This window comes from Jaculus jaculus, chromosome 2 (genome assembly GCF_020740685.1).
Source record: "Jaculus jaculus isolate mJacJac1 chromosome 2, mJacJac1.mat.Y.cur, whole genome shotgun sequence".
Classification (NCBI taxonomy): Eukaryota; Metazoa; Chordata; class Mammalia; order Rodentia; family Dipodidae; genus Jaculus; species Jaculus jaculus.
The window spans coordinates 50,401,971-50,690,328 of record NC_059103.1 but is presented as its reverse complement, the minus strand read 5'-3'; the positions used below and the strand labels follow the sequence as shown (position 1 = coordinate 50,690,328).

Here is a 288,358-nt window from a genome sequence, read left to right as displayed (position 1 = left end):
CCAGAATAAGACCTATGGTCTAGACAAGGAGGAAAGTTTCCTCCCGGTTTTGAGAAGATTCATCTCCAAAACTGGCTCTTCTCAAGTTTCTAGACATACCAAAGCAACATGTTGAACTAGCCCTGTCTACACACGTGACGCTTTCTCTCTTTATTCCAGTGTGCTATTAAAAATGCAAAAAGGGAGACTGGAGAGATGGCTTAGCAGTTAAGGTGCTTGCCTGCGAAGCCTGTAGGACCCAGGTTCAATTCTCCAGGACCCATATATCCTAGGCATATATACTAAGGACTCATCTCATTTCCTTAGAAGTATGTGTTCAACCATGTTTATTGCTGCTCAATTTATAATAGCTGGGAAATGGAACCAGCCTAGATGTCCCTCAACTGATGAGAGGATAATGAAGATGTGGCACATTTATACAATGGAGTTCTACTCAGCAGTAAAGAAAAATGAAGTTATGAAATTTGCAGAAAAGTGGATAGATCTGGAAAGGATTATACTAAGTGAGGTAACCCAGGCCCAGAAAGCCAAGTGCCGCATGTTCTCCCTCATATGTGGATCCTAGCTACAGATGATTGGGCTTCTGTGTGAGAAGGAAAAAACTCAGTAGCAGAGGTCAGTTAGTTAAAACGGAGATATAAAGGGACGAGAAAGGAAGGGAGAAGGGTACTTAATAGATTGGTATTATATATATGTAAGTAGAAGAATAGATTAACGGGGGTGAAAAGGCCCAAAGTGAGGTCAGGGGAGGAGATTGAGTAAAGGAAAGGTGGAGGGAGGACTAATCAAAATCTAAGAGGATATGAATAAATCATATAGAATCCTCTGATTTTGGACAATGGAACACTCAGGAGCCGAAGATCACTACCAGAAAATTTTCAGTGCCAGGGATGGGATACCTTCCAGTGAGTTGTTGGCCAGGGAGGTCCCTGATGCCCCCAAAACATTATAGGCCATTGCCGAGGCCCTTGGTTTCCCACCAGGAATCGATGGTAAGACCCAATTTCTGAAGACTCCACATACTTGGGATGTAAGGCCACTGAGAAATCCTGCTGGAACTGAGCTGATAACCTCCTCCATGTAGACAGCTGACAGAAAGCTGGAAGAAGCCATTCTACATGCAGTTCAATGGGAGAAAGAGATACCACCAGTGAAGATACTCAACAGTGGACACTGCAAGCCTTATAATTGGCCAGCCAGCCCAAATGAGCCAATGGGTTCAATAGTGGCACATCTGTCATGGTGGAAACCAACTGCCCTCCAATTGGACTGGAGGCCCGCTCCAAGGGAGGGAATACATCCCTGATACTGAAAACTTAAAACAGGGGTTGTCATAAGCCTTAGGGGTGTAACATCTTCTGATGTCTGGATAAGCATATATACTATGCTTATCAAACTGCCCAGCAAGCACCTCTCTTAATATTCATATCCTTATAGTAATACTACTCTCACTTTGGGTAGAGAATCTTCTCTTTTCAGATGGCAGTGACCTTGGGATGACTCAGAAGGTATCACGATGCTGGAAAGAAGTGACTGGAGTACTGAGTAACATCTCGATCACACCTTCCAAGGCTCAGGGTCTAATGTGGAAGAGGTGGCAGAAAGAATGTAAGAGCCAAAGGAAGTGTAGGACTCCTTACAATGTGCTCCCTCCAGACATAAAATGGCCTGGATATCCATGACCTCATAGTGCCTGACACTACCTAAACAAGATCATCATAAGAGGAGGGAAAGATCACAACATCAAAATAAAAGAGAGACTTATTGAGATGGGGAGGGGATATGATGGAGAATGGAATTTCAAAGGGGCAAATGGGGAAGGGAGGGTATTACCATGGAATATTTCTTATAATCATGGAAAATGTTTTTTAAAAATTGGGAAAAAATAAAATAAGATTTTAAAAAATGCAAAAGGGGGGACTGGAGAGATGGCTTAACGGTTAAGCTGCTTGCCTGCAAAGCCTAAGGACCCAGGTTCAATTCTCCAGGTCCCATATAAACCAGATACACAGGTGGCGCATGTGTCTGGAGTTCGTTTGTAGTGGCTAGAGGTCCTGGCATGCCCATTTTTTCTGTGTGTGTGTCTGTCTGTCTGTCTGTCTGTCTGTCTGTCTCTCTTTTCTCTGTCTTTCTCTGTGTTGGGCCTTGAGAGGCTGGGACTTGAGGCCTACTGGAACTTCCTGAGCCTAGCTAAAGTTTGGTGACCTGTCTCCTGCCAGCTATGACTCAGCAGGACGCCTGATGGCTTCAGGTCTGCCACTTCTGTGTAGGAAGTTGGAGTTCTCTTGCGCGTTTAGAACCAGTCATCTCAAAAGTGGCAGTATGCTATTGGCCCTTACATCTCACCCCATCCTAAAATACCCACCCTCATTCTCAAAGCTATATAAGCACCTGCCTGTTACAATAAAGTGAGTTCTTGCTTCGAGAAGACTCCCTGTGCAGGGCTCCTTCCCGCACAGCTAGTGCCGAGGGAAGGACCAGGCCTGCTGGTTCCTCCCTAGGAGTTGAGGGGATGATGAGCGTCGGACGACCCAGAAACCTCTCGTGGCCACCGGAGAAAAACCACACTGAGTCGGGAGTCTTTGCAATGCAGGAACAACTTGCTTTATTACTCTGAGCAGTTGCCTATATCAGGTTGGGGACGAAGGCAGGGATTTTAGGGTGGGAGAAGAGGTAAGGGCCAATAGTAAACTTTAACTATTGAAATGGTGATTATAATTACCACGAGGAAGTAGCAGGCCAGAAGCCCTTAGGCATCCTGCTGAGTCCTAGCTGGCCAGAGACAGGTCGCCAAACTTTAGCTAGGCTCAGGAAGTTCCACTAGGCCTCACGCCTGGGCCTTTCAGGGCCCAACATCCCTGCTCGGTGGTTTGTTCCTGGCCATCAACACTCACCCTCCTCCTCAACGCCTTGGGAGGAACCAGCGGGCCTGGTCCTTCCTCAGCACTACCTGCCAGGGGAGCCCAGCATCTCTGCTTGCAAATAAATAGATAAATAAATTTTAAAACACAAAGATGGCTGGGCTGGGGAGATGGCTTAGCAGTTAAGGCATTTGCCTGTGAAGCCTAAGGACCCAGGTTCAATTCCACAGGACCCACATTGACCAGATGCACAAGGGGGCACACACGGATGGAGTTCGTCTGCAGTGGCTGGAATCCCTGGCTTGCCCATTCTCTCTCTTTCTCTCTCTGCCTCTTCCTCTGTCTCTCTCTCTCTCTCTCTCTCAAGTAAATACATAAATAAAATATTTAAAAAAATATATTGCCACATTTACTGAAAATATAGTCTTGTATATTCCTTTCAGGGGATGAATCAGCACAACCTATCTAGAAGCAGTTTGTCAATCTAATTCTAAAATATTTCAGATCATCATGCCCCATAGTGCTGTCAGTGAAAGGCCCAAGAATTCAGAAGCTCAGAAATACTATCACGCTCCAAGGGGAGCTTAAGCGGGCTTTACTCTCTGTTGGAAGCAAGTAAAGAATCCCTCTTCTCATTATATCAGAGCCCACTCCTAATATAAAACTAGGTAAAAGGGCATGAGATAGCCCTCAAGGATGGGAAATGAGTAATGAAGTGAACCACTTATTTGGTTTCTGTAAATAGCCTGCACTATAAGCCTTACACTATAAGCCTTAATAGCCCACACTGTTAGCCTTAGTAGCTCACACCATAAGCTGTAGCAGCCTGCCTCAGACCACCAAGGTCATAGGAGGCTGATACCATACTCTGCTACCCCCACCTAAGGAATTACACAAGTGCTGACCTCCAAGGTCATAGGAGACTGGAACCACACTCTGCTACTCCCACCCAAGGACCTGCGCAAATGCTGACCACCAAGGTCATAAACTAATTGGCTTAGAAACTATGGGGTGGCACCAACTGATTGGCTAACACCCTGCGGGGCTCCTAATATTAGAAAATGATTGGTCTAAGGCACAGGCTTTGTTAGAAACCCTATAAAAACTGTCCCGTTCCTGCATTCGGGGCTCTGCAGTCCTCTACCCCTGTGAGGTGTACGACTGTGGGCCCCAGCGCGCTTGGAATAAAATCCTCTTGCAGTTTGCATCAAGACCGCTTCTCGTGAGTGAGTGATTTGGGGTGTCGCCTTATCCGGGCAGAGCGTGGGGACCCCCTGCGGGGGTTTTTTCCTACATCAGTCAGTCTGTAACTGTTACAAAATATCTGAGATACGGGCTGGAGAGATGGCTTAGCAGTTAAGGCACTTGCCTGAAAAGCCAAAGGACCCAGGTTCAATTCCCCAGGACCCAGGTAAGCCAAATGCATAAGGTAGCACATGCATTGAGTTTTCTATCAAATAAATGAATCATTAAAAAAAATACCTGAGATAACTTAGGAGGAAGCATTTGTTTTGATTCAGGGTTTCAGAAGTTTCAATCCATAGTGACTTGACCTTGTTGCTTTGGTCTGTGGGCACTGTACCTTGTGACAAGAATGCATGGTGGTCTTATAGCAGCTCAGAAGCAAACGAAGGATGAGGGGAGAGAGAAGGAAAGGGAGAGAGAGAAAAAAAATTCCCTTTTAAGGACATGCTGTGAATAACCTAACTTTCCCTCACTAGGTCTCACCACTTGCCAATAATACCACATGCTGGGGACCAAGCCTTCAACAGCTGGGCTTTTGGGAGACATTTCAGATTCAAACTGTCACAGCCAAATTAAAAAAAAAAAAAAAAAAACAAGTGGAGAGATGGCTTAGCAGTTAAGGTGCTTGCCTGCGAAACCTAAGGATCCATATTCTACTCTTCAGGTCCCATGTAAACCAGATGCACAAGGTGATGCAAGGTCGCACATGAACACAACGTGGCGCACACAGTGGTTACCTTCCCACCGCCCAGAGTGAGGGCAAAAAGCAATGCATTGATTGAGTCCTCAGATTATTTTACTGCATGATGCTCTGTCCACACACTTGTGAATAAGTGCTCTGTGCACACACACGTGAATAAGTGTCCTGTACACATGCACGTGAATAATCCTTATCACTCACTGTATGGTACTCTGTGCCTCTTTGGGTTTCAAGAAGCCATCACCAGATGTGGGTTATTGACTTAAGCCTATAACTATGAGCCAAAATATCTTTTCTTTACAAATTTCCTAGTTTCTAGTATTGCATGATCAGCCATGAACTGAGATATACAGTCATTCTGATCTAGCTTCCCAGACATTTGGCAATGTTGAAGAAGACATGAGAAAACTTGAGAGTTCCTGGGTCAGCAACTTACTATAGCTGTCTTCATAAAGGCATCATCTATTCACCTATCTATCCAGCCATCCACCCACCTACCCACCCACGCCCTCACTTCATCCATTCACCTATTCACCCAGCCCATCTCCTCACTCACACCCTCATCCATTCATCTAGCCACTCACCCAGTCAACAAAGCTATATTAAGAGCTCCCATGAATCGAATGCTGAACTAGTCCGCCATGCTCCATCAGAGCTGTGTAATTACTAAACCACAACGAAACGGAGCAGGAATGAGACAACTTCCTTTGTCAACCGACAGGCAGGACAGCTTCCTTGGAGAGGAATGCTGACCATATAGGTAGGAACTCACGGCTTGGGAATCTGCTCCACCTCTTAATCCTCTTATGATCCTGGTCTCCATTTTCTCCCTGGTAGACTGGGATGGTACCAGCTGACATGAGGATGGAGTGAGGTCATGGACACATGATTCAGGACAGGCACTTTAGTGACTATGACAAGGCCATATGCCTCAGCCTCTGGCCTGGGATTGGGAGCCAGGAATGGTTCTATTCTCCTGTCCTCTGGGTTGCCATGTTTTTGCTCTCTCTCTCTCTCTCTCTTTAATTCTTTCTTGGAAGGCAATATCAACGTTTAAAAACTCATGGGCCCTGCTTCCACTCAGTGACTGGCTGGTGGTCGGACCCTTAGCAGAGAAATCTCCCAAAGCCCCGGGTTTCCTCATGTGTAAAATGCATATGTAATTTACATGCACACATATCCACAGTTCCTGAAGCCAGACAGCTTCACAAATGGAAAGATTTTTCTCCAGGTTTTTTTTTAAGCTCATTTGGCAGCAAAACTAGACCTGAACTGATAGGCTAGTCTTGTAAAAGATTATTTCTCCACACAGGGTAAATATTTGATCATTTACCCACAGACATGCTTCTGCGATGATAGGACTCTCCTCTTAACTCTGCTAGTAGATCTCCTGTATGACTTCCATCAAATCTAAACAAAATTCTAGGTTCTGGAAACATCTGTCTCAAGACATACATACTGTCTGTCAGCTGTGGAATCCACGCCATTACTGTGTCCTGGGGGATTGGTGGGAGCGATGTCTGGGATAAGGCCAGAACATGGGGGCCCCTGGCAGCCGCGAGGGCTGCTTGCCCCAAGGCAGCATTCACAACATTACCTACATAAGACATTTCTTTTTTAAATATTTTATTTATTTATTTGAGAGACAGAGGTGGATAGAAAGCAAGAGAATGGGCGTGCCAGGGCATCTAGCCAATGCAAATGAACTCCAGATGTATGTGCCACCTTGTACTTCTGGATTTACATGGGGACTGGGAGTCAAACTCAGGTCTTAGACTTTGCAGGCAAGTGCCTTAACAGCTAAGCCATCACCCCAGTCCCCACAAAGCACTTATTGATGGCTCTGGCCCCTGGCAAGAGTTCAAAAACAATAACCACACCAGTAGAGCAACTTGCCATGCCAAGCACTGGCCAGGTGTTTCACATCAGGTCGTCTTTTTACTTTCATCACCTGTATGAGATCAATACTGTTGTCAACTCCATGTAATACATGAAGAAACTGCGACTCAAGGAAGTAAACTGGGCAATGTCACAGCTAGTAAACTAGATGAGAAATCAAATGTTTACTACTAGCATTTCCTCCTTCCTTGCTTTTCTTTTTTCTTTTTTTTTTTTTTTTTTTTAGGTAGGTTCTCGCTGTAGCCCGGGCTGACCTGGAATTCAGGCTGGCCTCAGGCTCACCATGTTCCTCCTACCTTAGCCTCTTGAATACTGGGATGAAAGGCATGTGCCACCATACATGGCATCTTTTTATTATGTTTATTTTTTATTTTTGGATTTTATTTTTGAGAGAGAAAGAGGCAAAGAGAGAGAAAGAGAGAGAGAAAATGTCGCACCAGGCCTTTCAACCACTGTGAATGAACTCCAGGTGTGTGCGTCCCCTGTGAGCGTGTGTGACAATGCATGCTTGCTTCACTATGCATCTGGCTACGTGGGACTTGGAGATTTGAACATGTGTTCTTAGGTTTCGCAGGCTAGCAGCTTAACTGCTAAGCCATCTCTCCAGCCCTGGCACATTTTTAATTCACTTTCATTTTAATTAATTAATTAATTTGCAAGCAGAGACAGAGAGAGGAGAAGAGAGAGTTGGGCATGGGTGCACCAGGGCTTCTTGCCACTGAAAATGGACTCCATATACATATGTCACTTTGTGCATCTGGCTACATGGGTACTAAAGAATTGAACCTGGGACATCAGGCTTTGCAAGTAAGTGCCTTTAACCATCGAGTCATCCTCCAGCCCCCTTTTTTCTTTTCAAATATTTTTGAAATATTTATTTTGCTTGAGGGACAGAAGGAGAGAGAAAAAGAAAGAGAGAGAGAAAAAACAAGGGCATGCCAGGGCCTTTTGCCACTGCACATAAACTTCAGAGGCATGCACCTCTTTGTGCATCTGGCTTTATGCTGGTACTGGGCAATCAAATCCATAAGAACAGGCTTTGCAGGTTGAGCCATCTCCCACGCTCTGCTCCTTTCTTTACTTTTAATAGAGCTGCTGCAAATAATGAAGGGTTGAAGAAAATGAAACCCATGTTTATTGACAACTTCCCATGAGCTACTTTCAAATTCCATCTCACTTTGTTTACAAAACGAATCTGTGAGATTGCAGAGTACTTCCCATGCGTTTCTTTCTTGCTGTGCCGGGGATTGAATCCAGGGCTTTGCAAATGCTATACAGGTTCTCAACCACTGAACTGTATCCCCAGCCCCGTGGTTCCTATTTGTAAGGAAGGCTCCTGGACAGCCCAAGTGACAGTTTCAATTTTGTACAGTGAGAAAGTGGGCCGAACTGTATCCATGCTGAGGCCTATCCTCCTTCAAAACTCCTTGATTACATCTCAGAAGGAAGCTTTGCCTGAGAAGCTAAGGGTTAATCAGCACTGGCAAGAAGAGCAGGGTCTCCCTGTTAAAATAAGAGCCGTGCTGGTTTGACTCACAATCAGCTGAGTTGTGGACTCCCCAGCCCTAGCACCTTGTGTGTTGAAACCATTGTTCACCTTAGTCACGTTCCTAACTGGCTTTGGAGATAACTCATGCACAGGGGTCAGCAATTTTGACTCTGTTGGGACTGAGGCTCTGAAGGAGCTTCTGAGAGCTCAGTGCCCAAACTGGTGTCCACGAGGGAAGCCACTTTCTCTGCTCACCTCACTTCATCTTCTACCTGGATTTGTTTTTTAATTTAATTTATTTTTAATTTAAATTTTAATTAATTTATTTATTTGTTTTTTGTTTTTGAGGTATGGTTTCACTCCAAGCTGACTTGGAATTCACTATGTAGTCTCAGGGTAACCTTGAACTCATGGCAATCCCCCTACCTCTGCCTCCTGAGGGCTGTGATCAAAGGCATGCACCACCATGCCCAGCCTATTTATTTGTTTATTGGTTTTTTGGTTTTTTGAGGTTAGGATCTTACTCTAGCTCAGGCTGACCTGGAATTCACTATGGAGTCTCAGGGTGGCCTTGAACAACCAGCAATCCTCCCACCAATGCCTCCTGAGGGCTGGGATGAAAGGCGTTTGCCACAACCCAGCTTGCTTGCTTTCTTTCTTTCTTTCTTTCTTTCTTTCTTTCTTTCTTTCTTTCTTTCTTTCTTTCTTTCTTTCTTTCTTTCTTTCTTTCTTTCTTTATTTTTTGGTTTTTCGAGGTAGGGTCTCACTCTGGTCCAGGCTGACCTGGAATTAACTCTGTAGTCTCAGGGTGGCCTTGAACTCATGGCGATCCTCCTACCTCTGCCTCCCGAGTGCTGGGATTAAAGGCGTGCGCCACCACGCCCGGCCCAGCTTTATTTATTTTTGAGAGCGAGAATATGGGCAAGCCAGGGCCTCTAACTACTGCAAATGAACTCGACACACATGCGCCACGCTGCGCATTTGGCTTTGCATGGGTACTGGGGAATTGAACCCAAGCTGTCAGGCTTTTCAAATAAGCACCACTGTGCCATCTCCTTAGCCCTCTACCGGAACTCCTACAGACTTACTCTCTTTGGCTTCTTTGGAAAAGGACCCCAATTCATTTTCACGGCCCATCCCAAGATTGGTTTTTTGCTTCCATCTTAAGCTTCCCCCTCCTCACTATTTTCCCCTCCTCTCAACCTCCATATATGCTCCAATCTTTTCTAGTTTGATCAGCTGTCATGCACCTCCTGTGTTCCACCAAGGCACCCTTTTTCTCTTGCACTCACGAAATTCCTAAAAGAGAATCCCAATCCTCTATTCATTTGTTCTTCTAGACTCTCTTCACCGGTGTTTGGCACCTATTTGTCATTTTGTGCTCTCAAAGACTACCAAGAACTTATGTCAATCTGGCTTCTCCTTCTCACTCTCTCTGCTTCCCTCACGAATGGCTCTGTCTAGTTTTGGCATCTTGGATTCCATAATTCCACTGTCTTTTCCCACTGCTCACAATCCTTTGCTGGCTGGATAGCTTAAACACAGTCACTTCCTGCAAGCTTGGTTGATTGTGTCAACCTGATCGAACTGAGAACTGTTCAGATTACTAAAGCTCAGTTCTGGGTGTGTCTATGAGGGTGTTTCCAGAGGCAATTAGAATATGAGGGCTCTCCATCGATCAGAGGTTTAATCCATTAATGGATTGAAAATGTGAATACACTTCTGGAGGTGGTAAAATCTGTGAAAAATGAAACCTGGTCGTGTCTTTGATGGATGTATGTTGCCCTGGCCCCTTCCTGTGTTTGGTCTTTCCAATAGCCTTCCCTGAAAAGTAAAAGGAACTAAAGAGTTAATAACTATCCCTAAGACTAGCAGGTAATAAAGAAGCCTCAGAGGCATTGCAGCCTTGACAGACTACTGGTGATTGATAAACTTCCCTTAGCTCAGAAAACCTTGAGGGAACAGAAACCGTCTGGTCGGATATCCTCTCTAGATGATTTTGCTTAAAAAGAAAAAAAGCTCATTTGTAACAAGGATACAAACAGCTATGAGTTCCTTATCTACTGCTCTTGGTACAAACTGTTTTTCTTAGGATCCTCCTTATAAACTTGAACCCCAGCCTAGCTCAGTGCTTCAGCCTTCATCTGGCGGGAAGGTTGCGGCCCCTCGCTGTTTCTCTCAATAAACAGTGTGTCTGTAAAGAGCAAGTCTGGGGTTTTCTTTTACTTTTCTCTTACACTTTCCTTACAGAAGCCATGAGCTAAAAGAAATCTTTCCTTCAGTCTGAGGAACACATACAGCCCAATATAGCACTTCCTTATGATGTTATCCAATTTCATGGCATCAACCATTACCTGTAAGTAATCCAAATTGTGGTCTGGACTAACTGCTTTCCAGCGACAAGACTTGGAATCCCAGCTGCGGAGTGTGTTCCCTGTGGGAGTTCTGCTTCAGGTGTCCTCAGCACATGTAGCAAGCCTGTTCTTGTTAGCGATGGAGTTGTTACGTAGCATGACCCCAGCGACTGCAGCTTCACGTTCGTCAAACGTGGAAATTCTCAAACCCGTGGAATTTCTAAAACCTTTTACCCCTCTGTCCACTATGTCAGTGTAGGCCCTTAATATGATGCATTTCAACTGTTTGCACAGCTTCTTAGATTTCTCTGAATTGTGCCTTTGGCCCACAGTAGTTTGAATAAGCCTGCCAAATTCCTATGTTGGAAACATAATCCTCAGCTCAATGAGGCTGAGAAGTGGGATCTATTTCTTTATTTATTTTTGAGGTAGGATCTCACTCTAGCTCAGGCTGACCTGAAATTCACTATGTAGTCTCAGAGTGGTCTGGAACTTACAGTAATCCTCCTACCCCTGCCTCCTGAGTGCTGGGATTAAAGGCGTGCACCGCCACGCCTGGCTGAGAAATGGGATCTTTAAAAGATGGCTAGAAGGCTGGAAAAATGGTTCAGTGGTTAAAGGCACTTGCTTGCAAAGCCTAAAGGCCCAGGCTTCATTCCCCAGCACCCACGTAAAGCCAGATGCCCAAAGTGGTGCACCCATACTCTCTATGACTCTGTCTCCCTCTCTCTGTCTCTATCCCCCCTCTGTCAAATTAATTAATTAATTACTTAATTAAAAAATTGTTAGGCTCTGTCCTCATTATTCATCTGTTTTTATAATTAACACCATTATTGTGGGAGTTGGTTGGTTATCCCAGGAGTGTAGTTGTCATTAAAATGGATTGGGCTCGCTCTTACTCTCATTTCAGCCTCTCTTTCCTTCTCCCATAACCCAGCACCGCACAAAGGTCCTGGCCAGATGCTGGTACCCTTCCCTTGGACCTCCCAGCCTCCAGAACTCTGAGAAATATTTTCCATTTAAAAATATTCTTATTTATCTTCAGAGAGAGACAGAGAGAGAAAGAGAGAGAATATGGGTATGACAGTGCCTCTTGCCACTAAAAATAAACTCCAGATGCATGCACCACTTCTGGCTTACATGGGTACTGGAGAATTGAACCTGGGACTGCAGTTTTTCAAGCAAGTGCTTTTAACCACTGAGCTATCTCCCTAGTTCCATCTACCATCTTTTCTACAGCCCATTTATATGAAAACATCAACAAACTTACAACTAATCTGAATCTTACCAAAACCACACCAAACATATTTTTTTTCCAGTAAATATTCATACAGGAAAACTTTAAACAGAAGTCAGGAGGGCTCATCTTAGCAGAACCTCTGCTCTCAGCTCTGTCCTGGCAGGGTGCCCAGGAACCTGGAAGCCAACGCTTTCTTCTGGTAGCCGTGTACAACTCCTATAATAGAAGCTTCGTGCTCTTTCATCACCTTCCTCTATTCCTGGAGAACAGTCGCTGCAAACCCCTGTGATTCTCCCAGGGTGGCTGGCAGCCACGTATGCGCCGGCCTTCGTGCCTCTGGACAAATTGCTCAATTGCAGGTGGAGGAGTTGGGACCTTTGTCTCCCCAGCTCTCGCTGGTGGAGCCTCGGTCGTTCATAGAGACAACTGCCTTGATGGCTGCCCCACTCTTCCAACCCCAAATAAACTGCTTGCACTCAAATTCTTATCTTAAGATCTGCTTCTCATAGTTTAATTAAAATGTATTATCATCTACTTAGAGATACAGGATACAAGCAATACATACACAGCACAGGGGAACCTGGAATACATACACCTGAAAGAAAGTTGTGCGCAGTATGATCCAGCAACACCAGAGACACGGAGCAAAGCAGTGTGGACATTGGTTCACAGAGGGGGAGTTGACTAGGGAAACCCCAAATACTAGAAACAGTGATCCCTACAGACTGGTCTTGTTATGGTTTGGGTGTGAAATGTCTCCTACAGGCTCATGTGTTTGAGAACCTGGTGCCCAGCAGCTGGCACTGTTTGGGGAAGGTGGGGCGTGGCTGGTGGATGTGGGTCACTGGGGGAGGACCTTGGGTGGTTCCAAGTACCTGTTTTCAGTCCTGCTCACTCTTCCTGGTGCACATTCCCAATGTGAACAAGCCTTTGCCACAGGCCCCTTCTGTGGCAGAGTTGCTCTTCCACGCCCTCCCTGCTGTAGAGACTGAAATCACTCAGAAACCCTTGGGCTGGAGAGATGGCTTAGTGGTTAAGGTGCTTGTCTGTGAAACCAAAGGACCCAGGTTCGATTTTCCAGGATCCACGTAAGCCAGATGCACAAGGTGGCGCATACATCTGGAGTTCATTTGCAGTGGCTGAAGGTCCTGGCGCGCCCATCCTCTATCTGCTGCTCTCTCTCTCTCTCTCATAAATAAATAAATAAGCAAAGTAAAATAATAAAAAAAAAAAAGAAACCCTGAGCAAAGCATGCCTTTCTTCCTTAGATTGTTTCTGGCAGGCACTTGTCATGGCAGTACAAAGAGAAAACTGATACAGGCATAATGAGTCTTTCTACATAACAGTTTTCTAATGTTTCCATTATGAATCTGTATATTGTAAGTGTAAAACCACACATTTATGCCAGCGTGCATATCATCCTAACCTGTGGTGCCGTCCTTGAAAGGGAAGAGACGCATTCTACGTTAATTCCAGCTTCATTCTAATAATTCTAATGGGCTGCTCAGAACTACAGAGTCACATTCCCTCACACCCTCCCTTGCAGCGGAGGTCCTAACGCAAGTTCCGTTCGGCCAATCACCGGACTTGCTTGGGAAGGAGGTCATCATTTGCCCCTGGTTCTGCCCTTTCCTACCGAGGCCCAGTGCAGCGGGGGGTAGGAGCAGAATGCCAAGGTTCACCGCTAATCCTCAGCTGAGAAGACGTTCATGAAGGTCATGACCAGCTCACCCTGGCAAGCAGCCCTAGCAGAAAGTTCTTGAAGCTACAGAAATGGTGTTGACCTTCCGCCTTCTTTCCTTCCTGAGGTCCTGGAGGCTCTTGCCACCTGGGCAGACCTGTTCTCCAGCATAGTACAGTGTTAAGGAAACATTTTCTGGATATGTAGCTTACATAGGTATCTTTCTGGCTATTTTAAAATTGCCTGAAAACGTAGTTGGGTGTGGTACTGCATACCTCAGCACTCAGGAGGCAGAGGTAGGCGGGTCATTGTGAGTTTGCGGTCAACCTGGAATTACAGAGTGAATTCAAGGTCAGCTTGGACTAGAGTAAGACCCTACCTCAAAAAAGAAAAACAAAAATTGACTAAACTTGACAGGCATGGTGGCATATGCTTGCAATCCCAGCACTTGGGAGGTAAAGGTAGGAGGATCATTATGAGTTTGAGGCCAGCCTGAGACTACATAGTGAATTCTAGGTCAGCCTGGGCTACAGCAAGACCCTACCTCCAAAAAAAAAAAAAAAATTGCCTAAACCATCCTATGTCTAAAATATCTAGTTGTTTCTGTTTCATGACACACAGCCTTAACTAACATCAGGGCTCCTGAGCAACTGAGAGACAGGCTTGTGCTGAGGCAAACATACATTTATGGCAAGTGGAATGAAAAGTCATCAGAAGCATCAATAATTAAAGCTCCTTGCCTCCAGCTGAGCTGCATAAGGAAAGGGAAAATAGCTAAAACAGCTGTGCCAAGCCTGAATCATGACAGAACTCTCCAAGAGACAGCAAGCAGCAAGCAGCACAGGGCCACAGATTTCTTCCTAAGATGCAGCAGTGGCCAAGAGAGATGGCTCAGCAGTTAAAGGCACTTGCTTGCAAAGCCTGCTGGCCCAGGTTCAATTCCCCAGTGATCATAAAAAGTCAGATGCACGAGGTGGCATATGTATCTACAGTTCTTTTGCAGTGTGGCAAGAGGTCCTGGTGGGCACACTGTCCCTCTTTCTCTCTCTCCCTGTCCCTCTCTCTCTCCCCTTCCTTGCAAATAAATTTAAATAAATATATATTTTTTTTTAAAGAGATGCGGCTGTAATTGCAGCTTAAAATGTATTCTAATCTTCCCCGTGAGCCTTATCTCAATGGGATCTAGGGAGGGTAGAGCAGCAGGTTTCCTGAATTAAATGTGCCTTATAGCTGGCTTACAGCGCATGAATGAACCGTTTTCATGATACTGTTAGTTCCATGGCTCCGGTTCCTCTGCTCCTCCGTAATGTGAGGGTGCCTAGGACTGTGTTGATCCACCGTGCCCAGTGCTCTGACGGTTTTGGGTTTCCCACAAGAAACAGCCGCCTTTGCTGAAAAGTACAAGAAAGCCCTCACTGAGAGGATGCACCAAGCTCTTACTGGTGCAATATGATTCTTGCCCCTTCCCACCACCATGGCTTCTTTGTGCTTCCTCTAAGCCTCCATGGAGCTCTGGTCTAAGAGCGGTCCCCGACCCGTTGACGTGTGTGCTGGCCCCTTTAGGAAGCAGAGCCTGGCCCAGATTCAGTTATGCGCTCTCCCTCTGCTGGTGGCCAGTGCAGTGCTCAGACAGCTACAGTGATGTTTGGGGGATCTTCCCAGAAGTGGCTTGCCTGAACTTGTAGACAAGCTCAAAAGCATCCTTTCAGATTTCCTCCGAGGACACTGAGCCAGCATCCAGGCTGATGTTTCGTGCCGGACAGGAGAGGCTGGGACGCATGTAATTGCTCTCTTGCTTCCTCATTTACAGGATGGAAGAGATTATATTGTCACTTCTTTCTTGCAGATCGGTTTCTTCTGTATCATAATCTAATCCCTACTGCCTTGTAAAGCCAAGGCCCAAGGAAACAAGTTAATGTTACAATGAACAAGGTTCACAGATGTCTCTCCTATGCTAGCAAACTCATAGTTTCGGTAAGTTTCCACCAAATGGCCCATGTTAAAGGCTTGGGGTCCAGCCCTTGGAGCTACTGATTACCAGCCACCAGAAGGTAAGTCGCTTTCTCTGTGTGCTGTCTTACCACAGGTCCAAAAAGACACGGGCCAATTGACCATTGATTGAAATCTCCAAAAATGTGAGCCCAAATAAGATTTTCCTCTTTTTAAAGTGATTACCTTGGTTATTTTGTTACATTAGCAGAAAGTTAGCACAAGGACTCACTTGAACTATGTCCAATCTTAGTATTTTGGCTCCTTTTTCCTAACACTCAGGAGAGACAGATATGGCTCTGACATTTATTTCAGCCTCTGCTTTACCATGGTGCATAATGAAAGACCCATCAATGGTGGAATCCTTTTGCATTACAGAGTAAAAATAACCCTCTCATCCTTTAAAACACCAAATCAGGAGCTGGAGAGATGGCTTAGTGGTTAAGGCATATGCTGGCAAAGCCAAAGGACCCAGGTTTGATATCCCCAGGACCCGTGTAAAGCTGGATACACATGTGTCTGAAATTCGTTTGCAGTGGCTAGAGGCCCTGGCATGCCCATTCTTTCTCTCTCTCAAATAAATAACTAAGTAAATAAAATATTAAAACACCCAATCAGAAAGATGTAGAAATCTTTACTCAATTTGCCATCAAAGGAGGGAAGAGCTTTCCTTGTCAGGAAGCAGAATGGAAGATGGGGTCGGGGGCTCTTTCCTCACAAAGGATTGGCATTATCTTTGCAGTTGCTAAGGCCAGCATCTTTCTCTCTTGATGGAATATGTTCTGGTATGAAATTCCAGAGAAGGGAATTATTGCCATTAGATGTTTTGATGTTTCTACAGTCAATGCAGTCACTTTACTTCTTAGACCTCCCTTTTCACTTCAACCATTATGTAGTGTGGTGAAAGAAACAGGTGAGAATTTGTACAACATACACATCAAGAATGCAAACGTAGGGGCTGGAGAGATGGCTTAGTGGTTAAGATGCTTGCCTGAAAATCCTAAGGACCCAGGTTCCATTCCTCAGTACCCACATAAAGCCAAATACACAAAGTGGCACATGCATCTGGCATTTGTTTGCAATGGCTAGAGGCCCTGGCTTGCCTCTCTTTCTCTCTCTCTCTCTCCTTGCAAATAAAATATTTTTAGCATTTTTAATTTATTTATTTGTAAGCAGTGTATGATAGAGAAAAGAGACACAGAGAGAGAATTGGTGTGCCAGGGTCTCCAGCCCTGCAAACAAATTCGAGATGCATGTACCACTGTGCATCTGGCTTCATGTGGGTACTGGGGAATCAACCCTGGGTCGTTAGGCATGGCAGGCAAGTGCCTTAACCACTGAGCCATCTTGAGCCCAAAATATTTTTTAAATAAATCTTTTAAAAAAATGCGAACCTGGGACTGGCAAGACAACTCTGTGGCTAAAGCACTTGCTGTGCAAATGATCCCTGATCCAAGCCTGAGTCTGGATACTCAGCACGCGTGCAAGCATAAATAACAGCGCTGTGTGATGGCCTTTGACTGGCTAGCTGGGCCAAGCCTGGCTAGCCAAATCTGTGAGGCCTGGGTTCAATTTAGAGCGCCTGCCTCAGTAAATAAGCTGGAGAGCAACTGAGGGAAACACCCACCATCCTCTGGCCTCTACATGCATGCACATGCATCTACATGGGTGAGCACACATGCACACATTTACAACACACACATATACATGCAAAAATCTGTCTTGAAGAATGCTGGAAGGAGAGAGGACTCAATGAATGCCAGCATGAGGACCTGAATTTGGACCCCAAGCACCTATCTAACATATTTGACATGGTGGCGCTTCCCTATAATCTCAAATCCTGGGGTGGGGGGGTGGCAAGACAGGTGGATCCTTGGGGCTTACTGACTACCTTGTCTAACTGAAGCTGTGAGCTCTAAGTTAGGTGAGAGACTCTGTCTCAAAGAATAAGGTGGATCAACATGTTGAGAAGCAACAGGGGAGTGTTCAACACTCAGTGAGACATCTCTGGCGTACCCTCCCCAGCTCAGGGACCGTTGTGCAAGAGGAGGCAGCAAAACTGTAAGAGGAGAGGCTGAGTCATAGACAGGCTGCCTGCAAGTGATGCCGTGAGCTCCAGAGATGCAGCCTTCATGAGTCATCCCCTACGCTGAGGTGGGCTGAGGTGGGCTGAGGTGGGCTGAGGTGGGCTTTCTGGTGATGTCGCTGCCTTTGAATCAAAGCAGCTATGGGGGGATTGCCATCCAGGATGGGGTGAGACTTCCCGTGGTGGTACAGCTGCACCTCTTGCTCTTGTAAGCAACCCCTCACCCTGCTCTGTAAGTAACCCAATAAACTCGTTAGTTCATTAAAAAAGAGAAAGTAAGGGCCAAAGGGGGGGGGGTAGTGCTTATAGTACTGTCTTCCAGACTCAAAGTGACCTCGATATTCATGACCTCACAACGGCTGACGCTACCTACACAGGACCTGCATAATAAGAGGAAAAGAGACCAATGACATCAAAACAGAAGAGAGACTAGTTGGAAAAGGGAAGGGATTCAGTGGAGGGAGGATTTGGGAATGGGAAAAGGGAGAGTGGTGGGAGGGGATTATGATCATGGTATCTTGTTTATATTTATAGAAGTTGTCAATAAAAATGTTTTAAAACTAAGGTGACTGACTGAGGAAGATATCTAATGTTGACCTCTGGCCTCTATACACACATATGCACATGCACCCACATGGTCCCACATGCATATGAACACATACATACATGCATACCACACACACATACACATGCAAAAAATTTTGTTAAATGAGAATGCACAATTCTACATTTATCCATATTACATGGGACTGGACTGCTATGCACAGTGAGTGTGGAAAACAACTCCAGACTAATAAAAGAAGTCTTTCTGGAAGAAATGTGTGTGTGTGTATGTATGTGTGTGTGTGTGTGTGTGTGTGTATTGCTAAACGTGAGACTCAGAGTCTCATGCATGCCAGGCAACCTACAATAGTGGGCACCCCCAGCCCAGGGGAAATATTTGAACTGGGATTTCACACAGCTGGGTAGACGTGGTCAGTTGTGCGGGAGCTAGCTACAAGAACGCTGCTCCTCTCCAGACAAAGGTAGGAAGATGCACTTCCTCCACCATGTGGCACTTTTCCGCAGAGGTAGATGTGGTTGTGAGGAGATTCTTAGGAGAGATACACAGTGAGAGTTATGGGTTGTATGTGGTTTGTCCCCTTAAAGGTTTACTTGTTGGACTCTTGGTTTTAGTATGGCAGGATCGATAGATGGGGTTTCATAGTCAGGTCATGGGGGTATGCTGCCTTTAGAAGGATTAGGGTACTTCTTATGGGACCCTGTTAGTTCTTGTAAGAGAGTCATTACAAAAAGGCAAGCATGGTTGAAGCCGGGTGTGGTGGCGCACACCTTTAATCCCAGCACTCGGGAGGCAGAGGTAGGAGGATCACTGAGTTCAAGGCCACCCTGAGACTCCATAGTGAATTCCAGGTCAGCCTGGGCCAGAGACCCTACTTCAAAAAAAAAAAAAACTAAAAAAAAAAAGGCAAGCATGGGCCAGGTGTGGTGGCGCACGCCTTTAATCCTAGCACTCCAGAGGCAGAGGTAGGAGGATCAATGTGAGTTCAAGGCCGTCCTGAGAATACATAGTGAATTCCAGGTCAGCATGAGCTAGAGTGATACCCTACCTCAGAAAAAGAAAAAGAAAAGAGCAAGTATGGCTCTTCTCTGTGCTCTGGCTTCCTGTCCCCCACAATTTCTTAGCCTTGCATGAGCTTTCATCACTGTGACTCATAGCCACCTTTCTTGAGGTCTCCCCTATATCCAGGTTGATGCTGATGTCATGCCGGAGCTTTGAGCAAAATAAATCTCACTTCTTTGTGTGTGATGTGGTGAACATATGTGCATGTCCATGCATGTGTGAGCATATGTGTGGGTGTGTGCACATTCACACATGTGCACATGCATGTGGAGGACAAAGGACAGCCTTCAGCAATGCTATCCACTTCCTTTGAAAACGGGGACTCTCCCCGTCCCAGAGCTCACTGACAAGGCTACCCTAGCTGGCCCAGGCAGCCACCGCTCCAACACTGGCATCACAAGCATATGCCTAGCATTTTACATGGGTACTGGGAATCAAAGTGCCTGTGTGGCAAGCACATTACCAACTGCATGATCTCCCCAGCCTCTAAATCTCCGAACTCAGGGCTGGAGAGCTGGCTTAGCAGTTAAGGCGCTTGCCTGCAAAGCCTAAGGATGCATGTTCAACTCCCCAGATCCCATGCTGAAGGTTGCACATGCCCACAAGGTGGCACATGCGTCTGGAGTTTGACTGCAGTGGCTGTGGGTCCTGGTGTGCCAATTCTCTCCCTCTCTCTCATAAAAAAAAATTGAAGTACTAACCCTCAGTTATAGCAATGGAATAGAAGAGTAACTCAATGAACAAGTCATAAAAATAAATCTAGTGTTAAGAAATACTGGAGGGAAATTGTAGAAAAATTAGTTTACATTCCCATTCAGAATAAGTTATTTGGCAAAGAACAGAGGGCAGTTATATGGCCCCTGACCTCATCCTGGCTTTGTGACCTTGAGTGAGCTACATAACTTCTCTGAGGCTCACTTTTCCCATTTGTAAGGTGTTGATCATAATGGTTCTTACCTCAGTGGTTTGTTGTGCTTGAGGAAATAATGCCTGTGGTGTGTCTCCACAGCTCACAGTGTGGCTACCAGCACCGAGGCTTGCCATGAGACTCTCAAATGCCACCGTTGGGGGTAGTGGTTGGGAAAACCAACTGTACTGCTACCTGTGTGTAAGGGTTACCACATTTTGTTAACCATCTGGCTATATTGAAAAAGGTGGTGGTGAGGGGGGGGAAAGCCTTCAGTGTGAGGCATCTATGAGTGACCATGAGTGAATGTAGATAAAGAGCTGGAAATGGACCGTGTTCAAGCTGGAAGCCCTGAAGAACCAGATGTGAAACTGAGAAATCAAGAAACACCAAATAAAGGCTGGGAAGATGGCTCAGCAGCCAAAGAAATGAGAAATGAAGGTGACACCAATGAGCCAGACACGAGACTGAGAAACGAAACAACAAATGAGAGCTGGGCAGGTGGCTCAGTAGTTAAAGGAATGTCGAGTGAAGGTGACGCCAATGAACCAGACACGAGACTGAGAAATGAAACAAACGAGAGCTGGGCAGGTGGCTCAGTGGTTAGAGGAACGTCAAACGAAGGTGACGCCAATGAGTCAGACACGAGACTGAGAAATGAAACAGCAAATGAGAGCTGGGCAGGTGGCTCGGGGGTTACAGGAACATCGAATGAAGGTGACGCCAATGAGCCGGACACGAGACTGAGAAATGAAACAAATGAGAGCTGGGCAGGTGGCTCAGTGGTTAGAGGACCGTCGAGTGAAGGTGACGCCAATGAGCCAGACACGAGACTGAGAAACAAAACAACAAATGAGAGCTGGGCAGATGGCTCAGGGGTTACAGGAACATCGAATGAAGGTGACGCCAATAAACCAGACACGAGACTGAGAAATGAAACAAATGAGAGCTGGGCAGGTGGCTCAGTGGTTAGAGGAACGTCAAATGAAGGTGACGCCAATGAGCCAGACACGAGACTGAGAAACGAAACAACAAAAGAAGGCTGGGAAGATGGCTCAGCAGTTAAAGAAACAACAAAGAAAGGTGATACCAATGGTAAGTGGGAAAGGAACATGGTTTTTTTTAAAAAAAATTTTATTTATTTATTTGAGAGCGACAGACACAGAGAGAAAGACAGATAGAGGGAGAGAGAGAGAATGGGCGCGCCAGGGCTTCCAGCCTCTGCAAACGAACTCCAGACGCGTGCGCCCCCTTGTGCATCTGGCTAACGTGGGACCTGGGGAACCGAGCCTCGAACCGGGGTCCTTAGGCTTCACAGGCAAGCGCTTAACCGCTAAGCCATCTCTCCAGCCTGGAACATGGTTTTTTTTAAGAGACATACATTTGAAGAGCAAATGATAGTGCTAAGCCAAGAGGAGAGAGTTGTCACTAAAATAAGAAACGCGGGGTTGTGGAGATGGCCCAGCAGTTGAAAGTGCTTGCTTGCTTAGCCTGCCATCAGGGTTTGAGTCCCCAGCACCCATGCACAGTCAGGGTACAATACAGCACATGTGTGCAGTTTTGTTTGCAGCTGCTAGAGGCCCTGGTGGGCCAGCACAAGCTCACTTGCTCACTCTGTCTCTCTCCCCTCACAAATAAATCATATTTTAAAATGTAAAACAAATGTACATAAAAGATATGCATACTCACTTGCTTCTCAGTGTTTTGGTAAATTCAGTTTAAAATTTATAAATCATTCATCAGAGTTCATTCTAATCTACACATCAGACTTCATGATCTATAATAATGACGTCAGTCTTCCTTGGAATATTCAAAAGACTTTTATTTCTTCTTTTGCATTTTTATTTGTTTTTTTTTTTTCTTGTCCAGAAATTCCATTAGACGTTCTGTCCAAAAATGTGGTTCCTCTAGTCCCAGAATTCTTGGACACATCCCAGGACGTTGAAAAGGCTATTGACCTCATGGTCAGCAAGACACTTAACGTGTCCATGGAGGAGCATGAGGTCCCCCAGCAGAGCGATGACATCCCCAAGCTCTCAGAAAACACCATCTATCCCAAGCATGGAAACATCCCCAAGTCCTCACCAAAAGCCACCCATGTGAAGCCAGGTGACATCTCCAAGGCCACAGCAAAAACTACCCAGCCCAAACAAGGGAACGTTCCTAAGGCCTCAGGCAACACCATGCAGGCCAAGCATAGGAAAATCTCCAAGCCCTTGACAAAAGCCATCCTGCCCAAACAGGGCATCACCCTCCAGGCCACAGCACTCGCTATGCAGCCCAAGGAGAATAATGTCCCCAGGCCCTCAGACAACACCGCCAAACCCAGGAAGGGTAACTTCACCAAGTCCTCAGATGACACTGTCCAATCCAAGAAAGGTGACATCCCTAGGTCCTCAGAAGATACTATTCAGTCCCAGGAGGGTGACATCAAATCTTCACAAGACACCACCCAGCCCAGAGAGGGTGACCTCCCTAGGTCCTCAGAGGAAGAGACCCTTCCGCTGGAGGATCTGGAGGCAGACAGGGTGAAGGTGATCACAAGTAAGACGGACTTTGAGGAAGTCCTCAAGGAGGCTGGGGAGACGCTGGTTGCTGTGGACTTCTCGGCCCCTTGGTGTGGTCCTTGCAGGGGAATCAAGCCTTGTTTCCACTCCCTGTCTGTGAAGCACGAGGATGTGGTATTCCTAGAAGTGGATGTGGACAACTGTGAGGAGCTGGTGAGAGACCTTGCAATTTTTTGTCTGCCAACTTTTCAATTTTATAAAAAGGGAGAAAAGGTGGGTGAATTTTCTGGAGCTCTCATGGAAAAGCTTAAAGCAACCATTGAAGAATTAAAGTAACCATATATTCTGAGGACATTGTGAGCTGTGGTTTACAACTACTTTTTGTTTCTTTTTTCCCAGGTTTTTTTTTTTTTTTTTTTTTTTTTTTTTTTGATGTAGGGTCTCACTCTAGCCCAGGCTGACCTGGAATTCACTATGTAGTCTCAGGTTAGCCATGAACTCATGGCGATCCTCCTACCTCTGCCTCCCAAGCGCTGGGATTAAAGGCGTGTACCACCATACCTAGCTTTTACAAGTTTTTTTTAAAAAATGTATTGCGTTGATATAGAGAGACGGGGTATACTAGGGCCTCCTGCCATTACAAACAAACTTCAGACACACATACCACTTTGGGCATCTGACTTTACATGGGTACTGGGGTATTGAACCCGGGCCATCAGACTTTGTAAGCAAGCTCCTTTAACCACTGAACCATTTCATCAGCCCCTAATTTTCCCCCCATTTGCTAAAAACGATCAAATAAGACAAAACATGTATGTCCAGATTATAATGGTGCTGCTTGTAAATTAGAAATAAGTAGTTTACCCTTTTCAAAACGTAGCCAAAGCATCAAATCATGTGGCGACCATGTTTTTGTTGACAGGAGAAGATAAAATTAGAAATTTCTGGGGTGGAGATTAGAAGTCCTGACGTCCTCTCCTTTTCAAGAATCTTGAGGATTTTTTTCCCCCATCTGTGTTTGAAAATTCTGCTCATTGCGTGTTTGTGCAGCAATGGAAATGCAGACGGTTCTTTAGCAGAAGTGCTTAGCTGAGAGACTAATGGAAAGTTCTTTCCTCATGCTTGCATGTGCTTGGGGCTCTGATAAGGTACTTTGGAGAATGAGGACTGTGAGAGAGTCACATGTCATCACCATCCTCCTTCTGGTCCTGGGAGCTCCTCCTAACCCTCTCAGAACTGGGCCGCTGAAGACAGGGCCCCACAGAGGCTGAGTTCTGGGTGACCCATGGTCCCATTATGACATCAGTGCCTGGCTGGCCAAGTCCCCTGGTAAATGAGTGCCTCATTCCTATTTCCAGGTATCTCCACAGACCAAAGGCCCCAAGTCTAAATCAGGTATTAGCTTGGCACGGAGGAGTGGGAGTGTTCGTTATCTTTTTGAAATTTTGAAATTTTATTTTATGTATTTATTTTTTTGTGAGAGAACCAGAGAAAGAGAGGGTGCATGGACATAGCCATTACAAATAAAGTCCAGACACGTGGTCCACCTTGTGCATTTGGCTTTACGTGGGTCCCAGGGAACCAAACCTGGGGCCTTTGGCTTTGCAGGCAAGTGCCTTTACCATTGAGCAATCTCTCCAGCCCTGGTTCGAGGAGCTTTAACTGATTCACAAAGAGCTATACCCACTTAGAGTGGACAACTGAATGAGTGTGGCTCAGGGTGGTCACACTCACCTGTGATACCCGTTATCCTCTAGAAATTGCTGTGCGCCCCCCGCTCTTGTGGCTGCTTGAAGTAAGAACATTTAACTTCGTGTCTACCCCGAGATCAATTTTTATGTGATCCAAACCATTCCTTGTTAACTTGAAACATTACGTCGCACAGCAGATTTCTAGAATATATAACTGAAATTTGGTACCTACTGAACAACAACCTCCATTTCCCCTGGTGTTACTCATGCTACTTTCTGTTGGTCCAAAGTGTTTTTAAACTATTTTTATTTATGAGCAGAAAGAGAGAGAGAATGATTAAGAGAATAAGCAAACCTCTTGGTTGGGTGATTTCTACCAGCACTGCAAACCAGACTTCAATAGTAAAGTGGTACTGAGAGTGGGGTTGCTGATAGACACCTGACTGTGTGGCTTCAGCCTTTTGTAGCTGATTTTCAAGAGGAATGTGGAAGGATTTGAAACCTTGGCCTAAGAGATGCCTTGCAGTGCTGTAAGTACAGCTTGATGGACTATTCTGGTCAGAGTTGAAAGACCTGAAGGCAGTAAGAACTATGGACTGTAAGGTTTGCCTTATGGGGGTGAGAAAGAGCTTTGCTTGGACTGGGCTAGCAGTTTGTGCAAAAAGCTTGCAGTTATGCCCATGTCCTAAGAAGTTGTGCAGGGTTGCTTTGCTTAGAAATGAACTGGTGTGAGCAGAGGGGTATGGCACAGAATAAAACGAAATCTTTGGGCCTAAACTGCTGCCTATTGACCTGCAAATTGTTTGAGATATTACAGCCTTTGAGATTGGGCCAGCTGAGCTGCACTGGGGCAGCAGGAAGAATGTAGACTCTTGTGAAGGGGCCTTAGTGCTCAAGGAGTGTCCTGTTCTTCAAAGTCTGCTTTATTCACCTCTGGATTAACAAATTGGCACCGTACCTGGTATTGTGGAGTGTAAAAAATGCTGGAAAGAGGGCCATTGAGTTTGCAACACGGTCTTTGGAAATAGCCATTGGCAGTGTGAAGCAGGTTTGCTAGATGCCTACATGGAGACCTGATGAAGCCATGAGAATGAACCATGGGTTGCAGCAGAGACCCAGTGGAGATGCCAGGACCATGAGATGGCTGCCAAGTAGCTGCTGGCCCCGATGAAGTTTTCCAGGACTGTGAATAGCCTAGCTGGAGGGGCGGGAATGGAATGCCAGAGACTTATTGCTGGTTAGAATTATCGAATTTGGAGATTTGTCACTGACTAGAGTTGTTGGACTTGAAGTTACAGACTTTGATGTTTGCCCCAGTTGTTTTAAATCATGTATTGGTTGAATATTTCTTGTTATGCCCAATGCCATCTTTTGCAGTGAATGTATTCTGTGCCATTATGGTTTTTTGAGGTTTTTTTTTGGGGGGGGGTATTATGGCTCATTTAAAAGATCTTGGACTATGGGGATGTTTGAACATCATTGATATTGATGAAAACTATGGGGACTTTTAAAGTCATATTGAATGAACTGTATTTTATATCATGTATGAATATCAGGTTATGGGGGCCAGGGGTAGAATGTGGTGGCTTGATTCGTGTCCCACATAAACTTAGGTGTTCTTAATGCTAGGTTCTCCAGCTGATGGAGATTTGGGAATTGTCTCCTGGAGGGAGTGTATTTTTGGAGGCAGGCTTATGGGTGTTATAGCAAGTTTCCCCATGCCAGTGTTTGGCACAGTCTCCTGTTGCTACTGTCCAGCTTATGTTGGCCAGGAGGTGATGTCCACCTTCTGCTCATGCCATCATTTTCCCCTGCCATCATGGAGCTTTCCCTAGAGCCTGTAAGCTAAAATAAACCTCTTTTCCCACAAGCTTCTCTTAATTGGGTGATTTCTACCAGCAATGCGAACCAGACTCCAACAGATTACTTAGTGGTTAAGGCACTTGCCTTCAAAGCCAAAGAACCCAGGTTCAATTCCCCAGGACCCATGTAAGCCATATGCACAAGGGGACACATGTGTTTGGATTTCATTTGCAGCAGTTGGAGGCCCTGGCATTCCCATTCACTCTCTTTCTCATTTTCTCTCTCTCTCTCCTTCCCTATCTCTCTCTCTCTTAAATAAATAAAAATAAAATAAAAACAAGTACCACTTTGTGCATCTGGCTTTACATGGTGCTGGGGAATTGAGCCTGGGCTTCCACAGGCTTTGCAAGCAAACAACTTTAACCACTGTTGCAGTCAGGTTCTTATTGCTGGCAGAATAACCCAACCAAGAGCAGCTTGTGGGGAAAAGGGGTTATTTTGGCTTACAGGCTAGAGGGGAAGCTCCACGATGGCAGGAGAAAACAACGCCATGAGCAGAGAGTGGGCATCACCTCCTGGCCAACCTCAGGTGGCCAAGAGGAACAGGAGAGTGTGCCAAACACTGGCAAGGGGAAACTGGCTATAACATCCATAAGCCCACCCCCAACAATACACTGCCTCAAGGACATGTTAATCCCCAAATCTCCATCAGCTGGGGATCTAGCATTCAGGATGCCTAAATGTATGGGGACACCTGAATCAAACCGTCACAACCACTGAGCCATATTCCCAGCCCAAAGTATTTTTAAACATATTACTTATTTATATTTTTTATTTGAGAAAGAGGCAGAGAGAGAGAGAGAGAAAGAGGGGGGCTAGAGAGAGAATGGGTGCACTAGGGCCTCTGGCCACTGCAAACAAACTCCAGATACATGCGCCACCATATGTATCTAGTAGCATTTTAAAAAATATGGATTCTTGGGCTGGAGAGATGGCTTAGCGGTTAAGCGCTTGCCTGTGAAGCCTAAGGACCCCGGTTCGAGGCTCGGTTCCCCAGGTCCCACGTTAGCCAGATGCACAAGGGGGCGCACGCGTCTGGAGTTCGTTTGCAGAGGCTGGAAGCCCTGGCGTGCCCATTCTCTCTCTCTCCCTCTATCTGTCTTTCTCTCTGTGTCTGTTGCTCTCAAATAAATAAATTAAAAAAAATAAATTAATTAAAAAATTAAAAAATATGGATTCTTGAGGCTTCCCCCGCCCACCTCTAACCTCCCTCATGGTAGGAGTTCTCTGTACTTCTTTCTCTTTCCTTCTCTTAATCTAATTGTCTCTGTAAGCCTTAAAATAATGAATTCTTGGCCAACATGTAAAGAAAGAAACAGAACTCTCTTGGAGGGGGGTGCTAATCTAGATTTCTAGACTTGTCTTGAAAAAATTTTAAATTATAGCAATCCAAAATTTCAAGAAACCAATCAAATTTTAGGGAAGAGCGGCAGGTCTCTCTGCTGAAAAGGGCTTGCTCCCTCTAGTCCCCTGCTCCAGAACCTTGTGCGTCTTCATTCATCCAGTTGAAGGATGGCCTTCCCTGTAAGTCTGAGAGCAGGACAGCCTCGTCATCTTCTATTGTGCACCTCAGGCCTCCTTAGAGACACTTGTGTCACAGGCTCCTTTGCACCAGTAACAGCCACTGGACAGCAACAAACAAGATACCCTATATATTCAGCCTTCTTTTTTTTTTTTCCAAAAGTGACCTACAGGAAGTATTAATGATAAGGCAAGAAACAAGGAAGGCAACTGAGAACCCAGAAGGGAATAAGCAAAACCCAGATGGCATAAACAATTGCTTTGGCTAAGCAGCAAAATTTGATCTTCTTAACCATTGGGAGAGAAGAGGGAAATTCAGTAATAGCCAGACGCAATTATCTGAAATGAGCAAGCTTTGGAATGTGAGAAAGGAGCTAATGTTTTTCCTTAGCTAAATTATTGAATGAAATTTCTCATCTGGGAACTTAAGTGTGAGATATTGAACAATAAATGATGTTATTCATAAAGGTTTTTTTGATGAGTTATTTAAAAAATTCAGAACAGTTTTCATGTGGTTATTTCCAGTAAGTTTCACTAACATATAAAGCTGTAGCACACACTTTTAATCCCATCACTCAAGAGGCAGAGGTAGGAGAATTGCTGTGAGGTCAAGGCCAGCCTGAGACTCCATAGTGAATTCCAGGTCAGCCTGGGCTAGAGCAAGACCCTATCTCAAAACAAACAAACAAAATACAAAGCTGCTATGGCAAAGTACTTTTCCTTTTAACTTTTTTTTTTTTGGTTTTTCAAGGTAGGGTCTCATTCTAGCCCAGGCTGACCTGGAATTCACTATGGAGTCTCAGGGTGGCCTCGAACTCACAGCGATCCTCCTACCTCTACCTCCCAGTGCTGGGATTAAAGGCGTGCGCCACCATACCCGGTGTCCTTTTAACTTTTTTTTTGGTTTTTCGAGGTAGGGTCTCACTCTGGCCCAGGCCGACCTGGAATTCACTATGGAGACTCAGGGTGGCCTTGAACTCATGGTGATCCTCCTACCTCTGCCTCCCCAGTGCTAGGATTAAAGTCATGCACCACCCTGCCTGGCTCCTTTTAACTTCTTAATTGGGCTGGAGAGATGGTTCAGTGGTTAAAGCCTGCCTGCCTGGGTTCAAGACCCCAGTACCCATGTAAAGCCAGACACACAAAGTGGCATATGCATCTGGAGTTCATTTGCCTATAGCAAGAGGCCCTGGTAACCCATTCTCTCTCTCTCTCTTTCCTTGCAGATAAATAAATGAATAAATATTTAAAAAAATTTTATGGGCTGGGTATGGTCGCACATGCCTTTAATCCCAGCACTCTGGAGACAGAGGTAGGAGGATTGCCGTGAATTTGAAGCCACCCTGAGTCTCCATAGTGAATTCCAGGTCGGCCTGGGCTAGAGTAAGACCCTACCTCAAAAAAAAAGGGGGGGGCTAGAGAGATGGCTTAGCAGTTAAGGTACTTACATGCGAAGCCTAAGGACTCAGGTTCAATTCCCCAGTACCCACATAAGCCAGATGCACAATGCACATGCATCTGGATTTCATTTGTAGTGGCTATAGGACCTAGCATGCCCATTCTTTCTCTCTCTCTCTCTCTCTCTCTCTCTCTCTCTCTCATAAATAATAATTTTCAAAAATCAAAAGCTTAGCCGGGCGTGGTGGCGCATGCCTTTAATCCCAGCACTCGGGAGGCAGAGGTAGGAGGATCGCTGAGAGTTCGAGCCCACCCTGAGACTACAGAGTGAATTTCAGGTCAGCCTGAGCCAGAGTGAGACCCTGCCTTGAAAAACCAAAAAAAAAAAAAAAAAAAAAAATCAAAAGCTTTTTATTGACAACCTCCATACATATAGACAATATACCCTCCCATCACCCTTCTTTTTGCCCCTCCTTATCTCTCCTCCATGAAATCCTTTTCTTGTCGACTAGTCTCACTTCTTTAAAAAAAATTTCTTTTATTTACTTGTGATGAGAGAGAGAATAAATGAATGAATGAATGAATGAATGGGCACACCAGGGCTTCCTGCCACTGCAAATGAACACCAGATGCATGTGCCCGTTTGTGCACCTGGCTTTATGTGGGTCCTGAGGAATAAAACCTGGACTGTCACACTTTGCAAACAAGTGTCTTTAACTGCGGAACCATCTCCGCTGCCCGCTCTTCTATTTAGATGTCATCACTTTTCTCCCTTGTCTGATGCAGGCCTTCTGTAGGTGGCATCATCACCGCGAGGCTACATGTGGCAAAACACTTGTCAGTGAGCATATTACCAATTCATGTTGTGCACACATGTGTCTTTTGTGTTCATGTAAGTAGACTGGCATTGATGGGGACTGTCCCATCTGGTTTTTTTTTTTTTTTATTTCTGGTGGAGATAGTTTCTAATGACTTTGTCACTCCAATTTGCTTTTTTTCCATGGGCAAGTCTATTTTTTAAAAAATATTTTATTACCATTATTTATTGAGAGAGAGGCCAAGAGAGAGAATGGGTGCACCAGGGCCTTCAGCCACTGCAAACAAACTCCAGACATCTGTGCCCTCCATTGTGTAAGTGCAACATTGTGCGCTTGTGTCACTGTCCCTCTGGCTACGTGGGACCTGGAGATTTAAACATGAGTTCTTAGGCTTCGCAGGCAAGTGCCTTAACCACTAAGCCATCTCTCCAGCCCAAGCAAGTACACTTTTTTATTATAACTCTACATATTAGACAAATACGACCAGAATTTAATGAGCTAAACCCAGCCTGTGTGGTACCAGAGTCCTATATGGATAGCTTAGGGAGCCCTACAACCCTTAATTGATATTTTATTTTATAATTTTATTTATTTATTTGCAAGAAGAGAGAGAGAAGAAAGACAGAATGGGCATGCCAGGGCCTCCAGTTGTTGCAAATAAACTCCAGATGCATGTACCACCCTATGCATCTGACTTAAAGTGAGTCCTGGTGAATTTAACCTGAGCCTTAGGCTTTGCAAGCAAGAGCTTTAACCGCTAAGCCATCTCTCCAGCCCCTTAATTGATTTTCTTTGCTTGTGTGTATAATGCGGGCAGTGTGTGTGTGTGTGTGTGTGTGTGTGTGTTATATATGGTGTATACACGTGTATGTGTGCATGTGGGGCCCTGTGCAGGGTGTGATTGCCTTCAGTGGCTGGAGGGGAAAAGCAGGTATCCTACTCCATTCCTCTTCTGTCCATTTTTACTTGAGCCGGAGTCTCTTTCTGATTGTGGAGCTGGCTATTTTGGGGGGAGCTCCTGCAATTCTTGGGTCTCTGCTTTAGGATTAGAGTTACAGATCCATGTGGCCACACCCAGCTGTTTATGTGGGACCTGGAATTAAACTAGAGCGGTCTCAGTCCTCCCCAAGTCTCTTCAGCCCTCATGCTTGCGCAGGAAAGTCTCTTAGCAACTGAACCATCTTTTGAGCTCACCCACAACCCTTTAAACTCTGCAATTTTCAGGGCAGTAGAGATGGCTCAGTGGTTAAAGGTGCTTGCTTGCAAAGCCTGATGGCCTTTGGTTCAATTCCCCAGTACCCACATAAAGCCAGATGTACTAAATGGTGCATGTGTAGGGGACTTCATTTTCAGTGGCATGAGGTTCTGGCATGCGCATACTTTCTTCCTCTCTCTCATATTCTCTCTCTCTCTCTGCTTGAAAATAAAAATGAGTAAACTGTTCAACTTGAAGGATCAAAGAGTCTCTGTAGTGAATTCCAGGTCAGCATGGGCTAGAGTGAGAGCCTACCTTAGGAAAAAAAAAAAAAAAAATGAAGAAAACTAATATTTGTAACTAACATTAGCCAATTACTTTTGCTGGGACTTTGGTATCAAAACCCTTTCTGAAACTGGTATTTTTAATATTTAGATTTTCGTTAAGGTTTGAGTGTAAAATGTCCCCCCAAAGCTCATGTGTCAAAGGCTCAGTTTCCAGCGGAAGGTGTGATTTGGGGGGGGGGGTGGGAGCTTTAAGAGGTGGAGCCTATTTGTTCATTTTGTTCATTTTTTTTTATTTATTTATTTGAGAGCGACAGACACAGAGAGAAAGACAGATAGAGGGAGAGAGAGAGAATGGGCGCGCCAGGGCTTCCAGCCTCTGCAAACGAACTCCAGACGCGTGCGCCCCCTTGTGCATCTGGCTAACGTGGGACCTGGGGAACCGAGCCTCGAACCAGGGTCCTTAGGCTTCACAGGCAAGCGCTTAACCAGTAAGCCATCTCAGGTGGAGCCTATTTGGAAGGAGTAGGCACTGGTAGCATGTTCTACCCCCCAGCCCCTCCCCATCTCCTCTGTCTGCTTCCTGTCTGCCATGACGTGAGCTGCTTTGTTCCACCCCAGACTCCTCACGTGAAGTTCAGCTTCGGCTCAGACTCACAGGAACGGAGCTATCATGGGCTCAAACTTCTGAAATCACTGGCCAAAATAAATCTTTCCTCTAAAATTGTTTCTGTCGAGTTTTTATTACAGCATTGAAAAACTCTAATACAGCAACCGTGCGTTGTGACAATGACCTGAAAATATCCCTGAATAGCAATTGTGATAGTGGATCTTAAAGGTGATTTAAGAATAGCCTTGTAGGGCTGGAGAGATGGCTTAGTGGTTAAGGCACTTGCCTACAAAGCTAAAGGATCCTGGTTCGATTTTCCAGGACCCACGTAAGCCAGATGCATGAGGGGATGCATGCATCTGGAGTTTGTTTGCACTGGTTGGAGGCCCTGGTGTGCCCATTGTCTCTCTCTCACTCTCTACCTCTTCCTCTCTCAAATAAATGAATAAATAATATATTTTTTAAAAAGATGGGCTGGAGAGATGGCTTAGCAGTTAAGCGCTTGCCTGTGAAGCCTAAGGACACCTGTTCGAGGCTCAATTCCCCAGGACTCACATTAGCCAGATGCACAAGGGGGCACAAGCATCTGGAGTTTGTTTGCAGTGGCTGGAAGCCCTGGCACGCCCTTTCTCTCTCTCTCTCTCTCTCTCTCATTCTCTCTCTCTCTCTCTCACACACACACACACACACACACACACGCGCACGCGCGTGCGCACACATACTCTTTCTCTCTCTGTTGCTCTCAAATAAATAAACAACAAAAAATTAAATAAATAAATAAATAAATAAATAAATAAATAAAAAGAATAGCCTTGTAAATCAAGGTAAGAAGGCAGAATTCTACAGAGCCAATTCAATGCAAAGTAGTGGTATGGCTACCTAATGATCCAGCTTGACCCAGGGATAAAATCTAAGCTATTGATTTATGTCCTTTAACCTACCCACTTTGAGTACCACTTCCCTTTTTAAAAAATACTTTTATTTGTTTATTTGCAAGGAGAGAGAGAGAGAGAAATATGAGCATGCCAGAGCTTCTAGCCACTGCAAACAAACTCCAGATGAATGTGCCACTTTGTGCATCTGGCTTTATGTGGGTATTGGGGAACTGAACTTGAGTCATTAGGCTTTGCAGGCACGCACTTTAACTGCTGAGCCATCTCTCCAGCCCAAGCACCATTTCTCTTGACTGTGGATAATAGTTAGATAATAGCCCACCAAAAGTATATTCTTTTGCAGAAAGCGAGAGTGTGGATGGATATTCTGTTACCAAGTAAGACTGAGGCATGATCTTAAGAAAACAAGTATTTTTTTACCTTTAATATGCAACATGAAGGAAAAATAAAAGAAGCATTTATAATTAGAAGGGATTCCAGATAATCATATTTGGTAATAGATAATGATAATCTAACTAGAACCCTAAGAACCAGTGATGGAGTTTCAGTTGAGATTAATAAAACTTCACAAAGTGGCAATGTTTTGAGCAATATCCTAAGATTAAAAGTTTTCACATGATTCAGTGCTAAATAATTATCAGTACAAAAGGGAGCATTACTCATAGTAGTGACAATACTAAATGCCTAGCTGTTGTCCTTTAAGAGGTATATAATAAATAGGCTGGAGAGATGGCTTAGCGGTTAAAGCACTTGCCTGCAAAGCCTAACGGCTCAGGTTCAATTCGCCAGGACTTACTTTAAGACAGATGCATAAGATGGTGCATGCATCTGAAGTTTGTTTGCAGCAACTAGAGGCCTTGGCATGCCCATTCTGTCTACCTTCCTTCTCTCTCTCTTCTTGCAAATAAATAAAATTATAAAATAAAATCAATTAAGGGTTGTAGGGCTCACTAAGCTATCCATATAGGACTCTGGTAGCACACAGACTGGGTTTAGCTCATTAAATTCTGGTCATATTTGTCTAATATGTAGGGTTATAATAAAAAATGTACTTGCTTGGAGCAGGGCATGTTGGCATACGCCTTTAATCCCAGCACTTGGGAGACAGAGGTAGGAGGATCACCATAAGTTTGGGGCCACCTTGAGATTACATAGTAAATTCTAGGTCAGCCTGAGCTAGAGTAAAACCCTACCTCGAAAAAAAAAAAGTACTTGCTTAGGCTGGAGAGATTGTTTAGTGGTTAAGGCACTTGCCTGCAAAACCTAAGAATGTCCTCTTTTTGTAAGAACACTGGTCTGGTCAGATTAGGATTAAGATCCACTCGAATGACCTTCTTCAGTTTAATCACCTATTTAACAGTCTGTGCAAATAAAGTCACATTCTGAGGTGCAGGGGACTGTATACATGTATAAATGTATAATGTATAAATTTTGGATAAACCTAAGTCTATCCATAACTGCAAAAGATGAAGCTCAGAGGCTGGGGCTGAAGATCCTCCTGGGGACATATGACATGGAAAGCATAAGGCTTAGGAGCTATCACCCCCACTCCATCCCTACCACACCTCTCATACTGAGAGTAGCAGTTGCATTCTCACTGCTGGGCCAAAATACCCAACCAAAAGCCACACATGGAAGGAAAGAGTTAATGTTGGCTTACAGTACCAAGTGGAAGTTTCGTCATGGCAGGGAAAGCATGTCAGTGCCAAGGCTGGGCATCACACCTTATGACATCAGCAGGGAGGGAGCAAGAATAAGTGAGCCCTCTGGAATGAAATGGCTTAGTGGTGAAAACTCTTGCTTGCAAGCCTGAGGGCCTAAGTTCAAATGCCCAGAACCCACATAAAAATAGATGAATGGGGCTGGAGAGATGGCTTAGTGGTTAAGGCACTTGCATGCAATGCCTAAGGACCCATGTTCTACTCTCCAGATCCCATGTAAGCCAGATGCACAAAGGTGAGTCAAGCGCAAGGTCACACGTGTCCACTAGGTGGCGCAAGCATCTGGAGTTTGATTGCAGTGGCTGAGGCCCTGGTGGGACAATTCTCTCTCTCTCTAAAATAATAAAAAACATAGATGAACAGAGTGGTGCACACATTTGAAGTTCATTTGCAGTGACAAGAGGCCTGGGTATGCCCATTCTCTCTCTCTCTCTGCTTACAAATAATAATAAATTTAAAAAAAAAAAGAATAAATGATCCTTGAACATGCAGTAGACTGAAACACAGGCAAACCAGGATGTTCGAGGCTTCACATGGTGCCAAGGCAAGATGATTGGTCCCAACGAAGCCTGTGACTTCCTGATCAGTCACCAAGCTCCGGACTCCAGAGTTTACATCATCCTGTGCAGTTTGCAGAACGCGCACGCAGGTATGTAGAATTTCTTCTTCTCGCCTCCACACATAAAAAGGTTGAACACAGCCGGGTGTGGTGGCGCACGCCTTTAATCCCAGCACTCGGGAGGCAGAGGTAGGAGGATCGCCGAGAGTTCGAGGCCACCCTGAGACTACATAGTGAATTCCAGGTCAGCCTGAGCCAGCGTGAGACCCTACCTCGAAAAACCAAAAAAAAAAAAAAAAAAAAAAAAGTTGAACACACTAAAGGTTACTCAGGAATTAAATTAGGCTTCTCAAATGCATGGTCATAAAAAGTTATATGGGTGCTTGCCTTTGGACTAAAAAATCTGACTCAGTATTTGTGAGCTGAGCTAAACAGTATCTCCATGGTCTGAAAGTAGCCCTCTGCAAGGTCTCTCCTGTGTTCCCTCACTTCCTACCCACGCTTCCTGTTGTCGGGATAATTGGTTTCTGGGATAGCATTGACTTGATTTAACCCCCACTCACTCTGCGCAGTGCTATAGTGTGGGTCTGGAGTGTCCTCCCAAGGCTGTTAAAGGCTTAGTCCTCAACTTGCTACAGTTGCGAAGACGTGGAACCATCCAGAAGTGGGCCCAGTGAGAGGCACCTAGGTCACGGGGGTATGCCCTTAAAAGATAGAGAGACCTTGGTCTCTCCTCTGCCTCTCTTCCTGGCTTCCTTGAGGGGAGCAGCTGGCTCTCCCATGAAGCCCTGCTTCACTTCAGTCCCAAAAGTAGTGTGACCAGTGACAAGGGTGTGAACCAACATAAACCTCTTTGTAAGTTGAATGTTCAGATATTTGGTCACAGTGATGGAATCTAACACTCCTATAATTGGTCATTTTCTCAGCAGCCTTTTCCTTTTTGTATGTGCGTGCGTGCATGTGTAGGTGTGTGTACGTGCATGCATACATGCATGTGGTATAAGGAAGCCAGAGGAAGACATCAGGTTATCTTTTATCACTCCTCCACCTTATTTGTCTGAGACAAAGTGCATCACAAAATCTAGGAGCTCCCTGTTTCTTGGTTAAACTGGCTGATCCAGGAGTTCTGGCTAGCCTCCTGTTTCCATCCCCCTCAAGGATGGGACTATAGGCATATGTGGACAAACACATACGTGCATGCACGCACATGCGCACACATACATGGATTTTTACATGATCAAACTCTGGTTTTCATCCTTGCACAGCAATTATCTTTCCCCACTGAACCATCTCTCCAGCCCCATATTTTCTTTGTTAAGTCTCAGTCACTCAGTGTGGAATATCACTGTGAGGAGGGGAAACCACACAGCCTATGGGACTCTCTATAGCCAAAGTTCCATGCAGAAGGCTGGAACTTGGTTAGGTCTAGTGTTGTAGTTCCCTTTTTATTGCTTAGATAAAACACCTGACCAGGGCTGGAGAGATGGCTTAGCGGTTAAGCGCTTGCCTGTGAAGCCTAAGAACCCGGTTCGAGGCTCAGTTCCCCAGGTCCCACGTTAGCCAGATGCACAAGGGGGCGCACGCGTCTGGAGTTCGTTTGCAGAGGCTGGAAGCCCTGGTGCACCCATTCTCTCTCTCTCTCCCTCTATCTGTCTTTCTCTCTGTGTCTGTCGCTCTCAAATAAATAAATAAATAAATAAATAATTAAAAAAAACACCTGACCAAAAAGCAGCTGATGGGAGGAAAGGTTGTGTTTTTTTTTTTTTTTTTTTTATTTGTTTGTTTGTTTTTTTTCAGTGCTGAGAACTGAACTCAGGGCCTTGCGCTTTCCAGGCAAGTACTCCTCCACTGAGCTAAGTCCCCAACCCCAGGAAAGTTTTTCATTGTGGCTGACAGTCTTGGGGGATGTGGGGGAAGCTCCAAGATGGCAGGGGAAAGCATGGCATGAGAAGAGGGTGGAAATCGCCTCTGCTGTAGCAAATGGAAAATAGTAACCAGAGAGTGAGCCCAACTCTAGCAACTAAACTGGCCCCCAACAACACACCTCCTCCAGCAAGGCTCTGCCTCCCAGATTGTCATCAGCTAAGAGCCAAACATTCAGAGCACATGAGTTTATGGGGGACATCTGATGCAAACCACTACAGGTCTCAAGCTAAGGATACCACCACATCTGTTATCTGAGATTGGCTCGCTTGTATGAATTGCAGATATGCCCTTGCATTTTTTCCTGGTAATTCAAAGCACAATTCGGGGGCACACATTCGGGGGCACACACGCGGTTTTTCTTTTTTTCTTTTTTTGTCTTTTTTCTTTTGGTTTTTTCGAGGTAGGGTTTCACTCTAGCCCAGGCTGACCTGGAATTCACTCTGGAGTCTCAGGGTGGCCTTGAACTCATGGCGATCCTCCTACCTCTGCCTCCTGAGTGCTGGGATTAAAGGCGTGCGCCACCACGCCCGGCTCACACGTGGTTTTTCAACAGACTCACTTCTGAGTAACTGAGCTGCCGAAGTCCATACAGAGCTTCCTCATGCAGGAGCAATTTTCTATCCACTGCCACTTTTTGCAAGACCGCTTCTCCTCTTAGACGGTTGGGATGTTGCATTATTACTAACACCAAGCAAGGACACACAACTTGATGCATATATAGAAACCAAAAGTATGGCTCTTGAGCTGGAGAAATGGCTTAATGGTTGAGGTGCTTGCCTAACAGGCCTAAGAACCCAGGTTTGATTCCCCAGTACCCATGTAAGCCAGATGCACAAGGTGGAGTATGCATCTGGAGTTTGTTTGCAATGGATGCGGGCCCTGGCAAGTCCATTCTCTCTCTTGCTCTCTGCCTCTTTCTTTTTTAAATAAATAAATTTTTTAAAAATATGGCTTTTGGGGCTGGAGAGATGGCTTAGCGGTTAAGCGCTCGCCTATGAAGCCTATGGACCCTGGTTCGAGGCTCGGTTCCCCAGGTCCCACGTTAGCCAGATGCACAAGGGGGCGCACGCGTCTGGAGTTCGTTTGCAGAGGCTGGAAGCCCTGGTGCACCCATTCTCTCTCTCTCTCCCTCTATCTGTCTTTCTCTCTGTGTCTGTCGCTCTCAAATAAATAAATAAAAAATGAACAAAAAAAAATAAAAAAAAAATATGGCTTTTGGCCTAGAGGGGGTAGTTCTGTAGCACCTGCTTGCAAAGTCTGCTGGCCTGGGTTTGATTCCCCTGTGCCCATGTAAAGCCAGATACACAAAGTGGTCCATGCATCTGGAGTTTGTTTGCAGTGGCAGGAGATTTTAGCACTACCATATTCTCTCTCTCCCTCTCACTCACTTGCTCGCTATCACTTTCTCTCAAATAAATAAATAAATAAATAAATAAATAAATAAATAAATAAATAAGTTTTAATGAAAGTATGGCTCTTATTTCTGCAAGAGAGATTTCCTAAAGGTCGGTCAGCAAGAAGAGGGGCATGCTCAAATCTCCCTGGTAGGCCAGAAGAGGGTCAGGGTGGGGGTGGATTTTCAGGAATTTATCAGCTAGGTCTTGTGTCTTAATTAGACACAGTTACATCTTTCTCTGTTTTTATTTATTTTAGTCCTACATTATAATTTTGTGGTTAGCATCTCTCACTTTTTTCTGAGGCAGGGTCTTGCTAGGTAGTCTAAGATAGCCTCACACTTGCTAAGGAGCCCAGGTTGATCTCGAACTTGAGATACTCTTCCCTCAGCCAGGACAGTGCTGGGACTGCACGCCCCACATCGCCCCAGCAGCCTAAATTCTGTTGCTCCTGAGGCCTGCCTACCTTGGGTTAATTCGGATTTTAAGGAGCCACATAAGACTGTACGTTCTGAAAAACATCTTACACAGCATTAGAATAAAGAAGTTGTCTTAAAATGCTTTGCCACACGGGGAGAGAGCCATGCTCCTTTCTGATTGAGTGCTTTGAAGGGAAGCAGAGGGTGGGAGGGCCAGTAAGGAGAAGTGAAAGGACCAGGGTGGGGGTCAGTTAGTGTAAATGGGACCAGGCCAGATGTGCCGCGGGGCCAGGAGGGTGATTATCAGAGACAAGATTCTGTCTTCCCGTGGAGTCTTGCAGACTGAGGTTGTACATGCCAGCGTTGTTGTGATGGTGACAGTGGACTTATTCTGAGGACAGCGATACTCTGCGTCCTTGAGAGAGGCTTCTGAGCCTCAAGAGACACACTTACATCATCAGCCAGAGCTTGTGGCCCAATCAAACAGAGGCACCTTGGTTCATGCTGGGTAGCATCCTCCCTTCATCCCCTGCTTCTCAGTGTGTCCCAGCAGGTTCTCTGGGATAAAAGCATTGGCTCATTGCTCAGTCATATTTACACTGAATTCTAGTGAGTAGTGCTCTCTGGAACAGGCAATAGGGAGAACTGTTTATCTGCCACTCACGGGTCTGGCCAGAGCTCTGAAGCTTGTCTGTTAGACTCAGGGTCTTTTTCCACCCTGCTGATGTTGCATGGTTAGCAGCTAGGACAGGAGTGGTTTGCTGTCCCCAAATTTACCAATGAACAAAGCCAGGTATGGTGGCACAGGCCTGTAGTCCCAACACTTAGGAGGCTGAGTAAAGAGCATATTTAATTCCAGACCTAGGCCAAACTGAGTTACAGGGCTACACACTGAGTTCAAGGCCAACCTGGGATACATTGTGATACACCCTGTTTCAAAAACAAAATCAGCGGCTGGGGAGATTGCTCTATGGTTAAAGGTGCTTGCTTGCAAAGCCTACTAGCCTGAGTTCAATTACCCAGTATCCCTGTAAAGCCAGATGTACATATGTATCCGGAGTTTGTTTATAGTGGCAAGACCTTCTGGTACTTCTAGTCTCTCTCTCCCTCTTTATTTCTCCTCCTCTCTCAAGTAAATACAAATATTTCAAAACATTAAAAATCACTGTAAAAATAAAGTCAAATGCTCAAAACAGATTGACCATGATTCCTATTTTATTTGAAGTGAACAAAGCCATAATGAGGTATCATGGGATATCTTTGGGTTTAAGCAATGAAAACTCTTATTTTTTTCGAGGTAGGGTCTTGCTCTAGCCCAGTCTTTCTTTTTAATCTATTATATATTGGTAAAGTGGGGGGTGGAGAATGGGCACACCAGGGTCTCCTGCCACTGCAAAAAAACTTCAGAATCAGGTGCCACGTTGTGCATCTGGGTTTACATGGGTGCTGGAGATATGAACCTAGGCCATCAGTTTTCAAGGTAGGGTCTCACTCTGCCTCAGGCTGACCTGGAATTAACTATATAGCCTCAGGGTGGCCTTGAACTCATGGCGATTCTCCTAACTCTGCCTCCCAAGCGCTGGGATTAAAGGCGGGCACCACCACACCCAGCTGCAAGCAAGTAATTTTGACCACTGAGCAATCTCTCCAGCCCTTTTCTTTGGTTCTAATTTTGATATATAGTTTTTCTGATTACCTCACAATGAAAACAAAAAGCAGTTCATGGAGTGCTTCGGACTCTTCAAATGTTTAGGTGCTGCTCAGAACTACAGACAGCCACTGGGGGAGGGGAGGACAAACATCAGACCTGTGAGGACTGAAGCAAGGGAGAGGGAGCACTCTGACTGGAGGCCAAGGATGTCCTACCAGTCCTTAACCAGACGTTCTGTGCTCTAACGGTGCATTCTGAGTTCAAACTATAAATGCTCTAAGGATAAAGAGGAAATCAGTAAACATTCTGCTGCTTGGAGATGAGCTACTTCAGTGATCCTAAGTATTATGGGGTAGGTGGAAGGTTATATTTTAGTTGCTACTGACAGAAACTTTACTAGTGACTTTCCTGGTCACTGTAACAAAACACCTGGCAGAAGCAAACTAAAGGAAGAGAGGTTTATTGTGTCCCCTGGTGTGGTTGTTTGAATGTGAGATGTCCCCCACAGCCTTCTTTTTTTTTTTTTTTTTTAATTTTTATTTATTTATTTGAGAGCGACAGACACAGAGAGAAAGACAGATAGAGGGAGAGAGAGAGAATGGGCGCGCCAGGGCTTCCAGCCTCTGCAAACGAACTCCAGACGCGTGTGCCCCCTTGTGCATCTGGCTAACGTGGGACCTGGGGAACCGAGCCTCGAACCGGGGTCCTTAGGCTTCACAGGCGAGCGCTTAACCGCTAAGCCATCTCTCCAGCCCCACAGCCTTCTTTTGATTAAGCCTCACGCTCAGTCCCCAGCAGAGTATGGGAGGTGTGTTGCTGGAGGTAGACGTTGATGTGGTGCAGTCCAGCTGCCCCTGGCCAGAATCGCCCTCTCTTGCTGCTAGTTCCTAGTTGCTGCAGTAAGATATGACGCCCACTCTCTGCTCTGCCATGCTTTCCCCAATACGGTGAAGCCTCCCCTTGGAAAACGTAAACTGAAACAAACCCTTTCCTCCCATAAGCTGCTTTGGGCTGAGCATTTTGTGCCAGCAATGAGAAGGTAACAGCAACACATGGCTTCAGGGAGCACAGGTCCATCATGGTGGGCAAGGTGCCGTGGCTGGAGCAGCTCAGTCCATGTTGGTGGGATTGTGCAGCAGCCGGGTCACATTGTGACGGCCAGTCGGGAAGCAGAGAGCTGCAGGCTGGAACCAGAAGCGGGTATGACATTCAAAGGCTCCCCTCCTAGTGAACTTCCCCTAGTGATGCCTTACTTCCTAATGGGAAGAGTCCTTAAACTCCAAACCCTGAATTTGTGTCTGTTTTTACCAAAGAACTGGGGTAAAACAAGACTAAGAAGGGTAATTATTCAATTATTCCATTTAAGTATAGAACCATAGGAAGGGAAATGGATACACCTGCATGGTCTGAGATCCCATGTGGGAAGTGAACGTGGGCCTGGAAGACACATGAAAAGGGATTTAGAGAGGAAAGAAGACAGTGCAGAGAGATTGTGCCCGAGAAAGACAGGAGGGGCAGAGAGCCCATGTGGGAGGAGAGGTGGGGGTCTTCCCTCCTCTGAGCCCAGCTGGGCTACAACAGAAGGGGCTTACCAGGACCTGTAAGTTGAGCAGCGAGGATGAACAGTCAACAAAGAGGGCTTGCCCCCCTGTAAGGCTCTCTATCTAATCTTATTGTGGTGAGCTTTACCCTCAGACTCAGGTGAGGCTGGGAGAGGGCTGATTGGTCTGACCTAGGGGTGGATGGCTGGATCAGATGCTGAGGTCCGGTTCTGCTGAAGCAGGCACCCACGGTGTTCCCTTTTTGGGCCCTTCCTCCTAAGTGGCTACCAATCTCTCCCTCACTAAATGTCCCACAATTCCCCCCCCCCCCACGCCAAGCAGCACCCTGGGGTAGTCCAACACACCAGTCTATGGAGGATATTTCGGATTTGAGCCATAACGGAGACAAGACTTGAAACCTGGCCCGGAAAAATTGGAGAATTATTGAGTCTTGAAATCTGAAATCTAAAAGGACCCAAATGTCTCAGGCCGATGTGAAAATTCAAACACCACCAGAATATTTTCCACCTCTCAACTCTCGGATTTTATCATCGATTGCTTTGTGACTCATGATCACAAATAAAAAATGAGCCTGCTTCCTAATGACCTCCACAAAAGTCCCAAGGGAGACTCTGAATGGATGCATTGTGAGCCACTGTGTATCCAGGCTCTGATTGGTCCGGCTGTCACTTGTACATGCCCAGAGCACAGTCAATCCCATCAAGCCCGAGCAGTAGTGAAGATTTCTGTGGAAAGGGGGAGGAAGGAAGAGGTGTGGTGAACACACACGTATTGATTCCAGGAAATGACATATGAGCATTGCTACATTAGACTCAGAGCCCACAATAAGAATATGACCAGAATCACACTTATCCCCACTAACAAATTCCCATGAAAGACCAAACCCATTAAGGGGCTATATATTTCTCAAATTCCTTTCAGCAGGTTTTTCTTTTTAATTTGAGGTAGGTGCGTGTGTGTATGTGTGTAGACATGAAAGTTGTCTCTTGCCAGACACTTGTACCACTTTTGGGGTGTCTGGCTTTACCTGAGTGGCTGGGGAATTGAACTCAGGGCCAACAGGTTTTGCAAGCAAGTGCCTTTATCCTCTGAGCCATCTTCCAAGCCCAAATTCCTTGTAAGTATACCGTCTCATTTCACTTTGATCCAATCTGATTGTCTTGAATCTGTAACTATAAAGCCTTAAAGTTAAGTAATTCTCTGTCTTATTCAAATGACAAGTTATCTTATGATGACACGTACCTTTGACTAAAATTGGCGCGTGGGATATGAATCATAAGAGAACATGAGACGTGATATTCATCTTGTTTTGTGTGGCTGCAATAGGATACCTGAAACTGGGTAACCATAAAGAAAAGTTTATTTGGTTCATAGTTTTAGAGGTTCAGAGTACAAAATCCAGCCTCTGGCGCTTCACAACATGGTGAGGAAGCAGAAAGGGGAGAAGGAAGCTTCATGATGAAGTAATAGGGTGGTCACTTGCATTCATGAGAACTAACTCCATGGAACCAGTATGAATCCATTCCAAATTGGTTCATGTATGGCCTCACTACCTCCCACCAGGACTGTGGCAGTCGGGTTCGCATTGCTGGTAGAAATCACCCAACCAAGAGCAGCTTCTGGGAAAAAGAGATTTATTTTAGCTTACAGGCTTGAGGGGGAAGCTCCACGATGGCAGAGGAAAATGATGGCATGAGCAGAGGGTGGACATCACCCTCTGGCCAACATAAGGTGAACCACAGCAACAGGAGGGTGTGCCAAACACTGGCAAGGGGAAACTGGCTATTGAAAGACCCCCAGAGGGAGACCTTCACTCAAGTCTCGAGATAGCACGCACCCAAAGACACACGGGAGACCAAACTTGCTGCAAAAGCATGAGGCTTTATTCGGGAAACCAGAGCTCTGGGGTCGACATGTATCTCATGCAGGAGACAAAGTCCTATTGGGTGTTTCTTTTTATAGGGTTTTTAGCAAGGAAGGGAAAGGGGGGGGGGTTTCACAAGGGTATTTGCCAAGCTTGTACAGTTATGTCTACATATCTTATTTGTGCATAACCAGAGTTTAAGTCCTTGGTCAGGCTGTCTTGGGAAACTATTTTATTATTTTGGTTTTTCTCAAAACTGTATTTTTGTTTTTCCTCTTCCTGGGACATAAAGTTTAAGTTGACCCGACCAACCCATATCTTGGGCCACCCACAGCCTATATTTTAGCCTATTTTTTATTTACTCCTTTCTGAATATACAGTTCACGCTGTCCCCTACCTGTAGCAACCAGCTATTTCTTCACCAAGTTTACTTTAAAATTTTCCATCCTGCCTTTCACTATAACACCCATAACCCTGCCCCCAACAATACACTCCCTCCAGGAGGCACTAATTCCCAAATCTCCATCAGCTGGCAACCTAGCATTCAGAACACCAAAGTTTATGGGGTACACCTGAATCACACCACCACAAGGACCCACATCTTCAGGGCTACGCGTGGTGGCCCACATCCCTTTTTTGTTTGTTTATTTTTGTTTTTTGAGGCAGGGTCTCAGTCTAGCTCAGGCTGACCGGGAATTCACTATGTAGTCTCAGGGTGGCCTTGAACTCATGGTGATCCTCCTACCTCTGCCTCCCGAGTGCTGGGAAGGTCCCAGCCGTGGCACACATCTTTAATCCCAGCACTCAGAAGGCTGAGGTAAGAGGATTATTGTGAGTTTGAGGCCAACCTGGGCTGCAGTGAGACCCTACCTTGAAAAAAATGGGCTGGGGGAGATGGCTTGGCAGTTAAAGACACATGCCTGTAAAGCCTTCCAGCCTAGGTTTGACTCCTTAGGACCCAAGTAAAGCCAGATACATAAAGTGCCACATGGATCTAGAGCTTGTTTGCACTGGCAAGAGGCCCTGGTGTGCCTATACACTTTCCCTTTCTCTTTCTCCTCCTCTCTGCTGGAAAATAAATAAAAATGAATGAAAGAAAGAAGGAAGGAGGGAAGAAGGAAAAAGGAAAGGAAGGAAAGAAGGAAGGAAGGAAGGAAATACTAGAACAGGGCTGGAGAGGTGGCTTAGCTGTTCAGCACTTGCCAGTGAAGCCTAAGGACCCCAGTTTGAAGCTCTATTCCCCAGCACCCATGTTAGCCAGATGCACAAGGGGGCTCACGTGTCTGGAGTTCATCTGCAGTGGCTGGAGGCCCTGGCATGCCCATGCTCTCTACATCTATCTATCTATCTATCTATCTATCTATCTATCTATCTATCTATCTATCTATCATCTACCTACCTACCTACCTACCTACCTCTTTCTCTCTGTTGTTCTCAATTAAATAAATAAAAATAAACAAAAAACTTTTTTTTTAAAGAAAATAATAGAACAAGTACTCAGGAAAATACAAAGCTGTGAACAGGATAAGATAGGGTGGAGGGTGCTCTTCTAAACAGAGTTTTTGAAACTTGTTCTCTACATTTAAATGATATTTCATTATTTAATGTTAATATGTCTGCCTTTTAAAAGACAGAAGTGGTTATTTCAAACATTATGCTAAGTAAAAATCTGGAAGTCATGATAAGTATTATCATTTTGGCAGATAATTTTTTGCTTCCCAGAATTTGTAAAGGAAACTTCTGTGGAAATTAAAGGAAAAAAAAGTGGCTTAAGGGCAAAGTAAACTGAACGTTATAAAGAGAAATACACATTTTGAAATACTCGCACTTCCACCAGGAGATTCCTCAGCAGCCACAGTAAAAACACACCCAGGGCAACAATGACAAGCGTTTGGATCTGGAGAACACAGAGTCAACAACATCCAGAGGTGTGCTCAAACACTCAGAAAAATCAAGACTTTTCAAATTCTAGGGACTGGGGAGATGGCTGCACAGTTAAAGGTGCTTGTTCCCAAAGCCTGTTGGCCCAGGTAAGATTCCACATACCAGATGCACAAAGTGGTGTGTGCATCTGCAGTTCATTTGCAGTGGCAAGAGGCCCTGGTGTTTTCTCTCCGTGTCTCTTTTCTCCCCTCTCTCTCTTTCTCTCTCTCTCTCCCCACAACCTTACAAATAAATAAAAGGATTTTAAAATGTTCATCAAAGAAGATGGTAACTGCAAAGAAGTGAAGGTTACAGTGACATTGGAATGGAGAAAAGTGATTGTGAGATCTGAAGCAAGGGCTGGGGAGATGCCTCAGTTGGTAAGAGTATGTGCCCTGTGCGGTGCTTTGAATCAGACACCCCCATAGACTCATGTGTTTTGAATCCTTGGTCCCCAGCCGATGACAGTTTGGGAGGTAGAGGCTGGCTGGAGGAGGCGTGTCACTGGGGGTGGACCTGGAGGTTTATTAGATCCCAGCTTTCCAGTGTCATCTCAGTTCACTCTCTGGCTGCCAGTTGCTGGGGCAAGAAGTGACGTTCAGCTTCTGCTCTACCATTTTTTCCCCGCCATGATGATGCTTCCCCTTGAGCTGTACGCTGAAATAAACCCATTCTTCTCATCAGCTGCTTTTGGGAGGTGTTTTGTCCAAGTGACAGGAAGGTAACTACAATGCCCTGCAGGTGTGATGACCTGAGTTTGGACCCCCAGAACACATAAAGCTTGACACAGAATCGAGTGACTATAATCTTAGTCCTCCTACAATGAGAAAGGGCAAATATAAAGGAATTCTGGTGTGCACAGCGATGACCAACAAAGATACTGCCTCAAAACAAGGTGGAAGGCAAGGACTGGCATGTCTTCTGCCCTCTACAGTGGCTCACACCAGCACTCACACACTTGAACACACATACACACTCACAAATTTTAATTAACAAACACTTCAACTAGATGTGCACATTACTTTTAAGGATGTCCTTTAAAGGCTGGAAAGATGGCTTAGTGGTTAAAGCTCTTGCTTGCAAAGCCTAAGGACCCATGTTCAATTTCTCTCCAGATCCCTTGTAAGCCAGACTCACAAAGGTGAGGCAAGCACAAGGGCACACACGCCCACAAGGTGGCACAAGTGTCTGGATTTGGATTTCAGTGGCTGAGGCCCTGGCATGCCAATTCTCTCTTTCTCTGGCTCTCACTCCTGCTCTTGCTCTTGCTTAAAAAAAAAAAAAAAAAGAGGGCTGTGGGAAATGGCTTAGCAGTTAAGGCCTTTGTCTGTGGAAGCCTAGGGACCCCAGTTCAATTCCCCAAGACCCACATAAGCCAGACACACAAGGGGTACATGCATCTGGAGTTTGTTTGCAGTGGCTAGAGGCCCTGGCATACCTATTCTCTTTCTCTCTATCTGCCTCTTCCTCTCTCTCTCTCTCTCTCTCTCAAATAAATAAAAAAAATATTTTTTAAAAGAAAGGGAGAGAGAGAAAAAAAATGTCCTTGAAGTTAAGGGGTAATTTCAAGCAAGTGTCATCTGGTTCAGGGGACCCAAGAACAGAGCTATTCTTCTGTACAAAGTCCCTGCCCACTTTATTGCTTCTTTCCAAAAGTTCCTTCATCTTGAGAAAGGGTGAAGATTGTGCCTGTCATAAGCCATGAAATCTTGGTGTGTGAAAGGTTAAGGTAAATGTGAAGCTAATGACTCCTCGATCAATACCTGCCACTGACCACAGGGAGCCCAAGGAGGAAGTTTCCAGGCAGCTGCTGATTCAACTTCAGAAGTCAGGTAGCCTTTGCTGCTTTATAGATAATGCTGTGAAAAGACTTCCTTCATCAATCCAGCTGTAGTAGTCACCTTCTTGTTTAGGGACAAAACAGCTGACCAGAAGCAGCTTATGGAATGACAGGGTTTATTTCAGCTGACAGTTTTTTTTTTTAATTTTTTGTTGTTGTTGTTGTTGTTCATTATTTATTTATTTATTTGAGAGCTACAGACACAGAAAGATACATAGAGGGAGAGAGAGAGAATGGGCGCGCCAGGGCTTCCAGCCTCTGCAAACGAACTCCAGACGCGTGCGCCCCCTTGTGCATCTGGCTAACGTGGGACCTGGGGAACCGAGCCTCGAACCAGGGTCCTTAGGCTTCACAGGCAAGCGCTTAACCGCTAAGCCATCTCTCCAGCCCTCAGCTGACAGTTTTGAGGGCAAGTTCCATCATGGCAGGGAAAGCATGGCAAGAGCCAACAGCCAGGTGGGGATCGCATCCCCACAGCAGTAGGAAGGAAGTAGTCTGTGGGATTCAAGTTAGGCTATAACACCCCTAATCCCACCCCCAGCGACACACCTCCTCCAGCAAGGCTCCATCTCCCAAAAGTCTCACCAGTTTCCCAAATTGTCACCAAATGAGGACCAAGTCTTCAAAATACATGAGCCTATGGGGGACACATCATTTCAGAGTCTCATGCTGCCCTGACTGAGCTAGCTGGGCACATGGGGCACTTCATTTAAGCCACCACACCAGGGAACAGTGTCTGGACTGTACAGGACTGTCTTGCTCTTAGAAACAGTTAAAGATCTGGAGTTTAAACACCTTCTAGTGTAACAGTTCAACTCCAGTGAATGTGATGATCTCTCTATGTTCATTTCCTTAATTGATTTAATCTCTCCTGGCCTGTTTGACATTACTATGTGATTTAAAAAGCATCCACTCTTTCCCTTCCCTTTATGTTTCACTTTATCGTCTCACATGGCTAGCTATATGGTCCCATGCTGGCCTGAATTTGGGAACCTCTGCCCCAGTTCTACGGGTTACAGCTGTGCATGACCATGTCCAATTTTTCTTTCTGGAATGCTAGCTTGAATTACAAATTAAAGAAGAATAACTGTGGGCTTAAACAGTTAGCTAACGATGTGCTAAGGTTAGAGAGCTAAAGTTAGATACATAAAGACATGCTAAGGAGGTGGGAGGAATATTTATCCCCTTAATGGGATAATGTACTTAAACTCACAGGAGTCCCTCCCTTGATGCAGCTCTTGGGGAGTCTCACTGGTAAGCCTGCCTGCTTCTCTGAATTCTAACTCAAAATGCATAAGGTTCCCTTATTTATTTATTATTTATTTGAGAGAGTATGAAAGAGAGAAAGAGGCAGGTGAGAGAAAGAGAAAAGAGAGAGAGAGAATGGGCATGCCAGGGCCTGTAGGCACTGCAAACAAACTCTAGACGCATGTGCCACCTCATGAATATGGCTTTACATGGGTATTGGAGAATCAAACCTGAGTCCTCAGGCCTTGCAGGAAAGCATCTTAACGATTGAGCCATCTTTCCAGCCCTAATGTTCCCTTTCCTACCTATCTCTTCTTTGGACCCTGAGCAAATTCCTATGCATCCTTGCCTAATCATTCTGGGTTTTCTTACTATTTCTCTGAAGACTACTTCCAACTCCCATAAAGCTGCTTGCCAGCCTCCATGGCTAACTCTGCCTGCTTTCTGGATCCTAACTCAAAAGGCATGTCTTGATCTCTTCCTATTCTCCATCTCCCTCCTCCCAGTTGCTGCTAGATGTAAAGCTTGCCTTCTCTATGGTTTTCCCCTCAAATGCTAATAAAATGCTACAGCTTTTAAATAAAGGAAAGAAGGAAAAAGTGAGAAAGGGAAAGAAAGAAAGAGAGAGAGAGAAAGCAAGCAGAAGCCTGGTGTTATAGCACATGCCTGCAAATTCCAGTCCTTGGGAGGCAGAGGCAGGAGGAGTGTCATAAATTTGAGGCTAGCCTGTGATTCATAGCAGATTCTAATTTAGCCTAGGCTACATAATGAGACAGCCTCAAAAATTTATTTTTTAAAATTTTATTTATTTATTTGAGAGCAACAGACACACAGAGAAAGACAGATAGAGGGAGAGAGAGAGAGAATGGGCGTGCCAGGGCTTCCAGCCTCTGCAAGCGAACTCCAGACGCGTGCGCCCCCTTGTGCATCTGGCTAACGTGGGACCTGGGGAACCGAGCCTCGAACTGGGGTCCTTAGGCTTCACAGGCAAGCGCTTAACCGCTAAGCCATCTCTCCAGCCCACAAAAAATTTTTTTTAAAAAAGAAAAGAAATATAGACAGTATTTTTCAGAGTTTAATTGAATCCAAATAAGTTTGATATACTATACAGACATTTAAAGGCAACATGCTTTTGCATACAATCAGTGCTTTTATAAACATTTGTTGAACTAATTTTAAAAAAAATGCTTGCTGCTATAGTCAGATCCTCCTTGCTGGAACAAACATCCAACCAGACACAGTTTATGGGAGGTAGGGGTCTATTTCAGGCTTTCAAACTCCATCAATGGCAGAAGATGCTGCTTACTTCCATAGATCCAAGCAGAGAGAAACAACTGCAGCCAACAAACACCAATGCCAGCAGACAAGCACCCACTGGAGCTCAGGCTGCTCTCCATGCCTTTGACCTGACATCAAGATCTGCCCCCAAACACACCTCAGGGCTGGACCCCAGGAGCCTCCCCCATTGACACTTCCAGCTGGCTGCTGGAAACTTAACCAGGAAGCTTAACCTTAATCAAAAATACTCTGGGCTGGAGAGATTGCTTAGTGGTTAAGGTGCTTGCCTGCCAAGCCAAAGAACTCAGGTTTCAGTTCCCTAGGACCCATGTAAGCCAGATGCTCAAGATGGCACATGCATCTGGAGTTTGTTTGCAGTGGCTTGTGGCCCTGGCATGGCCATTCTCATTCTTTCTCTCTCATAAATAAATAAAGAAACAAATATTTTTTTAAAAAATACCCAAGGCATTGGAGGACATACATTCCCATTCAAACCACCACACTTACGTTCAAATAATCTCTCTGTTTTGGGCATTTGAGATTGTTTTGAAGTATTTTATGAGTCCAAATTATAATCCTATTTCATTTTGAAGTATTTTTTTCATATATTGAATGTATATATTAGGCATTAAGATGCTAAATTAATTTTAAAATTTGTGTAAACTAAAACTAGGTAGTACGGAAATAATGGTTATGTTATCTCTTCATAATCTATAAACTGTTGCATCAAACTCAGTTGTAAATTTTGCTGTATTTCTTTCTTCAGCTTCTACTCTACTGTTCTTAACAGAATGGCCAGCATTGTGGTTGAATGTGATATGTCCTCAATGAACTCATATTTGAACATTCAATCACCAGCTGGTGGTACTCTTTTGGGAGCTTGTGGAAACCTTAGTTGGAGTCCTGTTGGAAGAAGTGGGTCACTGTAGGTGAGCCTTGAGGTATTTTTTCTTCTTTCAAATTTTTTATTAACAATTTTTTGTTGTTATTTTTCGAGGTAGGGTCTCACTCTAGTCCAGGATGACCTGGAATTCACTATGTAGTCTCAGGGTGGCCTCGAACTCATGGTGATCCTCCTACATTTGGCTCCCGAGTGCTGGGATTAAAGGCATGAGCCACCACACCCGGCAATAATTTTTATACATGTACAGAATGTATTTTAGAAATATTTTATTTGGGCTGAAGAGTTAACTTAGAGGTTAAGGTGCTTGCCTGCAAAGCCAAAGGACCTTGGTTCAATTCCCCAGGACCCATGTAAGCCAGATGCACAAGGTGGTGCATGCATCTGGAGTTCATTTGCAGTGGCTTGAAGCCCTGGTGTTCCCATTCTCTCTCTCTCTCACTCTACCCTCTACCTCTTTCCCTCTCTCAAATAAATAAGTAAAAATAAAATATTTTAAAAACTGGTGTGATGGCGCATACCATTAATCCCAGCACTCAGGAGGCAGAGGTAGGATTGCCATGAGTTCGAGGCCACCCTGAGACTACAGAGTGATTTCCAGGTCAGCCTGAGCTAGAGTGAGACCCTAACTTGAAAACAGCAAATATATATATTTTATTTATTCATTTATGAATGAGAGAGACAGACAGAAAGAGATGGAGCATGCCAGGGCCTCTAGCCACTGCATACGAATTCCAGACACATGTGCCCCCTTGTACATCTGGTTTCTGTGGGTCCCGGGATATTGAACCCGGGTTCTTAGGCTTCGCAGGCACATGCCGGAACCCATAAGCCATTTCCCCATTCCCCCGGAATCTATTTTAATCATAATCCCTTCCCATTACCTTCTTTTGTCCTCCCTCCCCCTCCTCCTTCCACTGAACCCTCTCCTCTTTCCAACCAGTCACTCTTCAGTTATGTCCGGTTTTTCACCCTCCTCTACCATCAGGGAATGTTGATGGGCCCAATATTGTGCATGTTACTATCACTGCTGTGAGTCATGAATACAATGGCCACTTCCTATCCAGAAGACAGTATCCTAACACACTTCTCTCTGTCCACCCATTCCTTCCGCTCCCTCTTCTGTAATGTTCCCTGAGCCTTGGTCAGCATCATAGAGCTGTCTCAGCACTGAGCACTCAATGGTCACTTATTCCCTGCATTCTGACCAGTTTTGCATCTTCTCAGTAGTCACCATCCACTGCAAAGAGAAGCTTTTCTAACCACTGCTGAGAGAAGCTAACCCATGGCCTTAAACACAAATGTTTAGGGGGCAATTTGATGGACAAAACACCTCCTTTTAGCAAACAACACTAATAGTTTCTAGGGCCTAAAACCTTCTCAGCCATAGGTTTTTGACTACAATACCAGGCATGAATTCCCTCCTGTGGAGACAGCTTCCGATCCAGTCAAAGAGCAGATGGTTATTGCCGTAACAGTTACATCACTACTGCGCTAGTGGGCACATCTTGCTTTGCTGACTGATTACGAAGCTCACAGAGCCATAGCTGATTAAAACTGTTCATGGGGCTGGAGAGATGGCTTAGCGGTTAAAGTGCTTGCCTGCGGAGCGTAAGGACCCAGGTTCAATTCCGCAGTACCCACGTAGGCCAAACAGACAAGGTGGTGCATGTGTCTGGAGTTTGTTTTCAGTGGCTGGAGGCCCTGGCGTGCCCATGCTCTCTCATTGGGAGGAAAACAAGGCCATCGGGAAAATAAGAAAGTATGAGGTGGGGGTGTGCTGAGGGCAGTTCTGGGGATTGAAATGAGAAATGGCCTGGAATCCCACGTTGGATCAGTGCCACAGGACGTGCAGGGGTGGGGAAGCAAGGGGCTGGGGGCAGCCACTTCAACGAAAAGTCATGTTCCTTGGCTCAGTTTCAGGGCCTATGCCAATTTCCACATTCAGAACTCACTGACTAAGAGATAACCAAATTTTCAGGACAGAGAATGCAGCAACACCCTGGCAATAAATACCTCAGCAGTTTCCAGAGTACCTGTGGCCATTGATGTGAGTCACTGAACATGGTCAAGAAGAGAATGCCAGACTTTTCAAGGCTTATTGGACACAAAGACCTCATTGTCATAGGTACCTGGAGATCGGGTATGCACCTGTGTGTCTGTGTGTCCCTTCTGCACCGCCCCACCTCAGAGTTAATGTGCTTTCCATGCTTAAAGTTGATCCCCTGTAGCTACACATACATCCATGTTGTGGCAATGTTCTTGAGCACGCAAGAGTAATACCCTCTTTTACTACCTGGCCTATGTGGTTTATTAAGAGTTATTGTCATGGGCAGGTCAGCTAGAAGGTCTAAAACTGCCCCCACCTCCTAGGGCGACATCATAAAGCAATAGTGCATCACAGAGATCAGTGCCTCTATGAACGTCCTGAAGGACTGTGCCTCCATTGGTTTAGCCAATCTGGGACCTGAAGACACTGGTTGCTCCGTTGTAGCCCCATTGCAGCTGTTGGGTGCAGCAGTGGCAGTATTCTGCTAAGCAGATTAAAAAGGCCTCAAGCACCCATTGTGTGGCCATTGATTTGACCAACATGTTCCTTTCTTTGTAAAAGATTAAAATGAAAACCTTTTTAAAAGAATTCGGGCCGGGCGTGGTGGCACACGTCTTTAATCCCAGTACTGGGGAGGCAGAGGTAGGAGGATCGCTGTGAGTTCAAGGTCACCCTGAAACTACGTAGTGAATTCCAGGTCAGCCTGAGCTAGAGTGAGACCCTGCCTCAAAAAAATTAAAAAATTAAGAAATTTAAAAAAAAAACAGAATTTGGGCTGGGGTCTTAGGAAATGGCTCAGTGGTTGAGTGCACTTGTTTGTAAAGCCTGTTGGCCTGGGTTTGAGTCCCCATATAAAACCCATATACACAAAGTGTTGCATGTGTCTTGAGTTCATTTCCAGTGGCTAGAGGTCCTGGCACGAACTCTCTCTCTCATAAATAAAATATTGAAAATGATATTCAGGCTGGAGAGATGGTTCAGGAGTTAAGTGCACTTTCTATACAAGCATGAGGGTCTGAGGGAGCCTGGAATGTCCCAAGTCAGAATCTCTAGATCCTTCATAAACAGCTGGGTGTGGTCACATGTGCCTGCAACCCCAGTCCCACAAAGGGGAGCAAAGGCCAGGGAACCACCTGGACTCATGAAAAGTAGCGAACTCCAGCATCAGCAAGAGACTCCAGCTCAAATAAAAACAGGGTAGAAGAGCGACGGAGGGGACACCTAATGTGTGGCTCTGACCAATAGGCCAGGGCCCCACCACCACAAGTTAGCAATGGGCACCACAAAAGAACATATATGTGCATATACACACACCACACATGTTACATACACACAAGCAAAAAAAAAAAACAAAAACCTCAATGTCTTTGTTCAGAAAAGAACCCATTTGTTTTCATGTGGAATGGAGAACAATATTCATTTACTCTTTCCTCTGTGGCTTTGGGAACTTTCCCATGGTATTGGTTATTTTTGCATCATTGTGACTATAACACCTGGATCAACTTAAGGTAGTGTTGCAGTTACCTTCATATTGCTGGACAAACATCCAATCAAAAGCAGCTTATGGGAGGGGAGGGTGTCTTCTAGGCGTTCAAATGACAGAGGACTACCATCAGTGGCGGAAGAAGCAGAGAGACGCCATCAAACAGCCAGTATCACATAACCACCAGAGCTCAAACTACCCTCCACACACCTTAGGGCTGGACTCCAAGATCTGCCCCCAGTGACCTACCTCTTCCCTAGAAAGGCGCCAAGATTCAGGTTGCAAGGTTAATTTAAAAAAAAATGCCTGAGTCTATGGGGCCATACATTCAAGCCACCACAGAGAGGAAAGATTTGCTTTGGCTGAAGGGAAGACATGGTCAAATTCATGGCAGTGGAGGCATGTGGCCAACTGAAACACTCCTCTATCACACTGGACCAGGGGGAAGAGAACAAGGACAGAACCAACAGCCAGGCTGTAACTTTCAAAGGGCCTCCCCTAGTCATGCACTTCTGCTAGCTAGGTCCCACCTCCTAAATGTTCCACAGCTTCCCAAAATAGCTCCGCCAGTTGGAGAATAAGAATTCAAAACATGAGCCTGTGAGGGACATTTCCCAAACCCTAAAACCCAACCCCAGTCATAGGACTGCACAAAAAAGTGTGACCTTGTGAGAAACAACACGGCTCTCCATTTGACATGCTCCTTGGGTAGGATATCCAAGAGCTGGCCAGCATACTGGGGGTCTTGGTAGCATGGTAGCTATTTAGGAACTAGACACATTGAGAATATTTTTGGATCCAGTGCTTAGAACTGTACTAATATATTCTTCCAAATTAAAAAATACGTTCTAACTCTTACTTTCCCACCACAAAGAGAGAACACAATGCTCAGAGGATCACCTGTGCCAGAGCACAGATGTCTCCCAATCCAGCATATGGTGAGCAAAAAATCAGACAAGGGGGGCTGGAGAGATGGCTTAGCAGTTAAGGCGTTTGCCTGCAAAGCCAAAGGATCCTAGTTTGACTCTCCAGGACCCACATAAGCTAGATGCACAAGGGGGTGCATGCATCTGGAGTTTGTTTGCAGTGGCCAGTGTCCCTGGCATGCCTATTTTCTCTCTCTCCCTCTTTCTCTCTCCTCTCTTAAATAAATAAATAAATAATTTTTTAAAAATCAGTTGAGGAAAATACAAGGAAAGAAGATCTAAGGGAGCTAACAACAGGATACAAGGTTGAGCTGAACTCACTGCCAAATGAGTCTATAGGTCTTTTCTGTCTGAAACCAGCAAAGCTTATCTGAGGAAGTTCAGAGCATGGACTGTACATGACAGACTTGACGATCAGTCGTCCTTGTCCCTGGGAGCTTCAGTATGAGAAAAAGAAAAGCCAAAAGGAAAGGAGTTTGGTAATACCAAAAACTACTTACATTCCTTTTGCTCTAGAGATCCCACTTCTAGGAGTCTCTGCTACAGCCGAGTAGGCATGACACAGAACAGTTTCACCTTCTGTCTGTCTTCTGAGCTGAGCAATCTGTAAACCAACCTTTCTTCTTCCAGTGGGTTACCCAGAACCTTCTTGGGTGCCATGGGTGTGATTTAGGGGCAGGGTGGTGGGGCAGCTACTGTGGGTGGTACAAGTTTGAACAACATATTATTTGGATGCTGACTGCAAAACATTGGAAATAGTCTCAGTGACCATCCTGGGAAAGTAGCTGAGTAACATCCATACCATGGAGTGCTATGCAGGTATAGGGAAATGCTTCATGAACTGAGTTGAGGTGATTTCCAGTATATAGTAAGTGAAAGAAGCAAAGAAAGAAAATAATATAAGGGCTGGAGAGATGGCTTAGCAGTTAAGGCGCTTGCCTGTGAAGCCTAGGGACCCATGTTCGATCTCTTTCCAGATTCCACTAAGCCAGACACAGAAAAGGTGATGCAAGTGCAAGGTCACACATGCCCACTAGGTGGTGCAAGTGTCTGGATTTCTATTTCAGTGGCTGAAGCCCTGGCACACTAATTCTCTCTCTCTCTTTCTGTCCCTCACTCTCTATAAAAAATAAAAATAATGTGATATCTTAACCTTTCAAGAAAAACATGACACCCTCCAAGGCTCAGGGACCATTGCAAAAGAGGTGTCAGAAAGAATGTGAGACCCAAGTGGGGTGTGATGGTGCATGTCTTTAATCTCAGTACTTGGGAGGCAGAGGTAGCAGGATCTCTGTGAGTTTGGTTTGAGCCCACCCTGAGACTACATAGTGAATTCTGGGTCAGCTTGGGCTCAAGTGAGACCCTACCTCGAAAAAAAAAAAAGAATGTGAGAGCCAAAGGAAGGGGGGGAGTGCTTTGGGGAACTAGAGACAAAGTGGTCATTGTACCTCATAGTGGCTGACACTACTTATCCAAGTCCTGAATAATGTGAAGGGAAAAAAGGACATCAAAATAGAAGATGAGGGCTGGAGAGATGGATCATCAGTGAAAGGCATTTGCTTGCAAACCTGATGACCCAGGTTTGATTCCCCGGTACCCACATAAAGCCAGATGCGCAAGGTAGTATATGCGTTCTGGAGTTTGTCCGTAGAGGCCTGGTGTACCAATACTCTCTCTTTCTCTCCACTTTCTGTCTCATGAATAAATAAATAATTTAAAAATAGAAGAGGGACTAGTTAGAAGAAGGATTTCAGGGAAGATAGGGATAGGGGAGGGAGGGAAAGGAAAAGGAAAAGGGTCATGGAGGAGCTTGTGATCATGAAAGTTGTCAATAAAAAGTTTTCAAAAAAACAAAAGAACCTGCGTATTCCGATGACTTCTCAGAGTCCTGTGGATGATGACTGAGGAGATAAACCATCCAGGAAATATTAAAAAAAAAAAAAAAAGAAAGAAAGAAGAAAGAAAGAAAGAAAAGAGGAAGGAAGGAAGAAAGGAAGAAAGGAAGGAAAGAAGGAAGGAGGGAAGAAAGGAAGAAAGGAAGGAAGAAAACCAGGGCTGGGGAGATGGCTCAGCAGTTAAAGTACTTGTCTGCAAAGCCTAACAACCCATGTTTGATTCCCCAGTACCCATGTAAAGCCAGATGCACAAAGTGGCAAATATATCAGAGGTTCATTTGCAGTGGATGTATGCCCTAGTATGCCCATTTTCTCTGTCTCTCTTCTCTCCTCTCTCTTTCTCTCTGCTTGCAAATAAATTAAATAAATAAATAATTAATTATTTAGAAAAACACAAGGGTCATGTAAGAAAGCACGCATACACTTGTTCTTTTGTGATAAAGGAATATGTGAATGATAAGAAACAAATGAAGTTAGTCAGCTGCAGGGTTGTGAGAACAGAGGTGGATGAATGATATCAAGGAAATAGTGTGGTACAAATGCAGGAAGGCAGCTATATAACTGTGTGAACTTTGGAGACCAGGTTCATGCCTCACATAGCCCCAAGAGCCATCTCTATCATACCTGCCAGGGCCCAGGTAACATCACAGAGGAAATGAAGGTTTAAATACGAGTGCAGCTCTCACTGCTAGCCTGAGACCCTCCTCCAGGGAGATGATATACACAGAGGAGACTCAAAACTCATCAAAGCGGAATATGGAGGCTGTAAGAGCTCAACAACTAAAGAAGACTTTCAACATTCCCTCTAAGACTCAGGGAACGTTGTGAAAAAGAGGCACAAGAATGAAAGAATGTAAGAGCCACAGGGTGGGAAGGTGTACCTTGAGGCATTGTTCCCCCACCACCACCCAACAAAGACTGACGGGTACATTCATGACCCCACAGTGCATACCAACAACCCCACTGAGGAGGACCTCAGTGGAGTGGGGGCAGGGGAAAGTGGAAATATGACCAATTTGCAATAGGTATAAACTTAAACTTCTCAGGCCAAGCATGGTGGCTCACAACCTTTAATCACAGAGTCGGGAGGCAGAGGTAGGAGGATTGCAGTGAGTTCGAGGCCAGCCTAAGACTACACAGTGAATTCCAGGTCAGCCTGGGCTTGAGTGAGACCCTACCTCGAAAATAAAACAAAACAAAACATTTTTTAAAAAGTTCTCAATTAAAAAAAAAAAAAAAAAGACAAACAAGGAAAGCCAGGTATGGTGGCACACACCTTTAATCCCAGCATTTCGGAGACTGACGTAGGAGGTCCACTGTGAGTTCAAGGCCACCCTGAGACTACATAGTGAATTCCAGGTCAGCCTGGGCTAGAGTGAAACCCTACCTAAAAAAAAAAAAAAGGAGGAAATGAACAGAAGTGCATTTCAAATGAATGCCACAGCCACAGGAAAGAGAAGCACGAACAGACAGCATTTTGACTGTATACTATAAAGTAAAAGACAAATGGTACTGCCTTTACTTTTACACAGTACTGTCCTCTCATCAGTAAATCTTTTTGGCACAGGAGAGTGGGCATGACTCTGAAACTTCTTTTTGTAAATATTTTTTTATTTTTATTTGTTTATTTGAGAGAGAGAGAACGAGGGACGGAGGGAGGGAGAGAGAATGGGAGTGCCAGGGCCTCTAAGCACTGCAAACGAACTCCAGATGTATGCCCCATGTGCATCTGGCTTACGTGGGTTCCGGAGAATGGAACCTAGAGCCTTAGGCTGTGCAGACAAACTCCTTAATAGCTGTGCCATCTCTCCAGCCCTGAACCTTCTTTGCATGTATATTGTGATGGATTATGTCATGCTTTCCCTGTCACTATGAGGCTTTCCCTTGAAACTGTAAGCTGAGATAAACTGCTTTGGGTTGGGTATTTTTGTCCCAGCAATGAGAAGGTGACTGCAACAGGGGAGAACCTACTGCTGTTGCTTTGCTAAATGCATGTGTGATCAAGTTGTCTTCTGAATATTTATGTTCATGCCCACAGATCTCAGCCTTGGTTGGGACAGTGGCTTTGTTGTGGTGGCTGTTTGTTTTGCACTGGGCTGTGGTTCACGCAGAGACTCCTAACTGGTCAAAACGCCGAGTGCCTGCGGAGTACTCAGCTTTCCTTGGACATCTATACCATCTCCTCAAAGGCTCAGGGGACATCACAGAGGAGGGGGCGGTGGAAAGGGTATAAGAGCTCCAGGAAGGGAGGGGGTTTGCGGCACCCTGTCATTTGAATAAAGCATGTCCATTGCACTCATGAGCTCGCCGCAGCTGCGCTTACTACGCAAGCGCGACGCCAGACAGGCCCAGTCCACATTCCGTCGTGGATCGGGGAGGGACTCACTCGTGAGGACTCACTTTTCTCCCTGAGCAGCTAATAATGTGCTGGGGGAGCAGGAGTGAGTCTCCTCAGTGGTAAGTGGTGGAAAGAAGCAAAGATTCGACGGGAGTGGTAGGGGAGGAGATAGAGTCATGGCGAGGTCTGTATGATCAAAATACTCAGGTGCCCAAGTTTTATCCACTGAGCCTCCTCCCAAGCTCTGCAAACTTTGTTTTAAAAAAATAAATTACCCAGTCTCGAATATTCTGTTATAATAACAGAAGAGGAAGTACCTCTTTAAATAAATACAAGCAAAAAGAATAGATATGCAATTATGCCTGTGAATGCATAATTACAAAGCAAATAGCACCAGCATTTACTGAGGTCTTGCAAGGGTCAAGTACTATGTGCGGATATTTAGAAATACTATCTCATTTAATTTTCATAACAGCTTAGTGGGGCGAGAGTTTTTATTAGCCTCATTTTAAAGATAGAGTTGGACTCAGATCCAAATGAGCCCTGTACTCTTGATCTCTAGGCTATTGCTTAAATCCATTAAGATAAGTGAGGTAAGAGCTCTTAATGAAAGGAGACATCAAGCATGTTGTTACAGAGGTCGATGAATAACCATTTGTACTTTAAAAAAACACAGTAAATGCTTTTATTCTTTTGTTATGGTGAACTACACATAAGATGTGTCACCTTAGCCATTTTAAGCATACAATGTTAAGAGCATTCACACTGTTGTGCAACTAAACCCCAGTAAGCTTTCATTCTAGAAAACCTAAACACTGTGCCCATTGTATAAAAATGCCTCAGCCTTCTCTCCCAGGATCCCTTGAAAGTGCCATTCCTTTTCTATCTCTATCAATGTGACCATTCAAGGCTCCTCATATGAGGAAATTCACATTTTCACATTTGTATTCTTACTCTGTCTTTGTTGTTGTTGTTCGTTTTTCAAACTAGGGTCTCACTGTAGCCCAGGCTGACCTGGAATTCACTATGTAGTCTCAGGGTGGTCTTAAATTCACAGTGATCCTCCTACCTCTGCCTCCTGAGTGCTGAGATTAAAGGCGTGTGTCACCACACCCAGCTCAACTATTCTTAAGACTGCCTTATTTCACTTAGCGTTCTCAAGGTTAATCTATGTTGTAGCATGTGCTCTTTTCCTTAAAAAATATATTTTATTTATTTACTTGAGAGAGGGCAAGAGGGAGAGACAGAGAGAGAGAGAGAATGGGTGTGAAACCCTATCACAAAAAAACAAAATATATATAAATATATACTTATTTATTCATTTGAGAAAGAGAGGCAGATAGAGAGAGTATGGGTGTGCCAGGGCCTCCAACCACTGCAGATGAACTCCAGATGCATGCACCCCCTTGTGCCTCTGACTTACGTGGGTCCTGGAAAGTCAAACCTGGATCCTTTGGTTTTGCAAGCAAATACCTTAACCACTAAGCCATCTCTCCAGCCCCCGCTTTTTTTTTTTGAGACAAGGTCACACTATGTATCCCAGGCTGGCCTGGAACTCATTATGTAACCTAGGCTGGCCTGGAATTTGTGATTTTCCTGCCTTAGTCTCTTACATACTGGGATTTCAGGTGTATACCATCATGACAGCTTCCTGTTGTTATTTTTTATACACCTTTCATTTTAAGGCTTAACAATATTCTATTGCATGGAAGTACTAGTTACTTTTGTTGTCGCTTTGACAATTTGACAAAGAGTAACTTAGAGATGCACCCTTGGGTTGTTTTAACATTTGGGGTATTGTGAATAATTCTGTTATAAATATCAAATTATCTTATTAACAGCAAAACCCTCTAGGAAAAGAAATTAAGTGCTCTATGAGAAAATCTTAGAAAATTGAGTACGTTTCTATGGATGTGGGTGCGTGCCCAGACATGACAAAGTGAGTATGGGGCTGGAGAGATTGTTCAGTGGTTAAGGTGCTTGCCTGCCAAGCCTAAGGACCCAGGTTTGATTCCCCAGTACCCACATAAGCCAGATGCACAAAGTGTGCATGTATCTGGAGTTCATTTTCAGTGGCTGGAGGCCCTGGCATACCTATACTCTCTCTCTCTCTCTCTCTCTCTCTCTCTCTGCCTCTCTTTCTCAAATGAATAAATAAGTATATATGTATATATATTTTGTTTTGTTTTGTTTTTTGAGACAGGGTTTCACTGTAGCCCAGGCTGACCTGGAATTCACTCTATATTCTGAGGGTGGCCTTGAACTCATGGCAATCCTCCTACCTCTGCCTCCTGACTGCTGAGATTAAAGACATGTGCCATCATGCCTGGCTTTATATATATTAATATATATATTAATATATATATTAATATATATTAATATATATAAATAAATATATGTGTATATATATATATTTATATATGTTAAAGTGAGAATGTCTCTGTGGATGTGAGTGTGTACCTAGACATGAAAAATAGCCTCAGTCTTGAAGTGGTCAAATGCTTGTGGAGGCTTTTACAACTCTCCTGGACTTATTTTTTGTTTCTTTCTTTCTTCTTACTTCCTTTTCTAACAGTAGTTTATACCTTTGATTATGATTATGTTTATGGAAGCTCATTTATATAATTTCTGTCAAGACCGAAATCGGGTGTTACTCTTCTTACATCTTCGCTTTCCAAGACCCTAGATCTTGACCCCAAACAAATCATCAATCTTGCTTTGGATAAGTAGTATGAAAAAATGTCCTTGGGCTGGAGAGATGGCTTAGCGGTTAAGCGCTTGCCTGTGAAGCCCAAGGACCCTGGTTCGAGGCTCGGTTCCCCAGGTCCCATGTTAGCCAGATGCACAAGGGGGTGCATGTGTCTGGAGTTCGTTTGCGGTGGCTGGAGGCCCTGGAGCGCCCATTCTCTTTCTCTCTCTCCTTCTCCTCCTCCTCTCTGTAACTCTCAAACAAATAAAAAAAATTGTTTTTTAATGTCCTTGTTATTTACAGAAAACCCTAGAACATTATCTTCTGTTTAAGAAGAATTTCAATATACATAATTTGGTTATAAATATAAAAGACTAGCAAAAATCTACCTCAAAAGACAAAAAAAAAAAATTTTGGTTAATATATGGTCACAGCCAGGAGTGGTGGCGCACGCCTTTAATTAATCCTAGCTCTCAGGAGACAGAGCTAGAAGGATCACTAACTCTGAGGCCAGCCTGGAACATAGAATGAGTTCCAGTTAAGCCTGGGCTAGAGTGAGACTCTACCTTGAAAAAAAACAACAACAAAAAAATCTTTTTGGTCACCCTAATTAAACTTTGTGGGACACACACACACACACACACACACACGTGGAAGAACCCAGTTCTAAGGCTAAGGGAACTAGAGAGGCATCAGGGTATTCACCAAAGCCATTCAGTATCCTAAGGCAAGATTCCACAGGAGAACACGGGAGAAGCCCCAAGCAGCCCCTGCTCTTTTCTCTCCAAGGGGACACCCTTTGGGGGGAATGAAGTCAGTGGTTCTCCATTCCCACTGCCACCTTCACTGCAGGTCATTATGGGACACTCCTGTTCCTTTCTATCAGATTGTCTCCTTGGGAGGACCCTTTAATCAGTTTGAGCCAATCTCAGGAAAAGGTGGACTATATTTTACTGTAACACTGCCTGGCCCAGTACCAAGTGGAGGACGGAGAAAGATGGCTCCCAGAAAGGCAGTCTCAACTACCATACCATTCTTCAATTAGATCTTACCTGTAAGAGACAAGGAAGTGGACTGAAACCCCTCTGTCCAAGCCTTCATGGACAAGGCTTGGACAAGGCTCCTCTCTCCATTTACAAGGAGTCCAGGAAGTCCCAGGGAACTTCAACCCTGACCATGATACTGTGGATGGCCCAAGTGTCTCTCAGGGGAAACATAAGCTCCTTTATCCCCCCGCCCCACTAATGGTTTGTCAGCCCCTTAAAGGCTAAGAAAGCCATCAGATCGCAATTGAGATGTCCCCACATTGCTAGAACTTGCCTACCTGATGTTTCCACCAATGTATTTACAAGTGTCTTTATCTTAGCGTTCTCGGTTCTGCTACGATGGAAGGAACTTCTTAAAACTATTGCCATATGGGGATATGATATTTACATCACCTAGGCTGTATTCATGGGCCATAACCACTCATAAGCGACTCCAGAATAAACTCTCATCTTGCCTTTGAGGTGAGAGCTATATTTTTGTTAACCATTGTTGGTGCCTAAACATGGATCCCAGAGACAATCCACTTTTCCCAGAGGAGTCATCCCCATCAGTGCCAGGTGCCAGCATGGGCCCCTTGTGCCCAACTACCTGGCTTTGCCTTTGTGGGTGAATGTTGATGAGTTTTCTGGGGCTCAGACCTCCCTTGGTTTGGTCTGTGGTGCATGGTTTTGATCTGAGTTAATCATTAAAATCCTTTGTATTTTAATATGATTTTTTAGGTTCCATGATATTCTGTTTATTTTTGTTTCCAGAATGCTCAGTTTATTAACTTGCTAGCATTCAGCCATCTCCCCAGTCACTCCTCCAAATATCTAACTCAAGGAAAGAAACAATGTTTTAAAACCCACTGGTTAGTGGCTGGAGGGATGGCTTAGTAGTTAAGGTGCTTGCCTGCAAAGACAAAGGACCCAAGTTCGATTCCCCAGTACCCATGTAAGCAAGATGCATGAGGTGCTGCATGTGTCTGGAGTTCATTTGCAGCAGCTGAAGGCCCTGGTACAACCATTCTCTTTCTCTCTGTCTCTCTGTCTCTCTGTCTCTCTGTCTCTCTCTCTCTCTCTCTCTCTCTCTCTCTCTCTCTCTCTCCTTTTTTTTTTTTTCTTCTCTCTCAAATAAATAAAATTTTTTTAAACTGCTGTTTAGTATTCTATCTGGTCTTATAGTTAATAATTATGATGCTAATCCAACTTGCAAGTACTAAAAATTAGAAAAAAATTTAAAGGATCCCAAGTTGGGTTTTGCATGCTAAACAAAGCCCTAGGCAATAGAATCAAAAGATTATAGCATCATTTCATTTAGAATGAAACTCAACCCATTCCTAAAAATAACTAAATAACAAAATTAATGGCCACTTCCCATGATTACTATTTGTTGGCATGCCTATTTAAGATGTATGTATGTGATGTGATGTTTGTATACATAACTGGAAATATTTTGTGGAAATTTTTGACAGCTACTGACTCCTTTGAAAAACATATTTAGAAGGTTTTTATTTTGACCAAACCCAGTTAAAATACAACTCTAACAATCTGGAGGGCTGGAGAGAAAGCTCAGAGATTACTCACTTTCCCACAAAGCCTAACTGAGTTCAATTTCCCAATACCCATGTGAAACCAGATGCATAAAGCGTTGTCTGTCTCTCTTCTCTCTCTGCTTGCAAATAAATACCTAAAAATATTTTTTTTTTAAAAAAGAAAAAGGAAGTGGGGCATGGTGGCACACGCCTTTAATCCCAGCACTCGGGAGGCAGAGGTAGGAGGATTGCCATAAGTTCAAGGCTACCCTGAGACTCCATAGTGAATTCTCAGCCGGGGCTAGAGTGAGACCCCACCCCGAAAAACCAAAAAAATAAATAAAGAAGGAAAGAAAGAAAAAGAAAAAGAAAAGAAAAGAAAAAAGAATTTGTTGAGGCAAGCCTAATAGACTGGCCTTTCTCTCTCTCTCTCTTTTTTAGTTGGAGACAAAGAGAGAATTGGTGGGCTGGAGAGATGGCTTAGTGGTTAAGCGCTCGCTCAATTCCCCAGGACCCACGTTAGCCAGATGCACAAGGGGGTGCACACGTCTGGAGTTTGTTTGCAGTGGCTGGAGGCCCTGGTGCACCCATTCTCTCTCTCTCTCAATCTCTCCCTCTCTCTGTCTGTCGCTCTCAAATAAATAAAGAAAAGTAACCAAAAGAATATTTAAAAAAAGAGAGAATTGGTGTGCCCGGGCCTTAGCCACTGTAATCAAACTCCAGATACATGCGCCACCTTGTACTTTTGTCAGTTTGTATGTCTGGCTTATGTGGACCTGGAGAGTTGAACAAGGGTCCTTAGGTTTTGCAGGCAAACAACCTTAACCTCTAAGCCATCTCTCTAGCCCAAATATTTTCTTCTTTAAAAAAATCTGGAAATAAAGCTGGGTGTAGTGGCACACGCCTTTAATCCCAGCACTCGGGAGGCAGAGGTAGGAGGATCGCCATGAGTTCAAGGCCACCCTGAGACTACAGAGTGAATTCCAGGTCAGCCTGGACCAGAGCGAGACCCTACCTCGAAAAACTGAAAAACCAAAAAAAAAAAAAAAAAATCTGGAAATAGAGTTGGAGGAATGGCTTAATGGTTAAGGTGTTTGCCTGCAAAGCCAAAGGACCCAGGTTTGATTCCCCAGGACCCATGTTAAACAAATGAAAAGGGGGTATACACATCTGGAGTTTGTCTGCAGTGGCTGGAGGCCCTGGTGCGCCAGTTCTCCCTCCCTCTCTCTCTCTCTGTCAAATAAATAAATAAATCTGGAAATCAAAACATGTTAATTTTAAAGGCTGTTTAATCTACATACTGGCATATGAAGGAGCCTAAAGGCTTACAGATGATCCTTATGTGTTTTATCACCATCACAATTATAATTTCCCTTTCATGATGTCTTTGGGATAATAACTCATCCCTATGCTTTTAGCTTTGAAGAATAAGAAAATGGTTTTAGATGAGAAAGGATTTTATATGAAGGGTTTTTTTGTATTCTAAGATAAAAGATTTCTCCAAAAAGGAAAATAAATAAAGACAAAACTAGAAGGTTAAAGTATGTTGCAAAAATACTGTCGGAGTTGAAACTTAAAGACAAATGACATGGATACTAAACTGGTTTTCTAAAGTTATTATAACTCCTAAGGTCAAAACACAACATCATGAAGTTAAACTGCTGTCTGATCCTCTGTTTACAATGAGATTTTCTTAAATATTGATCTGTTCTTAGGAAGATTTAAAAGGCTGGCTAACAGAACAAGGATAATTTTGTATTTTATACTCATACTGAATGAACCATCTAAAATTTGGTGATTGGATTTTTTTTTTTTTTTGACAGAGAGAGAGAGAGAGGGAGAGAGAGAGAGTGAAAATGGGCAAGCCAGGGCCTCCAGCTGCTGCAAACAAACTCCAGATGCGTGCACCCCCTTGTGCATCGGGCTTACATTCTGGGGAATCGAACCTTGGTCCTTTGGCTTTGCAGGCAAATGTCTTAGCCAGTAAGCCATTTCTCCAGCCTCTGGTGATTGTATTTTATCCAAATACTAAACTTGTAATTTTTTTCATTGAGTTATAGTCTTCCACTTGTCAAGTAACCGAGAATTCTATTAAAAGAATTATTTGTTCTCAGGGCATTCCTGCTAAATTACAATTCTTTAAATCTACTTGTAAAATTTGGTCTGTTATGCAAAATCTTTATTGGGCCTATGATCTTCAACCTTTTAGATTAATGATCAAATGAGTCCAAGCCGGCAGGCTTTGCAAGCAAGAGCTTTTATACTCTAAGCCATCTTCCCAGCCCCCTATTAGCTGCTTTTGGTTGGGTGTTTTGTCCCAGAATCAAAAAGATAACATCACCACTGGGATACAGCTAAAGTAGTTATTTTTTAAATCTGAATACCCGCATACATGTGCATGCGTGTGAATGTGGGGTGTCACGGGCCACAGTGCATGTATGGCAGTTCAGAGGATAAGTTCAGGCGTCAGTCTTTGCTTTCCACCTTGTTTGAGGCAGGGTCTCTGTTATTCACTGTGTTCTCCCCCCCCTTAACTGTCCCCTGGGATTCTCCTGTCTCTGTTTCCACCTTGCTTTTGGGATTTACTTGGGTTCCAGGGGAGGAGAGATCTGAACTCAGGTTATCATGCTCACACAAGTACTTTTTAAACACCTTACCCAGCTAGGGCAGTTCTGTAACCTCAGCACTCGGGAGGTGGAGGCCAAAGCATCAAAAGTTCAAGGTCATCCTCAGCTACAATGAAAGCTGGAGGCCAGCTTAGGCTACATACGACCCTTCTAGAGAGTTATTGATCAGGGAGGCCCCTGATGCCCCCAAAATACTCCAGGCTGTTGCCAAGGCTCTTGATTGCCCATCAAAACTTGATGGTAAGACCCTGTTGCAGAAGACTCCACATGTTTGGTTTTCAGGCCACTGAGAAATCAAGCAGGAGCTAAATTGAAAACCTCCTCCTCCTTAGCTGTCAGGATGCTGGAAAGTGCTATGTATCCTATTGGGGGAGAAAAGTCATCAATGGTCTTAACCAGCAGTGGACCCTGAAAACTTCACAGCTGGCCATCTAGGCCAAATGTATCCCACTCCCTGATTCTTTTGCTTACTCTTGGCTTTTCGTCTTTCAATAAGCTCATACGTTTATCTCTTCAAAAACCTAATAAATCTACGTTACAAATGATCCTCTACCAACACCTGCCATCAGGGCTAACTAAGCAGGCAAAAGAAGACGCCTGTTGGACTCTGGACCAGATTGAGATATTTCATAGATGGTCTCTGGAGGAGGCCCCAGGAGACACCACAGCTTTAGAAACAGAATAGAAGAGATCATTTCAGCAACTACATGAAGACACAACTTCTGCCTTTAACTCCCCTAACAAATTAGGGAGAAAAGTCTCTCAAGGGGAAGTTGAGGGAGGCAAGCATAAGAAATAGCCTAGCAACTTGGGACTCCACTTGGTTTGTACTAAACACATAGCCCTTTTCCAAACAATGTACGTAACAACCCGTTAGCAACATGGGACCCTCATCTGCATCAAGCTGCACCTACATTTCATTTCAAACAAAGGCATGTAGTCCCCTTAGTAGTTCCTTAATAATGTCCTATTTCGCTTCAAACATGTTCTAGAATATATCCTAGATTTTGGGCAGCAGGGGGATGATCTGGTCTGGACTGGTTTGGAGAACATGACGCAATGAAACAAACTGTGTCCTGAATGAAATTTTAGGGGTATTCTCCTACTTCCCATCTTATGCCTATGCATAATTGGTCATACATACGATTAAAATCAGATGCATCATGGGAAAAGACATAAGCAGTACAGAAAAGCTTACATAAACCCAAGCCCATCAATCAAAACAGAAAACCTCACCCTACATCCCCTCGGAACCAGCCCCTTCTCACAGACCCCATCAAAAGGAGACCTCTGGCAGTCATCTGCTGCTCTTGGGCAATCTAGATCAAGGAGCCTTCTGCCTCTCTTGGCAGGGTAACCAAAACTTCTGTTTTTGCTTTATTCTCTAATAAAATGCTTTGTTACTTCACTATTTGTGTGAACCTTTTTATGGTTCTCTGAATAAGATCCCAAGACCCTGGAGACACCCAGACAGAGATCACCGGTAACAGGAGATGAAGGAGGAATTCCTATTTATATGCCTTTGGCTCATGTAACTTATTACGATAAGCACACATTGCTTCTATAATAGAAAAGAGTAATAAATAAAACATATAGTTTACAAATTATCTTTTATGAATAAAGATTATCAATCTTGTAGTTTTAGCTACTTTACCTGATCATAAAAAGAAACATTGTGCTAGGCGTGGTGGCACATGCTTTTTATCCCAGAATTTGGGAGGTAGAGGTAGGAGGATTGCTGTGAGCTTGAGGTCAGCCTGAGACTACATAGTGGCTTGCAGGTCAGCCTGAGCTAAAGCAAGATCCTACCTCAAAAAAGAGAAGAAACGAGAGAGAGAGAGAAAGAAAAAAGAAAGAAAGAAAGAAAGAATAAATGAGGGCCGGAGAGATGGCTTAGTGGTTAAGAAGCTTGCCTGTGAAGCCTAAGGACCCATGTTCGACTCTCCAGGTCCCATGTAAGCCAGATGCACAAGGTGATGCAAGCACACACACAAGGTTGGATAAGGTGGCACATGCGTCTGGAGTTCAATTACAGTGGCTGAAGACTCTGGTGCACCGATTCTCTCTCCCTCCCTTGCATAAAAAAAATAAAAAGGCAAGTCTGTTGTACTTGCCTCAAAAAAAAAAAAAAAGAATATAAGAAAAGTTGTAAGCCAGGCATGGTTAGACATGCCTTTAATCCCAGCACTTACTAGGCTAAGGTAGGAGGACTGCAGTGAGTTTGAGGCCAGCCTGGAAGTACAGCATGAGTTCCAGGTCACCCTGGGATAGAGGGAGACCCTGCCTTGAAAAAAAAATTGTCAAGATAGCTTTTTCCAACTCTTTTTGAGCCTTGGTTTTACATGGATGTTGCTTCTGTCAGACTGTTCTTGGGATCTATACCTCTCCCAGAATGCTGACAAACACATTACAGCAATCACTTCCATACCCACAATCAATGCAGGAGCGTGTCCCTGGGTGTATTTCAGCTGGTAATCACTGCCATATTGATCCAGTTCACAAAGAACTCCGTATTCTCATCTTCCGGGACCCTGCCACTCTACAGGTCAATGCTGTCCAGTCCTGTTCTTGTGGGACCTGCCAGTTATTTTCTCATTACTGGGACAAAGTAACTGAGCAGAAGTAGCCTAAGGAAGGAAAGATTACTTTTTGGCTTACAGTTTTTTCTTTATTTTTCTTTAATTGACAACTTCCATAATTATAGACAAACCATGATAATTCCCTTCCCCCTCACTTTCCCTTCCAACTCCATCATATCCCCTCCCCCTCTAAATCAGTCTCTCTTTTATTTTGATGTCATGATCTTGCCCTCCTATTATGATGGTCTTGTGTAGGAAGTGTCAGGCACTGTGAGGTCATGGATATCCAGGCCATTTTGTGCCTGGAGGAGCACGTTGTAAGGAGTCCTACCCTTCCTCTGGCTCTTACATTCTTTCTGCCACCTCTCACGCAATGGACGCTGAGCCTTGGAAGGTGTGATAGAGATGGATAAGTGCTGAACATTCCTTTGTCGCTTCTCAGCACCATGGTGCCTTCTGAGTCATCCCAAGGTCACTGCCACCTGAAAAGAGAAGCTTCTCTAACCAAAAGTGAGAGTAGCATTAATATATGGGTATGAACAGTAAGAGAAATGCTTGCTGGGAAGTTTGGTGAACATAGTATATGCATTTTGCCAGGCATCAGCAGGCATTACAGCCCTAGAGCTCCTGCTTTACCCTGTCATAGGTTTTCAGTATCAGGTATGTATGCCCTCCCATGGAGCGGGCCTCCAGTCCAATTAAAAAGTGGTTGGGCCGGTTGTGGTGGCGCACGCCAGTAGGATGTTGCTAAAGAGGCAGAGGCAGGAGGATCAGGAGTTCGAGGCCAGCCTGGGCTACACATATTTTAGCTTCCGGTGGAGGAGCGGCGACTTAACCTGTACGAGGCAAGATGGAGCTTGAGGCCATGAGCAGATACACCAGCCCAGTCAACCCCGCTGTCTTCCCCCACCTGACCGTGGCATGTTCTTCACTGCATGGTTCTTCGTTTATGAAGTCACCTCCACCAAGTACACACGGGATATCTACAAAGAACTCCTCATCTCCTTGGTGGCTTCACTCTCCATGGGCTTTGGAGTCCTCTTCCTCCTGCTCTGGGTCGGCATCTACGTATGAGCACCCGAAGGTACCCGCCATGCAGCTTCAACAAGTTCCTGATTTTGTAAATTAAAACTTTTTAAAAAATTTTTTTATTTTATTTATTTATTTGAGAGCGACAGACACAGAGAGAAAGACAGATAGAGGGAGAGAGAGAGAATGGGCGCGCCAGGGCTTCCAGCCTCTGCAAACGAACTCCAGACGCGTGGCGCCCCCTTGTGCATCTGGCTAACGTGGGACCTGGGGAACCGAGCCTCGAACCGGGGTCCTTAGGCTTCACAAGCAAGTGCTTAACCACTAAGCCATCTCTCCAGCCCTAAAACTTTTTTTTTACTGTTGCTAGAAGTGTCCCACCTGCTACTTACAATAAAGGCAGATGTGTGACAAAAAAAAAAAAGTGGTTGGTTTCCCCATAATAGACATTTGGTGTATGGTTTGGAGGGTAGAGCCAAGCATGATGAGGAAAGCAAGGTAGGAGGAGAAAGCGGGCAGTATGTTGTCATATAATCAGATAGGAAACAGAAGGAGACATAGCATGTGGACCTGGCCTATAACACCTCAAGGTTCTAACCCCAGAGTGACACACTTCCTTCCATGAGGCTCCACCTCCTGAGAGTTCAACAACCACCAACTGGGAATTAAGTATTCCAGTGCAAGAACATTTTACATTCAAACCACCACATGGGACAAGTGAACAGATTTTTAGACTCTACCTTCTTAATCTCCCCCTGGCTTTCCTGAAAAGTCAATTCTTTTATCATTTAGCCATTGTAAACAGGCAGTAATGTAATGATTGGAATTAAGTGCTTCCAAAATGGTGGGTGGGGGTGGGGAGCAGGAAACTGGATAAACTGGCTCTCTGAGAATGGCTCTCAAGATAAGACTAAAGGCCCTCTGTGAGCCACTTCTGAGCATGCTATGAAACTGGTGACTTTAAAACACACCCCTTACCTTTGATCCAGGGATCAGGAAGCTATACCCACAGTTTATTGCGTCACAGCAGTTTGTTGCCTGTTTATCTCCAGGGAACTGATGGGTCATCAGGCATTGGCACCCTGTTGACAAAACCTTCAATTTCTGTGTTTTTGCTCCAGCAGGAAAGCAGGAGAGACCTAATTCTGTTCTCTTAGTACATTTCATCAAGTGAATCTATTGCAAGATCAGAATCTGGGCTGGAGAGATAGCTTAATGGTTAAGGCACTTGCCTGCAAAGCTTAAGGACCCAGGTTCAATTCCCCAGTACCAGGTAAGCCAGATGCACAAGACAGCACATGTGTCTGGAGTTTGTTTGCACTGGCATGCCCATTCTCTCTCTCTCTCTCTCAAATAAATACATAAAATATTTAAAACAAAAATAAAAGATCAGAATCCTAACCATGTAGGGGTCAGGGGTCAGCTTATGCAGTACAGGAGGACATCTCGAAAGGCACTGGGAATGGGGAAAACTGGTCCACCAGTTTTCCATCTCTCTCCTCTCTCTCTGGCCAGGCTTCCTACTGATGTCAACTCACTAACGAGCGATTTAAAAGCTACAGTTTCCATTTCTCTATCTGTGTTAGGTGATCTCATCCATGGCCATAGTTTCAACCCCCATGAATGCTTTTATTTTTTTTTATTTTTATTTTTAAAAATTATTTATTTATTTATTTGAGAGCAACAGACACAGACAGAAAGACAGATAGAGGGAGAGAGAGAGAATGGGCACGCCAGGGCTTCCAGCCTCTGCAAACGAACTCCAGACGCGTGCGCCCCCTTGTGCATCTGGCTAACGTGGGACCCGGGGAACCGAGCCTCGAACCGGGGTCCTTAGGCTTCACAGGCAAGTGCTTAACTGCTAAGCCATCTCTCCAGCCCCCCATGAATGCTTTTAGACATTAAAATTTAGTTTCCAATGTAGAGCTCCTTCCTCCAAGTGCACAGTGTGTGTGTGTGTGTGTCTCTGTGTGTGTGTGTGTGTGTGTGTGTATATATGTATATGTATATATATATATGTATATATGTATATATGTATATATGTAAATGTATATTTTTTGCTTGTGTGTATATGTGTTTGTAACATGTGTTGGTGTGTATGGTGTATGTATGTGTCTATGCCCTTGTGGAGCCCCACGTGTTGGCTGTGATGGGTGGCACTCACCTGTGGTGGCTGAGCAGAACTTTGGGTGTTCTACTGCATTGCTCTTCTGCCTCTTCTTTTTTTTTTAAAATTATTTATTTATTTATTTGAGAGCGACAGACACAGAGAGAAAGACAGGTAGAGGGAGAGAGAGAGAATGGGCATGCCAGGGCTTCCAGCCTCTGCAAACGAACTCCAGACGCGTGCGCCCCTTTGTGCATCTGGCTAACGTGGGACCTGGGGAACCGAGCCTCGAACCGGGGTCCTTAGGCTTCACAGGCAAGCGCTTAACCGCTAAGCCATCTCTCCAGCCCTCTTCTGCCTATTCTTATTTGAGCTAGAGTCTCTTATTGATAGGGGAGCTTGTTGTTTTTCATGAGCCTGGGCAATTTCTTGGGTTCTCTGCTTCCCTTTGCAGGACTAGGATTCCAGGTGCATGTGGCCGTGCTCAGCTGTTTATATGGGTTCTAAGATTGCAACGAGGGAGGTTTGCAGCACCCCTCAGGCCCTCAGGCTTGTGTAAAAAGCACACTTAACCACTGGACCATCTCTCTGACCCTCAAAAGCATCCTTAAGAGATCAGTTCAGCCTACTGATTGTCCATTATGTATCTAGCCTCAAACCACGGCCTCCATCTGTTCTCTTGCCAAGAAGGGTACCGCCGTGCCTCCATCTACACTAGCCAGAAGTTAAGCCTTCACTATGTCACTTCCTTTTAACAGCCCATTGCTAACCATCATGGATCCCACCCCTAGATTTTTCGCTGCATCTCCTTGTCTCCTACCCTAGTTCAAGTTTCATCCTCTGCAACTGCTGCCGCTGTGGATTGAATTACAGCAGTCATGTTGACGACGGTTCCCTCCTACTCACTTTAACCCATGATGCAGTGCAGTTTGCGCTGCTGGTAGAAATCACCCAACTAAAAGCAGCTTGTGGGAAAAAGAGGTTTATTTTGGCTTACAGGCTCGAGGGGAAGCTCCACAATGGCAGGGGAAAACGATGGCATGAGCAGAGGGTGGACATCACCCCCTGGCCAACATAAGGTGGACAATAGCAATAGGAGGGTGTGGCATGGGGACACTGGCTATTACACCCATAAGCCCACCCCCAATAACACACTGCCTCCAGGAGGCTTTAATTTCCAATTGCCATCAGCTGGGGAGACTAGCATTCAGAATACCTAAGTTTAAGGGGGACACCTGAATCAAACCACCACAGCCCAGTATCCATCTGTTAGCCTAGACCTTTTAAAGATTTGCTCCTAAAACACCATTGCTTGAACCCTTTGCTGATTTCCTGTTTTGGTATGATAAAGACCCAAATCCTGGGCTGGAGAGATGGTTTAGCGGTTAAGCACTTTCCTGTGAAGCCGAACGACACAGGTTCGAGGCTCAATTCCCCAGGACCCACGTGAGCCAGATGCTCAAGGGGGCACACGCATCTGAAGTTCATTTGCAGTGGCTGGAAGCCCTGGCGCATCCATTCTCTCTGTCTACCTGCCTATTTCTGTATATCTCTTTCTCTCTCAAAAAAAAAAAAAAAAGAAAAAAAAAGACCCAAATCCTTAATATGGCTTAAAGCAATCTACACAACGTGGCTTGTCTTCATTGTCAATTTGATTGAATTTAGAAGTTAGAATCACCTGGGTGACACACCTCTGGGTGTCTGAGAGGTTTGACTATGTAGGAAAACCCACCCTGCATGTGGGGAGTCCCAGCCCATAGGCTAGGGTACCAGACACAATAACAGAAAAAAGCGGGGAGCACAAGTATCAGCATTCATCTCTTTCTCTGCTTCCTGATTGTGGACACAGTGTGACCTGCTGCCTCATGCCCCTGCCTCCACAGCTCTTCTTGTCTTCACAACTTCCCTGCCATCATAAACTGCGCCTGGAGCATTGAGCCAAGATAAACCCTTCCTGCCTGCCAAGGCTTTTGTCAGGTGTTTTGTCACAGTACTGAGAAAGACTGGTCCACCTGACCTTTCAGCCTCTAGTTCAGCTAGTCCTGGCCACCCATGGCTACTCACCCTGACACACGGGCCTTTTTCCAGTGATTTTGAATGAGCTCTGCTTACGTCAACTGGTTCACTTTTCACATAAGTTGCTCCCCTTGCCAGGAAGATCCAGCCATCCTTCAGAATATACCTTGTATCACTTCCTAAAAGAGATTTTTTTCCCAGACCCTCAATTCAGTGCTCACGAGTCATTTTCTTACTACCTTAGATTTGTTTATTTATTTTGGTTTTTCTGAGGTAGGGTCTCATTCTAGCCCAGATTGACCTGGAATTCACTCTGTAGTCTCAGAGTGGCCTTGAACTCATGGCGATCTTCCTACCTCTGCATCCTCAGTGCTGGGATTAAAAGCATGTGCCACTATGCTTGGCCCCTTGGTTTCTTCTTCTTTCTCCTCCTCTTCTTCTTCTTTCAGTTTTTTGTTTATTTTTATTTATTTATTTGAGAATGACAGACAGAGAGGGAAAGAGTCAAATAGAGAGAGAGAAAAAATGGGTGTGCCAGGGCCTCCAGCCACTGCAAACAAACTCCAGATGCATGCGCCACCTTGTGCATCTGGATAACGTGGATCCGGGGGAATTGAGCCTCGAACTAGGGCCCTTAGGCTTCACAGGCAAGCACTTAACTGCTAAGCCATCTCTCCAGCCCTCTTCTTTTTTTTCTTTCTTTCGAGGTAGGGTTTCACTTTAGCCCAGAAAGACCTGGAAGTCACTATGTATTCTCAGGGTGGCCTCAAACTCACAGCAATTCTACTACCTCTGCCTCCTGAGTGCTGGGATTAAAGGCATGTGCCACCATGCCCAATTTTTCTTGTTTCTTATGCTTACCACAATTTGATTGGTACTGGGGATCAAACCCAGAGCCTCATGCATGTTAGGTGAACACTCTACCACTAAGCCATATCCCCAGTGTTCACTACAACTTCAATAAAAAAATTGAGGAAAATAATTATGTAGTTAGTTATTCCATGTTTGCCTCTGTGGCTTGAAATGTAAACCTGTATCAGGAACGCTATTTCATCTCTAGTGTCCAGCCTTCTTTATAGTGCCGGGCACCCAGCAGTCACTTAAAACTTAACACTAGTAAGGTAACTGTCCTGAATCTGGGCACCATTGAAAGCTTTCTTTGGGTAGTAAATAACCCATGTAATCCTTGCAATAAGCCTGCAATGTGGGTATTATCATCTTTATTTTACAGATGTAAAAATAGGTACAGAAAAGTGAAGTGAGCTGCTAAGATCACAGAGTGGAAATAAGACTTAAAACCAGCAATTCAGACCCAGTGGCTCTACTTTTGTTGACAATATTTATGGCTGCCTCAGTATTTCTTGACAGGATGCCCATTTAAGTTTTCACTCATTTGAACTGCTGATGAATAACGTCATAGTGTGGAACACTTTGAGAGCAAAGTTTAAGTAACTACGGGGAGGCGGTTGGTCTTGCTGTAGAGCCCAGGCCAGGCTCAAACTTGTAATTCTCCAGCATCAGCCTTGCAAATGCTTACACTGCATGTATGTGCTATGACACCCAGCTAAGATATGTATCCTTTGATATCATTTGTATGGGAAAACTTTAAAAAAAAAATAAGCCAATAAGCGACAATCTGTCCAAAGATAGATACTGGTACTCTTCAAGGTCTTCATACTTCTAAATTGGAGAGGTGTCTCAGTGCTTAAATGAGCTTATTTCCAAGGTCTCCATACTTTGTAGGATCATAAAAATTTAGAGAAATATGCTTAAGAACATACACGCATATATATTTGCTACTACTTTAAAAGATCTTTCTGTGCATTAATCTAAAAACAGAATGACCATTCAGTCCTATGTTTCACCTTTCTATTAAACAATAGAACTACCTTCTTATTGTTATTGACAATTTTCATTCCTAAAGATAATGCAACTTGACCATAATCCCCTCCCAATACCTACTCCCCCCCCACCACCCATTGCCCTTCATAGAACAACTCATTCTTTCCAACATGTGACATTTTTTCCTGCCTTCTTCCATCATCTATGTAAAAATGTTGATGAGTTCATTCTTATGGAGATCTTGTGACCTCTCAGCTGGTATGAGGTCAGGAGGTCATAGTCACTTCATGTCTGGAAGCTAGTGTCCCAAAGTGCTCCTCCCCAGCCTCTGACCCTTATATTTTTGTTGCCTACTCTTCCACCAATGTTTCCCAAGACTTGGAGGGGATGGTACAGAGGTCTCAATTAGCCCCGAGCACTGAACCTTTACTTATTCTAAGCATTTAGGTAAGTTTTGAGTGTCCCTAGTAATCACTACCATCTGCACGAAGAAGCTTCTCTGACCAAGAAGACAATTTTATGGGCACAGAATATCCATTCAGTCAGTCATCAAGTAGTGGCTGCCCCCCGGGAGCATTCATAATTATAATTAAAAATAGAGATAGCCGGGCGTGGTGGCGCATGCCTTTAATCCCAGCACTCGGGAGGCAGAGGTAGGAGGATCACTGTGAGTTCGAGGCCACCCTGAGACTACATAGTGAATTCCAGGTCAGCCTGAGCCAGAGTGAGACCCTACCTCGAAAAACAAAAAAACAAAAACAAAAACAAAAAAAAAATAGAGATAGAGAGAAGAGAGACAGACAAAGAGAATAGGTATGCCAGGGCCTCCAGCTGCTGCAAATGAACTCTGGATGCCGGCGCCACTTTGTTCATTTGGATTTTTATGTGGATACTGGGGAGTTGAACCTGGATCATTAGGCTTTGCAGGCAAGTGCCTTAACCACTGAGCAATCTCTCCAGCCCCATAATTATAATTTTTTGGGGCAGGTTTCAGTACATGAAATGGGTCTGTTCCATGCAACCGGTCTGAGATCCAATCAGAAAGCAGTTGTTTACCCCTATACCAGCCAGGTCACTATTGTATCAGTGGGTAATTCATGGCTGGCTAGTCAGCTATGTAGCATACAGGGTTTTACAAGCAGTTGGGTAAGTTTGTTGATGGATTTTCTCAGCCATCAGCCTGCATGGTGCCCTCCAGCACTACACTAGCTAGCTCAGTTCCAGCTTGAGTTTTCATGGCTCTGCTATCCACATATTCATTGTCTTCAGGAATAGTTTTTTTAATTAAATAAATGCCATGCTTTATTTTTAGTACAATTAAAATTAAGTTAAACATGTAAAATTAAAAGTTGAATTTGATAGCTCGGCAATAGGATACTCTAATGTATAAACATGAAACAATGATTGAGTCAGATATACTGCATGGTTCACCCAACTTTGTATTCTGTGGTAACATTACAACACTCCCTACTGAGAAGAAACTCCCCCTGACCCTGAATAAACAGATGTTCATTTTCCAGTACGAGTCTCGAAAGCATCTAATCAGAAACCCAGAGGCTACAGAGAACTCAACACTAAACCAGACTGCTAACAGACCTGCAAAGGCTCAGAGAACATTGTAGAAGAGAGGGTGAGAAGACTGTAAGAGCCATGGGTTGGGTAGAAATATCCTGAGGCACAGCCCCCACCCCCAGACTGACTGAGACCTTAACTATCCAACAGTGAACACCAATAACCCCACTGAGGACAGCCCTCAGGGAAAGTATGATGGGGGAATGAGAATATATGATTATAACCTTTGTAAAAAAAAAAAAAAGAGTAATAAAAAGATTCTCCAATTCTAGAAAAGAATTAAACCAAAATTTAAGTGGGTTTGCCAGAGACTTGGATTCCTGTGTAGGTGTGGGTTGAGGCAGGGCCAGGAGTTTAACTATCTCCCTATTGTAATTTTTAGAAACAAACTAGATTCATGTCAGTAATTTCCTAGGAGCTGGTGTTCTGTGAGGAAGAGTTTTACATTCAAGAGATTAGCCCACATTGGAAAAAAAGACAGCATTTTTACTCCATGGTCTTGGAAAAGCTGGAGATCTACCCATAGAAGAAAAAATCTAGACTCTTATCTCTCATCCTGTACCAGAATCACCTCTAAATGGATCAAGGACCTTAATATTAGATCTGAAACTCTTCAATGGTGTAGGAAAACATAGGAAGAATATTTTGAGATGTAGGCATTGGAAAGGACTTTCTGAATAAGACCCTAGTTGCCCAGGAACTAAGGCAAACAATCAACAAATGGATCTTAGGAAATGAAAGGTCCTCTGTGCAGCTGAGGAACTGCCAAGTGAGTCAAGAGGCAACTTAAAGAATGGGAGGGTTGGACAGCTGGCTCAGCAGTTAAGGTGCTTACCTGCAAAATATAATGACCAGCACCCACATAAACCCAGATACACAAAGCGACACATGCGTCTGGAGTTCATTTGCAGTGGCTAGAGGCCCTGGAGCGCCCATTCTCTCTCTGTTTGTCTTTCTTCTCTCTCTCTGCTTTTATTTATTTACAGGCAGAGAGAGAGAAAGACAGAGAGACAGACAGACAGACAGACACACACACACAAACACACACACACACACACACACACACACACACACACATGCACACAGAGAATGGGCACGCCAGGGCCTCTAGCCACTGCAAACAAACTCCAGAAGCATGTGCCCCTTGTGCATCTGGTTTACGTGGATCCTAGGGAATTGAACCTTGGTCCTTTGGCTTCACAGGCAAACACCTTAACTGCTAAGCCATTTCTTCAGCCCTAAAAAATATTTTTTTTTACAAAAGAATGGGAAAAAATCTTCACTAGTTATACATCTGACAGAGGAGTCATATTTAGAAAATGCAAAGAGCTCAAAAAACTAAACAATCAAAAAGCAAACAACTCAATCATAAAGTATGCTATGGAACTGAAACAAGAGTTCTTAAAAGAGGCACAAATGACTAATAAATATTTTAAAATGTTCATTATCTTTAGCCATCAGAGAAATGCAAAGTAAAACTACTTTGAGATTTTATCTAACTCCAGTCAGAATGGTGATTATTAAAAAAAACCCAAATGATGGGCTGGAGAGATGTCTTAGCAGCTAAGGCACTTACCTGGGTAGCCTAAGGACCCAGGTTCAATTCCCCAGTGACAACATAAAGCCAGATACACAAGTGTTGGCACATGTGTTTGGAGTTTGTTTGCAGTGGCTGGAGGCCCTGGCATACCCATTCTCTCTCTCTCTCTTTTTCTTGAATAAGTAAATCAATAAAATATTTTTAAAAAGCCAAATGACAACAAATGCTGGTGAGAATGTGGGGAAATTTACTATTGGTGGGAGTGGTGAAACTGGAGAAGCCATTATGGAAACTAGTGTGGAGATTCTTCAAAGAGCTAAAAACCTATCTACCATTTGACCCAGCTGCACTATCTCTGGGCAGATGCCCTGAGGACACTATACTTTATTATAGGGATACTTGCTCATCCATGCTTATTGCTGCTCTAGTCACAAATAGCTAGGAATTGGAATCAGCCCAGATGCCCATCAACTGATGAATGGATGATGGAGATGTGGCAATACACACAGTGGAGTTTGATTCAGCTGTAAAATAAAATGAAATTCATAGAAGTTAATTGCATTTTAAATTGTTACCATTGATCACCGTGGGCTGTCATTTCAGGGTGGCTTTTGGAAGAGCAGAAAGGCACAGACTGTAAAACTGGGCAACTTCCCCCTCCTTCCTAGTTTAGCTCTACTACTGAAAATACTGCTCTCGTGTATTCTCGGTTCCAAATTTAACAACAAAAGTAACACTTGCCAATGGCGATGAAGTTGTTCTGAGTAGTGTGATGATGTTGGTGATGTCCTTTGAACTGCTGGAAGAAGAGCACTAGGAAATACGAAGCGCACACTGCTTAAACAGTTCACTATTTTCTGAGGACTAGATGATTCCAAACCACTGACTGAGTCATCATTAATACAATGTCCTAAAATAGTAATGGGGAATGTATTAGTTACTTAACCTGTTACTGTGACCAAATGGCTGACAAAAGCAGCTTAAGGAGAAAGAAATACTTAGTCTGGTTTAAAGCCTAAGGGGATATGGTCCATCTTGGCTGGGAAGGGCGTGATGGCAGGAGCTGGAGGTGGCTGGTCACACTGTATCTGCACTCAGGGAACAGAGAGCAATGCATGCTGGTGCTCAGGTAGCTTTCTCCATGTGAGATGTGCAGAATGCTCTGCTCACGGAATGGTGCTGTCTGCATTTTAGGGGTGGGTCTTCCTACCTCAGATAACCTAGTCTAGAAGAGCCTTCACCAGCAGGCCCAGAGGTTTGTTTCCATGGTGATGCTAAATCCTGTCAAATTGACAACTGAGATTAACCATCACGGGAGAGTAATCCCAAGATGCTTCATGTGTTTTTGAGAATATTAGCTATTTACATTCTTTTTTATATCTAAATATTTATTTATTTATTTGGACAGAGAGAAAGAGACAGAAAGAGGGAGGGGGGGGAGAGAAAAAGAGAGGGGAAATGCCCATGAGCTTGGGCATGCCAGGGTCTCCTGCCACTGTAAATGAACTCCAGATGTATGCACCACTTAGTGCATCTGGCTTTATGCGGGTACTGGGCCATCAGGATTTGCAAACAAGTGCCTTTTGCTAACCCATCTCTCTCCAGCCCTTTTTACATTCTTACAGTGTTTAAGAATATACCCATATGGCTTTTGGAGCAACACTGTAAAGAAATATTTGATTCCAACTAGTATACAACCTAGATGTGAAGAGGTTTCCTAATGATATGGTTTGGGATCTGGAATCTACCAAGTTCACGCTTTCCATTAAACCATGGCAAATGGGCAATCACTGTTCTAATGGTGAGTGATTGGGAACTTCCTTTGCATGCTGTCCTGTGAATTGGCTGTGTGCACACTGAAGATTTCATTGCTTTCTCTTTTTTTTTCAAATTTAAAAATTTTTTATTTTACTTATTAGAGGGAGAGAAAGAGGTGCAAATAGAGAAAGAGAGCAAGAATGGGTGTGCCAGGGCCTCTAGCTGCTGCAAACGAACTCCAGATGCATGTGCCACCTTGTGCATCTGGCTTACGTGGGTCCTGGGAAATCAAACCTGGGTCCTTTGGCTTTGCAGGCAAGTAGTTTAGCCATTAACCCATCCCCCCTGCCTTTTTATCATTTTTATTTTATTAATTAAAGAGAGAGAGAGAGAGAATGGGTCTACTGCTTTCTGATAAAATAAGTGTCTCTCCAGTTACGAAGGGTTCATTTTAGCGAAGGCTAGCTTGCACCAGGAGGAGTTCTGAGGCAGGCAAAAAGTTAGAATTCAGGTCTGGGGAGATGGCTTAGCAATTAAAGGTCCTTGCTAACTGGCTTGGGTTCAATTCTCTAGCACCCGCATAAAGCGGGATGCAAAGTGGCTCATACATCTGTGCATGCATACATGTACACTCTTTCTCTCTCTCAAATAAATTAAGATTAAAAAAAATACATGCTTACCTGTTTAAGGGCTGGAGAGATGGCTTCACAGTTAAAGTGTTTGTTTGCAAAGCCAGATGACCCTGGTTTGATTCCCCGGGATCCACGCACAAGGGGGTGCATGCATCTGGAGTTTGCAGTGGCTGGAGGGCCTGGTGCACCCATTCTCTCTCTCTCTCTCTCCCTCCCTGCCCCCTTCTTTCTCTCAAGTAAATAAATAATTTTTAAAACATGTTTTAAATGATTTTTTTTTTTTGAGGTAGGGTCTTGCTCTAGCCCAGGCTGGCCTAGAACTCATAGTGATCCTCCTTACTTTAGCCTTCTGAGTGCTGGGATTAAAGGTGTATGCACCTGGCTAAAGTTGGAATTTTTGAGGACTTTTGAGCTATTGATTCACAACTAAATATATGTACAGTACTATTCTGTGGACTAATTATCAATCAAAACCTTTTTTTTTTTCCCTTGGTAAACAAAAACCCTGTATTATTTTCTTGTTGCTGAGGTCAAATACTGAACTTCAAGAAGCAGGTTACGGGAGGAAGGGGTTCCTTTGCTTATACTTCTAGGGAATACAGTCTGAAGTGGAGGGATAAGGCATGGTGGCAGGAAGAGGGACCAGCAGGTCACATCACATCCATACTCAGGAAGCAGAGAGCAAGGATGCTTATCTTGTTTTCCTCCTTTTTTAATTCAGTCCGGGAGCCCAGCCTACAAAATGGTGCCAACAGTTAAGGTGAGTCTTGCCATCCCAATTAATATAACCTAGAAAGTTTCTCATAGACATGCCTAGAAATTTGTCTCATGATTCTAGGTCACCTGTCAAGTTGACAACATCAGCCATCACAGACTGCTTTCACCTACTGAATGATTTTTGTATTTTCCTTCAATGAGATGCCAGGGATAGAGAAATAGCTCAGTGGTTAAGAACACTTCCTGTGCAAGCATGGGGACCGAGGGGGACTCAGACTGTTGAGTTCAATTTGAAAGAACCCACATAAAGAGCTGGGCAGGGACATGCGTGTCTATCACCCCAATCCTGTAAGGAGAATCACTGGGGCTTGCAAAACCACCAAAAGCTCTGAAATGACTTGAAGAGACTCCATCTCAAGGAAACAAACGTATAAACAAAGGTTGGGGGCGAGGCACCAAATGTTTGTTACCCAACATTCTCTTCTGGATTTTGTTTGTGGACAAGGGTCCACATCAGCACACATAGGTGCATATACCACAGACATACCACATCATATCTACTACACATACATGTACAATGTAAAAACTTTGCCATTTCAAAATAATTTTGTGAATAAAAAGAATTTGAAGTAAAAGTCAATTTAGAATTTGTGTCTCAAAATATCTAAGTGCTTGCATCTTTCCAAGGTCTTCATGACAGATGTGTGCTTTTGGGGTCATACCATCTCTTGTGAACTCTCCTTGAATGGGTTCTGATACCTGGATCACTCACAAAAGCGTGGGCTTTGTCTAGACCATGACTTCTTTTGTCTTTCTTTCCTTCTTTTTTTTTTTTTTGAGGCAGGATCTTACTGTAGCCCAGGCTGATCTGAAACTTGCTCTGTTGCCTAAACTGGTCTCAAACTCATGGAAATCCTCCTATGTCAGCCTCTTTTTTTTTTTTTTTTTTTTTTTTTTTTTGGTTTTTCAAGGTAGGGTCTCACTCTAGCCCAGGCTGACCTGGAATTCACTATGTAGTCTCAGGGTAGCCTTGAACTCACCATGATTTTCCTACCTCTGCCTCCTGAGTGCTGGGATTAAAGGCATACGCCACCATGCCCGGCTTATGTCAGCCCCTTAAAGGCATGTACCACTGTACAAGCTTTAGACCACATCTTTCTTTTTTCCTTCCTTCCTTCCTTCCTTCCTTCCTTCCTTCCTTCCTTCCTTCCTTCCTTCCTTCCTTCCTTTCTTTTTTTTGTTTTGTTTAAAAAAGAGACAGACAGAATATGGGCATGTCAAGACCTGTCACCACTGCGAAAGAACTCCAGACACAAGTGTCACCTTGTGCATCTGGCTTTACATGGGCACTGGAGAATTGAACCTGAGCCCACAGGCTTTACAAACAAGGGCCTTTCATCGTTGAACCATGTCCCCGACCACAGCTTCTTAAATTGTGGGTTGCAACTTCATATGAGGTCATGTAACTGAATGTAGGGGTTGCAAAAAACATTTGCCAACAATACAATAAATGTAAGAGCCAAAGGATGGGGAGGGGTGCTGTAGAACACTGTTTTCCAGACACAAAGTGGCCATTGCATTCTTTGCCTCATAGCCATTGTCTATATCTGCACACGATCTGCATAATCCTGGGCCCACCAACAAGTTGCCATGGATGATAAAAGAGACAAAGATACCCAGTTTGAGAGGTGTTTAGCAGTTAAGGTACTTGCCAGCAAAGCCAAATGACCCAGGTTCAGTTCCCCAGTATCCACCTAAAGCTGGATGCATAAGGTGGCACATGCTTCTAGGGCTCATTTGGAGTGGCTAGAGGTCCTGACATACCCATTTTCTTTATCTGCCTCTTTCTACACCCCTCAAATAAATAAAAAAAAAAAATTTAAAAATACATGAAAGTAGAAAAGGAAATGGAAAGAAGAGGGGCTTCAGTGGAAGGGGATTGGGAAGAGGAGACAAAGAAGGGTGGTGAGGGGGATCATGAACATTTTTCCAATAAAGTTTTCTAGTTTAATATAAGAAGTTAGCTGGGTGTTGTGGCGCACGCCTTTAATCCCAGCATTTAGGAGGCAGAGGTAGGAGGATTGCCGAGTGTTTGAGGCCACCCTGAGACTTCATAGTGAATTCCAGGTCAGCCTGAGCTAGAGTGAGACCCTACCTCAAAACCCAGCCCCCCCCCCCAAAAAAAAACCAGGAAAGCTGTAACCAACTTGAAAACAAAGTATAATTTTCAAAGAAAGAAGAGCTATAAGTTTTAAAACTCCTCCTCCCCCCTTTTCTCTCTCTCTCTCTGTTTTTTTTTTTTTTTTTGAGGTAGGGCCTCCCTCTTGCTCAAGATGACCTGGAATTCACTATGTAGTTTCAGGCTGGGCCTCTAACTCACAACTCACAGTGATCCTCCTCCTACCTTGGCCTCCCAAGTGCTGAGATAAAAGGTGTGCACCACCACACCCAGAATCCTTTCCTTTTTATGTCATGAAATTTACCAACAGTTTAAGATTTTTTGTTTTTTTTTTCAAGGTAGGGTCTCACTCTAGCTCAGGGTGACCTGGAATTCACTATGTAGTCTCAGGGTGGCCTTGAACTCACCAGGATCCACTTACTTCTGCCTCCCACCACGCCTGGCCAGTTTAACATTTTTAAGTGTTCAATGACAAAACATTAATTTACAATCAGGTGGTAATGAATTTGAGATATTTCTGACAGTGCACATCCATGTTGCATCCCGTGACTTAGTTGCGGCCTTAATTAATGCGTTCACAACATACACATTTGCATGGACATGCCACTTCCACACATAATGTCATCAAATGTTCTCTAAAAATTTGAGACAATTAATTCTTTGCTATGATTTTCAGTGTTTTTACTGTAATGCATTTTTCTACTTTCATAGAGACATTATGGCTTAATTACAGAAAACAAAGATTTAAAATATTTCCCCACCTTCATTCCTCAGCATGTAAGTATGAAATTAGTATATCTTTGGATTGTGCTATGTTAGAATGTTTGATACTAAAAAGTGCTGCTTAGGCTGCTGATGATTTCATAAAAAAATTCCCAAACAATTGCCCCTCCCCGCCTCCAAGGTAAGGACTTGCACTAGCCCAGGGTGACCTGGAATTCACTATGTAGTTCTCTGGGTGGACTGGAATTCACAGCCATCCTCCTACCTCTGCCTCCCTAGTGCTGGGATTAAAGGCGCGCGCCAGCACACCCGGTTTCCAACAATTTTTGAAATGCTCTCAAACATTTTTCTGCCATTTTGTATTATGTATTTTTGAAAAATGGTGGTCTGATGAAATAAATATATTGATCAACTCCGAAAAGCATTGAAGTCTCCATGGTATCACTCAGCCAAGACTAAATTCTTTATGTAAAAGCATCTCATTAGTATGCAAAATTGCTTTAATCTTTAATAAATGGTAAAATTATATATGCCAGAGAATTATAAGCTTCTAGATCTGCTTAGAAAATAAAAAATTCTTTAATTTTTTAAAGTTAGCATACAAAGTAACGGGGTCCTTCATGAAAATAAAATTCTTTATGATTTATTATCAGTCATGTTATATTTGTATTCATAAGTGTTATTCTAGATACCAAAGGCAGCATAAAAATTTCTGATGAAATTCTGGAGAAAGTGAGAAGTTTAAGAAGCCCATTTGTTTCATTTATTTTCTAGGGCAGTCTGGGCTGCTCCTTCATGGCAAGCGCATCATTATTCTTTGTTTCGCGCTTCTTCCTAGAGTTTTTAAATTAAAACGGGACCACAATATAATAAAGGTTTTATTTATAGCACATTGATTTGTTCCTCTTGATATTCCTGTCCCTGGATGCCCTGAGCAATGAGTTGAAGATTGTCAGCAAGTTTGCTGCCGGCATTTTCCACCCCAAACCCCCCATTTAGTTCAGTTTACTACAGGCTATCTTCTTAAGCGGTGAGGCTGAAATTCTGTTTCTAGAACGTGACAACTGTTTTGCTTTGGGTCTGACACGAATCAAAACTGAATAGACTACATCAATGCTGTAGGGCGAGACAGTTTTTCTATTTGATTTCTTCTGCCTTGTCGAATGTGCCCGTTTGTTTTTTTCATTGCGGGAGCGAACTAGGGAAGAGAAGAGGCTTCCCGGGACCACCGAGGAGCAGCTGCAGAGGGCGGAAGGAATCCCAGCCCATGGCACGCCAGGCCTCTCGTCCCACAGGACCGATTTTACATATCTGACAAGGGGCTTCCCGGAAACCCTCAAAAGCCTTTTCCTTTTCTTCTTTCTTTTTAATGCGGACAAGACGTTTTGTTTTTCTTTCTTTCTTTCTTTATTTTTTTGAAAGCCAAAAAGCAGCTTCAGCCGCTCCACCCACTCGCCTCCAACGGACCTCCGTCTCCTTCCTGGCTGCCAGCAAGCCGCAACTACAACTCCCAGCAGGCAACGCGTGAGGCTCCGCCCTCGCTGAGCATGCTGGGAGTCGTGGTGCAGGGCGCTTCTTCGATGGCGCTTTTTATTATCAATCCCACTTGGAACACAGTGATAAGCCACTGTAGTAGGAAACCCTGCCCCCACCCCACCACCACTGTACACTCGAAGTTCGTCGCCACCGAGAACTGCGCGAAGGCCCCGTGCGGCGCACCATACAGCGTCCGTCACTCAACGCTCAGCCCCGCCCCCCTCCGCTCATTACCGTTCCCTTGACAGCCGGGCAGCGCCCAGAGCGGCGGCGAGATTCCCGCCCCCCCCCCCCCCCCCCCCCCCCCGGCCACTCCCGAAGTGCGCAGGCGCACCAGCTCAAGAACCTAGTAGGGCAAACCTCGAGGGCGGGCACGCGCACGTAGGCACGCCGAACCCGTCACGTGGTGCGCCAAAGGATTCGCAGTGCGCGTGGCCGCGGCGGCTGGCGTGGGGTTGAGTCAGTTGTGACACCCGGAGCTGCTGAGCCGGCTGGGAGCCCGCGGCACGTCGGCAGGCTGGAGACTCGGGAGTCGCGCGAGTCAGCCCTGGCCTTGTCTTAGAGCTCCGCCGAGCCGGGCGCCGTCACCGTCTCCCGCCCCCGCCAGCGAACCGCCGCCGCCACCGCCGCCGCCGCCACCACCGCGGGCGCGCCCCCGCTCTGCGCTGTCTCCGATGGCGTCCGCCTCCGGGGCCATGGCGAAGCACGAGCAGATCCTGGTCCTCGACCCTCCCACAGACCTCAAATTCAAAGGTGAGCTCATGGAGGACGCTGCCTGGGCTGGCCGGAGCCCGGAGTCGGGGCGGGGTGCTGGCGGGAGCGGGGGTCTGCGGGCCCCTCCCCCACGCCGGCCTCGCCGCGTCTCTCGGGCCCGCGCGTCCTCGCCGCCCGCGCCCCGGTGCGGGTCTCCGCTGCGGCCGCGGAGGAGGAGGAGGAGGAGGAGGAAGGCGAGGAGGCGGCCCGGGGCGTCGTGGAGGGGCTCGGCCCGGGCGCCGCCGCCGCCGCCATCTTGCGGCCCGCGGGGGTGCCGAGGGGGCCCGCCCGCCCGCCCGCCTGCCCTGGTCGCGTCCCGCCGCGCGTCCTTGCAGCGGGGCCGCAGCGGCGAGCGTTCCCCGGGCTGGGCGGGCGGAGACGCGGGCGGTGGCTGGGCGAGCGTGACTTGCGGGCCCGCGGCGCGCAGGGGTCTTGGAGGTGACCAATGCGACTGTCGCCCCCTCCCACGGCGGCGGCGGCGGCGCGGGGCGGGCAGTGGACGGCCCCCACTGGTGGGGCGGTCTCGGCCTTGGGTCCACCGGCCCCGGGCGGAGCGGCGGTCAGGTGGCCGAGCGCGGGCTGGCGGAGACGCCCGGGCTGCACACACCGTCTGCTGGGACTGACCCCGGGAGTTGGCTCTGTCCCAAGCGCGGGCGGGCTGGCGGGCGGGCGGGCGGGCGGAGAGCTGTGCGTCAGTCTCGGCGTGGAAGGTTGGAGGGAAAATGTTAGTGGGTCTCCGGGTGCCAGGGCGGCTCGTCGCCTTCTGCGTAGAAGGGCACCTGGGGTTTGCTTAGTTCTGCGGGTCACCCGTCTCTCTGGGTGGAGATCTCCGGTGTTGAACCTCTGCGTGTCGTGCGTGCCGATGAAAGTGCCATTCAGCCCTGGAACTCTTCTTAATTTTTGGATTGTGGATTGAGATAGGTTCAGTGGGCCTGTTGGAATCCAGAGGTCGTTTGTTTCCCGGTGTTAAGGAAGAAAGTTAAACAGAACAAGCTAAACAGAAAATATACTCCTTTCTGTCTTGACTGAAGTGTCTAGTAAATCTCCCTTTTGAAAGCTAAAACCTTGTCATTTGACTTTAGGAACTGGTGAGAACAGTTTTCACGAGGTGCTTAGCAATCCAGCTCCAAGAGAGAAATAAGTCTGTTATCCTTGTATGTGGTTGAGTCCAAAAGAAAACATCTAGAGAATAATTTAGGGCTGGAGAGATTGCTCAAAGGTTGTTGCCTGCAAAGCCTAGAGATCCGGGTTCGACTCCCCAAGAGCCGCATAAAGCCAGCTGCAAAGTGACACATGTGTCTGGAGTTCATTTGCAGTGGCTAGAGGCCATGGGAAGCCCATCTTCTATTTGTTTTTCTCTCTCTCCCCCCCCCCCCTCACTGCTTGCAAATTTTTTAAAAATTCATTTTGGCATTTTGCTAATAATACTTACTTTTCAGGCATTTCGATACTTTTGTACATTTCTACAAATGAAAACATAAGTGAACTGCTTGTTAGAGCAGGATTTGCTTTTAAGGCAATTCTAAAATGCTTGGAAGCCAAGATTGGTAACCCACACGAGTAATTCCAGCTCTTAGGAGGCTGAGGCAGGACGAATAGCAAATATGAAGCCAGCCTGAGTTGATACATAGCGAATGTCACACACATTTTGAGGTGTAGTGAGTGAACTTTGTTGGAGCAAATTTCTGTGTTGCATGATTTTTTTTTTCATAGTTTTAATTGGGTGGTGCTTTGTGAAGACATGTAGGTATTTGTATACTGTGGCTCACATTATTTAAGTTGAAGGAATTCCATAAACTTATGGGTCTGGGCTTTTAAAATTTTTATTTATTTATTTTTTGAGAGTAGTTTGTTTTTACCTTTTGACTGGGAGCATAGAGATTTTCTGTGCTGCATAACTACCTGTGTATTACCATTATTGACTTAAAACCTTTGAAATTATAGGCCAGGAAATGCCTACTTGAAAGATTTCTTCCTGGAGAAATTGTAATGTTGCCAAAATGAGAAACTTAATAATAGTAGAGAAGTAAGTTAAAACAAAAGACCAACCCTCCAGAGTAACTTATGAGACAGGGCTGGAGAGATGGCTTAGTGGTTAAGGCATTTGCCTTTGAAACCTAAGCACCCAGGTTCGATTCCCCAGTACCATGTAAGTCAGATGCACTAGGTGACACATGCAACTGGAATTCATTTGCAGTGGATGGAGGCCCTGGTGTGCCATTTCTCTCTCCAATTAAAAAAAAATAGCTACAAAGTTGAAATATCCATGCATTTCACTCATTTTGTGTGTTGAAGAAATATAGCTATAATGATTCAACAGGTTCTTGTGTTAGTAATGCAAGCAAAGAATAACTGACGGAGACAAAAAAAGGCTTACATTTTTTTTTTTTTTTTTGAGGTAGGGTCTCACTCTAGCTCAGGCTGACTTGGAATTCACTCTTATTCTCTGGGTGGCCTTGAACTCAGTGATTCTCCTACCTCTGCCTCCCCCAGTGCTGGGATTAAAGGCGTGTGCCACCACGCCATGCTAAAAAGGCTAATGACATAATGGAGGCAGTAGTAGCATGTCTGAGGGAAGAAGCCCTTTTCGCTTTTCTCCCTGCTCCCCTTTACCAGTCTTCATGGGAAAGGTTTCTATTTCATTGGCTCAGGAAAGTTGTACAAAGGGAGTGGTTGAGTAAACAGGAAGTGTGAAAATCCATGGCGGATACTGAATGACAATGTCATTCCAAGGCTTCTTTTTAAAAGTGGAGGTGTGGAAAAAATTGGGAGAGAGGGGATAGTATCAAATAAAAGGTGATATTTGATCTTTTATTTTTTATTTTTATTTTTTTTTGGTTTTTCGAGGTAGGGTCTCACTCTAGCCCAGGCTGACCTGGAATTCACTATGTAGTCTCAGGGTGGCCTCAAACTCACAACGATCCTCCTACCTCTGCCTCCCGAGTGCTGGGATTAAAGGCGTGCGCCACCACGCCCGGCTGATATTTGATCTTTTAATTCCTTCTTAATGTTACTCTGTTAGTCTAAGGGGGTGTGGCACAGTGGAAACCTTATTTTTAAATGCACAGCTCTATACTAATTGGGGAGATTCGTTTATAATCCAGCTTTGGTTGACTGTCAAAAATCATTTAACTGATTTTCTTTTAATTGCCTGTAACTTTCATTTAACTGCAGGTCTGTGATAGGTTAGTTTTACAAAGTTCTGTTGTCATTTGGTAGGTTTACTTCTATTGTTTGGATTCTGTATTTGACTGAGATTGTTTAATTAGAGTGACACTTTTAAAAACATTCTGAGGTTTGGGGATGGAGAGATGACTTAAGGGTTAAGGTGCTTGCCTGTGTAGCCTAAGAATGCATGTTCAACTCTCCAGGTCCCATCTAGCCAGAGGTAGTGATGCAAGCATGCAATGTTGCAAATATGTACAAGGGGGTACCCATGTCGAGTTCATTCACAGTGGCTGAAAAGGCCCTGGTGCCCATTATCTCTCCTCATCATATCACTGTTTATTTATTTATTTTGGTTTTTCAAGGTAGGGTTTCACTCTAGTCCAGGCTGACCTGGAATTCACTGTGTAGTCTTAGGGTGACCTTGAACTCATTGCAATCCTCCTATCTCTGCCTCCCAAGTGCTGGGATTAAAAGCTTGTACCATGCCTGGCTCTCTCTCCAAAAATAAATAAATAAATAAATAAATAAATAAATAAATAGCATTCTGAGGTTAGATGGTTTTTCTTTAAGTTGCATAATGTGAACTTTGAGATGATTAATTCTGCACAGTTTTGGAGAAGTAGGTATATTTTCTGTATGCCTTAATTGTTCAGTAACAAATTAACTATTTTATCTTAATATACAGAAGTGCTTTTACATCCACCTTTTCTTTAAATTCTGTTGTTTAAATCCTAGCAATATGGCCAAGAATTGAGATTTGAAATTTGATCTTTTATGGGAAAAGCAATTTTTTTGTCTTTAAAATTTTGTGCATTACAACATTTCTTCCTTAGTATTGTGTAACATTTTATTTTTATTGCTCATTAACAATATTGGAGGGAAGTTGGAAGAAGAAAGTTTAGCAAACACTGAAATAAATTACATATGTATTCTGTCAGTGGTCAGGGAGAGGAGGCACTGGCCAGAATCATTATGCTGTTGAAGGTGGCCCAAAATAGTACAAAGCTTTAAGAAAAAAAAAAAGTTCTGAGGAGTGAAGGGACCTGTGGTGTTATAGCAATGAGTATATCTTTATGATAACTTTTTTTTGGGGGGGGGGTGGATCTCAGGTAGCCCAGGCTGACCTTGAACTATATAGTAATGTAAATAAGATGACATTGGAAAAAATTTGAATACTTTATAATTTGTTTATTTGAGAGAGAAAGAAGCAGAAAGAAAGAGTGAATATCAACACGCTAGGGCCTCCTGCCACTGCAAATGAATTCCAGAACATGCGCTACTATGTGCATCTGGTTTTATGCGGGTACTGGGGAATTGAACCCCTGTCGTCAGGCTTTGTAAGGAAAAGCCTGTAAGCAAGCACCCTTAACCACTGAGCCATCTTCAGGCTACCCCTGCCCCCCCCCCCCCCAAAGACAAGATCTGGTGCCCTCCAGGCTGGTCTCAAACTCATGTTGTATGACCTTGAATTCCTTATCTTTCTCCTTTATTTCCCAAGTGCTTGGGGTTACAGGCTTGTCCACTTGACCTTGAGTCCTTGGTTAACCTTTCTACATTTAGCAAATGTCGGGATTATGAGCATATGGCACCCCTTCCTCCCAGCATGAAGAGCATGCCTCTAAAAAGATGCACATATGCTGATGTGGAATACTTAGTCTTCTGGATAGTAAGCATATTCTTAGGTAGTTCCAGAAGCTCCTCATATTCCACATTGGTAAAACCAAACTTGTGGTTTGCCTGTCCCCTCCAACCACCCTAAAATAAAATCATTTTATTCTAGCCCATAAAAGTGGTACCTGATTGTGCATCCTGGGGCCTGTAGGCTGCATCCCAGGGTAGCTATGAATAGTTCCAACACCAACAGATTTGTAATTGATAGTGTCACATTGCAAATGTCAAAAGGCTGGACACACCTGGAGGGAGTGTGTCTTTTTTGCTCACAGGATAACTTTTTTTTTTTTTATCTGTCTTTATGTTGTCTTCCTATAGTGTGCTGCCTTCTGTAATCTTTGCATACTGTACACATCCATGCTTTCTTGCCTGAGAAAGAATAAACCCTTTTCATACTATGGTACATTGTTCTTTTGTTCTTGTTAAGGTAAAATCCCTCATGATTCAGACCATGTTCTATGAGATTATTTTTTTGTTCTTAAGTTTTTAAGCCAATTATATCTTTTTAATGCTCCAACACACCAAAGCATACTTCATGTTTAAGAATAATACAATAAACAATGCTTTCTTGTCTCCCAACTCCTAGTGTGTCCTTCCTGTTCTGTATTTCTGTTGCATTCAGTCTTGGAAAAGGAGTCTGCATTCACTGTTTTTCCAGTTCCTCACCTGTCACTTACCAGTCCACTGTGGTCTTTTTCTGTCCTCACTACTTACTGATTGTGGCCAACTGCATTGATCGTTTACAGCTTTCATCTCACCTGTTCTCTTTGGCATTTAGCATTGCTGACAGTCCTTTTTAGAAGCAGCTCTTTGGACCTTTATAACACCACTGTCTTAAGGTTGTTTTCTTTGCTCCCTTTTTATGTCTTATGTGTGGCTTTTTCCTTTGCTGTTTCTGAGAGACTCTTGGTTTCAGCTTTATTTCACCTCTTCTTGTTCAGACTCATGATTAGGAGGTTTTCTCCATCTCTCTGCATATTTGATACATACTCAATTCTATATTTTAACTCAGATGTCAGTGAGGAACACATCTTTCTTTTTTGAGGGGGAGTCTTGTAGTGTCTCATTCTGTCATCCCAGGCTGCCCCTGAACTCATAGTGATCCTCCTAACCTCTGCCTCTCAAGTGCTGGGACTAAAGGCATGCACCACCATGCCTGGCCGGCAGAGAAGAATGGAGTCTTTTAACTTATCAACTATTTGGGTTTGAATATTCCTTAGACATCTGAAAATGAACATATTCCAAGCTGAGTTTTTACTCCTCAAGCTTGGTTTCCTTTCTGTTTGTGTTTATCATCTATCTATCATCTATTTGAGAGAGAGGTGAGTATGGGGTGTGCTAAGGCATCCTTCCACTGCAGATGAACTCCAGACTCATGGACCACTTTATGCATCGGGCTTTTATGTGGGTACTAGGGATTTCAGTCTAGGCCATCAGGTTTTGCAGGCAAGTACCTTAAACCATTGAGACATTTTTCCAGCTGCCCCCACTCCTAAATTTTCTTTTTTTTTTAATGAGAGAAAGAAAAAATTGGCAAGCCCAGGCCTCCAGCAACTGAAATCAAGTTCCAGACGCATAGGCCATCTTGTGCACATGTGTGACCTTGCACACTTGCATCCCCTTGTGCATCTGGCTTACATGGGACCTAGAGAGTTGAGTCCTTAGGTTTCACAGGCAAGCACTTTAACCACTTAGTCATCTCTCCAGCCCTAATTTTTATTTTTTTGAGGTAGGGTCTCGCTCTAGTCCAGGCTGACCTGCAATTCACTATGTAGTCTGAGGTTGGCTTTGGACTCACAATTATCCTCCTACCTCTGCCTCCTGAGTGCTAAGATTAAAGGTGTGTACCACCAAATCCAGCTCTGTATTTTTTAAAAATGGCACTATGATTGCTCATACCAGGAACATTTTGCAATCTAATTAAAATCTGTTTCTGTTTCCATTGACTATCTGCTTTAATTCATCTCTGCTTGTAAAATCATTATTTTTAGAATTCATTCAATCTAATTAATATAACTACATTAAATTTGAGCATCTGCTATTTGTCAGGTATGGAATATGTACTGTAATACAGTTGTACATCTAATTAAAAATCAGTGTTTCTATTTCTATTGACTATTCCCTTTACTGCATTTCTGCATCTAAATTATTTTTAGAATTCATTCAGTCATGAATCTAATATAATTACATTAAATTTGAGCATCTGCTATTTATCAGGTATGAGGAACAAGTATTGGAATTACAGTTGTGAGTAAAACACAATCCTTGTTTTCATGGTGTAAGTTTAAAGGGTAAGGTAGACATGAATCCAGTATACAGCTGAATGAAATGTAGCTATGCAAATATATGTAGTGTCGATAATTTTACAATAGGGAAAACCTTTGACAGTTAAACTGAGATTCAGGGAATAAATAGACATTACCTCAGGGGAGAAGGAAAGGACAGAGCTTGTCCATAAGTATCCCTTGGTAGGAGGGAGCATGCATACAGAGCTGGAAGGGTCTGGCTACAGTAGTAGAAACAACCAAGGTAAGTGTAGTGCAGGTTTAGTAGATCAGCCTAGGAGTTTCATTTTTTAAGATTTTAAAAAATTTTATTTTTGAGAGAAAGGGAGAGAATGGCCGTGCCAGGACCTTTAGCTAGCTGCTAAGAACTTCAGACACATGTGCCCCCTTGTGCACATGTGTGACATTGTGTGCTTGTGTCACTGCATCTGGCCACATGGGGCCTGGAGATTTGAACTTGAGTTCTTAGGCTTTGCAGGCAAGTGCCTTAGCCACTAAGCCATTTCTCATGCCCTCTTTTATCTTAAACCACTAGGGATACGTGTGCATGTGTGGGCACTGTAATGTAATAATACCATCTCTCTGTTTAGAAGCACTTATGGTGACCAGTTGGGCTGAGATGTGATGGTGCTAGAGATGATGAAAATTCTACAGTTTAAAATAGTATTATACTGAGGGCCGGGGAGGTGGGTCGGTGGTTAAAGGTGCTTATTTGCAAAGCCTGGTGGTCTGGGTTCCATTCCCCAGTACCCACATAAAGCCAGATGCACAATGTGACAAATGAATCTGGAGTTCGTTTGCAATGGCAGGGAGGCCCTGGCATGCCCATGCTCTCTGTCTGCCTTTCTGTCTCTCAAAAAAATAAGTAAAAATAAGAAAGAAAATAGTATATTGAGTGTGGTCGTTTGAATAGATGCCCCCCCCCCCCCCAATATGTTCAGTGTTTTATTAGTTTGGCTGGAGGAGGTGTCACTGACTGGGCAGATCTTAAAGTGGGTTTGAAATTCTAATCTAAAGGTATGCAAAGTGCCTAGTTGGAGTTCCTAAAGTGTTCTGTGTGGTGTGGCTTTTGACTTGCGGTTTCTCTCTCTCTCAGCTTGGACCTGTAAAAGCAGGGCCACTTTCTTCTGCCATTATAGAGCTTCCTCTGTATCTGTAAGCTTCAATAAATGTCCCTTCCTCCATAACTCTGCCTGGTCTGGAAGTTCATCTCAGTGACCCTGAAGCTGTCGGCCACACTGAGAAAGAAAAGGGATAGCCTCCTGATGACTACTGACTCCTGGACTGCTTGCATAGAATGGAAGAAGGGTGGTGCTACTCGTCACTGAGCTAAGGAACTCTGAATGTCTGGACAAGGACTAGCGGCATTTTATTTGGACTTTGCTGGAGCCTGGGGTGGGAGGGTGGTGCTTTCACTGGTTGCGCAGGCATATTTAGAAACTTAGATACTGAGAAGGTGTCAAGTAGGCATTTGATTACATAAGTATTTATATAGATGTGGACTTTGGTTTGAGGTTCTTTAACTTCAGATGATTATCTTTGACCTTTCCTCTACTGGTCAGCAGACTGGTTTCCTTTTGTCTAGTGTCAGCTGTCTTCAGCCTTACTTCCACATTCTAGAACTATGTTCTGAAAAAGGGAAATCTGGTAATCACTCTCAGTGTTAAAGATCTTGCAGTATTTCTCCTTATATCGTTGGACAAGTCCCAGATCCCCTGCACACTCTAACTTCAGTGACTATTTCTCATCTACTCATGGCTCTGGCTGTGTGAAACCATTTCCCCACATACTCCATGCTGCTGCAAGACTTCACAGGCTTTGCTTGGAAACTTGTCTTCTCTCATGTTTGTTAAGCAGTTGAAGAATCAGTTGTCCTCCATCTCTAGGCCAAGAACCACACCTTTATTGTGATTCTCTGTGTCTAAGTTGATCATTGTTTTTCATGACACTACTGAAGTAGTGCTTACCTGTAATAACAATGCTTAACACATGATGGTGCTTACCTGTAATAACAGTACTTACCACATGATAAGGTGTTTCTGCTTACATATTTTTTTCTCTCCCAAGCTGTATTGAGAAGTGAGGACATACTTTGTATCCATGGTAACAAAGTCTAGCATCTCTGAATAATTGCCAACTAATTCAGTGCTGGAGGATCAGGAGTTGAAGGCATTTCTTGGCTACATGAAATCCTGTCTCCAACCCCTTCCCCCCAAAAAAAAACACAAACAGAAAAAGTATAGCATATTATCCTTCCCTCCTTGTAGTTTTGCTTTCTGTTTATTGCACATAGACAGCTGTACTTCCAAAATACAAACTAGAACGCTTGAGAAATAAACAATTCATAAGTTTAAGTTGTGCATCCCCTTGGGGGCCTATCCCTTTGCCCCAACATGTCCACAGTGCTGCCTACCCACCACTTACCAGTCACTTAGAGATTATCAGATTATCGGTGTACTAGCACTCATTTTCTACTTAATACTGGCCTCAAGGAAAGCAGGTAGTAGTCCGGACAATTTCAGTAGGCCTGGATATGCCAAAGAGAAGCCAGAATATGTTTCATTGAAGCCATAAACTCTCAAGTTACTGGGGAAAGAAAAAAAAATCCAAAAGCCTGTATGCTGACGTTTCTGAGATCTAGCATAAGAGAACACTAATGAAGCTACGGATGAGGAGGAAGAAAGCTGTGCTGGACCTCAGACAGTAAAGGCATATGGCTGCAGTGTGTGTTCAGTGCTTAGTTAAGATTGAAAAAAGTATTAAGTTGTAGGGTGTGGAATTATCATGGGTTTCAAGCAACCACTGGGAGGTCTTAGAACTATTCTCAAAGGGTGAGGGGCGATAACTGTATAAAGAACTGGGAAAACTTATTTAAATTCTTCAAAATTAGATATTTTAAGTTCTTTTTTAAACATTTATTTAGGATAGAAGGGGAGAAGGAGACAGACAGACAGACAAAGAGAATGAGAATGGGTGTGCCAGGGCCTCCAGCCACTGCAAACGAACTCCAGATGCATGTGCCACCACGTGCATCTGGCTTATGTGGGACCTGGATAATCAAACCAGGGTCCTTAGGCTTTGCAGTCATATTCCTTAACCACTAAGCCAGCTCTCCAGCCAAAAAAACGTTTTTATTTATCTGAAAGAGGGAGAGAGACAGAATGGGCACGCCAGGCCCTTTAGCTGCTGGAAACCAACTCCAGTCGCATGTGCATCTGGCTTACACAGATCGTGGGGACTCGAACCTGGGTCCTTTGGCTTTGTAGGCAAGTGCCTTAAGCACTAAGCCATCTCTCTAGCCCTTGATACTTTTTTTGTTTGTTTTTTGGTTTTTCGAGGTAGGGTCTCACTCTATCTAGCCCAGGCTGACCTGGAATTCACCATGTAGTCTCAGGGTGGCCTTGAACTCATGGCAATCCTCCTCCCTCTGCCTCCAGAGTGCTGGGATTAAAGGCAAGTGCCACCACACCCGACTTCCTTATTTTTTTTTAAATGGTTAGCATAATGTTGTTAACTCAGTTAGAATACCAGATACCTTTTTCCCTCCAAAATAAAATTTTGCAGTATTTTAAGGTATATAACATGATGTTACAGGGTGCATATAGATAGTAGATAGTTGCATGACTGAAGCAAACAACTTGTTCCATCATATAATTTTTCTGGGACATCTCACTTAGCAGAAACACCAAATGCAGCACAGTTTAATGTGTGTGCATGTACAATGGGCTCCTTGTACGTGTGTGCTGCTTCATGTCCTTTGATTTTTCTATCTCCTGTATCTTTTTAAAAGTATTTTTATTTATTTGAGAGAGACAGAGAGAGGGAGGTAAAGATTAAACAAGTGTTCCAGGGCCTCCAGCTGCTGCTGACAAACTCCAGATGCACGTGCCATCTTGTGCTTCTGGTTTACATAGGTCCTAGGGAGTCAAACCTGGGTCCTTTGGCTTTCCCGGCAAGTGCCTTAACTATTCCTAACCCATCTTTCTAGCCCTCTCCCTTAGTTTTTCAAAGTTTTTTTTTTTTTTTTTTTTTAAGTCTTTTCACAACCATACAGAAATGGTCTTTGGAAAGCCAGGTGTGGTGGTGGGTCTGGAGTTCGTTTGTAGTAGCTGGAGGTCCTGGCATGCCCATTCTATCTGCCTCTCCTCCCTTTCTCTTACTATTAATTGAATAAAAAATGATTTTTAAAAAAAAAAAGCAAGCTGTTTTGGAAGGAAGTGTTCTTTGCAAATACTTTTTTTTTTTTTTTAAAGGTAGGGTCTCACTCTGGCTCAGGCTGACCTGGAATTCACTATGTAGTCTCAGGGTGGCCTCGAACTCTCCTACCTCTGCCTCCCGAGTGCTGGGATTAAAGGCGTGCGCCACCATGCCTGGCACAAATACTTCTTTGCTTGGGCTTATTATTACTGGAATATGACTCATTACTAAAGCATCAATAAACATTGTATAAACCTGTGTGCCTTGATTTACTAATTCAAACATCATAATTATTTATTGAATTTTTTTGGTACTAGGATTGAAAATCAGGTCTTGTGAATGCCAGGCAGGTGTTCTACCACTGAGATATATCCCCAAGTCCTTGCCTAAGTATTTCTACAACAAATTTTAAATAATTTTTAAAAATTTATTTGAGAGCTACAGACAGAGAAAGAGGCAGAGAGAGAGAGCGCGCGTGTGAGACAGACAGACAGACAGACAAACAATGGGCATGCCAGGGCCTCCAGCCACTGCAAATGAACTCCAGATATGTGCACCCCTTGTGCATCTGGCTAACGTGGGTCCTGAGCCTCCAACTGGGGTCCTTAGGCTTCACAGGCAAGTGCTTAACCGCTAAGCCATCTCTCTAGCCCTGAATTTTAGATAACCTTTCCTGATGCTTGAGTTTGTATTTCTAACAACAAAAGAACAATTTTTGCATAATATTATAATTTTAAACCAACAGCAAATCTTTAATAACATCCAGGCTTCAGTATTGAGATTTCCCCAATTGTATTTTAGTTGTCTTTTACAACCTGTGCATTGCATCTAGTTGCCTTGTATTGAAGTTTTAAGCTTTTATATCAACTGCTTTCTTTCCTTGATTTGTTGAAAAGATTGTGCTGGTCAGTTGTCTAGTAGAATATCCTATATTGTAGATATGTCTTACACAGCTTTCCCATAAACTTAAAAAAAGTTTATTTATTTATTTGTATGCTTGCATTTATGTGTATATGGGCACACCAGGACTTCTTGCAAATGAACACTAGATGCTTGTGCCACTTTCTGCATCTGTCTTATGTAAGTGGCTTGGGAATTGAACCATAGTCGGCAGGCTTTGCAAGCAAACACCTTTAACCACGGACCCATCTTCTCAACCCCTCTACATTTTGAGTACAATTTAAAGGCTTGATTAGACTTGGATTTTAATATTTGTGGTAAAACTGTTGAATAGGTTTTATTGTGTCACATCTGGTATAGTCTTGGATGTGCTGCTTTTAATGATAAGTTAATGAGTGGTGACAGCCTTATCGACACCATTGAAAAGTTATAGAAATATGAGCCATTGATGTCATATATAGAGAAAAAGGCTGCATAAAAATACTACTAATATTTAGTTCTACTGTAGATTAACATCTTTTGTTTTCATGTTTTTATTTTTCTATGCTAACCTAAAGTTTCTACAGTGAATAGTCCTCATAATGAGAAAAATTAAAATAATTTCTTTATTAAACTTGATACTCTTGAGAGGTTTCTGCATGTATATATATCTGTATTTCCCACATGTAGGGACAGTATTTAATAGAAATATATATTTCCTCTGTATGTGAGCATAAGCAGTTTTAGTTTTGTGATTACAAAAGGTATGTAAGGCTGGAAAGATGGCTTAGCACTTAAGGCACTTGCCTGCGAAGCCTAAGAACTCATGTTCAAGTCTCCAGGTCTCACATAGCTAGACTCACAGTGATGCAAGTGTGCAATGGTGCACATGTGCACAAGGAGGGGGGATGTACGCATCTGGAGTTTGTTCACAGCAAACTAAGGGACCTGGTGGGCCCATTCTCTCTGCCTCTTTTTCTCTCTCAATAAAAGATATATAAAGATAAATAGAAAATAAATATGACGTATATAACCATCTTTGAAAGTAACTAATAAAAATTCAATTTTGGGGTTTTTCAAGGTAGGGTGTCACTGCAGCCCAGACTGACCTGGAATTCACTATGTAGTCAGGGTGGCCTGGGACTCACGGTGATCCTTCTACCTCGCCTCCCAAGTGTGGGATTAAAGGTGTGCACAGCCATGCCCAGCCAAAATGGAATTTTGTCAAACCCTTAAAAGAAAAAAGCAAAGAGGTTGTGAAGGAAGGGCTCTCACCTAGTAACATGAACTAAATGATTGCCAGAACTATAACCTAGCACAAAGCTTTCTGCAGGAGTAGCTGTTCAGTAGCTGGCTGTCTATCCAAACTTGGATTGATGCCACTGTTTTTATTTATTGATCTTCATTGCCAAGGGTTATTGTTTCAAAATAATTGATGCAAGCATCCTCTTCTTCCCCCCCCCCCCCAGGTAGGGTTTTGCTCTAGCCCAGGCTGACCTTGATTGCTCACAGCAATCCTCCTACCACTGCCTCCTGAGTGCTGGGATTAAAGTCATGTGCCACCATGCCTACCTCACAATATGTTTTTTCTTTAAAGCCATTACCAACAGAAACTAGCGCCTCTTTCCCCTCAAGAGTTTTTGAAAGTCATAAAGAGCATTATTGTTTTAGATTACAGTATTTTATTTAAGTGAACGTGATAGATGAATGTTAACACTTCTCAGAACAACACTGTACAATATGAAACTGGCACAAAAGACATGACATGGTTCCTGCCTCTTGGCAACTTCTAACTATAACCTCAGGCCTGTAGAGTGGGCAGACTTACTTGTCATTGTCGCCCCACCCCCCAAATACACACCCATTCCTGTTTCATATAACCAAGTACTTGGAAAACTTTTTCATGATCTATTCTGAAGCACAATATTGATTATATAATACATAGGAAAAAGGAAGCACTTTAAGGCTTTTGAAAACATTAGAGGTTTAAGTAAAGCAGAGACATTTTTTGCAGTAACCAGTGAAATTGTATAAAGGGATTTTTTTTAGACCTTTAAATCTTATTGAATAGAAGTAGAACTCATTTGTCTTTCCAGAAAATAATATTGTTGATGTTTACAACAGTTTTTGTACTTATCTGTATCTGTTGTACGAGGCACTGTTGTAACTATGGAGAGAGCAGTGAATAAAACAGACTCACTCTCCATTTGGCTTTAATTTAGTCTGATACTTCAGTGCAGTGTGGAAAAGGTAAACTAAGGTAACTTTATTTAACAAGTTTGTACTGAAATGAGAGTTTCCTTGGATGCAAAATGTTCAGGAAGATTTTCTTAGCGTTTGTTATTTATTTTAGGAAATGTTTACATTTCTATGGGAAATACAATATCCATTAATATTTTCCCATATATTGCTAATTTGGCAGTGCTTTTGTGCTGTAATGCCCCAGAAGTCTATCTGGCATATTTATGATTAGAAAATAATTAGCCAGCACATGGTAAATTCACAAAGAGTTAATGCTGTAGAGTCAGTCTTGTTTTGACTTAACCACTTGATTGCTTTGTAGTTGTATGAACTTAAACTATGAGTTAGCTTTGCTGAATCTGTGTTGAATCACTTATAAATGGGGAATAATGAATAATGAAAATACCTTCTTCATGGGCTTGTTACAAGGGTGAGATGATGTTACTCATGCTGTTATTGATAACATGAGTTCTCAGTAAATGCCAGTTCTTGTATTACTGTTACATTGCTAGTATTAGTGTGGAAATTCTTAGTAATTATTCTATGTTCTGTGCTGTATGCGCTTAATCTGTATGCTTGTAAACTAAGTATAGCACATGGTAAGCATTAAAACCCTTGTGCAAGGGCTGGAGAGGTGGCTTAGTGGGTAAGGCACTTGCCTGTGAAGCCTAAGGACTCATATTTGACTCTCCAAGTCCCACGTAAGCCAGACACACAAGGTGACACAAGTGTGCAAGGTCACACATGCACACAAGATGGCACATGCATCTGGAGTTCAATTATATTGACTGGAGGGCCCTGGTGTGCCAATTCTCTTTCTCCATCTCTAGCTTTCTCATCAAAAATGGGGGAGCAGGGCTGGAGAGATGGCTTAGCAGTTAAGCGCTTGCCTGTGAAGCCTAAGGACCCCGGTTCGAGGCTCGGTTCCCCAGGTCCCACGTTAGCCAGATGCACAAGGGGGCGCACGCGTCTGGAGTTCGTTTGCAGTGGCTAGAAGCCCTGGCGCGCCCATTCTCTCTCTCTCCCTCTATCTGTCTTTCTCTCTGTGTCTGTCGCTCTCAAGTAAATAAATAAAATAAAAAAATTAAAAAAAAAATGGGGGAGCAATCTGTTGGGCTTGCCTCAAAAAATTTTTTTAAAAAACCCTTGTGCAAGCAGGAAATTGTTTAGTCAGTGATACAACTTCACTTAATTTGCCAAAACTGGTAGAAAGACTCTGATGGTAGGTAGTACTTGCATTGCTGCAACTGCATTATTTATGTATGAATGGCAAAGCCAGCCTTCCTCATTAGGATTTTTACCTTTTGCATTCTCATAAAAGTAAATAAGATATAGGTACCAATAGGGTAAAAGTAAAAATGCAGTGGTTGGGCATTTTTGTTATTTTGAGGTAGGGTCTTACTCTAGGCCAGGCTGGCCTCAAACTGGCAACTCTCCAGCCCAAGATTATCCTTTATTGAACTTTGTGCATTTAATTATCCAGAGGTCAGTAATGTCTGTGATGCACTTAGAAACATCTTGTCAAGAAATATAAAAGGAAGGGCCGGGCGTGGTGGCGCACGCCTTTAATCCCAGCACTCGGGAGGCAGAGGTAGGAGGATCTCTGAGAGTTCGAGGCCATCCTGAGACTACATAGTGAATTCCAGGTCAGCCTGAGCCAGAGTTAGACCCTATCTCAAAAAAAAAAAAAAAAAAAAAAGAAATATAAAAGGAAGGGCTGGAGAGATGCCTTAGTGGTTAAGACACCTGCCTGCAAAGCCAAAGGACCCAGCTTTGATTCCCCAGGACCCATGTAAGCCAGTTGCACAAGGTGACACATGTGTCTGGGGTTTGCAGTGGCTGGAGGCCTTGGTGTGCCCATTCTCTCTCTCTCTGCCTCTTTCTCTCTTAAATAAACAAAAAGTTATTAAAAAACAAATATAAAAGGACCCGAAAATTTTAGCCTGCAACAATCTTAGGAAGATTTGAAACATTGAATTGGAATCATAGGATAACTTTATTATTCATGGTATGGCAAGTGATGTGTGTGTGTGTGTGTGGGGGGGGTTATGTTGGTTTTCCTTAGCCACTTTGGGGGCCATGGAAGTGACAGAAAGGTTCAGTTGGTTGATATCCATAGAGTTGGTTTGCATCACAGCTAAGAAGCTTTGAGCTTGGAGAACCTGAATCTTGCATAGCACACTGCACAGAAACTTAGCTGACCTTTGTTCCAAAGGATCTTATCTTTATTATATTGAAGCAGTAAATATGCCTCTGAAGACACTAGAAGACTATTCTGTTTTCCTTGAAAGGATAATTGGGATCAAAGTCTTTAGTTCCTGTGCTTGGAATGCATGCAAAAGTTCTAGAGGTTGGGCTGGAGAAATGGCTGAGTAGTTAAGGCACTTGAACGACTTGGGTTTGATTCCTCAGTACCCATGTAAAGGCAGATGCAGGAAGTAACATCTGCATATGAAGTTTGTTTGCAGTGCCTGGATGCTCTGGCGCACTTATTCTCTCTGTCTGCCTCTCTCTTCTTTCTCTGATTGCAAATAAATAAATATTTTTAAAATGCTAGTGCTGGGCAGTCGTGATGGCACACACCTTTAATCCCAGCACTCGGGAGGCAGAGGTAGGAAGAGGACTGTTATGAGTTTGAGGCCTGCTTGAGACTACAGAGTGAATTGCACGTCCGCCTGGGCTAGAGTGAGAACCTACTCCAAAAAAACAACCAACCACCCCCCCTTCCCCCCAAAAAAGCATGCTAGAGATGCATGGAGCAGGAGCATTGCCGTTGCATCCCAGACCAGCCCAAGAGTAGCTGGTCTAAGTGGTTGTTAGCGGAGTTCATGAATTACTGTTTATATGCTCTTTTCTTTCCTTTTCCCTTTTTCTTTCCCTTTTCCCTTCCCTTCCCCTTCCCCTTTCCCTTCCCTTCCCTTTCCTTCCCTTCCCTTCCCTTCCCTTCCCCTTCTTTCCTTTTCCCTTTCCTTTTTTGTTTTTTTTTTTTTTTGAGGTAGGGTCTCACCGTAACTCAGGCTGACCTTGAATTCATTATGTAGTCTCAGGCAAGCCTCAAACTCATAGAGATCCTCCTCTTGTCTCCTGAGTTCTGGAATTAAAGGCGTTCACCACCAAGCCTGGTTTATGTGCCTTTTCTTATCAGTGTTTTAGATGTTTCAGAGACCTTTTCTATTTCCGAAATATTCCATATCGTTTATCCTAAGTCAGAATTTCATTTTCAGTTGGGCTTGGTGGTATACGCCTTTAATGCCAGCACTCCCGAGACAGAGGTAGGAGAATCACCATGAGTTTGAGACCACCCTGAGACTTCATAGTGAATTCCAGGTCAGCCTGGGACAGAGTGAGATCCTACCTCAAAAAAAAAATCCAAAAATCATTTTCTTTATAGTAATGTAGTTTAATTCAAGTTTAAAGAGATCTCCCCCTACTGTGAGGTATAAGCCCCTTGATGGATAGATGCATGGTAGACAGAGAGTTGGATGTCTCAACATAAATAAAGCAAACTGTTGATGAATTCTGAGTGATGGGTTTGTGTTGTGTGAATATTCACTGCATAATTCAGTATTTTTAGGAAAATTCTTTGAATAAAATATTAAGGGGGGAAGTTAACTACATTCTGCATGGGCCTTTGGGAGACATTCAAGATCCATACTATAGCAGAAGGAATATTCACATATATATGTATGTATGTATGTATGTATGTTTTTTTTTCGTGGTGGGGTCTCGCTGTAGCCCAGGCTGATCTGGAATTTTCTGTGTAGTCTCAGGGTTGCCTCGAATTCATAGTGATCCTCCAAACTCTGCCTTCTCAGTGCTGGGATTAAAGGCGTGTGCCACTGTGCCCAGTGCAGAAGGAATATTTAAAAATGCAGTAGGACTGGAACATACATCTATGGGATTACCATGGCATTGCAGAATGTCTACCATCCCATATTGTCCACTTTTTTCCCTGTTGCACCACAGTCATAATGCCAAGCAAAAATACTTTGTCATTTTAGGACTATGTTGAACTTTCAGTAAGTTAAACAACTTCTCTCTTCTGAAATCTATAAAGAGAAATTTCATCAGGCTTTCACTGTTTCTTGGGGAGGGTGATAGTGCTCCTTTCTGTAACCCAGTTTTAACCTCCTACAAAATTTAGTGTCAAATTTTTGTGGCTATGTGTCCATATATAGTGTTTTTTTTCTTTTTTTTTTTTTGAGGTAGAGTATACCTTTCATTAGATTCTTAAAGGGTTTTGTGACTTAAAAATGTGGTTTCTGGGCTGGAGAGATGGCTTAGCGGTTAAGCGCTTGCCTGTGAAGCCTAAGGACCCCGGGTTCGAGGCTCAGTTCCCCAGGTCCCACGTTAGCCAGATGCACAAGGGGGCGCACGCGTCTGGAGTTCGTTTGCAGAGGCTGGAAGCCCTGGCGCGCCCATTCTCTCTCTCTCCCTCTATCTGTCTTTCTCTCTGTCTGTCACTCTCAAATAAATAAAAAATGAACAAAAAATATTTTTAAAAAATGTGGTTTCTTTCCATGGCTTTTTTTGTTGTTGGTTTTTCGAGAGCCTACCTTGAAAAGCCCAAAAAATTAAAACAACTAATTTTGAACAAAACTACATTTTCATAAAACAATTGTTAATTTAATATTCAACTTTTCAGTTCATGTCATTTTAAATAATTTTTTTGTTTATTTTTATTATTTGGGAGTGACACAGAGAAAGCGGCAGATAGGTAGAGACTGGGGGCCAGGGCCGCCAGCCACTGCAAATGAACTCCATACGCATGTGCCCCTAGTGCATCTGGCTAACATGGGTCCTGGGGACTCGAGCCTTGAATCAGGGTCCTTGGGTTTCACAGGCAGTTGCTTAACCGCTAAGCCATCTCTCCAGCTCAGTTCGTGTGATTTTTAAAACCTCTTAATTTAGGGTTGGAGAGATGGCTTAGCAGTTAAGGCATTTGCTGGCACAGCCAAAAGACCCAGGTTCAATTCTCCAGTACCAACATAAAGCCAGATGCACAAAGTGGCACATGCATCTGGAGTTTGTTTGCAGTGGTTCAGAGGCCTTGGCACGCCCATTCTCTCTGTCTTATCTGTCTCTCCCTCTCTCAAATAAATGGAAATAATTTTAAAAATACATTCTCCTTTGAGTTCTGGCATTTGACTAGCTCCATCCCCAGTGTGTCTACTGGGTTGTTGTAGTTGGCCTTCCACTTCTCGGAGTCCTTGTATTCCTTGTACTTTGGATCTTGGCCACATACATGGACCATATCATTTTGGGGTCATCTTCAATGTTATCCAGTTAATTTGAGGTAATTCTTTTTGTATGCATACTGAAATAAAAGTGGACAAATGAAAAAAAATGCAGTCTTCTAATTTAAAAGAAATACACTAAGGTGCATTTTTTTTCGAGGTAGGTCTCACTCTAGCGGGCTTACCTGGAATTCACTCTGGTATTGTCAGGGTGGCCTCGAACTCAAGGTGATCCTTCTACCTCTGCTCCCAGAGTGCTGGGATTAAAGGTGTAAACCACCATGCCTGGCCCTGTGTGTGTGTGTGTGTGTGTGTGTGTGTGTGTGTGTGTGTGTGTTTTGGTTACTTGAGATAGAGTCTCACTCTGGTCCAGGCTGGCCTGGAATTAACTATGTAATCTTAGGGTGCCCTCAAACTCATGGCAATCCTCCTGCCTCTGCCTCCTGAGTGTTGGGATTAACGACATGCGCCGCCATGCCAAGCTCCCCTATGTGCGTTTTTTTCTGAGGTAGGGTCTCATGAGCAAACAAGAGTAGAATAGTCTACAAAATGAATGAATTGCTTATAATTAAGCAGTTCAAAATTTTACTTTTTTTTAATTTTTTTTTATTCATTTATTTATTTATTTATTTGAGAGCAACAGACACAGAGAGAAAGACAGATGGAGGGAGGGAGAGAGAATGGGTGCACCAGGGCTTCCAGCCACTGCAAACAAACTCCAGACGCGTGTACCCCCTTGTGCATCTGGCTAACATGGGACCTGGGGAACCGAGCCTTGACCTGGGGTCCTTAGGCTTCACGGGCAAGTGCTTAACCGCTAAGCCATTTCTCTAGCCCAAAATTTTACTTCTTTCATTAATTTTTTTTAGTGGCAAACCCAACAGATTGGCCTTTAAAAAGAAAATGTGTGTGAGAGTGAATTGGCGTGCCAAGGCCTCCAGCCACTGCAGTTGAATTCCAGAAGCATGTGTACCCATGTGCACTTGTGACACTGTGTCTAGCTTACGTGGGGTCTGGAGGGTTCAACATGAGTCCTTAGGCTTTGCAGGCAAGTGCATTAGCTGCTAAGCCTTCTTTCCAGTCCCCAAATTTTACTTCTGAAGGTATGAGCTATTGGCATCTTTAATGGATCTACTTTTGTGAAGCTTCTTATTCTGTTGTTAGCCCTAGGCACATAGTTTTTCTTCTATTTTCCTACAGTCTTAGTAGTGATTTTTTTTCTCTAGCCTTCCTTGAAATCAAAATAAGAGTTTAATTGGCATGGTTGGTTAGAGAATTTTGTCAACCTAAATTTCACAATATGAATATTTCAAATTTTTAAAGACCATGATTATTGGGCTGGAGAGATGGCTTAGTGGCTTGTCTGCAAAGCCAGAGGACCCAGGTTCAGTTCCCCAGGACCTACATAAGCTAGATACACAAGTTGGTACATGATTTGGAATTTGTTTGCAGTTGCTGAAGGCCCTGGTGTACCCAATCTCTCTCCCCCTCTATCTGCCTCAAATAAATAAATAAATAAATAAATAAATAAATAAAAATATTTTTAAGAGCCAAGATTGTTCTTGCTTCAGATTTAAACATACATATGCTTTAAGATGCTTATTTTAAGCTTCTTGCCTCTCTGCCTTTTAAAAAAAAGTTTTATTTATTTGAAAGCGACAGGGGGTGGGGAGAGAGAATGGATGCACCAGGGCCTCCAGCCACTTCAAGTGAACTCCAGATGCGTGCGCCACATTGTGCATCTGGCTTATGTGGGACCTGGGGAATTGAGCCTCGAACTGGGGTCCTTAGGCTTCACAGGCAAGCGCTTAACCACTAAGCCATCTCTCTAGCCCACCTCTTTGCCTTTTTTTATTCTGGGAATTGAATACCTATTGAGCTAACTCCCCATCCTTAGTCCTTTGAACAAATAAAAACAAAAACATAAGATTAATTCTTAACATTTTTTTAAACTGGGTGTGGTGGTGTACACCTTTAATCCCAGCACTCCGGAGGCAGAGGTAGGAGGGCCACCTTGATTCGAGGCCACCCTGAGACTTCATAGTGAGTTCCAGGTCAGCCTGGGCTAGTGTGAAACCCTGCCTCTAATCCCCCACCCCCAGAATTTTTTAAACAATATTTTATTTTCACTTATTTATTTGAGTGAGAGAGGAGGAGGCAGATAGAAGGAGAGGGAGGGAGGGAAAGAATGGGCATGCCAGGGCCTCCACTTGTTGCAGACAAACTCTAGATGCATGTACTACTGTGTTATGTGGGTTCTGGGGAGTTGAGCCTTGGGGCTTTGAAGGCAATTGCCATAACCACTAAGCCGTCTCTCCAGACCTAAAACAGTTTTTTTTTTTTTTTTTTCTTAGAGAGAGTGAGAGAGGGAAAAAGAGAATTGGCATGTCAGGGCTTCAACCACTGCAGTCGGACTCTAGATGCTTGTGCCACCTTGTGGCCATTTGTGACCTTGCCTCGCTTTTGTGGGCCTGGCTTATGTGGGATATGGAGAGTCGAATATGGGTTTTCTTAGGCTTCTCAGGTAAGCACCTTAACTTCTAAGCAATCTGCTCCAGCCCTAAAACAGTTTTGAAATTGTTTTTATAGCTGGGCTCGGTGGTGCATGCCTTTAATCACAGCACCTGGGAGGCAGAGGTAGGAGGATCACCATGAGTTCGAGGCCACCATGAGACTACATAGTGAATTCTTGGTCAGCCTGGGTTAGAGTGAGACCCTACCTTGAAACCCCCTTCTTCCCCCCCAAAAGCTTTTGGAATAGTTAATTACCTAGATTACTATATTCCATTGTCACATGTTTTTAAATTTAATCTTCTGTCTCCAAATTAACAAGAAAATTTTTGTTACATAAACTAGCATAATCCCTTTTTAAGCTTTTTCTTCAGCCAAGAACAAAGAGCTCTTATCATTGCAACTCCTTTAAAATTGAGGGCATACCAGTGTAATTTAGATAGGGCTAGGTTGGCTTTTTGAGTTGAGCATGAGTATCTGTTTTCTCATGTTGGAGGCAGGGTCTCTTATTAATTGTTGTTTTTCATCACTGAGGCTAGACTGAGATCTTCTCTTGTCCCTGCCATTTCCCAATAGGGCTCACTGGGAATAAAGATGCCTCTTTACTATTGGCATCTGGGGAACTAAACTCAGGTAACCCATGTCATAGACTTTATCTCCCTAGCCTAGAGTTCTTGAAATTTTGTTGCGTACAGAACCAAAGTTTAAGACCTTTATTTAATCTTTGTCACTAGGGCTGGAGAGATGGCTTAGTGGTTATGCATTTACTTGCCTGTGAAGCCTATGGACCCAGGTTTGGTTCTGCTGGTCCCGTGTAAGCCAGATGCACATGGTGGCCTATGTGTCTAGAGTTCATTTGCAGTGACTAGAGGCCCTGGCACACCCATTGTCTCCCTCTCTGTCTCAAATAAGAATAAAAAAAATTTTAAAAATTTAAAAAAACCTTTGTCTGTAGATAGAGGAGATGATACAATACACAGACTTTTTAACAAATATGTGAACAAATGAATGGACGAATGGGCATGGAGGGACAGGTTAGTGTTTTCAGATGTAGAAACTTACAGTTGGCCTTGTGAATGTTGAAAACCGCTGGGAAATTCTAGAATTCTCAGTAATAAAATACTTCTATAGATACTTATAATAGCATCCTGTAAGAATACTGTTACAGTTAACAGATTGAAAACTTTCAGGACTTAAAACACAATTCAAGTTTTCTGTTGAAATTTGTGAGTTATAGTAAAGAATGAAGAAGAAAATATGCCTCATTTGTAATTTCTACTTGGAGAAAAGCCCTGGACCATTTGGTAAATATAATATGCTTATAGCTATCAATACGTAAGATTGAGATTATATTAATTCAGTTTTGAATTCTGCTTTTTTTTGTAAATTTAGTGAATTTTTTCTTTTGAATTTTTAATCTTGTAGGCCCCTTCACAGATGTAGTTACTACAAATCTTAAATTGCGAAATCCATCGGATAGAAAAGTGTGTTTCAAAGTGAAGACTACAGCACCTCGCCGGTACTGTGTGAGACCCAACAGTGGAATTATTGACCCCGGATCAACTGTGACTGTTTCAGGTAGCAAATCATGTTCTGGAGTCATGCTCTTTTGGATTTTGACATTTTATGATTTTTAAAATAAAATATTTTATCTGGAGGGAGGGAACTAGTTTTTTATTCTGGCTTTGACTTTTAAAAATGTTCTTTGGAGCCAGGCATCGTGGTGCACAGCTTTAATCCTAGCACTTGGGATGCAGAGGTAGGAGGATTGCCGAGTTCAAGGCCAGCCTGAGACTATATCCAGGTTAGCCTGGGCTACAGGAAGACCCTACCTCAAAACACAAACAAAAAAAGGTTCTTTGGTTATCTTGCTATTTGCAAAGTGTTATCAAAACTTTCTCACCCTTATATCAGTGTGCATGTATATGATTAATTTGTAATTATTTAGGTATTACATCAATTTAAAACCTTGTGTCTGTCCTTCTGTTTGCTACAGTTAGCCATCATATTTTCTGTCTTTACTATTTTATCTCTGAAAATGACACCATTTTTGTGATTAGATCATAATGCATGCACTTATCCAGTTCCTTTGCTTAAAAATGCCTAATGCTTTTTGGTTTACCATATCAAATCAGGTGAGTATGCCTTCCATTGTAAATGCCAACAGTGTTTTCCTTGTAAATTTTATTTCTATTATTCCTTTGTTTTATTTGTAGTGGAAAGTGAACTTGATTACTTCCATGTGTGGTTCATTCCCTCCTGCTGTGGAGTCAGTGGTAGTGCCATTGATAATGCCTTCATCAACTTCCTGTTTGCAGCACCTTTTTTCTTCGAGTTAGGGTCTCACTCTAGCCCAGGCTGACCTGGAATTCACTATGGAGTCTCAGGGTGGCCTTGAACTCATGGCGATCCTTCTACCTCTGCCTCTGAGTGCTGGGATTAAAGGCATGTGGTACCACGCCCAACGATGACAATTCCTTTTTTTTATTGAAATTTTTACATATGTATATAATTTATTTTGATCAAAGTTCCCTCCCATTGCCTTTTTGTGTCCTTCCCTTGTCCACCAAAATCCTCTTCCTTTCCAGCTAATCCCTCTTCTGTTTTGGTCTCCCCCCTCCCCCTTACCTTTCCCTGTCATTCATGATGAAATGTTGATGGGCCCAGTATTATGCAGGTCTTGTCCAGGTGACAACACTATGGAATAGCAGTTTCATGTCCAGAAGGCAGCATTCTAAAGCACTCCTCCCTATCCTTTGGCTCTTTACATTCTTTGTTCCACAAGACAGTTTGTGTACCAGCATCTACCACAGCTGAGAAGTAGGCAGCAAGTATGAGAATGTGTGTGGCTCCATCTAGTTTACTTGTAGAATAATCTTTGACACCTCGTGCATCCCCCCCTTTTAAATGCAGTAGTTCTTCTATTTTAGTTTTAGTAACATAGGGAGCAAGAACACATGGATTCATCATGTATTATCTTTTAAAGAAAAACTTTATCTTATTTTTTTGAAGTAGGGTCTCACCCTATTCCAGGCTGACCTAGAACTTACTTTATAGCTGGCCAAAAACTCATGGCACTCCTAGTTTTGACCATGCCCTGCTTGCATTCATCATGCTTCACATCATGTGCATTAGTATGGGGATGCGGCTGAGAAATATGTGCGTTAAATTCCTGATGAATCCTGATACGTATTCCTAAAATACCAAGAATTCAATTATTTTTTAAATTTTTGGTTTTCAAACCTACAGAAAGTAGCAAATTATTTTATAAAGAACGAGAGCTTAAAGAAGGCCCATTGAAAATAGTAAAAAGTAGAATTTACAAAAAGGCAGGCATAGACAGCAAGTCTTCACTTAGATCCTAAAACTTAAGAGCTTGGCTTGATAAAGTGTTTCTAGTGAGTTAAGTGTGCTAAGGTGGCCTGAGGAAAAATGCTTTCCTGTTCACTTGCTTAGTTCAATTTATTAGTTCCTGATACTGATCAATGAGAATAAGATAAAGGGATATCTGCATTTGGACAGTGTTTTCTCCATTTTTAAGCCTCTAGCCACGTTGGAATGTAATGTGGGATTATTATAATCTGTATGGTTACTTGTGCTTTGATGTAGTTGTGTCCCTAGGAATCCATATAACTGTTCAAGATGGCTTTTTCTTTAAGCTTTCCAGATAATTGAAGTCTTACTATTATGAGTTATACTTTCTAAAGCCTGATCTCTTACATAAACTGCTATATTGACTACCTGATATATTAAAAAGAAAGTTAATTACTGGTTACTGTAGTAGTCACTGGTTCTTCCCCTCTACTTAGAATTTAGTATGGTGTCTTTGCACTCACTTAAAAAACAACTACTTCTTTGAGCAACCTTCTCCAGTTAGTCTCTGGACTATATATTTTTTCTCTGTTACTTTAGTCCTTTGCTTTGTAGGTATTTGGTATAGTTGTTTAGTTATATGTAACTTATATGTAGTTTTGAATTTTTCTTTTACTAAATGATTGGCAATCTCTTTATTTTTTTTGTTTCTTTTGGAATATTGTCTTTCTGTAGTCTAGGTTACCTCAGATTCATCAGGATTTCTTGAGTGCTGGGATTATAGGTGTATGCTGCCAAGGTCTATACTCTTTTTTTTTTTTTTTTTTTTTTTTTGTTTTTCAAGGTAGAGTCTCACTTTAGCCAAGGCTGACCTGAAATTCACTATGTATTCTCAGGGTGGCCTTGAACTCACAGTGATCCTCCTTTCTTTACCTCCCAAGTACTGGCATTAAAGGTGTGTACCACCATGCTTGGCTGCGCTTGTAATTAGAATAATGAGTTTTAAAAATTACCATTGTATTTTAAGTCTTTTTTTTTTTGTTTTTTTTTTTTTCGAGGTAGGGTCTTGCTCTAGCTCAGGCTGACCTGGAATTCACTATGTAGTCTCAGGGTGGCCTCAAACTCATGGCGATCCTCCTACTTCTGTCTGTGGAGTGCTGGGATTAAAGGCGTGCTTCACCATGCCCGGCTTAAGTCATTTGTTTTAGCCACAGATTTTTGGTTCCTAGTGATAACAGTTCAGTGATTGTTGGTTGAAGGCTGTTAGTGGAGTTGTATTCTTTAGATTCTGAGGTATTGCTTGTGTATTTTCTGCTGTTTTGCACCTCCCTTTTTAAAAATATTTTTTATTAGAGAATGAGGCTGAGGGAGAAAAAAAGAGAGAATGAGCACGGCAGGGCCTCCAGCCATTGCAAATGAATTCCACATGTATGCACTACTTTGTGTATCTGGTTTATGTGGGTCCTGGGGAACCGAACTGAGGTCCTTTGGCTTTACAGGCAAGTGCCTTAACCACTAAGCCATCTCTCCAGCCTGCATCCTCCCTTTTTTATGCATCCCTTTTAAACCACAATAGGAATTAAAGGACTTTTCAGACATGCCTTGTAAGATTTCTTCTACACAATTGGTAGTTCTTTTTTAAAAATATGTTTTTATTTATTTATAAGCAGAAATACAGGCAGATTGAGAGAGAAAGTATGTGTGTGTGTGGGTGGGGTGGGGGGAGAGAGAGAATGAGAATAGGCATGCCAAGGTCTCCAACCATTGCAAACTCCAGTTACATGCATCACTTTGTGCATCCAGCTTACATGGCTATTGAGGTATTGAATCCAGGTTGTTAGGCTTTGCAGGCAAGTGCCTTAACTTCTGAATCACCTCTCCAGCCCACAAGTGACAGTTCTTGTATTTTCCTAATGGCATATGTCTTTTTGAAGTGTTGTCATAGATTTTAGAAATACTGTAAATATTAGGGAAACGTGTAGAATATCATACATTATTTATCATTGATTATTCTCTATAGTTTCTTTGTTGAACTGATGTTATTTATATACATTTGATACAATGATTAAACACATGGAGCCTTAAAGAAATAATCCTTATAGCTGGTCATGGTGGTGAACGCCTTTAATCCCAGCACTTGGGAGGCAGAGGTAGGAGGATTACCATGAGTCTTAAGTCCACTCTGAGACTACATAGTGAATTCCAGGTCAGCCTGAACTAGAGTGAGACCCTATCTCAAAAAAACAAAACAGAAGAAGAAGAAGAAGAAGAAGAAATACTCCTTATAAAAAACTCAGAATTACAAAGACAGAAAAAAAGTTGAATGCTATTGGGACCTTAGAATGAGTTTTAGAAAGCAAGAGGATATAGGGTTTCTTTTGTTTTCTTATAATTAGATTTAAGCATATAGGTAAACTTTATGAGTAATTGCTTATGAAAACTTCATTTAGAAACATTACTTATCTTAAAACAATGATGGTGAATTTTTAAAATTTTGTGTTTCTTCAGTAAACTCAGGTGCCTAACTTTAAAGTATCACTGAATACTAAAATGAATGCTAAAGTCACATTGTAAATAGTTTCAGTAAGAATTTCCTAGGTTTAATCTGGGTTTGCAGATATTACAGTAGTAGGCATAAAGTTTTTTAGGTTTTCACAAAGTTTAAAGGAGGCAGTCATACATTCATATTTAGTTTCAATTTAGCCAATTTTTAATTTGTTGGGTTTTGGAAGATGGAAAATTCGAAATATAGATTATTTAAAAATAATTGCAATATATGAAGTTGATTGTGTTTCCTTAGTGTTTGGTTTCTTAGACCCCTCTTGATTTTCTTAAATTTGCATATTACTGAGGTAATGAAAGTGATGAGCAAATGTAGAGCCAATATAATGTGTCTTTTCTTCTTATTTAGTAATGCTACAGCCCTTTGACTATGATCCAAATGAAAAGAGTAAACACAAGTTCATGGTACAGACAATTTTTGCTCCACCAAACATTTCAGATATGGAAGCTGTGGTAAGTGTAGAAGTTGAACAGAATTTATTTGGGGTGGGGGATGTAGTGTATACTGTGGGCGTTGTTTAGCTCTCAAACAGAATTTTTAAAGTTTTGGAAAATCTGTTCATGACAAATCTAATGTAACGAATGAAAGAATTTTGAAATATCATTTTTAAAATATTTATTTAATTTTTATTAACATTTTCCATGGTTATAAAAAAAATCCCATGGTAATACTTCTTAGAAACCACTTAGAAATGCTACTGCCATGAATGCAGTCATGTATATTGAGGGTAATTTCATGCCTTTTAAATGTATGGTGATAGGCGTAGAATTTTCCTAAGCTTTGTGACATTAGCAGAGGATGTCAGGGTGATTAATATATATTTCATAGCCAAGCCACACATTCAACTACATTCATTCTTCAGTTTTACCTCTAGGTATAAAACCTGTTTGCTACAATCTCTCCTACCTCTGATGTGTTACTTTACTTTGTTTATTTTTTTAAGTGGAAAGAGGCAAAACCTGATGAATTAATGGATTCTAAATTGAGATGTGTATTTGAAATGCCGAATGAAAATGATAAGCTGGTAAGTAAGACAGTGGAAACCAACTGGTAGCTGTGGAACTCTTAGGTACTTTGATTTGTTTGGTTTCTGTTTTTGGACTTTGGGGAATAGATGATATGGCTTAATCCATTTTAATGAAAGTCAGGGTTTTAAAATTTTTTGCATTTTACATCTCATTTGTCTAAGAAGAAAAATACTTCTTAGGTCCAAGTTGCGCAGTGGGAAGAATTTAAATAATTCTTCTAAATTTTTGGCCACATACTGCTTCATTGTGTTTTAGATTGAGTGTATATAAATATAACTAAACGAAATCAGCTTTTTGTTCACTATGTGCCAATATTCTGGGCACATAATGTCTGTCTTATTGCTGAAGTGATGAGCCGTTGATACGCAGTGTCTAGATGAGTAGTTGTCTTCTGGGAGCAGTTGGTTTATTCCTTTGGGGCATTACTAGAAGATAATTTTTGTTGTCCTAATGAAGATGTGGGGAAGGACACTACAGACATGTTGGGTAGATTTCTAGTATACCACTCAACTTCATAGAATTCACAGATAGTCCCTAAAATAATAATTCCTAGCCCCAAATCTCAATGGAATTTTTGATTGAGAAAATATGATTTAGGTCTGTTAATTCATGTAATGTTATTTTATACTATCTTGTCATTGGGTTAGTCAGCAACAGTTTATAAGGTCAGGATAATTGTCTTGAGTTTCCTAGTTTCAAGTTTTAAAGAAATGAGTGGATTTACAAGATTCTCTCCAGTGATTTATAACCTACTCCTTCTGCACTTGTGTTGCTGCAACTCATGCATTTAAATAGTTCTCTTTTTTTTTTTTTTTTTTTTTTTTACTACATTATCAATCCTTATTGGCTGGATAAGGAGGTTGTCAAGCTGGTTTTTGAGTCCTTTGACCCAAGAAACTATTAGTAACTTTGGTCTAATATGGCAAGATTTTTCTAGACCCGGACTCAGAGTCATCTAAGAAGCTTTACCTGTTGGTTTGTGTCTATAGTCTTAGCATTTGGGAAGCTGAAACAGGATTGAATGATGTCCTGTATTTAAAAACAAAACAAGGGCTAGAGAGATGGCTTAGCAATTAAGCCATTTGCCTACAAAGCCTAAGGACCCAGTTCCATTCCCCGGTAGCCAGGTAAACTAGATGCACAAGGGGGTGCATGCTTCTGGAGCTCGTGTGCAGTGGCTGGAGGCCCTGGTGTGTCCATTCTCTATCTGCCTGTCTCTCTAACATAAATAAACAAGCATAATTAAAACAAAAATAAAAGCAAAAAAACCCTCTGGGTCCTTTGAATGGGAGATGCTATTTCAAGACCACAGTCTTGGGTACTGGGATGACAGTGATTTTTAAACTTTTTCACTTGTTTTTAAGACTGTGTCTTGCTGTGTAGTCCAGATGGGCTTTGAACTTGGAGAGTCTTCTATGGACCTGTTTGAAGTAGTGTTTCTAAATCAATAATGTAGTTTGTGACACTTGCGATTCCTTAGTGCTGCCACCACAGTTTTTATTTACTTTTGAGATTTATTTTTATTTATTTATTTGAGACAGAGAGAGAGAGAGAGAGAATGAGAATGGGTGCACCAGGGCCTACAGCCACTTCAAACCAACTCCAGATGCATGCACCACCATGTGCATCTGGCTTACATGGGACCTGGATAATCAAACCTGGGTCCTTAGGTTCTGCAGGCATGCACCTTAACCGCTAAGCCATTTCTCCAGGACTTTTTGTTGTTTTTTGAAATAGGGTTTCACTCAGTAGTCCAGGCAATTCTCAAACTTGTATCAGTTTTCCTGTCTCAGCCTTTCAAGTGTTGAGATGATAGGAATGACCTGGTGCTATTAATGACCTGTGTTAGGAATTCGTATTTCAAGGTGTACATGTAAAAATGAGACTAAGGGTTTACTATACCACTGTGTCAAAGTTTTATAGTTCAGGTAGTATAGATATGCAAGCTAGAGGTGGTTTTAATTGGTAAATTTATATGTTAGGAAGAAAGCAATATATATGAAGAGATCTGTCGTCAAATGAGTTTCGACAAGTACTGCAATGCCATGTGTTCCAAAAGGAGTCACACCGCTTTTGCATGTTAAAGAAGGTCCAGTAAAGAAACAAGTTTCGTGCATTGCAACATCATTAATTTCTGGAATATCTAGCATTTTGAACAGTACTTTTAGAAATAATGGTTTCTTTTAAACTCACTTTTGTGGTACTACTAGCCTATAGATTCTGTAAGAAGAGCTACCTCCTGAGATATGTACTTAGATTTTGTGCAATCCAGAAGGGGTACAGTTCATTTGGCGTTATGTGTCTTTCTGTCAGATACTCCATTTAATGTTATATCTCTTCTATGGGGAGAGTTTAAATCATCAAATCTGAAATGATAATAGCATACAATATGAAAAATTGGTTTTAGAAACTTGTTTATAAGGGTGATTTTTTAACTATATAGAAATACATATAGAACATTGTTTACATACTCTGTATGGAAATTAGACCTTGATAATTTTCAGTTCAGTATCATCTATAGGTAAAATTGATGAAACTCCTGAAAGTCATAGCATTTATAACATCATTGGTTTCTTTTTAGCATTTTTTGAGTAAAATTAAGTGATTGTCCCTTCTGTAGGTTTAGTATGAATTTAGTGTTTGGAAAATTTGAGCATTTGGGTAGTCTGATGTCTAGATGACTTTCAGTTTACTTCATTATTTGGTAAAATGTTCTTATCTTGACATAGACCAGCTAATTAAAGATCACACTTGAAAACATTTTTTCAGCAAGTGTTACAAAAAAATATGCTGGTCTTGGTTTTTAAAAAATCTCTTTGAAGTGTTGACTGCTTTTTATAAAATAGGCCTCTAAATTGCTTTGTCTAGTTACTGTTGATGTCCACACATTTGAAAAATATATTTATGTATTTATGCTTGTGATGTAGTAAATTAACTTTATTTATTTAATGGGCTGGAAATTGAACCCTGGTCCTCCAGAATGTTTAGGAAGGCATCCTACTGAGCTACAACTCAAGCCAGTTATTTATATATCAGTAGATTAACTTAAACTTTGATTTAGTTTTTATTTAAGTTACTAGTGACAACTTAGGTTTAGTATATGCTGTGTATGGCATATATGCATGTTGTCCTGTCACCTTTATTTTTGAAGCAGTGAAGTTTATTCAGTTAGTAGACCCTTACACATTTATTTTATTATTATTTGCTTTTATATATGTATGTACATTTTGAATTATGTTAATATCCATCAATTCACATAGTTGCCAGTTTTTATGTCACATATATGTGTCTATCATTAGATTTTGATGTTTATAGTTAATTACTATCACAGTTCTTGATACTTTCTTCTCATGTATTGTAGAGTTAGCAGGCAGGTCTAGGTGAATTTCATTTACTTATTCTTGGTTTATTATTCCTTACTGCGTGTTCTACCCCACCACCTTCCCACACCCTCAAGAAATATGCAGGCATTTAAGTTTGCAGTATATGTACACCACACTTGTTTGGGGATAGTGTTCTTTTTACATGTCATTAGTTTTGGGGTATATACATGTCCTGGGAACTGGAAGAAAAGTGTTATTTTGTGATTTTTTTTTTTTTAGAATTTTAGGAATTTGACATTGAATATATAAATAAGGAAATGATTGATATTTTGGAAACATTTTGTAAGATAGCAAAAGGAATTAGCTTTTGACATAACACTGATTCTGTGTTTTGATTTTTTTTTTAAATTAAGAAGCTGTTTCTTTTGGTGTGTGTGGTGTAGACTTGACTTGCCTGTGCATGGCTGTGTAAAGGTCAGGATATTAATCCTGTACTTATACCTTGTTTCTTGTTTGCCTCTGCAAAGGCCACAGTTTCTTCACTTTGCCTCCTGTTACTGTAGTCTTGTTGGGATTATAGACATGAGCTTCATTTTGCATGCGTATAGCTTTACCTGGGCGCTGGGGACCCAAACTCTGGTCAGCAGATTTGCAGTGCAAGCATTTTGAAACCATAGAGCCATTCCCCTAGCCTAACAAACTTTTATTTGCCCCTCCCCCCACTTCAAGATAGGCTTTCACTCTAGCCCGGGCTGACCTGGAGCTTACTCCTACCACTGCCTCCTGAGTGTGGGGCTAAAGGTGTGCGCCACCATGCCCAGCTTCCAACAAGCTGTTTTCTATGATAATGTAGTTTGAATTTATTTGAACCATCCATCATTAGAGCATGTTTCATGGGAAATAGCTCTAATGATTTGGATCATAGATGGGTGAACAAGAAAACCCAGAAATTTGAATTTTATTATAAAAGTAGTTATTATTAATATAGGTTGGTCAGTATAGTAACATACATGCATACGCCAGTAATAGGGAACAGCAAGTATGTGCATGAGTATGTTAATTAATAACCTATAAGACCTTCAATAGAGTTGTTTACTGTGCTGGGTTAATGATACTAAAATATTGAATGTTGATAAACAGGGTTTCCTAAATTTTTAGCTCTTTGTGGTTGGTTGTACTACATTATAAAATGTTAGTGTCTAATTAGTGCTTGATTCATTTTTAGAGGATAAAATGTGTCTTTGTTGTCCATAAAGTTGTATGGCTTAATCAGTGTGAGTTCAGTTTAAAGATTTTGTTTGAAACTTTAACTTTGTTTGAAACATTTAACTCTACTTGACATTTTCAGACCTGACATCTGATAGGTAATATTTTCTTAAAATATTTTTTTAATGAAAATGAATTTAAAAAATGCAATGAGATTTCAGGGTGCCCCCTTTTAATAATAAAAGTATTTGATGGCTAAAAATGTACATTTTGCAACAAAGAACAGATGAGTATTAATAAATATGATTTTAGAGTCTTGAACTCCTTGGGTATTATTTTTAACAATGTAGAGGGAATTTGGAAAGGTAAGAAGAGAACTGTAGATGTAATGGTAGGCTAACTAGAATGTTTTGAGTCTTTGAATTTATTGGCATGGTGTGTGTGGCTATGTGTATGTAGGTGTGTAGGAGGGATCTGAATATAAAAGAATAAAATAATAGCATTACGTTTTTTAACTTTTAAGGGAAAAAAAAATATTCCAAGTTGAGTGTTATCAAAGGTAAGAAAACCTAAAAGTGCTCTTCCTCCCCCATTGATTGACAAGTACTAATAAGAAAAATTAAGGGCTCAAAGTTAAGAGATAGAAGTAAGTACTCTGTTTAGGACACTATGAAGTCAGTGTAAATAGAGTGTTTTATAAGTGAGCATATGCAAACATCTAATTTTGTTTGGGAAATAGTAGTGATATGAAAGTCTAGTTAAGCAACATTTTTTTGCTTTGACATAGCTATTACTTACTTCCCATGTATAAAACATTTTTATAGAGTAACCTGTCAGTGTTTTTAGAGCATAATGTTACTTGTTAGTATTCCTGATATCATGCAGGAAAAATCAGAGTTTGGTGTGAATCTGAGAATCTGTTTCCCATGCCACCTCAGGGTATAACTCCATCAGGGACTGTTCCAGCTGTCACTTCCGTGAGCAGCAGCAGCAGCCCAGTCGCAACATCTGACAGTTATCTCGTGAAGAATGACCCCAAGGGACCCAGTGTGTTCAAACAGGTGAAGCAGGTTTGTCATAGGGAGCTAGCAGAAGTAGAAGTCTGCTAGTGGTAGTAAGTTTATGTAGACATCTAAGCAGATAAGTGGTACTGAATGTATTATATAAGTAGTTAGAATTTTAAATGATTTACAATATGGCAGAACCACAAAAACACTTAAAAATCATATGTAGGCAGTTCTGTTCTACAAAATTGATTAATAAAATCACAGGATTGAAATAGATAAAAAGTATGAATGTTATTTTTTTAATATGTATATGTAAGAGTACACTTGTGTGTTTGCATGGGTGTGTGCTTGTGTCTCAGAAGACAACCTCCAGTGTCATTCTTAGGAACACTGTACACGTCTCCTCTTCCTCCACACCTTGAGACAGGTCACTGGCTGGCCAGTAAGCCCAAAGGATCCTCTTGTCTCTGTCTTCCTATGTGTGCTACCATACCTGGGATTATTGTACATGAGTACTGGAAATTGAACTCTGTTGCAGTCGGGTTCACATTGCTGACAGAAATCTCCCGACCAAGAGCAGCTTTTTTGAGGGGTGGGTTATTTTGGCTTACAGGCTCAAGGGGAAGCTCCATCATGGCAGAGGAAAACAATGACATGAGCATAGGGTGGAAATCACCCCCTGGCCAACACAAAGTGGACAATAGCAACAAGAGAGTATGCCAGACAATGGCATGGGGACACTATCTATAACACCCATGAGACTGTTCCCAACAATACACTGCCTCCAAGTGGTGTTAGTTCCCAAATCTCCATCAGCTGGGAACCTAGCATTCAGAACACTGAAGTTTATGGAGTATACCTATAAACTGATATCCATACATGTTATAAAATGTAATGCATTCAGTCCAACTTTAAAGGTTCCTATAGTTATTATAAATCGTAGTGATGATCAAGCATCCCTATAATTCAAGGTCTTTTAACTGAGCCATAATACAGAAGAAAAAAACAAAAAACAAAAAATGTGATGGCACAGAATAAACACACTGCAAAAAATGGCATTGAGCATAGCAAAGAATTATTCAAACAATACAAGATTTAAACAGGGCAGACATCAAACTCTGTAGCTCCAATTCCAACAACTAGTCAGTGACAAGCCTCCAAGTACAGTAATTATAACCAGCAATAAGTCTCTGGAGTTCCAAATCCCGCCCTCCAGCTAGGCTACTCACAGTCCTGGAAAACTTCATCCAGGGCAGGCACCTTAGCAGCCATTTCAAGGTCCTGGCATCTCCAGTGGGTCTCCACTGCTTATATACTCCACAATGAATACCAGGTAGGGTGCCAATTTGTTAATCCTGGGGGAAATAAAGCAGACTTTGAAGAACAGGACACTCCTTGAGCACTCAGGCCCTTTCCAAAGATTCTACATTCTTCCTGTTGCTCCAGTGCAGGTCAGTCAGCCCAGTCTCAAAGGTTGTAATCTCTCATAATTGCAGCTGAATGAACAGTAGCTTTGGCCCAAAGATTTTTTTTCTTTTTTTCCTTTTTTCCTGTGTTACATCCCTCTGCTCACACCAGTCCATTTCTACGCAATGCAACCATGCACAACTTCTCAGGACACAGGTATAACAGCAGGCCTCTCACACAAACTGCTACTAGCCCAGTCCAGGCAAAGCTCTTTCTCACCCTTACAAGCCAAACCTCACAGTTCATAGTTCTTAGGGTGATCAGGTCTTGCAGCTCTGACCACAATAAACCATCAAGTTGTACTTACAGCACTGCATGGTATCTCTTAGGCCAAGGTTTCAAATCCTCCCACATTCCCCTTGAGAATCAGCTCCAAAAGGCCAAAGCCACACAGTCAGGTGTCTAGCAGCAAATGGCCCCACTTCTCAGTACTAACATTACTGTTGTCTGGTTTGCATTGCTGGCAGAAATCACCCACCCAAGAGCAGCTTGTGGGACAAAAAAAAAAACAAAAAAAAAACAAAAACAAAATAACAAGGTTTGTTTTGGCTGACAGACTTGAGGGGAAGCTCCAGGATGGCAGGGAAAGCAATGACATCAGCAGAGGGTGAACATCACCCCCTGGCCAGCATCAGATCGACAATGGCAATAGGAGAGAGTGCTAAGCACTGGCAAGGGGACACTGGCTATAATATATATAAGCCTGCCCCCAACAGTACACTGTCTCTAGGAGGCATTAATTCACAAATCTCCATCAGCTGGGAACTTAGTATTCAGAGCACCTAGGTTTATGGGGGACGCCTGAATCAAACTGCCACAAACTCCAAGGCTACATGCTTGTGCAGTAAGGACTTTATCTACTGAGCTTCTCCCTAGGCTTGTGTGGATATTAAGTGGGTATACTTTTTTCTGTGAATGAGATTTAGGAAGCGCATGATAAAAAGCAAGTTAATAGCTTGTTTGCATTGGATAGTGGGTATTGTAGTAAAGGTAAGAGCTGGAAGACACTGCTTTTTATCATGCATTTGTATTTGTATAGAAAGATAATTTGCAATTGGAGAAATGGCTTAGTGGTTAAGGTACTTGTCTGCGAAGCCTAAGGACCCATGTTCAAGACTGATCCCACATAAGCCAGAAGCACAAAAGTGAGGTGAGTGCAAAGTTGCACATGCCCACTAGGTGGTGCACGTATCTGGACTTCGAGTGCAGTGGCTTGAGGGGCGGTTGTGCTATTCCTGCCTCCTCCTTTCCTTCCCTCCTTCCCTCCCTCTTTCTCTGTCTCTCAGAGAGAAAACAAAAACAAAAACAAAAAAACTTTATATTTTGTAATGAAATACTACTGCCAACTGCTCTGTAACTATGATTGCTTATTTATAATGCCCCAAGGTAGGGAAAGCCCCAAAGACCTTAGGTTATAATTTATTTCTTAATACGTGTGTAAAAAGACACCCCACCAGAAGTTCTTGACTTTGTAGTCATGGAGGGATGTTGTATGACTCTTTTTAGCATTTCTTGCTTATGCTTTAGTAGAATGCTTATACTTTGATTTGGGTTAGACAAAGATGGGCATATGAATAAGAGTTTTAAATGTAATCATTTGTCTAAATGTTCAGTTTTTTAAAAAATTTGGAATTACTTGCTTCAGGTAATTTTGGGCCAAGAGAAACAGTAAATGTACTGTTTAGAGAGAAAAAATGTAGGCAACCTTGTTATTTAAATATCATCTTAACTCATGGATTAAAACTTTTAATTCTGATGTTGGGGAGATAGCTGAGCAGTTAACAGGTGCTTGCTTGTGAGCTTGCTGTCCTGGCGTGGAGCTTCCCTAGCTCCTGAGTAAAGCTGAATATAGAGTGTATGTGTCTGTGACCCCACCCTGCCTGTCACAGTGGGGGACTGAGCCAGGAGAATCCAGGTCATTGGAACTAGACTGGCTTCCCAGTGACAAATGAGTATCTTGAGGTTGCCTCTGACCTACACACTTGGGCCATGCATTTGCATTTTCTACCCTCCTCCCCTCAAATAAATACAAATAAGTATTAAAAAAAAAATCCTTTGGTTCTGACAGTATATGTCATTGTTCTTGCATTTACCCTTTGGTTATTCCAAGTTGTCATAAGAAAGTCCTCTATGGCGGCTGTTATCTTGAGTTTCATTGCAAGTACCTACTTTGTCTTAGATTCAACTTTTGTCTAGTCCTGGCTCCTTTTTTCTTATTTGCCTCCTATATAATTATTGGAGTTGATCGCTTCTCGGCCTTTTGGCTAAGATCAAGTGTAATTATTGGAGTTGAAATACTGGTGGTGGTTGTAAAGGAAATGCAACTCATTGAATGGGACTATTAAGGAAAATAATATAAAACAGTGGAAAATGTCCAACATATGTCTTCATAAACAGCCTTGACTTCATCGCCTATTCTAAGTTGCAGTGTTAAATATAATGTTAATGTAATTTTACCTCACAATAACAGCATGTTGAATTCATTTAGTTTGCCTGTTTCCTGGTTCTCAGAAGCCTCCTTTCTTGGGCAACTCTTCCTGTAACCAAATTTCATTAATGTCTGCTTGAATGACATCATTTAAAGTCAAACCTGCTCAGTGTTTCTCACCAGCGACACAACTCTGCTCTCCTCCTTTCCCTTTGTCCCTCCCTCCTTCCCCCCTTTCTCCTTTTCCCTTTTTTCTTTTTAAGGCCTTGAACTCATGGCCATCCTTCTACTTCTGCTAGGAATTAATTTTTTTTTTTAATTTCTAGCTCAGGCTAGTCTTAATGTCACTATGGAGCCAAGGATGACTTTGACCTTCTGACCTTCCTACCTCCACTTAAGTGTTGGAATCAGAGACTTGCATCACCATGCCTGGTTTATGCTGTTTGGGGATGAAACTCAGTACCTGGTCTTGCTTGGCAAGCACTGTACCAACTGAGCTATATCACCAGCCCAGCTTTCTTTTGTTTAATCCCAGCTAAACTAGCTTATATATGGTTATACATTAAAAATACACCAATTGCCTACTATGCTGTGGTGCATGTCTTTAATCCCAGCACTTGGGAGGCAGAGGTAGGATTGCCATGAGGTCAAAGCCACTCTGAGACTACATAGTAAATTCCGGGTCAGCCTAGGCTATATATAGTAAAACCCTACCTCGAAAAACAAAAAGAAAAAAATACACAAATGAATTATATTTTTTTGTATCTTCTATGTATTTTAACTGAGTTGTGGGAGCTTTAATTATATGATGCAACTATTCTGTGTAACTTGTTTTTTTAAATTTATATTCATTTGAAAGAGAGAATGGGTGTGCCAGGTCCTATTAGCCACTGCAAATGAACTCCAGACACATTCACCATCTTGTGCATGTGGCTTATCTGGGTCCTGGGGAATTGAACCTGGGTCCTTGGGCTTTGCAGGCAAGAGCCTTGACTGCTAAGTCATCTCTCCAGCCAACTCTCCAGCTCACTTTGTCTTCCATGGTAGGATCTCACTCTAGCCCAGTTTGACCTTTGCCTCTCAGTGCCAGGATTAAAGATGTGTGCTGCTCACTTTTGATGTGCACTTTACTATATTTATCCTTTGCATTGAAGTCTTAATGTTTATTCTCTACAAACTGATTATGAGATACTGTCTTTTTATTATAAAAGCAAGAACAGTTCAGAAAAACTTAGTTCCATTACTATAAGAAAATATTCATTTATGAGTTATTTTTATTTCAAACAGTAGTCTATCCATCAAACTGGTAACTAAAGCAGAATCTTATTTTGCTAGGCCCAGAGTAGACTATTTAATGACCTACTATAAAATAAAATGTAGAGTATAGTGACCTTTTTCTTTTTGGTAGCATTGGGGTTTGAACCTGGGGTCTTGCACATTGTATAAAATGCATGTGAGAATTATTGGAAGATATGAGTGGTAGTTGTGTTTGGTTAATGAGATAGTAGAGGTTTGTTCATCTCATAATTTAAAACATTTTTATTTCAATTTTATTTATTTATTTGACAGAGAAAGGGGGGGAGAGAGAAAGAAAGAGAGAGAGAGAGAGAGAGAGAGAGAATGGGCACACCAGGGCCTCCAGCCACTGCAAACGAACTCCAGACGCGTGCACCCCCTTGTGCATTTGGCTAACACGGGTCCTGGGGAATTGAACCTGGGTCCTTTGGCTTTGCAGGCAAACTCCTTAACTGCTAAGCCATTCCTCCAGCCCCATCTCATAATTTAAAATATAAAAGAATTTCAGAATTAAAAACCATCTAGTTGTAAAGAACTTGATGGTATTATTCATTTTAGTTTCTTCTCTTCTTCACTGTTGGTGGTATAGTCTCTTAACTTCTTAGTCAAATTTCGGGTAAAAGTATGATTTTTCTCTGAATTCTTAAGCAAAAACTGAATATTATATATACAAAGGGAGGCATGCTCTCTTTTTAAATCAGCAGTTGGGTTCTTGCTAGTATGAGATTTGTGAGCACTCTTGCAGGCATCATTCTGGAGTGAATTTTTTTTTATTAACATTTTCATGATTATAAAAATATATCCCGTGGTAATCCCCCCCCCCACTTTCCCCTTTGAAATTCCATTCTCCATCATACTATCTCCCCAACTCAATCATTGTACTTACATATATGCAATATCAACCTATTAAGTACCCTCCTTCCTTCCTTTCTTTTCCCTTTATATCTCCTTTTTAACTTACTGGCCTCTGCTACTAAGTATTTTCTGTCTCATGCAGAAGCCCAATCTTCTGTATGGAGTGAATTTTTAAATTAAGGAAAAGAGCAGAGACATTGACAGAGAACAGAATATATCAAACAGTATGTTTTAAATATATTTATTTAAGAAGGAGGGAAGAGAATGGGTATGCCAGGGCCTCTAGCCACTGCAAACAAACTCCATATGCATGTGCCACCTTGTGCCAGCTAGCTTACATGGGTACTGGGAAATCGAACCTGGTTCCTTAGGCTTTACAATCAAGAACCTTAACCACTAAGTCATCTCTTCAGCCCAAACAAACAGATTTTTAGCTGTAGAAATAGGTTTGGTTGAACATTGGAAAGAAAGGTTAGGCTAAAGAAGAGAGCCAGTAAGGGAATACCTTGGAAGAAAGGGAAATGTCTTAACCCTTACCTGTGAAACTTGAAGTGGAAAAATCTACTGGTAGGTGAAAAATAATAATAGTGTTCTTTACAACCCCTTTATTAGTTAGTTTTCTCCTTACTGTGACAAAGTAGCTGACAAAAGCAACCCAAGGATGGAAGGATGTATTTGGTTCACAGTTTGAGGGCCCAAGTGCTCCATGGCAGGGACGTCAGTGACAGGAGGGTGAGGCAGCGTTATGTCTGCAGTCAGTCAGGAAATAGAGAGAGATGGATGCTCAGCTTACTTTGTTTTTTCATTGTGTCTAGGATTCTATCTAGTCTATGAGTGATGCTACCCACCGTTAGGGCGGCTCTTCCACTGCAGTTATCCCATGATAGAGACAAGTTGACAATCAGTATTAACCATCACAGCCCCATTACAATTAATTTTTACATGGATCTAGGTGTACTATTAAATTACATGTCTGTAAAAATTGTGGGTTTTATCCTCCCAACAAAAGATTTCTTAGTGTTTTTGGTTTTTTGAGGTAGGGAGTCACTCTAGTTCAGGCTTACCTGGAATTCACTATGTAGTCTCAGGGTGGCCTCGAACTCACAGTGATCCTCCTACCTCTACCTTGCTAGTGCTGGGATTAAAGGCATGCACCACCATGCCCAGCTAAAGGATTTCTTTATACTTATTTTCTTGATTGTTTGGTGTTGGGTATCAATACCAGAACTCAAAGCTTCCTGAATGCTAGGCAAGTGCTCTACCACTGATTTGACATCCACGGCCTTTACAGTTTTCTTTTGGTTTTTCGAGGTAGGGTCTCACTCTAGCCCAGGCTGACCTGGGATTTACTATGTAGTCTCAGGTGGCCTTGAACTCATGGTGATCCTCATACCTCTGTCCTCCTACCTCTGCCTCCTGAGTGCTGGGATTAAAGGTTGTTTTGGTTTTTTGAGGTAGGGTTTCTAGCCCAGGCTGACCTGAAGCTCACTCTGTAGTCCTAGGGTGGCCTTTACCGTCTGCCTCCTGAGTGCTGGGGTTAAAGGTGTGTGCCACCATGCCTGACTTTAAATTTTTTAACAATTTAAATCTAAAATGAAAAAAAAAAGACTTGTTCTGCCTATGTGATGTGGTTTGTGGTGGCATAAGTGATGCTACAATGAAATGTATTGAGTATTGAGACAGTTTAGCTCATAGGCTCAGACTGCTAAAGATACTTATCTCCAAGTATGTTGACTAGGTTTCAGTGGTTATGGTGTTAAATTATGAATGCTTTGAACCTTACAATTTTAAGTGTCTTAGCATGTAGTATATACCATAATGAATCATATAGGCAGTATTAAAATTTGAAGGAACCATTAAGTTCACAGACTTCTTCTTTGCAGTGATGTTTGTACATACTAGTTCCCTTTCAATATTTATATTCTTCAGTTTTTCCCATTAATAGATGTTAGATTCTTTTGAATGTTTTCTTAGGTAGTTCCTAATTTGACTGGAATGATTGTGATAATATCCCATCCCCCATCCCCCCAGAATCTCATTTGATTGCATAGTCAGAGTACAGAAAGTTACCTTCATGTTTGGATTTTAGTTACAGTTGGTCATTCACATACTTTCAATGACTGACTTTATAATGACTTGGTCAAAGTGCTGGACTTAGGGTTAAATACAAATGGAAATGGCTCCAGCCTTTGAAGGAAAGAACTCAAAAGGTAGGTTACTCTGCTTGATAAGAAAGGAAGGGCCAAGCGTTATGGGAGTGGAGAAGGGAGGGAGTAGGCTGCTTATTTTCATTTATTTAACTACTGACACTGTTTACAGATGACTGTGGTATCTGGTACTAAAAGTTTTTTACTAATTAAGTTGAAAATTATTAACTGTATAGTAAATGTTTGGAAAAGATGTAGAATTTACATTTTTATTTGTTAAAATTTATAAGGCTGTTTGGTTAACACTTCTCATTATCTCTGTAATACAGAATGATATGGAACCTAGCAAAGCTGTTCCATTGAATGCAGCTAAACAAGATGGACCCATGCCAAAGCCACATAGTGTTTCACTCAACGATACTGAAACAAGGAAACTGATGGAAGAGTGTAAAAGACTTCAGGGAGAAATGATGAAGCTATCAGAAGAAAATCGACATCTGCGAGTAAGTTCTGTTGCTTGAAAATGAGTTAACTGTGAAATGAAGGTTTGGAAAATACATATGCTTAGTTCCCTTTAGCAGATATTAATGTTTAATCGTTCTTCTCCTTGAGCCCTTTGGCTTTCGTCCTATGTCTCTCTCTTTAAACAGCCCTACCATGGCTTCTAATTGCCCATGAATTTCTTTCTTTGGCAGATATCCTTATTACTTGGGATGTGGTCTGTGGCATGTCCTTTCTGATTTTTGCTTCCCTTTATAGTCTGTGCCTCAGTTAGACTGAAGTACCTGGAAACGTGCTTTAGTGTAGTCTTTAGTCACAGAGCTACCGAACACTTGGCAGGTTTCTGTAGTCCCTGTGCATCTATGGCAAGAAGGGAGGTGATGACAGGAGAATTTCCTGGAAGCTGATAAATGGAACAGTGAACAAGAGATTTGCCTCAGAACCAAGTGGAAGACAAAGACTAACCTGGAAGTTGTCCATGGGTGTGCCCACACTCACACACACTCATATACATAACCAAGTAAATAATGATATGCACAACAGTGTTGAAGACTTAGTACTACAAATGGTAAAAACTTCTTTGTACTGCTACACATTGAAATAATACATTGAATTTATTGGGTTAACCTAGTATTCTTAATGTCACCAATTATTTTTTGGAGGGTATGTGTGTTTGTATGCATGTGGGCATACTTGTGTGGGCTACCTGTGCACTTGGGTGAGCGTGTGGAGGCCAGAAGGTATACATCCGATGTCGTCCTTGGTCACCTCATATTTCCTGAGGCAGGGTCTCTCACTTTGGCCCAGAACTTGCTGATTCAGCTAGTCTGGTTTGCCCTGGATCCCTGCCTTTGCCTCCAAATGCTTGAGGTTCTAATTGGGCTTCCATACAACCAGCATTTCTGTGGGTGCTGGGAGCCTGAACTCAAATCCTAAAGCTCGTGCAGCAAGCACTTTATCCCTGAGTTCTTGCTCCAGCCTCTTTCCTTATGTTTTTAATGTGCTATTTGAAACTTCACGTTTTGTTAAACCGCATTGGGGTAGACTATCCCAAAGAAGCATCTCCCTCGTCAGTCCTGTGCTTTAACAAAGCTCACTCTTCTGACTGGAAGCTGTGAGATCCTGTTCTTTTCCCATAACATATATATATATCTTTGGTACCTGTCATGTTTTTAGTGTTCTCTTCCCTCAAAAACAAAACAAAATTGATTTGGATTTTTTCCCCTTGTACCCTGTAGTGCCTATCACATCAAATTGTTTTTGTTAGTCTTTCTCTTATTTAGTGGACAGTAATTAACTCAAAGACATTGACTTAATTTCCCTCCCCCCTCTCCTCCCCTTTTTTTCCTTTCCTTCCTTCTCTACTTTCTTCATATATGTGTGTTCATGTGTATGTGTATATACACACATCTGTGCTGGTGCCCATGTATGTGGCGGCAAGAGGTTGATGTCGAGTTATCTTCCTCATCTGCTGTCCTCCATATTCTTGGAGACAGGCTCTCTTGCTCACAGATGTGGCTAGACTAGTGTCCAGTGAGATCCAGGGACTCCCTCTCTGTTTCTCTAAAGCTTGTATTACATGTACGCGCCACTACCCCTGGCATCTTATGTGAGTCCTGGGGTTCTGAGCTCAGGTCTTCATGCATGCATGGCAAAAACTTTACCCACTGAACAATCTCCCCAAGTCCCTGAATTTCATTAATCCTTGCCTTCATAGTACATGCATATATAGAAGTCACTTGTGTGCTTGAATGAATGGACTGGTGTAGGAAGACTGATTAGAAAGTGTTGGTATTTTTGAGCAATTTGCCGTTTTTATTTATTCTGAGGGGAAAAAAGAAATCTTTGGGAGGGAGTAAGTGTGTGTGTGTTGGGGGGTTGCTGCCAGGGTCTTGCTGCTACAAATTCACTCCAGATCGGGCTTTATGTGGGTACTGAGGGATTGTACCCAGCCTGGCAGGCTTTGCAAGCAGGTGTTTTTAAACATTGAATCATCTCTCCACTTCCACAATTTGCCTTGGACAAGCAAATGAACTTTGTTGAAGACATTTGATAATTGATATTATTATTGATATACACTTTATTTTTAGTTAGTCTGTGAATTTCTCTTCACTGTAGTAGTTTTGGATTGAATTTTATTTTTATATTTTTGTTTGAGAAAGAGAGGGAGAATGGCCATGCCAGGGCCTCCAGCCATTGCAAACCAACTCTAGATGCATGTGCTACCTTGTGCATTTGGCTTATGTGGGTCCTGGGGAATCGAGCCAAGATCCTTTGGCTTTGCAGGCAAGCACCTTAACCACTAAGCCATCTCTCCAGCCCTTGAATTGAATTAAAATATTATTTATTTGAGAGGGGCCTCCAGTCACTGCAAATGAATTCCAGATACATGTGCCACCTTGTACATCTGGCTTTTGTGGGTCATGGGGACTCAAACTTGGGTGCATGGGCTTTGCAGGCAAGCACCTTACCCTCTAAGCCATCTCTCTAGTCCTTGAATTTAATTTTTGTGACTGGCTATAGTAGTGGTCTTCTTGGTTCTGGCACAAAGCACTGGACCAAAAGCTAATGAGAAGAAATTTTTGGCTCATAGTCTTGAGGGAAAGCTCCATGATGGCACAGGATAGTATGACATGAACAGAGGCTGGACATCACCTCTGCCACAGCAGGTAGACAACAGCAGCAGGAGCATGAGCTGACTAACATTGGCAAGCTAAGGACCAATAAGTGTTAAGGTCAACCCCCAGCAGCACATCTTCTCCAGTGCTCTTCACTTTCCAAATTGCCATCAGCTGGGGATCAAGCATTCAAAACACATGAGTTTATGGGACACATCTGATTCAAACCACGACACTGGACATTGTTCATATTCCATAGTACGTCCTCAAAGGCCTCGGCCTTGAGTACCTGTTTGGATAGAGGAAAGATTTCTGTTTGATACCCATATACTGTGGATCTTTTTTTTTAAATTTATTTATTTATTTTTCAATTTTTATTAACATTTTCCATGATTATAAAATATATCCCATGGTAATTCCCTCCCCACCCCCATACTTTCCCATTTGAAATTCCATTCTCCATCATATTACCTCCCCATCTCAATCATTGTACTTACATATATACAATACCAACTTATTAAGTACCCTCCTCCCTTCCTTTCTCTTCCCTTTATGTCTCCTTTTTAACTTACTGGCCTCTGCTACTAAGTATTTTCATTCTCATGCAGAAGCCCAATCATCTGTAGCTAGGATCCACATATGAGGGAAAACATGTAACACTTGGCTTTCTGGGCCTGGGTTACCTCACTTAGTATAATCCTTTCCAAGTCCATCCATTTTTCTGCAAATTTCATAACTTCATTTTTCTTTACCGCTGAGTAGAACTCCATTGTATAAATGTGCCACATCTTCATTATCCACTCATCAGTTGAGGGACATCTAGGCTGGTTCCATTTCCCAGCTATTATAAATTGAGCAGCAATAAACATGGTTGAGCATGTACTTCTAAGGAAATGAGATGAGTCCTTTGGATATATGCCTAGGAGTGCTATAGCTGGGTCATATGGTAGATCAATCTTTAGCTGTTTTAGGAACCTCCACACTGTTTTCCACAATGGCTGGACCAGATTGCATTCCCACCAGCAGTGTAGAAGGGTTCCTTATTTTTCACATCCCCGCCAACATTTATGATCATTTGTTTTCATGCTGGTGGCCAATCTGACAGGAGTGAGATGGAATCTTAATGCAGTTTTAATCTGCATTTCCCTGATGACTAGTGACGTAGAACATTTTTTTAGATGCTTATATGCCATTCGTATTTCTTCCTTTGAGAACTCTCTATTTAGCTCCATAGCCCATTTTTTGATTGGCTTGTTTGATTCCTTATTATTTAACTTTTTGAGTTATACTGTGGATATTTTTTTCACATTGTTATTTGTTACTTTTATCTGTTAACATGCATGAAGCTTTTTCCAGGGAGATATAAACACATGTGTATTCACCCCAGCTAGGGTTCAGACAACAGACCAAGGCACAATTGCACCAAAATCCAATTTTGGTAAACCAGTGAGTTTGAGTTACAGGAGTGTGGGCGACTCAGAGGCAGCTGCATCATCGCGAAATACCGTTCCATCCTGGATGGTGATTTCATGAACGCTGCATCATGAAGTTTCCCTAGCATCATTTACCTTTTATGGCCAACTGGGGCAGTATCCCACTGCCCAGTATCACCAGAAAGGGATCACATTGTGTAACGTCACTAGCCTAGATCACAGTTCAAAGTATAGCATGTAATGGTGCATACAGCTGTCACACTACTCAGTAGAGGAGTGGTATGAGAGGATTAGCTTACATTTAGAAAGTAAAAATCCGTGCTGTTTGTCAGATGGTGTGGCAGTCCCTGATTGATCCAGCCAGCTGTGTAGCTTTAGTAGTTACCCATCATTTCCCAAGAGTCACACTGCAGTGTCTTAACTGTGCAGTTCAGGCCCGCTGCTGGTGCTCTCATGTCCCTGCCTGCTTTGCTGTGAGTACATCAAAACCCTGTGCTATTTATTGAGACTTTTATCCTAGAATCCCCCCACCCCAGTCCTAAGAGTATTCTATTTCTATCTTCCACATGATGACCCTTGTGCACTGCTGTGTGGGTTTCTGGTTTAATGAATCCGTAACCCTACCAGAGCATAGGTTTGATCTTGCTAGTGTCTGCCTAATGGAGGTAATCAGTTTCAGATACTGTGGGGTATCTTGGAATTAAGCATGTACACAAAATGTTTAAGTACATCTGAATTCTAGTTTTAAAAAATCTGTTATCGAGGTATAATTTATATTTTACAAAGGCACTCATTGTGAGTGTTCAATTTGGTGATTTTTTTAAAAAAATATTTTTATTGACAGCAAGAGGGAGAATGAGAGGGATAGAGAGAGAGTATGAGAATGGGCGTGCCAGGCCTTCCAGCCACTGCAGACAAACGCCAGACGCTTGTGCCTCTTGTGCATCTGGCTAATGTGGGTCCTGGGGAATTGAACCTGGGTACTTCGGCTTTGCAGGCAAGTGCCTTAACCACTAAGCCATCCCACCAGCTCCAATTTAGTGATTTTTTAAAATCGAATTTTGCCACCATCACTCCAATCCTATAGGATTATTTTCATCACTCTGTAGTTTCCTATGGGAGTTAGTAGTAATCAATATTTCTATCTTTAGCTGTCATACAGACTTGTAGTTTTAATATGCTCATCTGTGTGTGCATGTGTTTTAAAATCTGTCTTTTTGCATCTTCCCCATAGGATGAAGGTTTAAGGCTCAGAAAAGTAGCACATTCGGATAAGCCTGGATCCACCTCAGCTGCGTCCTTCAGAGATAACGTCACCAGTCCTCTTCCTTCTCTTCTGGTTGTAATTGCAGCCATTTTCATTGGATTCTTTCTAGGGAAATTCATCTTGTAGAGTGAAGCATGCAGAGTGCTCTTTCTTTTCTTTTCTTTTCTTTTTTTTTTTTTTCTCCTTCTCTTGACCAGAAAATGATTTGTTTACCTACCATTTCATTGGTAGTATGGCCCGCGGTGACCATTTTTTTTGTGTGTGTACAGCGTCATATAGGCTTTGCCTTTAATGATCTCTTACGGTTAGAAAACAATAAAAAAAAAAACTGTTCGGCTACTGGACAAATTGTATATTACCAGATCATCAATAGCAGATGTCAGTTGCACATTCAGTCCTTTATGAAATTCATAAATAAAGAATTGTTCTTTCTTTGTGGTTTTAATAAGAATTGTTCAGAGTCTTGTAAATGTTATTTTAATAATCCCTTTAAATTTTATCTGTTGCTGTTACCTCCTGAAATATGATTTATTTAGATTGCTAATCCCACTCATTCAGGAAATGCCAAGAGGTTTTCTGTGGGGAAATGGTGCCTCTTAACTGTGTAAATTCTCTCCTTTACCTTTGCTAATATCATGGCAGAATTTTTCTTATCCCTTGTGAGGCAGTTGACTGAGTTTTTCATCCTTACAATCCTGTCCCATGGTATTTAACATAAAAAATAAAACTGTTAACAGATTCTTGCTCGATAGCTTGTTTGTGTCTGTCGTGTCATTGGGGCTTGGGGGATTTGCCAGGACTCCAGTCAGTGGAATTTGAAATTTATAGTACATATTTTTTTCTTGTACTGGAGCCCTTTCAAATATTTTATTATTTATCATCAAACTCACTAAAATTATGGCACTATTTCTTAAATAAAACCAATTATGATCTTCCAAAATACCCAAAGTATGTAGATGTATATGCCATGTGGATATATTTAGTTTACCACATTAATTTACCAGGTTACTTTCTCTTCAAGGAAGACTTATTCTCTTGGGTTTTGAAGTACTAATTTTATATTTCATTTTACTTGTCCAGTTTAACACTTAAATAGAGCATCACTTAGCAAATCTTGAGAATTTCTTTTGTGAAAAATGACTTTTCCTTTGCATATCGTCAGTCTGTCAGGCATGTGGAACACAGTTTGCAGTATGGGGTCCAGTACTTCACTGCACTTATGTCAGTTATTTTTTTCATACTAAGACAAACTTTTGGAACCAGAGAAAATAAATTGTTTTCAACTACATAGAGTCTATTACAAGAGAATTTGTGTTCTTGAAAATAAGTGTTGGTTTTATAAAAGATGTACTCTGTCTGAAGATAAAGTGGATTTGATGCAGTGAAGTATGTTAGGCCCAGGTCTCTGTACACATTTTGTGAAAGGGTCTCAAGTATTTTGGTTGTCTTTGTTTGATTTTGTTTTTTGAAGTAGGGTCTTGCTGTCTAGAGAGCCCAGGCTGATCTGCCTACCTCTGCCTCCTGAGTGCTGGGATTAAAGGCTTGTGCCACCATGCCCAGCTTGGTTGTCTTTTCATTGCAAAATATATTTTGAGTTTGTCAGATCACATGCATTATTATTGTACTCAATGATACCTGTCACAAAACATCTTAGTTTTACAAAAGTAAACAAATAGCATGATTCCATAGGTAATGTTATCATGGTATGCATTACTGTTACTGTAAACCTCTCCCATAGACTGAACAAGCAAAATGAAAATACATAGGGCATGATCTGCTCTTTAGCTTAAAACTATATATAACCAACATCATTGTTAAGTATCAAGTGGGTATTTCATGAACATTTTTAAAAAGGTTTGTTTTAAAATTTTTTACAAAATTTCATTTTCTGGGAATATTCATTAAAATACATTTTATTTAGACCTTCTGTCTTATAGCTGAGTTGTCTTAGGTGTTAGGAGGTTTGGCAAGAATATTCACATGTCTCACATGTAGGTAGAGGCAGAATTAAAACTAGAATTGTGTGGACTGGAGAGATGATTTAGCACTTAAGGTACTTGCCTGCGAAGCCCAAGGACCCAGGTTTGATTCCCCAGTACCCACATAAGCCAGATGCACAAGGTAGGTGACACATCTTGTCTGTAGAAGCTAGAGGCCTTGATGTGCTCATTCTTTATCTCTCTCTCCCTTTTCCTCTCCCTCTCTCACATAAATAAATATATTTTTTTTTTTTAAATTGAAAACTAGAAGTGTGGTCTCCTCACTTTACCTTTGTCTTCTGGTAGCTAAGAAACAGGTGACAAGTAAAATCATGTATTTAGTGTGAGACTTGCCACAAGACTGCAAGCTGCTGTTAAATAGTCTGACATTATGTCTAGGCTAGCAGTGCCTCCCATATTGACAGTAGTCTTTTGAAAATCCAGTGTGATTTTATGTAGGTGTTTTCAAAGTGCATTGTGTATGGTTGGCTTTGAGGTAGATTATAGTTTGGGTAGTCTGCAAGTAGATGTGGGTGGGCTTCTTTTATTGGCAGATGCTCTGTAGAAGAGATTTCATTTTCTTATTTGCTCCGAGAAAAGTGATCAGAATATTTTCCTGCCGGGCTCTTCTTTCAGAGTTCATCTCTACTGATTGACAGATAATATAGATTAATTGTCTTCATCTTTACATGTTGAGAAATTTTGGCTTTGTGTATGCAGGGCGGCATGGTGACACGTTGCTCATGCTGAAAATTACAACCTAGTAACTAAGGCCTTAAGTTTACGTGGCACTAAATGCACTGCTTTCCCTCTCTGTTTCTATAATGAATGTACCTTAACTTTACTCATCTCTATATTTACAAGAAGCAAATTTAAGAATTATGTATATAGTATGTTACCTTTGAGAGAAATGACACTTGTCATTTCTCTTCAGTCATCTTAGTTTATTTTCCTGATGTTAGTATACTTGGTATGGGATGCTTTTGTCTGTAATCTTTGAAAATGGGACACCCCCAAACTGATCTGCCACTTGAAGCATTCATACAGTAGTTGTCCTGAAGCTTTGCACAGGAAATTCCTATTGCATGACACGTGTGTGCACTGAATGTTAATTACTGACTTTGAGAGAGAAGGGAAAGGTCAGTGCTTTATGAATATACAAATAAATCAGAAGGTAAGTTCACGATCTAGTTTCTAGCTTAAAAAAATACATTTTTTAATTTGTAAGTGGGGTGAGAGATGAGACACAGAAAGAATGGGTGCATCAGGACCTCCTCAGCCTCTGCAAACGAACTTCAGATGCATTTGCCACCTTGTTCTGGCTTATGTGGGTACTGGGGAATCGAGCTAGGGTCCTTAGGCTTTACAGGCAAGCATCTTAAATGCTAAGCCACCTATCCAGTCCCTAGTTTCTAGCTCTTAAGGGGAATTAAAATGTGTGGATAAATGTTTTTAAAATGTGAAGTGTCGTTTTCCTTTTCACAATAAAAGCAAAACATTCTTCAATTGCTTATGGTTTGTGTATGTATATGCAAAATATTAATAACCAGTCATTTACTGGAGTTTTACTTTTGAGAGCAGATGGTCTCTTGTGTAGTGACCTAAGTCAGGTAATTTTTAGTAGGACATGGAAGCAGACTGATTTTCACTCTTAGGTGTGATAGCCACTGTGGGGAAGACCATGTTTTTGGACTTCTGAGCATTAACAGTGTCACCTTGAGATTACTTAACCATGTGGGGTTGGTGCTGAGTTTGAACATACTTGGCTATGGAGAACAGCTTTTAAAAAGTACATAGCCACCATACAGCCGTGCACCTTTAATCCCGGCACTCGAGAGGCAGAGGTAGGATTGCTGTGGATTTGAGGCCAACCTGAGACTAGTGAATTCCAGGTCAGCCTAGGCTAGAGCAAATCTTTAAAAATCTATTTTATGTGTATGCATGTGTCTGGGCACATCAAGATCTCTTGCCAATGCAAAGATACTTATGTCACTTTCTGCATCTGGGTTTACATGGGTTTTGAGGATTTGAACTCTTGACAAGCAAGCTTTGCAAGCACGTGTCTTTACCTGTCAAATTATCTCCCCAGCCCTGGAAAACAACTTTTAGTGTTTTTTGTTTTGTTTTTGTTTTTCGAGGTAGGGTCTCACTATAGCCCAGGCTGACCTGGAATTCACTATGGAGTCTCAGGATGGCCTCGAACTCAGCAATCCTCCTACCTCTGCCTCCCCGAGTGTTGGGATTAAAGATATATGCCACCACGCCTGGCTTCTTTTTTAAAATTATTGACAACTGACCACGATAATCCCCTCCAACACTTTGCCGTTCACAGCACTCTCCCTCATATCCCCTTCCCATCTTAATTAGTCTCTCTTATTTTGATGTCATCTTTTCCTCCTGTTATACTGGTCTTGTGTAGGTAGTGTCAGACACAACGAGGTCATGGATATCCAGGCCATTTTGTGTCTGGAGGAGCACATTGTAAGGAGTCCTACCCTTCCTTTGGCTCTTATATGATTCCCACCACCTCTTCCGCAATGGATCCTGAGCCTTGGAAGGTGTGGTAGTGATGTTTCAGTCCTGAGCACTCCGTTATCTCCCCCTCCCCCACCTAGGTAGGTTCTGTCTCTAAGCCAGGTTGACCTGGAATTCACTGTGTAAGTCTCAGGGTGGCCTCCCAAGTCCTGGAATTAAAGGCATATGCCACCATGCCCGGCTTCTCAGTCACATTTTAGTACTAAGGTGCCTTTTGAGTCATCCCAGAGGTCACCGCCATCTGAAAAGAGAAGCTGCTTTAACCAAAAGTGTGAGTAGTGTTAATATATGGGTATAAGTATTAAGACAATTGCTTGCCTGTCAGTTTGGTGAGCATAATATATGCATTTAGCCAGATGCTAGCAGGTCTCATGTGTTCCCCGTCATAGGTCTGAAGATTGTAAGAAAAAAAAAAAATAGAGGCAAGTTTGAGAGCATAAAACAGTTAACTTTATGGCAAGATCAGGCTTTCTTTAGGGTTCAGAACCAGTAACCTGAGAAGGCCCACCATGTTTCAGCAGTCGTGGGCCTATGGAAAGCTGAGTCCTGCTGGTGGCTGATGCTGGGAGCTTTTTGTTTGTTTTAGGTTGGGGCCAGGGTCCTGCTGGCAGAAAGAGGGAGAAGTGAGGAAGGGGGGAAAGTAAGCTGACTTGCTGCTCAAGGTTGTAGGCCTTGAATAATCTCTGGGCAGACTTCAAGGTTGTGGGGCTGCTTGTAACTTCCATACAGGCTTGGCATCCCAAGTCTTTGCTGACTCCTTTAGTTGTTCGTTAACCCTTCATAGACCGCTTTACCTCACTACCTTTGAAATATGAAGGACAGGGTGGAAGTGACATGGTGTTCAATTCAGTGAAAATGAAAGCGTACTTTGGTCTGTCGCTAGGATCTTGGAATATAGAATTAAAAATGCGTATTTCTGCTACCCCCCATTCTCCACCGTGTCTCTGGTGGCAGGGGACCAGGTAGGCAGGACCCAGCAGCCCCTGTGGGGTCCCTCTGACCTCTCCCTGCCGTCACTGCTGCTGTTCCTTGGAATGGCGGGGCCTTTGTCCATGTTGGGGGCTGCAGCCCTGGGAGGCAGCCTGCTCCCAGAATGTTATGGCCACAGCTTCTGTTGCCAATATTGTAACAAGTTCCCTTGGACCACTTGACTTGGATAAAATGTTGGATGATAGTCTTTTTTAAAATACTTATTTTGTTTTTAGAGAGAGCCTGAGAAGACAGTTGACTGCAATTGAACTCCAGATGCTTGCACGCAATGTTGCGCTTGCCTCACCTGTGTGCATCTGGCTAACGTAGGATCTGGAGATGAGAACACGGGTCCTTAAGCTTTGCAGGCAAGCGCCTCAGCCACTAAGCCATCCCTCCAGCCTGTTGGATGATATTTTTGATTCTTGATGGACTGCGACCATCCTGGAGTTACAGGAGGTAGAACACCCGAGCTAAGGTTCCTTGTGAGCTGGCTGACTCAAGACAGAGAAGTTGGAGATGAAACTATCTCAGTGGTTATGATTTCAGCAGAACTTCGAAAAAATGCAGATGGGGCTAGAGAGGTGGCTTAGCAGTTAAGGTGCTTGCCTGTGAGGCCAAGGGATCTAGGTTTGATTCTCCAGAATCTATCTAAGCCAGATGCACAAGGTGGCACATGCGTCTGGAGTTAAGTTGCAGTGGCTGGAGGCCCTGGTGTGCCCATTCCTTCTCTCTCAAATAGAGCATTAAAAAAATATTTTAGGCTGGGAGTGGTGGTGCATGCCTTTAATCCCAGTACTTGGGAGGCAGAGGTAGGAGGATCGCCATGAGTTCGAGGCCACCGTGAAACTACAGAGTGAATTCCAGGTCAGCCTGAGCTAGAGTGAGACTCTACTCTCAAAAAACAAAACAAAACAAAAAAACTATTTTTACTTATTTGAGAGAGAGAGAATAGGTGTGCCAGGGCTTCTAGCCACTGCCAACGAACTCCAGATGCATGTGCCACTTTGTATATCTGGCGTACATGGGTCCTGGGGTAATTGAAAGTAGGTTCTTTGGTTTTTCAGGCAAATGACTTAACCCAATGATTAACATAGATGATGCCTGATTAAGGCTAAGTCTTCCAAACTTATTGGACTAAATGGTGATTTCTTTACTAACATTTGTGGATGCTGTACTTGCTGTTAAAACACACATTCACAAGAGGCTACCCTGGATATCCAGTCAATTTGGTTAATATTCTGAAAGCTCATATGAGAAGTCAGACAGAAAGCATGATTCAACTGCATGGTGGGGTCTCAGGGCATTCATAAGAGAATAGTTAATGCAAAAATGCTTATCTTCAGCCTGTAGAAAACAAAGGTGAAACTTGGCATACAGGGTATTACAGATCTTGAGAAATTGGACCAAATTAGAATCAAACAAGGAGAGAATTCAGAAGATTCCTGGCAGCTGATGCTGATGTTATTCTAAATCACTGGTAGAACTGATGGTCTGTGTCTAAAATATATTGTGGGGACTATGACAGAGGAATCTTAAAAGGGACTTTAAGGCAGGTGTGGTGGCACAAGCCTCTAATGTCAGCACTCAGGAAGCAGAGGTAGGAGAAAGAATGTAAGAGCCAATGCAACTGTTCATACATCAACATTGGCTCTTACGTTCTTTCTGCCACCTCTTGCCGCCATGGACCCTGAGCCTTGGTGGATGTGATAGAGATGTTTCAGTGCTGGACACTCTTCAGCACTGAGGAACTGATCTTAATCAAAAATACGAAGGCTTGGGGGATGGAGAGATGGCTCAGTGATTAAGGTGCTTGCCTGTAATGCCTACCAATCCTGGGTTCAGTTCCCCAGTACCCACATAAAGCCAGGTGCACAAAGTGATGCATGCATCTGGAGTTTGTTTGCAGTGGCTAGAAGTCCTGGCATGCTCATTCTCTCTGTGTTCTCTCTCTCTATGTGCAAACAAATACTAAGGCTTGTACATCTGTATCAGTTATCTTACATGGAGCAAATAATTTCATGTGTGATGAGATGGAGTGGTCTTTTATAACTTTCTAAAATTTTTATTTGAGAGAGAAAAAAGAGGTAGAGAGAATGGGTGTACTAGATCCTCTAGCCACTGCAAACAAACTCCAGATGCATGTGCCACCTTGTGCATCTGGTTCATATGGATCCAGGGGAATCATACCTGGGTCCTTTGGCTCTGCAGGCATGCACCTTAACCGCTGAGCCATCTCCATCCCTTTGTATTATTATTATTATTATTATTATTATTATTATTATTATTATTTTCTGAGGTAGGGTTTCACTCTAGCTCAGAGCTGGAATTCACTATGTAATCTCAGGGTGGCCTTGAACTCACAGCGATCCTCCTGCATCTGCCTCCCAGGTGCTGGGATTAAAGGCATGCGCCACCATGCCCGGCTGTATATATTTTTTTTATGTGAGAGAATTGGTGTGCCATGGCCTCCAGCCACTGCAGTCACACTCCAGATGTGTGTGCCACCTTGTGCATATGTGCGACCTTGTGTGCTTATGTCACTTTGTGCATCTGGCTTACATGGGACCTGGAGAATCAGACATGGGTCTTTAGGCTTCACAGGCAAGTGCCTTAACCTCTAAGCCATTTCTCCAGCCCTGGAGCACTCTATATGATTATCTTTGTGGGGTGAAGAGAGTTTTGGAGTCAAAATCTATGGTCCCAGATGGGGTCCCATAGAAGCAGCCCTTTCCATATACCTTGGAAACTATGCCACCAGTCTGAGAAGCTTGCTATTACAGAGTTGCACAATCTCTTGTTATTCCTAACATACTGTGATGCTGCCCCAGACCATGGATTTTGTTGCAAAGGTAAGAGCTTTTCCTAATGAGGCTCAGTTTAACCCAGAACATTAAAAACCTAAAATGGATTGGTCTTGATTTACTCAGTGGGAAACACTGAGTACAAACACGCAAGGATGTTTGAACCAGCCATAAGGTGAAGACTTTGAAATTCGCAACAGAAAGCTGTGATTACCCTTTGAATTGATCTTATAAAGTTATATCCAGAAAGTAAAGACCATGTAGAAGCTATGAAATGCCATTCACTTTGGAGCCCTTGATGACTGATTTCCCTTTTATTTATAATAATGTTAGATGCAGTGTCTTAAGCCTTGAATGTCAACCTGGGTTCTTGTGCACTAGAAAATGATTTCTGTCCTCACTTTGGTCCTGATTTCATAAGTTAGTGCTTTACTAACTTTGAAAGAAAAACATAATTAATGTTCTGCATCTTATCCTTTCTGAATACATGTTGCTCCCCCAACACACAGGATGGCCAAGCCACTTTTTTCAGTATATGTAACAGGGTCACAAGAATTCGACTTCTAGATGCTTCAAGAGGGTGGACCAAGGCAAGAGCTTCATTTTGAATGTTGAATTGTGTGGTCTTGTTTTTTTTTTTTTTTTTTTTTAAATCTGTGGTCATAACCTCAAGTTTGTCTTATTAGGGTTATGCTGGCAAACCAGTCTTTCAAATAATTTTCATTTTAAGCTTAGAGATTAATTCATATATTTTCTGAGCCCTCCCCCTGCCAAAAAATTGTTTCTGGTTTTGAAATTTTCATGCCAAGGAATAATGTACCTAAATCTATTTTTTTTTTTGAATGGTTTGTGTGAGTGTGTGGCTGTGCCAGGGCCTCTTGCCTCTGCAAATGTACTCCAGTCGCATGCACCATTTTTTGCACCTTACTTTATGTGGGTACTGGAGAATCAAATTGGGCCAGCAGGGCCAGTATCTTAAACCACTTAGCCATATCCCCAGCTCTGTCCCTAAACAGTACACAACACTTGATGGTAGTGGCTAGAAACTGAAGGTGTGGTGACAAATGGTTTTGGAATTTGAGGAATTGTACTTCTGACTGTTTAGCAGTTTCGTCAACCAGTTAGCATGAATGCTCACTATGATAGAGTTTCAAATACTGCACCTAAGTATCTTGGGAAGGTTGGATCAAAGTAGGTTACTGTTCTGGCTTTGTCACTTTACTAGCTGTGACCAGCTCTGCCTCATCTGCCTGTAAAAGAGATAATAATTGCCAGTTTGTTGGACTTGGAAGTGTGGTTTAGCGGTAGAGCTGGTGCTCAGTTTTCCTGAGATCCTGGGTTCAATTTTTCAAATATTATTTATTTGAGAGGGAGAGAAAGAGATAGAGTGTGTGTGTGTGTATGTATGAGAGAGAGAGAGAGAGAGAATTGGTGCACCAGGGCCTCCAGCCACTGCAAACAAACTCCAGATGCAAGTGCCTCCTTGTGCATCTGGCTTATGTAGGTCCTGGAGAATTCCTTTGGCTTTGCAGGCAAATGCCTTAACCACTAAGCCATCTCTCCAGCCCATTTTTTTAAAAAGGCACAGCCCTGAGAACAGATGCTCCGCAAATGTTAGCAGTTATATATGTACAAATAAAGTGGACCATTAGGCAGTATATTTGGGCTAAAAATACAAGATATGCCAGTGAAAGCACCTGACAGGAACAAGCACCTGCAGGGAAAACAACTTGTGTTTCAGAGGATCAACAAACTTGGATTCAGATCTTGACTCTGTCCTTGACTAGTCATGAACCCTCAAACAAATTAGCAAGTCCTCCAAAACACAGTTGTCTCATTAGCAAGGCCTTCTGATCTACACTGCTAACCTTGTAAGGGTGCAAGGGCCCAAGAAATTTTAAAATTACTTCTTACTTTTTTTATCATGTAGGACAGGTTATCAGACTTGAAATTGAAATGATATGTGAGATGTAGCTATTAAAATATATAGAAGTTTAACCACAGTGACATAACTATTGTGAAGTAAATAGATATATGCAAAGCAGGATGTATATGGTAGATACCTGTGTTTGAACGTGAGTATATGTGTGTATGCATCAGGATAATCTGCAAAAAATATCAATTATTTTGGTCTTGTCCTTGTTCCTACCTTTGAGGCAAATAAAGGATATTATGATATATGTATTCTAAAAAAATGCAATAGCTTAATGGTAAAGGATGACTTTGAGCTAGAAAATGAAACCCTACTTTAAAGAGAGAGGCATTCTTGTGAGTAAGCAATGCTACCCTGATGAGGGTGTGTACTCTGGGTTTTTCAGTCTTTTTCTGAAGTTTGAAGACAACACTAGCAGATGACAGTAGCTTCTTGTTGTGTGAAATCTCCCTTTCTACTTCTTCTATTAGTTAATTTGGGTCTGAAAATAATAAATGGAAAATTCCAGAATAGACTCCTGTTTAACATATATGAAATTCTGTCTGGCATGATGAAGTCTTAATGCCCTCCATTCTGCCCCAGCCTGGGCCATGAAGTATCCCTTCGTCAAGCACGCCCATGCTGTCTACACTGCATTCCCCCTGGAGCTGCTTAGTGGGCATCTCAGCCTTCAGCTCACCTGCTGTGACAGCCCAGTGCTCGTGTTTACGTTACCCTATTTTACTTAACAGTCGCCCACAAGAACGGGAGCAGTGATGCGAAGGAGACTGGGGGCAAGGTGAAATAGGACAGGTGAGCTCTGGACCTGGGTGGTAATGTAGTTGGGCAGTAGGAGAAATGTAGAGACCTCAACTTGTGCTGGAAGGTATCCCAGCCCTGGCACTTAAACTTTTCTAATAACAATCCATGATTTCTGGGTGCACGATTACCCACCTTCACAGGCTATTTCTGCCCAAATTCTTTTTTTTTTTTTTAAAAAAAACAAAACTCTTATTATTAGTGAAGAAGTAAATGTCCATATGGCTTATTCAAACATCTTAAATTTTGATTAACTCTTCTCCCACTCCCTTCTCCAGTCTCTCCCCTTAGGGACCCTCTCCAGGGTATTCTGCCCTTCTACTTACATATCTATAATACCCTTCCCTTAAAAAGACTTTTTGACTACATGATGGTATATGTTTATTTACAAAACCATGTGTTTTGCTTTCTGTGCAGTATTCAAAAAATTGCATGACATATTTCCTACTTCTTATAACTAAATGATTTATGTGAGTCAATCTTTTTAAACTTATTATTGACAACTTCTATAAATATAGACAATATTCCATGATAATTCCCTCCCAATAGTCCCCTTTCCCCTTCCCAAATCCCCCCTCCATTGAATCCCTTCTTTCTAACTAATCTCTCTTCTACTTTAATGTCATCATTTTTCCCCCTTCTTGTTACACAGGTCTTGTGTAGGTAGCATCAGCCACTGCAAGGTCATGAATATCAAGACTGCTTTGTGTCTAGAAGACAGCATTGTAAGCACCCCTCCCCCTCTTTTGGCTCTTACATTCTTTCCGTCACTTCTTCAACAATGGTTCCTGAGCCTTGGAGGGTGTTATAGAGCTGTCTCAGTCCTGAACACCCCACTGTCACCTTTTCTCAGCACTTTGGCCATTTTTCAGTCGCTTCAGTGGTCACCACCATCTGAAAAGAGAAGCTTCTGTAACCAAATGTAAGAGTAGCATTGATATATGGGCATAAACAAATATTTTGAGAGAAGTTTGGTGGTCATAATAAATTCATTTAGCCAAACAACAGTAGTAGTTTCCCCCTAGGATTTATGACCTTCTCAGCCACAGCCACAGCCATAGGCTTTGTTGTTTTGTTTTTTGAGGTAGGTTCTCACTCTAGCTCAGGCTGACCTGGAACCCACTATGTAATCTCAGGGTGGCCTTGAACTCTCAGCCATTCTCCTACCTTTGCCTCCCAAGTGCTGGGATTAAAGGTGTGTGCCACCACGCCTAGCTTAGCCATAGGCTTTTGAATAGGTTTTCAATACCAGGCAGGAATTCCCTTCCATGGAATGGGCCTCAAATCCAATCAGAGAGTAGTTGGTTTCTCCAAAAACAGATATGCCACCATTGCACCTGTTGGTACATTTGGCCTGGCTGGCCAGCCCTAGAGTTTTTAGGGTCAACTACTGGATAAGACCACTGATGGCTTTTCTCCTCTCAGAGGCTAAGTACTGTATAGATCTTTCCAGCATTCTGACAGCTAATCATCAGGGAGGAGGCTTCCAGCTCAACTCCAGCTTGATTTCTCAGTGACCTGCCATGTAGTGGACCTCAGGGGCTTCCCTCACCAACAACTCCCTGGAAGGTATCCCAGCCCTGGCACTTAAACTTTTCTAATAACAATCCATGGTTTCTGGGTGCACTATTACCCACCTTTACAGTCTACTTCTGCCCAAATTCTTTTAAAAAAACGCTTATAATTATTAGTGAAGAAGTAAATGTCCATATGGCTTATTCAAACATCTTAAATTTTGATTAACTCTTCTCCCACTCCCTTCTCCAGTCTCTCCCCTTAGGGACCCTCTCCAGGGTATTCTGCCCTTCTACTTACATATCTACAATACCCTTCCTTTAAGCCCTCCCCTCTCTCCCCTCCCTTTTAACCCCTTTCTAGCTTCTTGGCTTCTACTACTGACTTTTACTCCTACTTATGTGAGATTATTTTACCCAGCTGTATGGAGGCTAATGCAAGTTATGAACACATTTTAAGTAGACAAGGCTATGCTATGATGCTCGCTTCATAGGTTAGGAAATACATTTTCTACATAAGTCTTCAATCTTTGGTGGGTTTATCAGGATGTAACTCCATTGTAAGTTGAGGAACAACTGTGTATGTAGAGTTAAGTACATTTGGTTTCAGGCAGCTCCTATGGATAAGGAAGGACCCTTATATAGAAGTTTGGAAACAGTACGTAGTAGGAAAAAAGTTCCAAAGCTCATTCTCTAGACATAGGAGATAGCCTTTAAATGCCTAAGTGTGTATCAAATATATATAATTACTATTAATGTAAATATAATAGCATAAAAGTCAATATGCTTGGTTACATAAATAAATTGTTCTAGCAAATGTATTAACTTTAGTAGGAAATGTGTTTTGACTTAAGAAAAGGTGCTAAAATAGTTCAAAATATATCCAAATACTGTGAACACTGAGGTATTCTCACAGCTTAACATTTTGGCTCAGTGTTTCATCATTGTATCTATATCTATTTTCATATGCATAGGTGCATTTTCACATAATGCATGTGTTCATAGTGGAACTCACACATCCACACTTACATATATCCCTGCACACATATACCTACATTCTACTTACTTGAAATCACTCAGGAGTAGTTTGTTTGTCAGATAACTTGTGCATGCTATACCTAAGTGCCTTACTGCGTCTGAACAAATAAAGGACGGATGTAAAAAACACTCTATTCCCACTCTTTCTCCATTTGCTGAGAAAGGATCTAGGTCAACAACATCAGTCGACTTATTTTGGGACAGGATTTGGACTGGCAGTGCTGTGATCCCATTTATAAGCCAGCAGTAGGGAAACTTCTGAAGCAAGAAGACCATGTATCCATAGAAACAAGATGTGGTGAGAATTTCCGAGGGTGCTGCTTGCTCAAGAACCTTACTTGCTGGGCTTCATGAACAATATCTACCTCCTCCTCCAGACCACCACCCTTTCTAGAGTCATGGCTTTTAGGATGTTGTGGTGGGTGCAGAGGGAAGCAATGAGCTGAGCTTCAGGAGCCGAAGGACTTAGCACAACCCATTGCACACCCATGGGGCATCCCAGGTGAGTGCAGATGTAGACCAGACCGCTGACTTGGGCTCTTAGTGATGGTTGAGGTCCACAGGACTCTGCTGAGACTTTTTCTGGAGAGGAACTGTGCCCAGCAGTCATTGTAGGAAGTGGTCATTGGAAGGCAATAGAGCAACCTCTGAGGCCTGTGGAGGAAGGTCAGAGCAGCAGGGGACACAGCAAGGAGCAGGGACCGCTTGGGTGGGAAGGGGCATATCTGAGTCTTGTGAAACTTGACTTGAACCACCATGGAAGAAGGACCTGTCAACCAATTGTAAAGTGGAACCTTTGTCCAAAGTGACAGAAAAACTTGAATAAAGAATTAAAGAGACGCTGGGCGTGGTGGCGCACACCTTTAATCCCACCACTCAGGAGGCAGAGGTAGGAGGATCGTTGTGAGTTCGAGGCCACCCTGAGACTACATAGTGAATTCCAGGTCAGCCTGAGTTAGAGTGAGACCCTGCCTCGAAAAACAAAAAAACCCCAAACAAACAAACAAACAAGAGAGAAAAAAAAAGAAAAGAAAAGAAAAAAAAGAAAAGAAAAGAAAAGAGAAAGAATTAAAGGTAATAATAAGCATTTAAAATATACAATTTAAAATATTTTGTTTATAAATTTAAGAGATAGGCAGAGAATGGGCACACCAGGGCATGTAGCCACTGCAAACAAACTCCAGACACAGGTACAACCTTGTGCATCTGGCTTATGTAGGTCCTGGGGAATTGTACCTGGGTCCTTTGGCTTTGCAGGCTAATGCCTTAACTGCTAAGTCATTGCTCCAGCCCTAAAATATGCATTTTAAAAAATATTTAGGGCTGGAGAGATGGCTTAGCGCTTAAGCGCTTGCCTGTGAAGCCTAAGGACCCCGGTTCGAGGCTCGGTTCCCCAGGTCCCACGTTAGCCAGATGCACAAGGGGGCGCACGCGTCTGGAATTCATTTGCAGTGGCTGGAAGCCCTGGCGCGCCCATTCTCTCTCTCTCCCTCTATCTGTCTTTCTCTCTGTGTCTGTCGCTCTCAAAAAAAAAAATTTTAAAAAAATATTTAATTTATTTATTTACAAGGCGAGAGTATGGGCAGGCTAGGGCATCTTGCCATTGCAAATAGACTCATGCACCACTTTGCACATCAGTCTTATGTGGGTACTGGGGAATTGAACTCAGGCTGTCAGGCTTTGCAAGAAAGTGCCTTTAACCACTGAGTCATCTCTCTACGAAGCAACAGAAAGAAGAGCCAACACTCTATCTCTGAGATTATTTTATTTTTCTGGACATTAAACTGTATGTGCCTAATCCACACTTCTCACTTTTTACCTAGTAAATTAAAGTATCAAAATCAATTATTGTAATACTTGGATTCTGCCACTAGATGGCAATGTGGTCCTACTTCTGGAAGCCAAAATGGTTCATTCCAGGGCTTAAACTTTTTTACATTTGTGACCTTTTTTTTTTTGCTCTAGAAAGTTTTACATGACCCTGGAAATATATAAAAAAAAAAATAGGTTTATACATCAAGCATTTACTGATAGTAGATCATAAAGAAATGAATTTTAAAGCTATTCTTTGGTATATATACTTTTACCATTTAATGTAAGAGGAAAGCAAATTTGCATACTAATGAAATGGATCTCCTTGCTATCTTTACAAAAGAGTTGAGTCGTGGCTGAGCATGTGATACTGTAGGCTGTAGGGAGGCCTTTCACCCTGTGGGTGGCGGGCTGCATGTTAGTGGCGAACGGGGCTGCATTCATACAGAGATGACAACATCATGTTGCAATGTCAGAAACACCCTGGCCGGGCGTGGTGGCGCACACCTTTAATCACAGCATTGGGGAGGCAAAGGTAGGAGGATCACAGTGAGTTCAAAGCCCCCCTGAGACTACATAGTGAATTCCAGGTCAGCCTGAGCTAGAGTGAATTCCTACCTCAAAAAAACAAAAAACCAACAAAAAAAAACTAAAAACAAAACAACAACAAAACAAACCACCCGTGAAGAGCATTTCTATTGGTTTTCAGAATTTGATTGAGATTTTGATTTTATAGTCAATATTAAGAAAGCTACTTTACATAAATGCACAGTATAAACTGTTTAGGAATTATTGAAAAGTCTGTCCCAATCACAAGCCAAAATCCATTTAATGTTTTTTTTTTTTTTTTTTGATTTTTTATTTTTTGAGGTAGGGTCTCACTCTAGCCCAGGCTGACCTGGAATTCACTATGGAGTCTCAGGGTGGCCTTGAACTCACAGTGATCCTCCTACCTCTGCCTCCCAAGTGCTGGGATTAAAGGCGTGCGCCACCACACCCGGCTGATTTTTTTTTTTTTTTTTTTTTAGGTATGGTCTTGCTCTGGCCCAGGCTGACCTGGAATTCACTATGAAGTCTCAGGCTGGCCTCAAAACTCACAGCGATCCTCCAACATCAACCTTCCAATGCCAGGTGCTCAACAGCAATTTTTAAAGTCAAACACTCTGGTCCAGCACAATACAAAGATATGCTAGTTTGCTATCTACATGTGGAGGAATAACAGCATGTCACGGCACAATGAAGCCCTTATGTTTCTTTAAGAGCAGATGACTGTACATACAATTTGTAACACATGGTAGCCTCCAGTTTGAGCTGAGGTGTTTCTGGCTGTCTCACACTGTAATGGCATGCACGCTACAAAGCGCAGGCAAAGAAGTTTTGCAATGCAACATGGATGAACACTGCTAAGAGCTTGGATGCATTATGTGCTTGATTAAAAAAGACATCTTGGTGGCTTAGCGGTTAAGCTCTTGCCTGTGAAGCCTAAGGACCCTGGTGTCTGGAGTTCGTTTGCAGTGGCTGCAAGCCCTGGCATGCCCATTCTCTTTCTCTCTGCCTCTTTCTGTCTCTGTCTGTCGCTCTCAAATAAATAAATAAAAATTAAATTAAATTAAATTTTAAAAAGACATCTTGGTCTGGAGAGATGGCTTAGCGGTTAAGCCTAAGGACCAAGGTTCACGGCTCAATACCCCAGTACCCACATAAACCAGATGCACAAGGTGGCGCATGCATCTGGAGTTCGTTTGCAGGGGCTGGAGGAGGTTCTGATGCACCCATTCTCTCTGTCTCTTTCTCTCTCTGTCTGTCTGTTGCTCTCAAATAAATAAATAAACAACAAAAACGATATCTTGATTGTATGTGTGTGTATGTATGTATGCATGCATGCAAGTATTTTTGTATGCATGTATGTATATGGGCACACAGGACTTTTTGTCTCTGCAAATGAATGCCACATGCAGACACTTATTGTGTCTGTGGGTGATTTGGGAAGTGAACCTGGGCTGGCAGGCTTTGGAAGCAAGTACCATTAACCACTGAGCCATCTTCCTAGCCCACAATTTGTGTGATTTTTAAAAAAACATTTTATTTATCTATTTTATTTATTTATTTGAGACAGAGAGAAGAGAGGGAAAGAGAGAGAGAGTGAGAATGGGCACGCCAGGGCCTCCAGCCAGTGCAAACGAACTCCAGATGCGTGTGGCACCATGTGCATCTGGCTTATGTGGTACCTGGAGAATCAAACCTGGGTCCTTAGGCTTTGCAGGCATACATACTCCTTAACCTAAGCTAAGCCATATCTCTAGCTAATGTGTGTGATTTTGAATGAATTTTTTGGTCTAGGGGAATTCAGAAACCTTTCACTGTTGGCAATTTTTATTTCAATTAATATCACGTACAAGATAGTGAACTCCCCTGTTGGCAAATATTTTGCATTCTCAGTTATGTGACCCCCATATGAGGTTGTGACCCACAGTTTTAGAAGCCGGGGCTTATTTCATCTGCCCTCATTGATAAATTCTTTTCAAGAACCAGCATCTCAAACAGAATCAAACTATGTTTTCATTCAAACTATAATTACAGACTGAAGGAAACTTTCCTCTTGATTCTGAGCATAGATAGAAAACCTTAATCTCCCTGGCATTAGAAGGTATTAGTTGAAATAGAGCCCAATATAAAATTGGGGTAATTATAGTGATAATGCAGGTAAATCCTTGTGATGAAAAGATACAATAGAATATCTTTAATTACTAACTTAAATCTCTATAATTTATTTTGTTGCAAGCATTAATTTTTATAATGCTGTATAATTACATAAAACATTATGTATTTATCTTTATCCAGTTCTTTTCTCAGATGTTGAATAACTCTCTAACTTAATGATGGAGATGGTTAAATTCTGAATCTTCATACACTCCCTCCCCTGACAGGTTAATGTGTATATATATCCTATCTCGTCCACCAATTGCCAAGTGGACCCTCTTGCCAATGGGAAAATGATGCTTAAATAAAGGCATAAAGATAACAGTTTAAAAAGGAAAAGCTCCTACTTTTCTGCTTTAAACATTTTATTTATTTGAGACAGAGAGAGGGAGAGAGAGAGACAGAGATAGAGTGAGAATGATGGGCACGCCAGGGCCTCCAGCCACTGCAAAGGAACTCCAGATGCATGTGCCACCATGTGTGTCTGGCTTATGTGGGACCTGGAGAATCAAACCTGGGTCCTTAGTCTTCACAGGCAAGTGCCTTAACTGCTGAGCCATCTCTCCAGCCCAAAAGATGTAGATTTAAACATTTTATTTATCTTTTTTGTTGATAAAATATTTGATGTAATTGTCTCTGAGTTTTCTATTTAGAACCCTAGTGAGAGTAACCATATTCACTTCATGTCTTTGGAAACTCAACAGCGTTAACTCTTCTCTCAGGCCGGCAGGCTTCCTGGTTTTGTGCACATCTGTTAGGAATGGCTCTTGTATTAGGCGCACCTTGCTTGTGCATTCCTATGCCACCCTATACGGAGCTAAGAAGATTGTTGTTAGTTCTGACCAAAGTTGTGACAGTTGAGAGTCTGAATTGTGCCTGGTAAAAAGGCCACTCTACCTCAGCCACATGGCCGCCAAGGGGATGAGCGAAGAGTGAGGGCATAGACCACTGCAAGCTTCCCACCCAGAAATCAGTCAGGGGGAAATTATGCCCTGAATGGCACCAACTCTGCCTGCCAGTTTTCTCACATGAGCTCATGCTAGCCTTGCAACAGCTCCCTACTGTCCCTTCACAGAGGAGAAAATAGGTTTACCAAGTAGGGTTAGCAGAATAATGGTCCCCCAAGCTCCTCATCTTGGAAACTGCACGTATATCAGGTTAGCCAGAAAGGGAGACTGAGGTTGTGGAGTAGAGATGGTTGATCAGCTGGTCATCCTGGATCATGTGGGTGGGCCTGACGTTGGCACAAGGGTCCTCACCATTAGGAGGACACTGGTAGAGCAGCAGCAGCCTCAACCACATGCTGCTGGCTAGAAGATGGAATGGGGGGCTGTGTGTGTGAGTGCGTGTGGTGTACCCACGTGTCTGTGCCTGCGCAGCATCCCACGTGGTCACCTGTGGGGGGGTACGCTCACCTGCTGTGGCCCGGGTGGAACATTAGGTGTCCCGCTCCATCACTCTTCCGTCCATTCTGGTTTGAGTCAGAGTCTCTTGCGGATCTTGGAGTTGGCCGTGTTGGCCAGCGCTGGCTGGCGACTCTGGAGTCTCTGCTCCCCATGAGACCGCGGTCACAGCGCACGACCAGCTGTGGACGCGGGTCCTGGAGACTGAGCGCTCGCTGCCTCTCAGGCCCTCAGGCTTGCACAGGAAGTGGCAAGTGGCCTTAACCCCGGAGCCATCTCTCCAGCCGAGTCTCTGCTTTTTTTTTTTTTTTTTTTCATATTGAAACATGAATTTGGTTTGCTCCACTTCTAGTAGCCATTGTCAGGCTGGCAACTAGAGTCTGAGAGAAGCACAGAATTCTCCGCCCTGGCTGAACTGTTGAGCAAATGCCAACTGTCCTGCCATGGATTTTCATGAGGTATGAGAGAAAATGATAGTGGCTCTAATGTACTCAAGTGACTTACGGTTGGATTTTTTCGTTTCCATGTGTATGTTTACTAATTTATATGTGACATTTCAGCAATAGGGATATATACATACTTTTTTTCTTACTAAAATATTTCAGTTGCCACATGTCCATATTTCCTGGAAGTCTAGACTGGTCATCTCGAAATCTTTCTGCGGTCCTTATTCTTACCACTTACAAGTAACCAAAGGTGTGGACCCTGTTCCTATAGCCAGGCAGGGAGAGAACTGGGAAGCCTGACTGCCCACTGGCAGAACTCATTTCTTACCTCAAAATACTGATGGAAACTACTAGAAAAGTTTGAGGCTTTTCCTTTGCTATCACTTTTCTTTCTTTTTAATATGTCATTAAATCACTTTCATTCATTTTTAGTTTTGTTTAATTTTCTATTCATTTTCAGGAGAGAAAAATAGAATAGGAGAATATGCATGCTAGGGTCCCTTGTCACTGCAAATGAATTCCAGACACAGGTACCACTTTGTGCATCTGGCCTTATGTGGGTTCTGGGGAATTGAACCCAGGCCAACAGGCTTTGCCAGCAGATGCCTTGAACCACTGAGCCATCTCCCTAGCCCCACCTTCACACTTGAATAGCATTGTTGTTGGGTGTACAATTTCAGGTTGTCGGTTATTTTCTTTCAGCCTTTTAATAAAAATGTTGTTCCATTGTCCTTGGCTTCCAATGTTTCTGTAAATAGGCAGCTGCCAGTTTACTTATTGGTCCTTTGAAAGAAATTTGAATATTTTCTTTTTAAATATATCTTATTTTTATTTATATTCGAGAGGGAAAGAGAGAGAGAGGGAGAGACAGAGAGAGAGAGAGAGAGAGAGAGAGACAGTGGAGATAGGATGGGTGCACCAAGGCCTTCAGCCGCTGCAAACCAACTCCAGAATCATGTGTCACCCTGTGCATCTGGCTTTTTGTGGGTTCTGGGGAATCAAATCTGGGTCCTTTAGCTTTGCAGGCTAGCACCTTAACTACTAAGCAATCCCTTCAGTCGAAAATTTTTATATTTTCCTCAGTCTTTAAGATATATTCTCTATGTCTTTGGCTTTCAGCAGTTTAAATATAATGTAATAATATTTGCAGTTTTAAAATTTAGCATTGGGTTTTACAAGGCTTCTAGACTTTGTGACTTGATAGTTTTTTCATAAACTTGAGAAATATTTTCAACATCTTCTAATATAGCTTTTATCCACAGTCTTTCTCCTCACTTAACAAGACTCCAGTTATTTATGTCAGACCTCATTTTATCCCCCATGTATCTTTTGTGTTCCTTTGTCATTCTGTACTTTATTCTTGTGCCTTTTCTTCCAGTCTGCCTTCTACTTTACCATTTCTCTCTTCAGCTATGTCTAATCTGTGGCTAAACTTACATACTTAGTTCTTAATTTTGAGTGTAACATGTTATTACTTGCAAGACTTCCTGTTAAAAATAATTTCAGTTGTCAAACAAAATTAAAAATTTTTTAAAAATTTATTTGAGGGAAGAGAGAATGAATGAGCACACCAGGGCCTCTTGCCACTGTAAACAGACTCCACATGCATGCATAAATTTGCTCATCTTGCTTTACATAAGTGCTGGGGAATTGAACGTAGGGCATTAGGCTTTAAAAGCAAGCACCTTTAACTACTGAGTCATTTCTGTAGCCCAAACAAGATTTTTAATTTTGACTTTTGTCTCCTTGTATATACTAAGGATAGTTTTTCTTTTTTTTAGAATTCTGTGTATAGCTCAATTATTTGGAATCAAAACTTTTGCTTCTGCTTTTTATTTTCTTATTTTCTACTGTGTTGGTTATTTTAGTTTTAATGCCAGACACTGTAGGTGGAAAAATGGGAGGATAATTTGGTGCCTATAACCATTTATTTTCTTACAAAAGAATATGAGTTCAGTATAATCTTGGGCATATATTCTAGCTGCATGGTTTGAATCACCAGAGAATTTTATATATTACTGACATCACTGTGGCTTTGTCTCTAGACTTAAATATTCTGACTCAATTAGTCTGAAGTTGGGCTTGAACCTCAGTATTCTGTGATCACTCTTCAAATGAGACTAATGAAACTTCTCATTGCTGTGGCAAAATAACTCATTTAAAATCAGTTTAAGGGAGGAAGGATGATTTCAGTTTATAGTTCAGGTTGCAGTCTGTCATGGCAGAGAGGGCACAGTGGCTGGAGCCTGGGGCAGCTGACTACATTCAACACAGTGAAGTGGACAGTGATGAATGCTGTTGCTCGGCCAGCTCTCTCCTTTTCCTATAGTCCAGAACCCCGGCCTGTGGATTGATACTGCCCACAGTCGATGTGGGTCTTCTCACCTTAATTAACCTAATCAAGAGAATCCCTCAGAGATGTGCACAGAGGCTAACCGAATGTCCATAGCCCCTGACAGGTGATTTGGGTCCTGTCAAGTTGGCAATCAATATAAACCATCACAAAGGGGTACCAGGATTAAGACTTGATATAAGCAGAAAGATAGATAGAGGGAAAAGAGTCATGCCAGTTAATTGAGCTGCTGCAATTGGACTCCAGATGCATGTACTATCCTGTGCATTTGGCTTCATGTGGGTACTGGAGAATAGAACCTGGGGGCTGAGGCTTTGCAGGCAAGTGCCTTAACCACTGAGCTATCTCCCAGCCTCTTTTTTAAAAAAATTATTTATTTATTTATTTGAGAGCGACAGACACAGAGAGAAAGACAGATAGAAGGAGAGAGAGAGAATGGGTGCGCCAGGGCTTCCAGCTTCTGCAAACGAACTCCAGATGCATGCGCCCCCTTGTGCATCTGGCTAACGTGGGACCTGGGGAACCGAGCCTCAAACCGGGGTCCTTAGGCTTCACAGGCAAGTGCTTAACCACTAAGCTATCTTTCCAGCCCTCTCCCAGCCTCTTTAGTCTTGGTTATGAATGTAGTTGTAAAACTAAAATATGAATGCAAAGAATGAACTGTTTTTAAAAATATTGAACTCTGGGCTGAAGAGAAGGCTTAGTGGTTAACGTGCTTGCCTGTGAAGCCTAAGGACTCATGTTCTGTTCTCCAGATCCCACATAAGCCAGACACACCAAGGTGAGGCAACTGCAAGGTCGCATATGCCCACTAGGTGGCACAGCAGCTGGAGTTTGATTGTAGTGGCTGAGTCCCTGGCATGCCAATTTTATCTCTCTCCCTCTTTCTCTATAAAATAAAAAATAAACAAAAAATGAATTTTGGGGCTGGAGGAATGGCTTAGAGGTTAAAGCATTTGCCTGCAAAGCCAAAGGACCCAGGTTCCCCAGGGCCCAGGTAAGCCAGAGACACAAGGTGGCACATGTGTCTGGAGTTTGTTTGCAGTGGCTGGAGGCCCTGGTGCACTCATTCTCTCTGTCTTTCTCTCTCTCTCTCTTTGACTCTCTCAAATAAATAAATAAATAAAACTTAAAAAAATGAACTTTGATTGAATAGGCTGCACTAGAAATGAACACATAAATCACATCCTCACAGAAAATTTATGAGCATGATTTATTAATTACCCTTGCTTGAACCGTTAAGTCATCTCTCCAGCCCAACCTTACTCTTCCTATGAAAATAATCCATAGTGACATAGCAATAGATGCTGAAATTTTAACAGCCAAATAAAAATTTAAATAGGAATGGAAAAAAATTACTGAGATGTACAAGTGTGCATTTGGTGGATACAAACGATGCCTCCCAAACCTCACTCTCCTCTTTCCTTCCTAACACCCAGCTCCTTGTCCTTCCTAGTCTGTCAGGGTTCTCTAGGTGGGATCATAAGGGTCGCCAAAGGCCTGGATCATGACAGACAAGAGCCGGTGTGAGAATGTCTGCGTTCTTTCCCACCACAAGCCTGGTGGTTTGTAGGGAACAGCAGCTGGCTTTGTGGGCATGAGGAATCGAAGTGCTAAGCCATTGAGCTTTTGGAGTTATTTATTATCCTAGTGTAGACTCTGTCCATTGGGGGATGTTGGGAAACTTTTCACACAAATAGGCCAGGTAGTTGACACTTTAAGGACCCATACGGGGCTGGGAGACGGCTCGGTGGCCAAGTGCTTGTCGCGCAAGCATCAGGACACATGTCTGGATCCCCAACACCTACGGAAAGATCAAGCATGGTGATGCATGCCCATGATTCCACAATCGAGGGGTTCAGAGACAGAGAGTCTCTGGGGCTCACTGGCTAGCTAGTCTAGACAAGCTGGTGAGCTCTGGGTTCAGCCAGAAACCCCGTCTCAAAGAGTGACAAGATATTGAAAAAGATATCAGGTATAGTCCTATAGCCTTGATATGCATGTGTACACACACACACACACACACACACACACACACACACACACGTGGCTCATATGGTTTCTATCACAATGATTCAATATTTCCACTATAACCAAAAAAAAAAAAAAAAAGCCACAGGTAATATATGTTCCAGTAAAACTTTATTAATAAGAACTGGTGGTAGATTTGGTTCATGGTCCATACTCTGATGACCTCTGCTCTTGCTTCTCTATGCTTTGTTATATAATTCTAACTAACAAAACTCTAAAGCTACTACTTAATGATACCGTGTTGTCATGCTCTTCCCCACTCAGCACTTCCTTCCTAGCGTACCTTGAACATTACCTTTCCTTACTCAGTTCCCCTGCCCTTGCCATGGCCACTCTGCAGCCCAGCCGCCTTGTCCTCTGGGTCTTAAGGCCCAGCCTTCCTAAGAATAGATCTGGATCTGATTGCTTGGCCTTTTTCTCAGCTACAGCTCTTGGGTCAGGCCCCACTTCTGCCACTAGGATGTTTGGACTTTGTCTACGTCATATTGCTGCTCCTACTGACCAAAGAGGCTGTGGAACAAAGAGGGAGTTTCTGTGGATGTTGGGGAATAAACAAGCAGGGAGGTGGTGGCTGGGGCGTGGCTGTTGAGCAAGCCAACAGTTTTCTGTGAGCAGCTGAGTGAAGACATTCATGTTCACGTGAGGTGAGTATCATGAGCTTCACAGATGAGAACACACAGGTTCCAGAGGCTCACAGCAGATGAGGGAAAGATCTGGGACTCCCGGAGGCCTGCCCACCCTGGGGGTGTGCCTACATCACTGACCTCAGGACTTCAAGTGAGCACTGATTCTCTGTTAACTAATCAGAAGAGGTAAAGAGAGAAAGAAAGCCACTTCATACTGATCAAGGAAACTAATTCCCCAGGAGGACATAACAGTTTTAAAGATATACACACCAAACAGGTATACCTAATTTTATAAAAGAGATTCTATCTACTTGATATAAAATCAAAGATAAATCCCTATGCAGTAATAGTGGGTAATTCAACACCCATTTACATCATTAGACTTGTCACACAGACAAAAAATAAGTAGAGACATTGGAGTGAAATGATACCTTAGATCAAATTGACCCAATAGACATTTACAGAACAGTCTATCCAGACTCTACAGAGCACACATTCTTTTTAGTAAGTTTCTCTAATCACTCATTGGGACATAAAGAAGTCTCAACAAATCTATGAAACTTGAAATAACTTGTATTTTATCTGACAAGAATGCAATAAAACTAGAAATTAACAGCAAAAGAAACCACAGGAAATACAAAAGCTTGTGGAGGTTAAACAACACCTGATTGAATAATGAATGGATGTCTTGGCATTTTATTTTATTAAATTTTATTTATTTGCGAGGAGAGAGAGAGAGGGAGAGAGAATGGGTGTGCCAGGGCCTCCAGCCACTGTAAACGAACTCTAAATTCATGTACCACTTTGTGCATCTGGCTTTATGGGCACTAGGGAATTGAACCTGGGTCCTTAGGCTACGCAGGTAAGCACCTTAACTACTAAGCCATCTCTCTAGCCCTTCTTTTCTTTAACTGGTGTCTGACATTTTAAAGGAGCTAAGTTTCAAGACGTCTTTTTAGTTCTTTTTAAAAAGTTTTTTTGTTCATTTTTATTTATTTATTTGAGGGCGACAGACAGAAAGAGAAAGAGAGAGAGAGAATGGGCGCGCCAGGGCCTCCAGCCACTGCAAACGAACTTCAGACACATGAGCCTCCTTGTGCATCTGGCTAATGTGGGTCCTGGGGAATTGAGCCTCAAACTGGGGTCCTTAGGCTTCAGAGGCAAGTGCTCAACTGCTACATCTCTCCAGCCCTCTTTTTGGTTCTTAGTTAACTGGAAGACCAAGGAGGAAGCCAGGAACATGGCTGTCCTCTATGATCCTTGCGTCCTGACAGGTGCACAGACTTGGGAGCGAAGGAGCTTCAGATATTCTCAGTGAGAAAACGTTCAGCTGTGACTTGAACATAGTTTGCCTCCTAAAACTCCTACAGGAAGCTCAACTGTTACATTAGTGGCCTTAAAAAGGTGGAAATGGAACCCCACTATTTTAAAGAGGCTTTGGGGCAGTGATTAAGAAAGTCATCAGGGTAGATCTCCCATGCTGAATCATGATGGTGAAGACAGACCAGAATCTGTAGACACACTCATGCTCCTTGTCTCTCATCAAGTGATTCTTTTTTTCTTTTGAGGTAGGGTCTTGCTCAGGCTAACCTGGAATTTACTATGTAGTCTCAGGCTGGCCTTGAACTCACAGCAACTCTACTACCTCTGCTTTCTGAGTTCTGGGATTAAAGGCAAGCACCAACCATATCAGGCAGAGAGAGAGAGAGAGAGAGAGAGATAGGTGTGCCAGGGCCTCCAGGTATTGCAAATGAACTCCAGATGCACCACCTTTTGTATCTGGCTTTACATGGGTACTGGGGAATTGAACTGCAGTCGTTAGGCTTTGCAGGTAAGCAGCTTAACCACTTAGCCATCTCTTCAGCCCCCATCATCAAGTGATTTTTGATACTGCCTCCCTTCTCTGCCACCTAAAATGCCATTGCTAGATGTGGTCCCTTGGCCTTCCATCCCCAGAATATGAACCAAAGCAAATATCTTCTTCATCAAATTATTTCATTATAGTGATCAAAAGTGGATGGAACCGGGTGTGGTGGCACACATCTTTAATCCCAGCACTTGGGAGGCAGAGGTAGGAGGATCACTGTGAGTTCGAGGCCACCCTGAGACTCCTTAGTGAATTCCAGGTCAGCCTGGGCTAGAGTGAGACCCTACCTCAAAAAACCAAAAAAATAAAAATGAAAAAAAAAAAAAGTGGATGGATGTACATTCTCTTCCAGTCTTACCATGATGCAGAGCAAGTGCACTATGCGGGGAGACCTCAGGGCTGAGCCTGCTAAGTGAGCTTGTGCCCTCAGGCCACATCCTGCCCTAGAAGCTCGGGCCTTGGTTGCCACTGGCTAATAATGATGGTAAACTAGCCGGGCATGGTGGCGCAAGCCTTTAATCCCAGCACTCGGGAGGCTGAGGGAGGAGGATCGCCATGAGTTCAAGGCCACCCTGAGACTACACAGTGAATTCCAGGTCAGCCTGAGCTAGAGTGAGACCCTACCTCGAAAAACAAAACAAAACAACAACAACAGCAACAAAAATGATGGTAAACTAGCAACTTACATTACATCTGTGGTTGAGTTAAGAATGCAGGCTGAGCCACTTGAAGGAGAAACCTAATTAGTTGTTCAGTACAGAACAGACCACGTCGAAACTTTATGAAACTTCTGAGGTCTCCAAAGCAATCGATCATGGCGTCATGATTCAGTGCCACCAGTGGTTTTCACTGTTATGACTAAAGTTCCTGCTTGATCAAAATCCATACATCAATTCACCAGAACCTTTTGAGCTGTGACTGTCTCTTCAGTATCAGGCTGAGAGCCTCTGAGACAACAGAAAATATCTATGACACTCCCATGACCTTCAAAGAACAGCAAGTCTTCTGGAAGCAGTGGATAAATGTGCAGGGCATGGTTATAGGAGAAGTGAGGCTGCCCAGGGCTGACTCAGGATGCAGGCCCCAAATGGCCAGAGGGATTTACCTAGGTGTCAGGGAGGAGAAAAGAGTGGGGCACAGGCTGTGAGAAGCAATGAGGTAGGATTTTAGCTTGGCATAAGCTGGGGTCAGCGGGGACCCAGCTGATCTGAGGGTGTGTTTGGGGGAATTGAAAATCTGGCAAACTTCCTTTGTGTGCTTGTTCTGAGGTGAGTTGCAGCCCTGAATACGACCCTGTAGCTGCCCAGAGGTGAACTCATGAGTATCCTGATTGGTGCTCTTGACCTGTGGTCAGACTTGGCAATGGCTCTGGGGCCCACACACTATTGCCAACACTATGGGCAACAAGGCCAGAGGTGCCTCACAAAAGTGGATTCAAGTGGCTTCAGTGACCAGTTCACTTGTGGGCTGGACACGGGCACCTCTACCCACATAAGATGGCTCTGCTGTCTGCTTTGGGTCACTTTGGGTCTAGAATTGCCCAGATTAGACACACTGTCATCGCATGGATATAGTCAAGTACCTTTAATCTTACTTTTGTTGAAAGCATTATTTCTTTTTTTTCTTTTTTTTTTTTTCGAGGTAGGGTCTCACTCTATCCCAGGCTGACCTGGAATTCACTATGGAGTCTCAGGGTGACCTCGAACTCACGGCAATCCTCCTACCTCTGCCTCCCGAGTGCTGGGATTAAAGGCGTGTGCCATCATGCCTGGTGAAAGCATTATTTCTGCCACAGCTTATTAGTCCCAAGGAAATGAAAAGGAACCCAGAATATATCTCTAATTCATGATGTTTACAAAGCAAGGGAGACCATGTTTATGAGTCCGCAAGGCATTTGCAGGCAGGGGCTTAGCCTTGAAGGGAGAATGGGCAGATCCTGGTCAGCTTCCCCTGGCTCTTCCTCTGCACAGTGACAGCCTGGGAAGGCAAACACAGGCTCGTGTTCCCATCCACAGTGGTCCAGCGCTGCAGTCTTCCTTGTGGTCAGTCTCACCAATCTAATGTGTGCCGCAAGCTGACATGTTGACTTACTGGTATAAGGAGGATTTGGGGCACATGGAGGTACTTGACCTTCCTCTCACAGCCAATCTGCCTTCCAGAGTACATGTTTGTACTCTGCCTCAGCTGCCAGGGACATCAGGACAAGTTAGGGGCTCCATTCCCCAGCAATAGTCTCCTTTTCAAAAAAAAAAAAAAATTGATTTATTTATTTGACAGAGAGGAAGAGGCAGGGAGAGAGAGAGAGAGATTGGGAGCACCAGGGCCTCCAGCAGCTGCAAACGAACTCCAGACGCATGTGCCATGTTGTGCACCTGGCTTGCATGGGTCCTGGGAAATTGAACCTGGGCCCTTTGGCTTTGTAGGCAAGCACCTTAACCACTAAGCCATCCCTGCAGCCCAACAGGCTCCTTTTAGTGGGGGTGGATTTGGAGCTCCCTTAGCAGAGAGATAAGCAATAACCACCTCCCTTCCCTCCCCCACGGACATAAAAATGCTTCTTTTTTACACGTAACTTATTGAAAATGACCAAAGGCTCATCACGATTCTTAAGACATTCCTTCTTACAAACTTTTGTCCTTTTCACTAGAAGGGGGTGAATTCACTTAAAACAGTGTTGCAGTTGTATGGGCAGATATGAGATGGTAAGAATATAAAGTTTTCATTATAGCACCGGTTTTCATATTGTAATGAAGTGTTTTGTTCTTCTGTCAACACCATCTTTATTCCTAGCATAAATTCTGTCTACATTTTAAAAAATCTAATGGAAGTCTTACTTGCCTGTTATTTTTCCTCTAACCTTAGGTACGTGCAATAGTAACACCATGACTGCACTTACAGGTAAGCCTGTAGTTTGACATTCAGCGCATAAGCAATGCGGAGCAGATTCATGAAGGGTGTTCAGAGATCAGATAGATATCACGCCTGGATTACTGTCTTAGGCGCTATTGCAGCCACTGACCTTGTGAGGGCAAATCAAGAAAACCTATCTGTCAGGGAAACTTTTCCTGTGGGGAGAAGCAAAAACATGTCTTTACTCCAGATGGGGCTCAGATGACAGACTAAAGTATGCTTGCACCAATACCGGTTTCTTGAAGCAGTGAGTTTATTGGGGTCACTTACAGAGCATGAGGTGGGGTTATTTACAGGAACATGGAGTCCCCAAAGCAGCCACTTGGATGGGTTCCCTGTGTCAAGATGACTCCTCCGATGCTCCTCCTTCAGCGCAGAGGGGAGCCCAGAGCAGCTGCACACAGAGAAGTCTCATCCCACCCCGAATGATGTCTTTCCTGTGGCCACTCCAAGGAGCTCCTTGTCCCTGTCCAGGAGTGTGGAGACCCCAGGGCAGCCCTTCAGTGGCACTCACAATGTCAGGAGTCCCCTGTGGATACTCCTCTCTCAGCCTCAGTCTCGGGGTGTAAGTCTTACAGAGCACTAGACCCCAAACTGTTATGCCCAGTTCTCGGCGCCCCCAATGACCACCAAGGAGAACCAAACACGTATGCAAAGGCAAGGAGCTTTATTTTGGGCTTAAGCTCGGACTCTTGACTTTACCAATACAGTGGATCCGTGCAAGATCCCTGAGCAGCGGGGGGCAGGTTTTTTATAGGGATTTGAACAAAGAAGTAGGGGAATGGTTACATGATTGGTTGATTTAAGTAGTAACTGCACTTGTATTTTTCTGATAGGCTTAGGCTGCTGGGGGGCAGAGCTGGTGGGCAGGGGGCTAGGGGAAGTTCAAACAGATTAGGTAACCTTTATTGTGATTGGCTATGTGTGTTTGAGGAGCTTAAGCAACTTGTCTTATGACTATAGAAATGTATGGCATAAGCAATTTGTGATCTTTTTTCAGTAACTGTTAAATTCATTTTTTTCTTTAATTTTTATTTATTTATTTGAGAGTGACAGAGAGAGAAAGAGGCAGATAGAGAGTGAGAGACAGAATGGACGCGCCAGGGCTTCCAGCCTCTGCAAACGAACTCCAGACGCGTGCGCCCCCTTGTGCATCTGGCTAACGTGGGTCCTGGGGAACCGAGCCTCGAACCGGGGTCCTTAGGCTTCACAGGCAAGCGCTTAACCGCTAAGCCATCTCTCCAGCCCACTGTTAAATTCTTATTTAAACCTTGCTGGGAAACAGAAACTTAGGCGTATTGGTGACTCTGAAGCCTGTCATGGCATTCCTTTGGTTCCTGAGTCCTTCAAAACAAGCCACTCTGATGAAGCTCCCCAGGATGGGTATACCCCCATGGATTCTCCTCCCTCAGTCTTGGGGTTACCGACAGAGCATGGAGACCCACAGAAACCGCTTAGATGGAGCTCATTGCTCCTTGATCTTTCCCCTCTGTGTACTCCATGGCCCCCTGAGGTCACAAGAGCTCATGCATTACTGTGCGCAGCTGGCACACGGGGCACCTGAGATCTCAGGTTGAGGTCTCGTGCCCCTCCCCATGCTTTCTCCTGTGAGTTGTCCCAGCTGCTTTTGATCAAACTGGCAATAGTTGTTCAGCACTTTCAATGTGGAGGAATTTTGCCATACAACTCCAACCCTCACGCTCCCTGGTGGTTTGAGAAACAAGTCAGAATCAAGGAGAGAGGGAGAAGAGAGCCAGAGAGGCCTGGTCCCACGCTCGGGGCCTCCTCGCTCCTGGCACATTGTGAGGTCGCTACTTTCTCTTCTCTCTCCCTCCTTCCCTCTCCTCTTCCTTCCTTCCTTCCTTTCAACAGAGCTTCACTATGTAGCCCCAGCTGTCTTCTAACTCATGACCTTTTTGCCTCAGCCTCCTGAATGCTAGGATTATAGGCATGTGCCATTGTGCCTGGCTCCTTTCTATTTTTAAAAATATTTTTATTGGGCTGGAGAGATGGCTTAGCGGTTAAGCGCTTGCCTGTGAAGCCTAAGGACCCTGGTTCGAGGCTCGGTTCCCCAGGTCCCACGTTAGCCAGATGCACAAGGGGGCGCACGTGTTTGGAGTTCGTTTGCAGAGGCTGGAAGCCCTGGGGCGCCCATTCTCTCTCTCTCCCTCTATCTCTCTTTCTCTCTGTGTCTGTCACTCTCAAATAAATAAATTAAAAAAAATATTTTTATTAAAGCCGGGCGTGGTGGCGCACGCCTTTAATCCCAGTACACTGGAGGCAGAGGTAGGAGGATCGCTGTGAATTCGAGGCCACCCTGAGACTCCATAGTGAATTCCAGGTCAGCCTGAGCTAGAGCGAGATCCTACCTCAAAACACACACACACACACACACACACACACACGCACACACACACACACACAAAATTTATTTATTTGGAGAGGGAGAGAAGAGAGAGAATGGGTACACCAGGGTCTCTAGCTGCTGCACGAACTCCAGACACATGCACCACCTTGTGCATCTGGCTTATGTGGGTCCTGGGGAATCAGACTTGGGTCCTTTGGCTTTGCAGACAAGTGCCTTAACTGCTAAGCCATCTCTTCAACCCTCTTTAAATATTTTAATTAATTTATTTATTTGAGAGAGACAGAAAGTGAGTGAGTATAAGCAAGCCCAGGGCCTCCTGTCACTGCAAATGAACTGCAGATGCATATGCCACCTCGTGCATCCGGCTTTACGTGGGTACTAGGGAATTGAACCAGGCCTGTGAGGATTTGCAAGCAAGTGCCTTTAACCAATGAACCATCTCTCCAGCCCTTTTTCCCCACCCCCCTCTCTTTCTTTTCCCTTTTTAAAATTTTTGTTGTTGTTGTTGTTGTTTATTTATTTGAGAGCGACAGGGAGAGAAAGAGTGAGAGAGAGAGAGAACGGGTGCGCCAGGGTCTCCAGCCACTGCAAACGAACTCCAGACGCCTGCACCCCCTTGTGCATCTGGCTAACGTGGGTCCTGGGGAATCGAGCCTCGAACAGGGGTCCTTAGGCTTCACAGGCAAGTGCTTAACTGCTAAGCCATCTCTCCAGCCCTCCTTTTGTTTTTTTGAGGTAGGGCTTCACTTTAGATCAGGCTGACCTGGAATTCACTATGTAGTCTCAGGGTGGCCTTGAGCTCACAGTGATCCTCCTACCTCTGCCTCCTAAGTGCTGGGATTAAAGGTGTGCGCCACCACGCCCAGATCCTTTTCTCTAGTTCTTCGAGCTGACTCTTCCGTGGGACTTCACAGTATCATACACTGTGAACTACTTAGCAGGTCTTCTGGAGCTGAGGTGTTGTGAGGTGGGAGCTGGGGGTGAGTTAGCTCTTTTGGCTTCTTTGGAGAGAGAGGGTGGAGCTTGCTTGTCATCCAAGTGTTAAGGCTGTGGCCAGGGCTCTTCTCCATGGATCGTGCACCCAAGGAAATTTTAACTTCAAGCCTCCTGAATTGCCTTTAGTCTCAGTTTCCTCATTTGGGCTCTGAAAGCGGTCTTGCTACAAATTTCCCTTGACTTTAGCAATGTTCCCTACGTGTCTAGGGCACTGCCTGAACTTCAGCTTTTGGGAAGAGATTACAATGGAGTCTTGAAGGTATGTGTGTAGTTTAAAGGACATCCAAGGGGAATACCTTTGTACAGGTACTGTTCTACACGTTCTATTCTAGATGCTAACTCATGCAGGCAGCTGTGTATACCACGAGGTCTGCATCCTCCGTTTCTTTTTTTTACTTTATTTATTTATTTATTTATTTTTAAAATTATTTATTTATTTATTTGAGAGCGTCAGACACAGAGAGAAAGACAGACAGAGGGAGAGAGAGAGAGAGTGGGCGCGCCAGGGCTTCCAGCCTCTGCAAACGAACTCCAGACGCGTGCGCCCCCTTGTGCATCTGGCTAACGTGGGACCTGGGGAACCGAGCCTTGAACCGGAGTCCTTAGGCTTCACAGGCAAGCGCTTAACCGCTAAGCCATCTCTCCAGCCCCTTATTTATTTTTTTAAACTATTTTTTCTTTTCTTTTTTTATGATAGTGAGAGAGAGAGAGAGAAAGAGAGAATTGGCATTCCAGGGCCCCTAGACACTGAACTCAAACTCCAGAAGTGTGTATGCGCGACCTTGTGCATCTGAGGTTCTGGGGAGTGGAACCTGGGTTCTTAGTCTTCTCAGGCAAGGGCCTTAACCACTAAGCAATCTCTGTAGCCCTGCATCCTCAATTTTACCAACAATGAAATGATTTTTAAAGTTTTTTCTGGGGGGGGGGGCGGGATTCAAGGCAGGGTCTTGCTCTAGCTCAGGCTGACCTGGAATTCACTACATAGTCTCATGGTGGCCTCGAGCACATGCTGATCCTCCTACCTCTACCTCCCAAGTGCTGGGATTAAAGGCGAGTCACCACGCCCAGCTAAAAGTTTATTTTTTTATTGACATCTTCCATAAGCATAGATAATATGTCATGATCATGATTACCCCTCCCACCATCCTTTTTCTCCTCCCCAAACTGACCTCCACTGAGTCCCTTCTCCTGAAATTAATATTTTTTTAAACTTTTTTTTTAAATTTTTTTGTTAATATTTTTATTTATTTATTTATTTGAGAGCGACAGACACAGAGAGAAAGACAGATAGAGGGAGAGAGAGAATGGGCGCGCCAGGGCTTCCAGCCTCTGCAAACGAACTCCAGACGCGTGCGCCCCCTTGTGCATCTGGCTAATGTGGGACCTGGGGAACCGAGCCTCGAACCGGGGTCCTTAGGCTTCACAGGCAAGTGCTTAACCACTAAGCCATCTCTCCAGCCCAAACTTTTTTTTTTATTAAGTAGAAACTTTGTATGGACAACCATGTATTGGTACCATGCTTTCCTCCCTTCCTGCCCTCCTCGGTGGGATTGCTGGTGCTTTCCCTGGGGAAGAGAAAGCAGCAGTCAGTCATTGTGATGAGGGCAGGGGCATATCCCCTCCACTGTGTGGGTCTTACAATCTTTCTGCCCCTTCTTCTGCAAAATTTCCCGAGCCATGGTGGGCGGGTTTTACGTCTTCTTTATGGTTGAGGTCTCAGCAGCTTCTGGATTTCTGCTTTGGTATATTTTGAGTGTCCTTAGTATCTGCCTCCATCACCCTGCTCAGGTTGTCCAGGTCCCTATGGAAACAGTGTTCTTGCTCCTCTCACCAGCTCCTCTATGGCGTCACCTGGGCTCTAGGGGTTCATCTCCTGTCAGGGAGTCAGCTACATTTTCTTGTCTTGTTGATAGATTTTGGTTGTCCTTAGTTCTCACAGCCTTCTAAAAAACCCAAAACCCCAAACCCCAAAACCAAAACAGATTCTCCAATGGAGAGTGAGATCAGCACAGGTTTAAGGGGCTAAACATTGTTAATTGAGAGAGACTTTGATGGGTGTAGCCTTTCTTTGGGTCAAAAACTAGTGGGAGCTTCTTGTTGGCATCCATAGGATTCTGACTTGGGTCCCAGTTCCAGTGGGGGGCTCCTTTTCACCGAGTGGAACTCTTAGCCAACCAGAGAGCCATTGGTCACCCCCCGAGGCTGGTGCCACCATTGCATAGGTGTGTACGTCATGTCAGGCTGGTTGCTTTTGTACAGTCGTGTCCTCTGCTCACTGAAGTTATTATTTTTTTTTTTTAACTAAGATATCCTATGTGCCAAACATCCACAGAATTTCTTCCTTGTCATTATCCCCTAAACAACACAGTGTATCAACTCTTTACATAGCATATAATTTTACTATATTATAAAACATCTAGAAGTCATTTAAAGTAGAGAAGGAGATGTGCACAGGTAAACAGTACGCTGCTTTATACAAGGGACTTGAGCATCTTTGGACTTTGGTATCTATTGAGGATCCTGGAATGATACAGAGGGATGACTACAGTTTGTTACATCCCAGTTTTATGACTAAGGAAACTGAGTCACAGTGGGGTTACCTAGCCTGCCTATACACATATAGGATGAGACCACTGGCCATCATTGAGCTCTTTGGGCTAGTGTTCTGAACCAATCTGCCAGTCAGTCTGGTCTCCTGGTTTCACATAGTGGCCCTGCCTGTAGGTGTTTACTGTATTACTTGTCTGTTTGTTTTGGTTTTGATGTTTTTTTCTGGGGTAGGATCTCACTCTAGCTGTGTAGTCCCAAGCTGGCCTCGAAGTTATGTCAATCCTCTTACCTCTGCCTTTCCAGTGCTGGGACTAAAGGCATGCACCACCATGTTCAGTTCTATTACTTTAAAAAATGTTTTATTTATTTATTTGCAGGGAGAGAGAGAGAGAAGAGAAAGAGAGAGAGACAGAGAGAAAGAGAGAGAGAGAGAGAGAGAGAGAGAGAGAATGGGAGCACCAGAGCCTCTGGCCACTACAAACAAACTCCAGACACATGTACTGCTCAGCCAACTGTTGTGTCTGGGAGACGCATTCCACAGCACCCTCCCCATCTGCCTCTAGCTCTTGCTCATTCTGCCCCCTCTTCCACCATATTCCCCAAGTTTGGGGGGCGGTGATAGAGATGTCCAATTTAGGGTACTTGCATTGTTTTTTTTTTTTAGAACAACAACCAAAGACAAGCACAAAGAACTGATTGTAGAAATACTAATGGGAGAGCTGAGGCTGGTTGCTGGGGAGTATTTGAGGTGGTGGTGGTGGGAAGCATCAGCCTGCATGTGGCTGTCAGAACAGGCCTGGTGCCTGACAGGAGTTCCCTTAATACACATTAGCTACACAGCAAGTTATCAGGAGAATACATTGCCTCAAGTCTCTATAGGATCTCCCCTATCCAGTTATTAACCAGGCCTGGCATGGCTAAGCTTGTGAGATCAGATGAGATCAGGCATGTTCAGGGTGGAAAGATGGTAAACATTGTAAGGGTCCCAGGTCATGGCAGGTTCCCCCTAGAAGAGTCCCCATGTGAACAACCTTCCTGCCGTGGTACCTCTGTCTCTCCTCATTTGGAGATTCTTTCCTATCTCCTCAAAGTCTGGGAGGTAGCTCCTGGCTGCTCCCTAGAAATTAAGTTAAATTTTTTTCCTCTGGGTCTTAGACCCAAGCTCCTCCCATCCTCACAGAGAAGGCAGAGCCGGTAATGGGAGAGGTTGGGGTGCGAGGGGGGGACTTTGTGACGTCAGCCACCCTTGAGCTTCCTTAGTGTCTGCTCACCAGCTCTCCCACTTCCACCCCTTCACCTCCGCGGGCACACTCTCAAGAATGTGACTCTTCCTCCAGCCCTCCGTCCTTCACGGATTCCGCTGCCACCACCCCAGTTTTCCCCTGGTCACCAGTGGCCTCTGTGTGGGCGGTTGTTCCTGGCTGTAGGTTCCTCCTTGTTCCTGAATCTTCTTGTCAGCTTCCAGATCACTGTTGATCTTCCTGACTTCTTCCTCCTCCGTTATTGACACCTGCACTTTCTGATGTGCCAAGACCCCTGACCAGGAGCCAAGACTCCTGGTCACCCAGGAGTCACCCAGGGAACCACCACAGAAGCCGAGACACTCGAGTGTAAAAGCAACAGGTTTCTTTATTGCAAGCCTAGGCCTGGGCTCGGACCACACAGTCCAGCACAGCGGTAGTGAGGGAGAGAGCCCCGACCTTCAGAGAGAAGGGGTTTATAGAGGAAAAAGACCGCTGAGGTTACACCATATTGAGACTTTTAAGATGATTGGTTCTAAGAGGGTGCGCATGGGAATTCCAGCCTGTCTATCTTAGGTCAGCAACTTGTTTTCAGAACCTATCTTTTGCAAGAGGCTGGGGCCTCCATGGCTAGGTAGCTCTGGAATGTGCTTGGGTGGAGGTGTCCCAGAAATCAAGGGGAAGGGGAGCTATAACTAAGCAAGCACAGATATAGAAGCAAAAATAGCACGTTAGTCAGCTAGTTCTTCATCTGAGCTGGGCCTGGGCTCTTTATGTTCTCAAAATGACTGTCTGATTTAAAATGGAAGCACCATTGTCCAGCCACTAAGCAAGGCTGACAGAAGCCAGATGTAGCACGTTACTTCTCCTTGGTCTCTCAGCCCCTTGCCAGTTCTCTATCTTAGCTTCTCTATGTATCTCTTTAATTTCCTCCAACTTACACGCTCTGCTGATACATTGCCCCTCTTCCCAGGGGTTGAAGTGTTACCTGTGTCCTCTGGCTCTTGCCCAGCTGCCTGGCCTTGCTATCTCTCTGGGTTCCAGGCAGACATGCCCACCACAAATACTTATCCCCACTTGGGTGTTTATAGATGCCAATGGCCCCTGATTTCCAGTGGTTTGAGTTTTTGTTTTTCCACTTTAGGGATGATGTGAAAGTGATGCACGGTCAGTAGAAACTACTTGGAATTTTGCATTTGGATCTTTTCTCAGCCTGCTCCTTCCTCTCCCTTCAGACTGGGCGGTGGTGGTGGGCTGCAGCTCCTGCCAGCCCCACGGCTGTGAGGGGAACAAGCAGCTCACAGTCCTTAATTACTGTTTGTGTGGCTATGTTGGTGGATGTGATGCCTTTTTTTTTTTTTTTTGTCTTTTGTTTTTTGTTTTTTGTTTTTTGTTTTTCAAGGTAGGGTCTCACTCTGACCCAGGCTCACCAGAAATTCACTATGTAGTGTCAGGGTGGCCTCGAACTCATGGCGATCCTCCTACCTCTGCCTCCCAAGTGCTGGGATTAGAGGCGTGTGCCACCACGCCTGGCTTTTTTTTTTTTGACCTGGAATTCACTATGTAGTCTCAGGGTGGCCTGGAACTCATGGTGATCCTCCTATCTCTGCCTCCTGAGCGCTGGGCTTAAAGGCATGTACCACTATGCCTGGCAAAAGCTGATTGTGGTGATTCATACTTTTTAAAAAAATTTTGTTTTTCAAGGTAGGATCTTACTCTAGCCCAGGGTGACCTGGAATTCACTGTGTAGTCTCAGGCTGGCTTTATACTCACAGTGATCCTTCTACCTCTGGGATTAAATGTGTGCACCTGCAAGATTTGATACCTTTTAAAAAATACATTTTATTTTACCAATGGTTAAACTCTATATCCCCTCAGCCCTGCTCCCCTTTTGCTGAGGCCCTCCTCAGTGGGGTTTTTGATATTTTGATGGGGGTGGTAGTGTGTCTCAGGACAATCCTACCCACTCTGTGGCTCTTAGAATTTTTCAGCTCCTTCTTCCTCAGCCTTCTCTGAGCCATGGCGGGCTTCGGGCCCACTAGCAGTCTAATTTAGTGTTGAGTTCTCTGTGGCTTCTGGTTTTCCACTTTGCTGAGTTTTGATTAGCATGTTGTCGAGCAAGTGGTGAGAGCAGTATTCGTATTGTTGCTTCCTCTACAGAATATGCTGGGCACAGTTGATGTCATTATTGTGTGTGTGTGTGTGTGTGCGTGTGTGTGTGTGTGTGTGGCTTTTGAGGTAGGGTCTCACTCTAGCCCAGGCTGACCTGTAATTCGCTATGTAGTCTCAGGGTGACCTTGAACTCATGGCGATCCTTCTACCTCTGCCTCCCAAGTGCTGGGATTAAAGGCGTGTACCATGTCTGGCATGAGGCATTTTTGCTTTCTGATATTTCCAACTCCTAATGTGTTCATCAGGACATAATACTGTTGTTGGCTGAGGAGCATGTCTATCTCAAACTCATCACATTGAGTTTGAACTGTTCACCTGTCATCACCTCCTCCATTTTCCTATTGGGACAAGAATCCCAAGGTCATCCTTTATGCTGTATCTTTCTTGACCTCCTGTCTCGCTGCCAATTTTCTCCCACATGCACCCAAATCTTTCTACATCCTCTTGACCCATGGGAATCCCACACCAGCCACCACCAGCAGATCACTCACTGTGCCTAACTTGTCTGTCTATTTTGTAATCTATCTAGTGATTCTTCCTATTCTGTTCCCCTCCCTCCATGTCAGACCATGGTAGTGAACACATCTTAAGTTATTTCCCTAGTTACACTTTTCAGTGGGTTCCATGTAATTAGCATGAAGTTTGAGCTTCTTAAAATAGGTAGATATTCACATCCAGCCCCCTGTCTCCTCTCACCCCCTATTGCCTGGTCCTGTTCATTTGTATCCGATTTTTAATTTCTTCAAGAAATAAAATATGGGGCAAGAACAGTTGGAGAGAGGGCTCAACGGTTTAAGGTACTTGCTTGCAAAGCCTGATGGTCGGGTTTGACTCCCTAGTACCCATGTAAAATCAGATGCACCAAGTGGCAAGCAGCGCTGGTGTACCCCTACTTTTCCCTTCTCTCTTTTAAATAAAAATATTCTTAAAAAGAAATAAAATATGGAGTAGTGATGCTTCAGTCTGTGCATTTGACAGCACACATAGCCACTATCCTAGTCCCAAGGTATTTTTAGAAGTTCCCCAATGGCAGGTTAATCATGACACCCTCTGCTTAGAAAACCCTTGGCACATTTGTTATGGCCAGGAAGACTTCTGGGGTCTCATTCTGAGCATTAGCCATTTTCACATCATCTTGAGTAGGACAGTAGAGGTAGTCAGCACCTCAATATTTACCATGTCCAGCGAAATTTATGCAAACATCATAATTATTATTAGCTGGAGTCAATGAACTTTATCCTGTCCTTTTTTGACTAGAGGAACATAAAAGTCCCAATGAAAGGAAACAGATGTAGTCGCTTTGAGCATTTCCAAAGGAAACTGTAATAAAACATGAGCCAGGGCACTGTGTATGCAAGCCTGCTCAGAGATGGAGATAATCACAAGCCCCCATTGTGAGCCATGGAGGTTGCATGGAGGTCCATAGCCTACTTCGTTGAATGCAATGTTCTATGCAGTCAAGCCCTCCTATTTCCTTATTGTGCTCTCTGGCAAAGACTTTAGAAGTCTTAGGGGTCAGGGCTGGAGAGATGAGTTAGTGGATAAGGTGCTTGCCTGCAAAGCGTTAGGACTCATGTTTGACTCTCCAGGTCCCACGTAAGCCAGACGCACAAAGGTGAGGCAAGCACAAGGTTGCATATTCCCACTAGGTGGCGCAAGTGTCTGGTGTGTGATTGCAGGGGCTGAGGCCCTGGTGTGCCAATTTCTCTCTCTCTCTCTCTAAAGTAAAAAAAAAGAAAGAAAGAAATGAATCTAGGGGTCAGTGCCCTCTTCTAGGTTGTATATTTTTGGGGGGTGATTTTTTGAGGTCAGGTCTCACTCTAGCCCAGGCTGACATGGAATTCACTATGTAGTCTCAGGCTGTCCTTGAACTAGCTGCTGCAAATGAACTCCAGATGCTACTCTGTGCATCTGGATTTATGTGGGTTCTGGGGAATTGAACTCTGGTTGTTAGGCTTTGCAGGCAAGTACCTTAACCACTGAGCCATCTCTCCAGGCCCCAGAATGTATTGTAAAGAACAGAACTGACTCTCTGCCTCAAGCCCAGAGGTAAGTGGACATCAACTCACTTAAGAATTGTTTCTCTACAAAATGTCTGAGTAGATCCAGCTCTGTTTTTTTAACTTCTTGTTTATTTTTATTTATTTATTTGAGAGAAACAGACAGAGAGAGAAAGAGGCAGAGAGAAAGAGAGAGAAAGAGAGAGAGAGAATGGGTGTGCCAGGGCTTCCAGCCACTGCAAACAAACTCCAGACACGTGCGCCACCTTGTGCATCTGGCTAACGTGGGTCCTGGGGAATCGAGCCTTAAACCCGGGTCCTTAGGCTTCACAGGCAAGTGCTTAATCACTAAGCCATCTCTCCAGCCCCCCAGGTCTGCTTTTTAAAGAGAGGTTCAGATGCCATATTTATACAGTTTTCCTAATCTACTCTCTTCTCTGTCTTTCTTCTTTTGTGCTTCTTTTTATTATGAGTTAAAGACTGAAAACCAGAGCAAACAGTTTAGCAATAAACACATGGTTGGTTTCAGGTACAGTGCTCAGGGCTTGGATACCTGGCTGTGTGGGGGTCAGGAGTGGGCTTGCCTTGGGCTGCCAGCCCCATCCTAACTTCTCTACTTGCTGGGGCCCTGACAGTGTGCCATGTAGCTGTGTTGAGAATGGCCTTGTCTCACTGTCACCAGAGCCAATGCCCTCATTCTTTTAGGCTGCCTGTATACCAGCCTGGAATTAATATGTGGCTAAAATTAATAGACTAGCAGTTAAGTGAATTGTGGCCCTGGCTTCATGTTACCCTCACAGTTCTGCTGATTCTGGTTTGGCTGTCGGGTTTGAGGCAACATGTGTTTGATCTGTAGCTTATCTGCCTCCTTGTTAAAAATTAAAATACCTAGCACACAGAAATCCCTGTTACTGGGTCTTGAAAGTGCACTGTAGTTCCAGGCTGGGGGTGGGGTGAGATTTAGTTGGGACAGGAGTAAAATGGGCTAAAGGTTATGTAAGAGTAAAGTTAATTTCAGTACTGGGATGGGACTTCCAAGAATACAAACCCTGGCTTCCTTAATAAAAGTGTTGTATTTAGAAAAAGAGGAGTGACCACAGTCTTGTGCTGCCTCTCAGACCACCCACAGAGCTGTGCTGGGCCCGGCTCGGGAGGGGTGTTACTCTGCTAGGGCCTGTGAAGAAATGACACTCTGAGAGGACTTCAGCTGAGCCTCACAAGCAAGCTGCTGGAGAAATGGGAAGGGTTGGATTGTGCGGCCATCTTGGGGAAGGATGTGGAACTGCCATTCAGTCTGGGCAAGGGGGGATCAGTCCCACTCCCAAGAGCCAAATCAGGACAACTGGAGGTATGACCTCTGTTCCAGGGACCTGAATGCACAGGCCTCTTTCTGTAGCCCAAGTTGGCCTTGAACACCTGATTCTCTTACTTTAGCCTCCTTAGTGCTGGGATTACAGGTATGAGCCAGTACATCTAGCTTTGGGAATGAGTTTTGAAAGATACAGGTTGAGCCATCTGTTTTTTGTTTTATATTTTTTGTGCTTTAAAAAAATTTTTTTTTTTAAATTTATCTGAGAGCGACAGACAGAGAGAGAAAGAGGCAGCTAGAGAGAGAGAGAGAATAGGCACGCCAGGGCTTCCAGCCACTGTGAAGGAACTCCAGACGCGTGCATCCCCTTGTGCATCTGGCTAATGTGGGTGTTGGGGAACTGAGCCTCGAACAGGGGTCCTTAGGCTTCACAGGCAAGCGCTTAACCGCTAAGCCATTTCTCCAGCCCTTTTTGCTCTTTTTTGAGGAAGCATCTCATTCCAACCCCAGGCAGACCTGGAACTCACTCTGTAGCCCCAGCTGGCCTTGAATTCCTGGCTCTCCTCTTACCTCAGCCTCACGAGTATTTGGATTAACGACGTGTGCCACTGTGCCTGGCTAGGTTGAACATTCTTGATCTGAAAATCAGAAATCCAAACTTCCCCCAAATATGAAGACTTTTGTGCCCTGACATGGTGCCACAAGTGAGAAATCCCATACCTGACCTGATGTGACAGGTCCTCATCAAAATGCAAGTGTACTAAACATGTTGTGTAAAATCACCTTTAGGGCTGGGGGGATGGCTCAGCAGTGGGAGCACTTGCTGCACAAGCATGAGAGCCTGAGTTCAATACCCAGGACCCATGTGACAAACTTGGATGTGGCTGTGCATGCCTGTAGCCCCGGCGCTGGGGCAGGGGTGTCCACAGGAGGCTTCCTGGGGCTTGCTGGCCAGCCAGTGTGACCACCACCACCACCATCAAAGGCACAAGAGTCAGGTTCGGTGAGAGACTCTCTGTCCAGGTGGAGTCATGACAGGAGGACACCGGACCTCCTCCCCTGGCTTTTACACGCATGTGCATGAGGAACTTGTATCTATACACACCCATGCATACAATATACATACTACACACTCCCACACAGCCCCCCAAATAAAATGACATTTACACTGTGTACAAAAGGTGTATAGAAAACATAAATGGGGCTGGAGAGATGGTTCAGCAGTTAAGGCAAAGCCTAATAACCCAGGTTCGGTTCCCCAGTACCCACGTAAAGTCAGAGGCAAAAAGTGGCACATGAACGTGGAGTCTGTTGGCAGTGGTTAGAAGCCCTGGTGGGCCCATTCTTTCTCTCTCTCTCTCTCTCTCTCTGCTTGTAATTAAATTAAATTGAATTAACAAGAAAAGATAAATGAAGTTTGTGGTTAGACTTGGATTCCATCCCAAGATGTCTCATTGTGTACATGCCAATATTGCAAAATCCATCCTAAATTTGAAAATATAAACATTCCTGGCCCAAGCATTTCAGCAAGGGATCTTTAAGCTGTAGTGGGTGTCCTGTTATGAGAATAAGGCATAAGCACCCTCTTAGTATGAATTAGAGAGAAGACTGAAATATGTGATGGAAAGTCTCATTCAGTTGATGATATTTAGGTGGGCAAATCTATATTTTTATTGGGCCTAAGCTGAAACTTATGAGGTGGGTCAGGAGGACCCAAGCCTTGGGTTCATGTGGAGGGAAGGGCCCTCTGGGGTCAGCTTGCGGTGGAGTTGCACTCGACTGGTGAGCTCACCTGCATGGATGAAGCATGTCTTCCAAGCAGCCAGTCTTTCCCCGGGGTCTGAAAGGCTGCCTCCCGCCCATCCCCAAGGAGTATCCTTGCCAGGAACAGGTGATGAATGATTCCTCGTATTCTCTGGACACAGTGCATTGCGGCACTCACACGTTTCCCTAGTTGGACTTGGCCATCGTAGCTGGATGTAGGAGACAGGGCAGACACGCATGCTGAGTGAGGGCTGGGTTGGCTCGTCCTTCCTGCTGATTGTTGGGAGATAGCGAAGAAGCCTTCGGGATAGCTCAGCGACAGAGTGGAACTGAGATCACAGACATTTACTCTTTATTTTTTTTTATTGACAACATTCATAATTGTAGACAATATTCCATGGTAATTCCCTCTTGCCCTCACTTTCCCCTTTACAACTCCACTCTCCATCATATTTCCGCCCTCTCCCAACCAGTCTCTCCTTTATTTTGATGTCATCATCTTTTCCTCCCATTGTACTGGTCTTTAGTAGTGTCAGGCACTGTGAGGTCATGGCTATCCAGGCCATTTTGTATCTGGCAGAGTGCACTCTAAGGATTCCTACCATTCCTTTGACTCTTTCATCCTTCCTGCCACCTCTTCCACAATGGACCCTGAGCCTTGGAAGGTGGGTATTCATTCTTCTAGCCAGAGATTAGAACAAACACCACTTAATCCTTCAGACAAGTGTTTCTGTTTAACATCCTACCAGAGAAACCTGATTTGGCCCTTCATGGCCCTGACAAGGATTAGCACATCTCTGCAGGGGTGGCTCAGGAAGTTCTGTTTCTCTGCAGAGTCTTGACCTGTTATAGCACAGGTTAGCCTTGAGCTGGTTATCTTTCTGCCTCAGACTCCTGAGTACTTCTGAAAGTTTTCTTAAGGTCACCAAAAAAGAAAACAAGGAAGGAAGGAAAGGAAAAAGAAAAGAAAAATAAGCAAAAGAGAGAAAGGCGGATAATGGAAAAATCACCATAGTAGTTACTTCTCATTTCTGGGACAAAATACCTGACTAGACACAGCTGATGCAAAGAAAGGGTTTATTTCCGCTTACAGGTTTGAGGAGATATTTCTCTGTGGTGGGAAAAGTATGGCAGAGCAGGCAGCCAGGATGTTACATCTTGCCATGACTAAAGAAAGGAAATTGGTGCTGGAGAGATTGCTTAGCAGTTAAGGCACTTGCCTGCAAAGCCTAAGAACTCATGTTCGAATCTCCAGGTCCTGCTGAAGCCAGACACACAGTGACACAAGCATGAAACATCTCACATGTGCACAAGGGGCACATCTGGAGTTCACTTGTAGCAGCTGAAGGCTTTGGCACTCCCGTTCTCTCTCTCTCAAATAAATAATAATAATGAAAGGGAATTATTTGAATGAATAATAATAATAAAATAATAATAGGTTTTTCAAGGTAGGGTCTTGCTGTAGCTCAGGCTGACCTGGAATTCACTATGTAGTCTCAGGGTGGCCTCGAACTCACAATAATCCTCCTACCTCTGCCTCCTGAGTGCAGGGATTAAAGGTGTGCGCCACCATGCCTGGCTGAACGAATGAATGAATTTTGAACAACCAGTGGGCTGGAATAATAAACCTCATGGCTGCCCCCAGTGACACACCTCCTCCATCAAGACCCCACTTCCCAAAGTCTCCACCAGCTGGGGACTAAGTAGGAGGCTTAATCAAAACCACTTGAGGCTATAGTGGACATTTTGTATTGAAACCACCATAATCACCTTGGGAATAATAAATCATTCACCTCAGTTTTTTCTCTTTTAAAATAGGTACACAGGGGGTGGAGCAATGGCATAGTGGTTAAAGGTGCTCTCAAGACCTGATGACCTGGGTTCAATTCCCCAGTACGCATGTGGAGCTAGATGCACAAAGTGGTACATGGCTCTGGAGTTCATTTGCAGTGATAAGAGGCTCTGGCATGCTCTTCTTTTTCTCTCTCTCTGTTTGCAAATAAATAAAAATATTCACAAAAATAGGCACACAGAGCTACACAGAGGGAGGGAATCTAGGATCAATTAGATAACGGTTCCTCACTTGGACCTGAGGCTCATCTTCCTAGGAGAGACAGCAGATATCTCTTCTGTGTAAATGGCACATTTATTTATTTAATTTGACAGAGAAAGAGGGAGGGAGAGAGAGAATAGGCATACCAGAGCCTCCAGCCACTGCAAATAAACTCCAGATGTGTTTCCCCCTTGTACATCTGGCTAATGGGGAATCAAACCTGGGTCCTTTGGCTTTGCAGGCAAACACCTTAACCACTAAGCCATCCCTCCAGCCTTCTCTTTTGTGTCAAGTGCTGTGCTGTGGATCATGGTGGGTGCAAGGAAGTGTATGGAGTCTCCTATCCTGCAGTGCGCAGCACGGAGTGATGAGCAGCTTTTTGTGATCAGTCAGGATGCTTTTGGGACCAGCAAGGGTTTCTGAGAAGGATCTGTTGATATCAGTCGGTTTGGGTAAGTCACCCAAACCAGATCCACATGGAGAGTCTCATCACAAAGTTAGACTTGGTACTGACATTTCAAGAAAGGTTTTCCAGCCTTAGCTTGGCCAGCCAGTGAGTGGGGTCACAGCCTTATGAATAGACCACAGTGCTGTAACATTAACATACAGCACAGTGGGTCGTACGCCTTGTGCCCACGAGCATGTGCATTCCTGTGTATGTGTGTGTGCGTGCGTGCATGTGTTTGTGTGTGCGTGCATGTGTGCTGGACTGTATTGGAGAACTCAGAGAGGGGAAATAAAGGAGAGAGAAATGGGGAAGAAAATTAGAGAAAAGTTGGACTAGATTTATTCTGACGTGTCCAGACCTATAAATGCAGTGCTATGTATAAATCACTTCCTTGCAGAGGAATTTACTTCCTGAGCTTTGTAGAACTCCATAAGCCTGGCATGTGTATGAAGACAGAGCCTAGAAACTGGAGAAGGGGAAAGGATGCTTTGTACAAACATGGCTTGAAACCACAACTGGTGAGCAGATGGGAGCCAGCACTGCAGGAAGCTGGGATGGCTGAGGAGTTTACCGCTAATAATTCTGGGATGAAACTCGAAGAGCAGAAATTCAAACATGTTTAGTGGTGGTCACATAAGCTTGGACTCTGGGCAAAAAAAAAGAAATTAAGGGGAATTTATGCTTGAAGATGAGCTTAGCATTGGGTCATCAGTGAAAGGTTCCTGCTCAGAAATGGGGGGTTCACATGAGTGATGTGAACCTAAAGTATTTCTTTGCCTGGGACTTTAAGAACATCCATGGTTCTAACTTGCTAGTGGACACACACAACTCAGAAATTATAGCTAATTTAATGAATCATTGGATGAAAAATCAAATTCTCCTACAACTCCTATTCCATTGGTACAAGGGAAAGACTTGGTATGGATGTAACTTTTCTCAGTATTTCTAGTGTCTCCATTTTCAGATCCCTTCCACATATGTCCTCCTGCCTAGTCTGTGTCTGCTTTAAATAAACACACATATGTGCACACACACATGCATGCACTTACCCACATGTGCACATATGCATGCATCTCATACCATCTCTAGCATCAGGAACTCCAATGTTAAAGCCTGTTCTCTAGATGTTCTCAGTTTCTCTCTTGGGAGACAGAGTTCCTTGAAGGTAGAGCAGCTTCCTATCAGGCATAATGCTCGCCCCAAAAACACGTGGCACCTTGCAGAGGCTCTGCGAGCCACTGATGTCATAAATGCATTTACCAAGAAAGGAAGCTTGAGAATTAGGAGTGTTAGCCAGGCATGGTGGCACACACTTTTAATCCCAGCACTCAGGAGGCTGCAATAGGAGGGTCACTGTGAGTCTGACAGGAGCCTGGGGCTACAGAGTGAGATCCAGCTCAGCCTGGGCTAGAATGAGACCCAGCCTCGAAAACAACAAAAACAACAGCAAACAAGGAATGGGAGTGTTGTGGCAGCAAGACGAAATCTCTAACACTTATTCTTTTGTAGGGAAAATTTGAACAATTTGAACAATCACTCACACATGAAAATGCCTTTAAAATGACTAAAGAATCCAGTTATCCAGGTGAGAGATTATAGCACTTGAGTGAAGCAAGCAACTAAGAAAAAACATGCAATGAAGAAAACAAGAAGGAATTTCATATCACTTGTATCACCTCTCCCCAAGTCTCTCTCTCTCTCTTTCTGTGTGTGCAGAACGATAGATAGAGGGCTGGAGAGATGGCTTAGCGGTTAAGCACTTGCCTGTGAAGCCTAAGGACCCCGGTTCAAGGCTCGATTCCCCAGGACCCACGCACACGTCTGGAGTTTGTTTGCAGTGGCTAGAAGCCCTGGCGCACCCACTCTCCTCTCTCTCTCTCTGCCTCTTTCTCTCTCTGTCTGTCACTCTCAAATAAATGAATAAATAAAAAACAAAAAAGAAAGAGAGAGAGAGAGAGGCAGGGTGGGGGGGAGACTGTCCATCCACGTGGGAATCCGTGAGTAGCTGGCATGCTATGGACTCACATTGACCTATTTCAATGAACCCGATCAAGCCATCTCGGTCCCAGGCTGCAGACCAGCTGCTAGAGACTCAGATGACAAGTTGGCTATATTTACATCATATTAAAATAGACTGACTAGGGCTGGGGAGATGGCTTAGCAGTTCAAGTGCTTGCCTGCAAAGTCTAAGGACCCAGGTTCTACTCTCCAGATCCCAGATACACAAAGGTGAGGCAAGTGCAAGGTTGCACATGCCCCCAGTGGCACAAGAGTCTGGAGTTCAATTGCAGTGGCAGAGGCCCTGGCATGGCAATTCTCTCTCTCTCCTTCTTTCTAAAATAAAATAAAAATAAAAATAAATAGTCTGACTAGAAGAGAGATTACTTGGAAAGAAGGGATTCAATGGTGGAGGATTCAGGTGGGGTGGGGGAAAGAGAGGGTGGTGGGAGGGGATTTTGATCATGGTATATTGTGTATATATATGAAGGTTGCAATAAAACATTTTAAAAAGTACAGTAGACTTTGGGGGCTGGAGAGATGGCTTAGTGGTTAAGACACTTACCAGTGAAGCCTAAAGATCCAGGTTCGATTCCCCAGTACCCATGTAAGCTAGATGCACATGGTGATGCATGTGTATGGAGTTTGTTTGCAGTGGCTGGAGGCCTTGGCATGCCCATTCTCTCTCTCTCTCTGCCTCTTTCTCTCTCAAATAAATAAACAAAAGACTTAAAAAAGTACAATAGACTTTGAGCTGAAATCTGTCCCAAGAAACAAGGAAGGTCACTGTGGCAGTTGATTTTATGCATGAACTTGACTGTATGCACTAAGGTTTACCTAGGGAACTGGTAAAGCACTGTTTATGGGTATGTCTTTGACGGTGTTTCCAGAGGAGACTGACATGTGAGTTGGTGGACCAAGCGGGAAAGAGCTGCTTTCACAGTGTTTGGGTGCCATATACTCAGCCATGGACACACACACACACACACACACACACACACACACACACACACACAGTAGAGGAAAGGTCACTTCCTTTCTCTTGGTCCTGGAGTTGGGACCCTCTTTTGTCCTTTGATGTCAAACTGGCTGCTCTTTGGTTTTAGACTGGGAATTAACACCATTGCATATCTAGTTCTTCAAAAATTTTTTTTGAGACTTATTATTAATTTTGAAAGAGAGAGAGAGAGAGAGAGAGAGAGAGAGAGAGAGAGAGAGAGGGAGGGAGGGAGAGAGGGAGGGAGAGAATGGGCACACCAGGGCCTTCAGGTGCTGCAAATGAACTCCTGGTGTGTTCGCCCCCTTGTACACATGTGTGACATTGCGTACGTGCATCACTCTGCATCTGGCTATGTGAGACCTGGAGATTTGAAAAAGAGTTCTTAGGCTTTGCAAGTAAGTGCCTGCTAAACCATCTCTTTAGCCCTAGTTCCTTTTTATAAAAAAAAAAATTATTGTGTGTTTGTGTGTGTGTGGATGCCAGGGTCTCTTGCTGCTGCAAACAAATATCCATAGGTTTTATGTGAGTGGCTGGAAAATTGAATCCCGGCCAGCGGTCTTGGAAAGCAAGCACCTTCAACCACTAAGCCGTCCCTCAGTTTTGCTGTTCTAGCTCCAGGGCTTTCATACTTGTATTGAGCCATGACACTGACATCCTCAAGTCTCTGATTTGTAGGTGGCCAGCCATGGGGCTCCTCATCATCTAGAGTTATGTGAGCCAATTCTTCTACTCCTCCCCATTTTCCATAGCTATATCCTATTAATTCTGTCTCTCTGGAGAACACTGACTAATGTAAAGATTCACTATATAACAGCGACAGGGTAAACGTGTCAGAAGAATTAACAATTGTTTGGGGAAGTTGCTCAGAGGATACAGTGCTTTCCACATGAGCACAAGTACCACATAAAAGTTGGGTGCCCTAGAGGTGGCTTCTGCAATCCTGGCATGCCTATGGCAAAGAGGTGGCAAACTCCAGATACATGGGCAACTTTGTGCATCTGGCTTTATGTGGGTACTGGGGAATTGAACCCAGGTCCTTAGGCTTTGCAGGCAAATGCGTTAAACACTGGGCAATCTCTCCAGCCCCCTAGGGTGTTTTGTTTTGTTTTGTTTTGTTTTTTCGAGATAGGGTTTCACTCTAGTCCAGGCTGACCTGGAATTCACTAAGTACCTTCAGGGTGGCCTCAAACTCAAGGTGATCCTCCTACCTCTGCCTCCAAGTGCTGGGATTAAAGGCGTGCACCACCACACCTGGTTTATCTAATGATAAAACTGCCGAATTTGTCATTCAATTAACCAAGACTGAAATACCTAACATCAGAAATAAAGCAGACATGTAAAAGTTGCACCTCGGAAATACAAAGGCGCATAGGAGACCACTGTGAGACATTATATGCCAAGAAAATGGAGAACCGGCTGGACGCGCTGCGGAGAGGAGAGGGCGAGGCGCGGAGGCCGGGGGATGAGCGGAGCTAGCAGCCAGCCAGCCCGCAGCGCGGCTGCCCTGGGGAGCGGAGGTGGTGGTCCGCGTGGTCCTCCTCACCGCCCCGCTCCGTCCTTCCCCCGCCTGGGAGGGGCGAGAGGAGCCGAGGCTGATGTCAGAAATATACTTTCGGGAAATGGCCTCTAAATCTTGGCTGAATTTTTTAACCTTCCTTTGTGGATCAGCAATAGGATTTTTTTTTAATTTTTTAAATTAATTTATTTATTTGAGAGCGACAGACACAGAGAGAAAGACAGATAGAGGGAGAGAGAGAGAATGGGCGCGCCAGGGCTTCCAGCCTCTGCAAACGAACTCCAGACCCGTGCGCCCCCTTGTGCATCTGGCTAACGTGGGACCTGGGGAACCGAGCCTCGAACCGGGGTCCTTAGGCTTCACAGGCAAGCGCTTAACCGCTAAGCCATCTTTCCAGCAGGCAATAGGATTTTTTTTTCAATGTTCTCAATATTCTTCATAATGATCCTCATGCTAGACACTCAGATGATAATGGGCACAATCATCTAGAAGGACAAATGAACTTCAATGCAGATTCTAGCCAACATAAAGATGAGAACATAGACGTCTCTGAGAACCTCTATCAAAAAGTTAAAATTCTCTGCTGGGTTATGACAGGCCCTCAAAATCTAGAGAAAAAGGCCAAACACGTCAAAGCTACGTGGGCCCTGGGCCCAGCTTTGTGATAAAGTGTTCATGAGCTCAGAAGAAAATAGAAACTTCCCTGCTGTGGGGTTAAAAACCAAAGAAGGCAGAGATCAGCTGTACTGGAAAACAATCAGAGCTTTTCAGTATGTCCATGACCATTACTTAGAGGATGCGGATTGGTTTATGAAAGCAGATGATGACATCTACGTCATCCTGGACAACTTGAGGTGGCTCCTGTCAAAGTATGACCCTGAGCAACCCATAGACTTGGGGAGAAGATTTAAACCCTTTGTGAAGCAGGGTTACATGAGTGGAGGAGCAAGATATGTGCTAAGCAAAGAAGCCTTGAAAAGATTTGTTGATGCATTTAAAACAGAAAAAATGTACACGTAGTTCCTCCATCGAAGACTTGGCACTGGGAAAATATATGGAAACTATAAACATGGACGCTGGGGATTCCAGAGACACCACTGGAAAAGAAACTTTCCATCCTTTTGTGCCAGAACACCACTTAATCAAAGGTTATCTACCTAAAACCTTTTGGTACTGGAACTATAATATTATCCTCCTGTAGAGGGTCCTGGTAGCTGTTCTGATCTTGCAGTTTCTTTTCATTATGTTGATCGCACAACTATGTATGAATTAGAATACCTTGTCTATCATCTTCGTCCATATGGTTATTTATATCTTACATGAGGCTATACTAAAGGAAATTGGTCAAACAAACAAAAATGAAGATAAAAAAGTAAGATTAGGCAACCTTTGAAAGCAAAATGTGAGTGAACTGTGGTGGAACATTCTAGCATTGCACTGAAGGACTCCTGCATCCCAGTGAGTAATTTGCTCTAAGTGACCATTCCACATAGAAATCATTAAGCGAGTGACTGCAACCTGAAGCTTTTAATGAGCTGTAAAGTCTGTTAAAATGTGTGTTTTGATACAGTGGTATATAAATACATGTGTGAAGAATTTGTCTTTTTAAAATGGTGACAGGGAAAGAACTAGAAAAGAGATTCTGTTACCTGTTCCCAACCATGTGCATTACTGTCACTGAGAAACAATGACGGTTAAATTGGCCAAAACTGCAACTGCAGCCTATTACTAACACAATGCTGAATAGATCTGCCTTAAAGAAGATTTTGGGAGGAATTATTGCACAGTGCTGATGACTCATTTGTAGTATGGAAATGAACCAACCCTCACAGTTGCCTGATGGAAACTTTGCTGTAGTTAGTTCTAGTTGGCAGTATTTCTTCAAGAAAGTTGAATAAGAGTGGCATTTAAGTGCATTAATGAAACAACATTTTGACATTAAAAAAAAGGAGAACCGTGAAGGAATGGATAACTTCCCAGAAATAATCACCTACCCAGATTTAAGCATGTGGTACTAGAAAGTATGAATGGATCATTAGCAAGTGAGACTATAAAATCAATGAATAAAATTTCCCACCAAAGGAAGATCAATCCCTGATGCCCTCACCATTATATCCTACCAAACATTTAAAGAATAATTGATGCTGGTTTTCACACTGTCCCAAAAATTGGAGAGAAGGAAATGTTTCCAAATTAATTTTACAAGGCTTTCTTTACTCAGATATTAAAGCAGGAAAATATCCAATAAAATAAGACAGATATATGTCCATATCCTTCGTGAGCATGCATGCAAAAATCTTCAATAACACACTAACAAACTAAAATTAAACAGTACACTTTTTCAGGAGTATTGCGTTTTTCGTGTTTGACATTGTCATGACTCTATTCAAAACATAGCTGCACTAAAGTATTAACTTTACAAATTTTAAAGACCCTTGAGGAATTTACCACAGTATCTACACAATGCCATGTAAACAGCATGAAACAGAACCCAAAACAAACAAAATATAAAACCCACCCTTACTTATTTGCTTGAAAATACCATCCGCAAAGAGAAATACATCTTTACATGGGTCCTGGGGATTTGAACCAGGGCTAGCAGGCTTTGCAAGTAAGCGCCCTTAGCTACTGAGCCATCTCCCCAGGCTCAAATGAGTCTTAAAAGTTAGTTGGAGTGCTGGAGGGATTGCTTAGTGGTTAAGGTGCTTGCCTGCAAAACCTAACAACCTGGGTTTGATTCCCCAGTACCCATGTGTGCTGGTTAACGTGTTGTCAACTTGATCTGGTTAGTAATCCACAGAAATCCCTTTTGGGTGGGTTTCTGAGGTTGCTACCAGGAAGGATTAACTGAAGGAGGAAGTCCTTCCCCAGAGTGAGCCCTTCCCCCAGAGTGGGTGGCGCTCTCAGATAGGAACTTTATATAAGGAAGCTCTGGGTGAAAAGAGCCCCTTCCTTCCACTTGGCTGCCGGAGCTGCTTGCTGCCTTCCAGCGTGGACTGAAGACCAGTGTAGACTGAAGACCAGCATCAACTGAAGACACACATGGATCGAAACCCAGCCGCTCCTCAGGAAGCCTCCAGGCCTTCAGTGCCCAGTTGGGACTGCTGAGGCATCTGGCTCCGAGGACTGAACAGCTACTGGGTTCCTTGATTCTCAGGCCTACAATTGCTATTTGGACTGCTGTAAACTAATCCAATAAATTCCCTTTCTAATATAATTCAGTTTAGTGGTTCTGTTCCTCTAGAAAATCCTCACTAATACACCATCTAAAGCCAGGTGCACAAAGTGGCACATGCTTCTGGAGATTGTTTGCAGCAGCTAGAGGCCCTACAGTGCTCATTCCCTCTGTCTCTCTTTTTCTATTATATATATATTATTGACAACTTCTTTTTTTTAAATTTTTTTAAAAGTATTTTTTGTTCATTTTTTATTTATTTATTTGAGAGTGACAGACACAGAGAGAAAGACAGATAGAGGGAGAGAGAGAGAATGGGCTCGCCAGGGCTTCCAGCCGCTGCAAACGAACTCCAGACACATGCGCCCCCTTGTGCATCTGGCTAATGTGGGTCCTGGGGAATCGAGCCTCGAACTGGGGTCCTTAGGCTTCACAGGCAAGCGCTTAACCGCTAAGCCATCTCTCCAGCCCAACAACTTCTATATGTAAAGACAACAAACCATGGTATTTCCCTACCCTCTCCCACTTTCTCATTCATAGCTCTGCTCTCCATCATATCCCCTCCCTTTGTCCATTAGTCTCTCTTTTAATTTGATGTGATCATCTTTTTCTCTTATTATGAGGGTTTTGTGTGGGTATTGCTAGGCGCTGTGAGATCTTGGATATCGAGGCCAAATTCTATCCAGATTTAAACTCAAGTGCTGCTCTTACTGCTAGCCTGACAACTTCCTTCGTGGAGGGAAGGTATATCCCTAGATGTCATTCCCCCCAACACACTGAGATTGACGGGTGCATTCATGACCCCACAATAATATCAACAACCCCACTGAAGAAGGCCCTCAGTGGAATGGGGAGGGAAAGGGGGCTTATAAGAGTAGAACCCAATGGGAATGTGACCAATATGTAATATGTTCATACTGGAAAGTTCACAGTAATAAAAATAATCACTTAATGGGCTGGAGAGATGGCTTAGCAGTTAAGCGCTTGCCTGTGAAGCCTAAGGACCCCGGTTCGAGGCTCGGTTCCCCAGGTCCCACATTAGCCAGATGCACAAGGGGGCGCACGCGTCTGGAATTCTTTTGCAGAGGCTGGAAGCCCTGGCGCGCCCATTCTCTCTCTCTCCCTCTATCTGTCTTTCTCTCTGTGTCTGTCGCTCTCAAATAAATAAATTAAAAATTAAAAAAAAAAATAATCACTTAAAAAAGAGCCAAAGGAAGGGGAGGACTTCTTACAATGCTGTCATCCACACAAAGTGGCTGTGATGTTCATGACCTCACAATGGCTGAATCTACCTACACAAGACCTGCATACTAGGAGGAGGGAAAATGATGACATGAAAGTAGAAGACATTGTATAAGAAAACAGACAGTGGTTCTTCCAGGAAAGACCAGCCTTCCTTAAAGTTCTCCTCCCTACTCTCAAGTGATCAGGGCAGGAGGGCTCAGCAGGGTCCTGCTGTGGGATCGCCATCCTCCCGTCTGCTAGCGCTCTCCACTGAAACGCACGCACCAGGCCCCGCTCCTCTCCCCGGCTCGAGCGGCTGCACCAAGGCCCCATGACTTGCTTTCTTCTTTTTCCTTCGCATCTGCTCCCAGATGGGCTCCTTGATGAGCTCTGTTAACTGTCTTTGCTATCTCCATGGCAACCCCTTCACTGAATGTATTCCAAGTGGACGGCAGCTGTGCATCCCAGTCAGACACTAAACGTCTGTAATGTGTTCTCGTCTCATATTGAGCTCTGTGCTTCTCAAAAACATTTGTGAAGATTAAGTTGCTCTATTTTCCTTGGAGGCTCATGCACTTCAATAGAAATGTCAAGTTTCTTTAGCAACAAGAGTGACACCCCCCCCAAAGACAAAACCCTCATAACTGTCCAATACAGGTTTATCATGGGCTTTCATTAAAATTGACAAGTGTGGGCTGGAGAGATGGCTTAGCAGTTAAGGCATTTGCCTGCAAAGCCAAAGGACCCTGGTTCGATTCCCCAGGACCCATGTAAGCCAGATGCACAAGGTGGGGTCATGCATCTGGAGTTTGTTTGTAGTGGCTGGAGACCCTGGCGTGCCCATTCTCTCTCTCCCTCTCTCTGCCTCTTTCTCTGTCTCTCTCAAATAAATAAATAAATAAATAAATAAATAAATAAATAAAAATTAACAGGTGTTTATATAGTGTGCCTGGCTCATCAGAAACTGTTATCATAGGTTTCGTTAACTCCTTTGGCACATCGATTGATGTGTAACTTTGAAAACTGTGCCCACTTCATACTGGTACTTTGAAGAAAACTAGCATTTTTCATTGTACTGCTTATAAATCCCCCACCCCTGCCAGAAGTGCTCTGTAGATTTAAGTTTTAGAAGCCCTGAGCAGGGAATGAATCTGCGAGCATTATGTTGTTGGGCCAACGTCAGAAGGCATGCTAGAGACAGACGGCCCAGGGCTTGGTGGACACTTTGGAGGAGTGTGTGCTAAACATACAGAAACGGTCTTTGCAATAATTTATAATAGGGGTAGGTGGTGGGGAGTAAGGGCCTCCCGAGAGGGTTATGAAATGTTCCTACTTTCTTTGTCTGTGAATTAGAAATGCATTTTCATTTTTTCTGTTGCCATATCCATCTGGCCTCTTGACAAAATCTGAAGAGAATGGTGCCTGAAGATAAAGACAGAGCGTGACCCTGAAGCCAGTGTCGCACTGAATGCAGAGTCCTCGCTGGTCAAGAGGCACGATTGTATTGCCCCAGGCCTCAGCTCCGGATCAACGGCCCTCTTTTATTTGTGCTCCATCTGTGCACTCAGAAAGAACACACATAAATTAGGGCCTCATGCCTCCGTGTTTTTTTATTGCTAAATGTAATGTCTACTTTGAAATTTCCAGGACCAACAGATTGTGAGGGTGCAATGAGTCACACCACTTCTTTAGTTCTTGTTTTATCTTTTTTTTTTCTTTTGAAATGACAGGGTTGAACAGCATGCTCTTCAAGGTCTTTTTCAGGCCAAAAGCCAGGACATTTTAGAGAACCGTAAATATAACGAACATAATTCAAAGCCTGAAGGTGCTGTTCGCTTTTCAATAGGTAGCACACTGTCATATCTCCTGGCAGACAGGCATGGGCTTATCCAAAGGCATTGACATTTGTGTCACAAATGCCCATTTTGTAAAGCACCATCATGTATCTTCCAGAAGGTTCTGGTGCTCTTTGAAGAATCTACTTAATTGCTTCTCCTACTAGAGTTCTAGTTGGCATCAGAGTTCAGGTGACATTCAAAGGCCAGGGGACAGCCAGCCCTTCACGGCATTCTCTGGCATTAACGCATGGGCTAACTTAGTTCGTGCCCTGTGTCTCTGTTACTTTGGAAATGATGAGAAGCGTGCTGTTGTGACAGTTTTGTGTTTACAGGGTGGCCAACAGACCTGCTGTGATTCTTACCATTTGTAAGGTGACAGCTGGTCAACAGAAAGCTGCCACAGTCATTTATCATCCTCTTATCCACCAGGAAGACTTACAATCTCTCACCACTACTGCCCTTGTGTGGATGAAGCAACAACTATGAAGCCCCAGAGATTGAGCGAGCTACCCAGGGTGTGGTTTGAATGTGAAATGTCCTCCTTAGCCTCGTGTGTTAGTGACTAAACTTCAGTCTCAATCCCTAGTTGGTGGAGCCTTTGGGAGGTGAAGGCTTGCTGGAGGAGGTGTGTTGCTGGAAGCAAGCCTTGAGGTCTTTTTTTTTAAAAAATATATTTTATTTATTTATTTGAGAGAGAAAGAGGCAGAGAGAGAGAGAGAGAAAGAGAGAGAATGGCACTCCAGGGCCTCCAACCAATGCAAATGAACTCCAGATGCATGTGCATCTGGCTTATGTGGGTTCTGGAGAATCAAACCAGATTCTTTGGCTTTGTAGGCAAATGTCTTAACTGCTAAGCCATCTCTCCAGCCCCCAAGCCTTGAGGTTTATTAGTCCAGCTCTACTGGGTGTGCGCTCATTAGCTCACTCTTGCTGCTTCCTACCAGCGGCTGTGACAAGATGTAACGCCAAGCCTCTGCTCTGTCGTACCATGATGAAATCTTCCCTCTGTAGTATAAGCCTGAGGCTGGGTGTGGTGGCGCACGCCTTTAATCTCAGCACTTGGGAGGCAGAGGTAGGAGGATCGCCCAGAGTTCGGGGTCAGCCTGAGACTACGCCGTGTAAGCATGAAATAAAACCTTTCCTCCCTTAAGTGGCTTCTGGTTTGGTGTTTTCTCCCAGCAACAAGAAAGTAACTACTACACTCATCGCATTAGAGCAAGTGAGTGGCAGACTCGAACCCACGTGCATAGACTCTGAATCTTGGGCCATGTCAAGATGCCCTCTGTTGCCTTGTCCTTACATGGTTGCTTGGATGATACATTCTTTGACAGGCTTCTATTCTGTCATCCATATTCCCCAATAGCTGGAGAGATGCTATTCTAACTGTGTCCATGCTTTTTTTTTTTTGGTCAAAATCAGGATGTATTTCTCCCACTATTCCCACCCAATTTATCACCAACTTCTTCTCTCCCTGTCACTTCAGTCTCTTGCATATCTTTTCCATCACATTGCACGGTGCTCTCACTGAGAAGAACTCTGGTGATTGCGATTTTTCTCTACTTTGGTACTTCTGTGCTCTCAGAGCATCATTAAATGCATCAGAAGTTTGGGGAAGAGATGGAAGAACGTGGACAAGGTGCCATTTTATTTGAGATAGGGTCTTACTGTGTAGCCCAGGCTGGCCTCAAACTCATGCTTCTACCTCATGCCCCAGAGTGCTAGGATTATAGCTGTATGCCAGGGCAGCCAGCAAGGTTCCATCTTGAAGGTCACAGAAACATTTTTTTTTCAGTTTTCATGCCCATCCTCCCACCCATGTCTCTACCCAAATATATAAGCATGTACCATCCACCCAAGTATACATGCATCAACTATCTATCCACCCATTCATTCATACACCCATTCATTCTTTCTTCTCTTCATTCAACATTGATCACTATGGGGCTGGCTCTCTGAGGCATCTCTGTATCACACTGAACAAAAACTACCCAGGGGCTGGAGAGATTGCTCAGTGGTTAAGGCACTTCCCTACAAAGCCTAACAACCAGGGTTAGATTCCCCATCATGCTGGGCCTTGAGAGGCCTGGATATGAGGCCTCATGGAACTTCCTGAGCCTAGCTAAGGTTTGGCGACCTGTCTCTGGCCAGCTAGGACTCAGCAAGATGCCTAATGGCTTCTTGCCTGCTACTTCTACATAGGAGTTGGAATTATCATTTCAATAGTCACAGTATACTATTGGCCCTTACCTCTCCCCCCATCCTAGAATCCCCGCCTTCATTCTCAACATTATATAGGCAACCGCCTGTAACAATAAAGTGAGTTCCTGTTTCCACAAGACTCCTGACTCAGTGTGGCTCTCACCCTCTTCCTCAACCCCTTGGGAGGAACCAGCAGGCCTGGTCCTCCCTCAGCACTACCCATAGGGGGAGCCCGGCATCTGGCGCCTAACGTGGGGCTCTGGGAGCCCATCAGACTAGTGGTCTGTGAGAGGCATTCATTGAGGAGGTCAATTGGTGTGCGGGTGACTGTACCCTCATAAGTTATGAGGCAGTCTTCATATTTAATGCGCTAAACTTTGCTTCTGTAACCTGTACTTGCTTGTCAACATCTCTTCGTTCTCTTTCTCTTTCCTTTCACTTTCGGTTCGCAGACAAGCTGCATCTGTGGCTTTGGCGCAGCATGTTTACCGATCTTTTGGATCCTTGTGTTTGTGTTGTACTCGCGTGTCTGTGGGGTGCTATTGCCCTAATTTTTTTTTAAATATATTTTTTTAAATTTTTATTTATTTATTTAGTTGAGAGCGACAGACACAGAGAGAAAGACAGATAGAGGGAGAGAGAGAGAATGGGCACGCCAGGGCTTCCAGCCTCTGCAAACGAACTCCAGATGTGTGCGCCCCCTTGTGCATCTGGCTAACGTGGGACCTGGGGAACCGAGCCTCGAACCGGGGTCCTTAGGCTTCACAGGCAAGTGCTTAACCGCTACGCCATCTCTCCAGCCCGTATTGCCCTAATTTTATGGACATTTCTCTCTCAACTTTATAATATGGGACTGTCTCCCTCTAAATCCAATCCTGCCTTAGAATCTCTCAGGGCACTCCTAAAGAGTAGAGGGCTTAATTTGACTGATAATCAGGCTTGAGAGACCTGGGATTGCCTTCTTAAGTTGGTGCCATGGCTGCTGGAAGGAAATCTCTTTGATTGGGACACTTGGGACAGGGTAGAGGCCCTTGTTTGTCGGGCACATGTGGAGAAGGGTCAAATACCCCCCTCAGGGGTCCTCCCTATGATCTCGGCCCTCAAGGACTGCTTCCCTCCAAGACCAACCAAACATAAACAAAAGACAGAGGAAAAAGATAGTATACAGCCTGATCTGGCTACTCCTCCTGGAGATACAGCTTAAAAAAACCCCAGAAAAGGGTATATCTTTATACCCCTCACTCGATCCCTTTGAGAGTGCTCCCTGGCCTTCCAGGAGACCTCCTCCACCTCCTTTACTGACTAACCCTTTCTGGACCCCCTCGGCCCCTCCATATTCGACTGCTAAGCTGCCAGAAAATAAAGCTACTTTTTTATTTCCCATCAATCTAAATCCTGGGGACAATTGCCCTGCTGACTGGTATCTGTGTGAAGCTCAGGACCTTAAGGAGCTTAAAAAGCCAGTCTCAGAAGATGGACCCAACTCTCCTTGGGCTGAGACCCTGTTACAGGGACTTTCCCCTCAACCTTGTATGACCCAAGATTGGAAAAATCTAGTCAGGGCTGTCTTGTTGGGTCCCCTATACATTAAGTGGTGTGCCTTTTTTAGAGATCAGTGCCATACACAGGTAGAATGAAACCAAAGTCAACAGCCCCCTGTGCGATAACTTTTGGGATGCTCTCCGGTACCTCTGATCAATATGCTACAGACACTCAACAGGTGGCTACCCTGACCCGTATAGGGACCAGGTCAGGGCACTGGACTTGGTGGCATGGATAAAGCTGGATGAGGGACCTTCTGAACACCCCCTTATGGGTATTACTCAGAAACCATCTGAGGACTTGGCTACATTTATAGATATGGTGGAAAAAAGCCTCCAAAGAAAATTTCCCCCAGGGGCATTACGGGATCAATTTACCAGAATGTTGGTCTTAGAAGGGATGACGGGCAATCACCGCCTCGCCTGTGCAGGTCTCAAGGACAACTCCATGAGTAGCTGGATTGTAGCCACCAAGGACATTGACACTATCTTCCATCAGGCTAGGACCATGGCTGCCACCCTTCAGGAAAAATAACAGAGAGATTTGGCCACTATGATCTGTGCGTTACAGTTAAATCCTAAAAAATCAATATGTTTTGGGTGTGGGGGCAAGGGTCACTTTAAAAGGGAGTGCCCCAACAAGACAAAGCCTCCCCTGCCATTTGGGAGGGTGGTCGACCAATGCCCCTTGCACCTGCTGCCCTACATGCAAAAAGGGGTTTCATTGGGCTAGGGAGTATTGGTCAAAGTTTGACATACAGGGAAAGCCTATAAACTCCTCCTGGAGCTCCCCCAGCCCCGTTAAATAAGGGGAAAGAGACCATCAAAGCCCATTGGACTGTCCCTCTGGTCTCTGGCCTTAGACCCAAAATTATTTTAAATATTGGCAATAAAAAATTCAAACTTCTCATTGACACTGGAGCGAACTTAATGGTCCTGAGAAAGGAGGAAGTGCCCCCCTTCTGGCAGCTTGTGCCCAGCCCCCCCCTACTGGGAGTTGGTGGGCAGTCCACCTCCTGGGAGACTGCCACATGGCTCCCTTGGACTGACCCAGGTGGGGACAGGGGAAAAGTCCACCCTCTCCTGGTGACTGGGCTCACTGCTAACTTACTGGGGCAAGACATCCTTGGAGATGCCGAGGCTTTCATCACTACTGACCATAAGGCCTTTTATAATGATTTGTTAGATAAAAAAGAATATCAACAACAGTTTGAGGAAGGGAGGGAATGTCATCCCAATTATAGAGATGAGTCTTACTTTGAGCAACTCAGACAAAAGTACTCCAATGAACACCCCCAATTCTAAGGGCCACTGCCCAGACACCCCCCCACCCCCTGTTTAAAATCCAGTGGAGACCAGGGGATCCTATATGGGTTGAGCAGTGGCTTCTCCCTTCTTCTAAGTTACACCAACTCCACATACTTGTTGATCAACAGTTGGAGGCTGGACATATCCAACCCTCCACTAGTCCCTGGAATCTCCTGTCTTTGTTATAAAAAAGCCTAATGGGTCCTGGAGATTTTTACATGATTTAAGGAAGATCAATGAATGCATGATCCCCTTCAGAACTCTCCAGAGGGGACTCCCATGGATCCCAGCTATTCCTAATATATACCATATTACTATCATTGACATTAAAGATTGCTTCTTCTCTATCCCTCTTCACCCAGGAGACATGGAAAAATTTGCATTTTCTGTACCCACTGTTAATTTTTGTGGCCCAGATAGGAGATCTGTGTGGACTGTCTTACCTCAGGGCATGGCTAATAGCCCACCCATTTGTCAATATTACCTGTTATCCATTTTCTCTTCTCTTATCAATCTCCCCAATACTCAGTTTTATATTTACATGGATGATATTATTCTTGGGTGCCTAGATTCCTCCACATTCCAGGACCTTACCCACCAATGTCTAACTATTCTTCATACTCACAGCTTTAAAGTAGCTCCTGAGAAAGTTCAAACTGTGTCTCCCTTTAAGCTCTTGGGCTTGATCCTTACCCTAGGTACAGTTTCACCTGTTAAACCACAACTTTGTATTCAGAATTCTTACACCTTACCTCAACTCCAGAAGCTCTTGGGAGAAATTAATTGGATAAGGCCTTGGATACCCATAAGTTCTGAAGAGCTGTCCCCTTTGTTTGACCTCCTAAAGGATCTTAACTTCTCCTCTCAGGTAATTTTGTCCCCTTGTCATCAACACATTTTTCATAAGGTACAACAGGCTATAAATGCTGTGGCCCTAAAGAGGTTCAATCCTGATTAACCCAGCTCCCTCTACATTTTATCTGGGGAAACATTATGCACCTCACTGTTGGCCCAGGAAGGTGAGCCCATCCAATGGGTTCACCTCTCAATCAGTGGGGTCCCCAGAGTTTATTCTATAACCAACCAGGTTGCTGATTGCATTATCAAGGGCAGAGACACCTCTGTCCAGTTGTTTGGCACAGAACCTCACCTTATTGTCACTCCCTTTAAGATAACAGATTTCACCTGGCTTCAGAGAAATAATAACAGAATTGCTACAGTTCTTGAGGGGTTTCTAGGTAAAATTGATTGCCATTATGGCCCCCCACAAATGGATGAGTTCTTTCTCCAGGTTAGAATGGAAGCACCCCAGGCTTTTTCTGTCTCAACCTAACCCTGACTTTCTTACCATGTTTACCAATGGAGGGTGCCTGGGGGCTTCCCTAGTCATTTACCCTCCCTTAAAACAGGAAAAAGAGCCTATGCCCATAAAGTCATCCATGAGGTTGAGGTGTCAGCACAATTCAAAGAACTATTTGCTGTCATTCTAGCTTTGGACACTATTCAAGAGCCGTTTAACTTGTTTGCTGACAGCCTTTAAGTTGTTAATTTAGTACCCAACATGGCTGAGGCCCATATTAGACTGGGCTCCAACCCTATATCTCCTCTGATGATTCAAGCTCATTCCCTACTCAAACAAAGAATTAACCCCAATTTTCTTCAACATCTCAGGGGTCATCAAAACTTACCAGGATTTCTCTCTTGAGGAGACAATTTGGCTGATAAAATGGCTTCTATGCCTCAGTGTAATATTATTGTAGAAGCTACACGCTTCCACTTATTGACCCAAGTCAACTGGAGAGGTCTCAGGCATAGGTTTCCACAGGTACCAGTCAAGGACCTTAAAAAACTTGTCCGGACTTGTAAGTCCTGTCAGCCTTTCCTCCAAGCACCCCCCCCCTTCAAACTATAGGAAGCAATCCTTAGGGCTCCACCCTAATCATCTTTGGCAAATTGATGTCACACACTATTCTCCATTTGGAAAGCTTAAATATATGTTTCTTTCAGTCAATACCTTTTCCTGCGCCTGCTGGGCATCTGTACATGCCGGGGAAAAATCTAAACATGCTATTAGCCATATACTTCAGTGCTTTGCCACCCTTGGACTACCTGGCCAAATTAAAGCAGAAAATGGCCCCTGCTTCGTAAGCAGTGCCTTTGTAGATTTTCTCCAGACCTAAAAAATCCCACATTCCACAGGCATCCCATAAAACCTCCAGGGCCAGGCTATCATTGAAAGATATAATCAGACTCTCGAGTCTCAATTACAAAAACAAAAGGGGGAATCCTTACCTCCACACGACCAACTAAAAAAAGGCATTATTTACCCTAAATATTTTAAATTTTTCTAAAGAAGATAAACATTTATCCCCTTTTCAAAAACATTGGTCTTCATCCATTACCAAATAAAATAAATAAATCAGTTCTATCTGGGTAAGATGGAGGAACCCATTGACTGGGGCCTGGAGAGGACGAGATCTGCTCCTCACAGGAGGGAGAGGGTTTGGATGTGTCTTCCCTCAAGATGAAAAAAGACCCATTTGGGTATCAGCGAGAGACCTGAAATATTTGTCCCAACAAGGGGACACTGACAATCACTTCTCCAGGGAGTATCCCACCCCTGATTACTGTTCCTAAAATGGTCTTCACCCTGCTAAACCAAACAATTCCCTCCCTTGCAGAAGATTGCTGGCTTTGCCTCCAATCTGGGCCTCCCTGGCTGCTTGCAGTACAGTTGTCCATACAACCTTAAAAAATTGCTCAGCCACCTTCCCCATCCCCATCCAGCTTTTCCCAATGTTTCCTGTGGAACTTGCATTTGGGATCCGCCTTCCCCTAATAATTCCAGTATAGATGTGGGGTGTATTCATCCTTCCTTCTGTACTTTTAACACAACTGAGCCCAGGGCTCAGCACTGCCCACCTTCTGGAATGGTTTATGTTTGTGGAGATGGGATGGCCTATGACTTTCTGCCCACCAATTGGATGGGCCTTTGTGCCCCAGTCACCTCAATCCCAGATGTAGATATCATTCCTGGAAATGTGGCCCTCCCTATGCCCTCTTTTGATTCTATCAGAGAGAGATCTATCCCCAACAACAGCTAGATTCCCTGGCTGAGGTAGTCCTACAAAACAGGAGGGGACTAGACCTACTAAAGGCCAAAAAGGGAGGCATATGCTTGTTTTTACAGGAAAAATGCTGCTTTTACACCAATAAATTGGGAATAATCCAGGACAAGATTAAGAGGCTTCAGCAAGACTTGGAGAGGAGGCAGCAAGATCTCCAGGACAACCCGCTGTGGACGGGCTTACATGACTTCTTACCCTACGTTCTCCCTCTACTTAGGCCCCTCCTTCTCCTTCTCCTCACTGTTGGGCCTTGTGTAATTAATAAGATTACACAATTTATTCACCAATGGCTAGAGGCAATAAAACTTCATCAGGTCAAAATATATTATCATAGCTCACTACTCAGGAGTCAAGCTCCTCATATGACTGGCTGTTCTTATATGAGGGTCCCTCCTCTGCCCTCCATCTGACCAATGATGGGTAAGATCTCAGACAGTCTGGGACAACCTAAGACAGGTCATGGAGTGGATTCTTAATGAATTGGATACATGGTACCCAGTGATGGGTAAGATTCCCCAGAGGGGGACAACCTAAGACTGGGGCCATGTTTTCCACCGTGCTTACAAAGACAAGAGGGGAAGATGTTGGGCCTTGAGAGGCCTGGACATGAGGCCTAGTGGAACTTCCTGAGCCTAGCTAAAGTTTGGTGACCTGTCTCTGGCTAGCTAGGACTCAGAAAGATGCCTAATGGCTTCTTGCCTGCTACTTCTGTGTAGGAGTTGGAATTATCATTTCAATAGTCACAGTTTACTATTGGCCCTTACCTCTCCCTCCATCCTAGAATCCCCGCCTTTGTTCTCAGCATTATATGGGCAACCACCTGTAACAATAAAGCGAGTTCCTGCTTTCACAAGTCTCCCGACTCAGTGTAGTTTTTCTCCAGTGACTAGGAGAGTTTCTGAGTCGTCCAACATTCACCCTCTTCCTCAACCCCTTGGGAGGAACCAGCGGGCCTGGTCCTTCCTCAGTACTACCTGCTGGAGTAGCCCGGCACCATCACCCATGTATGGTAGTTTACATGGGTCATTCCCAATAGATTTAGAAGTTTTATTCAAGCTTGTAACTTGGATTTTCCCCTGCTTGGCTGGAGGAGGTGTCGCCTGGGGTGAATCCTAGGGTCCAGCCCTAAGGTGTTTTTGGGGACAAATCTGGAATTCCAACCTAAGGTATGCAGAAAGAAATCTGAGTTTTGTATGGGTTACCTGCTGTTTTTAAAAAAATATTTTTATTTTAATTTATTTAGAGGGAGAGAAAGACCATGGTGGAGGGGTGGTGGTGGGGAGAATATGGGCACACCAGGGCCTCTAGCCACTGCAAATGAACTCCAAATGCATGTGTCACTTTGTGCATCTGATTTTATATGGGTCCTGGGGAATAGAATCTGGGTCTCTTGACTTTGCAGGCAAGTTCCTTAACCACTAAGCCATCTCTCCCATTCTCCCTGCTGTTTGGCTGCTGATTTGTGCTCTTAATCCTTGGAGGATGTGAGATGTTTCAGTGCTGGACACTCCTCAATCCCTTCTTCTCAGCACTATGTTGCCTTTTGGGTCATTCTAGTTGTCATCACCATCTGAAATGAGAGGATTCTCTAACCAAAAGTGTGAGTATCATTAATATATGAGTATGAACATTAAGTGTAGTGTTTCAGTGCAATTTGGCAAGAGCAATATATGCATTTATCCAGACAAGAGCAGGCTTTATACCCCTAAGACTCATGACCTCCACTGTCATAGGCTTTTTTAACTTTTATTTATTTATTTTTTTATTAACAACTTCCATGATTGTAAACAATATCCCATGGTAATGCCCTCAATCCCCCCACTTTCCCCTTTGAAACTCCATCATGTCCCCTCCCCCTTTCAATCAATCTCTCTTTTATTTTGATATCATGATCTTTTCCTCCTAGTATGATGGTCTTGTGTAGGTAGTGTCATGCACTGTGAGGTCATGTATATCCAGGCCATTTTGTGTTTGGGGGAGCACGTTGTAAGGAGTCCTACCCTTCCTTTGGTGCTTCCATTCTTTCCGCCACTTCTTCTGCATTAGACCCTGAGCCTTGGAACTGGTAATAGAGATGTTTCAGTGCTGAGCACTGCTCTGTCACTTCTTCTCAGAACCATGATGCCTTCTGAGTCATCCCAAGGTCACTGCCATCCAAAAAGAAAAGGTTGTCTACCAAAAGTGAGTGTAGCATTAATATATGGGTATGGACATTAAGAGAAGAGCTTACTGGGCAGTTTGATAAGCATAGTATATACATTTGGCCAGACAGCAGCAGACGTTACACTCCTAGGACTTATGACTACTCCTGTTTTAAGTTTTCAGTATCGGGGATGTATTCCCTCCCATAGAGCGTGCCTCCAGTCCAATTAGAGGGCAGTTGGTTTCCACCATGACAGACGTGCCACTATTGTACCCATTGGCTCATTTGGCCTGGCTGGCAAAATTTAAGACCTGCAGTGTTCACTGTTGAGTATCTTCACTGGTGATTTCTCTTTCTCCCATTGAACTGCTTGCAGAATGGCTTCTTCCAGCTTTCTGTCAGCTGGTCTACATGGAGGAGGTTTTCAGCTCAGTTCCAGCAGGATTTCTCAGTGGCCTTGCATTGTGCTCTTACTTTCGGTGGTGGGTTTCCTATTTTTTATTTATTTATTTATTTATTTATTTATTTATTTATTTGAGAGCGACAGACACAGAGAGAAAGACAGATAGAGGGAGAGAGAGAGAATGGGCGCGCCAGGGCTTCCAGCCTCTGCAAACGAACTCCAGACGCATGTGCCCCCTTGTGCATCTGGCTAACGTGGGACCTGGGGAACCAAGCCTCGAACCGGGGTCCTTAGGCTTCACAGGCAAGCACTTAACCACTAAGCCATCTCTCCTGCCCAGGTTTCCTATTTTTTTGCCATAATAGAACTTCCTGTGGATCTGTAAGCCTAAAATAAATTATGTTCTTTCTATAAACTGTGTCTGGTTTGGAGGTTCATCCCAATAGTGTGGAAATGACTATGACACCACATAAAGCAAGATGAATAAAATGGAACATGCACCTGGAGTACATTTGCAGTGGCTGGAGGCCCTGAGGTGCCCATTCTCCTCTCTATTTCTGTCTACTTGCAAAGAAATAAATAAAAACATAAAAAAACTACTCAGGACCTTGCTTCATGGCCCTTAAAGTTTATTGGAAGATACAGAGAAGTAAGAGAAAAGTTAATTTTGTTGGAGACTGCTCTGGCCAGAGTATCAGGACTTTATGAGCCTCCTTAGTTGAACCTTTGGCTGTCTGTTCTGTGATTATGTCCTTGCCTGGCTCCTACATGCTCTGAAAATCATCCTACCAAGTTTTCTTTCTCACTGCAAGGAGAGAAATCTTTTTATTTTATTTTATTTTTCAAGGTAGAGTCTCACTCTAGCCCAGGCTGACCTGGAATTCACTGTGTAGTCCCAGGATGGCCTTGAACCCACAGTGATCTTCCTATCTCTGCTTCCCAAGTGCTGGGATTAAAAAGGTGTGTGCCACCATGCCAAGTGAAAGATTTTTTGATTTATCAGGTTCTGCCTTGCATATTTTGTTATGTTTTTTTTTTTTTTCAAATTTATCAGTTGTTTAATTAGGTTCTTAGTAAGAAACTTAGAACACCAATTTGTGAGGATAAACTCCATTCGTTAGAGCAAAAACCGACCGCAGGTAGCCCTGGAGCTGAGGAACAGCTTTGATCTTTGGCAAAATTTGCGAGTCCACAGCTTTCTGATCCACTTTACGTTGCTCTGTAATCTCGTATTTCTCCTTCTCTGTGTCAAAGATCTCGCCTTCCTGATGCTTGGGCTTCCGCAGTTTCTTCTTCTTGAAGTAAGCATCAGTGAGGTGTTTAGGAATTTTAACTTTGCTGATATCAATTTTTGTGGAGGTGGCAATGACAAACTTTTGGTGTGTTCTACGCAGAGGAACTCGATTGAGAGAAAGAGGTCCAGTCACAAGTAGTAAGCCACTTTCTAGCTGCTTCAGGAAAACCACTCTCTTGCCTCTGTGGCGTCCTGTGAGGATGATCAGGATGGTCCCAGGAGTGATGCTGGCATGCAGCCTTCTCACATGCTGACTGAAGGGTTTCTTGCCATGGCTCAACAGCTTCCGTGGCACGTCTTCTGTAGGATAATACCTAGGCATTTTACGAAGCTTAACCACGTGGGTACCTCCATTCTTGTCACCACCGACTGGTTTTGTGACCGTAGCAAGAACCTTTTCCCTTTTTTTCTTTTCAACCTTGGATTTGGCAGTTGAGTACTTCCTCTTGTACAGAGCCTTTCTGGAATACATAGCTGATCAGGAATACCTGCCAATTCCTCTCACCAGGACCGGGTTCCGGCTGCAGTGGGGCTTCCCCTTCTTTGGCTTTGTAACCTTAGGGTCACCCTTTTTAGCCCTGCCTACAGCATCAGCCTTGACTGCAGGTTTCTTTTCAGTGTCTGCTTTCTCGGACTTTTCACCCGCCATCTTGTAAGATGGGAAAGAGCTTGTTATGTTTTTATATCCCTTATTTCATCTTACAGATAGGCACTGGTCTTTTAATATTTGCATTTTACTTTTGACAATTTCACAAATACATATAATGAATTTTGTTCACATTCAGTCCCATTAACCTCTCTTATCCCCCTCCCATTTCCTTTCAACCCTTTCTTCCAACTTCCACAGGGACAAATGCTTAGCTCTGGAAGTTCTCCTCTGTCGTGCTCTGGCTGAGGGTGAATGGCTGGGTTTAGGAGGACATGCCTCTGGACACATAGATTCTCCTTTGGTCGAGTCATAGGAAAAACCCAGCACAAGTCCCTGAAAGATCTCCCAAACCTCTCTGGTTTTCAGGCTGCAAAATAGGAGGTGGTGGATGAATGTAGTGAGATATGGATGTGGGCCAGAGTACCGCAGCCACTTTTTCTGATCTCAAAGACACTAGATAAGGTCAAACCAATTTAATCTAGGGAACTCTTTGTGTAAACCATCAATAGCACTTCTAATTTTCTGCAGAAGTAATCTAGTATTCTATAGAAAATAATAATTTATGGAAACATGGATTTTGTTTGAATTTCAGTCATCGTTTGGTATTCATGGGTCGTTGGTTCCAGGATTCTTCTACCTCATGGCTACTAAAATCTGTGGATGCCCAAGATCCTTATATAAAATAGTACATAAGTATTACACACTCTCTCATATACTGTTTGTGATGATTAAGTTGTTGTCAACTTGATATATTTAGGAATCCACAGACATCCCTTTTGGGTGGGTCTCAGGTTGTTTCCAGGAAGGATTAACTGGAGGATGAAGTCCTTCCCCCAGAGTAAGCCTTTCCTCCAGAGTGGGTGGCCCCTCTCAGAGGGGGATTTTATATAAGGAAGCGCTGGGAGAAAAGAGCCCCTTCCTTCCACCTGGCTGCTGGAGCTGCTTGCTGCCTTCCAGCGTGGACTGAAGACCAGCATGGACTGAGCACCAGCAGCTCCTCAGGAAGCCTCCAGGCCTTCAGTGCCCGGTCAGGACTGCTGAGGCATCTGGCCACGTGGACTGAGCAGCTACCGGGTTCCTTGATTCTAGGGCCTGCAACTGCTATTGAACTGCCATAAACTAATCCAATAAATTCCCTTTTGATGTAATTCATTCTAGCGGTTCTGTTCCTCTAGACAACCCTGACTAATAAACTGTTAATCAGCTTTAGATGACTTATAATACCCAGTACAATGTAAGAATTCTATAAATATCTGATATAATGTATTGTTTAGGGGATGATGCCAAGAAAAAGTCTACATGTGCATGGTATACTTGTAGTTAAAAAATCTTTTTGCAGCCGGGCGTGGTGGTGCACGCCTTTAATCCCAGCACTCGGGAGGCAGAGGTAGGAGGATTGCTGTGAGTTCAAGGCTACCCTGAGACTCCATAATGAATTCCAGGTCAGCCTGGGCTAGAGTGAGACCCCACCTCAAAAAACCAAAAAAAAAAAAAAAATTAAAAACAAAAAATTCTTTTGGGGGCTGGAGAGATGTCTTAACAGTTAAGGCACTTGCCTGCAAAGCCAAAGGACTCAGTTTCAATTCCTAAGAACTCATATAAGCCAGATGCACATGGTGGTGCATGCGTCTGGAGTTTGTTTGCAGTGGCCGGAGATACTGGTGTGCCCAATATCTTTCTTTCTCTCTCTCCCTCTCCCATAAATAAAATAAAATATTAAAAAATCATTTTGATCTATAGTAGTTTGGATGTGCAGATGTGGAGGCTGTGGATGCTGAGGGCTGCTTTACCTCTTTATGTGAAGACATCAAACAGACCGTTTTGCCTGGCTGCCCACACTACTCACTCCTATGTGCATCTACCCTGCTAGGCCATTTGTTGGCAATGGAACCAAGTTTCATCAGCCTTTCAACATGGACTGAAGCTCAGGGCTCTCCAGGAATTCCCTAGGAAGCGAATAATGTTTCTCTATGCTGGCGCATGGCATCTTCAGTCTGGAATGCTCCCATGCCTTTTCTCTTTTGCCTGTGGAATTGTTATCTATATTTGAAGTCCTTCTCAAACACTACTGTTTTTCTGTTGCCCTCCCTCCCCCCAAGTGGTCAGCATGGAGTGGCAGGTCTCTCCTCCCTTCCTGTGGTCCAGGACTTCTGTGCTGACCATTGTGCTTCAAACTGTTAGTCTAAATTGGGGGACATATTTGTCTACTAAACATAGTGCTAGATCCTGGCAAACCTGCTCCCCAACTTAGACTCCACAAATGTTTTTGGATGAACTTGTGAGTAGCTACCTAACAGTCTTCTGATTGGTAGGAAATCATCTTTGTTTCTGGACCATGGAAAGGGTTGTACTCAGCTATGGAGGCCCAGCAGTATTAAGAAGAGAAAACATGGAGAACTTCTTGTTTCTGATCTCAGAATGTGAGCTGGGGAAATTAGCTCAATAGTACAGCAGTTTCCTTGCATGCATAAAGCCCTGGGTTATACCACATACTAAAAATGTTGATTAAACATCCCAGGGAAGAACTTTAGAAAATCAATGCTGTGCTACAAAAGCAAGCAGCCTAAATAATTTCTCCCCAGCTAAGATAAACTGTGGCTGATTTAATGCCCAGCTGTCTGCCCTTCTAAAATCTTCCAGAAGCAATTAAAACTGGGAGAATTTGTTCTGGGAGATTTCTCTAAGCAATTTCTTTATAAACTCAGGAAAACACTAGGGTTTAATTAAGTGAAGGATTGAGAGATAAGTTAAGTACCTAAAGAAAAACAAAACTCAAATACTTAGTCAATAATCTTTCTGTTTCTTAAAGATTGTCCCACATTATGCAAACACAAAAGTCAAATGTTTGCAATGCTAACATGGAAAGGATGTGTCTGACAGTCAAATCCCTAGAATTGGAAAACTGAATAGCGATTATTTTTGAACATATTTAAGATTCATTTTAGACTTTTTGATGGCTAAAGACCCACGGTTGAGCAAATAAACCATTAAGCCCTTTTCATGGGGAATGATGAACCTGGCAAAGGGCAAGATGTTGGGACTGACAGAGTCATGAACTGTGTAGACCCGGGAATACTGAGCGTGGAGGCCTGAGTGAAGGGTTGATTACACCTCATGCCAGCTAGGGGATCTCAGGGGTGGCACACAGGGAGGTGGTGAGTCCAACAACAGATTTTTTTTTTTTTGCGTGTGTATTTATGGTATGTGTGGTGTGTTATATGTGTGTGTGTATGCACGTATGTGTGCAGATGTGTGCATGCACCCTGTGTGCATGTGCAGACCAGAGGAGAATGTTGGGTGTACACTTCTATTGCTCATTTGCATGCCTCCTTGAGATAGAGTTTCTCACTGAAACTGGAGCTGTCATTTTTTATTTTTTTGCAAGCCCCACGTAGTTCTCTGATCAATTGTGGTTATAGGCATGTGTGGCTACAGCTAGCTGCTTATGTGCATACTGTGGAGTCAAACTTCCTGCCAATCAGGCCCTCTGAAGCCTTTGTACTTGTATGGCAAATGCACTTACCTCTGAACCATCTCCCTAGCCCCCAGATAATAGTTAAAAAAAATTTTTTTTTATGAAGAGTGTTCCAACAGACACAGAAGATTAAAGAAATGATGGTAAATTATGTTTATGTGGCACTGTTGGATTTGGGGACAAGTGACAGAGCCCTGTGCTAGATGAACCACAGATTCTTCTGCCTGTGTGTCATTTCACTCCAATCCATATACTGTCCAGGGAGGTGCATATGGACTAATGATTTCTAGATTAGAGTTCTCATTGCTGGCCATTTTGATAAGCCTGGATCTTCATTGTCAATCAGAAGCTTTCAGCACGAATGGGTGGGGAGGGTGGAATTAAGTACATGCCCTGGTACCATTTGCTTGTGAAATTATTTTTAAAAATATTTTATTTATATCTGTTTATTTACTTGACAGAGAAAGAGAGAGAGAGAGAGAGAGGATGGGTGCGTCAGGGCCTCCAGCTAGTGCAAATGAACTCCAGACGTGTGCGCTCCTTTGTGCATCTGGCTAACGTGTGTTCTGGGGAATCGAACCACGGTCCTTTGGCTTTGCAGGCAAATGCCTTAACTGCTAAGCCATCCCTCCAGCCTGAAATTAATTCTTATTACATACTCATATATTTTATAAACACATAGCATTTTTTGCGAAAAAAACTTTCAAGCTTTTAGTTGACCCATGAAAATTGTGCATGTTTATAAGATATAGTATAATATTTCAACACGGGTATATAATTAATGTATAATGATCAGATCAAAATAATTAGCATATGCATCGCCTCAAATATTTATCCATTTATTAGTGTTGGGAACTTACAGGGTACAGAAATACAGTTAGATAAGAGGAATGAGTTCTAGAGTTTGCTTGCATAGTAGGGTGACTGCAGTTTATATATACAATTTTATTTTATTTATTTATTTTATTTTTTGAGGTAGGGTCTTGCTCTAGTCCAGACTGACCTAGAAGTCACTATGTAGTATTAGGGTGGCCTCGAACTCATGGTGGTCCTCCTACCTTTGCCTCCCAAGTGCTGGGATAAAGGGCATGTACCACCACTTCATGGTCTATCTTCATGATGGGCTCCTGCACAGAGTCGGGGGAGGGCAGAGTCAGGTCTCTAGGGTGGCATGGCTGGCTTGAGGAAGAGGGCTCCAGTTTTATGGCTCACCTCGGGAAAGAGAAATCCTGGCTTCCGTGACTCATGGCAGGAAAGAGGGCAGTTAGGCAGGAAGGCAGGAGACCACAGTAAGATATCTGTTTCAATCTTCTCATTTCACATATATTAAAACTTTGAAGGGGCTGGGGAGGTGGCTCAGTGGTTAAGGGAGCTTGCTTGCAAAGCCTGCCAGCCTGTTCCCCAATACCCACGTAAAGCCAGATGTACAAAGTGGTGTGTGTGTCTGGAGCTCATTTACAGTGGTAGCAGGGGCTGGCATGCCAATACTCTTGCCTCTCATTTTCTTTCTCTTGCTCTTTTAAATACAAACATACATACCATATATATATATGTATATATATATATATATATATATACATATATATATATATAATTTTTTTTTTTTTTGGTTTTTTGAGGTAGGGTCTCACTCTGGTCCAGGCTGACCTGGAATTAACTCATCTCAGGGTGGCCTTGAATTCATGGCAATCCTCCTACCTCTGCCTCCTGAGTGCTGGGATTAAAGGTGTGTGCCACCACGCCTGGCTTCATGCAATATTTTAAGAAAAAAAATTTGAAGGAAATGAATTACTTCAAAAAGTTTAGACTGTTACTAGTTTATGTTAAATTTGAAATCAGAATGACTCTTTGAGAAATAAAGACTAGTGGCTGTTAGAGCCCATGGAAGTGTGGAGAAGGGTGGGATGGCGGGAGGCTTCTTGGCTGATGGGCACCGGAGTGCCAGTGGGCAGGACAAATAGATTTTCATGTTCTCAAGCACAGTTGAGACAACCAAGTCTGACAATAACTCATTGAATATATTCAAATATCTTGTACAGAAGATTTTGAATATTCCTATCACAAAGAAATAACATCTAATCTGATAATTATACATTGTCTATGTATATTGGAATGTCACACTATATTCACTACATATAATTGCAATGTATCAATTAAAATAATTTTAAAATTTGTGAAAAAAGAATGCCTTTTTGAAATATGCCATGGACAAAAATTTTCAGATGAGTGGGGCATTTATAGTTCACATTATCATGAATCAATCTTCCTTAGATACTTTCTTTTAAAAAATATATTTTTTTATTGACATCTTCCAAAATTATAGTCAAGAGCCTATGGTAATTCCCTCCCTACTCCCACTTTCCCATTTGAACCTCCACTCTCCATCATATCCCCCCCCCCCTCTCAGTCTCTCTTTTATTTTGATGTCATCATCTTTTCCTCCTATTATGATGGTCTTGTGTAGGTAGTGTCAGGCACTGTGAGCTCATGGATATCCAGGCCATTTTGTGTCTGGAGGAGCACATTGTAAGGAATCCTACCCTTCCTTTGGCTCTTACATTCTTTCTGCCACATCTTCCTCAATGGATCCTGAGCTTTGGAAGTAGTAATAGAGATGTTTCAGTGCTGAGCACTGCTCTGTCACTTCTTCTCAGCACCATGGTGCCTTCTGAGTCATTCCAAGGTCATTGCCATCTGAAAAGAGAAAGTTCTCTAACCAAAAGTGAGAGTAGCATTAATATATGGGTATGAACATTGAGATGTGCTTACTGGGCAGTTTGATGAGTATAGTTTATACAGTTAGCCAGACAGCAGCAGACGTTACACACCTAGGGCTCATGTCTGCCCCTATTTTAGGTTTTCAGTATCAGAGATGTGTTCCCTCCCATGGAGCAGACCTCCAGTTCAAAGAGCAGTTAGTTTCCCCCATAATAGACATGCCACTATTGCACCCTTTGGCTTATTTGGCCTGGCTGGCCAAATTTAAGGCTTGTAGTGTCCACTGTTGAGTATCTCCACTGGTGATTTCTCTCTCTCTCGTATTGAACTGCATGCAGCATAGCTTTTTCCAGCTTTCTGTCACCTGGGCTACATGGAGGAGGTTATTAGCTTAGCTCTAGCAGGATTTCTCAGTGACCTTGAAGCCCAAGTATGTGGAGTCTTCAGCAATAGGCTCTTACCATATATTCCTGGAGGGTTACCAAGAGCCTCTGCAAAGGCCTGTAATGTTTTGGAGATATCAGGGATCTCCCTGACCAACAACTCTCTGGAAGGTATCCCATCCCTGGCACTGAAAATTTTCTAGTAACAATCTATGGCTTCTGAGTGTTCCATTGTCCAAAATAGTAGGTTTCCATATGACTTATTTATATCCTCTTAGATTTTGATTGGCCTTCCCTCTACCTTTCCTTTACTCAATCTCTTCCCCTGACCTCACTTAGGCCTTTTCACTCCCATTAATCTGTTCCTATACTTACATATATACAATATCATCCTATTAATACCACCTTCCCCCCTTTCTATTCCCTTTATATCCCCTTTCTAGCTTACTGGCCTCTGCTACTGAATTTTATTCTTACTCACACAGAAGTCCAATCATCTGTAGCTAGGATTCACATATGAGAGAGAACATGTGACATTTGGTGTTCTGGGTGTGGGTTATCTCACTAAGTATAATCCTTTTGAGATCCATCCATTTTCCTGAAAATTTCATTTTTTTCTTTACCGCTGAGTAGAACTCCATTGTGCAAATGTGCATTGTCCACTCATTAGTTGAGGGATATCTAGGCTGGTTTAATTTCCTAGCTATTATGAATTGAGCAGCAATAAACATGGTTGAGCAAGTATCTCTAAGGTAGTGAGACGAGTCCTTAGGATATATGCCAAGGAGTGGTGATAGCTGTCTCAGGAACCTCCACACTGATTTCCACAATGGCTGGACCAGATTACATTCCCACCAACAGTGTAGAAGGGTTCCTCTTTTTCTACATCCTTGCCAGCATTTATAGTCATTTATTTTCATGATGGTAGCCAATCTGACAGGAATGAGATAAAATGGCAATGTAGTTTTAATCTGCATTTCCCTGATGACTAGGGATGTAGAACATGTTTTAGATGTTTATATGCCATCTGTATTTCTTCTTTAGAGAACTCTCTATTTAGTTCCATAGCCAATTTTTAACTGGGTTGTTTGATTTCTTATTATTCAGTTTTTTGAATTCTTTGTATATCCTAGATGTTAACCCTCTGTCAGCTGTATAGCTGGCAAAGATTTTCTCCCGTTCTTTGGGTTGCCTCTTTGCTCTATTCAGTGTCCTTTGCTGTACAAAAGCTTTGTAATTTCATGAGGTCCCAGCAGTTGATCTGTGGTTTTATTTTTTGAGCATTTGGGGTTATATTCAGAAAGCCTTTGCCAAGACCAATATGTTGAAGGGGTTCCCCTACTTTTTCCTGTAGCAGTTTCAGAGTTTCAGGTCTGATATTAAGCTCTTTGATCCATTTGTACTCAATTCTTGTGCATGCAGAGAGATAGGATTTATTTTCAACCTTCTACACATACATATCCAGATTTCCCAGCACCATTTTCTGAAGAGGCTGTCTTTCTCCAGTGAATATTTTTGGTATTTTGGTCGAAGATCAGGTAGCTATAGCTATCTGAACTTACATATGGGTCTTCTATTCTGCTCCATTGATCTACATGTCTGTTTTTGTACCAGTACCATGCTGTTTTTGTTCATTTTTATTTATTTATTTATTTATTTATTTATTTATTTATTTATTTATTTATTTATTTATTTGAGAGCGACAGACACAGAGAGAAAGACAGATAGAGGGAGAGAGAGAGAATGGGCGTGCCAGGGCTTCCAGCCTCTGCAAACGAACTCCAGACGCGTGCGCCCCCTTGTGCATCTGGCTAATGTGGGACCTGGGAAACCGAGCCTCGAACCAGGGTCTATAGGCTTCACAGGCGAGCGCTTAACCGCTAAGCCATCTCTCCAGCCCCCTGTTTTTGTTCCTATGGCTCTGTAATATAGATTAGAATCAGAAATGGTGATATCCTTTTTTTTTTTTTTTGTTGCTCAAAATTGTTTTAGATATCCAAGATTTTTTGTGCTTCCAAATGAATTTTTGGATTGTTTTTTCTATTTCCATGAATAATACCATTGGAATTTTGATGGGGATTACATTAAAGTGTAGATTGATTTTGGTAAGATTGACATTTTCACAATATTAATTCTTCCAAACCAAGAACAAGGGATGTTTTTCCATTTCCTAGTGTCTTCTGCAATTTCTGTCTTGAGTGTTTTAAATTTTCATTGTAGAGATCCTTCACTTCCTTGGTTAGGTTTATTACAAGGTACTTTATTATTATTATTTTTTGATGCAATTGTGAATGAGAGTGATTCTCTGATTTCATCCTTTGTGTGTTTGTTGTTAGCATAAAGGAAAGCTACTGGTTTCTGTGTGTCTAGTTTGTATCTTTTAAAATTTTTTTATTTATTTGTGAGGAGAAAGGAAGGGGGAGAGAGAGAGAGAAAGAGAGCAAGCCATGGCCTCTGCCTCTGCAAAAGAACTCCAGATGCCCCATGTGCCTTTTTTTTTTTTTTTTCTAGGTAGGGTTTCACTCTATCCCAGGCTGATCTGGAACTCATTATGTAGCCTCAGGGTGGCCTCGAACTCATAGTGATCCTCCTATCTCTGCCTCCCAAGTACCCGGATTAAAGGCATGTGCCACCATGCCCAGGTTCATGTGCCCATTTGTATGTTTGGCTTTACATGGGGGTTGGGGAATTGAATCCAGGTCATTAGGCTTTAACCACTGAGCAATATCCCCAGGATCCCTCCCATAGATCCTGTAGGGCAGACATAAGGCTGTATAGTTAGAAAAATGAGATCTGAAATAAGAGGATGTAGGAAAAATAAGGAGTAGTGTATAGTAAGGAGGAGGACAGGATGGGGAAGGGAAGTTTCTGGACCACTTAGTATTAATGGTTCTTTGCAGGAAGTCTTTCCCATGAGGAATGCTATGAGAACATGAGCTTCTAGCATAAATGCAAGTGGAACCAAACCTTGCAGAACCTGAATCTTAAATATTTTTACAGAATATCAATTTTTGTGTGGCTTGGAAGAAACTCCAGAGTGACTTACAGGCTCCACAGAGCCCTGATGCAGTCAATGGAGGTTCTCATGCTAGAAGGCTATCTTACTTTTCTTTCTTCACCTGCCTCCCAAAAGAGTTCTTTGCCCCAGTGAGAAACATGATGCACATATGACTGCAGAATGAGAAGCCCTTGTCTGACATGCTTGGGACCAGAAGTGTTTCAGCTTTTGGAATTTCTTGGATGTCAGGATATTCACATATACAGAGTGAGGGACCTTGGGTATGGGACTCGAGTTTAACAAACAAGACCCACAGTTCATAATTTTTCTTAGATATCTTGCCCACGTGGCCTGAAGGTGACTGCGTCTTGTCACATGTGTCTAACATGGAGCACTCTGCTTTGGCATGTTGTGTATTTCAGGTTTGGGGCCAGTTTGGATCTCAGATTTTCAGTTTAGGGGTTCTCAACCTATATTATTGTACTGTTAATGAAAATGAGAAGCCAAAAAAGCTCACGTGACTGGTTATTAAAGTCACACACTAGTTAACGGCAGGACTAGAACACGGGAGCCCATGTTGGGTGAGAGTCCTCCCTGGGCCTCACGGGTTCTTATGGGGCGTGGCAAGATGGGTGGCTTTTTTCTCTGGGTCATTTTCACAATAGTTTATGCCCTTGAGGAATGAGGTAATATCATCCCTATCACCCGAAGATCACACTTTTCAGAATTTTCTATAAAAGCAGTGAGTACCCCAAAGATTACTTTTTGTTCTTTAGGTGTGACACAAGCTCACTTCATGTGTGGTAGAAGTCTGGGCCCACTGGGTGGCTTCTGTGAGATTTGAGGGCAAGAGGGGCCCATGCCAGTGTGGGCACACCACGCTGCTTGTTGCATTGGGGTGTTGGTTCTCATTTCTGGTCCAGGAGTCTTATCATATGTTCTGCCAGCATCCATGAAACAGAGATTAGCTTGTAATCTGTAGGAAATTTAAAAAATCCTCACCTGACTATAAAAATGAGCTTTCTGAGTCCTAGCTGGGACTTTTTTCCAGCCCAGAACACATAGCTTAACTAGTAGCATCCAACAGGAGGACATGATGCCTATAAGGACCATTGGATGGGGTAACCAGATCTGCTTCAAATTCCTCATTTAAAAAATTATAAATATTTTATTTACTTATTTGACAGAGAGAAAGAAGGAGAAAGAGAAGGAGAGAGAGAGAATGGGCACGCCGGGGCTCCAGCCACTGCAAATGAACTCTAGATGTGTGCCCGCCCCCTTGTGCATCTGGCTAACGTGGGTCCTGGGGAAACAAACCTGGGTCCTTTGCCTTTGCAGACAAATGCCTTAACTGCTAAGCCATCCCTCCAGCCCAAAATTCCCCATTTTTTAAAAAAAATTGTTTATTTTTATTTATTTATTTGAGAGAGACAGAGAGGGAAAGACAGAGAGAGAGAGAGAGAGAGAGAGAGAGAGAGAGAGAGAGAGAGAGAGAGGAGAGAATGGGCATACCAGAGCCTCCAGCCACTGCAAATGAACCCCAGAGTCCCCTTCTGCATCTAGCTTATGTGGGTCCTGGGGAATGGAGCCTCGAACCAGGATCCTTAGGCTTCCCAGGCAAGTGCTTAACCACTGAGCCATCTCTCCAGCCCAAATTCCTCATCTTAAATTTCCAAGGCATGGGCCTAGACCTTTGGCATATATGATCACATACAGTAGATGGGTTCATTGGTAGGCAGAGGTCCCTGGACATGTATAGACCAGCTTGGGGCAGCCCAAAAAGTGATGTGAAGGGGTGAGCAAGAAGGGGACCCCTTTTCAGCCACTGAATATCCTTCATATTTAGTGAATATCATAGGTATTCTGTCATGTCATGACCAAAAGAAAGAAAGAAAGAAGGGGATGGAAGTCGTTGTCTAAGGCAATGGCACCCTAAGGGTCTATTAAGACAGTGATTAAGACAGTGAAGGAAGGGAATACAGCAGGGATAAGGAGGTACGCAAGAGTCCCGTGAAGGGAGGGCTGCAGAGAAATGGGGGGCACAGGACAGAGGGTGTTGTAGAATTTGAAGTCCACGAGGGGAACCAAGCCACGCAGCTCATGATTTCAGCACTAAGAGAGGCCAGCGGCTTTCCATTCTGCTGACCTTAAAGAATTTGAAGAAACTGGAAACTGTGAGGCTCCATCAAACCGGCGCTGTGTGCTCTAGGCCCTTCCGATTGGGCAAGTCTCCTCACGTATGTGGTCCACAGAAGAACTTCAGCCAAGACGTCGACCACTAAAGAAACTGGAATCAACTGCAGGTGTCTGTTAAAATCGTTTTTTCCTCCATTGATGGAAGTAGGTAGGCCTCTGTCACAAAGCTTTTAATTGCTCTTCAAATATTTGATGAAAATTAAGTAGTTTTCCTTCAGGGAAAGTACTCTTTAAGTCACTAGACAATGAGATATTTGCAAAGAATTTGGCAAAGCAATGTGTGTGTATACACAGTGGCTAACTGCTGCTTAAAAGATAATTTTCTTCCTTGCTAGACATTATGTTTAATGTTTAATTTTGAAAATCATACATTATTGAGGTCTCTTAAGTAGCCAAATTCATAGAAACAGAAAGTAGAAGAGGGATTTCCAGGGGCTGAAAGGCGGGGAGATGAGAACTGTTGTTCGGGGTGTACAGAGTTTAATTTTGTAAGATGAAAAGTTCTGGGGAGCTGTTGCACAGCAGTGTCAGTATACTTACTGCTTCTGAACCACATCTTCAGAAATGCTGAAGAGACCCACGTGTGGTGGTAGCACACTCTTCATCCCGGCACTCAGGAGGCCGAGGCAGGAGGATTCCTGTGAGCTCAAGGCCAGCCTGGGGCTACAGAGTAACTTCCAGGTCAGTCTGGTCTAGAGTGAGACTCTACCTCAAAATAAGTAAATAAATAAATAAATAGCAGTGCTGGAGAAATGGTTTAGTGGTTAAGGTGCTTGCCTGTGAAACCTAAGGACCCTGGCTCAATTTCCTAGTACCCATGTAAGCCAGATGTACAAGGTGGCACATGCCTCTAGAATTTGTTTGCAGTGACTAGAGGCCCTGGCATGCCCATTCTCATTCTTTTTCTCTCTGTCTGCCTTTCTCTCAAATAAATAAATAAAAATAAAAATATTTAAAAAAGAAAAAGTGGGGCTGAAGAGATGGCTTAGTGGTTAAGGTGCTTGCCTGTGGGGCCTAAGGACCCATGTTCAACTCTCCAGATCCCATGTAAGCCAGACACACAAAGTTTTGGCAGGTGCAAGGTCACACATGCCCACTAGGTGGTGTAAGCATCTGGAGTTCAATTGCCGTGGTAGAGACTGTGGCATGCTAATTCTTTCTCTCTCTCTCTCTCAAATCAAAAATAAAAACAAAAACAAATAAAAAAGAAAAAAGCAATAAAAATGCTGAAGAGACCAGAAGGCAAGGTCAGTTCAGCACAGAGAAATCAATGTGATTCAGCACATAAGTAGATGCAATACTGAAAACAAAAATCACATGATGATTTTTATTTATTTATTTGAGAGCGACAAACACAGAGAGAAAGACAGATAGAGGGAGAGAGAGAGAGTGGGCGCACCAGGGCTTCCAGCCTCTGCAAATGAACTCCAGACGCGTGCGCCCCCTTGTGCATCTGGCTAACGTGGGACCTGGGGAACCGAACCTCGAACCGGGGTCCTTAGGCTTCACAGGCAAGCACTTAACCGCTAAGCCATCTCTCCAGCCTGATTTTTTTTTTATTTAAATTTTTGGTTTTGCAAGGTAGGGTCTCACTCTAGCTCAGGCTGACCTGGAATTCATCTGTAGTCTCAGGGTGGCCTCGAACTCATAGCGATCCTCCTACCTCTGCCCCCTGAGTGCTGGGATGAAAGGTGTGCACCATCAGGCCTGGCCACATGATGATCTTAATATATGCGCAGCGCACCTTTGAGTTAAACTAACTCCCCTTTCATAATAAAAGCCTTGAAAAAAATTAAGCAGAGAAGGATCCTATCACAGTGTAGTGAAAAGGTGGTAGGAAAGGATTAAGATCAGGATACAGTGTATATATGTATGGAGATGGTCAGTAAAAAGTTTTAAAAAGCCATAACATCAAAAAAGAAAGCAATGCAATCAGTAAATGGGCAAAAGCATACAACAGATACTTCTCAAGTGAAGAAATGCAAATGGATAATAGTTATATGAAAAAAAAGTTCAACATCCTTAGCCATCAGAAAACTACAAATCAAAACTACATTGAGGGCTGGGAAGATGGCTCAGCAGTCAAGGCTCTTGCTTGTAAAGCCTGCTGGCCTGGATTTGACTCCCCAGTACCCATGTAAAGCCAGATACACAAAGCGGCTCATGAGTCTGGAGTTTGTTTGCTGTGGCAAGAGGTCTGGCACACCCATACTCTTTCTCTCTCTCTGCTTGTAAATAAATAAATACAAAGATTTTTATATTGTTTTATTTTTATTTATTTATTTCCTGAGGGATAATATCTTGACCTCTCCCTTGCTGGAGTCAGTCCACAGTAGCAGAGCCCAGATGGTATCAGGGTGGCTGAGCCGTGAGGGTGGCAACACAGGTCGAATACCTGGTGGTAAAAAGCACTTGTGGCTTCCACGTCTTGATTTCATGTATCCGTGAACTGCACTTTAAGCTTTGCTGCTTCATATTTTTAGGCTCCATCACCATGAACTCCTTAGATAACATTTTCTGGACCACTCTCAGACAACATCTTTTGTAGTGATGTTTGTCTTTTCCAGATCTGTTTTTTTTTAAATTAATTAATTTGAGAGAAAGTGATAGAGAAAGGAGAGATATACAGAGAGAGATGGGCGCACCAGGGCCTTCTGCTGCTTCAAACAAACTCCAGACACATGTTCCACTTTGTACATCTGGCTTTCCATGAGTGCTGGAGATTTGAACCTGAGCCCTCAGGTTTTGTAAGCAAGCACCTTTAACCACTGAGCCACCTCCCCTGCCCCAGATCTGTTCTCCCCTCGCCCCAAGGTAGGGTCTCACTCTGGTCCAGACTGACCTAGAATTCACTATGTAGTCTCAGGGTGGCCTCCAGCTCTTGGAAATCCTCCTACCTCTGCCTCCCGAGTGCTGGGATTAAAGGTGTGCGCCACCTTGCCTGGCTCAGATCTGTTCTTTTATTGGACACGTTCTCCAGGTTCAGCTGTCCATTCCACTCTTTTCCTTAAATGACATGACTATTACTTACACATGCTGTGAAATGACAATTGACAGAGGACGGTGTGTGGCTGTTATACTCCTTAGCTCTTTTTCCTGTGCTTAAGGCAATGGCCTCCAGCATCATCTCCTCCCTTCTCCTCTTTACCTGATAACTACAGAAAGTGAACACAGAAAGTGGTGCATGTGTCTGGGATCTCACGGCAAGAGGCCCTGGCACACCCATACAATCCCTCCATCCTCCTCTCTCTCTCCCTCTCTGTCGGTCTCTCTCTCAAATATTTCTGTGATCACTGGAATAGCAAGAGCTGGGATGCTGCTAGAGTCTGACTTTATCTCCCCTTCATATGACCCACATCTGTCCTCCCTGGAGCACAGGGTCTTTCACTGAGCCTGGGGCTCACTAGATGAGCTAACCAGGGATCCCCTGGGTCTGCCTCTCTAGCTCTGGGATTATAGGTACATGTCCCCATGCTTGGCTTTTTTTGTTGTTGTTGTTGTTTGTTTGTTTTCAGGTAGGATCTTACTCTAGCTCAGGCTGACCTGGAATTCACTATGTATTCTCATTGTGGCCTCGAACTCTCGGTGATCCTCCTACCTCTGCCTCCCATGTGCTGGGATTAAAGCTGTGTGCACCACGCCCCGCTATGGTTGGCTTTTACATGAGTGCCGGGGCTCTGAATTCAGGTCTTCGTGCTTGCACAACAAACACTCTACTGACTGATCTAGTTCCCTAGCCTTATCTTATATTTATGGGGCTGGAGAGATGGCTCAGTGGTTAAGGTGCTTGCCTGCAGAGCCTAACAACCAGAGTTTGGTTCCTTAGTGCCCACGTGCATCTGGAGTTCATTTGCAGTGGCTGGAGGCCCTGACATGCTTATTCTCTCTCTGTGTTTGTGTCTCTTCTATTTTTTTTTCTACTTGCAAATAAATATTTTTTTAAAGTATGTATTTATTTACTAATTTATTTATTTGAGAGAGAGAGAGAGGGAGAGGAAGAGAGAGAGAGAGAGAGAGAGAGAGAGAGAGAGAGAGAGAGAGAGAGACAGACAGAGAGGGAGAGAGAGAGGAGGATGGAGGGATTGTATGGGTGTGCCAGGGCCTCTTGCCGTGAGATCTCCAGACACATGCACCACTTTCTGTGTCTGGCTTTACATGTGTTCTGGAGAAATTGGATGCAGGCCGTCTGGCTTTGCAAACAAGCACATTTAAGTGCTGATCCACATACCTAGCCCAAGAATTTCTTTCTTTCTTTTTTAAAGTTACCGCGTGTTCCATTGTTTGTTGTCAAAAGTACAATAATGTATTTAGGGATGAAAGTTGCTCTTCCAAATAACCGTTTCATGACTTAGCGTGTGAAAAGCGGAGAGCAGTGGATCAGGCTCCAGTCTATCACTCTTTCCTGTCATGGTCAACTGCTAGGGTTCGATCTCGTCTCAAAATAAAATGTGAAGTGAGAGATCATATTGTACGCTAGTACTGTTTGGGTGGACTAAATAGAGATGGCGCAGATTAACTCAATGTGGTATGAAGTATGGAGCCATGTGGAGGGGCTTGCAAGGGAATGCCCATAGCATGAGCAGAAACTAATAGATAAAACCACATTTTCTACGCCCTCCAAAATGCATGTGTGTATGAAACATACTATTGGAAGAACCACCCTAGGAAAAAAGAAACGTTCAGTCTGTATCTCCATTATCCACTGTGGTGGTATAACTCATAGACCAAAAGAACAAAATGAAAACAAAATATGCATCTGTAGATTAAGCTTAGATCCAAGTGACTAGATGTGGGAAATAAGTCTGTCTTCCACTCTCAGGAGGTAGGGTTCTTGATGCAGTCAATTTTCACTCCCAGAATGACATTTTCTCTAGTACTCCTGTCTCTGTGGGCCCATGATGAAAGGATATTTGTAAGGAAGCCAGGTACATTCCCTGTGGACCTATTAGAGTAAAATCACGCTAGGGAAAAAGTCATATATGGTTTTTGTTTCACTACATAGAAAATCTTTGATCCATTTCTTGGAGTACTGCTTGACCAAGGCAAGAGAAGCACTGTTCATGGACATCATCATAAATATTTCAAGATCAATTGGATGCAACATATCCATTTAGTCAAGCCACATTAATAGCTTCCCCACTAAGGCCTCCCACCTCCTGAGCCACAGGCTTACCATACCAGGCATGAATTCCTCCTGTAGACCTGGCCATTCAGAAAGTGCTTACTTACCCCTATAAAGGCCCTGCCATTTTTGCCCCAGGGGGCTCATCTTGACGGACAGCGTGGTCATGTTGCATGCTGGTTCCTCTACCGTACATGACTTTTATAACCCAGCAACCTGCATTCTAGCTTCTCCTTCTATAAAAGTTGGCCATCAGGGAGGAAGCTTCCAGTGCAATTCCTGCAAGATTGCTTTGTGTCCTATAAATAATAATGAATGTGTTGTCTTCAGCAATAGGATCATGCCACCTCATTCTAGTGGGCAACCAAGAGCGGTGGCAACAGCTTTGTGGGCCTTCAGTGCCTCCCTGACAAATGACTTTTAGGCAGGTATCCCATTTCTAGCAGCGAGGTTTTCTTCCATTACCAATGGCTTCTAGGAGCAGCATTATCTTCTCCAGCAGGGTACTTCCACAGTAATTTTTTTTAACCTGTCATTCCTTTTGTGTATGTGTGTGTGTGTGTATGGATGTGTATAGTTCACCAGTGTGTCTGTGCATGTTCCTAAGTGTGTGGAGTCATATTTGTGTAGTTGTGTGTGCATGTTTGTATGTTTGGAGGTCAGAGGACCATATACCATACCTCTACCACTCTCCATCTTTATTTCTAAGAATGGGCCTCTCAGTGTGCCCAGAGCTCCCCAATTCTGCTTTGCAAATTCTTCATCAAGCCCCAGGGATCTGCTTTGTGTCCTGATCCCCCTGTGCTGGGACCATAGGAAAGGTCATCACACTCTAATTTACCATATTTAAAAATATGTGTGTGTGTGTGTGTGTGTGTGTGTGTACACTAGGATCTCTTGTCACTGCAATCAAATGCATTCTGCTTTGTGTGGGCTGGGGAATTGAACCTGGGTGGAAGGCTTTGCAAGCAAGGGCCTTTAGGCTGTGAGCCATCTTTTCAGGCAAATGCTTTCCTTTTTTGTTTATTTTTATTTATTTATTTGAGAGTGACAGAGAAAGAAGCGGGGGGAGAGAGAAAGAAAGAATGGGCACATCAGGGCCTCAAGCTACTGCAGACGAACTCCAGATGCATGCACCACCTTGTTCATCTGGCTTATGTGGGTCCTGAGGAATTGAGCCTCGAACCAGGGTCCTTAGGCTTCACAGGCAAGTGATTAACTGCTAAGCCATCTCTCCAGCCCATTTTTTTTTTTTTAGAAATAAGTTTCTGTTCTTTTTAAATTTTTTTGGTTTATTTTTACTTATTTATTTGAGAGCGACAGACAGAGAGAGAAAGAGGCAGAGAGAGAGAGAGAGAGAGAATGGGCATACCTGGGCTTCCAGCCACTGCAAATGAACTCCAGATGCGAGCGCCCCCTTGTGCATCTGGCTAACGTGGGTCCTGGGGAATCGAGCCTTAAACCGGGGTCCTTAGGTTTCACAGGCAAGCGCTTAATCGCTAAGCCATCTCTCCAGCCCCCTTTTTCTTTTTTTGATTGAAGTTTTTATTTATTTTCTAATCTTGTGTTGCCTCCAAATACAATTTCACCTTTACGATTTTCTTCAAACATGGTTTCCTAAACATCAAACACAACCAGAATAAACTGTGACTGAGATGTGAGAGAGTGGGGCACCCAGCACCTCCCTTGCATTTGCAGTTGTCTCAGGTCCCCTTAGTGGGCCCCTCTGTTCTCATACTTGTCCACTTGTTCTTCCCCTCGTGTGACAGCCTCGCCTTTGAGACCTAAGTTAGCCTGTGGCATGGGAGCATCTCCCATGAGAGGGAGGAGAGCTAAGCTGAGTGAGCAGAAGTAAAGAAGAAAGCTCATTTATGCCCATGGATCTCCCCCATGGATCCTCAGCCCTGTCTCATCCAAGAGCAGATGGACTACATCCAGCATGCTACTCTGGCTTTTGGGCACCTTGCAGGTAACTGACACATACCTGGAGTAGTTTTAATGGGCATAAGGCTTTCACTCTACTGGCTGAAAATGCTGGAAGAAGCAAGTGTTCACTGATGGCATCCATGCTGAGGAGGTGTGGTGGATTGATCCAGGTGTCACCCCCAAACTCATGTGTTCTGAATGCTCGGTCCCCAGCTGGTAGAAACTTGGGAATTGGTACCTCGTGGAGGTGAGGTATGGTTGGGAGCAGGATTACGGGTGTTATTGCCAGTGTTTGGCACACTCTCCTACTGCTGTTGTCCACCTGATGTTGACCAGGAGGTGATGTCCACGCTCTGCTTGTGCCATCATTTTCCCCTGCCACCATGGAGATTCCCCTGGAGTCTGTAGGCCAAAAGAAACTCTTTCCTCCCACAAGCAGCTCTGGGTTAGGTGTTTTCTGTCAGCCACTTGGGGCTAACAACAGCAGGTGGGAAACACTTGCATGAATCCTGTGGGGAATGTCAGGGTTAGAAAAGAAAAAGAGACACAGAAGACAGGTTTGGGTCATAAATAAGGAGAAAGCAAGGGTGAGGGGCTGCAGTGTGGCTGTTTGTGCCTGTCCTTGAGTTCATGACTATCTGGACACAAGCAGAGGAATAGCAGCTGAACCACGATGCTTTGAGGGAGGTTGCCTACATCCAGAACAGGGTCAAGGCCATGTGCATTCCTGGCATCGGGGCAATGACTGAGCAGGGTTCTGATGTTCAAGGAATGCCCTGAGTGGCTTTTCCTGAGTTGAAGTTAAAGGGGAAAATGCCTGTTTTTGATGTTATGTGACAGAACAACAGAAACGATTAATCTGGCATCTTTGCTACTTTCGTTAGCGTGATAAGAAATACTGCAAGTGATATAGGTGAGTGGGTCGTATGCTCTACAATGAGGGAACGTGCCTCTCATTTGCCCCACATTGTATGAAATGGCTTTTCTGCGTAGCGTTCCCTGTGAAAGGGGTGTCCGCTTGCGGAATCAGACTCCAGGCTCCAGAGCCCATCCCCGCGTTGACACTCACCCTCCCAGCTGCGTGGCCTAAGCCGATCTCAGCTATGGTTGGCTGGGACTCATGTTCGACTCTCCAAGTCCCGCGTAAGTGAGACTCACAAGGTGACGCGAAAGCGCGAGGCCGCACGTGCGCACAAGGGGCACGGGCACCTGGAGTTTGACTGCAGAGGCTGGAGGCCCTGGCACCCCAATTCTCTTTCTCATTTCAAAAAGGGGGGAGGGCCTAGAGAGATGGCTTAGCAGTTCAAGTAGTTGCCTTCAAAGCCAAAGGATCCTGGTTCAATTCTCCAGGACCCACGTAAGCCAGATGCACAAGGTGGCACATGCATCTGGAGGTCGTTTGCAGTGGCTGGAGGCCAGGCATGCCCATTCCCTCCTTTTCTGCCTCTTTCTCTAAAATCAATCAATCAATAAATGATATATATTTTTAAGGCCAGTCTATTGGGCTTGCCTCAAAAAAAATTAAAAAAAAAAAAAAGGAGACAAGATCAAGGCTAAAGGAAATGAATGACAGATGTCCTGGAGATCAGGAGCCCTTGAAATTATTCTTCATCTCTTGCTTGAGAAATATCTTGGCTAAGATCAGACAAGCCTGTGGCGCTCTTGTCTTAAGGTGTTAGGATGGCAGAGGGAGATGCCAGCTGCAGTCACCCATATGCAAGCACCCTCCCTTGTGGACTTCCAAACCTGCTTTCTTATCTTTTATTTCTGAGTTGCCCATGGAAACAGCTGTGGGAAGGGGCTTGCAGAGCCCTGCTCAGGTAACATCCCTGACAAGGGCAGATAGGATTGTCGGATGCGGGGAGCAAAGCAAAACCAAAAACAAATCTCAAAACAGCAAAACAGACAGGCAGACCCAGTTGCATTTGAATGTCGGATAAACGCGAAGGTGCGCTTCTCGTCTTGTGCTGCGCTGGGACGGTGGAGCGCTTCTGCTCTCTTACTGCCAAGTGCTGGCAGCTCTCCAGGTGGCAAGGTGACGCGGTGAGGATCCGTTTCATCACAGAGCTTAGTGAGAAAAATAATAAAGAAAAAAAAAGAAAAAACAACAAAGAAAAAAACATCACATCCTAAGAACTAATCCGTTGCTAACATGCAGGCATGGAGATCCGAACCTCTTAAGGGGGAAATGCAAACAGTCGGAGGGGGTTCCATTCTCCACTTTGCTGGTGGCCAGGCTTAGGAACATTACTGGAATCCTTGAATAGAAGGCCCTCTGGGCCCCCAGGGCCTCTGCTGCTGGCCACTTGGAGGCAGCAGAGGGCAGTGGATGCCCACTCTGGGCTTGAGTACCGAGCCTGGTCTACAGTCTCTGTTCTGATGCAGTCTGGGGGCCACAAGGGGTGCCACTGCATGGCTTGCCACCCTGAAAGCAAAGGCTCACTGGGGACAGGGCATTAATGTTCTGGGTGGAGTGGCCAGCTGGGTGGGCTTATTTGGGGACACTTGAATGGTCCCTCTTCTGAGAGGTGCAGGTGGTGGGGCCCCATTTGTGAAGGTACGGGAAGGCTCTGGGCTTGAGTCAGGTTTGGTTGGGGTTAGGAAAGCAAAGAGTTATTTTTAGAGAATTGAGCTTAGTTTCCTCTTTGTTTGGCTCCCTGTCTACACTTGATTCTTTCTGCGCAGGGTCACTCCACCGACACTGAGGTTGGGTTTTGTTCCAAAGGCCCGAGACCAAATATTGGTTTAGCTATGGTGAGAAAAGTGTTCTTTGTAATGTTCATTCCCACTGCCTTAGATTTATTAGTGCACACTTGGGGGGGTGGGGAGGGAATGTGACCCCAGCCCAGCTGCCAGGTGGCCTTCCCTGGTATATGGCCGACTACAGAGAGGCCTAACATGGGTACACAGCTTCCCCCACTACTTGTGAGGGAGGCTAAACCGTGGGTAACGCCCAAACGCATGCATGCGCGCACACATTTGTACGTGTAGTTTTAAATATGTTTCTAGATGGCAAGAAATTTCAGTAGAACTTTAACTTTCACACGCCTCAGTAAATATTTTCTTTCCCATCCCATCCCCTTGAAAGATGGGTCAGATATGTTTGTTTAACTGTATTTGCTTATTTGTGAGGTTTAATTGGTGCTGGGATTCAAACCGGAGACCTTGCATGTGCTAAGCATGCACTTGACCTCCGAGCCACCCGCCGATTAGGTCAGACACCCTTGGGTCTCACCTTTCAATGAACAACCTTCCTTCTAAACCCTCTGTCCATGTTTCTTTGCAATGATACTGACGGGGGCAGGCTCAGTAGACAGGGGTCCAACTTGCCTCTTGCAGGCTCCCGCCAGTTTAAAAGGCTTCAGGGAGACCCTGGGTGGTGGTGGGGGGCAGTGAGGGTGGCCCCTGAACATCCACTCCTGTTCTCACAGCTTTGAAACTCAGGTGTGCTCAGGTGTCAGAGGTTGACAGTGGGTGAGCAGCGTGGGCAGACGTGACCCTGCACAGGTGAGAAGCGTGAGCTCACCTGCTCGGGGCAAATGGTCTCCCCACCTCACCCGACCTAGTCTCAGAACCACGGCAGTAGAGGGGCGTCTCACCCACTTCCCTGCGAGGGCACTGAGGGGGGCAAACCTCTTATGCGGCTGAGAACAGTGGTACAAGCCCGGCTGCCTCATTGCCACAGCTGATTTGAGATCTGTATTCCAACCCGCTGGTGCCAAGAAGTGGGTAAGATGTCAAGAAGTTCGTTTTTCTTTTACGGAATTGGCTCAGCTCTTTAAAAAGACAAACAAGTCATTGCAAATGGTCCCTTTGGGCTGTGCGCATGTGCATCTATACCCATGGATGCAGCTTCTTCAAGGAATGGGAGGGGAGCGATGCATGGCCCCACTGCTCTCCATGGCTCGGCGGCGGGTGGGCCGCTGCTTCCTGGGCTTAGGTGCGAGCGCAAATGCACACGCTCTGCCCACTTGGCTGTATTTTACAGAACAAGACGCCTGGACTTCTACTTTGTAGGCTGAAGCTTCTCTTCATTGATGTCATGGACATTTTGCTCATCATGGATTAGTCTTTTAAACATCATTTAAATGAATGCATGCTCTTCCACTACAAACACACGAGTCTATTTGATGTCCATACTCTCCCTTCCTTCCTACTTTCTTCCTCCCTCTCTTCCTTTCTTCCTCCCTCTCTTCCCCCACCTTCCTTCCATCTTCCTTCTTTCCTTCTTCCCTCCCTCCCTCTTCTTCTCTTCCTCCTCCTCCTACTTCTCATGCAGGGCTTCATGCAGACTAGGCAAGTTACACCCCTGCCTATTGATTGTTTCATATCCTTTAAAAAAAAAATTATTTATTTATTTGAAAGTGCCAGAGAAAGAGGCAGACAGAGAGAGAGAGAGAGAGAATGGGCGCGCCAGGGTCTCCAGCCACTGTAAATGAACTCCAGACGCGTGCGCCTCCTTGTGCATCTGGCTAACGTGGGTCCTGGGGAATCAAGTCTCGAACCGGGGTCCTTAGGCTTCACAGGCAAGTGCTTAACCGCTAAGCCATCTCTCCAGCCCTCATATCCTTAAAAAAAAAACAAAAATATTACTAAAAATATTTAGTAGTACAGGGTGCCTTGAACTCATTATTGTCTCACTCATTCTAAATTTCAAATCTCTAGAGTAGGCAATAATTACTTCAGTATAGAAATCAACGGAGTCATTTATTTTGTGGACCTTATCAACCGGGATTTTCATGGCATGATGGATGCGCTACTGAGTTTTCATTCCCATTTGAAACTTTTACCAAGGCCCCCTTCGGCTCCAGCAGGGAGTCTTTCTCTGTCTCTGGTGTTTAGTCCACAGAATACGTTTGTATTATGTTTGCCTGAGTGTGACCTACAAGCCTAAGGTATTGTCAGTTCATGTTTCCCCACTCAGATTAATATCTGATGCAAAATTAGTAGAAGGGAAAAGATGCGCTCCTTAGCAGGTGGCCGGTGGCCATCCTTCCCAGTGGGAGGACGAGGAAGTTGCAAGGAGGAATAATGTTACATCCCTGGGGCCTCAGCTGCTGGGCTGGGCGCAGGCCTTTGATAACCACCGTCAGTATCTCTTCCCATCACTGAGCAGGAAATGAGGTGACTCTTTCAGCCGAGCCATAGCTGAACTGGCTTGTCTGGGCTAAACAATGCCAGAGGGGAGGATCAGAGGCAGGTCCGAACTCCTGGTGTTTAAGGAGCGTCCCCTGGCCTCTGAAGGCTGTGGGCTCCTGGCTCCTGCTGCGTTGGCCTTGTCACTGTGTGTTCCCAGCCCCCCAGTTCCCTGTGTAAGGCCGCCTCAGCCTTGTCAGCAAGACGCCTGGCTCCTTGGTGGCCCAGCATGTGTTTGTTAGTCTGAGCTTCTGCGCTCCAATTATATAGACTCTCTGACTTTGTTCCTCTGCTTCACCAAAAGTGACTTGTTTCTTAATGTTAGTCTTCTAGCAGACACTTGTTCCTTCTTTGGAGACACCTGGGCATCCAACAAAAGCACTGGGAAGAACAGCTCTTTGTCCCCTTGCCTATAAGATTCCATTCCGTGAGGTGACTCACTGAGGCCCAGCTCTGTGCATATGCCACAGACAAATCTCTATCTGGTGTCTTTCCACCCCTATGCCATCTGCCTCTTCCAGATCTTTCTGGATGGCTAACATGCAACGTGAAGAAAATTCTGCTAAGAATTCTTATGTGAAAATGAAAGCATATAATGTGTTTCGAACATTTGAAACCCAGGACAAAAGAGGGTGGAGAAAGAAATAAGGTGACAATTCTAACTCTAGGTGGAGCATCACTAATCTGAATATCCAGAGCCCGAAGCTGATACTTTTGTTTTGTTTTTAGAGGTAGGGTCTCACTAGCCCAGACTGACCTGGAATTGACTATGTAGTCTCAGGGTGGCCTCAACCTCACAGCTAGCCACCTACCTCTGCCTGCTGTGAATATGATACTTTTGAGACCACAAGTAGAAATTTGCACAGCATCAGACTTTGTTTTAGAGACAAAATTAGTTTTAAAAAGTCTTATATAAGGGACTGGCAAGATGGCTCGGCAGTTAAAGGCACCTGCCTGCCAGGCTTCAATTTCAAGGTCACCCACATAAGCCAGACACAGAAAGTGGTGACAATGCTTAACATTCATTTGCAGTGGCAAGAGGTCCCAGTGCACTGCCCCACGTGTGCAGTTAATGAATCAAAATAAGCCACATGGGCTGGAGAGATGGCTTAGCGGTTAAGCGCTTGCCTGTGAAGCCTAAGGACCCCAGTTCGAGGCTTGATTCTCCAGGACCCATGTTAGCCAGACGCACAAGGGGGCTCATGCGTCTGGAGTTTGTTTGCAGTGGCCAGAGGCCCTGGCGTGCCCATTCTGTCTCTCTCTCTATCTGCCTCTTTCTCTCTCTGTGTCCGTTGCTTTCAAATAAATAAAAATAAACAAAAAAAAAAATTAAAAAAAATAAGACACATTGTATCGGGGTTGGGGATTTAGCTCAGTGGATGAGTGCTTGCCTAGCAAATACAGGGCCCTAGGTTTAGACCTCAGCTTTGGAAAACAACAGCAACAACAAAAATCACATTGTATAAAATTACCTTCAGGGGCTGGAGAGATGGCTTAGCAGTTAAGCACTTGCCTGTGAAGCCTAAGGACCCCGGTTTGAGGCTCGGTTCCCCAGGTCCCACGTTAGCCAGATGTACAAGGGGGCGCACGGGTCTGGACTTTGTTTGCAGTGGCTGGAGGCCCTGGCGCGCCCATTCTTTCTCCCTCTCTGCCTTTCTCTCTGTGTCTGTCATTCTCAAATAAATAAATAAAAAATGAACAAAAAATTAAAAAAAAAAATAAAAGTACCTTCAGAATATGTGTTTAAGGTGTTTATGAAACAAATGAGTTTTCTATTTGGACTTGGGTCTCATCCTTAATATCCCATTATGCACATGCCAATATTCCAAAATTAGAAAAAAACACTCTAAGCCATTTCTGATCCTAAGCAATGTGGATAAGGTCTCTTTACTCTGAATTCCCACTAAAGGGGTTTAAGCAGAGCAGTCATAACTTGTGACACTCAATCCCTTGCATAGGAATGAGTAAAATGTTAACAGGGCTAGAGAGATTGCTCAGTGGTTAAGGCACTTGCCTGTGAAGCCTAATGACCCAAGTTCGGTTCTCCAGTACTCACGTAAAGCCAGATGCATAAAGTGGCTCATGTATCTGCAGTTCATTTGGAGTAGCTAGAGGCCCTGGCACACCCATTCTCTCTCTCTCCTTGTAAATAAATAAAAGGTTTCAATGTTGTAGGGCTAGAGAGATGGCTTAGTGGTCAAGGTGAAGCCTAAGGACTTATGTTCGATTCTCCAGATCACATGTAAGCCAGACACACACACAAGGTGACACAAGTGTGCAAGGTTGCACATTCACACACAAGGCGCACGTGTCTGGAGTTTGACTGCAGCAGCTGGAGGCCTTGGCACACCAATTCTCTCTTTCTCTCTCTTAAAAAAAAAAAAAAGCTGGGTGTGGTGGTGCACATCTTTAATCCCAGCACTCAGGAGGCAGAGGTAGGAGGATGGCCATGAGTTTGAAGCACCCTGAGACTACATAGTGTAGTCATCCTAGGCTAGAGTGAGACGCTACCTCAAAAAACAAACAAACAATAAAAAAAAAAAAAAAAAAAAAGCCGGGCGTGTTGGCACACGCCTTTAATCCCAGCACGTGGGAGGCAGAGGTAGGAGGATCACTGTGAGTTCAAGGCCACCCTGAGACTCCATAGTGAATTCCAGGTCAGCCTGGGCTAGAGTGAGACCCTACCTTGAAAAACCAAAAAAAAAAAAATAATAATAATAAAAATAGTAATAAATAAATAAAATAAAAATAAAAATAAAATAAATAGAATAAAAAATAAAAATAGGGCTGGAGAGATGGCTTAGTGGTTAAGCGCTCGCCTGTGAAGCCTAAGGACCCCGGTTCAAGGCTCGGTTCCCCAGGTCCCACGTTAGCCAGATGCACAAGGGGGCACACGCGTCTGGAGTTCGTTTGCAGAGGCTGGAGGCCCTGGCGCGCCCATTCTCTCTCTCTCCCTCTATCTGTCTTTCTCTCTGTGTCTGTCGCTCTCAAATTAAAAAAAAAAAGAATTCTATTTAAAAAATAAATAAATAAAAATAAATAAATAAAAAATGTAATCAGCAATGGGGTTGGGAAATGCAGCAAAGGTTCAAAACTACTGGGTGACACTGAGAAGGCTCACTCCTTTGCATTCTCACCTTCCAGCAGTTTTGTTTCTCTGTTCTGGTTCCTGCTATCGCATCTCATTGCTCTCCTTCATGTTCACACTTCTTTTTCTGTGAGGGCTGGGGCAGAGAATGTATGGCATAGGCATGTGTGTGTCCAGATGTGCATGCCCCATGCGTGTGAGTGCAGAAGCCAGGGAATTTCGGGTGTCCCCCTCTTGTCACTCATGTGTATATTCCCCTGAGACAGGGTCTCTTCCTCAACCCAGAGCTGCTGTCCATCAGCAAGTCCCAGTGATTCTCCAAACCAAAGTGTTCTGTTCTCTGACATGATGTCATGAGTTGCCTAGAGGAAAAATGCCATACAGCAGGTGCCGTGGAGGATCTGGCTTTATATATTGGGGGGCAGGGGAGATCTCTTTAGACCACAGGCAGGCAGTGTTGGACTATGCCTCCCTAATGCTGCTGGCACTGCCATCTGGCTCTTCTGGGCCAGTGTTGTCAGGGAGGCCAGCCAGTGCGCAGTGCCCAGGTTCTAACCAGTACACGTCCATCAGGCTCATGTGCCTTGTGATCTAACCAGAGCAGTACAATTATGGGATCAGCGCAAGAGGACAATGTGGGAGTCGCAACCCCACAATTAAGGGAAGGATAAGGATTAGTTTTCAGATTAGTTGTTACAGCACGTTCTCTCCCCTGGGCACAGCAATCCTGGGTGGAGTTTGATGAATGCTTATGCAGCCTGGGACACTTGCATGTAGACAGGCTGTGTAGCAGAGAGCATTAGGTTCGCTGAGATGAACTTCCAGACCAGGCACAGTTATGGAGGAAGGGATATTTATTGAAGCCTACAGATCCAGGGGAAGTTCCATAAATGGCAGAAGAAGCTGACCTGCCTTCACAAGACCAAACAGAGAGAGAGAAGTACAAGCCAAAAGCCAAAAGCCACAGCATACTTCAGGAACTCCAGCTAGGCACACTTTGCATATCTTTAGATTGAAATCTGAAACCCACCACCACACCTTAAGATCCACCCAGTGACATTGCCTCCAGTCAAGTGGCTGCAGATGCAAACTACAAACAATAAAAAACTGAATATATTGGGGGCCATCTATTCTATTCAAACCACCACAGGCTGTGAACACTGAGTCTCTAAGACCTTGATAGAAAGGTCAAGATGGGGCTGGAGAGATGGTTTAGCAGTTAATGTGCTTGCCTGTGAAGCCAAAGGACTCAGGTTCATTTCTCCAGGACTCACATAAGCCAGATGTACAAGGCGGTACAAGGTGTCTGGAGCTCATTTGCAGTGGCTGGAGGCTCTAGTGCACCCATATTCTCTCTCTCTCTCTGCCTGCACCTTTATTTCTCTCTCAAACAAATAAAAATAAAATCTTTTTTTAAAGAAAAGAAAGGTCAGGGGCTGTAGAGATGGCTTAGTGGTTAAGATGCATGCCTGCAAAGAGTAAGGACTCAGGTCCAATTCCCCAATACCCAAGTAAGCCAGATGCACAAGGTGGTACATGCATCTAGAGTTTGTTTACAGTAGCTTCAGGCCCTGGCATGCCCATTCTATTTCTCTCTCTCTCTCTCCAATAAATAAGTGAATAAATAAGATAAAGAAAGGTCAGGATGGCAAACCCTTTGTCCTCAGAGTCTCACAGGCTGACTGGGGTGGTCATCCTGTCAGCCCTGTTATTCATGCTCAGGGGAGCTGGAAGGAAGGCTGTCTGAACGTAGGAGCGCCCCAGGAAGCTAGGATATTGTTTTCCACTGTCATAGCATCACGTCTTGTTTGTTGTTGTTCTGAGAGTCTCAAAAACTGGACAAAGAGGCAGGTGAGGGAGGGGAGTGGGGAAAGGACAGGTGGTTGCGACCATGCTGGGTTGTCACTGCTCCCACTGCCACCATCGTGCCAGTCCCATGGGTCTGATGGAGGCCCGGTGACTCCAAGATGGGAGACAAGCAGTTTGGGAGCTGGTTGGCTCCAGCTTTGGTCAGCGTGACTCTCAGTAATTTGGTAACAGCAGCACTCAACCAGGCACCATTTATAATAATTCAGCACACCTTGCATGAGAAGGTCAACATTTCAGGGACAAGCTGCCACCTTGGAGAATGTCTGGCCTTTTGTTCCAGGAAACACAGTACAGCATCACAGGGCAGGACCATCAGCCAGTGCCGGGCAGTTTTATCACCAGCATGGTCGTGGGTCAGTCAAGGCTGATGAAGAAGATCCCATCACAGGTCTCCACCAGATGTTCCTGCTAAAGATCATCAATGCTTGGCTTTGCCTTGCCTTGCACAACTATGGCTGACCTCCTGGGCGATACTCACGCTGTTTCCTCCTCCTTCCTCTTCCCAACGCAATCACACTCCAGATGGTTTAAACACGAAGCACAAATGAGCAGGGCTGAGGTGGCGGGGGGGGGGTGACGTGTACTCCTGCCACCAAGGTGCTGTGCGCGATGTTTGGATGCTAGACGAGTTGCATCTGACAGGAGAAGCTTGTGACCTACTCGTGCATACTTTGGAAAGACTTCAGTAATACAAAAGATTCTCTCTGTTTTTTTTTTTTTAATTAATTTATTTATTTGAGAGCGACAAACACAGAGAGAAAGACAGATAGAGGGAGAGGGAGAGAGAATGGGCGCGCCAGGGCTTCCAGCCTCTGCAAACGAACTCCAGACGCATGCGCCCCTTGTGCATCTGGCTAACGTGGGACCTGGGGAACCGAGCCTCGAACCGGGGTCCTTAGGCTTCACAGGCAAGCGCTTAACTGCTAAGCCATCTCTCCAGCCCTTTTTTTTTTTTTTTTTAATCTACTGATAAGGTGCTCTAGTAACCCAAAGAAGTGAAAGAGACTGTAGCTGCCTCACTACCTAGATGTTGATTTGCTCGGATGTTTCAAATGCCTCATGATACAATCAAACCACAAACATTTTCTTAATAACAGCAACATTATAAAAAGCAAGCTTTCATGGTTCTGTTTTGGCAGGTTGAAGCCTGGGTTAATAAGCCAGGCTTCTGGGTTGTTTAGTGGGCTGGGTATCTGAGGACAAACCTTCTACGTCCCACTCCTCCGGCTTCAGTGTGCTGTCCTGGAGCACACGCTGCTCGCTGGGGTTTGTCAGCAGGCGATGTCTTGGTGCTCTGAAGGCCCTAGACTAGCAGAGGTACATCTGCGTGTCTCTATGTTTGTTCCTCTCCTGGCTAGGGGCCAGGTGCCGCCTGTGCTCAGGGCTGTCACATGCAGGAACACTGAGATGTTTTCAGCTTGAGCATGATGGGGCATGGTGGGCAGCGAATGGTAGCTTTTCCAAGGGACCAGAAATGTCATTAGCTGTGAACTGATGTTAGAACGAATTGTACCATTAATAGGTCCAATGCTATTAAAACAAACACACCCAACCAAGTAGGGCAGCAAAATCCCCAATCCTAAACTCTATGTATTAGTTTGCAACCAAAGCCATGTATTTTTATTTATTGAACTAGGAAAGGGCATCTTGTTTGGCAACCTAGAGGGTAACCAATAAAAGAACTAGAGATTTCACAGGAGCACAGCCCTCCACCTGTGGTGATGAGTTCCCCGACCTCCATGATCTATGTGTCACTTGCCCCTGGTTTGGGGCAAGTGCTCAAGTTGAAGACACCAGTCTCACAGCACTGGGCCAGACGTCCTTGTGACAACTGGGGGTTCTCCCCACCCATGGCTCTCAATTCAGTTCCCTAAAATAGAAAATGGAGATGGTGTCTGATCTGCATAAACCTTGGAGCTCTGTGATAGTCAAATGGGATCCATCTAGTCATTTCCTTTTCTATTTATTTCAGAAGGAGAGAGACACTTTCAAGTGCCAATGAACCTTGTAAGTTTCAGCTCAATGACACTAAGCAGGTGGGTAAAGGCAGTCAGCAGTTTATCCCAAGCTGTTTAATGTACACCCATGATGTGCAGGTGAGAGAGATTAGGAGGCAGGCAGTGTTCCTTCCTAGGAAGGTAGTTAAGAGACACAGGCTCAAAAACAGTCGGGCGCGGTGGCACACACCTTTAATCCCAGTACTCGGGAGGCAGAGGCAGGAGTACTGCTGTGAGTTCGAGGCCACCCTGAGACTACAGAGTGAATTCCAGGTCAGGGTTAGAGTGAGAGCCTACCCCAAAAAACAAAACAAAACAACCTCCCCCCCCCAAAAAAAAACCCCAACAACCAACCAACCAAAACCCAAAAAGCAAAAATAAAAACAAAAAAACAAAAGACATAGATGCTGAGCTGCCCTGGAGAGACTAGAAGACAAGTCCAGTTCAAAATTAAAATTGACTCAAGATGGTAGTCAGAGACAGCTTGCTTGTTCTTCATAGGAATTTATGTGGCTGTTTTTCCCCTGCAGGTGGACTCTCTGAGTCTGTGCTTTCCTCCCTGACTCACTAATCAGTCAATCAACCTATCAAAGTCCTCCATATACCTTCAAACTTAACCAGTGAAGCTCCTGCCCCATTTCCAAGGTTTTAAGAAGCCTCACTCTGAGTTGCCATGCTGACTACCCACTTGGAATGCCTCCTAGCATGGGAGCTTTCTGTTGTTCTTTTCTAAATTCAGTCTTTCTTAACTTACCCTTTGGTATGTGCCTGCACTTGCCAACTCATTTTTAATAATATTTCTATTTATTTGCAAGGAGAGAGAGAGTGGGAGAGAGAAAGCGAGCGAGTGGGCATTCCAGGGCTTCTTGCCACTGCAAATGAACTCCAGATGCATGTGCCACGTTGTGCATCTGGCTTCATGTGGGTACTGGGGAATTGAACCCAAGCCATTAGGCTTTGCAAGCAAGCTCCTTTAACCAATGAGCCATTTTCCCAGCCCTGCACTTGCTAATTTTTTTGTGCGTCCTAAGGCAGATGAGCTTGAGTGTCTCTGGCTTGGGGAATTAGAGTGACTGTTAGATGTCTAGCCCTCTAAACCCTAAGTTATGCCTGGCCAGAGCCTAGGGTCTCCATGCTCTTAAGACTGGCAAGATTGGGACTTTGTGAGGTACTGGGAATGGAACTGCAAGTGAGTCAGATGTGGTCCTTGTCTTTTCATCAAGACAAGAGACCAGGTAATTTCAAGGCAGCATGAGATGCAGTGAAGTTAGTGCTCTTAGTGCCATACAGGTGTGGAGGAGGGAGGTGGTAGGTCTAGGAAGTCTTCTCTGAAGGGAGGGGAGCCTCATTCATGGTTTGCCCCCGACTTAAGAGTTTTCTGGATGTGTGCTTTTCAGTGTACAGACCAAAAAAGTTTTGGTCCAACATATTTACAGAGCTCTTGGAGGATCACATTTTCCAGGCTGGGTAAACACAAGCTGTGGGAATGGTCTTGTGGTTCCCATCCTGTGCAAGTTCTCACAACACAAAGGTTAAGTGTTTCTTGAAAGATATTACTGCTTTCCATCCATTCAAGTCCCTGCATTTCTTGGACTCATCTTGAATTTGGCGGTGGCCACTGCCTTTTGCAGGTGTTCATTCTTGCCTATCTTTACAGATTGGTCTTGAACTTTAAGATTCATGTCAAAGCAAGTGAAAAAAAAAAAAAAAAACACCACAGGAAAGAAGTGAGAGGCTTTGACCAAGAGTTTCACTCATGGCTTACTGGCACCCTGCCTCTAGGGTGTTGTCTTAGAGAACAAAGAGGAGATATGCTTCAAATCAGTAAACTGTAAAATAAGTCAAAATGAAACATCAGTGCAGATTCACAAATGAAAGAATATTGCATATTTATTGTTTGACAAGTTAAGAAGATGGGCTTGTTCCAACCCTCTGTGAGTGACTTGGTTGTGTAACCTTAGAAAGCTGCTTCACCCCTTCAAATCTCCTTGCCTACAACAATGATTCTTTTTTTAAAGTTATTTATTTTTATTTGAGAGAGAGAGGCAGATAGAGAGAGAGAGAGTACGCATAGCAAGGCCTTCAGCCACTGCAAACAAACTCCAGATGCATGTGCCACCTCGTGTATCTGGCTTACATGGGTCCTGGGGAATCAAACCTGAGTCCTTTGGCTTTACAGGCAAGTTCTTTAACCACTAAGCAATCCCTTCAGCTCAACAATGATTCTGGACCTCTTTGTGGACCTCTAGCTGAAAATTTCCTGATCCAAAGGCTATGTATATCCATAACTATGTTTGTTTTGTTTTGTTTTTTTCAAGGTAGGGTCTCACTATAACCCAGGCTGACCTGGAACTCATTCTGTAGTTTCAGGCTGGCTTTAGAAACTCACAGCAATTCTACACCAGCCTCCTGAGGGTGAGGATAAAGACATGTGCCACCATGCCCAGCTGTATATCTATACTTTTTGAAAACATTTTTTAGAGAGAGCAAGAGCAAGACAGAGAAACAGAGAGAGAATTTGTGCACCAGGGCCTCAGCCACTGAAGTCAAATTCCAGATGCTCGTGCCATCTGATGGGCATGTGTGACCTTGCACTTGCCTCAACTTTGTGCATCTGGCTTATGTGGGATCTGGAGAGTCGAACTTGGGGCCTTAGGCTTTGCAGACAAGAACTTTAACCACTAAATGATCTCTCCAGCCCTGTATATCTTTAATTTTAAAACAAATTTTGCTATATTAATCTTCCAAAAGGCGATTCCACATTACATGTATATAAATAATATATGAAATACAGGTATAGTGGCACACACCCAAAATCCCAGAACCTGGGAGGCTGAGGCATTAGAAATGTTAGGAATTCAAGGCCAGCTTAGCTACCTAGTGAGTCTTTGCCAGAAACCAAGCAAGCAAGTAAGCAAGCAAGCAAGCAAACAAACAGTGCTGGTTTGAATGTAAGATGGTCCCTATAGCCTCAAGTATTTGTGATTAAGCTTCCTATTTGGTTCCCAGATGGTGGAGCCTTTGGAAGGTGGAGCCTTGCTCGAGGAGATATGGCCACTGGTGGTGGGCCTTGAGGTATAGTGGTCCAGCCCATTTGGTGTTGAGAGCTCACTCCCGGGTTAGTCTAGACTGTTCCTTCCCTATGGCTAATGTTGAGCCAGCTGCCATGTTTGTTCTACCATGATGGAACTTCCTGCAGTGGTTGGCATGTAAATGACCCCCATAGCCTCAGGAGCTTTTGATTAAGCTTCCTACCTAGTCCCCAGCAGACAGAGCCCTGCTGGAGGAGGTGTTCGCCAGGGGTGGATCTTGAGTCTAGTCTACTGTGTGTTCAAATCCAGCTCATGCTTGCTTGCGCTTCCTGTATGATGAAACTAGCCAGCTTTCTCTGTGATGCTGAAGATTCCCCTCAAAACTAAAGCTTGAAATAAATCCTTACCTCCTGTTTCAGTTAGCTTCACCTTGCTGGCAGAAAACATCAGACCAAGAGCAGATTGAGGGAGGAAAGTGTTTATTTTGGCTTCTGGACTCAAGGGGAAGCTCCATGGTGGCAGAGGAAAATGATGTCATGAGCCAACATCAGGTGGACAACAGCAGCAGGAGAGTGAGCCAAACACTGGCAAGGGGAAACTGACTATAGCACTCATAAGCCCACCCCCAATAATACATCACCTGCAGGAGGATCCAATTCCCAAACTGCCACCACCTGGAGTCCTAGCATTCAGACCAGGTAAGTTTATGAGTGATTCCTAAATCAAACAACCACACCTTCCATAAGCTGCTTCTGTTGGGTGTTTTGTCCCAATAACAAGAAGGTAACTACAACACCAATAAGCAAACCAGCCAACCAGTTTCTCTCTGGGCATCTTGATTATCTCAACAGAGTCACATTTCTGAGGATTCCAGGGCTGTCTTCTAGGTGCTTCCTGGATCCTTTCCACTACCTTGGAGCAGCTGTGCTTCTCCCCTTGACATTCTGTCTACTGATGCTTGGGCAAAGTGCAGAATGGTTCTGGAGAGACACTGTCTATTGATAGGACACTATCAAATGGACATAAGAAATGATTCTATTTTTCAGTCTAACTTGGCAAACCAGTGAGTCTATTGGGGTAACTTTCCAGTATCTGGGTGAGGAGTTACTTACATGGAAGATTCAGTGCCAGCTACATCACCAAAAAGCCCACCCTAGCATGGAGCTCACTGTACAACTTACAGGCAGCTGGGCTGGTTGTGCTGTCTTCTCAGTAGTTCTTATTTCTTATGCCACCATAAGGCGAATCCTAAAAGTTTCAGGAACTTCCTGAGACTTGTGTGGTGTTTGAAACCCGAATCTTGTTTATTTCCGGAGGCTCAAGTGGCTTCAGAGTTTCCTGAGTCTTAAAGGTCTTAGACCTAACCAGCTTCTCTCCAGGATCAAATGCTTCAAGAGTAGGGCCTAGGAATATCGAATAAGTTTTAGAGAGGAAAGAATGTTAATGCTTCTAACATCTGTAGACTTTCTTTGTAACTCACCTCTGGTGAAGTGAGGAAAATTTCTAGAATGATAAGTCTGGGAAGAATCACTGAATATGCTTTGCTCATCCTCCTGAAGGAGTTGCCCATTGGGAGTTACTATCTCCATCTGCTTCCATGTACCCCTCCCCAGCCAGGTGCCCCAAGACCTCTGGCCTGCTGTGGACCACCTGGCTGATAAGTTCAGCTCTCACCCACATCTAGCCTCTATCGGTAATGAGGTGACATTGGAGTTCCTACATATAACTTGTTTATTCAGGAGAAAAGAGGTGTTTATGTAGTGGAACACCCCCATGGATTTTACTAGCCTAGCTTATGGGCAGCCAAATGTCAGTGCATTAGGAAAACTCAAAGTGAGAATCCAGACCTATGATTCTCTTCCACCTCAAGCACATGTCTCCTGAGGCTCTGCAAATGCTAAGCAATAGAAATGACCTTGAGGTCGTCCTGAGACATTTGCTCCACTCACTTTATGACTGGCTTTATAGCCACGTTGACTCTGAGGATTCAGGACAGTGTTGACAAAACTCTTAGTTCTTTGGGCTGGCTTAATAGAGGCCCTGGAACCATTTTCGTGTGGCTGTTGCCTTCTGCCAGGCAAGAGGGCAGGGATCTGCCTGCCACCAGTGCTTAGCAAATGGCAAGCCTTCAATAAATGTTAGCAGAATTGAGTTAGAATTAAAAAATCCAGAACAGAGGCCAGTAATCTAGAAAAGGGCTATAATGGAGGAAGGATAAGGGAGGACTTAAGGGTTTTGTATATGGTGTATATTTGTAAGTTGAAGAACAGATTACTGGGGGTGGAATGGCCCAAGCAAGGTCAGGGGAAGAGATTGAAAAGAAGAGTGGGGGTAGGGTCAATAAAAACTCAAGAAAACTTACTTTTTTGGATAATGGCACACCCAGAAGCCATAGACTATTACTAAAAAATTTCAGTTCCAGGGATGGGATACCTTCCAGTGAGTTGTTGGCTAGGAAGGTCCCTGATGCCCCCAAAACATTACAGGCTATTGCCAAGGCTCTTGGTTTCCTACCAGAAATAGATGGTAAGATCTATTGCTGAAGACTCCACATACCTGGGCTGCAAGGCCACTGAGAAATCAAGCTGGGGCTGAGCTAAAAACCTCCTCCCTATAGACCAGCTGGCAGAAAGCTGGAAAAAGCTACATGGCCTGCAGCCCTATGGGAGACAGAAGTCATCAAGCAGTGAAAACAGTGGACACTGCCAGCCTCAAATTTGGCCAACCAGGCCCACAGACCAAACAGGTGCAGTAGTGGCATGTCTGTTATGGGGAAAACAACTGCTCTCTAATTGGACTGGAGGCCCACCCTATGGGAGGGAATACATGCCTGGTACTGAAAACCTATTCAAAAGCATATGGTGGGGGAGGTCATGAGCCTTAGGAATGTAACACCTGCTCTTGTCTGGCTAAATGCTTATATTATGCTCACTAAACTGCCCTGCAAGCACTTTGCCTAACATTCATACCCATATATTGATGCTACTCTCACTTCTGATTAGAAAAGCTTCTCTTTTCAGATGGTAGTGACCACTGGGATGACTCAAAAGGCACCCTAGTGCTGAGAGGAAGTGACAGAGGAGTGTTTGGCACTGAAACATCTCCATCACACCCTCCAAGGCTCAGGGTCCGTTGCGAAGGAGATGGTGGAAAGAATGTAATCGCTGAAGGAAGGGTAGGACTGCTTATAATGCAATTGTCCAGACAGAAACTGGCTTCAATATCCATGACCTCGTAGTGCCTCATAATAGGAGGGAAAGATGATGACCTCAAAATAAAGGAGATACTAACTGAGAGAGGGAGGGATATGATGGAGAGTCAACTTGTGAAGGGGAAAGTGGGGGAGGGTAGGGAATTACCATGGTTTATTGTTTGTAAGTATGGAAGCTGTCAATTAAAAAAATGAAAAAAAATGCTCCCCCCCAAAAGAATTAAGTTGGATCAAATTGTCCTGTGAAGGTTTTAGGTGTTAGGATACTTGTTCTAGGTATCCGATTTTTGATAGTATAATGACCAACATGAGGCATAATAGTGTATAAAGAAAAGGGATTGATTTGACTCACAATTTTGGAGGCTGGAAGTGTAACAGCAGGGTCCAGACCTGGGTGAGGACACCTCGAGGCTGCATCATTTCATGGTGGAAATGCATGTGTATCAACGTGTGTTCTTTCCCCTCTTAAAACAGTATTTATTTATTTTAGTTAGGATATAAAGATTTAGGCATCATTCCTTGTGGCATTTTCAAATACCATTTGTTTTAGTTGATTCTCATCCCTTTTCCTCCCCTTGTTTTGTGGTGTGAAAGCTGAGGGCAGATAGCTGACTCACACAACATCAAGCCACTGGTGAGGGGCCAAGCTAGGACTCAGATCCAGGACTGAGTCAGATTCCAAAATGCAAGTGCTTTTTTAAAGACTTTGTTTTCATGTTTTAAAATATTTATTTTATTTTACTGTATTTTATTTGCAAGCAGACAGGGAGACAGAGAGAAGGAGACAGAGAGAGAATGAGAAAGAGATAGAGGGAGATATGGAGAGAATAGGCACACCAGCGTCCCTAGCTGCTGCAAATCAACTTCAGATGCATGTGCCACTTTATGTGCCTGGCTTTATGTGATACTGGGGAATTGAACCTGGGTTGTTAGGCTTTGTAGGCAAACACATTAATGCCTATGCTGTATTCTTTTTATCCTGATGTCCTGGGACCTCATGGGTGCTGGGCAACTGCTTACACTTAGCTGTACTCTCAGCTCTCGTGTATACTTGAAACCATCTTCAGATTAGTAGAATACCTACTATAATGCTAGATCATTGTTCTATTATATTGCAAAGGGAAATAATAAGAAAATATGTTAACCTGTTCAATAAGGATGCAACTGTTATTGTTTATTTTTTTTTCCAATTACTTAGTTGAATCCATGAACGCAGAATGATTACAAACAGGGATGCCTGTATTTCTCAAGTTTGAGTTGAACAGATGCTTTGGAAAAGAAACAAAGCCTCAACCTTTTCTTTTTCTTTTGAGGTAAGGGTTTCACTCTAGCCAAGGCTGACCTGGAATTCACTGTGTAGTCTCCGGGTGGCCTTGAACCCACTGCGATCTTCCTACCTCTGCCTCCCAAGTGCTGGGATTAAAAGCACGCGCCACCATGCCCAGCATAAACTTCAAGTGCCTCTAACTGCTTTAACTCTCCAGCCCAGCTTTTGCATTTTTAAAAATGGTGAAAATGAAAGTACTTGGTGAACTATAAAATGCTATGCAAATGTCAATTACTACTTGTTATATCAAGAAAAGTAGTGAGGGGCTAGAGAGATGGCTGAGTAGTAAGGCGTTTGTCTACAAAGCCAAAGGATCCCAGTTCGATTCTCCAGGACCCATGTAAGCCAGATGCACAAGGGGGCATGTGCATTTGGAGTTTGTTTGCAGTGGCTGGAGGCCCTGGAACACCCATTCTCTCTCTCTCTCAAATAGATAAATAAATAAATAAATAAATTATAATAAAAAAAGAAAAGTAGTGAAATGACAACATTGAGAAACCTTCCCCCTTAGAGAGATGGTTCCATGATTAAGGTGCTTGCCTGCAAGGCCTAATGACCTGGGTTCAATTCCCCAGTATTCATGTATGCACAAAGTGGCACATACATCTGGAGTTCTTTTTGCAGTGGCTAGAGGCCCAGATGCACCTTTGCTGTCTCCTCTCTTCTCTCTGTCTTTCTTTGCTTGCAAATAAGTAAATAATAATTAAAAAAGAGAAACCTTCCCCTGAAAGCATCTTGTCAACTAAGTTTGTAAATTCCTCTTTGACCTGTTAAGCATCAAGTTGCCTTATCCGGAGTCTTGGAGGTCTGTGTGTCCCTCAGATCGTTTCCTAATAGGACATGATGGTCTACAGCAATCAAGCTCACTGTGTACACACACACTCTTGGCATAAAGTGCAGTGCCACCCAAGGCTGCCCACCAACCTCTGTGTTCAAGAGCCCACAGAGTGGGCTGGAGAGATGGCTTAGCGGTTAAGCGCTTGCCTGTGAAGCCTAAGGACCCTGGTTCGAGGCTCAGTTCCCCAGGTCCCACGTTAGCCAGATGCACAAGGGGGCGCACGTGTCTGGAGTTCGTTTGCAGTGGCTGGAAGCCCTGGCGCGCCCATTCTCTCTCTCCCTCTATCTGTCTTTCTCTCTGTGTCTGTCGCTCTCAAATAAATAAATAAAAAATGAACAAAAAAAAATTAAAAAAAAAAAAGAGCCCACAGAGGGTGTTGTAGGAAGTCCATTGGTGTCGGAAGGACATGGTTACATGGGAATCTATCCCCTTTCTTTCTGTTCCATTCTGTGCAGAGACTGTGCCTCCAGCTCTGGCTGTGGGCCTATGGCGTCATGGTGACCCGGGAAACACACTCTGTTTTGAAACTCTATTCCTCATGGACAGAATCAGTCAGGCCTGAGTGGAGGCTTGCAGGGTCCCTCTTGCAGGGTCCCATCCAGTACTTGCTGACAGGTACGTCACTCCGTTTCGCTGGAAAGACACAGTTGGCTCGGAGGAGGAGGGCGGGGCCTGTTCCCTGTCATGGGAAGGTGGCAAGATAGAAGCAGTCTGGAAACAGAGCTGCAGGATTAACCCCATACCCCTAGTGAAGCCAAGAAGTCCTAGTTAATTTCACGGTCATTTCCACACTGTTTGCCAAAGACTCCTTTGCTCCAATGCAAAACTCCCAAATATGGTATTCTATGAGGCTGTCTCCTATAAATGGCTTGGGACATAGAAATATTTACTAATTAGGCAGACACACTTGGGAAACACACTTCTGCCTTGGCATTGGTGAGGTGGTTATTGACACACGTTTTCTAGCCAGGGCCATTGCGTGGATTGTTTTCAGCAGGGATAAAGAAAGCATATCACCATCCAGATCTTTGAAGGGTCACAGGCATAGGGTGACTGTGCACATTTCAGCAGGAAGGTGGTGTTTCTGTGCAGAGAAGCCCATTCAGTGCTGGGGTGATCTCTGGGAAGGAGCATGTGGGGCGCTAGATTCCGTCAGATGCCTGCCTCGGTTTCTGTGTGACGCTGTATCAGAGAACTCAACCCCTCTGGAATTCAGTTGCCTCCTCTATGACCGAGTGGCAGCTGTCTCCGAGGTTTGCTGCGCGAGTTAGGTAAGGTCGTATGTACTAAGCATATGGCCAGGATTATGCACTCATTAAATATTAGTTTTCCTTTCCTATGAATGCCTTGGGGGTTCTACCAAATCTCACATTCCTTCCCCAGGATGTTCCTCTGCAGCCCTGGTGTGCATATTGCAGTGAAATCAAACCCACATGTTCTTCATTTGTGTGTACTGAAAACATCAACATGTTATTTCAGAAGATTCGTTTGATGTGCAAAAACATGAACACGGCAGTCCTGGAAAAACCCTGGTGTGCTCCGGGACATCTCACTCAGCCCGTTGTTCCCAAGGCAGTGCCCGGTGTTGCTGTGTGTGTCCCCCTTAGCGATCATCACTGGCTTATACAGTAGCAAACACAGACACAAGATTACATTTCCCACAAGCATTTTCTCATCGCATAGTCAAAACAAACCTAGGTGAGTGTGCGATGCTAACGCCACAGCATTTTTATCCAACTTTACAGGTGGGTTAACTACATGTCAGGCAGAGCAAGCAAGGGCAAGAAACTGATCGTTAGCACGGGCGAGTTTCAGATTATGTCATACGATTTTAGGTCTAGAGGCTGGCAGTCACATGGCGGTAAAAGAGACTAGTGTTGTTAGGTATGCACGTCTCCCCCATTTTGCCTTATATTTGCGTGGTGTTGGATGGGAATCCCCAAAGAAGTTAAAGGTTGTAGACAAACTCATTGCTCAATGAATAAATTCGCTGGAAACTGGGCTCAGGGAAAATTTCACAGGCTGAGAGATTAAAATGAAATCACTTTACCTAATTGTCACACACACATGCATGCACCCATGCACACACGCGCACCCACCCCCTGGCAGAACCACAGAACTAAGGGCTAAAGGAAACCATGGAAATCGTTTGATTCCTGCTGGCATTCAGAATTTCATTCCGCAAGTCCTACTGTGACTTGCTGTGTGCAAGGCTCCACATAACGTGCTGGGATCCACAGTTATCCATAAAGAATATAGTCCTTGTTTTGGGGCATGGGGTCAACCTTTTATCCCATTCCCTAAATTCACAGAGATGAAATGGACTCAGAGAAGGGAAATTACTGTTCTCTGCTTGGACTAGAACTGCTTTGGATTTCAGAGTTTTCAAATAGAAGAGCCGGGCGTGGTGGCGCACGCCTTTAATCCCAGCACTTGGGAGGCAGAGGTACGAGGATTGCCATGAGTTAGAGGCCACCCTGAGACCCCATAGTGAATTCCAGGTCAGCCTGGGCTAGAGTGAGACCCTACCTCAAAAAAACAAAAAGAATAAGTGTACAATAGTTGCATATACATAATGAGATATGTTGGGGATACCTAACCACAAAATTAATTTGTTTTAAATACACCTCATATACATAGACTAAAGGTAGTTGCATGGAATGTTTAAATATTTTTTTGTACATGAAAGTCATAAATTTTCTACTGTGCATCAACAGATCCTCAAGAATTTTCAGACTGGACTGGAGCATTTTAGGCCTTGGGATTTTAGATTAGGGATGCTCAGTTTGTAGTGGAGTCACACCCTTAACTCCCACTCACTAAGCTTTACCCCCAGCAGCCCTCAAGGTAGAAGACATCAGACGCCCAACCGGCCCCTCCCTCTGGGCGGTAGTGTAAAAACCCTGCATCTCCTCCAACAACTTCCCCAAGGCTCTAGGTTTTTCTTCCCTTTGGTGCATCTCTGGAAGTCAGAAGCCCTAACAGCCCACGTTCCTCACCAGTGGGGAGATGGGCTGGGTTACAACAAATTGCAGATGTCCCCTCCTTATGATCATCAGGTGCTGGGGCAGCAGCCCAGGACCTCCCTGGTCTCTTCTTCCTACTTGGGAAGTTCAAGTCCTCAGGTCTCTGCGTGAGACCACTGCCTTCTAGGGAGGGGATGAGGGCCAGTCCCAAGAGGGTTCATTTCTTCTGAGTAGTGCCTCATGAGCCTAGGAAAGAGGGCTCACCAAAAACAACTTCACAGATGAGCAACTGTTCCTCAAACATCAGTCCCATTCTGCCCAAACCAAGACATCTGGCCACTTTGTTTCAGCAAGACAAAGAGCCTTCTTTTCTCCAAGCCAGGATTGTATGTCTTTAATCTTTTCCAGAAGAAAAAGAGTTCTCATTACACCAGCATCTTATCACATAACTGTCTATCACAAGGATGCCTTTATCGCCTCTTCCTTCTGATTAACTGGCCCTGAGTGATTCTTGCCAAAGTTATTAGCTGTGCTCTCAAAACAATGACACCAGTATCACCCAGCCATCAACAGAGGTCAGTCATAGGTGCTGTTGAGAAATCTGCAGGAACCCCCGTGAGCTCTTCCTAATAAACAACGATGAGCGTGGCTCCTTGTCCAAGCCATGCTGAGAGCCTTTCTCTGGGCCTAGGCTTTGGCACCTGCAACTGCTGGGCTTCCAAAGTCTCCAGCAGACTTGATTCCAACATGTGACTTCACTTTTTGGCTTGGTTTCCCGAGTCACAACACAGAAGGGAACAGAGATGTAACACCTGGTGCCTGAAGTGGCCAGCTAGGAAGTAGGTGTCAAGCCATCATATGTCGCATGCCCTCCGAAGCTGGGCAATTGAGATGGCCATATCTAAATGTTACACATCGAAATTGAAAAGGAAATATGGATTTTGTTGTTTTATTTTTTTTTAAATATTTTACTTATTTATTAAAGAGAAAGAGGCAGATATAGAGAGAATGGGTGTAACAGGGCCTTCAGCCACTGTAAATGCACTCCAGATGCATGTGACACCTTGTGCATCTGGCTTATGTGGGTACTGGGGAATTGAACCTGGGTCTTAGGCTTTACAGGCAAGTGCCTTAAGCATCTCTCCAGCCCTAGTTTTTAATTAAAAAAAATAAAATAGATTTTTTGGACATTTTTTAAAAAAAGTTTCGTTTTTATTTATTTATTTATTTGAGAGTAACAGACAGAGAGAGAAAGAGGCAGATAGATAGAGAATGGGCACACCAGGGCTTCTAGCCACTGCAAAGGAACTCCAGATGCGAGCGCCCCTTGTGCATCTGGCTAACGTGGGTCCTGGGGAATCGAGCCTTGAACTGGGGTCCTTAGGCTTTACAGGCAAGTCCTTAACCACTAAGACATCTCTCCAGCCCAATAAAATAAATTTTAATAATTTGTTTTATTTAATTGAGAGAGAGAAAGAAAGAGAAAGAGGCAGATAGAGAGGAAGAACGGCATGCCAGGGCCTTCAGCCACTGCAAACGAACTCCAGACACATGCACCACCCTGTGCATTTGGTTTATGTGGGTCCTGGGGAATTGAACCTGTATCCTTTGGCTTTGCAGGCAAGTGCCTTAACCACTAAGCAATCTCTTCAGCACTAAAAATATTTTTACTTAATTATTTGAGACAGAATTTAGAGGAGAGAGAGAAAGAACAAGAACATATAGATGAAGTAGGGTAAATGCACCACTTGATGCCTCTGGCTTTACATGGGTAGTGGATAATTGAACTTGGACCTGCAGGCTTTGCAAGCCAGGGCCTTTAAGCACTGAGCAATACTCCCCGCCCCAGAAATATGGAATTCAGAATAGTATGTTTGAGAATGTTGTGACAGGTTTCATGATGTTTATGGTGGCAGTGAGGACAATGCCAATAGCTGTCATGTCTGGAAATGTGTCCCAGTGGAAGAACAGGACACCTGGGGACATGAACTAGACAAACAGTCGTCACACCTTGTCCTTGGTGAGAGTCACTCGGCCCCAGCTTCCTCCCTCCTTCTCCAAGCCTGGTGTAGCTGCTATGGGCAAGAAGGGGCTTGTAACCGACACTTGAACTCTCCAGGAGGCTCATGCGCATTGAGGGTGGATAACTTCCCAGTGAGGATCATCCAGTCTGGAAGGAAGAGGATTGAGCAGGGTAACAGGACAAAGATGGTTTAAGAAGGAGCGGGAGGCACAGGGTAGAGACACAGAAGCCTGAGGGTGAGAGTGGATAGCATGCTTTCGACTGGAACTCTCTGTGCGCTTGTTGGGAGAAGCAGCAGGCGGAGGGCGGGGCCGGCTCGGAGCTAGGAGTCTTTCTGAGCAACGCCGCAGAGCGTGAGCATCATCAGCACCAGTGGGAAGCCGCTTGGGTGGCTTACAGCAGGGTAGACGGCTTTAGCTACACATGTTTGGCTGCAGCATGGGGAATGCATTGGAGAGCCAAAGCAAGCAAACAACAACAGAAAGCAAACAAACAACCAAACTGGAGGTCAGAGGTCAGGGACAAAGCTGTAGTTCTAATCCAGACGACAGACTGAAGAATTCAAATTATAGGAGAAGGGCTGCAGAAATGGCTCAGCAGTTAAGACACTTGTCTACATAGCCTAACAACCTGAGTTTGATTCTCCAGTACCCACATAAAGCCAGCTGCACAAAGTGGCGCACGCAACTGGAGTTTGTTTGTAGGGGCTAGATGCCCTGGTGCCCATTCCCCCACTCTCTCTCTGTCTGTCTCTGCTGGATATGATGGTTCATGCCTTTAGTCCCAGCACTCGGGGGGCTGAGGTAGGAGGATCACTGTGAGTTTGAAGCCAGCTTCAGCCTCCCAAGTGCTGGAATTAAAGGCATGCACCATGTTCCAATTTTTAGTGTTTTTAAAAATTTAAATTAAATTTATTCATTTTGAAAGAGAGAAAAAGTAAGACAGATAGATAGATAGATAGATAGATAGATAGATAGATGGATAGATAGAGGGGTAAAGAATGGGTGCACCAGGGCCTCCAGCCCCTGTGAATGAACTCTAGACACATGTACCATCTTGTGGATCTGGCTTTATGTGGGTACTAGGAAATTAAGCCTAGGTCCTTTGGCTTTGCAGGAAAGTACCTTAACTGCTAAGCCATCTCTCCAGCCCACTTTTAGTGTTTTTATATATAAATCTGCTTTAATTTTGATGTTTTTTTTTTTTGTCCCGTGTCTAGTGTTTTAACTATAACATCATAGGAGTGTTCCTGTTCTGTTACTAAGTTCATGGTTTTTGTTTTGTTTTGTTTGCGGTAGGGTCTTGCGCTAGCCTGGACTGACCTGAGATTCACTATGTAGTCTCAGGCTTATCTTGAACTCACTTTGATCCTCCTACCCCTGCCTCCTGAATGCTGGGATTGAAGGCATGAGCTACAATGCCTGGCTAATTCCTATTTAAAAATTTCTTTGTTCATTTTTATTTATTTAGTTGAGAGCAACAGACAGAAAAAGAGGCAAAGAGAGAGACTGAGAGAGAGAGAGAGAGAGAGAGAGAGAGAGAGAGAGGGAATGGGCATGCCAGGGCCTCCAGCCACTGCAAACGAACTCCAGACACGTGTGCCCTCTTGTGCATCTGGCTAACATGGATCCTGGGGAATTGAGCCTCGAACTGGGGTCCTCAGGCTTCACAGGCAAACGTTTAGCCGCTAAGCCATCTCTCCAGCCCTAATTCCTATTTTATATTCTGCATTAACTTTCTTATTTCATTCAGCTGTTTATTTGCAGTCTCTTTAAAGTCATTTAAGAGTTCATTCCTATCTTCTCTGATTTCATTAAATATTCTTACAGTTTTGGAGGGTTCAAGGCAGGGTTCCATTCTACCTCAGGCTGACCTGCAATTCACAGCAATCTTGTGTCTCAGCTTTAAAGGATTAAAGGAGTGTTTCACCATATCTGACAGATGCACACCTTTAATTCTAGCACTTTGGAGGCAGAGGTAGGAGAATTACTGTGAGTTCGAGGCCAGCCTGGGACTACGGAGTGAGTTCCAGGTCAGCCTGGGCTAGAGCAAGACCCTACCTTGAGGGAAAAAAAAAGAAAGAAAGAAAGAAAGAAAGAAAGAAAGAAAGAAAGAAAGAAAGAAAGAAAGAAAGAAAAGAATAAAAAAAGAAAGTGGGGAAAATATCTGGAAGGGGAAAGTTGGAAATTGTAGGGCTCTACGGAATTTAGAAGTTATTAAAAGTTTGGAAGGTTATAAGTTAAGAGGAGGGGATGAAGAAGAGAGAAAAATGAAAAGAGGTAGGCATGAGAAGAAAGTATATGGAGAATATAAGAAATATAGTAGCCGGGCATGGTGGTTGACACCTTTAAGCCCAGCAACTCAGGAGGCAGAGGTAGGAGGACTTCTGTGAGTTTGAGGCCACTCTGAAATTACATTGTGAATTCCAGATCAGCCTGGGCTGGAGCTAGACCCTAACTTGAAAAACCAAATAATAAAAATGAAATAAATATAATAAACAAAAAAGAAGTATAGTAAAGGGACATAATCGTACAATAGGTAGAAAAACATAGAATGATCACACAACCTAACCAAGCATAATTTATCCAAACTAAGGCAAAACCATTGCAAGGTATGTCTAAAATAAAATACAAATTTAATAACAATAAAATACAAAATATATTAACAGTATATTAGATTAAAACATAAAATTACAATCGTCAGTATTTCTTCTTTGGTGGAATTGGTTCTGAATTCTTGCCCCTGTTTCATGTGGTAAACTCCACTGATGGGAACAGTACAATTTGCAATTTCCGTTTGAACTATTAAAATAGATTTGGAGGCTGGGCGTGGTGGTGCATGCCTTTAATCCCAGCACCTGGGAGGCAGATCTCAGCACTTGGGAGGCAGATGTGGGAGGATCACCATGAGTTCAAGGCCAGCCTCAAGCTAGAATGAGTTCCCAGCTCAAGTAAGACCCTGCTTCAAAAAAACGAAAACAAAAAAATCCCCACGATAAACAGATTTGGGGCATGCATTGCCCCACTGAGGTTTAGAAAAGTCACCTTTTAGGTTGAGTTTTTTTTTTTTTTTTTTTTTAATTTGAGAGCGACAGACACAGAGAGAAAGACAGATAGAGGGAGAGAGAGAGAATGGGTGAGCCAGGGCTTCCAGCCTCTGCAAATGAACTACAGATGCGTGCGTCCCCTTGCGCATCTGGCTAACGTGGGACCTGGGGAACCGAGCCTCGAACCGGGGTCCTTAGGCTTCACAGGCAAGTGCTTAACCGCTAAGCCATCTCTCCAGCCCTAGGTTGAGTTTTTAGTACCCTTCCCTCCTTGATGCCCTGCCCAGTCCTGCAGAGCTGTGGGGGAGGCAGGCTGTGAGTCTTGGTCTCAGGGAGGAGCCTCCCTCAGCTTTCCACCATCACATGACAGAACAACTTGGTCTCTGGTCATGAGGGTCTTTGGCATTTGCTTTCTCCAGGCTCTACTTCTCTGGGCCATTCAGTGGGGCTGTGTGAGGCAGGGACACACAATACCTCTTGTGAGTGTTGCCTCAGGAGGGGGCCTGCCACCAGCTCTCAGAGACTCACCTCAGCCCCCTGGCTCTCTGTTCATGAGTGGATACAAGCCGTGGCATCACCAGCTCCGGACTCTGCTACAGCTCTTCCCTCGGGCTAAGCTCCCATGTTTGAGGGTGTAGGGGAGGCAAGAGTGTGACCTGGTGTCCTCAGCTGAACTCTCAGGTCTGTTGCAGGGTCTTCTGGTGCCCCGTGTCACTGACAATTATGCATCCAGGCCTTCATGGTCCAGCTAACAGTTCCTGCAGGTGTGTGTGTGAGGGGAAGCCCTTTCCAGCACTTTCCACTGACCTTAGGGAAGCTACTGTGGTTGAGCACTGTGTGCTGATTTGGTTCACAGATGTTCCAGCTGTGTCCCTAGGGACCTCACCTGACTTCTAAATTCACTTGTAACTAGTTATTGTTATAGTGAGGGTTGTAATCTTCCATCTTAGTCAGCAATCAGTTAGAGCCATGTTTTCTCTTTACCATGAAATACTGGCTCCACTTCTTCTAGCTGTTGGCAGCCACCATCTTTCTTCCTATGACTTAATTCAACTGTTGACATGTCTAAGGCATCTTATTTATTTATTTATTTACTTGCCCATATTATTTATTTATTTATTTATTTATTTATGAAAGAGAGAGCGGGGGGCGGGGAGAGAAGGGACACACCAGGACCTCTAGCCATTGCAAGCAAACTCCAGGCACATGTGATGCCTTGTGCATCTGGCCTGTGTGGTGTTGCGGTCTGGTTCACATTGCTGGCAGAAATCGCCCAACCAAGAGCAGCTTGTGGGAAAAAGAGTTTATTTTGGTTTACAGACTCCAGGGGAAGCTCCATAATAGCAGGGAAAATGATGGCATGAACAGAAGGTGGACATCATCCCCTGTCCAACATAAGATGGACAATAGCAACAGGAGAGTGTGCCAAACACTGGCATGGGGAAACTGGCTATAACACCCATACATCTGCCCCCAACAATACACTGCCTCCAGAAGGTGTTAATTCCCAAATCTCGATCAGTTGGGAACCCAGCATTCAGAATACCTAAGTTTATGGGGGACACCTGGATCAAACCACCACACGTGGGTCCTTCGCAGGTAAGTGCCTTTAACTGCTAAGCCCTTTCCAGTCCAGAGGGCATCTTTGTCACACAATCTTGGTCTTGTTGTGACTGGCTTGTTTTGCTTGGTGTAATGTCTTCCCAGCTCTATAGGAAATGCCCCTGGAACCTGTTGCCTCATCTGTTGCTCAATTCCTTTGATCATTTTTCTGTAGAGGCTCCTGGGGATATAGCAATAAAAAATAATGATATCTTTCATTTTCTTCCCTACTCCTTTTTTTTTTATTAAAATAATTTTTTTTGAGGTAGGGTCTCAGTCTAGCCCAGTTGACTTGGAATTCACTCTGTAGTCTCAGGGTGGCCTGAATTTATGGCAATCCTCCTACCTTTGCCTCCCGAGTGCTGGGATTAAAGGCGTGCGCCAGCACACCCAGCTTCTTTCTTTTTTCATTACATTATTTTTCATGAGAGAGAGAGAGAGAAAGAGTGCAAGGGGGGTGGGGCTGAAAATTGTTGTGCCAGGGCCTCCAGCCATTGCAGTCAAACTCCAGATGTGTGTGCCACCTTATGGGCAGGTGCAACCTTGTGCCCTTGCATCACCTTGTGTATCTGGCTTACGTGGGACCTAGAGAGTTGAACATGGGTCCTTACACTTCCATAGGCAAGCACCTTACCTGCTAATCTGCCTTTCCAGCCCCTATTACAATTTTAAATAAAGAGGGGATAGCAACTTATCTTAGAAAGATGTTTTTAATGTTTTCTCTAGGATTCCATCACTGAAGGAAAGTTAACATTGTCTTCCAATTTGAGGAAGGCACTTATCACTTTAAACCAGTTCCTTCTACTTCTATTTCACTTTATTATTATTATTATTTGTTGTTGTTAATAGTAAAAGTTGTAAGGTTAATGCTCTTTTTCCTTTCTTCATTAAAAAACATTATTTTGAGCCAGGCTTAGTGGTGCATGCCTTTAATCCCAGCACTCAGGAGGCAGAGGTAGGAGGATTGCCAAGAGTTCGAGGCCACCTTGAGACTACATAGTGAATCCAGGTAAGCCTGGGCTAGAATGAGACCCTACCTCAAAAAAACCAAAAAAAAAAAAAAAAAAACAACCCAAAATATTATTTTGGGGCTGGAGAAATGACTTAGTGGTTAAGGTGCTTGCCTGCAAAGCGTAAGGACCCGTGTTTGACTCTCCAGGTCCCGCGTAAGCCAGGTACACAGGGTGATGCAAGCATGCAGGGTCACACGTGAGCACAAGGTGGCGCATGCACCTGGAGTTCTATTGTTGCGGCTGGAGGCCCTGGCATGTCAATTCTTTATCTTTCTCTCTCATAAAAATATTTTGGACAATTTCATACATGTATGTAAGGCATTTTAATCATATCTACCCATTACACTCTTTTATTCCCTTCTACTCTGGCTAAACCCCTTCTTCTTCTTTTTTTTTTTAAATTTTTTATTTATTTATTTGAGAGTGACAGACACAGAGAGAAAGACAGATAGAGGGAGAGAGAGAATGGGCGCGCCAGGGCTTCCAGCCTCTGCAAACGAACTCCAGACGCGTGCGCCCCCTTGTGCATCTGGCTAACGTGGGACCTGGGGAACCGAGCCTCGAACCGGGGTCCTTAGGCTTCACAGGCAAGTGCTTAACCGCTAAGCCATCTCTCCAGCCCAAAACCCCTTCTTCTTTACAAATAGTGTCCTTCCGACTTTCCACCTCTTCACATCCAGGGGATATTATTGTTTCTTCAGTGCCTCAGTGTAGTGAGTTATGTCAGAGGCTTTCCCACAGTTGTGCTTCCCTTGCATCATTGTTCTTGAAACCCAGCACGCTCCTAAGATGGAGTGCTTCCTGGGGTGACTCTGCCAATTCCCCTTTAAGATTGTTGGCAACTGGGGGTGGCTGTGGTGGCAGGCTTCCTGGGAGCCACTCAGTGTGGCCTGTTGTTTCTGAATTAAATGTGTGAGGAATGTCAAAGCCAGGCGTGGGGGCACAAGCCTTTAATCTCAGCGCTCAGGAAGCAGAGGCAGGAGGATTACTATGAGTTTGAGGCCATTCTGAGACTACATCGTGAATTCCAGGTCAGCGGGGGCTAGAGTGAGAATCTACCTTGAAAATCAAAAAACAAACAAACAAAAAAAGAATGTGTCAGTGAAGGCAGAACCACAGAAACCATGAAGCTTCCAGAATTGGAAAGCTGTCTTGAAGTGCCACAGCTTGACGCTCTTTACGCTCACTTTACTCCCCTCCCACCCATCCCACTGGCTCCCCGATATTTCCCTCTAGATAAACTCCCTCGGAAAGCATCAGAATTCATTGGGAAGCAGTTTGAACATGTGCATCCTGGGATCTCACCGTCTCTGTTGAAGCCCCCTGTGAGGACAGAGTGACAGTAACCTTATTTCATCATTTCTAAATGGGTCAATGGCATCTCAGACTTACCCAGTGCCTTTTTAAGAACACACCCATCTCCTCTCATCCGTAGGGGTTTCCAAGTAGCCAAAACCATTTTTTCCTAACTTGGAAGAGGAACACAGAGGGCATTGCTGTTCTGTCTTCCAGTACAACATCTTTCAGGTGGGATGGGCTCATAATCTCTTCTGTTTTTCTTTGTATTTGTTTTTTGTTAAGTGGACATAGCCATTACCTTCTCACTGTTGGGACAAAACAGTGGACCAGAAACAGCTTATGGGAGGAAAGGGTTTATTTCTGCTTTAAGTTTTGAGGGTGGGGCATGATGAAAGCATGGCATAAGCAGGAAGCTGGCTCACATTGTCACATGCCAGTAGCAGAGAGAAAATAGTCTGATGAGCTAGCCTTGAGCCAGTGGACTGGCCTAAATAAACCTCAAGGTGCCCCTTCAGCGAAACGCCTCCTCCAGCAAGGCTCCACTTCCCAAAGGCTCCACCAGCTGGGGACTAAGTATGAGGGCTCCTCACAAACACTTGGGGTTGTGGGGGACATTTGATGGAAGCTACTAGAAGAGGAAGGAATTCAGAGACACAGATTTGCAGGGCCACTTTCTTTTGTAAACACTTTAGGGATTATGGGAGCAAGAGTGCAAATGGATGTTTTTAGGTAAATAGTATTCAGGTAAAATAAAAAGAAAAGCCAAGTTTCTCCAGAGTAAGAGTGGAGTGTTCAAGGGCAACATGTGTGTTTTCTCTACAGAGCAGCTTAGAGAGGTCTAAAAGATGGAGAGGTACACCTAGAAAAATGTCCCAGGGAGACCCAAGATCAATACCATCTTCAGATCAAAAGAAAGCTTTGGATAAGAAGAGATAGTAAAAGGCCTTCCTAGAAAATAATCTGGTCTTGGGGGACTGCGTTTTTACGAACCCTTTGCCTGAAAGATTGTGATGTTGGTTTTGAAAAGAAACAGGAGACTTGTGAAGATGGGTGTTGTTTTTCTATCAATTATCCCTTTTGAAAGACTGAAGTTTCATAAGTTTGGATTTTTCTCCTCTCTTCTCTGCTCCTGCCTTCCTTCCTTCCTCCCTCTCTCTCCCCAGTTTCCTGCCTCCTTCCCCAGACAGCTCAGGAATTGGGGTTTGGCATCTGTGATCCAGAAAGACCTGCCTTCCCATGAAGATTAGGAAAAGGAATAATTTTCTATTAAAAAATTGCATCTGGCACTGGGCACAGCATACCCAAGACCCTGAGTTCTGTCCCTGGCACTGAAAAAGACAAACAAAAACCTGGGTTGAAAGGTTTGTTTTCTTGCCTAGAACTCTGGAAAAGTTCAATAAGACGACGAAGGAAAAGGACTTTATGAAACTTCCTTACCCTTTATTTTTAAACCCAGGAGTCAGTGGAAAAATCAGACCTCTTTTAGATGACAGCTCCCTGGTAGTGGGCTTGTTCCTGACCATGTATGGACAGTGTATCAGCAGTGATTAAATTATCTCATTAAAATAATGGCCACAAAGACACTGTTTATTTGGTCACAGGAAGGTCAGCTCAGAGGCCTTCTGCAGAGCCTCCCTTCTACTTACAGGCATAAACTCACAGCCTGGGAGGCCCCGGCTCCCCGTGACCCGCTCTGAAGATGTCCAGGAATGCACTGTCCTCACCAGTGTGGATGAGAACTCCTCCAGATGGACCAGCAAGCATTCTTGATTTTTTTTTTAGATACTTTGCTTGTTGGTGTTTGCTCACCCTACTGACTCCAAGTCCAAACGTGACAAACTCAAGCAATGATTATTGTATTGTTCTATACAATTGTGTGCCTCATTGAGTTGTTGAGCTAGGTCATGATTGGATGTTTCTTGCATCATGAAGTCTAAAAAGAACCACAGAGGGCTGGAGAGATGGCTTAGTGGTTAAGGCGCTTGCCTGTGAAGCCCAAGGACCCAGGCTCAATTCTCTAGATCCCATGTAGGCCAGATGCACAAGGGGGCACATGCATCTGGAGTTTTTTTTGTAGTGGCTGGAGGCCCTGTGTGCTCATTCTCTCTCTCTTTCCCTCTCTCTGTCTCTAATAAATAAATAAATAAATAAATAAATAAATAAATAAATAAATAAATATAAATCAGAAAAAAATATTTAAAAAGAACCACAAAGCATGTTAACTAGTAAAACAGTGAAAAGAAATAGGAAGGAAGAAAGAGAGAGAGAAAGGAAGGGACAAAAGAAAGTTCTCAGTGGTGTGGGCACTCTCTAATGAAAGGCATCATTTAGGGAGCTCCAGATAGAGATCAGGGCTGGTGAATCATATAGAAACCAGATCAGGTTTTTTTGTTGGTCTGGAGTAAGATTTGGGCCACAGGTAAACATGATGTTCATGATTTAAATTAAATGTAGCCCATGATAGGAAGAAACATTTCCTTGAGTGCTAGAGACTTTCCTTGGTCTTCTAGCTACTTGGGGAAGTGGTTCCTTTGCGGGCAGGGGGCAGGTGCGGCGTTGGCTCGATATCCTGAAGTCCTTAGAATGGAGGCCAGACCTGTATCCCAAGGAAAAACCAAGGCTTTTCCTATTCCAGGTGAGGGGCTGCCACCGAGTCCTATTCGGAAGGGAGGCCAGGCCTCACAAGTGTAGGGGACTCATTGCAGTTGCAGGTGACCAGTGAAAATCAGCTCCAATGCTCTGCCAGTTCTATCCCTTCCCCTCCTGTTTTTCTTCTCTTTCTTCTCCCCGCCTTCTCTCCCTCTCTTGATCAACATTCAAGGAGTATCTACAATGAGCTACCTATAATGTTTTCTGAATGTTCAACATTCATATTGATGGTCACATAATGGTCATGGACTTTCTCAGAAGTTCTGAATGCTGTCACTGACTTTGGGATATATATAGAGAGGAGGGGAGCAAAAACTTAGAATTTGAATTTGCTGGTGGATTTTTTTTTTTTTATAAAGCATTCTGCTCCTTTTCAGTTTCGGTGCTCTTAATTTCTTCATGTAGATTGAGGACTGCTTCAAGACTTCCCTTGTGCATTCCCTGCTGTGCAATCGTGAGAGAGATAGGTTCTTTCAGCCTTCATATGTTTGGGAAAGCCTCTGTGTTGTCTTCAGTTTTAGAGTTTTTCCCCTTAGATTTCTAGGTCAATGGTCTTTTTCCTTCAGTAGATGTTGAAGCGTAGCCGCGAAGTAGCAATAGTTAGTATAGATATGTGATGTGAATATTAAGTCTCAAAAAGGCTAATGTATTGAAGAGTTGGTCCCCAGTGGATGGCGCTATTTTAGTAGGTTCTGGAAACTTTGCGGGGTGGGATGTGCATGGAGGAAGCAGGTCACTAGGAGCCAGTCCTCGAGGACCATGTTATTCTTTTCCCCGCCCTGCTTCACTTGCTAGTCCCGTCCTTTGTGAGGGGAGCAGCTATCCTCTACCACTCCTCCACTGCCACGATGATCTGCTCAAGGTCATGGGGCCAAGTGACAGTGGACTAAGCCCTCTGGAATCATGAGCCACATATCCCCTTCTTCCTTTAAATTTTTTATACCGGATATTTTGTCACAGGGACAAGAAAAGTAACTAATAGAGTAGCTTTAAAATTGTGAAGTATTTTTCTTTGTCTTTCCAGAAACTTCCATTGCATTTGAAATCATGTACTTGAATCTATATACTCCTTTTAAAACCAAGATGAACTTGTTTGAAATCCTTGATTGTTTCATAATGCTCTTTTGGGGATCCATGACCACTATAGATACTGAGCTCTGCTTCTTTTTTATTTTTTTTAAATCATTTATTTATTTAAAAGAGAGGCAAAGGATGGGAGCTCCAGGGCCTCCTGCCTTTGCAAACAAATTCCAGGTGCATGAGCCACTTTGTGAATTTGGCTTTAGTGGGTACTGGAGAATCGAACCCAGGCTGTCAGGATTTGCAAACAAGCACCTTTAAGTGCTGAGCCATCTGTCCAACCCTCTTTTTTTTTTTTTTTTTTTTGAGGTAGGGTCTCACTCTAGCCCAGGCTGACCTGGAATTCACTATGGTGTCTCAGGGTGGCCTCGAACTCATGGTGATCCTCCTACCTCTACCTCCTGAGTGCTGGGATTAAAGGCATGCGCCACCACGCCCGGCTCCAACCCTCTTTTTTTTTTTTTTAAAAAAAATTATTTATTTATTTGAGAGCGACAGACAGAGAGAGAAAGAGGCACAGAGAGAGAAAAAGAAAGAGAAAGAGAGAAAATGGGCACTGCAGGGCTTCCAGCCACTGCAAACGAACTCCAGATGTGTGTGCCCCCTTGTGCATCTGGCTAACGTGGGTCCTGGGGAATCAAGCCTCGAAACGGGGTTCTTAGGCTTCACAGGCAAGCGCTTAACCACTAAGCCATCTCTCCAGCCCTCAACCCTCTTTTTATTTGTTTATTTTTAATATGGCTCCATGGAAAGTACATTTAACTAATTCCCTATTGGTAGAAGTTTCTAGTATTTCTGCTTATCTTTTTTTGTTGGTGGTGGTGGTGAAACAATTATATTACTGATGCATCTTTGTATCATCATGCTGCTCTTAAAATTCTTCATTGTGGGGCTGGTGAGATGGCTTAATAGTTAAGGTGCTTGCTTAGAAGCCTGACAGCCCAGGCTCAACTCCCCAGTACCCATGTAAAGCCAGATGCACAAAGTGGCATGTGCATCTGGAGTTCATTTGCAGTGGCAAGGCCCTGGTGTGCCCATTCTTTCTCTCTGTTTGTAAATGTTGCAGTCAGGTTCACATTGCTAGAAGAAATCACCCCACCAAGAGCAGCTTGTGGGGAAAAAAGGTTTATTTTGGCTTACAAGCTCATGGGAAGCTCCATGATGGCAGGGGAAAACGATGGCATGAGTGGAGGGTGGACGTCACCCCCCAGCCAACGTAAGGTGGACCATAGCAGCAAGAGAGTGTGCCAAACACTGGCATGGGGAAACTGGCTATAACACCCATAAGCCCGCCCCCAACAATACACTCCCTCCAGGAGGAATTATCCCTCCAGGATAATTCCCAAATCTCCATCAGCTGGGAACCTAGCATTCTGAACACCTAAGTTTATGGGGGACACCCGAATCAAACCACCACAGTAAATGATTTTTTAAAATTATGTTTCTTCATAAGAGGAGACCTGCATGTTATTTCATTTCTATTGTGAAACTTTTAGTACTTCTCTAGCCTCACGTTCTTCTTACCCCTCACCTCTCTCACCACATGCAATGGTTTGTGTGCCTCCTCCCAAGCTCATGTTAAAATTCAGTCACCTTTGTAAGGGTATTAGGAGAAGGGACTTTTTGGGGGTGATTAGGTCAAGAGGTCTCTGCCTTAATGACTGGGTTGGTGATGATACTGTGGGAGAGGGTTCCTGATCAGAGGATGAGTTCCTCCTGGATTCTTTTTTTTTTTTTAAATTAATTATTTATTTATTTGAGAGCGACAGACACAGAGAGAAAGACAGATAGAGGGAGAGAGAGAGAGAGAGAATGGGCACGCCAGGGCTTCCAGCCTCTGCAAACGAACTCCAGACGCGTGCGCCCCCCTGTGCATCTGGCTAATGTGGGACCTGGGGAACTGAGCCTCGAACCAGGGTCCTTAGGCTTCACAGGCAAGCACTTAACCGCTAAGCCATCTCTCCAGCCCTCGTCCTGGATTCTTATCTCTGATGCCTTTCTGCCTCTCTTCATGGACGACCCTAGCCAGTAGCACCATGCACCTAGATGTCCCAGATGCAGGGCTATGAGCCAAATAAACACCCACTAGTTAAAAGTCAGTCTTGGGTATTGTCCTATAGAAGTGAAAACTAGACCAAGAAACTGTACAATCGGCCTCATGGAGACAGTCATAGTACGCTTTGTGTTGAATGAATGAATAACTGGTGATGGTAATGAACATGCTGCTTCCTCTGAGTGCATAGCGAAGAGCTGGTGTTAGTTTCCCAGTCAGAAAGCTGCACCAACTAGGATAAGGCCGAATCTCCACCCACCGTCATGTATCTTTGAGGAAAGGGAGGTTCCTCACTTCCATGGCTGTTTTCCAATGCATGGAGCAATTCTGCACGCCTCCCATGAAGCTGATAATCAGTTCCCAATGGAGCCCAGGTTGGTTTTTACAGGGCTCCTGGTCACAGGGTTCATGGGTGGGGAGAGTCTGAGCAAAGGGTGCTTGGGTGGAGAGCCCTAGAGGCTAACTCGAGACTAGATAAACCTCCAAGAGGAGTCCACCGCACCCCGCACTGGCAGGCTCTTTGATGATAGCCTGTCATTGTACAAGTGCAGAGGAGAGCAAAAATCAATGATGCAAGTGGAAAAGTTGTGTCTAAAGGCCTATCTGACACTTCAGAGTGTGTGCCAAAGAGAAGCCCAGTGACAGGCTGATATCACAGCAAAGAGCAAGACTTTAAGTCACTTCTGACTTTCTGATTCCTGCTCTGCTCCTAACCGGGGACACCAGATTCCTGTGCGCACGGGGGCTCTATCTTCTTCTTCACCTATGGGCATTGCTAAGGGATCGAACAATGTGCTGGCTGCAGAGTCCACTGGAGGGGTTTGGTGAGTTAATTCTACATGACAATGGATAACAGCCTCAAATGGTCCCAGGTGCTTGGGCCTTCCTGGGCTGGCAGCTGCAGATGGGCGATAGCTGGAAGGCTCACCACAGAACCAGGCAACCCCAGGTAGAGGCGGGAAGAGAAGAATGGCACACTCAGCCAGGGTGTAGCAGGGAAGGAGTGCCAGGCAGCGCGGAGTGGGAAGACAGAGTTGGCTGCTAGACTGATGATGTGAAAATTCCCACCGTATGCGGCACCCCCTTAATTTCCACGGTCATAATTTTCACTAGATAACTCAAAAATGAGTGTAGCAGTTAGACATCAGACACTTATTATATAAACATGTAATGAAAATGTCTGTCAAATGTGTGTATTTTAAAAATAAGGAGCTGGGAAGATAGCTCAATGGTTAAAGGGGCTTGCTTGCAAAGCCTGCAGGCCCAAGGTGTGAAAGCCCAGTACCCATGTAAAGCCAGATGCACAAAGTGGCTCATGCATCTGGAGTTCCTTTGCAGCAGCAAGACGCTCTGGCACAACCATACTTACTCTCTGTCTCTCAAATGAACGTAATAAAAATATTAAAAAAAAATAAAATTTGGAGGCTGGAGAGCTGGCTTAGTGGCTAAGGCATTTGCCTGTGAAACCTAAGGACCAGGTTAAAATCCCCAGTACCCACATAAGCCAGATGCACAGGTGGCATATGTGTCTGGAGTTTGTTTGCAGTGGCTGGAGGTCCTGGTGCATCCATTCTCTCTCTCTCTCTCTGCCTGTTTCTTTCTCTTAAATAAATAAATACATAAAAACAACTGGGGAGATGGCTCAGTGGTTAAAGGTGCTTGCTTACAAAGCCTGCCAAACTGGGTTCAACTCCACAGTACCCATGTAGAGCCAGATGCACATACGGAGTTCATTTGTAGCAGCAAAAGGTCCTGGTGTGTCCATATGCTCTATCTCTGCTCATAAACAAGTAAAATAAAACTACAAAAAATACAAAATTTGAAGTTAATTTCATTATGTAATTCTTTAAGGTGATTGCAACACTTTCTAAAAACTTATGATTATACTATTTAAAAAAAAAGACCTGGAAATACTTTGTTTATTTACTTATTTATTTTGGCTTCTTTGAAGTAGGGTCTCACTCTAGCCCAGGCTGACCTGGAATTCAATATGTGGTCTCAAGGTGGCCTTGAACTCACTGTGATCCTCCTACCTCTGCCTCCCGAGTACTGGGATTAAAGGCGTGTACCACCATGCCCAGCTAATTTTTTTTTTTTTTTAAGTAGGGTTTTACTCTATCCTGGGCTTCCCTGGAATTCACTATGTAGTCTCAGGGTGGCCTTGAACTCAGGGCAATCCTCCTAACTCTGCCTCCTGAGTACTGGGATTAAAGGCGTGCACCACCATGCCTGGCTTGGAAATACTTTAGTCACTCACATTTGTCTAAATGAACTTTCAGATGAAAAGGAAAAATAAATAAATAAAGACTAACAAGTATCCAACCATGTGGTCTAAAATCACAACTACATTCAAAAACCCCGAGTATCAAGAAACGCCAGGGCTGGGGAGACGGCTCAGCAGTTAAAGGCACATGCTTACAAAGCCTGCTGGGCTGAGTTCACCGGCCTAGCGCCTACACAGAGCTGTATACAAAGTGCCATGTGTCTGTAGTTTCTTTGCAAGGGTAAGAGACACTGAAAACCACCCCATACATGTATAAATAAAAAAAAAATAATAAGAAGAAAGAAGTACAAGTCCACACAGTGTGCGGATTCCATAGAGGTTAACTCTCACCTCATAAATAGATGCCAGCTTTTCAAACTGACAATCTGACGTTCCTGCCGCACGCTGATAAACCGTAATTCCTCCCTTGTTTTTCTTGGAACCCAAACCTGGTAGGTCTGTAGGTGTTTTTTTTTTTTTTTTTCCTTCTTCAAAGTCCTGCCTTCCTGATCTACTCACTGGAGAGTGCATGGCACCCTAGGAGGGCACGATCCCCCAGCTCCATGGAGCTGCTGTACCCCCTCGCCCATGCCCCTGGGAGATGCCCAGTGGAATGCCCTGAACTTCTGGTGGGGTCTCGGGACTACAGGCCACTCCACTTCCCAGTGCCCGAGGCTGAGGAGGCGGGACACCTATAGCACAGGCACTGTGGCCTCTTTCAGAGCCCTGGGTGCCTTGGGAGGGAGACACCTGTTTCTGAGCAATGACTTAGTCGGGGGGGGTGGGGGACAGATGGCTCACCATGGGCAGCTTCATGTGGGGACTGGCAACACAATCTGTATTTCCTTGGATTCAGCCAGAATGCTCATTGCTTTTCTTTCCCCTTAAAGCTCCCCCATGCACCTCCTCAAGCAGGGGCTTATCTTTCCTGCTCCTTCCTCCCAGGCTCAGGACTTTCCTTTTTTTTTTTTTTGTTTTGTTTTGTTTTGTTTTGTTTTTTTTCTTTTCTTTTTAATTTTTATTAACATTTTCCATGATTATAAAATATATCCCATGGTAATTCCCTCCCTCCCCACCCCCACACTTTCCCATTTGAAATTCCATTCTCCATCATATTACCTCCGCATTACAATCATTGTAATTACATATATACAATATCAACCTATTAAGTATCCTTCTCCCTTCCTTTCTCTACCCTTTATGTCTCCTTTTTACCTTATTGGCCTCTGCTACTAAGTATTTTCATTCTCATGCAGAAGCCCAATCATCTGTAGCTAGGATCCACATATGAGAGAGAACATGTGGCGCTTGGCTTTCTGGGCCTGGGTTACCTGACTTAGTATAATACTTTCCAGGTCCATCCATTTTTCTGCAAATTTCATAACTTCATTTTGCTTTACCGCTGAGTAGAACTCCATTGTATAAATGTACCACATCTTCATTATCCACTCATCTGTTGAGGGACATCTAGGCTGGTTCCATTTCCCAGCTATTATAAATTGAGCAGCAATAAACATGGTTGAGCATGTACTTCTAAGGAAATGAGATGAGTCCTTTGGATATATGCCTAGGAGTGCTATAGCTGGGTCATATGGTAGATCAATCTCTAGCTGTTTTAGGAACCTCCACACTGTTTTCCACAATGGCTGGACCAGATTACATTCCCACCAGCAGTGCAGAAGGGTTCCTTTTTTTCCACATCCCCGCCAACATTTATGATCATTTGTTTTCATGATGGTGGCCAATCTGACAGGAGTGAGATGGAATCTCAATGTAGTTTTAATCTGCATTTCCCTGATGACTAGTGACGTAGAACATTTTTTTAGATGCTTATATGCCATTCGTATTTCTTCCTTTGAGAACTCTCTATTTAGCTCCATAGCCCATTTTTTGATTGGCTTGTTTGATTCCTTATTACTTAACTTTTTGAGTTCTTTGTATATCCTAGATATTAATCCTCTATCAGATATATAGCTGGCGAAGATTTTTTCCCATTCTGTAGGTTGCCTCTTTGCTTTTTTCACTGTGTCCTTTGCAGTGCAAAATATTTGTAATTTCATTAGGTCCCAGTGGTTAATCTGTGGTTTTATTGCCTGAGCAATTGGGGTTGTATTCAGAAAGTCTTTGCCAAGACCAATATGTTGAAGGGTTTCCCCTACTTTTTCCTCTAGCAGTTTCAAAGTTTCCGGTCTGATGTTAAGGTCTTTAATCCATTTGGACTTAATTCTTGTGCATGGCGAGAGAGAAGAATCTATTTTCATCCTTCTGTAGATATTTATCCAGTTTTCAAAACACCATTTGCTGAAGAGGCTGTCTCTTCTCCAATGAGTATTTTTGGCATTTTTATCGAATATCAGGTGGCTATAGCTACTTGGGCTTACATCTGGGTCCTCTATTCTGTTCCACTGATCTACATGTCTGTTTTTGTGCCAGTACCATGCTGTTTTTGTTACTATGGCTCTGTTGTATAGGTTAAAATCAGGTATGGTGATACCACCAGCCTCTTTTTTGTTGCTCAGTATTATTTTAGATATTCGAGGTTTTTTGTGATTCAAATAAATTTTTGGATTGTTTTTTCTATTTCCATGAAGAAAGCCTTTGGAATTTTGATAGGGATTGCATTAAATGTGTAGATTGCTTTAGGTAAGATTGCCATTTTCACGATATTGATTCTTCCAATCCAGGAACAAGGGATGTTTCTCCACTTTCTAGTGTCTTCTGCAATTTCTCGCTTGAGTGTTTTAAAGTTCTCATTGTATAGATTCTTTACTTCCTTGGTTAGGTTTATTCCAAGGTATTTTATTTTTTTTGATGCAATTGTGAATGGGAGTGATTCTCTGATTTCATCCTCTGTGTGTTTGTTGTTAGCATATATGAAGGCTACTGATTTCTGTGTATTTATTTTGTATCCTGCTACATTGCTGTAGGTTTTGATCAGCTCTAACAGCTTGCTAGTAGAGTCTTTAGGGTCCTTTATGTATAGAATCATGTCATCTGCAAATAATGATAACTTGATTTCTTCCTTTCCAATTTGTATCCCTTTTATGTGTGTCTCTTGCCTTATTGCTATGGCTAAGACTTCCAAAACTATATTAAATAGAAGTGGGGACAGTGGACACCCTTGTCTTGTTCCTGATTTTAGTGGAAAAGCTTCCAGTTTTTCCCCATTTAGTAATATGTTGGCTGTAGGCTTGTCATAAATAGCCTTTATTATATTGAGATATGTTCCTTCTATTCCCAGTCTCTGTAGGACTTTTATCATGAAGGGATGTTGGATTTTGTCAAATGCTTTCTCTGCATCTAATGAGATGATCATGTGATTTTTGTCCTTCAACCCGTTTGTGTAATGTATTACATTTATAGATTTGCGTATGTTGAACCATCCCTGCATCTCTGGGATAAAGCCTACTTGGTCAGGTTGAATGATCTTTTTGATATAATCTTGTATTCTGTTTGCCAATATTTTGTTGAGAATTTTTGCATCTATGTTCGTGAGGGAGATTGGTCTGTAATTTTCTTTTTTTGTTCTATCTTTGCCTGGTTTTGGTATCAGGGTGATGCTGGCCTCATAGAAGGAGTTTGGTAGAATTCCTTCTTTTTCTATTTCCTGGAAAAGCTTAAGAAGCAATGGTGTTAGCTCTTCCTTAAAAGTCTGGTAAAATTCAGCAGTGAATCCATCCGGGCCTGGGCTTTTTTTAGTTGGGAGATTATTGATAACTGTTCTGATCTCCATGTTTGTTATAGGTCTATTTAAGTGATTAATCTCATTTTGATTTAATTTAGGTAGGTCATATAGATCAAGGAAATCATCCATTTCTTTCAGATTTTCATACTTTGTGGAGTATATGCTTTTATAGTATGTCCCTATGATTTTTTGAATTTCTCTGGAATCTGTTGTGATGTTACCTTGTTCATCTCTGATTTTATTAATTTGTGTCTCTTCTCTCTTTCTTTTGGTCAGATTTGCTAAGGGTTTATCAGTCTTGTTCATCCTTTCAAAGAACCAACTCTTTGTTTCATTAATTCTTTGGATTGTTCTTTTTGTTTCTGTTTCATTAATGTCTGCCCTAATCTTTATTATTTCTTCCCGTCTACTGATTTTTGGTTTGCCTTGTTCTTCTTTTTCCAAGGCTTTAAGGCGAAGCATTAGGTCGTTTACTTGCGACCTTTCTAATTTCTTAATATAGGCACTTAAGGCTATAAATTTACCTCTTAGAACTGCCTTCATTGTGTCCCAGAGATTTTGGTATGTTGTGTTCTCATTATCATTTGACTCTATAAATTTTTTGATTTCCTTTTTGATTTCTTCATTGACCCACTCATCATTTAGTAGTGTATTGTTTAGTTTCTATGATTTTTGTGTATGCTCTATAGCCTTTCTTGCTACTGATTTGTAGTTTAATTCCATTGTGGTCAGATAGAATGCAAGGAATTATTTCAATTTTCCTGAATTTGTTAAGATTTGCTTTGTGTCCTAATATATGGTCTATTTTAGAGAATGTTCCATGTGCTGCTGAAAAGAATGTATATTCTGCAGCCTTTGGATGAAATGTCCTGTATATATCTGTTAGGTCCATTCCTTCTATGACCTCATTTAGTCCCGATGCCTCTCTGTTTATTTTTTCCCGGGATGACCTGTCAATTGATGAGAGCGGGGTGTTAAAGTCACCCACCACCACTGTGTTTGGTGTTATCTGTGACCTTAGTTCTAATAGTGTTTGTTTGACGAATTTGGGGGCCCCCATGTTAGGTGCATATATGTTTAGGATTGTAATGTCCTCCTGTTGGAGTGTGCCCTTAGTCAATATAAAGTGACCTTCCTTATCTTTCTTGACTAACGTCGGACTAAAGTCTACCCTGTCTGATATTAGGATAGGAACCCCTGCTTGTTTTCTAGGCCCATTTGCTTGAAACACAGTCTTCCAACCTTTCACCCTAAGATAATGTCTATCCTTTGTAGAAAGGTGAGTTTCTTGGAGACAACAAATTGTAGGATCCTGCTTTTTAACCCAGTCTGCAAATCTATGTCTTTTCGTTGGGGCATTGAGACTGTTGATATTAAGAGATATTATTGAAAGGTGTGTATTTATGTTTGCCATTTTTTTGTGTGTGTGTGTTTCTGGTTCTACCTGTGCTCTCTTCTGTTAACTGGTATTTGAGTATAGCTTGTTTCTTCTAGGTTCCTTATATGTGTGCTTTTCCTTTTGTTCAGCATGGAGGATTCTATCAAGTATTTTCTGTAGAGCTGGTTTTGTCTTCAAATACTCCTTTAACCTGCTTTTGTCATGGAATGTCTTTATTTCTCCATCTATTTGAATGGATAACTTTGCAGGATAAAGTAACCTTGGTTCACAGTTGTTATCTTTCAGAACTTGGAATATATCACTCCAAGCCCTTCTGGCTTTAAAAGTTTGTGTTGAATAATCTGCTGTAATCCTGATGGGCTTGCGCTTGTAGGTAACTTGATTTTTCTCTCTAACTGCTTTCAATATTTTTTCTTTGGTGTGTGTGTTTGGAAGTTTGGTTATAATATGGCGAGGAGAGGTTCTTTCTGGGTTTTGTCTGGCTGGGGTTCTAAAGGCTTCCTGTATCTGTATTTGCACCTCTTTCCCAATTTGGAGGAAATTTTCCTCTATGATTTTGTTGAAGATACCTACTATGCCTCTGGAGTGGAGTTCTTCTCCTTCTACTATGCCCTGAATTCTTATATTGGATCTTTTCATAGTGTCCCGAATATCTTGAAATTCCCACTCATACTTTTCTATAAGTTTGTCTTTCTCTTTGTTGGACTGCATTAGGTCTGCCACCTAGTCTTCTAGCTTAGATATTCTGTCCTCTCCCTCATCCATCCTACTGGTGAGATTTTCTACAGAGTTTTTTATTTCATTAACTGTGTTCTTCATTGCTAGTAATTCTGACTGGTTTTTCTTTATTATTTCTATTTCCTTATTTATGTCTTGTATTGCCTTCTTTATTTCATTAAATTGGTGTCCTGCCTCTTCTTTGATTCCTTTGATTTCCTCTTTGGTGTCTTCTTTGATTGTTTTCATGTGTTCTTTGACCTCTTTGAACATATTTATAATTATTCTTTTGAACTCTTTCTCAGGCATTTCCTCTAACTCTTTCTCACTGGAGAACATTTCTGATGCATTAATACTTTTAGGTGGATTTATATCATCTTGCTTTTTAGTGTTTCTTGTGTTATAATGTATATATTTTTGCATCTTGGATTAAGTTAATGCTTGGATTTTCTAGCTAGCTGTGTATTCTTAGCTGTATCAATTGATTTGATGTAATATATTTTCAGGGTAGGACCTTAAGGTATTAGGTGTGGCTCTTAAGACTCTCAGAGTATCTACAAAGATGTTCTTAGGGGTTGAGTTTCCCTGCTATAGGAGTATTCAAGCAGGCTGAGTGGAATAAAATACAGGTAGATTCTAAAATTTAACTAAACACTGTACCCATTCAATCAAAAACAGCCCCGAGTATGTATGCAAGAGTAGTTTTTATAATGACCAGATCCTCTATCAACAAAGAGGTTTAGATTTCTGGTCTGTTGAGGGATCCAAGTCAGCTTGTGACAAAGTGAGAGCCTTCCCTGGTGCAATCCCAGTTACCTTGGGTGATTTTGGTCTCAGTCAAGTTGCTGCCTGGGTTGTCGGGCTGCTGTTCTGATTTCTGGAGCTGGGCACTTGGGGCAAACTGAGCCGCTGCTGCTGCCTCTGCTGCTGCTGTAGCTGCCACTGCTGGAGCCACCACTGCTGCTGAAGCTGCTGCTGCCGTGTCCACTGCCACTGCTTCCCCTAAAGCTGCTGCTGCGGGATCTGCCGCTGCTGCCGCTCCTGGGTCTGCTGCTGCTGGGGCCGCTGGTACCGGTTCCGGAGCCGCTGATGTTGCTCCCGAACTCTGCTCCTGCTTGGGTCCCGTTGTCAGCCCAAGTTGACATGGCCGGGTCCCCGGCCGCTGCTCTGTTTGCTGGAGCTGGGTTCAGGCGGTGGGGGAGGGGAGGGAGCCGCGGCTGCTCTGGTTCTCTCGCTGCTCCACGTGTTCTTGTACCTCGCGGTCTGCTCCTCCCCTGCTCGCTGCCGCTCTCCCCTCACGTTTCCCAAGTTGCGGAGAGCGCAGTGTGAGGGGAAAATCCCGCACCTGGCTTTTCCTGCGGCTCGAGCCGAGAGTCTGGCGGTTTTCTGCTGTGCCACGGCTGCGGCGGTTGGCCGAGCTGCCGGAGCCGCTTTTCCCGCCTGTGCAGGCTCTGGATGCTCTATAACTCTTCTACTTCTCCGCTCCAGCTTCAATTTCCTATACACCTCACTTTTTAGTAAAAGTGTGTATTTTGCTGAGTTTTTTTGGTCTTTTTCCCCCCTAGGCTGCTTTGGCATGGTACCTACGCCACCATCTTAACCGGAAGTCAGGACTTTCCTTTTTTGAGAGAGGGAGACAGAGACAGAGAATTGGCGAGCCAGGGCCTCAGCCACTGCAATTGAACTCCAGTTGCTTGTGCTACCTAGTGGGCATGTGTGACCTTGCACTTGCCTCACCTTTGCCCATCTGGCTAAAGTGGGATCTGGAGAGTTGAACATGGGTCCTTGGGCTTCCCAGGCAAGTCTCTTAATTGCCAAGCCAGCTCTCCAGCCCCAGGCTCAGGCCTTTCTAAGGAGGACAGCCACATAGACGGGCTATGACTGGAAGGTGCACCACTGAACCAGACATCCCCACAGAGAAGGGAAAAGGAGAATGAAACACGGAGCCAAAGAGCAGCAGTGGAGGAAAAGACCAAGTCCTTGCCAGAACCCAGGAGGTCTTAGCAGAACCAAGAAAGCACTGGCTTTTCTGGCTTTTTCTTCACGATGCCACATGTCGCTTTGTGTCTGAGGCCAGCTCTGTCACTCATCCTGGCACAGCCCAGAACCAGTGACTCGACTCCTCTTTCTAGGTTTCAAGTCCTTTTCAACAGACAGATGGCCCAAGACAGGTAACATAAATCCATGCCTCCCATCCTCAGGAGGCTTGTGTGGTTTGAATGTGAATGACCCTGCCTCCACAGCCTCAGGTATGTTTTTAATATATTTAACTTATTTATTTGAGAGTGAAGAGAGTGAGAGACAAGATGAGAATGGGTGCGCCCAGGCTTCTTGGCACTGCAAACTAACTCCAGACTACGTACCACTTTGTACATCTGGCTTTGTACCACTTTGTAAGTCTGGCTTTGCATGAGTATTGGGGAACTGAGCCAAGGCCAGCGGGCTTTACATTCAAGAGCCTTTCACCAGTGAGCCATTTCCTCAGCCTAGCCTCAGGTATTTATTTTTATTTGTATTTTTATTTTTTTCGAGGTAGGATCTCACTCTGGCTCAGGCTGACCTAGAATTCACTATGGAGTGTCAGGGTGGCCTTGACTCACAGTAATCGTCCTACCTCTGCCTCCCGAGTGCTGGGATTAAAGGCATGTGCCACCACACCCAGCTATATTTATTTTTACTTTATATTTTTAGAGAGAGAAAGAGAGGAGAGAGAATTGGTGCATCAGGACCTCAGCCAGTCCAATTGAACTCTAGACACTTGTGCCGCCTAGTGGGCGTGTGTGACCTTGGGCTTGCCTCATCTTTGTGCATCTGGCTAACATGGGATCTAAAGAGTCAAACAAGGGTCCTTAGGCTTTGCAGGCAAGCGCCTTAACCCCTCAACCATCTGTCCTGCCCACCTCAGGTATTTTTGAGTAAGCTTCCTACCTCTCTAGCAGGCATATTTCTACTGGAGGATGTATCACTGGGAGTGGACCTTAAGTCTAGCCCTAAGGTGTGTGTTCAGAGGCAGCTTGAGCCCTGGTATTCATTCTTTCTTTGTGCTGTAAATGTACGATGAGGTGAGCCAGCTTCCCCTGCCTCAGCAAAGCTTCCCCTGGAAACTATAATCCTGAAATGAACCCTTTCCTCCCATAAGCTGCTTCTGGTCGGATGTTTGTCCCAGCAACAAGAGGTTAACTCAACATAGGTCTTCCTGGGTTTCATGCCCAGTGAGCTGTGAGATAGCCCGGCCCGTGTGCACAGATGCCGAGACTTCATCACAGGAAGTCCTGAATTCTGGGCGTATTTAGGACATGACAACATTTGCAAAAATGCCTTGCATCCCAGTGGCTCCCTACGGAGAGCCCAGGAGGGTTCTAGAGATGGTTTCATTCCAAAGCACAGGCTTCCTCCCTCTTCCCTGCTCATCCTCCCTTCTGACTCTCGGGAGCCGAGGGCTTTGTTCTTCAATGGGCACTTCCACTTGTGGGATATGCTTGCATCATTTTCTGAGGGGCTGCTTTTCTAAATATTCTGGTTCTTAACTTTTGAAAGGTTGCTGCTTGTGATTTCCTTTTCACATGCTCAGCTCTGGCTGGGGGAGAGAGATCACAGAAACACCTGGGCTGGGGGGATTTCAAGTCTACCACTTGTGATAAAACCCATAACAGGACCTGGAGGGAAAAGAAGAGCAAAAAGTGCTGTCTGCCCCTTCTCCTGACCCGTTTTTTATAATCAGAGGGAAAATGTGAGAGTGGAAATCAAAATATGGCCCCGAGTCATGAAAACATCGAGGTTCTGGCTCCTTCTACCTATCTTGGGAACTTTATTATTGTCTTGAGAGTCTCTGTTCCCATTTTGCAGTGAGAATACCGTGCGATTGCGAGTGAGATTGTGAGTAAGTCAGTCCACCTTCAGGATCCTTGCCACCTCTACCTCCTTTCTTCGGGGACCACCCTTATCCAACACAGAGACTTGCTGTCTCCCTCTGCTTTGAAAAACACAGACACGTTCTTCTCACTCCATGGTCAGCTTGGATGCATGTTTTCACCTTTCCCATTATGCTGAGCACATAAACACTGGGCACAAAGAATGTTTTCTTCAAACGCCTCTCCCTGGAGCCATCTGCTAGCTGTGGAAGATGTCTTTGCATCTCATGCAGCATCCTAGCAGGGAAGGGCTTACCTCCAGAACTGGTCCCCATGTGGAGGGCCTGCACAGGGATTCAGGACTGCACTTGCTCCTCTGCTTCCTCTTTGTACAAGCAGGAGTAACAGCTGTCTCCTGTGGGCTAAGTGCAGGTCAACAACGGAATGGAACGGAATGGAAAGGGGAATGGAAAGAGGCAAGGAAAGGGGAAAGGAAAGGGGAAAGGAAAGGAAAGGAAAGGCAAGGAAAGGAAAGGAAAGGAAAGGAAAGGAAAGGAAAGGAAAGGAAAGGAAAGGAAACATACACTGGAGAAAAGCCAGCCTCTTCAACAAGTGGTGCCAGGCAAACTGGATATCTATATGTAGGAGAATGACACTAAACCTCTGTCTTTCACCCTGCACTAAAATAAGTGAAAAAATAAATAAATAAATAAAACAATGACCTTAAAGTAAGACCTGAAACTCTGAAGCTGCAAAAAAAAAAAAAAAAAAAAAAAACCTAGATGAGACATTTCAAGATATAGGCATATGCAAGAAGTTTCTGGAAAGGACTCTGATAGATCAGGAAATAATCCCAAGAATTGACAAACAGGACTGTATACAATTAAAAAGCTTCTGCACAGGAAAGGAAATAGCCAAGGTAAGGCAGCCTCTAGAATGAGAGAAAAATCTTTGGCAGCCAGATGTCTGACAGAGGGTGAATACCTAGCATTCATGAGGAACTCTAACAGTGAAACACACAAAATCATCCAATCAAGAAATGAGCTGAACAGTTCTAAAAAGAAAAAAATTACAAATGGGCAATAAATATTAAAAAAAAAGATGTTCAGGGTTGGAGAGATGGCTTAGTGGTTAAGGCACTTGCCTGCAAAGCCTAAGGACCCAGGTTTGATTCTCCAGAACCCACGTCATCCAGATACACATGATGGTGCATGTATCTGGAGTTCGTTTGCAGTGGCTAGAAGCCCTGGTGCACCCATTCTGTCTGTCTGTACTTCTCTCTCTCTCTCTCTCATAAATAAATAAATAAAATATTAAAAAAATATGCTCAACATCCTTAGCCATCAAGGACATGAAAACTGACATGGCAGTGAGCCCACCTTGCCCCAGTTGGAGTGTCTGTCATAAAGAAAACAAGACATCAAGTAGGCTGGAGAGATGGCTTAGTGGTTAAGGAGCTTACCTGCAAAGCCTAAGGACCCATGTTCAATTCCCCAGTTGCGGGGCTCCTTCCCACTCATGTAGGTAGTGCCGAGGGAAGGACCAGGCCTGCTGGTTCCTCCCTAGGGGTTGAGGGGATGATGAGCATGTTCTCCCTAGGGGTTGAGGGGATGATGAGCGTCGGATGACTCAGAAACCTCTCCTGGCCATGGGAGGAAAACCACACTGAGTCAGGAGTCTTTTCGAAGCAGGAACTCGCAGAAACAACTCGCTTTGTTACTCTGAGCAGTTACCTATAGCATGTTGGGGACGAAGGCGGGGATTTTGGGATGGGGGAAGAGGTAAGGGCCAATAGTAAACTGTAACTATTGAAATGGTAATTACAATTGCTGCGTGGAAGTGGCAGGCCAGAAGCCATTAGGTGTCTTGCTGAGTCCTAGCTGGCCAGAGACAGGTCGCCACCCTTTAGCTAGGCTCAGGAAGTTCCATGAGGCCTCACGCCTGGGCCTTTCAGAGCCCAACACCCAGTACCCAAATAATCCAGATGCACAAGGTGGCACTGGCATCTGGAGTTCATTTGCAGGGACTGGAGGCCCTGGCATGCCCATTATCTCTCTCTCACAAAAAAAAAAAAAAAAAAAAAAAAAGACATCAAGTGCTGGTGAGCATGTGAGGAAAGAAGTCTCATATGCTGATGGTAGGATATAAACTGAGCATCCACAAAGAAAGCACTACCATGGGATAAAGCTATCCCACTACTCAGTGTTTCTCTGAAGGACTAAGTCAGCATACCACAGAGATACATGCATATCCATACTTATTACAGCATCATTCATAATAGTCAAGTTGTGGAACCAGCTTAGATGCTGACCAGCGGCGGGGGCAGGTAGATAGAGAAAATGTGCCATCTGATAGTGTTGATTCAGCTCGAAAATAGAAGGAAATTATGTCATTTATAGGAAAATGGATAGGCATGGATATCATCATGTTAAGTGGAATCAACTAGATTCAGAAAGCCAAATATCCCATGTTTTCTCTTGTAGGTAGAATCTAGGGTTAAACACATCTATCTATCATCTGTCTATGATATGTGCGTATTCCTATACACACACACACACACACACACACACAAGAGAGCAAAAGCAAAAAATTTTGCATGTTTTCCTTCATATGCCAAACATAGATTTAACTATATGTAGATGTAGATGTATATGTAGCATGAAAGCAAAAGGACGGGAGGAGCTGGGGGAGGGGAAATATGAGCAATGCTATATATGTACACAATGTGTGTGTGTGTGTGTGTGTGTGTGTGTGTGTGTGTAAACATGCCATAACGAAGCCCAGTATTTTGTATACTAACCGAACAAAGTGAAAACAGGGAACATCAAATGGACAGTTGTCTTGGCACATGTGGAGGCTCCCTAGTTGTTGGGAGGAGCAGGCAGGGAAAGTGGGCCTGTTGGACCGTACGGTGCTCAATGGTCCTGGCCTCGTGTCTTAGTGAAAAGTACCGTGCATGACCTGGAACACAGCTGTGGCCTTCTTTCCCCATTGACCTGGACTAGGCAGAACCCGGCTCTCCCAGCTCTCCGCCGGCTCGCTCCTGTGTTTTCACATGAAGTGATGGTTGAAGGGATCTTTGGCACACACTGCATCCATGTGCACATGTCTTCAGGGGTGGGAGGGAAGGTTCTCTGGAGTGGGCGAGATGGGGTGTGGGTGGACCCCTGAATGGCTTCTGCTTGCTTAAAGCTGGAGGAGAGGGTGGCTTGAGGGAGAGCCAGCTATGCTGAGCATCACTGAGATCTGGCCCTGTCTGCACCAATTACCCATTCCTCTGGGCAAATCACTGACCCTCTAGGAGCCATATTTCTGGCTTTAAAAGAAGAAAAAGGGACTTTCAGGCCGATTCGAGCTTTAAACATCTGAATCTGCAACTAAATCAAATCACATTTAAAGCAAGCTTGCCTTTCAAAGATGTTTTGTAATGAATTCTGAGTCTCTTTGAAAAGTTAATTCTCCATAAGTTGTTGTTTAGATAATTCCAGATTTCCACATGCCAATCAGTGTGGAGAGGCACTGCTCTCTCTGATGTACAGATGCAAAGGATCTGTCCCAAATGGGAACCAGAGGTCTAGTGCATTTGTCCCTGAGCCGGACATCCTTACTGACCGTGCCAATGATGTTGACTGGCATCCTGCTGGGTAATTGTCTCCTGCTGCATCCCCAGGCGGAACACATGGCACAGGGACTGGAGAGAACAGTGGGATCCTGCAGGTCCCCTGACCCTGTCCTAGAGATTGGTCATCTTTAGTGCTGTCCACCACCCACCTGTGGACAGGTTTTCTCACCCGGCCGCCACCGTCATACTGCCTCTGTGTGGCTTTCGGCTACATGAATGCTGACCTGGGCTAAGGCCTGAATGTGGCCAGCCCAGTAGGTCAAACAGAGCGAGGGACAGCTTGGAAGTCAGATGGAGTGGCCCAGGCCTGTAATCACAGTTCTGGGGAGGCCAAGGCAGCAGGATTGCTACATGTCAGCAGAAAAGGTAGTTGTCCAGCATGTAATTCAAAGTTGTTACAATGCACCAATCTTTTTTTCCCCCCTATTGCCAGCTTGCAATAAGCACTCCATAAATGTTTCTAGAGTGACTGAATAAATTAATACATGCATAAGCACTTTTCAAGAACATGTTGGCCTTTTGTTTGTTCATTTGTTTGTTAAGTATTGTGAGCATTTACCACAGTCCCTACAGAGTGGAGATGAAACAGTGCAGAGCAGACCCCAAGCATAGAGAAAAGTGAGGTGTGTGAGTATAGTTACCTTCTCCGGGAAGAAACACCTGATCAGATGCAGCATATAGAAGGAAAGGTTTGTTTTGGCTTACCATCTGGGTGGGCGGGGGGTTGTTATGGCAAAGGGAAACATGGCAGAGCAGAGCCTGGGCATCACATCTTGTCACACCAGCTGAAAAGTAGCAGCAAGAGCTAGGGAATTGTCAAGTGGGCTAGACTATCAAGTCCCAGGGCCTGCCCCAGTGATTCACCTCCTCCAGCTATTCTCTACCTCTCAAAGGCACCAGCAGCTGGGGGCCAAGGATGAGGCTTCATCACACGTGCATGAGGTGATGGGAGATGGTCCACATTCAAACTACACGTGGTGTGGCTCTCCCTGTTTCTGCCGGGGTTGGTGAACGTCACCGGCTAATCAGCATCTGCTGGAGACCAGTTTTGGCCAGAACCATGAGACTCTGGGTGTGCACTGTACATGACTTGTGTGGCTACACACCTCAGTTTGAAATATATATATACTTACTTAAGAGAAAAAGAGAGAGAGTATGGGTGCACCAGAGCCTCATGCCACTACAAACAAAATGCAGATACATGCCCCAATTTGTGCATCTGGCTTTATGTGGGTATTAGGGAATTGAACCCTAGTGGTCAGGCTTTGTAAGAAAGTATCTTTAACCATTGAGCCAGCTCTCCAGCCCCACAGTTCAGTTTTAGTAACTTATTTCCTGGGTTTGGGCAGAATGCTAGTGTGGTTGGCAGAGTGACACGTCCTACCCATCCCCACCTAAGACATGCACATCCTAAGCCCTGGGATCTGCGACTATGTTATGTTACAGGTCACAGGACAGTGCTGATGTGATTAAGGTGATGGAACTTTCTGAAGGAAAATTATCCTGGTTTTTACTAGGGGGCCCAGTGCAGCCATGCTCTCTTAAAGCAATGCATCCTCTCCAGCCTGGGAGTTGGAACAGGTGATTTTGAGAGAGTCAAAACTCAACGTGTGAGAAGGCTTCCTGTGCTACTGTGGGTGGGGTGGGTGGGGAGGCAGAATCCCAGACTGCATGTGGCCCTGGGGGGCTGAGAGTGAACCCAAACCAGGGAGAGAATGAGAATCTCTCTCCTGCAGCCACAGGAATCTGAATTCTGCCAACCACTAGTGTGAACTTGGAAGTAGAATCTTGACTGGAGTCTGTAGGATGGGAGTGTGCCTGTGTTAGTTAGCATTCTGTGACTGTAACAAAAGTCTCCAAACAGTCCAATTATAAGGAAGAAAGATTTCTTTTCAGCTCATGGTCAGTTGGACTTTGGACCTGGAAGGTAGATCATGGAATACCTGGGATTGTACATAGTAAGGGAAGTAAGTTCAACCTCATAGCCAGGAGAGGAAAGAGAGAGACAGCAAGAGACTAAGATGCCACTATACCCTTCAAGGACATACCAGGTAATCCAAAATCTAGGCCTCACCTCCTCAGGACTCCATGATGATGCCACTGGTTGGAGACTATGCCTTTAACATATGGGCCTTGGGAGATATTCTAGATGCAAACCATTGCAGAGATATGATCCTGCTAACACTTTGATTTTGCCCTGGGGACACCCTAAGCAGAAAACTAGCTGAGATGCTCTAATCCAGGACTTTTCACCCACAGGCACTGTTGCTAAAGAATGGGAATCGTGTTCTGCTGCTGATTCTGCAGGCCATCTGTTATGGCAGCATGCTAAACATCAACAGAAAACAATACTTTGGACTCTTGACCTCAGCTCATAGGAGCCTGGGTCCTTCCTCCTCCATGGACCTTAAGAGCTGATCACACCATGTCTAATACCTCTTGAAGCTCCAGATTCTGAGATCACTATCAGTGATTAATGGAGTTGTTAATTACACTCATAGTTTTTGCAATAAGTCACCTCCTCTCTTACTCTTCAGACCCAGAATCCCAGCCTAGAATCACTTCCCATCTGTTCCCTAGGGAGGGGAGATCCCAGAATCAGGGGACTATCATGCACCTAGTACCAGAGCTACGTCAAGCTTTTGGTGGCACATCTGTGCAGCTGCTGGCATTGCTCTGGCCTTACCTCCTCTGACTCTCTCTGGCATTCTAGACCAGGCTCTTTGGTGTATGGATTTCCCATGGCCATCTAGACTTCAGAAGGCTGACTTTTCTAGGAGGGGCATTTTGTACTGGCTCTTGGGTCACCTGAGGCCAAAATTTACCTCCCATGTTTCCTGGTGACTGTTCTCCTCCCAGGAACTGGTTTCAAGGAGCTGTCGTTAGGCAGTCGTGCTCAAGGTGACAGGGACATGACCACCGGTGGAGAACATTTGGCATTCCCCAGGTCCTTGCATTCACCACTCCAGGTCTTATGCCGAACCCATTGACTGTGATGTCACTAATAGACACCATTCCCTGGCTCCTTCTGAAAGCAGCTAGAACCTTCATCAGGAATAAAATGATTCCCTCTGGTACAGAAACCACATTCTTTCCTTATCCTCAAGGACAGCTGTGAATAATGGCCAATAAACACTGCCCCTGGCTCATCTTTAGAAACAGTAGGAGGAAGCACTGTTTGAATCAAAATTATGGAAATTTCAAGCCCTAATTCAATTCAGTCCTGGACCTTAGAATGGAATCTTTATCTCATTAAGATAGTTGAGTTGAACTCTGAGCCTGGAAAATCCAAGGGAGTTTTCCATAGCTATATTTTTAGTTCTCTTTTCACTGAATCCAGAACAAGATCAAAGAACTTTTTGCATTAAAATCAAATACATGGGGTGTGCAGATACTCTAGTAAGCTAAAACCAGCCAGCCAGCCTAGGTTCCATTTCTGCCTTGGAACCTTGGGCAAGTTATTTAACCTTTCTATATTTCAGTTTCCTTGTCTGTAGGGTGTGCTATGAAATTAAAGCAATTATATAGGGAATACATTAAGCATTCAGAACTTTATTGCTAGAAAACAAGTGTGTCCTTTCCATCAGCTCAACCCCTCTGAGGCCATGGATGTAGGGTAGACATTTCACTTCAAGTTAGCACTTGAGCACCTGGCCCTGACATCTCACCCTTTCTTCAATCTCTCTTGAGACTTTTTCTTCTTTTTCTTCCCTTGTTCCTTCTTCCTTCCTTCCTTCCTTCCTTCCTTCCTTCCTTCCTTCCTTCCTTTCCTTCTTTCCTTCTTTTCTTTTCTTTTTGAGGCAAGCCCAACAGATTGACCTTTTTGTTATGTGTATGACAGAGAATTGGTGTGCCCGGACCTCCAGCCACTGCAATCGAACTCCAGACACGTGTGACCCCCTTGTGCACATGTGCAACCTTGCACGCTTGTGTCACCTTGTGTTCCTGGCTTATGTGGGATCTGGATAGTTGAACATGAGTCCTTAGGCTTCACAGGCAAGCGCCTTAACTGATAAGCCATCTCTCCAGTCCTCTTGTAGGCTTTTTGGAACTGACTGGTAGTAGAATTCCACAAGCCATCTAAAGTCACTGTCATCTCTTATGCACTCAATTGTGATTCCAGATGGATCAACCTTCAATATCTATAAATATGCACATGTAGCATTTCAAGTACCCAGTTCTAAAGAAATGCTGAAGAAGTTCTGTCAATGGCTTTATTGAGTCCAGATTGGCCAAAGGAAAAAGAGGGCAAGAAAGTCTGCCTTTCAACAGAGTGATCAGAAATTCTGACCGTGTCTTCCTCCTTCAAGAAGGATTCTTTCCGTTGGTGGCTAAGACATGCACAGGTCTTTGAAGTGGGTGAGACATGTTTTCTGCATGTGTGTACAGCTTCCATGCAGGCTGCTTTGAATAAACTGTTTTTCCTGATGGCTTCCAGGGGTCCCTAGAGGCTTTGTCCCAGGACTGCAAAGGTTTGCTCACAGAGGACCAGTCAGAGGACATTGGAGGTGACCTTTCCTCTCTCCTGGGAAGCAATGGTCTTCAAACCCTCAAGGCTTTGCCACGAATGCCCCATGACTGCTGTCACATGCTGCTGTCAGGGATGCATCTTGTCAGTTGTACATGCCAAAGGGCAAACAGCGTACACACCAAACCAGATCTCTTTCCTGTCAGTTCCCAGACCCACATGCTGCATGACTGCAGGACCACTCTTCCTCTGTGAGGACGAGTCAGTTCAGAGGGCCACATAATAGGTGTGCTCCCATGCTTTTCTTCTTCTTTCCTTTTAAAATTACTTTATTTTTATTTATTTAAGAGAGAGAGTCAAAGAGAGGAAGAGAGAGAGAATGGGCACCAAGGCGTCCAGCTGCTGCAAACAAACTCCTGATACCTTGTGCATCTAGCTTACGTGAGTCCTGGAAAATTGAACCTAGATCTTTTGGCTTTTCAGGCAAGTGCCTTAACCACTAAGCCATCTCTCCAGGTTTTTCTTCTAAAAGCACAATTTATTCTTCCATCCTTACATGTTGATTAAATAAAAATAATACAAGCCAGGGGCTGGAGAGATGGCTTAGCGGTTAGGCGCTTGCCTGTGAAGCCTAAGGACCCCGGTTTGAGGCTCGGTTCCCCAGGTCCCACGTTTGCCGGATGCACAAGGGGGCGCACACATCTGGAGTTCGTTTGCAGAGGCTGGAAGCCCTGGTGCGCCCATTCTCTCTCTCCCTCTATCTGTCTTTCTCTCTGTGTCTGTCGCTCTCAAATAAATAAATAAATAAATAAATAATACAATAATACAAAAAAATATAATATTATAATAATACAAAAAATAATAATAAAATAATACAAGCCAGGCATGGTGGCTCACGCCTTTAATCCCAGCTCTTGAGAGGCAGGGATAGGAGGATTGCCATGAGATTGAAGCAACCCTGAGACTACATAGTGAGTTCCAGGTCAGCCTGTGCTAGAGACTCTACCTCAAAAAACCAAAATAAATAAATAAATAAATAAATAAATAAAAAAAAATGATATGCATGGCAATGTAAGCAACACATAGTAGGCATTCAACAAATATTGTGACCATCACTATCTTTTTTGTAGGTAGACAGACATTAAGCTGTCTTAAGAACCTCATCTCCTGCTTCTGTGGTAACATTAGGAACAGAAGGGCCACATCTTCCTGACCAAAGGAACAAGTCCTCAGAGGAGCCTGTCAATCACTCACTTAGTCATCCTCACCAACAGACATGATGAAGTGGCAGGAACAGTTTTCTCCTTAATGAGATCATGAACTGTACTCCCAAGAGGCCCCTCCCTCGGTGAAGCTGCTCGCAGACGCTCCTTGCTGAGCCTGCTCGCTCTTCTGAGTTCTGACACACACAGTGTTACGTTTTCTTTTTCACTCTTTCTCTTCTTTGGATGGGAAGTCCCGAGCACATGTGCCCTGACCCTTAGGGACCTTTTCACCTGCCCCTGATCCAGCAAGCTCCTCTCTCTTTCACTTGGGAAAGCTCCCACTTGCTCAGGCGTCTTTCTCTGTATTTTCCTTAATAAAATCCATTTTTGCCTTCCTCACTTCCTTGTCCACGTTCCTTAATTTCTCTTTGGCTCGTGACATGACCTCAAGAGGACACTTAACCCTCGAGTCCTGCCCATCTTGGCTGAGCAAGACCCGTCACCAGCTCTCAAAATCTATGACATTATCATGCTGTTTAAACAGGGATTTCAGGGTAATAAAGGTGCAAAAGAGTGCGTGAATTATGCTCGCATCTTACAATGTCCCTCAGCATGGTATCTTTTTGTGGAGGCTGTCAGTGCTCCTAACACTCTCTCCTAGCTTACAAAACTTGTCCTGTGGTTCTTTATTCTCTACGACTGATGGCTTCTCTCCTTCCTTACCAAGTCAGTATCCAAGAAGTTCACTTTGCTGATGTCCCACGTTTCCCTTCAAGCTTTAACCCTCAGTGGCTAAAGGTGCTTGTTTGCAGTGCCTGATGGCCTGAGTTTGATTCCCTAGTAAAGTCAGATGCACAAAAGTGGCCCTGGTGTGCTCATTTCCTCTCCCTCCCTCCCTCCCTTCTTCCCCCACTCCTTGCAAATAAATGAACAAAAGTATTTAAAAAATATATGGCTGGAGAGATGGCTCAGCAGGTAAGGCACTTGCCTACAAAGCTAATGACCTAGCTTGGTTCCCCAGTACCCATGTAAAACCAGATGCACAAAGTGAGACATGCATCTAGAATTTATCTGCAGTGGCTAGAGGTCCTGGTATGCCCATTCTCTCTCTCTCTCCCTGTCTTTCTCCTTGCAAATAAATAAACAAAATAAAAAATACATGAATTAAACTAAATTAAATGTGGTTGGGGATCCCAGATATAGACCCTGTGGCTTAATGTTAGCGACTTTATATTTAAAATCATGTCATATGATGCAGTCATGGAAACCCTTTTCAATGTGGTGGTAACCCCTTCAGTGTTAACAGAGTGGCTCAGCTATAAGGTTGTTTTTTTTTTTTTTTTTGAGGTAGGGTCTCACTCTAGTCCAGGCTGTCCTGGGTTCACAGTAGATCCAGGCTGGTCTCAAACTCATGGTAATGCTCTTACCTCAGTCTCCTGAGTGCTGGCATTAAAGGAGTGAGCCATCATACCTGGCTCAGCTATAGGTTTTATGACTAGACATTTCTGATGAAAATCTGGTACTTGACTTAAGATATGTTGTAAATATTAACACACACAATTTCCAAAACTTGGTTTGGAAAAAAAAAAAAGTATAATTTTTTTTATACTGACTGTATTTTGAAGTCATAGAGCGTGGGCTACATTGTATAGACTGTTTTCCTCATGATTCAGATAAATTTCATAGGCCAGAGGGATGGCTTAATGGTTAAGGTGCTTGCCTGTGAAGCCTAAGGAAGGACCCAGGCTCAATTCCCCAGTACCCACGTAAAGCAAAACGCACAAGGTGCCATATGCATCTGGAGTTTATTTTCAGTGGCTGGAGACCCTGGTGTGCCCATTCTCTCTCTTTATGTACTCCCCTCAAATAAATAAAATAAAATGAAATGAAAAGTTAAAGATAAATTTCACATGTTTTAGTTTCCTTTTTAATGCGGCCACTAGAACATTTGTGGCCCTTAGGTTATTTGGATAGTTTGGCCCATTTCTTTTCACCCATCCTGTTAGAACTTAGTAGCAAGCCGAGACCTAAGGCTGGAGTAAGGAAACAGAGGACAGAACTCCAGGGAGCTCCAGCCCTCACCCATGCTGGTGGCCACAAGCTGTTCCTCCGTTTAAATTCTATTTATTTATTTATTTAGAGATAGGGTCTGCTAACTCTAGCTGTGGCTGACCTGGAATTCACTATGGAGTCTCAGGGTGGCCTCGAACTCAAGGCGATCCTCCTACCTCTGCCTCCCCAGTGCTGGGATTAGAGGTGTGTGCCACCATGCCCTGGCTACCTGGCTGGCTTTTGTAAGAAAGGAGAGAGTTAGGAATATTGACAGGTTCTAGGAAAGACGCCGTGCTGACAGGGAGCCCGAAGTGAGTACTCTTTGTTTCTGTGAGTCCCGCCTTGCTGCTAACTTCTGACATCTACCCTAGCCTCAGCAGGACATCTGAAGACGCTTCAGCTTGACCAGATCACTGCATCCCTGCACACCGAGTCCACGTCTTCCCTCCCGGTCCTCTCTCTGCACATGCATCCTAGTCCTTCTTGCTAGAAACAGGGGCCGCCTCCCCTGAAACCAGCATCTGACAGAGATCAAATACCAGGTGTCTCTACATTAGAGAATGTCCCATGGGTCCTTTCCTTACCTGCAATAGGCCTGGGCTATGCCACCACTTGTCGTCCCCAAGGTTCCCCATGACTTCCCGTCGCAGTAACCTCCTGCCTCCATAATGCACTGTCCAGC

At 43.8% G+C, this 288,358-nt stretch overlaps 2 protein-coding genes and 5 pseudogenes across 3 annotated transcripts; 5 read left to right on the top strand and 2 right to left on the bottom strand.

The window, feature by feature from the left end:
• Positions 1 to 15,465: 15,465 nt before the first annotated feature.
• On the top strand, positions 15,466 to 22,918 carry Txndc2 (thioredoxin domain containing 2). The gene is made up of 3 exons (XM_045143502.1): positions 15,466 to 15,520; positions 20,379 to 20,882; positions 21,945 to 22,918. Exons 1-3 carry the CDS (start codon positions 15,466 to 15,468, stop codon positions 22,916 to 22,918), a joined length of 1,533 nt encoding a protein of 510 aa, XP_044999437.1.
• A 48,189-nt stretch (positions 22,919 to 71,107) lies between these two features.
• Positions 71,108 to 71,741, top strand: LOC123458851 (annotated as a pseudogene).
• Positions 71,742 to 88,395: 16,654 nt separating this feature from the next.
• On the top strand, positions 88,396 to 138,083 carry Vapa (VAMP associated protein A). 2 transcript variants are annotated; one of them, XM_045144405.1, is made up of 7 exons: positions 88,396 to 88,692; positions 112,307 to 112,459; positions 117,105 to 117,208; positions 117,700 to 117,780; positions 123,252 to 123,374; positions 131,843 to 132,016; positions 137,300 to 138,083. In XM_045144405.1, exons 1-7 carry the CDS (start codon positions 88,614 to 88,616, stop codon positions 137,456 to 137,458), a joined length of 873 nt encoding a protein of 290 aa, XP_045000340.1. In that variant the 5' UTR covers positions 88,396 to 88,613; the 3' UTR covers positions 137,459 to 138,083. The 2 variants fall into 2 exon arrangements, with proteins under 2 accessions (XP_045000340.1, XP_004656895.1); XM_004656838.3 differs by lacking the exon at positions 123,252 to 123,374 and having other exon boundaries at positions 88,405 to 88,692.
• A 6,447-nt stretch (positions 138,084 to 144,530) lies between these two features.
• Positions 144,531 to 188,425, top strand: LOC123458653 (annotated as a pseudogene).
• A 143-nt stretch (positions 188,426 to 188,568) lies between these two features.
• On the top strand, positions 188,569 to 189,858 carry LOC101617900 (annotated as a pseudogene).
• A 3,223-nt stretch (positions 189,859 to 193,081) lies between these two features.
• LOC123458652 lies at positions 193,082 to 193,935 on the bottom strand (annotated as a pseudogene).
• Positions 193,936 to 206,441: 12,506 nt separating this feature from the next.
• Positions 206,442 to 207,381, bottom strand: LOC123458731 (annotated as a pseudogene).
• Between the last annotated feature and the right edge of the window lie 80,977 nt (positions 207,382 to 288,358).

Excerpts from the sequence above, each read along its gene's own strand:
- Txndc2 (XM_045143502.1), top strand. The coding sequence starts at position 15,466 with ATGTTAAAGGCTTGGGGTCCAGCCCTTGGAGCTACTGATTACCAGCCA. Across the intron at positions 15,521-20,378 it reads TGATTACCAGCCACCAGAAG|TGAATGTAGATAAAGAGCTG; the intron begins GTAAGTCGCTTT and ends AGTGACCATGAG. Across the intron at positions 20,883-21,944 it reads TAGAGGACCGTCGAGTGAAG|AAATTCCATTAGACGTTCTG; the intron begins GTGACGCCAATG and ends TTTCTTGTCCAG.
- Vapa (XM_045144405.1), top strand. The coding sequence starts at position 88,614 with ATGGCGTCCGCCTCCGGGGCCATGGCGAAGCACGAGCAGATCCTGGTC. Across the intron at positions 88,693-112,306 it reads CACAGACCTCAAATTCAAAG|GCCCCTTCACAGATGTAGTT; the intron begins GTGAGCTCATGG and ends TTAATCTTGTAG. Across the intron at positions 112,460-117,104 it reads ATCAACTGTGACTGTTTCAG|TAATGCTACAGCCCTTTGAC; the intron begins GTAGCAAATCAT and ends CTTCTTATTTAG.